This window comes from Corvus hawaiiensis, chromosome 6 (assembly GCF_020740725.1).
Source record: "Corvus hawaiiensis isolate bCorHaw1 chromosome 6, bCorHaw1.pri.cur, whole genome shotgun sequence".
NCBI classification, from domain to species: domain Eukaryota; kingdom Metazoa; phylum Chordata; class Aves; order Passeriformes; family Corvidae; genus Corvus; species Corvus hawaiiensis.
This window is the reverse complement of record NC_063218.1, coordinates 59,238,974-59,527,331: the sequence shown is the minus strand read 5'-3', so window position 1 is coordinate 59,527,331 and position 288,358 is coordinate 59,238,974. Positions and strand designations below refer to the sequence as shown.

General features: G+C 41.5%; 4 protein-coding genes and 2 long non-coding RNA genes across 9 annotated transcripts in view; 2 read left to right on the top strand and 4 right to left on the bottom strand.

Moving 5' to 3' along the window:
• The first annotated feature begins 6,364 nt into the window (after positions 1-6,364).
• On the top strand, positions 6,365-29,647 carry BBOX1 (gamma-butyrobetaine hydroxylase 1). Its single transcript, XM_048305536.1, is given in 8 exon segments — positions 6,365-6,586; positions 8,881-8,995; positions 21,005-21,203; positions 24,586-24,648; positions 24,650-24,689; positions 27,046-27,242; positions 27,940-28,106; positions 29,252-29,647. Coding segments are annotated over 8 exon segments (1,164 nt in total). The 3' UTR covers positions 29,413-29,647.
• A 24,424-nt stretch (positions 29,648-54,071) lies between these two features.
• On the bottom strand, positions 54,072-56,349 carry LOC125328145. The gene is made up of 2 exons (XR_007204555.1): positions 56,317-56,349; positions 54,072-55,918 (listed from the first exon to the last, which is right to left on the bottom strand). It is a non-coding gene; the product is annotated as an uncharacterized LOC125328145 (long non-coding RNA).
• Positions 56,350-121,236: 64,887 nt separating this feature from the next.
• Positions 121,237-143,730, bottom strand: CCDC34 (coiled-coil domain containing 34). The gene is made up of 6 exons (XM_048305846.1): positions 143,426-143,730; positions 139,552-139,684; positions 137,099-137,206; positions 123,598-123,756; positions 123,030-123,171; positions 121,237-121,719 (listed from the first exon to the last, which is right to left on the bottom strand). The coding sequence occupies exons 1-6, from the start codon at positions 143,617-143,619 to the stop codon at positions 121,505-121,507; spliced, it is 951 nt and encodes a 316-aa protein (XP_048161803.1). The 5' UTR covers positions 143,620-143,730; the 3' UTR covers positions 121,237-121,504.
• A 6,743-nt stretch (positions 143,731-150,473) lies between these two features.
• On the bottom strand, positions 150,474-225,888 carry LGR4 (leucine rich repeat containing G protein-coupled receptor 4). 3 transcript variants are annotated; one of them, XM_048305844.1, is made up of 19 exons: positions 225,272-225,291; positions 203,782-203,857; positions 190,874-190,945; positions 176,826-176,897; positions 175,270-175,341; positions 165,821-166,036; positions 165,099-165,170; positions 163,616-163,684; positions 162,955-163,026; positions 162,797-162,868; positions 162,059-162,127; positions 161,590-161,661; positions 160,411-160,476; positions 159,708-159,779; positions 158,772-158,843; positions 158,349-158,474; positions 157,094-157,215; positions 156,473-156,547; positions 150,474-153,447 (listed from the first exon to the last, which is right to left on the bottom strand). In XM_048305844.1, exons 3-19 carry the CDS (start codon positions 190,933-190,935, stop codon positions 152,171-152,173), a joined length of 2,658 nt encoding a protein of 885 aa, XP_048161801.1. In that variant the 5' UTR covers positions 190,936-190,945; positions 203,782-203,857; positions 225,272-225,291; the 3' UTR covers positions 150,474-152,170. The 3 variants fall into 3 exon arrangements, with proteins under 3 accessions (XP_048161801.1, XP_048161799.1, XP_048161800.1); XM_048305842.1 differs by lacking the exon at positions 203,782-203,857 and having other exon boundaries at positions 225,272-225,888; XM_048305843.1 differs by lacking the exons at positions 156,473-156,547; positions 203,782-203,857 and having other exon boundaries at positions 225,272-225,888.
• Positions 225,889-244,587: 18,699 nt separating this feature from the next.
• On the bottom strand, positions 244,588-258,099 carry LIN7C (lin-7 homolog C, crumbs cell polarity complex component). 2 transcript variants are annotated; one of them, XR_007204310.1, is made up of 6 exons: positions 258,008-258,099; positions 252,371-252,489; positions 251,197-251,268; positions 250,641-250,850; positions 248,481-248,597; positions 247,976-248,127 (listed from the first exon to the last, which is right to left on the bottom strand). XR_007204310.1 is itself a non-coding variant. In XM_048307187.1 (5 exons), the coding sequence occupies exons 1-5, from the start codon at positions 258,042-258,044 to the stop codon at positions 247,972-247,974; spliced, it is 594 nt and encodes a 197-aa protein (XP_048163144.1). In that variant the 5' UTR covers positions 258,045-258,098; the 3' UTR covers positions 244,588-247,971. The 2 variants fall into 2 exon arrangements, 1 of the variants encoding a protein (XP_048163144.1); XM_048307187.1 differs by lacking the exon at positions 248,481-248,597 and having other exon boundaries at positions 244,588-248,127; positions 258,008-258,098.
• Positions 258,100-283,257: 25,158 nt separating this feature from the next.
• LOC125326868 overlaps positions 283,258-288,358 on the top strand; it is an 11,079-nt gene continuing 5,978 nt past the window's right edge. Inside the window, exon 1 of the long non-coding RNA XR_007204047.1 lies at positions 283,258-283,345. This is a non-coding gene — a long non-coding RNA (uncharacterized LOC125326868). The remainder of the gene's footprint in view (positions 283,346-288,358) is intronic.

The window sequence follows — 288,358 nt, the reverse complement described above, 5'->3', positions numbered from 1 at the left end:
TGATAACTCCAATAGGCCTTTGTGAGTCAAAATACTGAAGTCCAGGACATCTTTTATGCACAAAGACAACTGGTGAGAATTTGGTCCTGGTAGCATCAATATTTTGCCCTGTGAGTTTAAGAATAAAAAGAAAAGATACTTTAAAAATATGCAATATTTGAAGTTGTTAAAGTCTATTAAAATACATTTGTAATGACTTATATATTCAGGGAGCCTCCCCTGAATTTTTCTGAATAAGAAAAACATTAGACCAGAACTTTCCTAATTTTAGGATCTGGATACATCTTCTTTCTGTGCAGTACAGTGTGCAGCTGGCTTTAAATAAGAGTGTATCTATAGAAAGCAGTCTGGCTGTGAAAGGAGAAAGGAACTCTAACAGAACTCTGTTGCCATTGCTAAAGTCATGTTTACAAAGCTTTTCCTTGCAGGGAGGTGGATCCTGTGTTTTCTATTCCATAGTATCCACAGCAGGGGTTAAGCTTTAGGTTTGGAACATGGCTGGTAGTAGCTCCTACTTTTGGTTTGTGGAATTCATTTCAAGGTGTCTTTTTGTGAGAGACTGAAATGTTATGGCTAAGGGCTTAAATATTCTCATGCAGGACTTCTTGCTCTTTATGGCAAAACTGTATAAAGAAACTGCAACCACCAAAGTCCACCCCTTCCTGAATATGCCTCCTGACCAGAACTTTGGACTGTGAGTTAAGCTGCCTAAGTATTACCGCAGGCCTGGGCCCTAGGGTATATCACCATGTCCTGCAGCCATAGGGAGGAGGAGGAGAGAAGATCCAGCAGGCAGGAATTGTGCAGTAAGATTGCTTCATTTAATTATTTTACAAACCTTTTATAGACTTTTTTCTTCATAGTCTAATTGGACAAAGGATCAGCCACCCCTTGGGGTGATTGGCTAAACTCCTAAAACATCCATTGTCAAAATAGATAAACAAGACTTTTCAAAGTTGCAGGTGGCTTGGTTGTTTACATACTCTGCTACCTCTTCTGTGAGAGAGAAAAGTCTCTCACAGGCTTAGAAAATAGTAAGAAAATCCTTGCTAGCAGCATTTTTGTATCTACAATTCCCCCTTTTTGTTTGATAAGAGAACAACTCTACTATTAATCCTAAATAGAAATTTATATCAGTTATTAATTCGAAATATGTCCTTGAGGCTTTAACTATCTGACTCCATAACAAGAAATTTAAAGTTCAGTCTCTGCTTGTGGAAGGACCATCCCAGTCTCTGCTTGTAGAAGGACCATCTGCCTGATGGTTGATATCCTGGTCATCATCAGAAGAGTCATTAGGCTGATGATCTACATTCTGATTGCCATTTGGATGGTTGGCGTTCTGGTCATCAGTTGGAGGTTACCTGTTCTGCCTCTGGTGCCATAGGTCAGGGCGAACGCATTTTGAAGGTAGCCACCGTACCCCAGTATCTGTGGAAACGCAAGCATACCCACAACCCCAAACTATAAGCTCATGAGGGCCTTCCCACTGGTTAGTGAGTAAATTCCATACCCAGACTTTTGCCCGGGGCAGTTGTATGTCGCCTGCAGACTGCAATGAGAGAAAATGATTCAGAATAACAGGATTATTTGAATTTTGTGGTACTGTAAGGTGATTAATTGTATACAAAGCTTTTGCTAGTTGGCTTCAGTAACCAAATTCAAAGGTTCCTGTGAGAATCATTGAAAAGCCATGATAACAGCCCTTAATTCAACTAACTAAGCAGAGCCTGACTCGGATTGGTGTGTTAATGAACCACCACAAAGGTAGTGTAGGATACTGTGCACCCTTACACACAGTGACCCCTGCTAAAAATTTGTCCCAATCCATACGCCCCAAGCTGCCAACACGTCCCGTCCCCAAAGGTTAAGGGAAGAGGTATTAACATAAGGCCTAATTGTAGCTGTGTGCCCCTCTGAGTCCTTCACCACCACAGGCCGTTCGCTTAAATAGCTCTGTGTGGTTCCTCCTACTCCTGCGATGGCCGATCCCACCGGGGCTAAAGGCCATGAGGGAGGCCATGCAGAGAAGGAGATGATAGTTACATCAGCACCCATATCAATCAAACCTCGAAGCTGAGTCCGGGGTGGACGGGCGTTCGGCAGGACCAGGGTACATGTCATCTGTGGCCTTTGGTCAGAGATGTCTGCAGTCCAGAAGGCCTGCGGAAGTCCCGTAGATCCACTGCCATTATCTTCATGAGTTTGTTGTTCTATCCTGGGGACACAAGACTTAAAAGGCACTAATTTAGCAAGGCAGGTCTTTTCAGGAATAGTTACAGGGGGTTTTTGCGTGGAGACCATAGCACAAATCTGACCTTTAAAGTCAGCGTCAATAACTCCTGAGTGCACTAAGATTCCTTGATGGCTAATGTCAGGTTTTCCCACCAGCATCGCACTGGATCCCTGGGCTAAGGGTCCATATGCATCCAAGGGAACTTTATAAATACCGCTAGAGTCTAAGACGACTGCGGCTGAGGTATGGAAGTCAAAACCATCTGATCCCTGGGTGCTGTCTCTAGGGTGGCTGAGTAGGCCTGTGCCTGTACCTGTGCCACTCTCTGGGGGAGCGACTGCATCGGAGAGCAATTCCCCCTCCTTGCACCCCGGCAGAAGTTTCCCAACAAAGGCCGACCATCGGCATGAGTCTGGGATCTACAATAGTCCGAGCAATGCCCTGGCCTGCCACACCTCTTGCACTGGGGGATCGCTGTGTTCTCTTTTTGGCTCGGCTTAGGCCGCTTCTGGTTTTTTGCCTGTTTTGGTTGCTTTGGTTCACGACCAGAAGATGTGTGAACAGGCTGCAGGAACACAGCCAAAGCAGACCTTCTCTGGTTCCCAGATCCCACCTTAGCGCAGGCTTCGACCATGTCTGTTACCTCAGGGTCCCCTGGTAAGGCATCTATGATTTTTCTGCATTCCTTGTTTGTGTTATCTCTCACTAACTGTCTTAAGCTGTTCTTAAGCTCAACCTGCTTCTTGAGAGAAGCAGCAACTTTCTCTACAAAAGAGAGGAATGACTCTGATTTCCCTTGAACTATTTCAGTATATCACTTTCTAGGTGCAGACAACTCTATGGTTTTCAACAGGGCAGCCATGCCAACCTGCTGAGCTTGATGCAGGACGCTAGAGGACAAAGTACCCTGTAGACTGGGATCAGAGAAGGGACCAGTCCCCATCAAAGCATCCATTCCCGCTGTCCATCTAGGATCAGCAGCAGGGAGCTGCATATTCCCTAATGCAGTCTTGCCGGCCAGCTTTCTCCAGGTTTTCTCAAAAACTGTAAATTGTACAGGTTGAAATAGAATTTGACCTAAGTGTCTGATATCAAATGGAGCAAGTAAATCTGTATTTATCACTCTTATTATCTGCATAACCTCAGCAGAACCTAGCCCATATTGTGCCACCTTGGATTGGAGGTCCTGGGCAACCTTCCAAGCAATTACCTCATGCTTATCGTGCTCGCCTGAATTTGGGAGAGCCTTATACACTGGGAAAGCTTGGATCTCCCCTTTTGGGGAGTCACTACCATCCTGAACTTCTGGCACAGCCTGTGGATGGAGTGTAACAGCTTCTCGATTACCCCCAGAATCCTCAAATCTACTTGACATTCCAAGTGTTTCTAATAACCTCCAGTCACCCTCCTCCAATGCTCACATTTTAACTGACTCTAAGAAGCGATTGTAGTGGGTCGGACGCACTGTTACCGTGCAGTCCTGAAAGGTCCAGGGGTGAGACAAGCGCAGCCTTTTCCTTCGCCGCCTGGCTACAGCTGCCTTACGACCTGGGGCCAGAACCTCATCTGCCTCACTTCCCAATGATGAGTCATTAGGCAAAGGCAACTCTGAGACACTGGGAGTGAACAGAGGTGGACGGAGAGGGGCACTTTGGCTGGGTGGGCTAGAGGCAGAACAGACAGCACAGACTGCAGTTGCCTGCGCTGCAGTTTCAACAGCAGCTTCTTTACGGGATGCCGTCTCGGCCAGTCCCAACTGAACCAGTACTGGAGCTGCTGCCGCCATCTCTGGGGCTACAGCCGCGCCCGGCACGGCGCTCATCTCTTGCTCCGCAGCAGCGTTCGGCACCGTCGCTGGCCCTTGCTCCGCGGCTGCGCTCGGTGCCGCTGCCGAAACCACTGCTGCTTCTCGCTCCCCAGCCGCGTTCGGTGCCGCTGCCCCCTGCTGCCGCTCCGTGGCTGCCACCACTTCCGGGTTTTCCCGTGGCAGCGCCACTTCCGGGTTCGCCACCGGCCATGCCGCTCCTTGGTTTGGAGCCGCGGCTACTGTGGGTGGCGCGGGCGGTGCTGGCGGCGCGGGCCTGGCGCACCCTGCACGGCAGGGTGCCTCTGTTATCTGCAGCAGCTGTTTTTGCAGGCTGACCAATTCTCCCAGCTGCCGGGATATGTTCGGTAACTCTGTCAGCAAAGGCAGATATTGTATTAAAAGGCCGATGGCTCGGTTCTGCAGCGGTGCAGAACAGTCCAGCGCCAAGGAGGGCGGCGGACCACGCCCAGGCAGTCTTGGAGCAGGCACGCCTGGCGCTACGCCGGCTAAGAAGGGACATCCGAGCCATTTTGGCTCTGTTGGTGCATAGGCAACCGGGCTAGGAGCCGCTCTGGGGGTCCAATTCGCTAAGCCGCTAATTTGCAGCCCTGGATAAGCCATGGCCGCCGCCGAGCTGAGTGGCAAGGCATACTGCACGCCCTCCTGCTGCCCTGACACCCCCACCTCTGCCGGTGCAGGTCCCCGGGGGCCGCAGAGTCCTGCGATTGTGCAGGGTGAGCCGGCGCAGGCTCTGCCTGTGGAGCCGGGGGGTTTTTTCCATATCCACCATCATTTGCCCCGGAAGCCCGTTCAGCAGGGTCCTCCTCAGACATTCCTCCATCACTCATCACCGAAATAGGTGAGCCAGCTCTGCTGCCACAGTCGAGGTCTGTCAGCAGAATAAATAATGAACGCCAGGTCTGGTATAATTCTAACACTGATGGGCCCCCAAACGGGAGTTCGTGCCAGACAGCACAGCCAAGTTCCTGCCATAAGGCATAGTCCAGGGCAGTATCTCTGTCCATGGAAATCCCTTTTAAGGTAGCCCAATCTAATAATTCCCAAACTGAGTTCTCAGGAATGGAGGTTTGCAATATGCTAAACACACCTTTCCAGACCAGTACCACAGGGTCGGTTTGTGAGCCGCTGTTCGCCATTTCTCAGTCCCGTTGGACCTCTCGGTCCCGGGGGGGGAAGGGGAACAGCGTACCTCTAGAAAAATTTGGCTTGGCTCGCAGCAGTAGGACACGTCAGAGAGTGCAAATCACGTCGGGCAGCACCAAATATTACCACAGGCCTGGGCCCTAGGGTATATCACCGTGGGGAGGAGGAGGAGAGAAGATCCAGCAGGCAGGAATTGTGCAGTAAGGTTGCTTCATTTAATTATTTTACAAACTCTTTTATAGACTTTTTTCTTCATAGTCTAATTGGACAAAGGATCAGCCACCCCTTGGGGTGATTGGCTAAACTCCTAAAACATCCATTGTCAAAATATTTTTCTACTATACCATAAACAGGACTTTCCAAGGTTGCAGGTGGCTTGGTTGTTTACATTCCCTGCTACCTCTTCTGTGAGAGAGAAAAGTCTCTCACGGACTTAGAACATAGTAAGAAAATCCTCGCTAGCAGCATTTTTGTATCTACACCTAAGGGAACATGAGATAAGATAATGGTGACACTATTGTCCAGTTACCTCAGGTCTAGGGAGAAGTAAACAAGGCTGAGGGAGAAGAACGTATCCACAAGAAAGTCAGACCCAGCAGCTATCCTGAAAATCAGCTCTGGCTGGGTTCAGGGTGGGGGAGGTCATAGCTCACTCATTTCCTGAAGCCAGGTTTGCACATGCTTCCCCCTCAACTAAGGGGAGAGGAGGAGAAGTTTAGGGATGTGGCATAATCTCTGGTCAGAGGGAGCAGAAATAAAAGACGGCCAAGATGATGGATCAAATTGAAGGGGTTTTTGAATAGATGTGTCTGAGTACACCATCTGTAAGCAACATGCAATGACTTCCTGAAGTCTAGGTAGTAGGAAGGGAGAGGGGAATCAATCTAACACTGTCCTTTTGCTGTACCGATTTCTTCAGTAATAAGCTGCTCTTCGTGGTGTTTTAGGAATTCCATGACAGTGTTCTCCCTCTGATGTTTTCAATATAGAACCCAAAAGGCAGGGGGCAGTGGCTAACGCCTTGCTGGGGACCAGAGTCTCTGGAGACCGGGTGTGTTGCCTGGTGCCGGTGCAGAAGGGCTGGAATCCACTCACTGAGAGTACTCAGCCTTGTAGTTGGCATGCTGTCCAGGGCTCCACACCGCCCAGCAGCTAGCATGAGCCCGGGGATACAGAAGGTGGAAGCTTTGAACGAGGGCCATTTCGTCTGCGTGGAGTGGGAGGACGGAAGTGAGAGCAGCTACCCCTGCGTCTGGCTGAGGGACAACTGCCAGTGTCCCCTCTGCTTCCGGCCCTCTGCCGGAGCGCGCAGGCTGCTCTTTGAAGATCTGGATGTGAACATTGTGGTGAAGCAGGTTGCTCTGGCAGGTAGAAAAAAGGTATTTGAAGCAAACCATCATTCACCTTGTTATAAACATATATTGTAATATTGGCTTCTCGCAAGTATTAAAGTAGATATTATATAATGTTAGAAATGCTTTTTGCTGTGTGGATGTAGTTTTCTTTCTTTTTAGCAAGAATATTAGCAAGTGTGAGCAAGTAAGATAACCTCCAAGCGAACAGAGGATGAGGCCCAAGAAGCTGCTGATCAACACTTTGTCCAGAGAACAAAAGGGCCCAAAGGCTACTCTGCCCAGAGAACGGGGAGGCCGGGGGGGGGCAGAGCCGCTATCACCGCTCTGCCCGGGAGGCCAAAGAGGCCAAAGCTGCAATCAGCCCTGACTGTCTAGAGAATTAAGAGATCCACCCTACTATCAACTCTCACCTAGCGAGTCCAACCCCAAGAATCAAAAGAAATAAAACCGCAAAGCAGAAGAATACACATGCTCTAAAAAGGTGGAACCAAGGAGTGGCCATGCAGAACAGCCCCTGGAAAAGTTTGAATATGCATAGAGAACAAACAGTAAAAATGATATAAAAAGGACTCACCTCGAGCATCAGGTGTGCTCTTGGCAGAGCACCAAGGCACCCGGCCATTACCTCTTTGCTTTATTTTATGTGTCTTTTATTGTCTTTATATTAAACCCTTTAAATTCTCACAGGAGAGTGAACCTTGTTTTTCACAACCTTCTTGTGAAACTTGTCTAACAATGCTTATTAATCTAAATCCGAGACACTTCCAAGTTATACTCCAATCACAGTTTGCTTATTTGCAAACCTTACCAGGTATAAGCTTTTAGGAAAAATCCCAGTTTGGGGAACTCAGATCTTTCTACCTTCATGTGAAACTTCACTTTGTAGATGTTATGCAGAGGCTGCATAAACCCAGGCTTCAGATGGTATAATATAATAATGCTTTTAAAAATTCTACCATATGCTTCTTCATCACTAGTTGTTGAAAATGCAGACATTTCTTGGACATTTAATTACACTTTTCCCTCTCTTTATTCTTTAAGTAAATGGCTTGAAAATATGAAAAACAAATGGCAAAAGGATGATGACCGTAATCCATAAAAAAACCCAGCTCATTAGCAAATTTTCAATGTAAAATAAACTTCCTCTTAGAGTGAACAGTCAAACCAAAGTTGAATCCAGTAATCAGAATTGGCCTAATGTCTGTACCCATGTCTACCTATCTACATTAACATTTCTTCCTGAAAAAGTGAAGGTTATCAAGCAAGAGAGTATAGTAGCTGCCCTCTTTATGAATTTCAATCTTTCCTGATATATAAAAACTGAACATATTATTTAGATTTTTAATGTTTTATTAAAAGCAATATATGGCTCCTTTGGCAAACTAATTTCCTTAATTTTACACTTAAAGATGTTTTAAACATATTGAATATGCAGCAGTCAACCCTGGGGCAGCCTTGCTGCAAGGGCAGTTTGCAAAGGCTGACCCATGTAGGAGTGTCTCAGCCACAGGGTCTCTGGTGAGGAATTCTGGGATCCAAAGTTGATTGTAGACAAAATTAATGCAGTGTAAATTCATTATTTGATTAGGCAAATTAGGTATTGTCTGCGTCCACTTATATTCAGAAACTGATGAAAGCACAGCACAAATACTAAAATGATACTAGTGTTTTACCATCATGTGAATGAGTAGAATCACGTGAATTGGGAATTGATACCTACTCATCCACCTTATAAATTCAGCTAAGGGTCTGTGCTGGACTGAGCGCTTTCAGTTCATGACAAGCAAAGCTATATGCTTTCTTTCCATGTTTTTTTCAGGAATTGGAAAACCAAACACTTTTTAAAAATTTATTTGGTAGAGGGAAGACTTTTCAAAAGTAGTAGACAGATTTCTCTCCTAGCACAAGGTCCTTGTCTGTCTTTTTCTTTTTCTTTTCTCACAAGCCATTGGTGTTTTGCAAGATATTTTCACTCTTCTGAGGTGGGGTGAAGTGCTCTCCCCAGTGATATGTGTCAGTTTTTACAATTCCCTTCTTTCTATTAAGTGCTGCTCCCACAATGGAAACAGTCCACACAAACCAGCAAATTAGGTCATGGATTGAAATAAAAATGAGCATTTATAAAAAGTATCAGAATTTGAATGGTGTTCAGGTTGGGTTTTCATTACTTGTTTGCTATCATGCTTCAGGGAAAGCTTAACTCTGATATTATTGATCTAAGTATTGCAATTTCTGCAGTGTCTAAGTTTTGTTATTGTTCTAGGTGATGTTTTTTAAATTTTTTTTTTCTAAACTCACCTTTTCCTTTGTGTTGAAAGATCTCTATTACATGGCCTGATGAACACACAAGTGTATATGAAGCTGAGTGGTTGAAAAAACGATGCTTCTCTGAAGAAGCCAGAGCTGTAATGCAAGCAGATTTATTTTTACCAGGTAGGAATTAAATCCATGTCTGCCATGCTTATGTCAAATGCAAAGGTTTTGACACTGATAGTACTGGCTAGATGTGCTTGTATGAGGACCAGGTCTACCCAGCTGAAGCAGTGGCAACGACCCTTGGTGCACAGTGCTAGGCTGTGTATGCATGACAGGGACCCGTGATTATCTTTTTCCTCTTCTATCTTCTATACCTGAGTATAGTACAACTATAGTATAAAAAGAGAAGTACAACTGATTGGGCTGCATTTACTTTCCTAAAAGCCTTTTTCTTTCCAGAAAGTGTTAGAAGGTCTCACAAATGAACCGTGGACCAGCAGTGGTCTGTGACTATGCAACTGTATGAGTGCTGTTTAAACTATTTAAATTCTTCTAAATTTTTCTAAAAAGAAAGGTAATTTGGAATTGCAAGGGAGTTACAACTGAAATAATTTTTTTCCATTTTCATGGCCTTCTTGTTAAAAAGTAACTGTGTAGCATAGCAGTGTGTAGTGCTGAAGTTGAGGTTGTGTTTGCTTTGCTTCCCACGTGTATTTTAGTGGTAGGCTGTCTTTTGATTACGAAGTATTTTGTACAGCTGTCTTTGCAACATTTACCCTGTACAAATCACTAACCCTTTTAAGTGAATAATTATAAACCCACTAGGTTTGGCATGATGCACATCATCATTCCTTTGACAGACTTTAGACTGAGCATGAAAGTGTGAAAGCTTGCAAGATATCTGCGATTGCTCGACAGTGTTCCTGTGAGATCTGCTGTTGCAGAAAGCTGTGCATCTGTATTCAGTGCTAAGACAGTATCTGTTAAAATAGGACATTACTGGTTTAAAATTTAAATGATGAGTAATATTTCCATTCATTTCAGTGGATGCTATAACAGACTCCTTATAGTTCAGAATGGAACTTTTTTCCCCTGGTAATATAAAAATTTATATTTACTTTAATTTTGGCAAAAATAAACTGTTGTGTTTACTATTTTGAAGAGTTTGGCATGCTTCCAGAGTGAATATGGTGAAGATACAAACCTCATTCAGGGAAACTAGACTTGATTTTTCAGGTACTAAGAACTTTTATTTGTAAAAAATAATATGCTGTGAAAGCTAGCAGGATGTTTTGTAGGCTTCAAAGGGATCAAAGTAAATTGAACATTGCTTTAATTAATACCCAGACAAAATAATCTAGATCTCTGGTTGTGTTCATTGGCAAAGGTATTAATTACTGAGATTTCAATATTTCGGATGTAATGCTACTTTTTTCACCTATTATGAAGTCTTAACTGGCTGTGATTTGCCTTCACATGCATGCATTTGCACAGTGCTTACTCTTGGCATCTAAATACAGTGCATGTTTTAGAAGCCAGTTATCTCCTTTGTCACCGCTCTTCTCCATTGGAGCCATTCAGGGAGAAACATACACCAAAGATCTGTTTCATTCTTTGGGCAATGGTTCTTCAAATTCTGTTTCACATGGTAGGTCTGAAGAAATCATGTATATAAACATTACACCAGTTAACTGGCTTTTTTTAGTGGTGTCATTCAGCTCTTCCTCATATTCTCAGACAAGCCCTGGCTCATTATAATTGACACCTTCTTGCAAAAAAAAGGGTGCAGCCTGTGCATTTGCTTGCTGGCTGTTAAAGATCTGTTTCTCATTGTGCATTGTGTTAAGTTTAGAACACACTTCCTTGTGGTCAGTGGAGCTGCACACTACAAATTACATGGCCCTAAGTAGCTAATCATATTCCAGCAGTATAGTGTTACAGACAATGATACGGAATGCCAGCCCTGTATGCTGGTTCAACAAAGAGGAACGCAAGCTCACCAGACTGCTGTTGTTAAAGGTTAACTTTCACGGCTGACATTATCACAGCTGTGGCTATTTTTTTTTCTTTTGCAAGTGGTTATTTGTTTTTAGTGTTGCTTTTTTAAAAAATGTTTTTCCGTCATAGTTTCTGATTCAAAAAATGTAGATGTCAGGCACTGTGTTAAACCCAAAAAGAAGGGTAGGTCAGATTTTCAGTGCACGATGAAGTGACTTTAAATAGCTCTATGGCAGTATGTTAAGATTTCCCTTTTAAAACATTGCCAGATCCTATCCATGCAATATGCAAAATCAAAGTCTGCTATTTGTGTATATCAAGGCTCATTTCAGCCCAGCTTACAAAATGCTCCCAAAAGAACAGCAAAAGAGCCATATTCTACTTCTACAGCTGTGGTGTCTCAAAGATACTCTCCTTTTTCTTTCTGTTTACTTGAGTTCTGCCCAGCAGATGTCACAGGAATGATTTACCATGTCTGTAATTCAGATGCTGGGTGTAGTACAGGATGCTTGTGAGAGACACTAAGTAAGCCAGTATCCAGTACGTAACTTCACTGCATTTGCTGAGGTTAATTTTCCAACATGCTGGCATACCAACAGGAGAGTGGGGTTGGGGTGGAAAATAAGATAACATCAAAATGATATTTTCCTGTTGGGTAAAAGAGAAGATTCTGCAGAGCTAGTATGTAGTGGTACTTTATATTTTTGACCTTAGGTTAGGTTAAGGTTTTAACAGCAGTTTAAAGTTTCAGATGATGATAGTTCTTTAAAATGTGGTAATATGACAGTGGATATATATCCAGCTCCACAAAAGTTTGAATCAGGATGTTAACAGCATCAATGGTGTTTTCAGTTTCTCTGCTAGGCCCTGAGAGATGATAATTTTAGAAGGGTGAAGTTAAAAGTAGTTTTTTACTTAAAAAGTTTGGTCATCTGAATTTATCCTGCAGTAATAACTAATAAGAGCTTAACAACATGCGTTAGGCTGCCATATACATAACTCACAATACAACGAAAATACACTTGGCTTTCAACAAACATTGAAATATGTGCTGTAGACAAAACAATTTTAGATGAAGTAATTTAATCTAAGGTGTCTAGACTTTCTTATATGACTCCCGAAGTTTTTGATCTGCACTGTCCCAACCTGTGTAGTAAATGCTGGATAATTCCAAGTGTTTGTTGATGGATGCACACCATCTGCAGGTACTGGGCAAAGGGCATCTTCTCATTTTATGCAAACTCTAATGTAGTTATGACTAACCTGGTGTGATCAAGAAATGGCATTTTTGGTTTCTCTTTCTTTTTTCCCCCAAATTACTGTTCTGAAATTATTGAAAGAGGCATTAATTCTTTCAAAAGTGTTTCATTCTTCCCATTTTGAAAAGCACATAGATCTGGGGGCTTAGTAGTCATAATATAAAGTATCAATAAAGACACAAAATAGTTCTACAAGACTTCTTTTTATCCTGTATATTTTTCAGTTACATTTGCAGAGGAACCTGGACAGGTAGAGGGCCCTGGACAGGCTGGATAGATGGGCTGAATCCAACAATATGAGGTTTAACAAAACCAATTGCCAGGTCCTGCACTTTGGCCACAATAATCCCCTGCAGTGCTACAGGTTGAGGAAAGAGTGACTGGACAACAGCCAGGCAGAAAGGAACCTGGGGTACTGATTGATGGCAGACTGAACATGAGCCAGCAGTGTGCCCATGTGGCCAAGAAGGCCAACGGCATCCTAGCCTATATCAGGAATAGTGTGGCCAGCAGGACCAGGGAAGTGAGTCTTTCCTTGTACTCGGGACTGGTTAGATCACACCTTGAGTGCTGTGTCCAGTTGCGGGCCCCTCAACTTAGGAAGGATGTTTAGGAGCATGTCCAGAGAAGAACAACAAGTCTGCTGAAGGATTGGGAATACAAGCCCTATGAAGAGTGACTCAGGGAGCTGCAGTAGTTTAGCCTGGAGAAGAGGAGGCTCAGGGGTGACCTTAATGCTCTCTGTAACTCCCTGAAAGGAGGTTGTAGCCAGCTGAGTGTCAGTCGCTTCTCCCAGGCAACCAGTGACAGAACAAGAGGGCACAGTCTTAAGATGTGCATGGGGAGGTTCAGATTGGACATCAGGAAGAACTTCTTCACAGAAGGGGTGATTGGGCATTGGAATGGCCTGCCCAGGGAGGTGGAAGAGTCACCGTGCCTGGAGGTGTTTAAGAAAAGGCTGGATGTGGCACTCAGTGCCATGATCTAGTTGACAAGGTACTGTTTGGTCATAGATTGGACTTGATGATCTTAAGGGTCTTTTCCAACCTAGTTGATTCTGTGGTTCTGTGACACAAAGATTTTTAATTTGGCAACTGCAGCTGTGCTGTGCAAGTGAGATCTAAGGCTGTCTAGACACTAATGACTCACTCCTATCTTTCTTACCCCTTCAGCTTTCACAGCATATGTTGTAATATTTCTACTGTAATACAAATGGAAGTTGTATTTACTGCCTTATGCAGTGGGAAAAAGTTCTGCTGTGATGACATGATAAAACAATGAAGAGCTTGAGTGGGACCAGTTACCACCAGGAAATACTGGCAAAGAATACAGTCCCTGTGCAGTTCAGTACAGCTCCTTGATAGATTTTCAGGCTGAAGAGATTTTGTGAATAAAAATGGGTAGAAAGTTCCTGTTGTTTGGTATGTGGCAGAATAACATGCCATGGGGGGCACACCGTTTTCTAAGACTTTTCAGACAGACTTTTAAAAAAATACTTTAAAATGGAAGAACGTAAATATCTTTATATCACAGGATCTTTTTTGTTTCTCTGAGGTATGCTTTCCTGTCCCTTTTCCAAATAATTATGGACCTGGTAATCTGTCAGATTGTAAATATTGGACAACATATAGCATTTTCATCTGGAGCCAAGTGCTGCTTCTTTTAGTGCAGACCTATGACTTATCTCTCACCTATTGCTGTTGTGCTCACCTGGCTGTGATGGTCTCTGGGACCAGTCAGGAGAATTCCTTCACTGTTTTTTGTACAAATATGAATTGTTTAAAAGCAGTTCATGTGTATGTCAGACATAAGTGTTAGAAACTAGACCTCAGAACTATTGCAGCTACTAGAAGGATCAAAACTGGCACTAGTATAGTTAAATTAAGCTCTAAGAGCTCTCTGGAAAAAAACACCATTACTAATATGTAAAGCATAAATATTAAAAAGTCTGCAGGAAATTCTGTGCTAAAGTTAATAATTTTCTTTGGGATATTTAGTATTAAGTGGAGTGGTCACATTCATATTACCACTTGGAGCTGTATGCAAGGTTTCAACTTCCGGTGTATTTACCATGGTGTCGTTACAGAGTAGATTGGCAAATGTCAAGGGGGAAAGGTTATTCCTGCAGTAGCTCAAAGGCTAAGCTCTTGACTGCATCAGCATCCCGCTGAAGGGCTGGAAACTTGGAGCCTTTCTTCTCTGAAACATGAGGTAGGATTTATAAGCATACATGTACCAGCCTGCACCTTTAAAAAGATAGACGAACCTAAACCATTAAGGATGTTGGCTACACTTGTCACAGGGGAATTTATATGAGAAAAGAGAAACTTTGAGGAAGAGTTTATGGCCTTGCAAGGCAGGATTGAACTGTATTTACTCTCTAGCTTTCTTCGTTTTGTTGGTGTTTGGGATTATTTTTGTTTGTTTGTTGGTGCTTTTAAAATGCAAAGTGGCTAAACAAACAAACAAAAAGCTTTTCAGTTTTAGTAGCTGTTTTGGGAGTACCAGTGTAGAGTTCAGTTTCCTTGATACTTGTGGGAAACAGAGAAGCAGAAACTTCCACAGGCATTAGTGAGTTTGATTTACAGCCCTGGAAAGAGCTTGGATTGATGTAATGGCAAAGCTATACAGACTTTAAGCAGAAGAATTATAAACCAAGGTTTCTATAGTTATAAGTAAGAAAATGTATTGGGTGATATGGTGAAGGGTTTTTAAGTATAATAATGTGATTTTATAGTTTTAAGTTAAGAATGTAGATGTTATAATAGAAGTGTATGTGTGGACGTGAGCTAGCAAGCCATTGGTTGTGAAACAAACGCATGCAGTAAAAAGTATCAAAGGTGATAGGTTACAGAGTCAAAACAAAGTTTCGTGCTAATTGCTTATCGGACCAAAAAGTTATAAATTGCCATGTAACTCTGAAACCCATTACTTTCTCAGTTATGGCGAATTGTTACTGAAGCATGGCCTTTGGGTCTGATGCCTTGTTGATTTTTAAGTAATAAATTGTGATAATCGTGATCGTCCCATCTCTTGGATAAGGCACCGACAGACACTTTGCAATTTCCACATTATAGCAGTACTGTAAAGGTTAAATATCTCTTCAGTCAGCAGGCAATGTTATAGTATTATTCCCAAATACATTTCAGAGTCTGGCAAAGGCTAAATTTCCAGAAAAAATATTTCTCTTCAAGTTAAGTGATATGAGAAACATTTTGAATTTAGCTTTTGTCTCCCTTTGGCTCCATAGCTTTTTGGATGTGAGGCCAGATGACAGTTGCCAGTGCTGAGGGTCTGGTTGGATGGAGGGTGAAATGGGTGGTTGCTCCACAGGACAGCTGTAAGGGTTGATAGTTTCGTTATGCCAAAATCCAAGACACATCAGACTGCTACGCTGAGCATGTGCTGTTTTGCAGTGCTGCGACAAAGCAGGTGTTTGTAACAGAAGCCAAAACCACCTGAAAACCCAACAGCACAGCCCATGTCTGCTGCAGAAGGGTCATCCCATATTAGGCGAAACTTCTAGCAAGAACAATAGGCATTGGGAATTTGAACAAGAGGACACTACAGTCCATGTACCCTTGGAAGCCTAGGACTCCTGGAGCTGCAGTTCAATTCCAGGTGCATGTATTTATTTTCCAAAGGGACGAAAAATCTGTTGGTGTATTCCTTGAAATTCTACTTCTTGTTTCAGGAAGATTAGGAAAATATTTATTAGCAAGTCAGTAAGAAAACTAGGATGGAAAAGATGAAACTTAAAATGTTCCATTAGTTTTCACATGGTTATTTACCTGCACTGTCTTTCAGGGGTATTCTTGGCAGTTCACACAACATACTTAAAGCTATTTTAATTTCTTAACTTCTAATAGAGAAAAGGGAAAACATTCATATTTTATTTTTTCACCATCTTTGAAGTGTGTGAAAATATGTATATTAAGTTAAACAAAGTTGAGCAGTGAGTAGCTGACCATGGAGTGGTCTCAAAAAGGAATTTAATGAGGTTAGATTATCTTTCCTCAAGGTTTGTACTTTTTTTATTTTGTGAACATGTTACAAAATTCAACAGCTTGCCTATCATACGGCAGCTTCTTTGAAACACAGGCAGAGTATAAAAGATGGTCTTTGTGGATAGCTTATATCTGGGCATGTGTGTTGTGATTCTTGGACCATCTCTAACTAGCCTTAGCCAAATGAAAGAGGAACACTAGTGGTTGAAAATTTTGTAACTATGTAGTGTCTGAGTTCAGTTTTTTTTTTAATGAGCACATTGTATTTTGTGCTTCCTGCCTGTATCTATAAAGTGGTAAAAAAGAAGCCCCAAACCTGGGCTTCACATTTGTCTGAAGTATAGTATGTCCCTGAGTCACCAGGTAAAATTACCCAGAGTTCTCAATTCTGAAGGCTCCTTGGAATTTGTAATAGTTTTTATTGGTCCTCTCCATTGAAGAGATGTTGGAATAAATAGAGATATAGGTGTTTTATAAGTGATGTCACCTGCATAATTTCTCAAATATTTATATGGTCTCATTTGTAGTGTGTAAGCTCTGTGATTGATGACTGGGCAAGTTATCTGAATATTAGCTAAAATATCAAGTAAGGTAGTTGTGATTTAACACAACATATTTTTAACACAACAAATAATTTTAAAACAATTATTCTATATAAAATCTTTTCATGCTTTATAGTGCACTCTTTTAAGAATAGCAGCTTCAGACTAAATATATAAAAGCAAGGGAAAAAAGTATGTCTTTACTGTAAGAATAAAAGCTTTTATTCAATATTTAAGAGAATGCTTGACTTAAACCAGTAGTGTTTCAAGTTTTGCAAAAAACTAGAATCAATGCTAACTTTATGCAAAACAAAAAAAGTAAGAAATAGCATCTTTGTCCTTTTTACCCATTACTGTGCACCATCTTTGGTTTGAACGTATGTGTATGTTTGTGCATACAAGCCAGTAAACTTAAAAACTTAGGAGATGTTACAAGTGGAAATAAGGGAGAAGAGAACAAGAAGGCAGGCAGTGTTTCTTTTGGGGAGTATCTGAAATATGTCTTTGTTATACAGAAGAAAACGTAATTACCCCACATCTATTTCTGTGTGTTACAGTATGGAGGGAGACAAAAGGCCGATTTATCTGTCCAAATGGTCTTTGGACAAATCTGGTACCAGCACTGCTTTTCAGATCAGGTGAGCAGATCACACCTCATTTCCTCATTCTGCAAGTTGACAGGTTCCATTATTCGTAGCCCACAAAAAGTCTGAAACATGTAAGACCCAAAGTAGCTATGAAAGAGCCTGTAGAGTCGTAATCACCAGGATATTTTGCTTCTGTGCTTAGCTGAGCTGCAGCAGTCGACAGCTCTCTGGCATCACAGCTAGGCCAGCTGAACCCAGCTGGAATCAGAGGACAGGACAGAGTGCTGTTGGGGTGGGAAGGTTCTAAAGGCTTATGTGCTCTCTGTTCAATGATTTTTTACTGTGAATTACTGTTGAATACACTGAGTGAATGTTTTGGGTAGTGGCAAGTAGTGTGTGTGGTGAAAGCAGGGCAGAAGTTCGTGAGGCAACTGGCACGGGCACAGGGACACAGCTCTGTAGATCCTGGGATGCTTGGTGGCTTGTGTCTCTCTGGTCTGGGCCATTCCTCCCCTCATCAACTCTTGCTCCAGACAACCTTCATGAAATAGAAAAGACCCACTGCTTCCCTGGAGTAAGTTGCCCAGAGAAGGTGTGGATGCCCACAAGTGTTCAAGGGCAGGTTAGATACGGCTTGGAGCAACCTTGCCTACTGGAAGGTGTCCCTGCCCATGGCTGGGGCATTGGAATTAGCTGATCTTCAAGGCTTCTTCCAACCCGAACCATTCTGTGATTCTATATTCTATGATAAACACTAGTATAAGTACAAGGGAGAAAACAATTACCAGTGATGCTTTCTAGCAAGGCAGCTTAATAAAAATTGTATCTTGACCTAAGATGCATTTGCACTGGAAACCTGTAGTAGTTTAAGGTTACATGTACTAAGGGGGCTTACAAGTGCAATTTGTAGCAATAAAATCACTACTGACTTCGCATAGCAGTTTTCTTTCAGCTGCATGGGCAGCCATTTTACTTGCCTTTAAAACCTGTACTATTTTAAAATCCCTATGTACGAACAAATAAAGAAAAGACCAAGATGGACTCAGTGGTCCAGGTACACCATACAGTATTTTTGGATATTCTCTGGAATTCTATCAACTGCAGAAGAAAATCACTATTATTTGTAACAGATGTGACCCAGAACTATAGCTTCCAGTGTCCTCTGCCAGTAGCACAGAAAAATTAAATGAAAGGTAACTGCATTAACCACTGTCAGGCTCCAGAAAGTGTCCTGGTGAGAAGCTGTGCTTTGGGCTCCATGATTAATATCCTGCCTTTTTCCTTTCTACTTTACTGTTCCCTTGAGTTCTTGGCTGAATACACTAGAGCCATTAAAAGATGATATCGGTTTCAGTGTTGTTTATCAAAATTGGTCCTTGCAACATTAATTTGAGGGAAAGAAATGGGGGTTGAATGGGGAGGGGTGGAATGACCTTTTATTATTTTAACTTGATCTTGGCCTATGACATTGAGCTCAAAAGAATGAATCATGGGGTTTAGTTGTTATTATGTGGTTTGGCCTGCACTAATGAATGGCTACAGCACTGCCTTTTATTGGAGGATATTCATTTGATTTTGGCATATGTTTCTGAAAATCTTAAAATAGACGTCATGAGAAATTTTAAACAGATGGTTAGCAAAGTGGTGCTTCCTACTAGCTTCTCCACAGAGACAAATTATCAGAGTTCTTTTCCTAAATCTCCTGTATGCTACTGGTAAGATATGAACATTATACTTTTCACTGGTTTAGGGGTTTGATTCCTTTTAGTCTTTGTTGAAGCTTTTGGCAGATACTGCCATAGAAAACCTCAGACCAAAGAGTTAAGGTTTACCAAAGTTACAAGTAAGTGAAACACACCTAGTAAGAGTTGCGAGGGAGCCCCAGTGGTAGAGTTCCTCCAGCTGTGCTCTGGGATCATAGAATCACGGAATGGTTTGGGTTGGAAGGGGACCTTGAAGATCATCTTATTCCAACCCCCCTGCCATGGGCAGGGACACCTTTAACTAGACCAGATTGCTCAAAGCCCCATCCAACCTGCCCTTGAACACTTCCACACCTTCCCTGGGCAACCTGTTCCAGTGCCTCACTACCCACCGTTAAGGCACCCTGAAGCTTTTTTTTTCAGACTGAACAATCCTAATTTTCTCAGCTTTTCCTCATATGAGAGGTGCTTTGTCCTTCTGATCAATTTGGTGGCCTCCTCTGGACTCACTGCACGACTGAGAGCTTTAGACAACCCCTGCCTTAGGCTTAGATTTTTGTCAGCAGCTTAACTTAGGTGACCCGCACCTAAATTGCTCTGGCTCACAAGTTCTTAAGAATGGCTGATTAGATCTATTATGAAATGAGTTATTTATTAAATAGATGGGAGATTAACAGACAAAAGGCCTTAAACAGAATTACTTACTATGCAGTATAAAACAAAAGAACTACTAGTAGATTACATAAAACAGTGCACGACATAAAGGTACCTATATTATAGCTAGCAAAGTAATAGTCTAGATTAGGAGTCCGTGTAATTTACCACTGAACTGTTGATAGTGTACACAGAGTCCTTTCACTCAACCCTCGAGAGAGTAACCACAAAGCAGGCATCCCAAACTTTGAGGAGAAGACCCCACACATTTCCAGGGAATGTGCAGAAAACTTCTGCTTTGTGAAAGTATGGTGTCGCTTTTATAGTTTTTTTATAAAGTGGGGTGTCTGTCAGTCAGAAATTCTAGCTTATATTTCCACATCTGCATCCACAGCAAGATGTTTATTGTCAACTGGGAATGGTAATCCCATGGTGCTGAAATAACTCATTAACTCAAAACAAGCTGTCCTGATGGAGTTATTTCACCAATTAGCAAACTTATGTGAGAGGCAAGATGCCCTGAATTATTGCACCAGCTAACAAGCAACAGATAAGTTCTTAAGGGCAGGGGGCATGCCCTGCTACACTCCAAAAGGTCAATGTCCTTCATGTCTTGGAGACCCCAGAGCTGGATGCAGTACTCCAGGTGGGGTCTTAGCAGAGCAGAGGGGCAGAAAATGAGTGGGCATGAAAAGTGTTTCATGGACATAGGCAAGGGAAACTGAAACCACTGGCCTCGGGTTTTAAGGAGCTTCTTCACAGAGCTCTGCGTGGACCGGCATGGTCCCAAGCTGCGAGTTTGATCTCAAGTAATCCCCACAGACTTATTGGTTGACCTCAAGTAACCCTAGCACAGTCCCAACTGATCTGTTTGTCCTCAAGTGATCCCATAGGCTAAATGGTTGACATCACACGACCCCAGCATTGTCCAAACACATGAATTTGACCTCAAGTAACCCTGCAGGCTAATTGGTTGAACTCAGGTAACACCATCATGGTTCCAAGTGATGAGTCTGAACTTGAATAACCCCATGAGTTGACCTGTGAGGGAGGTCTCAGGGTGCTCCATGGTTTTGCACCCATCATAAGAAGCTTTCAAAGCAGTCATATTTTCAGGTTTTCACTCTTGTGGCTCACCAGTACAGGCCGAAAATGGAATACACACATTTCTGATGCACTGTTAACAAAAAATACTCCTTTCAAACTGTCCTTTCATTCAACTTCTGACCTAAAATTTTGATACTGCAGTGTCTTGCTGAATTTCATCATGTTTGCTTGTCATCCGTGCAAACTCAGGGACCCCATCTGAGGTGGTTTGCAGGATTGAGGGATATTCACAAACACATAGAAATCCCACTAGATTCCTGCTTTGATTGTGTCCTGAGTTTTGATGCTAAAACAGCTAAGGTCTTGTTTCTCTATTTCTTCCCTTTCAGAAGGCCAGTACTGGGGCTCGGACCTTCAACTTCACAAAATACCTTTTGAAGAAATCATGTACAATGATGAAAGTGTGTACAAGTGGTTGTGCACCCTAAAGAAAGTAGGAATTGTTCTACTGACAGGAGCTGCTACAAGGCAGGGAGAATTGATTAGACTTGGCCACAGGATTGGGTTCCTGCGTCTCACATTTTATGGGTGAATTTGTTTTATAATATCTTTGTTTTGCCAGTGTTGTAATCACCTCTAATGTTCTTCATCTAAGCTTGCTGTATCTGTGGATTAATTTATTAAAGCAAGGTGTATGTTTTTTTCTCTCTATATTAGAAAATTTGGCATCAAGTTTTTATACTGTCACAGGTAGGGTATGTAAAGAAGAGCAGCAATAACATTAACTGCTGAGAGAAGGAAAAGTGCCTGAAAACAGATGTAGTGGAATATAGAATAACAGTGAGATAGACTTACTTATCTATACTACGGAACAAAACAAAAAATCCCTAATCTAGTCCCCTTCTGAACAGAGAAAGTTATCTGTTCTGAAACTTTTGCTTAGTCTGATTTTGAGTCATGGATATAGGTAAGACTTAGATGATGGTATTGTGTCCTACATCACCAAGAAGATGGACTGAGTATCCATTTCCCTGCTTGCAGCAGTCTGCTCTGGAAAGCCATAACCAATCCCAATAAGCAGAGTTCAGCTTGAAAGAGGGCGAGTAGGCACTTGTAAATTATCCTTTTGATGCCAAGAACTGGAAAACTGAAACTCTACCTCTGTAAGTGCCTACTAAATGAGTAGACAATGATGATGGCAACTTACATCTTGCTGAGCTGAGTCAGTGACCTCCATCTAACTAAGAAGAAATGTTTGTAGCTAATATTTATAATAATTTTCACCTCTGAAACAGAAGTTCATTTCTTACTTGCATCCAATTCTGGAGTGGCTTTTACAACTGTAATAAAATAATAACTTTGGGTAATTTCCCTGCCGTTTCACTGGGAGCCAAATACAACGCCTACAAAATACTATAAATAAAAGGATAAACTTGGAATTGGCAAACTTGCCAAATAAAACATTACCTCAACAGGGCCCTGTATTTTAAACTGAAATGTAACAGCAAAGAATATAATTCTGACACATGAAAGAAAAAAGCCCTTTTTCTTGTCTAGATGTCTGCTTGGTGCAGACTGTCATTGCTGTAAAAAGTGGAAACATTCTCTGTATCAGCCATATAACAACATCAAGAGTGTTCACGTTTTTAAATTAATCTTTTTCTTTCCATTATGGAGACCCAACTCCATTAACAAAGTCTCCAGTCATACCACAATTCGTTTCTCCGACTTCTCATGCCCTAGACCTTGTGTTCCTCCACTGTTCTGAAGCCTTGTCCAGTGCTTGGTGTGGTGGGAAGTCCTTTCTTTGGGGCTCCAGCACTCCCATGAAAACAGCCAATCCATCAGTATCTCCGAGAGGGCTTCAGCATCAAGATAAGGACGTGTTCCAAATCTCATATGAATGAGACATAGACTTTTAATGAAGTGTAAGACCAAATAATTCAAATGTGGCTTCAGTTCCTAGTGCTGCACTTTCTCAGGACTAAGGATGTAACAGACAGCTTGGTTTTCTAGTGATGAACACTGAGCTCATGTTTCTCTCTAATGCAAAAAATTGCTACACCTGCTTGGTGTCAATCTTCCTCCTCTATCAAACAGCCTGAACAATTGGCTTTGAAATCTGACCCTAATTACTAAACCATAAATCATTCCAACCCACTTTGCTCTCCCTAAGGTCCAAGAGTCTCTTGACACTACCCTTATTACCTGTTCACCCAGCATGGCGAAGTTGATACTTCAGCTCAACTGAGACTTCGACAAAGTGAGTCTGATTTTTCCATATTCCATGCTGAGCTCCCTGTTAGCATCTTTGACATCAAGTCAGTAACTTGGGCTTTGACCGAAGCTCCCTGTGTGGAAGGAAAGCTCCTGGGGAGCAGCATCCCTTGCAAATACTGACGGCAGAAAAGCAATGACTGCTTTTGCAAAAGCTTATAATGATTCTATAAAGTATTATCACTCCAGTAATTTTATGCATTTCACATAAATGAGACAATTAAAATGTGTTAAATTGTTTTAAAACCATCAAGTGACACCACAGCCTATTAAATTAAAGATGGAGCAAACCTAGCTGCCTTGAGCACTAATTACAAGAATGATATAAAGGGGCTATTTTTTGGCTGTCAAACTGGGAACTGTGGAAGTGTGGTTGAAATTATCATACTTGAGAACTGAGGTCATGTGCTGATGAATATGTGCTGTTTTTCAAGTAATGTACTGATGAATATGTGCCATACCAAATAATAAAAACTATTTCTCCCGGGAAGTTAAATACATTTGCAAATATTCAAGGGGGTTTTCCCTCTGGCAATTGCAGAAATTTAATTTTAGTATTTTGCATAGTTTCTATACTAAATACCACTCCTAGAACAAAAGCGTTTATATACTGCATGTAAATAATTTCATCTGCCTGTTCTTTAGCCTATTTTCTTTTTAAACTGTTTTAAGAAGTAAAACTAGGCACACATCATCTGAAATATATTTGGTCTATAGTATTCCACAAGGGAAAATGAGTTTCATAATTTTTTTTCAGTCACTTATGTGCCTGCAATTATATGGACTCTGCATGGTAAATTACACTTTTCCAGACAAATGTCTGGATCTATAACATGCATCTGCTGAGGACTGTTTTCGATCATGTGAACTTTGTGTAAATAAAACCTGTGGTTCTTGGTCTGAAATTTTCCTGTGTGGTGTGTCACTCAAAACACATTTTGTCTGTGCAGCAACATGAGGTATTCATGTCTTTGTCATATAGCTGTGACTTACTCTTTTCACTGCAGTTGTCACAAAACTTTTTTACTGAATTTTGCCAAATTCCAAGACAGAAACTATATCATAAAATAAACAGAGCTAGTTCTCAAAAAGAGTCATAGAAATGGAAGAAGTTTCAAAGTCTTTCATCAAGATATTTTTCCTCCAGTAGCAAGTCTTCATCTTACAGGAAAGATACACCTGTAAAGGATATTTTATAAGATTATAAAGCCTTAAAAATGACTTGTGAGGAAAGTTACATGGCCTTTAACAATTTTGTATTTCATTGATAAAGTGCTCCATGCGGCAGAGGGAAAGTGGAAGGTTGATAAAAGAAATGGGCCAGCTTCTACTTGCTTATTTCTGAAGCATCAGTACTAAGATGATGATTTCTACTGGCAGAAGCCTCTTGGTTAGCGTCTTCAACTGGCCTTTGCATTCAGCAAAGTGCGGCCACCGGAAAGCCATCGTTCTTCTAGGTGCTACCCTGGTGCCAGATGTCCCTTGGCACACTGAAGTTTATCTAGGACTGCTGAAATAAGGCTCTGTTGGGGTGGAGGGACTGCTAAATCCTTATTTCCTTATAATGTTACAATATTTTCATGTTCAAAGATGAAATTACTCTTTTACTGGGATTTCACAGTTTCAGTGTATACTGTCTGGCATGCTGGCTGGCTGTTCTAACATGTTTTCTCTTTTCTCTTTCATTATAAAGACCAACTTGGCAAGTGCAGGACAAAGCAGATGCTAACAATGTAGCTTATACAACTGGGAGACTGTTTTCACACTGATTACCCTGTTCTGCAGCATTCACCTGGGGTAAGTTGAATCTACTGAGTTTTTCACCCCACAGAAGGGGAAAGGGAAATGTTTCTATAGTGTGAAATACAGTTAGTGATCAGTGGCTCTGAATTTTGTCTTAAAAGAGCAATGTAAAAATAACAAGATATTAATCTGCATATGGCAATCTATATACACATGGATATGCAATTTATACAGTATGATGTAAATTCAGTGTAAGTCTCCTATATATCCCGTAATTTTAAAATTAAATTCACAAAGTATTGAAAATATTACCATATGAGAAAACTTTAGGGTCCTTTATATGCTTTGAATACTGTTCTCATTATTTCACAAAAGTTAGGTGTCTAAATGCTATAGTCAGGTTGTTACATTTAAGGACTCATCTGTTCAGCGCAGGAGGGGAACAGAGAAAGAAATATGATTAAGATAGTATATTCTGTTTTCTGTGAATTGATCCAAGATAAACACTTGTTTGTCCTTTCATAACAGACAAAATCCAGGGCCATTCTGTAAAACTGGACAACCACAGAAAATATGTTTTCACCCAGTCCCTGTCACATCAAAGTGTAATCCACATAATTCACATAATTCCAGAGAACTGGAAAGTAGTAGGAAAAGGTACAAAGGAACACAGAGAACCCTGGAAGAGTTGCACCTATAAAACTTTCTCTTCTCCGGTTGTGGAGTATTCTGTTGTTTCTGTATTTAAACAAAAAGCCAATGTGATTTACCCATAGGGAAGTACCAAATACTTCACAATAAGATTATCTTTTCATCATTTAGATACTGTTCATTGATGTGGAGTAAGAATGGAATAGGGCTTCATTAATAGAGAGCAGATGTGAATTAGCTCGCTGTCCTGTCTGCGCCAAAGCTCATGCTCTGCTATGAAACATTAGAAAAAGAGCGTAACCTTTTTCATTCAAACGTGCTTGTAAGAAATAAAAGTATTAAAGTACATTGAAATGTTTTTGAACATTGTCCTGAATGTGCAGTTATTACACAATATTTGAACTCTTATGTCATATTTATTAAAAATATTTGGATATGTTCTTAAAGGATGATGATTAATTTCAGAACTATCCCATAAAAATTGGTTTAGGAATTCCTAGGACCATAATACAACTTACATTACTGCAGCCCTCCTTGTCAGGGCCAAGCTGTGCTTACCTTGCACAAGGCCAGCTGTGGCCACAAAAGAAAAGAACTTGTTGCCTTGTGCTCCATTCAGTGGGCCCTTTGCCCTGCCCACAGCTTCAGTTTCCACCTTCATCACCATCAGTAAGGTCTGCAGGTCCAGCTGCTAAGGAGAACAACCCCTGTTCCGGTCCTCTTTCCCATCCTGAGGGCTTTTTTTTGTTTGGTTGGGGTTTTTGGTTGGCTAGTTGTCTGTTTATTTGGTTTTGTTGTTTATTTGTTTGAGCTTCTGTGTTTGCGGGGTGGTTTTTGTTTGTGTTTTTGTTGTTTTGGGGTCTTTTGGGTTTGGGGAATTTTTTTTTGTTTTGGTTGGTTGGTTGGGTTTTTTTGTGGTTTGTTTGTTTGTTTGTTTAGGGAGGGTTTGTGTGGGGTTTTTTGGTTGGTTGGTTTTTTTGTGTTTTTATTCGTTTGTTTGTTTGCTTGCTTTTGGTTGTTGTTGTTGGGAGTTTTTTTGTTTGGTTTGGTTATTTTGTCTCCTAGTGGTCTCAGAAATAACTCACCATCATGGAAGGGCCAAGTGACAAACGTAAAAACTTTTGATATGACAAGTGTATTTTGTGTCATTTGCAGAATGAGCAAATACACTTTGTGTGATATCTAGAGCCACAGGGAGTTTTACTGCTTGTGTCAGCAGCTCAGATTTAGAACCATTGCAACCTAGAGCCCAGTTTAGGCTTTCTGCTCCATCTTACACCTTGGCAAATTAATTCTAAAGTGAAATAAAACTGTCTTAATCCTACTTTATCACAGAGACAAGCCTTCTCTGACAGCTACCTTTTCCCCTCTGAATAATTCACATCAGGTTTTGTTTCTGCAGAACAAAGCTAATACGTGTTATTGAGATAAGACTGAAACACATTTAAAACTATGTGACTCCCACAAAGAGGGACTCAAAGGAAAGAAGCAAGACCACTTTGCCACTGACTCACAGATTGCAAGCATTAGAAGGTACCCCAAATGGGATGGATTTATAAACATGCTGTTTTAATTTTCTGCCTTTGTGATACTTGTGGCAGGGCATTGTGAAGCTGCAGTAAATGAGAACTCAGTCTGTCACTGGGGAAAAGAAACCTAACCAGAATAAAAGAACCACAGATGTGCGAGAACTGATACTAATAAACTGTTAAATATGCAAGCTAATTATTTTTTAAAATGAGCTGTTAATTCATTCCAGGTTCAATTTCTTCATTGTATAAAGCAAACAGCTGCAGGAGGTGAAAGTGAAGTTGTAGATGGATTTCATGTATCCAATGAGCTGAAGAAACAAAATCCTGAGGCATATCAGATCCTGTCCTCTACTGCTGTAGACTACACTGATGTTGGGGTGGATTACTGTGATTTTGCTGTGCACTGTAAACAAAGGATTATAGAGTGAGTAGTTTCAACAACATCCAAAAAGAAAATCCTTCTCGTGTTGTGGATTACATGTTGGTAGGAGAAGGTCTGCTCCTGCCACCTTGTGGGAAAACACTGGTTTAGCTTGGTCTGTAGTTCTAGGTTTAAGTTGGGTTTTTTGGTTTTTTGTTTGGGGTCTTTTGTTTAGTTTTTTGGGGAATGTGTGACTTGTTCTGTGCATTTTTGCCACACACAAACAAGAAGTGGTGGTAATTAGAGTAACTCCTAGGCACAGGCATGGGTTAGCAGCAGCCAAATCTGTTACTAAATGCCAGCCAATGTACATACATATCATGCCAAAGAGAGGTCATAATTTGAAACGTTCAGATTAAGAATTATATACTATCAAAAGTTGAAATGCAAATGTTCATATTCTTTTCTGGTTTTAAAAATTTTATGATTTATAAAAAAAAAGTTTTCCATTAAAGAGTGTATAATATGGATTTTTGAGCAAATTAAGTGTCTATACTTTCTCCTGATTATCCTTTTTCCTAGTTAGGCTTAATTAGCAAAATCCAATCCAATAACAATCTGAATTTTACTGTAGAAACATACTGATATTCCAGCAGGGGAGTTCAGTTGTTGTTTAATCATCTTGAACTGTTTCAGTAACAACAGAACACATTCCTTTTTCTTTTTCCTTTCCTTTTTTCCCCTTTCCTTTGTTTCATAGGATGGATTCCAGAGGCCAAGCAATTCGCATCAATTATAATAATGCAACAAGAGACACTGTGTTTGACATACCAGCTGAAAAAGTGAGGCCATTTTATGCAGCTCTAAAGGAATTTAATGATTTATTAAACAGTGCAGAACACAAGTTTACTTACAAGCTGAAACCAGGTCAGTGAGTTGCTTCTCCTCGCAACAATTTTTCACATGTTTTTCCTGACAGTCAAAACACTTGAACATTGTTAGCACTAGTACTGAGAGGAACTTCAAATCTTTCTATCATTTATTTCATTTCATACTTCATTCTTACATTCATCTCATAGATTTCTTTTGCATAGTTACACTATAAAGAAGAAAAAATGGCAGGGGGGAGTAGTCTACCTATAGATTAGTCGAATGTATCTTTATACTAAATCCAAACCAGCATTTTATGCTACATACCATATTGGAAATTGATGTATCAATAGCACCACAGATGGGAAATAACCATGTGTGATATCATGTGTGGCCTTAATCTCTGTTATTTCATTCCTCAGCATTAAAATAAAGATACGAATCTCTCAAGAGATGTTACAAAAGTAAATTCATTGGTGTATCTGACTGCCTCATGTACTATGGTACTTGTGTCTTTAAAATATCTGTGAGGAAATTAATCTCTCTCCATTGGAAACATGCAATAAAATAATGTGGAAGATCACATAAATGGAAAAACAAAATGCCTTACATTACATTAGTGACATTCATTTTGTTGATGAACACATCAAAATTGTGGTAGAGGGAATGGGGAGAAGATAAGAAAGACTGTGCGGTTATTTAATTCAAGATTTATCATAATGGTGGCACACAAGGGAGAAAAATTAAATTGGTATTCTAGCATTAATTATGTGATTTCCTAATTTTCAATGTCTTGACTTTGTTCTCATAAAATTCTCTTAACAGGGATAGTATGTATGTGTATAGTACAAATAGTACTAGGCTGATCAAACAAAAAGTATCCTAGTGGCTTTCACCCATTTTATTTATTTCACCTGTGTGGATTTGCTGTAGTTGCCTTTCTCCTCAAGGCTTTATTTTCTCAGTGTGGACTCCTCTACCACTCCGCTTTTTAACTCCTCATTATATAAGAAATGAAAGAGATGTCAAAAGGGAACTGGCCTGTATGGTTGGGAAATTTAAAATTACTGTGTTGTTGCTGTGTACCTGAGCTACTTAGAATTATTGCTCCCTAACTGTTGATATGAATCTACCTCCATTTCTTTTTGGAAGGAATCAACCATAACATTCCAACTACTGACCTTTGTGCAATCTCTTTATAGGAGACACAGTGACATTTGATAACTGGCGTGTGCTTCATGGTCGCCAAAGCTACCCATCATGTTCAGAAGTGACACGTCACCTGGAAGGTGCCTATGCAGACTGGGATGTGGTCATGTCAAGGCTCCGGCTCCTTAGGAAAAGGGTCCTGAATAGGGATTGAGCTTTCTTCTAAATAGAATGAGCAAAACATAGATTATCTAACCTCAGTGACAACAGCAATTTTATAAAAATGAGTCTTCTTTTCAGAAACTAACATCACTTTTGACAAGGGCTTGTTGTAGAACCAGGGTAATGGCTCTAAACTGACAGAGGGTAGCTTTTGGTTAGGTATTAGGAAGAAATTCTTTACTGTGAGGGTGCTAAGGTACTGCAACAGGTTGCTCAGAGAAACTGTGGCTCCCCAATCCCTGGAAGTGTTCAAGACCAGGTTGGGTGGGGCTTGGAGCAACCTGGGATAGTGAAAGGTATCCTTGCTTATGGCAGAAGGGGTAGAATGAGATCGTCTTTAAGGTCCCTTTCAACCTAAACAATTCTATAATTCTATCATAAATGTATTTTTTATTTCTATTAGCTAAGAATTTCTATGTTGTTCATAACAATTTAAGATTTATCTATGCCCTGGTCTTTGAATCTAGGAAATAAATTGCTACATCTGTAAGTTTATGTGCTTTTTTAAAATCAGTGTGCAAAGTGGCTTGAAAGATTATCAATTTACTTCACTGACTGGGGATCACAATGCCTTCCTTTGCCTCTACATATCTACTTGCCCTCCCTAGAAAGCTTGAAAGATAAAATGAAAAATGTACTATTAACTAAATTTTGTTATGAACAGCACCTTCCTCTATTTTCAGAGAAGCATTCTTTATTGCATAAATCATAACTAAAATTCACTAGCAAAATAAAAAAAAACATTTCCATGGTGTTATTTTTAAATACACACCTTTCTAGGTAGGACTCCACTGTCATACATGATGTCATTGAACAGAAGCTGTATTCTCTAAATCCCACTGTACATGTTTTGACTATCACAGCCACAAATAATTTTTCTTACATTTTGTAAGAGATGGTCCGAAGATCCCTCATCTGCCTCACGATCATTGCCAAGGACAGAGACTGAACACAGGAGTTCCGACCTGCCTAAGGTGGGTTGTCTGTCAAGTGTTGCCTGCGGGTGTGCCCGCTGGGAACTGGTACGCATTCCTGAGGAAAATTAGTGCAGGTCACAGTGGACTGCGCCGTTCTTGCTGCCCAGGCAGGAAGGACTGCGCTGATGCGGAAAGGAGTGACATGTCCTGTACACCTGTCCTGTACCTGTTTCCCAAAGCAACGGGCCTCATAACAACGGCTGTAGATTTCCCCACCTCTTGGGGAAAAAAGGGGGAGATGTGGAGATATAGCTAGAAAGCAGAAGCGAGAGCACTGCTAAACTCATGCCAGAAGTAGACACGCTAACGCTGCTAGGCCGCAAACCACGGCAGGCAGTACAGCCTATAAAAGGCATGCTTGGTATGTACCTGTGATAGTTAGTGCTAGCTTCTAGTTTTGCAGTGTTACTACAAAACATATATATGGTCTTGGCCAGTTGCCCCTCGCTTCAGAAAAGGACTATAAAGGGACTTTCTGAGATAACTGAGACGAGATCTCCCCACAGAAAGAAGGCGAATCTATTGGCAGAAGACCACGAGGACTTCGTCTCATCCGTTGGTAGCTATCCCCGCCCCCTTCTTCCTCTCTACTCTTTACTTTGTTTTCTTTATCTCTCTCTTTCTCTCCTCTATTGCATTACCGTGTTGTGGGCACTTAATAAAGGTGCACTGTTTTGATTAGAACTGAAATCCCTTGTGTCCTTTTTCATTCTGAAATCTGTAAACGTACCATCACGACCCTCGCTTGTATTAGCAGATCATGGCATATTTCCAAGTCCATAAGCTCAGAAACCATAGACTTAACTAAAGAATGCATCATATTGATGTTCCTCTGCATTAGGAAGATAAATCACTCCCAGAGTAGAGGTCACACACAGGGTCAGAAACCCTATCAGATGCCGTGTACAGACCTAAGATCTGTACAGCAGACTTTTGAGTAAAGTCAAGAGGAGGAATGCTGATGATGCTTGGTGTCTAGAAACTACAAAGCAGAAGTGGCTATTGACTTTGCATGTGACAGAAATGCGGCAACTGAACCCAAATCCATTTTTGTTACACCAAATAAAAGACAACACCTCCAATAGGTTTTTAGGATGTTTTCCTCTACTCTGGATTCTGAGTAAAAATGATGCTGTGAAGAAAGTACTGCAGCCAAAGTAGTCGAGTTCTTTCCCTATATTCAGATACCAAATGGAGAAAGAAAGAATTTCACAATTCTTGTTTTTATACTCAACAACATGTCCGCTGAATATATTTTTCACTGTTCATGTAGCTGCAGAGTTAACAGGATGCATCTCACCATGCTGTGAGCTGAACAAAATAACCACACTTCCTCCCTCAAATCCCTCTGCTTAACTGTGTATTTTCAAACTGTTCCTTCCAAGTCAAATAAATCCTAGTCTCTTCTTAGTAGGGTAACACAATAGGACTATAACTACAGAATTAAATAACCATAGAATTTAAATAAGGCCAGGTCAGATAGAGCTTTGAGCAACCTGATTTAGTGGATGGTGTCCCTGCCTATGGCAGGGGGATTGGAACCAGATCATCTTTAAGGTCCCTTCCAACCCAAGCCACTCTATGATTATATGACCTAAAATCAGTTTGCAAACATTTCCATAGCTTCTACTCATCATTTACAGTCAACAGATATCAGTTGAATAACCAGATGAAACTCAATTAGGCTTTCTTGTCATAGGGCAGTTTGAATCTTGTTGTCTTTATTAAATAGTGAAATGTTACTGTCAAAGTTTTGACCTCATGACATGGTCTAACAAAATTGGGGTTTAGGAGTAATTAAATCTCTCAGTGCCTCCTTGAATAATTAATTCTGGAAACATGATGAAAATATTTTTTTGCCTTTGCTATAAAAGAGGGAAAAGCTGAGGAAAGATCAATACCTATATTTGTGTATTCCAGCAGTGCTCGGCATTAGCTGTGATATTTTCCATATAAAAATGTTGTGAATGTTGCAATTTGTACATCTTGTGATTTACACCATCATTAATAGGGAAGATATATTTTCTGCTTTTACTCTATACTTTTCTGAACACTTTCATTCAAATTTCTTTTTATGAAAGCTGTTATGGAATTGATTGCTGTTTTGGGCTTGTATCTAGTCTCACACATAACATCTTGCACACATATGAAGTCATTATTGTTAGTTACAAATATTTGTAAATATTTTTAGACCTGGATCCATTCACGTTTGTCCTATATACTTAACATACAGTTAAAATATAACTAAACTGATAACTTTGAACAGAATGGAGTACTAATAATGGTAAAAACTGTTCATCAGTTGAAACATGAAGTCCTTCACAAGTAAAAAAAATCTAATCCCTGTAATGTCTCCATGAGCACAATATCCAGTTAAACTGGAAAAGGGTCAGACTACCCACACAAACCTGATGCAAATCAGGTTTCAGGCTTGTGCCTGAAAACCGTCTACTCAACTTCTAGAATCCAGCTACTATCTATATCACAGATTTTAATTTTAAATTCCTTTGCCTAATACTTTAGTCATACTGGAAAAAGAGAGTATTTCTGTAACTATCTGCAAAGTAGATCTCCTGATGACTATTGATACCTGGTCAGGCTAAATAATAGAGGAAGCCCCAAATTTTTTTCCCCCCTTCTTTTCCAAAACCACACAAAACAATGACATTACAGAGCTTTAAGATTGGTCTGGCTTCTGATGTACCTGCAGTACAGATACATGCCAGTCACCCAGCATGGGTATGTCAACCTTCACAGACTAAAAGGCCCAACTGTCTTTGCCATCTCATAGCAGCAAGAAAAGAATCAGCTGGCAATAAGTATTTGCAAGACAACACTGAAGAAGCTTTTGGGCTGTATCCAGAGTGTGGTAAAGGACAAGATTTCACTCAGCTGTTGTAATCCAGAAGTTCTAATCCTGTGTTAGCTTTGTGATGTGTTGGAGTCCCTCCCCTGCCATGGAGCCCTGGGAGAGGGGCCCTGGGGAGGAGACACGGGGTCTCCCTGCCCCTGGTCAGCCTTGTTCCCCATTGGTTTGTTTGGGTTCCCTGATAACGCCAAGGACCCTTGGGTCCTGTGACTGCGGAGTTCCTGAGCTGAGCCCCGGCCATGCGGCTGGAGAAATAAACATCTCTGAAACATCTACCACGAATCTGTCCATATATACTTCGGTTTCCACGGGACTCCTGGTTTGAAATATACTTGTTGCAGTAATCCCTGCTGCGACAAACTGGTGGAGGAATGCGAGCAAGATACCTATCCCTGAGGACAATTCGTGAGTAAAATAACCACTCTAGACCTCTCCTCATCTTGGTTCGGATATTCTCGCTGGCCTATGGAAGAATCGTGGGAAATGGGGCTCTCTGAGCCACAGAAAGAAATGTACCTAGAAGTTAAAGGAATCCTTGAACAACAAAATAAAAAAGTAATGGAACCGGGAGATCTAGAACTTTTTTTTAAATGGCTTTTCAAAAATTTCTCCTATATTTCTCGAGAATTACTTTTTGATATTGAACCTCCTGGATCTCATCTGGGGTGTTTTTGGGGCGAGATCTTGTGGGAGATGAAAGATCAAACAGAACATGTATTAGTGATCGAACCCTTGCGTGGATCCATGGTGGTCAGTGAAGCTATTCAGGAGCATTTATATGGTCCTATTAAAGCAAAGGACAGCCAGAGTCCCGCGGCCGAGGCCGCGCGGCCGCCATCCCTGTGGCACACGCCGGCGGAGGTGCCTGCACTGGATGCGCCCTGCCCCCTCGGGAGCCCGTGCCTTATCGCGGACCCCATCCCTGTCTCGGGGTCCCCGGCTACGCGGCCGCGAGTGAGGGAGAGATGCCGCAGGCGCCGCGGGTGCCGTGGGCCACAAGCGGCCAGGAACCGGGCAACGGCGTGGCAGGCCGCTCTGAGCACACGGCTCGGAGAGCCCTGCGGAGGGAGAAGCGGCGGTTTCCACAGCAACACGAGAAGCCGTGCAGCACAGCACTGAGCCGGAACGAGGCCACACCCAAAGCAGCATGGAGTTGGCCGAGTGGAACAGCTCACAGGGCGCGGAGCCAGCAGCGATGGCAACGCGGGGCCGCGCAGAGCCCAGACACGCGCCGGCGCAGCGCCCCTCACAGAGCGCGGAGCAGCCGCAACGCGGGGGCCCGGCCGAGACGTCGGAGTCGGCGAGGTGGCGGCCACGCGGGACCGGCACCCACGACGAACACGCAAGCATGTGATAGGAGGAGTTGTAGCCACAAAAGTCACAGGAACTGTGAAATGGTACAATGTAAAAAACAACTATGGATTTATAACGCGAGATGATACAGGGGAAGATCTATTCATCCATAGAACTGCCATTAAAAGGAATAACCCTAAAAATTACCTGCAAAGTGTAGGAGATGGAGAAGTTGTACAGTTTGATATAGTGCAAGGAAAGAAGGGTTTACAAGCAGCAAATGTTACTGGGCCTGGAGGTATTCCAGTCAAAGGCAGCCGTTATGCACAAAATTATAAACAATATCCATCCCTGCAATTTCCCTACCCACAGCCTACTTCCCCCTTTTACCCTATACCCAGTATGAAGCCTTTCCTAAGTTTACCCCATCCCCAGTTTATTCCTAATCCGTTTTTCACCCCATGGCTTCCCTATACAATTCCCTTTCCCTACAATTCCTCTCCGATGCCGAGGGGGGGATGAAAAGGGGGAGGGAAGAAATTAAACCCTCTCCTGCCTCAGTTTCCCCACAAAGCGTGTCCGGAGAGTTCTGTCTCCCTCCTGTCAGCCCTAAGATGTTCCACAGAATCTGTTTGGACATTTAAAGACTCAGGAGGGTGGCTTGTTTTGTCTTGAAACTGTTCTTGTTATGTTTATCCAGTTGTTTTCATTCTCCTTTTATTAAAATAAAACGGGTGAGATGTTGGGGTCCCTCCCCTGCCATGGAGCCCTGGGAGAGGGGCCCTGGGGAGGAGACACGGGGTCTCCCTGCCCCTGGTCAGCCTTGTTCCCCATTGGTTTGTTTGGGTTCCCTGATAACGCCAAGGACCCTTGGGTCCTGTGACTGCGGAGTTCCTGAGCTGAGCCCCGGCCATGCGGCTGGAGAAATAAACATCTCTGAAACATCTACCATGAATCTGTCCATATATACTTCGGTTTCCACGGGACTCCTGGTTTGAAATATACTTGTTGCAGTAATCCCTGCTGCGACAGTGATGTTCATGATACATCAACTAACCAGGCTGTGGTAAGCAACTGGCTGCATCCAGCACAGATGGAGAAACAGAAAAAAATACATACCTATTTTACTATGTGCAAATGCCTTTTCTCTTTTGTCCTAGCTTTCTTCTCCTCCCACTGTATTTTGTAGCAATGGATGTTGGATCTAATCCCAAAGCACTGTTTTCATATATACTTTTAAAAATCTTCTTTTATATAGCAGATTTCCATCTAGTTTTTAAAGCTTGCTGAAAGTAAGTAGCATCTTGGGCATATCAGCACACTCACATCTCTGTGGATCACTTCAGCACACTCCAGCTCCATTCCAGCTGCTGTTGACCCACCTGCTGCATGTGCCAACTTCTTTTGGCTGGTGGACAGTAAACCACAGTCCAGAGGGATCTCTGAATGCTTATTGTGGGAAGAAAACTGGACTAGTTGTCCAGCTTTGCAAGTTGAAATATATTGAGATACATATATATATGTCCAGATAGATCTAAAATGGTTTTAGTGTATCTATGTACACACAAGAGTCATGTTACCTAGAGGCATAAAGGCAGATGCAGTCCCGTTTCACATTTGGGCTGTATTGGCTGTGATAAGGTTACACTTGTAAATTCAAAGCAAATCAAATGCAGCCTTCCATTGCAACTCCTAGTTTTGGCTGAAAAATACATATTTATTCTCTGCCATGTTTTTCTCTGTCACAAATCAGAGAAAATACTTAATGATCTTGTATCAAATTCTCCTTAAGGCAAATGAGGTTTTACTTTAATCTGCACCTTCATAAAGCCATCTGTCAGGGCAAGTCCATAATTGAAAGTTTAATGGTGGAAATCTGAAATCACTTTTGGTAAAATCTAACATAATATATTTTAGACACACATTTTAAACTTAGAGCAAAACATTCCCCACACTGTTATGCCAGTCCAGTAGGACGAAAAAAGATGGTAAAGACTAAGATGCAGAAAGAACACAAAAATCCCCTTTAAATAAACAAACAAAAAATTCACCCCACACCAAAAAAACCCTAAAGGAAATAAATCACAACTCCTCATAAGAAACCTATTTTTCTATACAACATCTGATTAAAGTTGAAAAGGAAATTGTCAAAGACAGGGAATTAGCTACATCACCTCTTGAAAATAGCCATAGTATCAAAATTTATCTAAAACAGAGACAGGACAGCTATTTGGGCAGTTCCTACTGAAACCAATCTCATTATTGGACATAGAATGAGAGAGAGATCAGAGATGGGAGTCAGGGCATTTTCCAGCCACCCTTTCCACCCTGGTGCTGGAGATGTGAGGTCCGAATTGTCGGCTTCTCCTGGGATCCCAAGGGAGGGAGAGCTACATCTCCCAGTCTTCTGTAACGTATGCTGCAGAGAAACAAGAAAAGCAGCTGCAGTAGCTATTGTTTTCCATGGCTACTTAAAAGGATCTTCAGCAGAGTCATGGCAATTCAGAGTGGCCTCGAGGCTCCTATTCATTGGTGTCAAGGGCATCTGGTCAACCAAAGAATTAGGGTTTTTGCTTTTGGGGTGTTTTGTAGGATACGAGTTGGCTTAGTTAGCAAAATATATTTAAAGTCAAAGGTTTTAAGTATTTTAAATTATTTTTAATGACAAAGGGGGCAATAGCTTTAAAGCAGGCAGAAGATCTTCTTTGTTGCCATGCCATGATACAAGTCTTTGGCCATTAGCTCAAGCAAAGTAAGGCAGGAGGTCTAAACACTGGATGTGGATTGCAGAAGATGATTTCTCTATTACCCCTCCTTTCCAAGCAGCCATTTGAATCAATATCTGCTCATGTTGGCAATAATCAAGCTATGCATCTCTTTCAAGTTATTTTTGGATGGATTCAAAACAGTGTAAATCACAGAACAACAGACATGGAGAAGATACAGAAATTTTCAGATTATGTAATACTCAGTTTCTAAAATCTTTCCCTGTTTTTATTCAGACAGGACTGTGGTTATGAAAATGTGCTAGAGGCCATACAATGCCCTTGAAAGGCAGTGGGTGAGAAGCAGCTGCTGCAGTGAGCACTGTGGTAGGATACCTTGAAACACTGCTCATGACAGAGGAGCTGGTTAACTTCCCACAGCGTGGCTGGAAATGAGCAGGACAAAATTCTCCCACTTCTGGTCACACCAGTCCACACCACACCATGTCTCCTGTCTGTTGTTATTTCCAATGCTGCACTCACGATTGGGGTTTTCCATACTGCTTCCTTGCAACTTGTCTTTCACTTTGACAAGCAATCACACAACAGGGCAGGTAGGAGGAAGATCCTATCCGTTCACTTTCTTGGCTTCTCTAGAAGATTGCCAAGGAAACCAAATGTTGTACAGCCAGAGCATGTGATTATTTTTTGGCAACTGCAAGGACTTAGAAAGAACCTTTCCTCTTCTTTTGCATTTCCCCCATGCCATGTGGCAATCATTCCAGTGCAGGCATACCCCAAAAAGAAAGGGAGGCAGTTCCGTGCATTGTATTTGCAGTTTCTCCTTGGCTGCATCACTCCTCTGCCCCCACAACAGCATCTCTTTCCCCAGAAGCATCAAATCCACTAGATTTTGTAACTATGGTTTCATGGTTTGGGAATGGTATTCAATTTAGTACTCCTGCTAAAACCAGGCATTGCTTTCCCTCGCCCCTCCAACTGGAGGCACAAAAGGCAAGGATCTCAGGTTGAGATAAGAACAATTTACTGGAAACAATGAGATAAGAAAATGAACATTAACAGCAACAATATTGACAAAAGGTATAAGAAAAGAAATTATTTACACAGAAAGCCCCTGGTAATAAACAAATACCAGCCCATTCTGTCCACCACGTTTTTTTCAACCTGAAGGAATCCCTTGTCCCAGAAGAGTCTCTTTTCCCCACCCCAGCAATTATGTGAGGTGGTATAGAATAACCTTCCTCCCAGCTACTGCAAAAATAAATGTCCTGGGTGGAACCAGGAAATTATCCTGTACATCAATATCATGCTCAGATTTTACACCTTCCAACTACATACACACACATATATAAATATACACAAGAACAGGTGTAATTTTCATAGTCAATGGCCATCCCTCCAAGATATTTTTTAGTTTATTTAGTCCTTGACCGTGTGGGTTTTGTACATCTCAGGTGTCTTCCAGGTTAGCAGAGCTGGTGGGCTGTTTGTTGGTTGCTGCATCAGGACCTCACAATTGTTAAGCAGGCCATACTCACTGTCCATGGCAGTTATGACATACAGTGGTAGCGTCATTCAGCAACCAATATTATGCATGTAATTCAACATTACAGACTGTTCTCATCCAAAAATCAGATCCTCTTGAGGTACACATCATGTTTTCCTGTCCATTACCCATGAAGTGCACCCAGGTCCTTGAGCAAAAACTATCCCACAGATGGGTTTGCCTTTGCTTGAGGCAGGATATGGCGGTTTTAGCAGTTTAGAAACGGCAAAGAGCCCATAGTTGATAGACAGGATGCTCGACCAATTAAACAAGCTGGTAACGCCTCTGCGATGACATATTTAAAGAAGGAGGAAGCGTGGGAAGTTCTTTCTTCCTGCTTCCCTGCCGAGAGGTGGTGAGGGGGGGGCCCCGGGCCTCTGCCCAGAGCAGGCCGCCAGGAGTCCCCCAGCACGGCAGCCAAGGCCGGGCCACTCGGAGAAAGCCACTCCAGAGCCGCGAGCAGCCAGGCAGCTGGAAACCGCCCCCCAACTGAGGCTGGGACCATGCGGCTGAGATTCAGCTGAGGCTGCTGCCACCCTTGAGGTGCTGGTGGGACCCTGAGGCCGGCGTGGCTCAGCCCAAACCGAGGAAAAAACACCATGCAGCCGGCAACAAAAGACAGGGAGAGTCTTTCCCCAATGCAGAGCCCAAACAAGATCAACTCCTCAGCTGAAAATTTACAGATACCAACTTTCTTGCAAGTCAGAGAAAAGGGAAAGTGATGTCATGTGAGGAGGCTAACATGGAGGGTGCACTACCGTGGGTGGAGGAGGGGAGAAACAGGAGGCACTCCAAGCGCTGGAGCTGAAATTCTCCTGTAAACTGTCGTGAGGACTATAATATAGCAAATTGTTTTCCCTATAATTCATGAGATGAGGTACATGAGGGGGTGCAGAAATCCACACGCAGCCCGTGAAAAAAGTACTCATGCCAGAGCCCATAGATGCTGTGAAAGGCTTTTAGAGATTGAAGAAGAGAGCTGTCATAGGTTAGCAAGCATAGTCCCGGAAGGGACGTCCTTGCTAAGGGGTGCTTACAGTTTCCTCTGGGAACTGATAGAACCTATCAGCTGGCCAGTTTGAATATGGACAATTCTCTAAGCCACTTAAAGTTGTGATCACCTCTGTGATCCACATTTAAGAATAGGCAAACTCCCCCTCCAAGCTCTCTCTCGTTTCCGGTGCTGGCACAGGTGGCTGCGGGCCCCGTGTGGGGGCCAGCGGGCCCGGACAGGCCCTGCCTGGGCCAGGCCGGGCCGGGCCACGGCCATCCTGGGTCGATGGACCTGTTCCAGCCATGGAACCCCCCCCACTGCCTTGCCGTGGGCAGCCGGAGCGGCTCGGCTCTCCCCCCTCTCCACTGCGATAAGAAAAATTCAACATTCCAGCTGCAAAGCTGCAAGGCCGAGGTGAGATTAACCCTTTTAGTGCTGTGAAGAGCTGAAAACCTGAGGGAAGAGAGAGAGGAGATGCTTAAAGCAGAAATTCTGTTGTGAAGCTATGATATATCAGAGTATCCTGTTGTAATTTCATGAAGATATGGGGGGTGGAGTGTTCAACTTGTAAGCAAAAGCACCTGCGTTGAGATAGGCAGATGCTGACGCAGCTGTAATTTCATGAGAAGTTTGGACAGGGAGAGATGAACCAGATGAGGACTTTTGCTCCAAACGGGAAAGGAGAAAACCTCAGTCCCTAGAGATGAACCAGATGAGGACTTTTGCTCCAAATGGGAAAGGAGAAAACCTCAGTTCCTAGAGATGCTCCCAGAGATAGTCCTAACGATGAAGATGATGAAGACCCTTTGCTCCCAGGGAAGGAGAAGGGCCTCTGTTTTTGTTTCTGAACGGCTCAACCTTAAAATTGTACCCCAAAAAACTTCAAGAGTGGGCCCTCGAAAGCAGTTGCGGGAAAAGCTGCAAGTCGGGGGAAAGGACTCACACGCAGGCAGAGAGACTCCTCTTCCTAAATGGACTGAACAATATTTGGAAGTGGGCGGCTGTCTCGTTGTGATAATGTTTTCATAGCATGAGCAAGAAGAGACTTCTCTTTCTAAATGGACTGAACAAGGTTATTATGGAAGTGGTAAACAGACTGAACATCTTAAGGGTTGTCTTTTCACATTGTCAGTGGGAGAAGGGAGGAAGGTGGGGGGAGGAGGAGAGTTCTGAAGGTGGTATAATTTTTTTTCTTCTTTTAGGTCTGTTAATAAACTTCTTTATATTCTTTCAAGTTTGGTGCCTGTTTTGCATTTCTCCTAATTCTTATCTCACAGCAGATAAACAGTAATGAGTATTTTGGACCAAACCACTACACTAAATTGGTGTTTCCGCCCGGTTACAAACCGAACCCGCGACAAGAGCCTTTGCTTTCAGGCTGGAATAGCTCATCCTTATAAGACTAAAACCCCATGACTATTACGATCCATGATGGCAGTTGTGGTAAGACTGCAAAACTTCATAGGAGGGATTTTTTCACTGCAGCAGATTTGGGAAGACTTTTTTATGAAGTTTGAAACCACGCTAGAGAAGTTTGCAGAGAACTATCTCCCATGGGACAGATCCCACGGCACAGCAGAAGAAACTCTTTTCTTTAAACATAAAGAAAGACTTATGAAACACTGACCAAAACCCCATGTTTTGTTTCCCTTGCACAAGTTGGTGGAAAGAAGCAGGTACTGGAAGAGAAAGGTGTTCTGAAAGTTTGCTTTGGCTTCTCATTATTCTTTTTACTTTTAATTCTGCTAGTAATAAATTTTCTTCATACTGTTTAAGTGGGGACTTCTTTTGCCTTGAAGTTTTTCTGTTTTCCTCAATAATCCTTATTTCACCTTATGAAAATGAAGTTTCAATTTTCCCCTTCTCTGCTTAGGTATAGCAGAGGCAAATAAGTGAATAGTTTTTGTAGTGCTGGTGCCTAACTAATGTCAAACCGCCCCACAGGACTAATCCAAACTGTCTTCCCTAACACATTTCTCATATGCACCACGGAATCTTTGTCCCTTTCTACAGTACATGGAGATTTTGATTGGGCAGGGCCATCTCGACTGGTAGAGCTCCAGTGTAAACTAACCAAGAGGCCTTCACTAAATGTAGATCCCAATGTTCAAAGGTTCCACTGCCCAGTGCTTTCAATGTGGTTTTTGACCATTGAACAGTCAGTCCATTGTACTGTTCAATTTTCCCAGAGGCTGGTGCATGATAGGGAATATGATACATTCACTCAATACTGTGTTCTCTAACCCAGGTGTCTAAGAGGCTATTTTTGAAAGGAGTCCTTTTGTCCGACTCAATTCTTTCAGAGGTGCCATGGACAGTCTTTCCATAGCCAAGGTGCAGGTAGATAGGGAGGACAAAAATGATCTTCATATTGCCAGAGTCAGCACTGTTTGTTCTCCTTCTTTCATTGACATCAATGCCAATGAGTTGGTGTACAGCAATGGCACGCTCCATACAAACTTCTGCCATATGGATTGTGTACACTGGACCTCATCTGGATCTACAGGGGACTGCTCATCATTTGAGTTCCTCCAGCACAGCTAATTCTCTCAGAGACTGGATACCTTTCTCCATGGCATTCCACCTGCTTGGGCACACTACTAGATCATCTTTGAGAGGATGCCTTTCCCTCACACTTGAAAGGAGTCACCTCCAGAGGCTGAGAGTTTGTGTCCTCTTCCCGATCCTCTTGTCAATGCCTGCATCCCAGGACAGGGACCCCAGCTGCTCAGCTACCATCTAGTTTCATATTTTGGGTTGCGATATCCCAGCATTGGAGCAGCCAGGTCACCAGGGGCTCATGTGACTGGCAGCTGAATTCTTTTTGCGTATCTCACAGTTTAGCCAGGGATAGGGATTGCATAACTACCTCTGGCTCTATCTCTTCCTCCTATTCTGAGGGTCTTGCTTTGTTGGAGATTAGGATTCTTTTTTCTTTTCTTTTTTCCTTTTTTTTCCCCCTTTCTCTCAGGGAATTTTCTCCCATCTGTTGCCTAAGAGATAGTAACGACCGGTACTTAAGAGAGAAAAAAAGTGGCCAAGGTGGGGGGAAGGGGTGCAGCTGGCTGCAGCCTCTTAGCCAGGGGCTTTTCTCTTGGGAAGGGCAGAGATACCATGAGATTTTTGGCTTGGGGGGTCAGGGGCCTGGGCTCAGCTCCTGGCTTTCTCTCTCGCTCTTGGGATTGGATGGGAATGGTTGAGTTGCTGCTACAATGGGAAGGATTTGCTGCCACCACAAAGTCCAGCATGGCACTGCTTCTTCCTTACTGTGGGTGAGCCTCTACTCATAAGAGCAGCCGGTGAACTGGGACCTTAGTAACACCCGATCTGACTAGAAAGGACCCTCACCATCTACTCAGGTGCCTCAGGGGAAAAACCCAGGACCCCAATCCCCTCCTCCTTCCCGGAGGGGTGTCTCTCCCTGAGTGTGGCAGCTGCTATGGAGAAGCCCAGCTGCTGCTGCCGAGCCCTGCTTTGTAGAGGAATTCCCTGTGGAACAGGGGCATATGATACCCCAGGAGAGCTTGGGCACCCCAGCGTTGTTGCAGAAGTACCCCTGACGGGGCCTCAGGCTGAAGATAGGCTTGCAAGGCACCTGCTAGCCAGCAGCCTTGAACAGCCTTGGGAAAAGGTATACATTAGTCAGCTCCCCCGCTGCATAGAGGCTCTCTCATGGGAAAGGGGCGTGAACTTTGCAAAGTGTAACTTGGTGTAAGTAAACAATAAAACTGGAGCACGATGCTCAAATTGTATCAGCGTTCGTGTCGTGTCTCCGACTGGTTCCCCTGCACCCAGGACCCCCCTCCCCCCACCCCCGCTAAATCGCTGTTTTCTGCTACTGCCTTGGGCTTTTTTGCTACACTTTAACCTAAGACCCCATGTCTGCCCAAACCCCCTGGCTCCTACTAAGGCTGCAGAATTTTCTGTTACATCTTTTTCACCACCCTAGGGTGTGCCCGCCTCTGCCATTCCAGCTGCTGCTCTGAGGTTCCTGCTAGAGCCCATTTTGCCATCTGGAGGGGCACCGGGACCAGCTTCCCCTGTGGGTTTGTAGATGAAGCCCCTTTCCTATCTCTCTCGCCCGCCTGCCCACCATCACCCACTTACAGAGAGGCGGCCGAGCTTGCGCCACAGCGCCCCCTGCAGGCGCGGGGGAATCATCGCTCCCGCCCTGCCCGGCCGGGAGCCACCAGCGCCCCTGCCGGCTGTGAGCAGAACTGCACCCAAGGGGAAAGGGCCTGACAGCCGACAGAAGGTTGTTACTGGGCTTCTGGTTTTGTTTGTTGTTGCTGCCGGTGGTGTTGTTTGTTTGTCTTGTTATACATATATATATATATACACTAGTAAAGAACTGTTATTCCTTTTCTCATATCTTTGCCTGAAAGCCCTTTAATTTCAAGGTTATAATAATTTGGAGGGAAGGGGGTCACATTTTCCATTCCAAGGGAGGTTCCCTTGGCAGACACCCGTCTTTCAAACTAGGACATGCTTCCTCTTCATCCATTTCTAGGTGAACTGATTTGGTCTTGGATTTCTTCTTTTGTATAGGTGCATAGGCTGGTTTGAAAGTAAATCAGCCTGAGAAATGAACCCCACACAATTACCTTAAGAGAGATTTCAGGTTGGAGGTACAATTTCATAGAAAAAATAAAATAAATGCAATGATACAGAAGAACTGGCTTAAACCCACAAAGTCAGAATGCAACCTGGCACCCTGCAGGTCAGAGTGGTGGTTGCAGTCCTATCAAGATGTGGTTGCAGTCCTGTTGAAGTGATGGTTGTGATACGCAGAAAAGACTCCACAACTTGAAAGTTGCAAAGTAGGTATGTTTTAATCAGCTGAGGCACATGGGGGATTTTTCCTCCAAAGATATGCATGCCTTCAGCAGTGCTCGGGTTAATATTTATCTAGTTACAAGCTACATATGCGTCAGATTACACAATACGCCTGTACATATTCATTGCCTATCCCTGCTTTGTATTATTAGCTCTAAAGCTATTAACATATCAGTGCACTTATGCAGTGGTCCCTGGTGGTTGCGGGCCAGGGTCTCTGGGATAAAGTAAAGGTTTTCCTCAGATGAAGTAAGTAGTCTTCCTCGGGTTGAACTTTTTACCTCGCCTTCTTGCGCAGACTCCTTGTGTTCCTGGCCCAAGTCCAAACTTCAGAGCTGGTTCGGGCTGGTTTCAAGGTCCGAGAGCAGGATCTTTGGTCACGGTTTCTTCCCCTTATCAATGGTCTGCACCTCCCTTTTGCTTGCCAAGTGCAATAAATGTCAAGCAAGCAACATGCATTGTTTAGCAAGCTGCTACAAAATTCAGCAATACTAGCAATATCATGATCAGTAGTTAATTCTTAAAATTCTAAGCCCCCTGTATCAGTTGCAATTGAAAGCGGTGGTCCTGTGGAAGTTCTGGTCCTCCTCTGGATCCATCAAGTGATGGTGCTGGTGTCCCAAGTCCTTCATTATATACTCTCAGGTTCAGGTGGGAGTGCTCAGTACCTCCCCCATGGTGGGAGTTTCCCAATGGAATGACTGTGAGTCATTGCAGCTGCTTATTCTGCTGATACCATTGAGTCCATTATGGCCCATTAGCAGACATGATCCCCTCAGGATTGGTGTGATTGTGCTGGTGCTTCACTGGAGGGAGTTATCATGGCTGAGTCATTGGTGAAGAAAAAGAAACACTGCCCTGCCTTGCCAGGGTTTGCCTCTTCTCCCTTATCTCATTTATACACCCAGCTGGAGCCTGAGGTGTCAGGTGTGGACTGGGAAGGTACTGCAAATGACCCATCATTAACAGTTTGTCAGAAATGATGTGAGCAGAGTAGAAAACACAGTTTGGTTACACCCACAGAGTGCTAAACTTCTCCTGTAACTAGGATAGTGTGACTGCTACTGGCACAGGCTCTTCCTCTGGTTCAGCTGCAGTTTGAGTGGCCACAGTGCCAGTCACGCTGCTTTCCTCCTCCTCCCCCTGAGAGTGCTGTCTAGTATCAGGCAGTGTCTGATAAATAGTAGCCAGGGCTCAGCGTGTTGCAAAAGTTCCCATCTCTCTGGAACTGCCACAGAATTTTTCCTTCATATATTTTATCACTTTAACAGGATCCTGTAGTTGTTCCAGGGTGAACTTCCAAACCATTGGAGAAGTTCTCCAAGATCTGGCCCATTTTCTCCCATATTCCATGCTACTCATGTCTATCCACTCTTGGGGCAGATCTCTGAATACCAGCCCTAGAAATTTAAACACGGTGTGGATCCCAGTGAGGAGATCTGGCAGACTTAGAAACAAGAACATGCTTTTATTGACATCCAAAGGGAATTCAAGTCTCAAAAGCTGTTGTAACAGGCGTGATGGAGGAAAAGGGGGTAAAAAGCTGGGGAAAATCATCCTCCCCTGTTCCCTCCACAGACTGGATACGATTATTAATGGACTCCCAAAGGTAGTGCCCAAGGTAAGGGCAGGAGAGCAGCACTGCATACCCATCTCAAAATACCCTAATTGCCCTTGATGTTGTGTCATAGACTGATATTCCACAGCACAGCAAAGCAATCCTGATCCCTCTTCCTGCTTTGAAAATGAGCTCCATGATGGGCACGTAGTGCTTATATGGAAAGATATACAGGGTTAGGTGCCACACCCACATGAACAGACCAAGAAACATTGTGACCAGTGGTTCCAGACTTAATACAGCAAATACTTAGATCAAACTTGTTTCCAACTTGCTCTAGGCAGATCTGTTGCTATATCAACCCTTCATGACCCACATTGGACACCAGTTAAGGCTGTCACGGTTTGGGAATGGTATTCTCTAATTAGTACTCCTGCTAAAACCACGCATTGCTTCCCCTCCCCCTTCCAACTAGAGACACAAAAGGCAACGATCATGGGTTGAGGTAAGAACAATTTACTGAAAAGAGCAAAGATAAGAAAATGAACATTAACAGCGGCAATATTAATGACAAATGGTATAGGAAAAAAAATTACTTACACAGAAAGCCCCCAACAATAAACAAATACCAAACTGCTCTGTCCACCACCTTTTCTTGACCAGAAGGAACCCATTCCCGCCAGAAGAAAGTCCCTTTTCCCCACACCTGGCAATGACAGGCATGTCAAATAACCTCCCTCCCAGCTACTGCAAAAATAAATACTCTGTCCTGGGCGAAACCAATATATTTTTATTTATAATTATGTGCTTTATGTATTTTTATTCATTGTCATTATTTGCATTATTATTAATTTTAAAAACATAATTTGTTTTTTAAATAATGAGTATCTACCATGGAATCATAGAATGGTTTGCACTGGAAGGGACCTTGAAGATTATCAAGTTCCAACCTCCCTTCCACTAAATCAGGTTGCTTCAAACCCCGTCCAACCTGGCCTTGAACACTTCCAGGGATGGCAATTGCACAGCTTCTCAAAGCAAGAAAGACCATCAGTGAAAGAGAGCAAAACATTGTCTCCTCTAGTGCACCTCACTCATCTCCAGATTTGCTTCAGACCTTTCTTTTCAGTCAGATTAATTCTTTTTGAGTAAGATGATAAAACAGAGGGGTAACCCTATGTATCTCACAGTCTGCTTCTGGCTACACCCACTGTGCAAAGAATTCCTTTCCTGTTATTTGGGATTTCACCCATGTAGATTTCCACTTGGTTGTTTGAATTTCTTTCCCTGGACTCAGCCTTTGCAACCTCATAGCTGAAGTGATACAAACATCAGCTGAAGCACAAAGCCATCTCTTTTGTACAGGAACTAAGCCAAGAACTAATGTGCAGAACTGTGCCTGCAATCAGGGCAAAATGGGCTCTCAGATGCTTTTACGGGAATTCAGAAGAAATTTCTGGAAATATAATGAGATCAACCTCTTGTGAGAGATCCACTAAGGTCTGTTGAGAAAAAGTATGAGTGGTAGGATTACAGCCTATAGTAGTAAAGTGATCTTCCTGATCTTGTAGAAGTTTGGAGTGTACACCTGACATAAATACTCAAAATACTGTTTGCAGTATCTCAGTTGTGACAAGAGAAACTGAGACCCATTGTTTAAAGTTTCACAAAATGGAAAGAAGTTTCCTTACCAAGGAGACAAGCCAGTAGGACATGAGGCAGCTCTTGAGTTGTTCTCAGGCAATTTGTGACCATGAAAGGATAAAGTGAGGTGGGGGCTATACCCCAAACGACCACCAGAGACCCTCTTGAGACCATTCCCCAAATTGTATGTACATGCCCAACTACAAGGTGTATAGCTTTGTATATGCAAATGGTTTCTGAGAAGTAGGAAGAGAATCCCAGATGAATAGGAAGATGAATATGTATGGTTTGTATAGATAAATGACAGGTTTGGAACTTTGCAAGTGTGTGTGCTAGGAGAAGTGATCCCACATGCATCCCATGCCAAAATAATGTCTGCTTTCTAATACTGAAATTACAGTGTTAGGGAGCTTTATTCTTCCTGACATTTTGATGACACACCAAGCTTGCTCAATGCCTCCCTCAGCCTAAATATGGGTAAGAATATGGATTTTCCCTTAAGATAATTCTTGAGCACAAATTATAGGGAGGTTGGCTTCATGAGTGGTGGCACCATGCTCCTAAATTAATACTTCATTTGCAGCCCTGGAGCTCCTACACTTGGAGCTCCCTCAGCAATTTACTCTCTCCTCTGAAGGAGAAGGTAATGGCTGGGCACGTTGCTGCTTACTCCCCAGGGGAATCAGATACAGTGCTAGCAACAGTAGAAAGCCTGTATTTCCTTTATATTTGAACACAAGAGAATATTCAGAAACAGCATGTTCCATGAGGATGAGACTTGTTTCCAGCATGAGCATGTGTCCAGGAATCCTGTGTTCTCATTTGGCTGTTTATCCTGGCTATGCCCTTGTTTCAACATCACTGTGAATGCCCACTTAGAGTATTTCTCTTCCTATACATGGCACAGGTTATAGCAGAGGAGCTGTTAAGTTTATTCCACTTGCCCTGTGTTGTCCTCCTGTCCAAATAGCTGCACAAGACACCCAAGCAGATGTTCAAAGCACCATCCACACCTGTTGCTGCCTCCCCAATGTGGAGAAGAAACCCATGTTTGACAAATTTCCCGTGTGTTCACGTGATGGAGGAAAATAACTTTCAGGGATGGGACTATGCAATTACACAAATTTATTGTTTAAAACAACAAACACATCAGTCAAGGCTTGAGATTTTACAATACCTCCGAATAATGGCGAATAGTCACAAGATTTAGGGTGACAATGTAATTTATAACTTTCTAATCCAGTAGGCACTTAAAACGACACTTTGTTTTAGATTTATGACCTATCTCTTCTCACTGTGGCACTTCTCACTGCAATGCAGCTGTGTCTTGACCAATAACTTCTCATGTCACATACACACAGTTCTCTCTCTTATACCATCTACATTCTTAACTTAAACTATATAAAATCACACTATTATATTTTAAAACCCTCCACCAGAACACCCAGTGTACAATTTTGCTTATAATTATAGGGACACAAGCTTGTAATCCTTTTGCTTCAGATCTATAAATCTCTGTCAATTAAGCCAGACCTAGTCTCTTCCAGGGTTGTAAATCAAAGCCTCCTTTAATTGCAGGAGTTTCTACTCCTCTGTCTCCCACATCTCCCCCTCCTTTCTGCACCAAAAAAACTCCTTTGATGGATTTATCAATCGTTCGCTGTACACATTGAAATAGACAAGGTACCATCACGAGAACTATAACTATGACTGCCAAAATGTATAGGCCTGTTGTAAGACATTTCTTTACCCACGATGCTAAACCCCATCCACTAAACAAATTATCTAGCCAAGTTCCATCACCAATTCTTATTTTCAACACACCCTCTTTAAGTTGTTGTATGCTCTTATGAATAGATTCTGAGTGGTCAGACAGATTCATACAGCACATCCCCTCAAAGTCTTTGCATCCATGTCCATGGGCCAGCAAAAGAAAATCAATGGCTGCTCTATTTTGCAAAGTTGCATGCGTCACATCTTTGACATCTGCTAAGAGGCCATTTAATGCAAGGGACATGGCATTAGATTGTTTACTCAGCCAACATCCCAACCGATCCAACTGCTTTAACGTAACTACTGAGGCAACTGGTGGCATAAGAAGAGATGTTACAAGCCTTTTTCCATAGCCCCATGGGGTAAAATCATCTTTGCACTCTGGTCCATATTGATGCGGAGCAGATCTTTTTTGTCTGTGTCTCATGTTGGCAATTGTCTTCATATTAGGAGTAAATAGTGTAAGCTCTCCCAAAGTACACGGACCACCCTTAATGTTTGAAGGGATAGCTGGCCATGCTCTGTCTCCACATACAAAAAACATTCCTCTTGGTAATTGCAGAGGAATAGAGCTAGGTGCAGATGAGACTACAAAAGTACTATCACACCAAAAGGAGTGGTTCTTATACACAGGGTGATGTGGAGAAACATCTCTCATCAGTGCTTGATTAGTGTTCATAGAATGGAATTCAACACAGAATTTTACTTCTACAGAAGAACCAAGGATTTCCAATTCTTCAGGTTCATCAGAGGTTTTAGGAAGATAGGGAGTCCGCCATTCCCATGTATTTACTGGGGTATAGTGTTCCCAAACTTTTGATCCTGCAAAGGTACCTCGTAAGGCCCTGTCAATCTTCTCTGGGATTGGCCAATTCTCTATTGGAACATTGACTAGACAAGCTGAAAATGGATTTTCTGGAGTTGTGGTAGACAGACATAGAGTATCCAACCCTGAAGCATTAGCTAAAGTCACCCAAACATTGGTCTTAGGTTGATCAACCGGCAAAGCTGTCCCACTTAAAACAAACAAGACAAACAAAGCAAAAAACAAACTTAACATTGGGTTAAATTTCATGTTTCTTGAAAGTTCTCTTGGCAAAAGACTCCTTCTCAAATCTCAATCTCTGAACAAATTTGTAAGAATATTTTTTGTATTTCCCAATTTTATTTTCACTTCATCTAATGATGAGGCACAAAAATATTTTATACCTTCTTTAAATAGAAAAATGAGGATTATTTGCCAAAAGATCTTTAAAATGCATTTGCTTATGCACTCTTGCATTGACCTAAAGCCTAAAATTTACAGCTTTAACAATAAAACGAAAGATTGCAGGTATGGGCTGTAGTCTCTGCGAAGTACACGTCTGCGTACTCTCTTCTCTACTTGTAGAGTTGTCAACTTCTTTCTGTGCGTGATATGGTTTCACACTCTTCACAGGAAGCCACCTAGGTCCCGTACCTGTAGAAACACAAGCAAACCCTTTGCCCCAGGTTATTAATGGCAATGGACCTTCTATTTGTCCTGTTTCTGGATTTCTAATCAGAACCAAAGGATTTTCTCTCAATTTTGCGTGTGTGCTATTAGAGAAATGCCTAAATATTGGAGGATCGGGCTCTGCAGAAGAACTATTCAAAAAATTATAAACATACAAGGCTTTGCTTAATTGCATCTGTGGTGTTGCTTGTGCTAGATCTCCCTTTTGCTGATCTAAAATACGCTTCAAGGAATGATGTGTCCTTTCTACAATTGCCTGACTCGTGGGCAAATAAGGAATTCCAAAAGTATGGCGAACACCCCAATTCATCAAAAATGTGGCTACCTTCTGGGCTGTATAAGCAGGACCATTATCTGTTTTTATTTCTTGAGGTACCCCCAAGGAAGCGAAAGCTTGCAAAAAATGCTGACACACATGATTTGCTGTCTCTCCTGTGTGTACAGAAGCAAAAACTGCATTGGAAAATGTATCCACTGAAAGATGGATATTTTTATATTTTCCAAAAGGCAGATATTTAGTAATATCCATTTGCCACAATTGCAAACTCTGTAGCCCTCAAGGGTCTACTGCTCCCATGGAGACAGGGGGCTGCACCAGTTGACAATCTGGGCAGGTATTTACAATTGCTCTAGCCTGATCTCTGGAAAGACGAAACATTCTCGTAAGAGCTTGTGCATTCTGATGAAAAAAGGCATGACTCAACTTTGCTTGTTCAAAAATATTTGGCAAGGTGTTCACTATGGCAACTGTTAACTTATCAGCCCTGGAGTTGCCCTCCGCCAGGAATCCTGGGAGTGAAGAATGAGCCCTAATATGGGAGACAAAATATTGATTAGTTCTATTTTGCACAAGTGCATAGAGACATTTAAGATGACGATACAGAGCATTATTGCTAACATCCTTCAAAACTGATCCTTCTATTCTCTTAACTATATTAGCAACATAAGCAGAATCTGTAATCCAATTAAAAGGCTCCGGGAAAAGCTGAAATGCTCTAACTACCGCTGCAAGTTCTAGTACCTGGGTCGAACCCTCTACTATTTGAATATTCTGTTTCCATGTTTTAGTTTCTGGGTCTTGCCACGTTACCACCGAACGATGTGTCTCTCCTGATCCATCACTAAAAATTGTCACAGCATCCAAAGGCACTTCACTTAACAGAGGTCTTTCTCCGAAGCTTGATTTTGCCTGAAATAATTTATGACTAGGGAAATGAATAGAACAGGTGCCTGGATAATTCAATAATGCAATTTGAAGTTCTTCTGAGTTTCATAGTGCCCAATCAAAATATTGCTTCTTCAGAGGCAAATAAATTATTGCAAAATCTTTGCCTGCCATAGTTAACAACCTTGACCTGCCTCTGATTATAATCTGAGCTAACATTTCCATTGTTGTGAAGATTGTCTTTGGAGATCTGTAAGGCAAAAAGACCCATTCTGTTATCAATACGGGATCCTTGGCAGAAGCATCCCATTGAAATGTAAGACCATACAATTGCATTTTTTCCCCCAGTACTGCAAGGAAGAATGGTTGTGAATCTACACAACAATGTGCTTGTCTTTTCTGAAAAGCCTCTGTTACTCTGTCAAGTGCCTTTAGAGCTTCAGGTGTGAGGGTTCTTGGGGATGTAATGTCACAATCTCCCTTTAGCAAATCAAAAACTGGAGCAAGTTCATCATTGGTAATCCCTAAAGTAACTCTAATCCAATTTGTCTCTCCCAAAAGCTGCTGCAAATCTTGTAAAGTATGAACTTTAATTCGAAGCTGTATTTTCTGTGGCCTTATTGACTGTTCCGTCATTTTCCATCCTAAATATTTCCATGGTGGAGTTTCCTGTATTTTTGACGTAGAAATCTCAAGTCCAGCCCTTTTAATCTCTCTTACAACGCTGTCATGAACTTCCTCCGTCTCCTTCTGTGTTGATGCTGAGATTAACAGTAATGTAGATTAACTGTAATGTAGAACCTTTGCTTTAGGATGTTTTCACCTAGCTGGAGACAAGGCTTTTCGCTAAGTTTTATTTCTCTCTGCTTATCGGCAGAGGAAAGCCTATTCATATCTTGAAGGCTTAAATCAAATTCATTCACTGATGGTAAACTCTCATCCTGAGTTTGCACATCTGCTGTGCTACCGGCAACCCTCCGAGCTGTCATGGGGGCATCCATCTTTGCTTTCATCACTTCCGAATATGTCATTTCCTGAGATGTAATTTCCGGGGCCTCCCGCCCTCCGGCACCATACGTCACTTCCGAGGGCTCCCCCCTCTTCTCTTCACCACCCCCCCTTTCGGGTGCAATATCACAAGCGGACGGAGGGGGCGACTGCGAGGGAGCCTGTGGCGCAGTTAAAATTTCAGAGCCGCTACTAATCACTGAGCTGTTCAACAATTCTATCACCACTCGGCAAGCAGGGATTAACATAGCCGCCGCCTTACCGTGTTTCAAAGCGAGATCGTAAAGTCTAGTTGCAATATCATCCCAAACTGATTTAGTAAAAAGAAGGTCAAAGTCAACGTCAGGGCAGTTACGAAAAACCCAAAGCAATAAATCTTTCACTTCTTTGCTGGGAAGAGGCTCAGAATGTAACTTGAGTAAGGCATCTAACTTATTATAAACATCCCTTTGTTCTTTTGAAATATTTTCACCCATATCTAACCTACCCGGTCCCTGCCTCCACCCAACCTTGAAGGCAGTTCTCCTTCCGGTGTGCTATGGGAGAAATCGGCCCGCAACCCTTCGTTAAGCTTCCTTTCAGCTTTAGCTTCCACCTGATCACCCTTCGTTTCAGGGTTCAGTTAAATCAACTCACGTCGACCAGGGGAATCCTCTTCATCCTGACTCCGACCTCTGCGCCGTAAATCCACCGCACACCCGGCACCACTTGTCCAATTTCCCGCGCGTTCACGTGTCGGAGGAAAATAACTTTCAGGGAGGGGACTATGCAATTACACAAATTTATTGTTTAAAACAACAAACACATCAGTCAAGGCTTGAGATTTTACAATACCTCCGAATAATGGCGAATAGTCACAAGATTTAGGGTGACAATGTAATTTATAACTTTCTAATCCAGTAGGCACTTAAAACGACACTTTGTTTTAGATTTATGACCTATCTCTTCTCACTGTGGCACTTCTCACTGCAATGCAGCTATGTCTTGACCAGTAACTTCTCATGTCACGTACACACAGTTCTCTCTCTTATACCATCTACATTCTTAACTTAAACAGTATAAAATCACACTATTATATTTTAAAACCCTCCACCAGAACACCCAGTGTACAATTTTGCTTATAATTATAGGGACACAAGCTTGTAATCCTTTTGCTTCAGATCTATAAATCTCTGCCAATTAGGCCAGACCTAGTCTCTTCCAGGGTTGTAAATCAAAGCCTCCTTTAATTGCAGGAGTTTCTACTCCTCTGTCTCCCACACATGTTGGGCACTTACTGCCTCTCATTAGAAGAGGATGTTGCTCTGCTCTCAATGCCCTTAAGATGTGCAGAGCTCCAGTCCCCACACATCAGCTCTGGACACACCAAAGACCCAGCTGATGATGGTGCTGGTTACCTGGTGTGTACAAGCTTTGGCTTACATAAGTGAGAAATGGAGTTTTCAAGTAACGGATTCAAGTTGAAAAAATCACCATAGCTCAGGCTAAAGGTTAATAAGGGTTGCAGAGTATTCTCTGACCTTTTTTACCTTTGTTAGGGCTATGGGCTGACTAAAGGGTCTGATCTGTAGCCAAGATCTCCTGGAGATTAGACAGCGAATACGAGTATCGCTCTGCAACTACCTCTCCCTGTCAGGTTAAATGTTTCATCAGAGTAAACACATTTCTATTCTATTTACCCATAGGTTTATTTTTCCAGAATAACGTGAAGAATTAATAATCCTTGAAAGCCTCCTTTTTCCCTCCAAGTATTTTCATTTAGTCCACATGGCATATAAATCTGAAAGTGTTTTGGACAGAGGCATAGATCCAGTCAGCTTATATGTGGCCAAGGAGCTGTATTCTATGTTTTCCAGTGAGGGATTTTGGCAGTATTTTTAGGTTCTTGTTTAAGAAAGAAAGGATGTGATGAGCTCACATTTTCTGCTGCCATGGACAGACATCCTTGCTCATAAACACATACCTTGCTGCTCCTCCTGTAAGGGGAAAAGTGCTCTCTCAAATAAGGTTGTTGAGTATAGAAGGGCCATGAGCTCATGGATTCCTTTTCTTTCCAGGGAATATTTATGACTATTAAAAATAAAGAAATTTTTTAAATTAAGGATTAGGAAGGTCTGAAACAGCAAGTACCCTCCTCTGCGAGATCTCACTCAAGATCCCTGACATGCCCTTGCCTACAGACGATGACCCAAGGACTTGTGCAAGGATCACAACACTGCTCAATAAAGAGCAGGAGAAGCATCATGAAACATCATAGTATTAAGCATAGACATTAATCCAGGAATGAAATATCCTGTCTTCAAGACTCAACATCGCTGCAGCTGCTCTATTAATTTGGATACATCAGAGAGCGGAATGCAGAGGAGTTTGGATCTATTCCAGTTCCTTTCTGGGTCAACATAACCTTTGGCACCAGGGTCCCAACCCTGAAGCTGGCTAGATATACAAATAAATACTCACTAAAACTTGCTTAGACCTACGGATCCCAGTTATCACCTGCAGTACTTTCTGTTGCTGTCTCAGCAATGGGTGTATCTGTGAGAGGACATCCTTCTCCCTGGGAGGTTGTCTTGGTTTGAAAGACAGGTGTCTGCTGAAGAAGGCAGGAGTCTCCCTTGGAATGGAAGAAAAAAAAATTGCAACCCCTTTCCCTCCGAATTATTATAATTTTGAAATTAAGGGGCTTTCGGGCAAAGATATGAGGAACAGGAATAACAGTTCTTTACTATTATATATATATGTGTGTGTATAACAAGGTAAACAAACAATAATTACGGCAGTAACAACAAACAGAATCACAAACCCAGTGCCAGCCTTCTCAGCTGTCAGGCCCTTTCCCCTTGGGTGCAGTTATGGTCACAGCCGGCAGGGGTGCTGGCAGCTCCCGGTGAGCAGGGCAGGTGCGATGGTTCCCCCGTGGCTGCAGGGGGTGCTCCGGAGCGAGCTCCGGGAGCACGCGGCACTGGTGCCCTGGGATCCCAGGAAGAGATGGAACAAAAAAGCTTCACAAACCCCTTGGCAGCTGATCCCGGTGTCCAGCCAGACCCTCGGGAACAGCAGGCTGGAACAGCAGGCTGGAACAGCAGGGACAAGCACAAATCCCAGGTGGCAGACGAGATGTATCAAAACTCTGGAGCTGTGGTGGGAACCCCACAGAGGTCTCGGCAGGCAGGGCGAGCAGGGCTGCAGAGTAGCAAAGGCTCAAAGCAACGGTGGGGGCAGGGCACCCAGAGCCCAGCTCCCAGTAGGGCAGGGAAGGCGGGCTTGGGATCCCGGGGTCTCTCGGGTAGAAGGAAGGCAGCGAAGAAGCAGCCTCTCTGTCCAAAATTCCAGGAACTGGCTGCCCACAAACCCAGGTGAAAGAGAGTAGCCAGATGCACCACTCCCCCTGTGGCCAGGTCTTTTGGTTTTTTAAGCACCCAGTAATTTGTCCGCCTGGCAACATGTATGGGGAAAATTCCTTTAAGAGAAAAAGAAAACAGGAGGAGAACTAAAACCCCAACAGAGGTGGATGCTAGAGGACAAGCCCTTAGCTTTGTTGGGAACAAACAAGGCAAAGATTCCTGGTTTTTTTCTGATTTTACTTCTTCACCCAGTCTGGCCAGACCAGGGCTGATGGCACAGCATGATTTCACACAAGGCCACCAATCTTCTGTTTGAACAAATTAACTGCAGTGCTTGATTTCAAATGAGTAATAATGTCGAACACCACTTCTCTGGTTAAACATGACTATCCCAGCAGATATGTACCTTCTTCTCTGAGCAATACTGTGTCAACAGGAGCTCATGTCTTCCAGCCTCCCACCCTGTCAATACACACAAGTGCACATAAGCATACAAGGCAATATTGTCTGATGAAGTTTGAGAACCTGAGTTTTCAACAGGAAAGTCAACAGGAATTACTTCTTGGACACTTCTATTATTTGAGCTGAGAAGAATGAACAGCTACAACTTGTGTTTGAAAGCTGAAAACTTAACTTTCAGCTGCAGCCCATAAACATGAAATCAGCTTTCTTAGAGCATCCCATGAAGAACATCCTTGGTTACAACTTTTAATGTAACACCCTTCAACAGCAAACAAATATCATTTGGATCACAGTGGAAATTGTCTTTGGAAACCAATCTGAAGAAAGCAGAAAAATATGTTTTTCTTTAACTAAGGGGTTTCTTCCTCCCTTGAATTGCTAATACTATTATTTGTCTTCATACACATTTATGTGTGTTAGAAGTGTTCATAATACTAGCCCCCAAGAAAATGAAAGAAAAAAGTAATAGTAAGTTACTTTTTTTAAAAAAATCTCTTTTTTTCTGTGGTTATGCCTATACAACTCTTAGTATCTTTATCAACTTTGCTAAGTCATTTAAATCAAAAGGAGGGTGACTGGTGCTTTTATTTAATATCTTTGGTAATTCTTTTATTAATTAAACAGGTTCCTAGAATAAAATAAAAAAATGTATTTTTATATTTGCTTGCCTAACTGAGCAAAGTATTTAAAGTAGTATAAAATCAGTGACCTGACAAAATCAGGAGGGAATCACGCCTCTTAGGGTACTTGAGAACTAATACAGATGAAAGGAACACTCTTAACATGTATTATCCTACAGATATTTTAAGTACAGTCCTCATGAGCAATGCATGCTTAAATAGAAAACCTCTGTATACTTGGTTATACAGAGGTGCCAAAGGAGATGTAGGAAATGCTAAATAACTTCTGTAAGTAATAAGAAGTAATAAGCTTCTACATCAAACCAGCTACAGTTACTAGGAGTCTCATACCTCTTGCACAAACTCTTGCACCAGTTCCTGACCTCTCTTTTTCCTGAGCTGTCACCAAATAGTGATGAACCCACAGAACTCTTTTTGGAAAAGCAGCATTTCCAGAGAAAACATCCAGAGTGATTTAAAGTACAAATTATTTTTACTTGTGCCAATATTCACATTGCATGTGCAGCACGGTTTGAACTCGTTTCCAAAAGGGCAACTGCTGTATCACCCAAAGTTTACTTTAGTGTTTACTTTAGAGCTCAGGGTATTATCTTTTTGTTTGGAAGGCTTACTTTAAATGTGTCCTGCGTTGCAGTGTATTCTATTAGCATCCTTATGAGCTGTTGAAACCAGGTGGGGCAGTGTCTCCTTGCCTCCTCCCCCCGGAGTATCTTTCTGTTAATGGCCCATCAATGCCCTGCCACATGACTCATAGATAACTCCCTCCGGACTATCTTCTGTTAATGAGCCCATCAACGCCTGGTCTCATGACTCATCATCCCATTGTGAGATGCTCCACCCAGAGGGAGGAACCAAGCATTCCATCCTGGATATAATCTGAGATTCCGAACACCACAGATACCCTTTCCACAGGATTCCCAGAGGACAGGAGCTACATAGCCACCACTGGACCTTCTGAGGAAGAGCAACCCCTTTCTACAGGATCACTGCTTCAACAGAACCACATCCACCACTTCAGGAGGACTGCAGCCACCATTTTACCCGACTGCCACCACCACCCTGAATAACAGGGTGTCAGGTTGTATCCTGACTCTGTCAATTTAATCCAGTGTTTTCTGCCTTTATCTTCTTGATTTCCCTATTAAATTGTTATTCTGACTTGGTGCCTCCCACTGGTTTGTTTTCAAACTAGTACAAAATGTTACATGTAACAAGGTGTGCTGATTTTCGCTGGGGTAGAGTTAATTTTTGTTGCAGTGGCTGGTATGCGGCTGTGCTTTGGATTTGTGCTGAATACAGGATTGATAATACAGAGATGTTTTTGTTACTGCTGAGCACAGCTTACACAGACCCAAGACCTTCTCTGCTCCCTCTTCCTTCGGCAAGGCAGTTGGGGGTACATGGGAGGGTGGGAGGAGACACAGCCAGGACAGGTGACCCCAACTGACCCAAGGGATATTCCAGACCATGTGACAACATGCTCCGTGTATGAAGTAGAGGAAAGAGGGAGGAAGAGGGAGGGGGATATTTGGAGTGATTGTGATTGTCTTCCCAAACCTTACCTGTGATGGGGCCCTGCTCTCCTGGACATGGCTGAATTCCTGCCTGCCCATGGGTAGCAGTGAATTAATGCCTTGTTTAGCTTTGCTTGTGTGTGTGGCTTTCGCTTTCCCTATTAAACTTTCTTTATCTCAACCCACAAGTTTTCTAGCTTTTTATCCTTCTCATTTTCTCCCTGATTCTGCTGTTGGAGGAATAAGAAAGTAGCTGCCTGGGGCTTGGCTGCTGGCTGGGGTTAAACCACAACAGAAAGTAATGTTATCAAAGACAACTGGAAAATCCGTGGTCAAGGTCACTATCTTCCCATCACAGAATAGCCAAACTTGGGGCCAGATGGGGCATGGCCAAGAGTAATAAGATAGAAAAGACCCATCAAAATCAGTTGTAGTGGTTTGGTCCAAAATACTCATTACTGTTTATCTGCTGTGAGATAAGAATTAGGAGAAATGCAAAACAGGCACCAAACTTGAAAGAATATAAAGAAGTTTATTAACAGACCTAAAAGAAGAAAAAAAAAAAAAAAAAAAAAAATTATACCACCTTCAGAACTCTCCTCCTCCCCCCACCTTCCTCCCTTCTCCCACTGACAATGTAAAAAGACAACCCTTAAGATGTTCAGTCTGTTTACCACTTCCATAATAACCTTGTTCAGTCCATTTAGAAAGAGAAGTCTCTTCTTGCTCATGCTATGAAAACATTATCACACTGAGACAGCCGCCCACTTCCAAATATTGTTCAGTCCATTTAGGAAGAGGAGTCTCTCTGCCTGCGTCTGAGTCCTTTCCCCCGACTTGCAGCTTTTCCCGCAACTGCTTTCGAGGGTCCACTTTTGAAGTTTTTTGGGGTACAATTTTAAGGTTGAGCCGTTCAGAAACAAAAACAGAGGCCCTTCTCCTTCCCTGGGAGCAAAGGGTCTTCATCATCTTCATCGTTAGGACTATCTCTGGGAGCATCTCTAGGGACTGAGGTTTTCTCCTTTCCCGTTTGGAGCAAAAGTCCTCATCTGGTTCATCTCTCCCTGTCCAAACTTCTCATGAAATTACAGCTGCGTCAGCATCTGCCTATCTCAGTGCAGGTGCTTTTGCTTACAAGTTGAACACTCCACCCCCCATATCTTCATGAAATTACAACAGGATACTCTGATATATCATAGCTTCACAACAGAATTTCAGCTTTAAGCATCTCCTCTCTCTCTTCCCTCAGGTTTTCAGCTCTTCACAGCACTAAAAGGGTTAATCTCACCTCGGCCTTGCAGCTTTGCAGCTGGAATGCTGAATCTTTCTTATCGCAGTGGAGAGGGGGGAGAGCCGAGCCACTCCGGCTACCCACGGCAAGGCAGTGGGGGGGGGGGGGTTCCATGGCTGGAACAGGTCCATGGCTTCAGGATGGCCGTGGCCCAGCCCGGCCTGGCCCAAGCAGGGCCTGGCCGGGCCCGCTGGCCCCCACACGGGGCCCGCAGCCACCTGTCCCAGCGCCGGAAACGAGAGAGAGCTTGGAGGGGGAGTTTGCCTATTCTTAAGTGTGGATCACAGAGGTGATCACAACTTTAAGTGGCTTAGAGAATTGTCCATATTCAAACTGGCCAGCTGATAGGTTCTATCAGTTCCCAGAGGAAACTGTAAGCACCCCTTAGCAAGGACGCCCCTTCCGGGACTATGCTTGCTAACCTATGACATCAGTCATTTCTGAGCGGAATATGTGAGGACTGAGCTTTACATGGCAAAAAAAGTATGCACTTCTTAATTTTGCTTTAAAGATGCTCATGGTAATGTGATTTCCAGATGTTTAAAATCTGTGTCAGCTCAGAGTGAAAATATGCTGGGCAGTGCTCTTTTCTTGAATCTAGTTTTCAATGTCCAGGCTACTGATCCATATTGAGAGTAGGCTGGGCGCTAGGTGTATCAAAACAAGCTAAAAGATGAAACAAGAAAAAAACCAGTGACTAACAGCATGATTGCATGGGTGCATGTGGATCTGGGATATAGGAACAATGGAGTTTACAACAGTTTACAAGTCCGTCTTCTGCAATGAACCCATGGATGGTTTTCTAAGTCAACATAAAAGTATTACGGACTTTTTGACGTAAACATGGCTGTTTGGCCCTGCTGCATGTATCTTGTAGTACCCCAGTTCTGGGACACCAGGAGGGATGTGCAGACTGGGAAAGCCACTTCAATGAACAGGCACATGGAGTCAGCTCTGTGGTGGTGTTCAAGCCTTATGGTTTTAAAAGCTTCTTATTTGTTTATAAACTTATTCTGAGTTTGGAAAGTAGGGTGGGTTGAGCATATTTCCATCGCATGTCACCTCTTTAGTACAAACAGGGAAATACGCTGCAAGATATTTGATGTACTATAAAGGATGCTTTCATATTATAAACTAGCAAAGAAACACCCTATTTGCTGTGACCCACAAGTATGCCTGGGCTTATTATGGTAGCATGGTTTAAAAAACAAAACCCCCAACAAAAACAACACAGAACCACCCTCTCCACCACCACTTGCATAAAATCTCTCTGCAAGAGATTCACTTATTCAGACCCCACATTTCCCATTCTCTGCATCTGCCTGGTGGCAGCATGGATACCCCTCTTTCTGCCACAGCCTCCAGCAAATACAGCTGTATCAACAGAAAGCTCATGAAGGTGGACAGCCCAACTATTGTGACCTTCAGCAACACAAGTTTGTTAGTAAGTGTATCCTCAGGTTCATCACCCTATATAAAGTAACTATTGCCAGAGATTTCAGCTGAGGTTCAGCTCTTTGTTGTGGGCTGTTGTGCACTTAAGAGACAGGAATGCTTACTAATAGTGCACACTCTAAGTGGTCACATCTCTAGACTGAACTTGAACCATGTACACCAGTTCCAGAACAATTATGGAAAATAAATTGATCCAACTCTCTTTTATGCCACTGGAGGGCATTCATTGCCCTTAGAAATTCCCCTATTGCAGAGTTGCTGTAACATGGGACACGGTGAGTCTGTGTTGTTCTATTTTAAACTACGCAAGGTCAACAGAATACGTATGTGTGCTTTCCAGCATTTTCCCCATGGAAGCTCCTGTTGCGGTGAGCCATGGCTCCCGCCATGGTGTCCTGAACCCTGTTGGACAAAAGGTCCAATGGTTTAACACCCCTGAGGCCCAGGAATCATAAGATGGCCGCCCTCCTCAACATGGTTGCCCTCTGGCAGCTTGGCGGGAAAAGTCGTTGATCAAGTCAGGAAAGACGTGCCACCCTGTACGTCTGCAATGGCCGCCATACTCTCCTCCCCTAGTTACCTCACTGTTTAGTTCTTGGTCCTCGCTCACCCTCCCCGCCCCCCCTCACTCCCCATTGGTTATGATGCATTTGTCTCTGCCTGTGTTACACCCCCAAACTGTGTTGTTATTGGTTGTTCTTTGTATGCTCTGCCCTGAGCAGTGGGGTATAAAACCCCCTGTCAGAGGCTTTCAGGCACTCTCTTGGCCCCTCTCCCCTCAGCTCCAATAAACCCATTCCTGCTTCCTCCAAGAAGAGTCTCCTCATTGCTTCACTTCTCCTGGCGCTTTACCCATCAGTGGCTGAGGCGAGCCTCACTCAGGATCCCGCCTAGCCTCCCGCTCCCTGCCTGCGCTCATCCTCTGCCGCTACAGCAGGCAAAGCAGCTGCCCAATGCTTGGCCCCTGAGCTAGCCACTCAGCTAGGACTGCGGCAAGCTCCCAAGGAAATCATGACTCTTCTGCATTAAGATATATGAGAATGCATTTCACCTGGGTGTCCAGCACAACCTCAATGAAGTCAGGAGATTTATTTAACAGCTTATCACTAGACACTGGCTCAAGCCTCTGTATAGGGAGCAGCATTTAGCCTCTGTCCTGGGAGGCAGTGAGGCCAGTTCTTTGGCACTTGCATTTCTGACACCATAGATTTTGTTAAGCAGGTGCAAAGAACTACGTTCTTTCCACTGGGAAAAGTGGAGATAAGCCTCTTTACAGACCACATCACCGAGGCAACCAAGTGCTCCCACAGTTGTGAGAGCAGCAGAAATTGGATTTCTCAGTTACTCAGGCCAGTGTCACCTCTCTGGGGAGTTATTTATTAAGAAAATGTTTTCAGGCTCAAAGCAGAAAAGCTGATCCTTTAACCTACCATTTATCACAACAGAAGCACTAGGTTCTGGCATTGCCAAAAATTGAGACTGTTCCTGCTCCGAGGATCTTGCTAGCAATACCAGGAGTTTCAGAAGAAAGCTTTTGCTTTCCAAAGTCTATGAAAGGCTTCCAGTCTCCAGGATGAATATATTTTCAAGTAATTTCCTTAAGCGTGTGTGAATAGTGCAGCCTTGTCTGGGCAAAGGAATCTTTCATGAGTGTTTGTTAAGACAGTCTACTGCTCAATGTTCCCTCATGCTTTGTATTGAAAACCACTGGAAAATCATGCTGGTATCAAATAACAGCCCTCTATAACAGTCTTCATCATCCTGTGAGTGTTTTCTATTATTGTGCTTCCTTTAATAGGACTTTTCTGCTTAATATATTGCATGTGTTAAAAAAAAAATAGTCGAGGCTTAACTAAGTTCAGACTTGCAGCTAAATTGTCCATTCAGAGCTTAAACCTGAAGTGCCATTTGCATCTCTGCAACCACTTCTATCTTTAAGTAACTTTATAATCAGAAAAAGACATAATAATCAGCAGTATGGGCACATATATATATTACTTATATGGTACATAGCTATCATCGGAGCACAAAACTGTGTCTGTGAGGTTACTACAGCATAGAATGACCGGTTCAGCACCATTCAATAAAGTTTATTATATTTTAACCTGGGCATGTGTCAATTATTTATTAGAACTCTTTCATAAATTTAAACTATGTCTGCTTATACATCTGCATGTCTATATATAGATAGAGCATAAATATTTTTATATTTATCTATATATATTATCTGCTGGAAAAATTATTGCACCAAGAAGCAACAAACATATTGGAGTTTAATTAAACTCTGTTAAAATTTACAATGTTAAATGGCTAAACATAGTTCAATAGAGCAGAATTCCAATGAAATTAAATGTAATTACCTTGTTCTTCACAGTGCATCAAAACTTACTTGGCAATTAGTATGCAATATATAGACAACCGAACCACACATTTTCAGCAACAAACTAATAAAAATTGCCTCAGTGTTTTTACTTAAAGTTCCCTGAAGAAGTAACAATTACCTGATTCTCCCATGAAGTATTTCTGGGATGAATATTTGGGGGAAAGAACTTCTTTAGCCTAAAATTTTTTTAATGAATTTATATATATATATATATATATATATATAAAACAGTCTCTACATTCAAGGATGTCAGTTTTTGTCTTCTCAGTTTTCAAGAAGATTAAGTGTTTCAAGATTCTAATTTTCTACACTGAAATTGGTTTATTTAAAGACGCAGTTTAAGTTACATTTTCTGACGTATTTTTTCGCTCTAAATGACTCATTCTAACAGGTGAGAAAAATGGAATAATAAAAAGTTTAAAAAAATGGAAAAGGAAAAAAAACAAACCACAAAAAACCCCAAACCAAAGCAAAACCCCCCTCCTCCCACCTTTAAGTGGGTCTTTGCTTTGAAAAGGAGATCTTCATATTGATATTGAAGTTCTTTACTAGCAGAAGCGTTACTTTTCACATTTGGAAAAATGGTATTGTGAACTTCAGTATTCGGAGAGATGAGAAACTGTCAAGGGATGTCCTCAGAAATTTTCAGCTGCAGCTAACATGATGTTTTCTGTGTGAAAATGACTTGCAGTACTTTCACTTGATATTAGAACATTTTGTGGGGTTTTTTTAAGTGAAATGCAATTGAACTGTTAAGGAAAGTTTCCTATCTGACTATCCAAGAGCCACTGCTGCAGTCAGACCTGCACCACCTGAGCTGGGATTGAGGCCCATTCCCAGCAGGCTCCAGTGAGCTGATGGGTGCTCCTCTCGACTGCCTGCATATCCCACACTCACAGGGTCAGAACAAGGTTTCCCTACCAGCTCAACACCAAACACCAAAGTGTTTCTGCTGATTTTCTTGTTTTCAAACAAGAGAAACAGCAGAAATACTTTGGAACATTCAATTACACCATGACCAGGCAGAAGATATCTCCTACAGAATCACAGAATAATGAGGCTGGAAGAGACCTCCAAGATCATCGAGTCCAACCCGTGCCCTAACACCTCAACTAGACTATGGCACTGAGTGCTATGTCCAGTCTTTTTTTAAACACATCCAGAGATTTTGATTCTACCACCTCCCTGGGCAGACCATTCCAGTACTTTATTATTCTTTCCGTGAAAAACTTTTTTCCTAATATCCAACCTATACCCTCCTTGACGCAGCTTGAGACAGTGTCCTCTTGTTCTGTCAGTTGCTGCCTGAAGGAAGAGACCAACCCCCACCTGTCTACAACCTCCTTTCAGGTAGTTGTAGAGAGCAATAAGGTCACCTCTAAGTCTCCTTTTCTCTAGGCTAAACAACCCTAGTTCCCTCAATCATTCCTCATAGGGCTTGTGTTCCAAGCCCCTCACCAACCTTGTTGCCCTCCTCTGGACACGCTCAAGCATCTCAACGTCCTTCCTAAACTGAGGGGTCCAGAACTGGACACAGTACTCAAGATGTGGCCTCACCAGTGCCAAGTACAGGGGAAGAATGACCTCCCTGTTCCTGCTGGCCACACAGTTCCTAATGCAGGCCAGGATGCCATTGGCCTTCTTGCCCATCAAGGCACACTGCTGGCTCATATTCAGTCGGCTGTCGACCAGCACCCCCAGGTCCCTTTCCGCCCAGACACTGTCCAGCCACACTGTCCCCAGTTTGTAACGTTGTAGGGGATTTTTATGGCCAAAACGCAGAACTCGGCACTTAAGACTTACTAAACTTCATCCTGTTGGACTCTGCCCATCCATCCAACCAATCCAAGTCTCTCTGCAGAGCCCTCCTTCCTTCCAATAGATCGACACAAGCTCCCAGCTTAGTGTCATCTGCAAATTTACTAATGAGGGACTCAATACCCTCATCCATGTCATCAATAAAAGTACTGAACAAAACTGGTCTCAGTACAGACCCCTGAGGGACACCACTGGTGACTGGCTGCCAGCTGGATGCCGCACCACTCACTATCACTCTCTGGGCCGGACTATCCAGCCAGTTCCTGACCCAGCAAAGAGTGCCCCTGTCCAAGCCGTGGGCTGCCAGCTTTTCCAGGAGTATGCTGTGGGAGACAGTGTCAAAGGCCTTGCTGAGGTCCAAATAGACAACATCCACAGCCCTTCCCGCATCTACCAGGCAGGTCACCTGGTCATAGGTATCACTGAGAAATTGTTTTTTAAATCATGCCCTAAAATCAAATGTCTCTTGCTGTGTCATTCCAAAACATGACTATTTCCCATGTCTCCATTCCTGTCTTTCAGAGAGTTAGATGTGACAATGGGGAGACCTGGATATGTGCAAATATAAGAAGTTCTTTCTGATCTTGATTAAAAGGGAAAGGTCTAAGAGACCGACTGCCTATTAGAAATATTCTGCTTTTTACTTGGGCTCATATATACATATTATAGTGTGGGGTATGCCCAGCCCCTGCCCTGGAGGGATGTCTGCTGAAATTGCGTAATCACCCAGCAGGACTCCCTGGGAAGGCAACCACTTCTTTAGTCATGGAGAGAAAAGACAGACCCACAATCCTTTAGGAGACCCTATGCAGATCCTTTGTAACCCATTGGCCTTTACCCATCCCCTGTATCCCTATAAAAGCTAGCCCTCTGCCCCTTTGAGGGGGAGAGCTCTCATCCCTGGATTTCCCCTTTGCCGGAATACAGACCGACAATAAAGCTACCTTCTGTGCGGAACCAGCCACACGAGCCTCTGGTCTCTCTCTCTGGTCTGGCTTGGCCTGGAGGCTGCCCTGCAGAGCTAAGCTGAAATCACTAGCTGACAATCACTAAAGAGCTGACAGTCTCTGCAGGGGCCCTCCTAGCTAGCACCTGAGGGAAGACACTGGGCCTCGGGAAGGCGATCCCTTTTGGGAGCATCTCTCCGCACCGGTCACCTCTTCCTGGGTCAGAGCCACTGACCTCATCACCAGCTGTAATATCATAGTAATGGACAATTATAAAGCCCCAGTCCTCGCTTGGCTTTACAACTATTTATTTAAAAGAGGCTTAAGGTACCCCTGAGGTGGCACAAATGAGAACTAGACAAAAGTTCTCAGGAGGTTAGAAAACAAACTTTACTGGCAAACTTTGCAAGATCAGAAACTTGCCAAAATTTAAAGCAAACATTCAATCAAAATAAAGCATTTCATACAGCACTGACTTAGCAAACTCTCACCCATCCTACCTTAAATTATCCAGACTTCAAGAAGACAAAATTAGGAGACCAAAAGGAGAGAAAGAGAGAAAACGAGAGAGAAAAAAGATACAACTTCCGCCCTTGGATCCAGAATGGTCACAGCTGCCACAAAATTCAAGGACAATAGCGATGCAACCACCTGCATTTTTGTGCAATGGTTTTATCCGCTCTGGCTTCCTGTAGCCACCCGCACCCACCTCCCTCTTCCACCAGGTGGGGCTTCTGGTCTGATCCCCACTCTGGGGCTAAATTGGGGCTCCAATGAGGCATTGCTTCCTGCGTGCCAGTGCCTGACTGCTGCACTTGTGGCTCCAAAGGGTTCCACCTTCATGGAACTTGATCTGCCCCCTCCCTTACACACCCCTTTGTAGGTGCTGGGTGTGGGTTCGGCAATCACGGTGGGCGCCAGACTGTAGGTTACGGGGGTTCTGGTGGTCCAGTCGGGACGGCCGGACGTAGACGGTGACGGATGGAGACGAGAGATCTCTATAGGCAGGTCTTGGGACACAGCCGGTTTATTGTAAAGGGCGTGGGTATTGGGGCACTGCTCAGAGCTGGTAGACTCAGCTCTGAGCAGGCCCAAGAGAGCAAGAGAGTGAACGGGTGAGAGAGAGAGAGAGAGAGAGTAGGAGCAAGAGTAGAAGTGGAAGAGAGGAAGAATGAATAGAAGAGAGAATGAATAGAAGTGAGAATGAGAATGAGAAGGAGAATGAGAATGAGAATGAGAATGTGAATGTCTGAAGTCCTGGTTACAATACAATAAATCATCTTCTGCACTGAATATTCTAATTGTCACTAACCAATCTAATACAAGATACAAATCCTATAGCATTTACATACAGCCTATAAGAGTTCTTATATTACCATAGAGTGTTACATCTTAACTTCTAAAAACTACTCTTTGGACCCCTTCTGCTGAGCTAGTAGGGTCTGCTCTGACCCTTGGACCTGTTTGCAAGCAGAAGGTATTGTTCCATCAAGAGGGGATTACTTCAGTCGGCCATACCATTGTTTTCTAGTTGTTCAGTAACTAAGACCTGGTATTTCAAAAGTGGCTTTCATTTCGATGTTGCCTGTAGTTTTCATATTCCCAAAATCTTTTGTCAGGCAATCATATTTCCAAGGCTTTCCTGTTTCATCTTCCCCAACATCTCCCCCTTTTCGACGGACAATTAAGATATTAGACATAGTCTTACTCGTCATTTTTTGCACACACTGAAGTATACAAGGTACTGCTACTAAAACTATAATTATTACTACTAGAATAATCAAGCCTATTTTACAGAGTTCCCTTAGCCAGGGTGCAAAGCTCTAACCATCAAACAAACTGTCTAGCCAAGACGAGTTATCTGTTGTAATTTGGTTAGCTAGGTCCCTTAGGTTTTGTAACTGTTTGTGAATGGAAACAGAATGATCGGATAAGTTCATACAGCATAATCCTTCAAAATCTTCACAGCCATGCCCATGTGCTAATAAAAGATAATCAATGGCAGCTCTATTTTGTAAAGTGGCATGTCTGACTGCCTCTTCATCGGTTAACAAATCACTGATCATAGTAGAGGTGGCATTTACCTCTTTGCTGAGCCAACATCCCAACTTGTTTAACTGTTTTAGTGCAATTGAGGAACTTAACTGAGGAAGAAAAATGCTCGCAACAATTGATTTTTCAGAGTTCCAAGGATGAAAGTCACTATCACAGTCGCTCTCATACTGATGTCCCCAGGAAGATCTAATTTTTCTGTTTTTCTTTTTGATTACTTCTTTGACACTGGGAGCAATAATTGTAAGTTGTCCCAGAGCACAAGGGCCACCATCTATTTTTGAAGGTATACCTTGCCAGGCTCTGTCTCCACAGATGAGCCAAATTCCTCTAGGGAATCGAATAGGAAGTTTGTTAAAACGATCTGCATGAGGTTCATCATATATAAGAAGCTTAGCTTGGTTGCACCAAGAAGTTACATTGCTATAAGCTGGGTGATATGGGGTAACATTTAAATGAGGACCGTTTTCTCCTAGAAAGTGAAAGAAATAGCAGGTATCCGTAGTTAACGAGCCTAGGATTTCTAGCTCTTGAAGGTCAGATTTATCAATTTTAGAGTTATCAATATAAGTTTGGTGTTTATGGCTGGTAGTGGGAGAAATGTGATGATTATCACATGGCTAATACTTATCAAGAATAACATTACCAAAACCTTCTGGAAAAGGCATTCCAACTAAACAGGTTGAAAAAGGTTTGTCAGGGCTTGTGTCAGATAGACAGATGGTATCGGAGCCTGCAGATTTGGCTAAAGCAACCCAGACATTTGTCTTTGGTTGATTTACAGGTAAAGCTTCACTATAAAAACTAAAACATAAGAATAAAAGCAACATGCATGCGCACAGATGAGAAAGCTCCATTATTTTCTTGAGCTGTTTTTGGCAGATCGCTTTCTTCTGGTGATTCTGCGCACTTTAGGTTTGGGTGCTTGCTTCCTGGCTTCCACTTGCAGGGTCACTGGCTGGTGTGGAGGCGTCGGCAGGTTTTGATGTGTGGTATGGCTTCACGTTTTTTGCTGGAACCCACTTGAGCTCTCCACCTGTGGAAACACATGCAAACCCCTTCCCCCACATTATAAGATCATAAGGTCTTTCTATTTTTCCTGATGCTAAATTCTTAATTAAAACTGGAGGGTGCTCTTTCAGTTTTGCTTTTTTGTTGTTTAGGAAATGTCTATAGATGGGGGGTTCAGGCTCTTCTGCAGAGCTGTTCAAGAAATTAAAAACATACAAGGCTTTATTCAACCTTCTTTGAGGTGTAGCCTGGGCTTTTCCCCTTTTCTGTTGATTTAAAATGCGTTTTAAAGTTTGATGTGTTCTTTTTAGGGTACTTTTTGGCAGTTGTTTTAAGATACGGTGAGCAAATGCCACTGTATCTTACAGCACTTTTTAGTTCTTTAATTTGGAGAGTGGAGATGGGAGCCCACATTTTAGGACTGTCAGGCTGTTGGCTAGCTATCACAGGCTTAGTTAATAGACTAAGACTTTCATCTTTATAGATTTGGGGTCTTATTTCATGGCAATCTGTTAATTTAGAATAATCTGAGCACTTTGGAGGATTTTTTGATTCAGAAGGTAGCGCTGACAAACTTTCAGAACTCGTTTTCTCTTTCTGGGTTGCAAGATCCCCGCCGCTTGCCGGCGGGACTCTAGGGCTTATTGCAAACAAATCTGGCTGCTTTTCAGAGTTTACTTGTGTTAGATTTAAAGCATCAGCTCCGGCAGAGGGGCTCTCCGTCTCCCCTGCCACTGGAGCTGCATTATTGCTCTCGGTTCCCCCCCTGCTCGCAGCTTCTGAGGCAAGGCTGCGCTGCGCGGAGGGATACGGCTGTACGGTGTCGGGGGACCCCGGCAGGGGCGGCTGCGGCGCGGGGATGGGACCCGGCAGGGGCAGCGATGGAACGGCAGAGTTCGGGAGTGGTGCAGCCGATCTCGGTGGCGGCGGGCGAGGAGGCGGGGTGGAGCTGCGCGGCGGAGTCGCGGGAGGATGCGCGGCTGGTCCCGGGAGCGGTGCTGAGGTTGGAGAAGTCTGAGCGGACTGATACCACTGGTCCGGGAGTTGCAGCAATGGCGCATGCGCGTGTTGCGTCATCAGGTCCGCGCGGTAGGCTGTAAGGGCAGCAGTCCGTGTGGCGGGCGGTTCGGGCGGAGCGGGAGATGGCAGGACTGCAGAACCAGGGGCTGGGGCTGCGGTCGCGGGAGGCAGGAGGGCTGGTGGCTGGATCGCGGCGTGCTGCTGCTGGAAGCTTGTAGGCTGGGCTGGGGTGGGTGGTGGTGCCGCGGGAGACGGGGCTGCAGTGCCGGGAGACGTAGCTGGAGCAGGGGCAGGAACGGAGGAGACTGCAGACCTCCGTGCAGGCAGCGCGGCACCGGCATCAAGTGGCTCGCGGAGCTGGGGCGCTCCCAGCGCAAGCGATGGTGTGCGGGGATTGGGGAACCGCACAGAAACGGCAGGAGGAGCGGGAGTAGACACAGGCGGCTGCTGTGCCGCCACGGGGCCGGGGGGACCGCTCGGGGCGTGCTGTGCGCGCTTGAACGGCAAGGTGGGGGGGTAGGGTTCCTGCGGTAACGTGCACAGGGGGTGCCGGAGACAGCAGGACAGCCGTGGCCGGCGCTCTGGGCACCAGTGTTTCGGGAGCGGCAGGGGACTGTGAAGACGCAGCAGCGGCGGACGCGGATGGAACAATGGCTATCATCGGCGCCGTGTGGGGGGGGGGGACCTGGGGGGCTGGAAGAAGGGTCGCCGCTTGGCTTTGGGGGGGGCCGGCTATAATGGCAGCCATGGCCATAACCGGCGCGGCTGGGGGAGGGGTAACACCCGTAGGTAGCAGGGGGGTAGGCGCTGGCCCCGCTGGGGTACCGCCGGGGGGCGGGGCCATCATGATGTCAGCAGCGGGGGGTGGGGTAGCAATGACGGCAGCAGGGGGGGTGGAGCCGCGGTGACGGAACCGGGGGGGGGGGGCACGGAGGGGCAGGGGCGAGGGGCGGGGGCCGCGGAGACGCTGGCACTGAAGGCGGGGGTCGCGGGGGATGGGGCAGCAGGGGCCGCGGGGGATGGGGCAGCGGGGAGGAACGGGATGGCGGGAGGGGCGGGAGGGGCCGTAGGGTCCGGTGGGGTGGCTGGGGCCGGGGGTAACGGGCGCGGGGGCCGCGAGCGCGGGGGGCGGGGCGGCGCGCGTCAGCCGGACCGCGGGTATCGGAGCCGCGGGGTCCGGCGGAGGGGCGGGGGCCGTGCTCCGCTGCGGGCTCGCGACGGCAAGGGGCGGACTAGCAGCCGGAACCGGGCTCGGCGGGGTGACTGCTGCGGGCGGCGCCACCGCAGCAAACAGCTCTACCAGCGCTCTGCAAGCTGGGAGCAGCTGTGCGGCTGCCATATCCCGGTAGGAGATATTAAAGAGCTTAACTCCAACTGTGTCCCAAAAGTCTCTTGTAAAGACGGCTGAACGGTCAGCATTTGGGAAATTAAGTCGGGTCCATTCTAAAAGATTTTTTAGCTCGTGTTTAGGCAACTGACTTGGACCAGAGCTTATAAGTAAATGCTTAAGTTGCTTATAGAGATCTCTGTCATGGGCAGAGTGGGTTTGTCCCATTTTTTAGACCAGTATGATACTCACTTAGGTGATGTCGCAGGAGCAGCGTCCTTACTCAGATGTCTGTCGTGGGGGGCTGGCCAGGCACTCCACTCAGCACTCAGGACGCCGCTTTTCGGTCCTTTCCCAGAGCTCCGATTTCAGTCGTCGCTTGGCAACGGCTTTCCGTGCTCAGGACCTCACGGGTGGGTCCGCACTGAGCTCCAGTGCGGGCGGTGCTCAGCACTACTCGCCTGTGCTCGGGGCGTGCGGCAGATTTCCCTCCACAGAGCTCCGGTCAGTACTGCTTAGCAGCGTGTCCGTGCTCGAGGGGTGATACGGCAGACCTCCTCAAAGAGCTCCAGGGGGCCGCTGCGCAGCAGTGGCGGCCCGTGCTCGAGGGCTGCCAGGCAATTGCCTCCAAGAGCTCCAGGTAAACCCCGTGCTCGAAGGCTGCCTCAGCAGAATTACAGAGCTCCAGCTATTACGATGCGCAGCATCGGTATGCCGTGCTCACGACACGTTCTAGGTGGCTATAACTGGTCTTTTAGTTACCGTCCATGGAGAAAAGTCCTACAGATGGAGAAAGCTGAACCGGGCGTTCAATCACGTTGTACGCCAGGCTGCAGGTGCTGGGTGTGGGTTCGGCAATCACGGTGGGCGCCAGACTGTAGGTGCTGGGTGTGGGTTCGGCAATCACGGTGGGCGCCAGACTGTAGGTTACGGGGGTTCTGGTGGTCCAGTCGGGACGGCCGGACGTAGACGGTGACGGATGGAGATGAGAGATCTCTATAGGCAGGTCTTGGGACACAGCCGGTTTATTGTAAAGGGCGTGGGTATTGGGGCACTGCTCAGAGCTGGTAGACTCAGCTCTGAGCAGGCCCAAGAGAGCAAGAGAGTGAACGGGTGAGAGAGAGAGAGAGAGAGAGTAGGAGCAAGAGTAGAAGTGGAAGAGAGGAAGAATGAATAGAAGAGAGAATGAATAGAAGTGAGAATGAGAATGAGAAGGAGAATGAGAATGAGAATGAGAATGTGAATGTCTGAAGTCCTGGTTACAATACAATAAATCATCTTCTGCACTGAATATTCTAATTGTCACTAACCAATCTAATACAAGATACAAATCCTATAGCATTTACATACAGCCTATAAGAGTTCTTATATTACCATAGAGTGTTACATCTTAACTTCTAAAAACTACTCTTTGGACCCCTTCTGCTGAGCTAGTAGGGTCTGCTCTGACCCTTGGACCTGTTTGCAAGCAGAGGGTATTGTTCCATCAAGAGGGGATTACTTCAGTCGGCCATACCATTGTTTTCTAGTTGTTCAGTAACTAAGACCTGGTATTTCAAAAGTGGCTTTCATTTCGATGTTGCTTGTAGTTTTCATATTCCCAAAATCTTTTGTCAGGCAATCATATTTCCAAGGCTTTCCTGTTTCATCTTCCTCAACACCCCTTACTTGTTTTGAGCCAGTAATCATTTTTTCCAGTCTCTCACAACAGTGAAGAAAGTTTCTATAGCAGTTGCCTAGAACATATTAACCCTCAATCATAGAATCATAGAATGGTTTGCATTGGAACAGACCTCAAAGATCATCTCCATTCAACCCTTCTGCCATGGGCAGGGACATCTTTCACTATCCCAGGTTGCTCAAAGCCCTCTCCAACCCAGCCTTGAACACATCCAGGAATGAGGCAGCCACAGCTTCTCGGGGGCAACCTGTGCCAGGGCCACATCACCCTCATAGTGAAGAATTTCTTCCTAACATCTAATCTGAATCTACTGTCTTTCCGTTTAGAGCCATTCCCCCTGGTCCTAAACACTCCAGTGCATCCAAGGAAGAGCAAAGGGTTTTGTAATTTGTCTGTCCCTGACAAGAACATACCATACAAGAACATACATATTGCCTCCTCCTGCCTTGTATATGCACATTAGTTACTGTACATAATACCATATAAAAACACTTTAAGTATTTTATAACTCTGAAACACAACTGTCAGTGATAAAATACCCTCAAGAGACCTGAATGCTATATGCCTCAAAACATTTAGAAATACCTTTAAAGTAACTCTTTTCAAACACTGTCATAGAAACTGACATGCTGAATGGAATGTAGTTCACTCTAGTACAGCTGTTACCAAAAATTGCTAAAAATAAAAACTCCGCAACACTTATGTAGCACTGAGAAGCAGGTATTCTTTATTTGGCCAGATGCATAAGGAAATATCTCCTCCAAAATCTCATGCATGCTTAGGACAGAAAAAACTCCTGTTTGCATACTGTATTTTATACGCAGATTTATAGCTTTTCCCACAAGAAACATACATATGATAATAATTTCCCCAAAGCCATTAACTCACGTTCCCTCCCCTCTCCACACACATTCTTCTGCCCTGGGGGTCTCCTTGGTGGTCCCTGGAGGTTGGTGACACCAAAGTCATACCTGACCACCTGCTGAACTGATAAAAGTTGGCACAACTGGGCTGGTAGCTTTCCAGTTCTTCCTACAAGAATAAGCATTGTGCAGTTCCACAGGCTAGTGGTTTTTGAAGAAGCATTGTATTAATACACCAGGTGCAAAAAATTTTTCATCTGGTAACACAGCAACTTGACCAAGTACAAGAACTTGTCTAAGCAATCTGGAACAAAACAGTTAAACTCTTCATCTAAGTAAGGCAAGAAGTAGCAGTTGTTAAAACAATTAAGTCCTTTTGACTTGGAGAAGAACATGCTACCTCAGAGATTTGGTTATATGTGAAAGGTAACATTACACCCTCACCTTCAAATCAAGGACAAATAAAAATCCAGAAATTAGTTCAGTGCTAAAAAAACCATCAAGAGAACACAAGCTTATCAACTTAGTCTCATGAAATCCTTACTGCAGATTTCCTGGGTATATTTGTCCAGAGCTAAAGCTTAAATACATACTTTCACTCATTTTCATATAGTATAAAAGGAATTTTTCATTAAGTAAAAAAATTAAACTAATTTGAATACCTTGTATTCAGTCTCTATGTTTTTCTTCTTTTTCCGATCCCAAGTATGCAAAACTCTACCAAAAGCAACACATTTGTCCATATATCAACTAAAAAGTCAGAGGCCAAGAGGAGATCTAAACCATGAGCCAGACTAGCAGTGCTGACAGTTGACACAGTGACAAGGGGTAAACACGTAATATAAGGGACAAGCTGCTTGGGCTGTCATTCCTTCATGCTATTCATTCCTGCGATAGAGCGCATACAATTTGGCAAACTCCAAAATCCTAAGTGTGCCCCAGTGTAATGGGGCAGATGCAGAGAGTAATGGGCCACCAGAAACCCTTCCCTTAACTTCAGTGAGTTTTATCTGCAGCTTTTGGGGTTTAATTTGGTCTCTTGTGATGGCTATAAAATTTTTTATAGAGCCTGACATAACTATAAGAATATTGTTATCCAAAAATGAGAGCTGCTCTGTCAAACACAACAGAAATTAAGAGAGTTTTAGTGGTACTGTATACTAATTCCAGGATGAAATGCAACAGCATTTAAAAAGACAGAAGAAAATTAGGTTGATGGTATGTTATTCTGAATTGTTGGATAATGAGATGCTTTCATTAAAGAACAATAGCATGAAAGGAGTTCTCAAGATTGGCACATCCTCTCCAAAAAAGCCACTACAGAGTATTGATACTTTCTGTCTGGAGAATATTACTTCTGTTCTGAATACTTCAGAAAAATCATGGAAAATGGATTACTCAGATCTATGTTCTTACCTCACTCAAGCTGGAGGGATGGGAATCATGCAACAAAGCTTATAAAAAATTTGAAGACAGTACCTCCCAAAGACCCAAACATTGGATTTCATCCGTGATTCTCAGTCTTGTTTGCTTTCAAACACTGATCCTGCAGCTGGCATTAAAAAAGGCAGTTCACAGACCAATCTGCTCCACACCATGTGTCGTAGAACATAAGGGGACTCTAAAGTTATCCAAAATAAATTAAGTACTAGGTACATCCCCCTTGTCCAAAACAAGTCATATAGCATGGTGTCTGAGACTGAAATGGTTCATACCTTAAACATTGTTATAAAGGAGTTTTGCCCATTATAGCGAAAACTGTAAAAAGAAGCTACGACCACAGAAGACCACCCCTTCTTGAAGATGCCTGACTAGAACTTTGGATTGTGAGTTAAGCCGCTTAGATAAGATTAAGGGGACACTACTGTTCAGTCATCAGGTCTAGAGAGAAGCAAACAAGGCTGAGGGAAAAGAGTGCATCCACAAGAAAGCCAAATGCAGCAGGAGATCAACCTGTCTGTTTGGGTTGGGGGAGACTGTTGCAGTGGCAGTTGGTGGTGAGGTGCTGCGACCTTCCCAAAAGCGTCCCTCATGGAGTCACTTGGCAAGACTGCCATGCACACACACACACACAATCACTCAACGCCAGATAGCTTGATAAATCCACTGGCAGTAAGGAGGCGGGAAAGGTTCTTGTATAAAGTTCCACAGGGGGTTTATTGAAGCTACGCAGGTGAAGGGGTCTAGGGACAAGAACCAAGAATATGGGAGGGTCCAGGTTTAAATATGAGGTCAATAGGGGCAGAGAGAGCATCAGGGCCAATGATTTGAGGGCACCAGGGAGGTACACAGGCAGGGTCAAGGCATGGGAGCCAGTAGGGAAACAGGGAGGGAGTGGTAAGGGAACAAGGGCCAGTGAGAGAGTAGGGAAGGGAGAACTTTCTGGACATATCTGGTAGAAAGGGGCAAGGAGGCCAACGGGCCAGTCGGGGGAACAGAACTGGAGTACATTTCCATAACAGAACAGGGTATGCTGGGAGAGGCCTTTTTGGTCACCCTGACCCGGGGAGTATCTCTCCTCCTAAGGCACCTTCCTCCAAGGGGTTCCTGTGTTCCCCGGTGCCATGGGCCCACTGGCTGCCACAAGACACCATGGACCTCAGAGGCCAGGTTTACACAGACTCCCCCACAGCCAAGGGGGGAGGAGGAAGAGGTTGCATAACCTCTGGTCAGAGGCAGCGAACACCCATCCTCCCTTACACAAACTGGCCCAGCTGTGAAACCCCAACCCCACAGGCCACATCCACAGGACATTCACGTGAAGGGCAGCTGAAGGGGTGTAAGAATCCATCAAAGACCTGCCAAAGTGCTCTCCAGAGGCCTTGCACCACAGAACTGCACAGGATGCAAAGTGATGCAACAGATCCAGAGTCTGCTGCAAGAGACTGGCCCCCACCCTGGGGGAGGTGCCAGGGCATTCCCACCTGGCCTGAATATATATTAACCCATCAGATTCTAAGCTTTTCAGGGGACCTTCACCACCAAGAAGACCAGCTGGAGAGGATCATTGGGACACCAGTGGGATCCACGGAATGGTGATATTCTCTTTAATTTGTCTCTGTCACTCTCTTTCTGCCCCCCCCATCTCTTTTCTGTTTCTTTCTCTTGCTTTTTATCTCTTTTCCTCTCTCTCTCATGTTTACTGTTAAATAAAACCCATACTATTGACTTTGGCATATGGTCTTGTTTGCACCTTAATTTGGGCAGAGGAATTTCTAATAACTTTAAAACTGGACTGCAACACTTATTTTGGCGTAGCAAGCAGGGTGGTATTCTCTGACCCTAACTGTTCCGGTTTGGCCAAATTTAGAAACATATCCTCGGAGAGAAGGTACAACCACCCCTCCCCCATCAGGTTCAGGAAAAATAAATTTTCCTCGAAGGAAAGTGAAGGAGATAAAACTATTTATTTAACAAACACACGGGAAAAGGAAAATAATGCTAAATAATAAAATCTTTCGCTGTGGAGGAAAAACCTGGGAAAATGTTAGAGTCCTCCCTTTGGTCTCCTCGGAGCTGGGGCTTGGCCCAGGGCCAGGCCCTCTGTGCCCAGTGGAAAGTCCTCCCGATGTGCTCTGATGTTGAAGCAGTCCAGTAGAAAAGGGAGAAAATCCGAAATTCCAGGGAAGGAAAAACAAAGTTCAACTCTCCATCTCTCTCCGGGGAAAAAGAAACTGAACAACTGGCCAAAAGCTGACTGGAAAGCAGCAAGCCGGGTGCTTCCCTGCCACAGCTGAAAAAAAGTCGCTATCTCTATGTGACCTTGAACAAGCTGCAAACTGCTTTGAGAAAGTTTTGCTCAGTTTTTCCTTCCCCCTCTCAGGCTCAGTTTAAAGGCATAGAAAGGCACAAGAATTAATTTCTGGGCATAGAGCAGCGATATGGGATACACATCATAAAGTCACCCCAAGACACCCTGACAGCTACTTATGTGAACTAATTGGTCAGTTGCCATTTTCCACTCTCACAGACTGGTGGCTTGAAAGTGTCACCTGTAACACCCTGGTTTTAAAGCTCTTTTCCAAATAAATTCGGGATCATATTTTTAAGGCTCTTTTTCTGTAGCAAGTTAAAACATTACAGACTGTGACACCTACCTCATGGGAAATGTACTCATGGCTGAAGCCTAACACAGCATTCAGGGCAGCATCACAAGAGATGATCCGATTCTGAGTCCACACCTTGCAGATGATCCCCAGCACATAGCCAATTCTGTGCATCTTCCACCAGATATGCAGGTCAGGATGAACCTCCTGTCATGTTTGTTAGCACACACTGAAGAAAGAGACACTGTTTGGCTGCTGGTCCTCTTTCCATTCCTCAGGGACCACTCTCACTATGAAGACTTAGGCATCAACAAGATACCGGAACATGAGCAGCTGCTACTTCTCCATGTCTCTTTCAAGTAGTGAAGGGAAGAATCTACAGCTTTGCTTGTTGGCTTTTGGCACTGAGTGTTACTTTTCACAAGAATAGTTGGAAGGCTAGGTGAACCAGGAAATTGTTACTAAGACATAAAATAGTTTTCACACAGTGCATATGCTTCTGATCAGGGTTGCCAGGACTGTTGCTGCTGCAGAACAAAGCTGCCTTGGTTTTTATTTTTTATTGGTAGCGTAGGGGCAGCTAATGGCCCCAGCCAAAAGTCAGGACCTCACTACATCAAGTATTGTTCTGTAAAATCCTAAGTAAAAATGTTTGTCCTCAAAAGTTTGTATGGGAGACAGACAGTGGAAGAGAGGCAGCAATATCTCTGTTTGTTATGGCAACTGATGCACCAGGATGTTTGTGCAAGGTCACATAGGAAGTCTGTAGCAAAGCCAGAAACTGAACTTCCATCTTCTGCATGCAATTACAGCACTAGCACAACAGGCTTTTCCTTGCTTTTAAATATTTTTTGTCTGAATTCTTGCTGGGGGTTTGAAGCCAGTGACATCAACATGGAAAATAATCCTTAAATGGAGAAAGCAACTCCATCAGCAATCGGCAGTCCAAAGTTCCAACTACACTTGCAGATCAGGAAAGAGCAGTTGTTCCACCAGTGACTGCAGAGAGGCACAACTTAACCTCTATATAAGGCTCCACTTCACATGTTTTAGGAGGCATGTTCCTGAGCCAAGCTTGAAATCAATCCACAAGGCAGAACAGCAAAGCTTGTTTTGCTGCTGTAGGTATGAACACAGGGCAAGGGGATGCAAATTCAGATCTACTGCTGATGGCAAGAGGAGCTGGACATATCTGAGGATGCAGTTCAACATCTCTACTGGTTCCACATTCATTGCTAATATCTTTGTATTGAGGAGCCCTAAATAACGTCTTCAGAAAACATTTGTTTTTTCTCAAAGTGCCATGACAGTCTCATTCATCAGGGGGGTTTGCAGATACAGCATTGTCAGAGCTAATGTCTCTTGACTGATATTGAACTTGTACAGACAAGGTTGCACATTCACAGAACAAGCACAGCAGCAGAAAAGACAGAGAACAGAAAAGAAAAAGCAACAAAACTGATAGAAGAAGGTACTGTGAAGTTGACAGCCTTAATTTGCTGCACGCTATCCTCAGAAGCTATGGAACATTTAACTTCATTTATCCACAGGTTGGAATGAGAAGGATTATGGGGGCTGACTAATAGGATGAACCCTACTATGAGCCACAGAAAATGTATAGCAAATTCTACTTCAGAAACTTAAGATGAAGTGTACCTTGCACCATTTTCCCCCACATAGTTATTGCTGCACAGCTCTGAAATTCAAAACTTTCAATTGACACACTGACACCTTTTTTTTTAATTTTCCAGAAGTCTGAAAAATTATGGGGAAATTATTTCACATATGGTGAAATACTATTTGTTTTCTGAAACAAAATTGTTAATGCACATGCAGCTTTGTTGCTACTGGCCTGGCAACCCAGATTCTTTAACAAAATGGCCTTTCAGAGCTGCTCACTGGCCATTACATGTTTCTGGACCCCACTGCTCCCTCACTGCTTCAGTTGGGACCCTTGGCAAAGGCCAGGTCATGTCAGCCCAGCTCTTTTCTTCTGGAAATGCACATTCTACGGTCTGAGGAAGGTGATGGAGAAGCCAGGCAGGTAATGAGAACAAGGCCAGGGCCCATTAGTAATCTGTCTGATGGGCAGTGTTTCACTGGAGTTGTGCTGCCCTTAATTCCTTCCAAAATCCATCTTATTCCAGCAAGTTACCAAGCAGGCAGCAGTCCACACTATTGTTTTCTCAATAGTGATTGGGAATAAGTCAAGTGACAAAAGATGTTGATCTTATTTGTTGGGCTGCTGTGTTGGCTTTGCATGGCCTGCTTTTTGGTAGCAGGGGGGGCACAGAGGTGGCTTCTGTAAGAAGCTGTTGGAAGCCTCCACCTGTCCAGAAGAGCCAATCCCTGATGGCTCTGAAGATGGACATGCCACCGGCCAAGGCTGGGCCAATTAGAGATGATGGTAATATTACTGTATCCTGCAGCCGTAGGAGGAGAGAAGATCCAACAGGCAGCAATTGTGCAGCAAGATTGATTTATTTAATTATTTTACAAACTCTTTTATAGACTTTTTTCTTCATAGTCTAATTGGACAAAGGATCAGCCACCCCCTGGGTGGATTGGCTAGAAATTCTAAACATCCATTGTCAAAATATTTTTCTACTGTACCATAAACATAGTTCTACAAGGTCACAGGTGTTCATAGTTTATAGAACTTCTGCTAATTTCTTCGTGAGACAGAAAAGTATCCAACAGACTTAGAAAGAAGCAACATTGTATCCACATGGCAATACCTCTGTGATAACAGATTTAAGAAGAAATCAAAACAAAGTGGGGCATGCGCAGTTTTTTTCCAGCCAGAGAAGAGGAGGAGGTGAGAACCTGTGAGAGAAACTCCATGGAGACACCAAGGTCAGTGGAGAAGGAGGGGGAAGAGGTGCTCCAGGGGCCAGAGCTGAGATTCCTCTGCAGGCTGTGGTGGTGACCATGGTGAAGCAGCCGTGCCCCTGCAGCCCATGGGCATCCAAGCAGGATGCAGAGATCCACCCGCAGCCCGTGGGGGAGGTGCCCACGCCTGAGCAGGTGGATGCCTGGAGGAGGCTGTGATCCAGTGGGAGACCCAGTGGAGAGAGGGGGCCCCTGCTTCCAGGCTGGAGCAGCCTGTTCTTGGAGGACTGCACTGCATAGAAGAGTGACCCATGCCATAGCAGTTTTGGGAGGACTGTTTGCCTGCGGGAGGGACTCACATGGCAGCAGTTTTGGCAGGACTGCTGCTCCTGAGATCGGAACCACATCAGAGAGGTTTGTGGAGAACTGTCTCCCCTGGCAGAGACCCCACGGTGCAGCAGGGGAAGGACTCCTCTCCCTGAGCAGCACAAGAAAATCTTGGGTGATGAACTGACCAAAACCCCCATGCCCTGTCCCCTGTGCTGTCAGTGGGAAGGAGGGAGGGGTTGGGGGGGAAAGGTGCTTTAAGGGTTTATTTCACTTCTCATTATCCTGCTCTGACTCCGTTAGTAATAAATTCACTTTGTACCTCTAAGCTGAGCCTGTTTTGCCCTTGGAGAGTTTTCTTCTGGTCCTTTACCTAAACTCATGAACCCTTCATTAATTTTTTTCTCTCCTCTGCCCAGCTGTGGCAGGGGAGTGCAACTGAGTGGCCTTTGTAGGTGCCTGGCAGTTGGCCAGTGTCAAACCACAACACCTGCACAGTAGTACACCTTCCAAAAAACCTCAAAAAGATGGAGGAGCGAATGTGGATTCACTTATTCTCATGGAGGCACTTTTTGAATTTTTATGATGAATTAAGAAATAAAAAATTTGATGATTAAAATGTGGCAGAAAGATACACAGGAGCAAAAAAACTGCACTGTATGAAACATCATGCAGAGTTTCCAGCTAGAAATTCAGATGGAACAGGGGATAACATAGTCAATAATAATCAAATCTAGTAAATGTTAAAATAGTGCAGTACTCTGTGGACCTGCAAGATGTTACCTGCAAGGGAAAGGCCATTTGAGAACAAAAAGATATATTTCTATCTTAGTCTCAAGTCTTCCTAACACACCATGTAATTTAGGAAGTTTTACATAAGCCTTTTAAACTGTTTCTCTACAGCTAATTTTGACATACCTTTTCCATTAACCTAAGTGGGAAATGCAGGCAAATTAAATAGTCCCCTTGGGCTACATAGGGAATGTTCCTGCCACTATCACCACTGGCTCAACTCCACCTACCACAAAAGCTGTAGTAGGAGAACTGGATAAAGAAAGTGTCAGTGAATTTGTGTACGTTACAAGCACCTAAATCAGAATGTGCAAGGGTCTGCTGCTCAAGGCTAGAGAACCCAGGGGTAAGATGTTGTTATTCAGAACCTGATGTACCACTTGTACTTCCAGCATGGATACCTGGAGGTTAGCAAGCCTTGGAAATACAAAAGATGTTGTGGAGCAAAGCAATGGGCAGCAGGAGAGGTACCCAGGCAGTGTTCCCTGCATCCCCTTAGTTCACAACATTAGGGCCAATATCGGACTGTACAGTATGTACTCACACAGTTCTGCGCCACTCATGACTTGGAAATAAAAAGTGAGACTTTTTTGACTTGCCAGGCCAGTTTTCCACCATTATTTAACCAATTTGCACTCAGTAACTGTTGAGTCAGTTATTATTATGAGTCACAGGTTGATATGTTCACTAGTACAAACAGTGACACTGAAGGAAACAGCCTCACTCATGCTGTAAGGCCCTGTCATCCAACATGAGAATGCAAAGGAAAACTGTTCCTAAACCTCAAGGGTTAAAATAGAAGAAAACAAACCCATGATTTTTCACTTAAGTATGAGACACTTCTTGACTATAACTGTTTCTCGTAATAGTAATCAGTTAAGTGACTGGTTTAAAATCAAGAATTTGCTATAGTAAGATTTTTTTATACTGAGCTGTATTACTAATGAGTGTTAAAAAAATTACACTTTACCTTTTCACAGTTGCAGAACTACCATAAGAACTGAGAAAAGCCTTTTTAAAGCATGAACTTTTGAAACTATTTGTTTCCAAGTTAGAAAAACCAGCTGAACAGCTGTAGATATAGGACATGATCTACTTTGGAGTAAGCATAAAATCATAGAGTCATAGAATAGCCTGGGTTGGAAGGGAACCATAAAGATCATCTAGTTCCAACCCCCCTGGCATGTATAGGGATACCTTTCACTAGACTAGGTTGCTCAGAGCGCTGTCCAACCTGACCTTGAACACTTCTGCAGACAGGACAACCTCAACTTCTCTGGGCAACCTGGTCCAGTGTCTCACCACCCTCTGAGTAAAGAATTTCTTCCATATATCTAATCTAAACCTACCCTCTTTCAGTTTGAATCCATTCACCCTTGTTCTGTCACTACATGCTCTCGTAAAACATCCCATCTTCCTTGCAGGCTCCCTTTAAGTACTGGGAGGCTGCAATTAGGTCACCCCAAAGCCTTCTCTTATACAGCCTTAAAAAAAAAATTCTCTCAGCCTTTCAATTAGGCCCTAAAACCAGGGATTTCACCTGAATAATAAGGGAGATTAGGTTCTGATCCCATGCCCCTTATGTTAATTTGTCACCCCATATTCTCTGCCAGCAAACAATTACTGGCCTGTTCCTAGAAGGCTGACAGAAGGAAACTTCATGCCTAGGAAAGATAAACAAAGTATATTGCTTCCTGTTTACACTGAACATGAGCTTTTTATAATTATCGCACCAATTAGGTTTAACTGGGCAATTATCCTGGCAAACAATGGCACATTGATGACAGCCAAACAAAGGCATCTCAGATCAGCTCCTTCACCAGGCCACTGCAGCAGAGCCCCTCTGAATTGCCTCAGTTCTGGCTGCCATCCCAGCAACATTGACCCTCCAACAAGGGCTGCACAGTCATAGGAGAGCAGCAAGGGAAACAGTTTTCCTAACCTGTCAGCGTTTAAGAACTCAAACATTTTTCCTTACTACAAAAGGAGTTTAAAATTTGGAGGGAAGAGTGTACACAGACTGAGTGTATACAGCAGAACAGCTTGGCTGGGAAGAACAGTTTTGCTTTCCATCCTTTTGAAATGTTTCCATTAGATTTTCACTTCCTTCATTCAAGTGAAAGCAGCATTTCAGTAGTGGAATGGAAAAAAAGAGAAAGTATAAGATTTGGAATGTCAAAGGACTTTTTTTTTCTTAACCCCAAACCCCTGTAGCCGGAGCCTCAGCTAGCTGAATCCTTCTTGGCAACAATTCCATTTCAGTGAATTTACTCATTTTGTCAGAAAAATTCTGAACAGACAAAATACCAAAGAGGCGAGACGTCTTAGAAAACTTATGTCATTAGCATTGTAAACATCAATTGTCACACATCCAAAATCCTGCAAGTATGATAAATCCACCTTACCAAATTCTTTAATCAAATTTTAATTTGAATTAGAGTAAAAGTGACAAAAGAGGTGAATTTTGTGAAAAAGATGGACAAATCTCAGCTCTTTATATTTTCATGTGTATTTAAACAAAATTATTTGTACCAAAAGAGTAAGTAAGTTCAGAACACACCTTTCCTATAGCATGAGCAACAAGTAGCCAAGGAGGTGAAGGAGAAAGTGGAAAGGGATTCTCCCTATAGTCTTATTCTGTAGCTTCTCACTAAATATTTCAGTCTTCCATCGACCTTCAAGTGCATCCCTGTGAGATACAAACCAAAACTAACCACAAGTGTTGGGACTTCAGCATCAAACTTGTGTTGAGTGTTTTATTTGTGGAGTCTGAAAAGTTTAATTAAATCCTATCACATTCACCAGTGTTTCAGGCCTCCACATCCACAGTGCCTTGCACAACTGCATGTTCTCTGCATTGATGTGTATATAACACTATTCTTTATGACTTGCAAGAGTTCAGCACACAGTGCCTCAGGTCTCCCTTGCCTTCTAATATTTCTACATCAGCAGCCAGAGTTTCTACCAATCCACAGCTACACAAAATGTACTTCTTTCATTCCAGCATTTCATTCTATTTTCAAAAACATTTTTAAGAATGAGTCCAAGGTAAATAAATTTTCTCAAGTATTGAGCAGTTTCTGATTTTGAAAATCTTACCACATCATTTAGATGGCCATCTATGAGCTCCTGGGCAAATTTTCAGTACTGTGACAACAAATGAGACACACACTCCTTTCAGCACCACCAGTATTTGATCGTTTTAACAGCCACATACATTTTGAAATTAAGTCCTTGAAATTTTTACTCTATCCTCAGGCACTCTTTAAACAAAGGATGCCTACATTTACTGTGTGAAAAGATGTTAGGAAAAACTTCTTACAGTGAAAACCATAGAAACAAGAAAAACACCCGCTTAAATTTTGAGCCACAGCTGGGGCTCAAAGGCTCAGCATCTTCACCAGAAGGGAATCCCTTTTCCATGCCTTGTATTATTTATCAAACTAATTACTGGATTTCACTTAAACAAGAACACCATTTATCCACTTTTGGTTTTGTTTGCCTCTACATTTCGAGTAGTTTAGCAACAGCTGGTCTAAGTAAGAAAGTTACTAAGGGCTACTATGACCCTAAGTGCCTCTATTTTCTTTGTGGCTCTTTTACCCAACGACCACACCAAGCTCTGCTCTTTTCATTACTTGGACACACTATATTTAGATTAAACAATCCCAGTCCTTGGAACAAGATGCTTTGCTCCTTTCAATTACTCCAGTCTAAAAGCAATCGCTGTCCTCAGCCTTTGTAAACTTTACAACTTGTTGGACTTTTCTTGAAACGTGTCTGTTCTTAAAAGCCAAACCCATGGAAAAATAACTGAAACCAAATGCCATGTGATCAGGCAACCATAACATGCAAGAGCCTGAAAATAACAGGAGAGATACTGTGGCAGTCTGACCTTCTGAACTGTGCCTATGGATTGAAGCAAAACAGCTCATAATCACATCTTAAATGGTGCACACAACTAGTTTATTTGCAGGTCAGAAGAATCCAGTTTACAGAGCCGTGATTTTAAAACTTCATGGACTTGCTTCAGATGCCAGAAATTACTTCATATTTGGAACAAGCTTAAACAGGGTCACAGATGAACTTTATTAGCTTATATGGTCAAAAACAGTTAAGCAGCCAGTTTCAATGGCTGCAAACATTCCCTCTGTCTCTTACCATGTTTCCACCTCAAAAAGGAAGGTGCATGAGTGGATTTTCTGTTCTAAACCCCTATGAAATATGGAGTTACTCAGAGTTACTGACCTGAAACTAGCAGTTCAAAAATTTTTATTTAAAGTATACTGGCAACACAACTTCAACAGGAGGTTTCTTATAGAGGTGTTATCAGCCTGTTCAGATCTGCACCCAGCCCTTACCTCAAGTAATAATGTCTATCAGTTACACTCCGATCATCCCTGTAGAAACTGAGCACTTGTAATCCTACTAACCAAATACACAGATTACGTTGCTGCTGACAGAGATATCAGAGCCCTTCATTTAGATTCATATATGCAGAGAATTATGCCACCAGTATACTTACTAACAAGAAATAGTAATTTTTGTGAAGATAAAGACCCCATGATAGGTCAATAAATTGTAACTTCAGGCAACAAAGCTTTGGCAGCCCCTTGGATAACTATCCAAGTTACATGTACAGTCAGTCAGTCAGGATGTTCAGTAGCTGTTACGGCTATGAGCTGAGCTAAAACTCTACAGACTATTAGTATAAATGCTATCCTCAATCCAACCTAAATACTTGAGATGGCCAGACACAAAATCAAACTGCAGACATGCCACCTACGCTCCAAAAAATGTATATTCAGGTTTGCTCAGGAATTAATAGAGCAGTTTCCTGGGAAAGATTTTTAACAGGATGTGCAACTGTGACACCAGGAAAGGAAAAAATGGGGGAGGAAAATCCTGATCTCCTTCTAGCTGAAAGTTCTTCTACAGCTGGCAGCAACTCAGACAAGATTTTCTTTATGAACAGACATTTACTTCATTAAAAAGTTTCATTGGAATAAAGAGAGAAGCATTACAATAACTATGCAAGAGAGTTTTCTCTCTCACTCCTTCTAGGAGTACAGACATACTTGCATGCCCTTCCTTACAGGACTCCTGCAGCAGAAGCTACCAAAGATCTTGGCAGAGGTGGCCAAATCAATAGGTAAAAAATACCAGAACTGTGCAATTTGCCATTCTCTACTGGATAAGTAGTTATCTGAAATAGGCAGTTTCCTGAAGAAAAAACAGTTTTTAAAATGTAGTGAGATGTGGCAGCCAGAGAGAAAAGAACAGTAAAATGTCAAACACAAAAATAAAGGAAATTCTTGTACTCAGATAGGATAGAATGGCCAGAGGATGAACCATTAAAATAGTTGATTTTGGCACAGATCACACTTCACTGTACTACTTCCTTCAGGTGAACTTCTGCCAGAAATACTGCTGGCCAGAATCCAAACTTTCATCTGACCAGACTCACTGAGCACCAGCAGAAACCATTCAAACCAAGATGGAAAGAAGTAGATTAAAAATATGAACCACCACTTCTTCCAGGCCTCACAAAACAGAATCACACAAAGATATACTTTCTTTGTAGGATCTTATTTAAAATCCATGGAAGTCAGTAAAGTGGATGTTTCTAACTGTAAACAGGGACACGTCTGTATATTTTGTTTGGGGTTTTATTATCATCCATCTCTGTTGGTTACAACCGTAAGAAAGAAGGTGAACGCACAGAACTAAGAGTGGTTCACACAACAAGGCATAGGGCTGACCCCAGATGCATTCAGCTTGTACCAATACACTGTTCCACCATCCTGTACTGTGTCTTCTGTTGGCAGCATTCATAACGTTCTCATTACAACACTGCAAAATGTTATTTCGCAGAAGTGTCACTCTGTAGGCAGAAGAAAAGAACAGCTGCTGCAGTCTTTCTTCTAAAGTCTTCTAAATATTAAATTATAATGAAAAGTCCAATAATTTAATATGATCAGGACAGAAATCCTTCAGGTCTGACATCTACCCACTCCTATGACATGAAGGATGATCCTGATCTTTCAAAAAAATCTCTCTTCATCTGCTTCCTCTCTCACCCTATCAAACCACCAGGTTATTCACAAACACCTGTATAAACTGGAAGAGGAAACTGAACCAATACCAGCATCCTCAGCTTCAAAAATTATATTATTCCCTTGTGTTGTATCCCTTACTCCCTTTTGAATCCTGATGAAGTACAAAACATAACAACATGCACAAGCTTTGCTTAGCCTCAGTTTTTAACATTCAGGTTTGATTCAGAGCTTGAGCTAAGGAGCCTTACTTCAGAACACTGAATTTTAGAATTGTCAAGGTTGGAAAAGTCCTTTAAGATCAAGTCCAACTGTCAACCTACCACCATCACTATAACCTCTAACCCTCTCAGCCACATCATCCAGGAATTTTTACCTACACAAGATTTTAAATGCCGTCATTTCTGATTTCAACAAAATATTTTAACTCCTCTGTATACTGTGCCCTCTTTTTAAAAATAGTCTGAGTTTCCTGTCTTAAAAATTGGTCTGGCTTCAGACACTGAAAAAGGATGATTCAGAAAATTTTTCCTCCATTCATCTGATACTTTGACAAGTGCTAGAGAGCAACAAATAGTAGTGCTACTCTTCATAATAATTCTGATTATAGCTATATCCTATGAAGTAAAAATTAACAAAAATGCACATCAGTCACACAATGACTCTATTAACAAACAAAATATGATACCTTTGTACCTGTTTAGTGACATCCTATCCTGGACAAAATGATTCAGGGAAAGAAAAACCACTCAGGTTTAGCCTTGTCAAGAAACACGTACTGAAAAATGTCACAGTTATGCTTTTTCCTAAAAGATACAGCACTCCTCAGATCAGAACTGCATGATACTGTGTCAACATTTAGCTTTGTCAACTGCATTTGAAGACAACTTTGTGCTTGCAGAAACTATCTTGGAATAATTCTGGCTTATACACTCAACAGTATCTCAGTCCTCCCCTTTTACAACTGGCTTTCTCTTGCCTTGTTAGCATGCTTGGTTTCTGTGCATTAGTAGAATGTCTGGTTGTTCAGACCCAAATCACCTGAATGAGGCTTTTTCTCCCTGTAGCATCCTAATTACAATCCTAAAAGAGTCTTGTTCCAATTTCTCTGCCAGGGGCAGGAACACCTTCCACTAGACCAGGTTGCTCAAAGCCCCATCCAACCTGGCCTGGGACACTTCCAGGGACAGGGCATCCACAGCTTCTCTGGGCAACCTGGTCCAGTGCCTCATCACCCTCTGAGTAAAGAATTTCTTCCTAATATCAAATCTATATCTATCACCTTTCATTTTAAAGCCATTCTTGCTTGCTCTCTCCCTATATGTCCTTGTAAAAAGTTTGTAGGAAAAATTATCTTGTCAAGAATGGCGCCAAGTGGGAACCTGCAGCTCAGAAGTCCATTGCAGAGGTATGGTTCCCCTAAAATGCTAAATGTCAGAGCAGACTCCTGAAATCTTTTATATGAATCTCTCTTTTGCTGAGGTACTTCAATCTCAGCAATCCTGCACGTTGTCTTCCTACAGATATCAGATATAAAATGTGCTGACAGCATAGATGTCAAAGACACCATATCTTCCTTTCACTCTCATCATTTATCTTTTTAGTAATAACAAGTTATTTTTATGGATTTTTGTACCTAGTTCATGCTAGAAAACAGACTGAAATAAGCACAAAGGCAAGCCACAAGAAATGCTGTGGGCTGGCAGCATCCCAACAATTTGGGGAGCACAATAAAGGCCTGTAGATTCCTCCTGCTTGTTCTATCAAGTAAACAAGAACCCAAAGAATATTTTTAAAATGTTTGTCCATTAACTTGGGTTTCCGGAGCTTTGCCACCATTGAACTCTTCCAGGAAGTGACAAGATATATATTCACATACACAGCATACATATGCATACAAGGTGTAGCTGTGTTAGCATGGGATGTCGCAGAGCATCAGTTAACCTTAAAATGCTGAATGGTGTAAGAGTCTCCTGCCCTCTGGTCCCTGAATGTGCATGCCAAAGGTTAGGTAATCAACTCTACAGCATTGTTTTAATTCTTAGAGCTAGGGGGCATCCCTCCAAGTGATGCCAAGACAAGATGAGGATTAACATCTTAAAACCAGGATGAACAATGGTCTCGGTTTAGAGACAAGTTTAGGAGAAAATTCCAGAAAAACTCTGAAATGAATGAATAAATGGTGAATAAATGCTAGATATTGAATTGTCAGACCTTTGATGCCATGAAGATTTTTTGCCTTTTCTTTTATACCCCTGTTATACTTTTTTTACAACTTCTGCATTCTTAGTGCTTTTTGCCTACATTCTTGGACTTGTTTGTCAAGCTGAGAGATTAAACATTTTAGAAGCTTTGTAGCTAGGGATCAGTGTGCCCCAGACCCCAAGGAACTCTCCAGAACACATTCTGTAAACTAAGATAGAACCATCCAGGGGAAGGTTCCTTGGGGAGGGGGGCTCACTTGAGCCTCTCATTGGGGAATCTTTGATAGATATGCTAATTAGTAAAACCTATAATGTTGTACCAGATCTTTTGGGGAGGGGGCAATTTTGCGGGGTGCATTTCGGTGCATATGACCTGGACATAGTACACCTAAGGATCCTTAAAATAAATACCAAGGTAAAATCCCTTTTCTCCTTCTAACCGTGTATGACTCTTGATTTTAAGACCAGGAAAAGGCATCAGTTGCTGGTGACCACGAAGGGACCACCGCTGCTGCCTCTGCCACCTCCGCCGCTGCCACTCTCCGAGCAGGGGCGGGGGAGGGAGCGAGCAGCCAGCACCAAGCCAGAGGAGCAGTGCGGGGCCTTCCCGCCCCCAGCCTTGTCAGGGGTGGAGGGCGGGCACGGAGGCGGGAGAGATGCGGGTATGCCACCACCCCCTGACCGCTCCAGAGGCGGAGAAAGTGCAGAATGGCCACCGCCCCCTGACTGCCCCAGAGGCGGAGAAGGGGCAGGTATGCCACCGCCCCCTGACTTTTCCAGAGGTAGAAAAGGGGCTGATTGGCCACCACCCCCTGACCGCCTCAGAGGTGGAAAAAGTGCAGACTGGCCACCGCCCCCTGACTGCCCCAGAGGCGGAGACAGGGAATGGGGAGGGGAAGGGGAAGGGGCGTGCTGGCCAGCATTCCCCGAGTACCCCGAACACGGAAGTGAAGGCAGAAAGGGACACGGGCAATGGCGGCGGCGTTCCCCGGTACGGAGAACCGCAAGCTTCAGAGCTGGGGACAGGCGGAGCCGCTCGCTCTCCCCACCCTGTGGCTCGGCCAATGTCAAAACTGAGGGCAGACAGGATGGCCCCAACCCAGGTGGCTCTTGCAGAGCTAGGGATGGGAGAACCTGCTTGCAGCCCCTGCCTCCCTACCCCTCCACTGCCGCAAAGAGCGAGGCAGTTCCTGATCAACATTCGCTTGGAACAATCTTTAAAACCAATGAACCAATTTCAATTAAAAGTGAATGGTATGATTCCAATACAGATGGTTCTCACAGGGAGGGTGGTAGAAGAAGGAGCAGGATAGCCCGAGAAGCTATGGAAGCAGTCAGTCTCGTTGCTAAACACACAAGGTCCAAAGCAGATAAAGAGGGGGAGGAAGAACTTGCATTAGAAGCACCTCTGAGACAGGCTGTGGGAAATCAAGGAGTCATTTATATAAAGACACCGTTTTCCCTCGGAGAATTACAGCAGTGGAAAAACTCAATTGGGAAGTACGGGAACAACCCGGAGAGTGTAGAAATGGCCATAAAATCCCAAAACCCAGATTGGGATGATCGAAATGTTATGCTAGATAAATTATTGGATAAAACAGAGACAAATGGTCAACAAGGCTGCTATATATGCTATAGAAACTCAAATTGCAACCAGGAGTCTCCAAGGGTCAGTTAATGACATCCAGCCCCTAGCAAACCCTGGCTGGGATCCCAATGTCCCAGAACAAATGGAAAAGCTGAAGCGATACCAGAAATGGGTGGTTATTGGGTTAAAATGCGCCGTTCCTAAAGCAGTGAATTGGGCTAGGTTATATGAGATCAAACAAAATCCAAATGAGACTCCCACAGAGTTTCTAAATAGGCTTAAAGAGGCTGCACAAAAATACACTACCTTATACCCTGACTCAACTGAGCAGCACATCCACCTGGCCTACCTGCTTATAGGTCAATCTGCTAATGACATAAAGAAAAAGCTGCAAAAGATAGATGGGCCACCAGACATAAGTAAATTGTTGAATGTAGCCTGGAAGGTATACCAGAACAGAGACTCAGCAGACAAAGATAAACATAATAAATCCCACGACAAGAAGTATGATAAGGAAAGTCATCTGACACATCAAAAAGGGGTCCTCCTTTTCCCCTAGCTGAGGACCAATGTGCAATTTGCAAGAAGCGGGGGCACTGGAAAAATGAGTGTCCATCATGAGCAGAAAAGAAGCCCCCAGTTCCAGAACTAACTGTAAATACGGACTGACGGGGACTGAAGGTAACTACCCCAGCAGAGCCTTCGGTTGTACCTAAGCTGGGGAATGATGATGTTGATTTCTGGTTGATAAAGGGGCAACATATTCTGTGTTAAATACTTTAAAAGGTAAACTGAGTCAAGACACTGTGGATGTGATCGGAGCTACAGGGTTAAGTGAAATAAGGCCTTTTCTCCAACCTTTAAAATTTAAATTGGGAAAACACTGGGTCACTCACCTGTTGGGGTCCCTCCCCTGCCGTGTAGCCCTGGGAGAGGGGCCCTGAGGGCACAGACACGGGGTTTCCCTGTCCCTGCTCAGCCTCGTTCCCATTGGTTGGTTTGTGTTCCCTGCGCGGGCAGAAGGACCCTTGGTCCCATGACTGGAACAGTTCCTGGGCAGAGCCCGGCCATGCGGCTGGAGAAATAAACATCTCTCTGAAACAGCTATCAAGAATCTGTCTGTCCATATATATTTCCTTTCCACGGGACTCCTGGTTTGATATATGCGTGTTGCAGTATCCCCACTGCAACACTCACCAGTTCCTGTATATGCCAAATTCCCCAATGCCATTATTGGGCAGAGATTTATTGGAAAAATTGGAAGCAGAAATTAAGTTTTCCAAGGAGGGGGGAGTGAAAGTTATAATCCCAGAATCTAAAATTATCAAAGCAGCTGCTATACTTGTACAGGAATGCCATGGAAAAATTCCCAAAGAAGTTGAAGAGGCTGTCATTCAAATAGTGTGGGCCAATGATTCTCCTGGGAGATCCAAAAAAGCTGAACCTGGGAGTATCACACTCAAAGCAGGGGCTACACCAGTAAGGCAAAGACAATATCCTCTGAAATTAGAAGCTCGCAAGGGATTAGTACCTGTGATTGAAAAGTTTCTCAAATTTGGGTTGTTAGTGGAATGTGAATCCAGGTACAACACACCAATCTTGCCAGTAAAGAAAGCTGATGGTAAAAGCTACAAGTTGGTACAGGATTTGAGGGAAATTAACAAGATAACAGAGGACATATACCCAGTGGTAGCAAATCCTTACACACTTCTGACAACACTAACAAATTAATTAGGATGGTTCACTGTTTTAGATCTCAAGGATGCCTTTTTCTGCATTCCTGTGCATAAGAATAGCCAAGAACTCTTTGCTTTTGAGTGGGACAATCCAGAAACAGGGAGAAAGACCCGGCTCACCATGACAGTTTTATCACAAGGATTCAAAAACAGCCCAACCATATTCGGAAACCAGCTGCCAAAGGAGCTTGAGGACTGGAGGAAACAAGAACCAGGAGGAGTGGTTCTCCAGTATGTTGATGACATCTTGATAGCGGCCAAGAAACGAGATGACTGCATAAAGCTCACTGTAAGTCTGTTGAACTTTTTGGGCCAAAGTGGGTATCGGGTCTTGAAAGAGAAGGCACAGGTTGCCAGGGAAACAGTAGTATACCTGGGCCTGGAAATTTTCCGTGGACATTGACAACTCAACAGAGAATGGAAGGAAGCCATCCATTGACTTGCAGAGCCCCATACCATAAGGGAGATGCAGGCCGTCATGGGAATGGTAGGCTGGTGTCGCCTGTGGATATCAAACACTGGTATACTGGCGAGACCTTTATATGAGGTCCTTAAAGCAGCTGAAAAAAGGACAATCATGTGGACAGAGAATGCCAGGGCTGCATTTAAACAGCTGAAACATTCCTTGGTGTCAGCCCTAGCTCTGGGGCTGCTGGACTCGACTAAACCTTTTGAACTCTTTACACATGAGCGACTGAATGTTGCTCTGGGGGTATTGGCACAGCACCTTGGAGACCAGCGAAGAGCTATGGCCTATTTTTCAAAACAACTAGACAATGTAGCCCAGGGTTGGCCAAGATGCTTGAAAGCTGTGGCAGCAACAGTCCTTCTGATACAGGAGGCCCGTAATTCACCCTTGGGCAGCACATTGTCGTGTATGTACCCCATGCAGTGATAAATGTGCTGGAGCAAAAGGGGGGACACTGGTTGTCCCCTAGCAGGATGCTCAAATACCAATCTGTGTTATTAGGACAGGATGATGTTACTCTAAAGACAACTTCTGTGGTAAACCCTGTGATGTTTTTATCATCCACGTTACTTGACAGTGTGCCTGAGCATGATTGTTTGCAGACAATAGAGGAAACTTATTCCAGCAGACCAGACCTGAAAGGTGTTCCTTTGAAGGATCCAGACTGGGAATTGTACACTGATAGGAGCAGTTTCATGAGAAATGGTAGGAGGATGACCGGTTATGCCGTAACCACCTCAGATAAAATCATTGAGGCAAAAGCCTTGCCTCCAGATGTATCATCACAGAAAGCTGAACTCATTGCACTAGTGAGAGCTCTAGAACTGAGCGAGGGGAAGAAGGTGAACATACGGACTGATTCCAAATATGCCTTCAGCGTTGTTCATGCCCACGGAGCTATTTGGAAGGAACGTGGCCTGCTGACTGCTCAAGGTAATGAGGTTAAGCATGCTAAACAGATTCTTGCACTTTTACAGAGCATTTGGAAGCCTACAGAAGTGGCTATCATGCATTGCATGAGGGTCATGAAAAAGAGAAAACAGCCCCTGAACTGGAAATTGTTTTGCTGACGAAACAGCAAGGGGGATTGCAGAAAAAGGCGTTTTTGCAGTGGTACCATAGGAGACAGATTTGTCTTCTTTTACCCCAAAATACGATCAGAGGGTTCACAAATTAGTTAAGTTCCTTAAGGCTGAAGTCAAAGAAGGTGGGTGGGCTGTTACCCCAGTAGGACAAGTCGTAGTTCCACCCCTGATCCTTCAGGAAATAGCCCAACGAGAGCATGAAAGTACCCACTGGGGAACAGAAAATCTTTTAAAACATCTGAGGAAAGTAGTAATAGGGAGAGGAATGACTGATATTGTACAATCTGTAACAAGCAAGTGTGAAACCTGCTGCAAAAACAACCCTGACACAAGCAAGAGAGTTGTGTTAGGAGTGACAAAAACAGGCGATCTCCCGGGAGATTATTGGCAAATAGATTTTGCTGAGATGCCACGCAAAGAGGGATGCAGGTATGTGGTACTGGTTGACACCTTCAGTGGATGGCCTGAGGCGTTCCCCTGTCACACCAACACAGCAAAAGAAGTAGTGAGAGCTTTGCTCAATCATATAATACCAAGATTGGGGGTTCCTTTGGGAATGTCATCAAATAGGGGACCACATTTTGTTGCAACAGTGGTTGGGGAAGTTAGCAGGATTCTGGGACTTACCTGGGACCTGCACACACCATACAGGCCCCAGGCAAGTGGCAAAGTTGAACGCATGAACGGGACCCTCAAAACCCAGATTTGGAAGATTTGTCAAGAGACATCCATGACATGGGTTCAGGCCCTGCCTATAGCCTTGCTGAGAGTCTGCATACAGCCAACGCAAAGGGACGACATAAGTCCCTATGAAATATTATGTGGCAGGCCATACAAGGTTCCACATATCCTGGGGGAAATTCATATGAGAGGTAAAAACGATTTGCAGAAGTATTTAATGGCTCTGAGTTCCACTTTGCAGAAGCTCCAGAGATTCATCGTGTTATCCAAACCAATAGGATTGGACACACCTGCTCATCCATTCCAGCCTGGAGACTGGGTCTACATCAAGTGGTGGGACAGCGACCCCTTGCAAGCCAAGTGGAAGGGACCATTCCAGGTTTTGCTGACCACTTTTACTGCGGTCAAGGCTGCTGGCAAGGGACCGTGGATTCATTACTCCAGGGCGAAGAAAGCTTCTGCTCCCGAAACCACCAAGAAGACAAAGACTGATACAAATCAGAAAGATGCAGTTTAAACTGTTTTTTACATGTTTGCTGTTTGCCCAACTGGTAACCATGGTTCAGGGTTCACCCCATGATTTGCATAAGACTGTGGTCCAAAATGTGTCCAAAATTCTCAATAAGAGTGATTGCTGGATCTGTACTCAGTTACCACCCCTAGATGGGAGGGGTCACTGGCCATTGATTGGCATTTTAATAGAAGAGAACCGCACTGAAACATGGGAACCAATGAATAGCACCCTTCTGCCCCTCATACCCCCGAGTGGCCTGGTAGAGCGTGCAAACTATAAGGTTCCTTATGCAATTGTAAACGCCACAGGAAAAGCCGTTCTTCCTTCATATTGTCATAAGACCCATTTCAGGGAAATAATAGACCCAATAATTGCAGCAAAGATGAAATTGACAGGGTGGAGACTGGCTCAGACATTTGGGATGGGGTTGTATTGGATATGTGGTGATAAGGCTTGGAAAGTTATGCCCGTGAACAAAGACCAGGCTTGTGCCATTGGGGCTGTGGTCCCAAACATAACAATATTTGACCATCTTGAAAAACCAAATGAAAGGAGAAAAAGATCTCTTAATCCCCTCATTGAACGTCCCACACTTTTCCATAGCATAATCAGAGTCCTCATACCCACTTACAGAGTGGTTGAACTGGAGACAGCAATTGTAAACATCTCGGCTGTCATTGAACGTATTGAGCAGCACACTGCAGATGCAATTTCAGCCTTACAGGAGGAAGCTGACAGTCTGTCCCGTGCAGTTACGCAAAACAGGATAGCTCTCAATGTCATACTTGCTGCACAAGGAGGTGTATGTGCTATTGTCAATACCACCTGTTGTTCTTATGTGGACCAAAATGGAAGAATTAAGAAAGATATGGAAGAAATTTGGAAGGGAACTCAAATTCTACATGAAGTAGCTTCTAGAAATAACACCTTAAATTTTGATCACCTCATGGTTACCAAACTGGGCCTGGATAAAACAAATATTCATAATAGCTGTAATTGTAGTTATTATCTGTGTAATTGCCTGTGGAGCAGCCGGTTGTATAAACCAGTTCTGCAGGTAAAGAATAGAGTAGAGTAGAGACTAGACAAGGTAGAGTTTTGTTAGTCTCTAAAAGGAGGGAAATGATGCCATGAAGATTTTTTGCCTTTTCTTTTATACCCCTGTGTCTTGGTTTTGAAAGACAGGTGTCTGCTAAGGAAGGCAGAAGCTTCCCTTGAAGTGGCAGATAAAACCCCTTTTCCCTCTGAGTTATTATATTTTGAAATCAAGGGCCTTTAGGCAAAGATGTGGGAAATAGGAATAACAGTTCTTTACTATATATATATATATATATATATGTATATAACCAGTCAAACAAAACAACAACAACTATGGCAGTAACAGCAATCACAAACCCAGTCCCAGCCTTCTCGGCTGTCAGGCTATTTCCCCTTGGGTGCAGTTCCGCTCGCAGCCGGCAGGGGCGCTGGCGGCTCCCGGTGAGCAGGGCAGGTGCGATGGTTCCCCCGCGGCTGCAGGGGGCGCTCCGGAGCGAGCTCGGGGAGCACGCGGCACCGGTGCCCTGGGATCCTGGGAAGGGATGGAACAAAGGCTTCACAAACCCCTGGGCAGCCGATCCCGGACTCTCAGGAACAGCAGGCTGGAGTGGCAGGCTGGAACGGCAGGCACAAACACAAATCCCGGGTGGCAGACGAGATGTATCCAAAAGGGTAACCCCCCGGAGGTCCAGGCAGGCAGGATGAGCATGGCTACAACGCAGTGAAAACTCGAAGCAGCAGCGGGGCAGGGCGGCCACAGCCTGGCCTCCCGCAGGGCAGGGAAAGCGGCTTTTGGGATCCCGGCGTTGTTTCCAGCAGAAAGAAAAACGGCCGAAAAAAAAAAGGACCAGCAGCTCCTTTCTTTGCAGCTTCTCTCTCCAGACGCTGAGAGCGAACTGACCCCACACCCAGGTGTAAACAAAGGAGTAGCCAGGCCCGCCCCACTCCCCTTTTTGTCTTTCTTAAGTACAGCTATTTGTCCCCTAGCAACATGCATATGGGAGAAAATTCCTTTAACAGAAAAAAACTAAGACTAAACTAAAACCCCAACACCCTGTTATGCTTTTTTTACAACTTCTGCATTCTTAGTGCTTTTTGCCTACATTCTTGGACTTGTTTGTCAAGCTGAGAGATTAAACATTTTAGAAGCTTTGTAGCTAGGGATCAGTGTGCCCCAGACCCCAAGGAACTCTCCAGAACACATTCTGTAAACTAAGATAGAACCATCCAGGGGAAGGTTCCTTGGGGAGGGGGGCTCACTTGAGCCTCTCACTGGGGAATCTTTGATAGATATGCTAATTAGTAAAACCTATAATGTTGTACCAGATCTTTTGGGGTGGGCATTTTTGTGGGGTGCATTTTGGTGCATATAACCTGGACGTGTGCACCTAAGGATCCTTAAAATAAATACCAAGGTAAAATCCCTTTTCCCCTTCTAACCATGTGTGACTCTTGATTTTAAGACCAGGAAAAGGCATCGCCTTACCCCCCACATACACATGCACCCACACTGGAAAAAAAACCCAAAATGCCCGGGAAAGTGGCAAGATGGTGGGGAGAAAGAAAATGGCACCAGCTCTGGTCTCAATGAGAAAAAAACCAAAACAAAAGGTTCATGCCACAGCTCAGGCAAAACAGATAGGAAGCTGTTGAATCGCTAGTGTTGGTCCCCTCTTCACAGCTGTCTCCATTTTGAGACAAATTTCAGGAGAAAACACCCTAGAATGAGCATTTCTTCTAAAGAGAAAGGGCTTCAATAACTCCCTCTTCTTCTGCCAATGAGAGAAATGGATACCAGCAGGCGAAAGTGAAAAAAAAGTGAACTGTTTATTAAAAAAAGAAAAAAAGACGGGGGTGCTCGCAAGGCATAGAAAAGGATTGAAATTTCAAAACCTTAACCCCTATTGCCCCCTCCCCCCCCCCGACCATGTGGCTGTGAGGCAAAGATAGCGGCTGCCCCTCTTTGTCTCAGGGAAGGGGAGGAAAGAGTTCACGCAGCAGCGTGGGTCCCCTCCTCACAGCAGGTGAAATTGGTGGGGTTTAATGTCCTTTTTTGTGTTGGTTCAGCTTCTCCGAGGTTTTGGGTTAAGGGCGGCCCCCCCCCACCACCGGCTCCCTGGACGGACCAGAAAAAAGGCCGAGCCGAAACAGTTCCAAGAAAAAAAAAACAACCAACCAACAAAACAAAAAGCTGCCAAAAGGATTTGCCAGTGAAAAGCCTCCAGGCCAGGGGAAAGAAAATAACAGAAGCTCCTTGCCTATACTAGCAAAAAACTAATCCAGAGAAGGCAACGGATCTGTGCAGTAGCTGACCACTCCGCGGGGGCGAGGAGAGTTTGAATGGAGCCCGCCCCGGGTTCTCAAACTCTGGTCCGCCCCTGGTTCATCTTAAAGCTAAAGCAGCCATTTCTGGGCATAAAGCAGATGATTAGGGAACTGACTATCATCATAAAATCACCCCAAGACAACAGCAGATGAAGCAGGTGGATTTGGTATTCTTTTCTCTTGCTGGCTTGGCTTTTCCGAGGTCTGGGGCTGAAACGGAGCGGCCTCTCGCCATCACATCGGTCCCCACCGATTCTTCACCTGTCAATTGTTCTCTCTGATCTCGGACGAAAACCAAACCGTCCAATTCAAGAAAAAAGCCACTGAAGGATTGCTGTCGCAGTCTCCAAGGCCAAGGAAAGGAAAAAAACCTTCTTGCCTAAGCTAACAAAAACCCCTAGCTAGCTAAGCAAAATAATAAACAAAACCAAAACCAAACCAGTCCGTACAGCATGACAGACAGCCTGGGAGTGAGGCTTTGAAAGAGCCCGTGGAAGAGCCCCAAGGCTTCCCTCTCTCCTGGACCCACCTTAAAGCTACAGCAACCATTTCTAGGCATAGAGCAGATGATCAGGGAACAGAAAACCACCCCAAAACAACAATTAATGCCTGCATTACCATGTTCCATTTTTTACCAAAAAAAAAAAAAAACCAACCTGAATATTTGTAGTCTAATTACACATGCAAAAATTTAGACAGGGAATCTGACATTTAATCTTCACCACATAGACTTAACACATAGAATATAATTTCTTGTATTTCACATGTATACTGATATAGAAAATACAGCCAGATCCTTTGCCAGACATTGAACTGCCCTCCTCAGCTGCTTTTAATTTTTGGAACCTGTTCAAAATGTGCAGATTAGCTCTTTTGTACATATTTTAGCCAGTCATAAATATTCAGCAATAAAAAGAACAGTAAGGTCAGATTTTTGCTTTCCACAGCAGTTTAGTCTTTCCACAACACTTTATGAAATATTTTGTGAAAATCAAGCCTCTAAAAATCTAATTAAATTGTTGCAGTGGGGATACTGTAACACTCATATCAAACAAGGAGTCCTGTGGAAAAGAAATATATATGGACAGATTCTTGGTAGATGTTTCAGAGATGTTTATTTCCCCAGCCACATGGCCGGGGCTCTGCCGAGGAACTGTTACAATCCCAGGACCGAGGGTCCTTGCCCGTGCAGGGAAACACAAAACAACCAGTGGGGAACGAGGCTGACCAGGGGCAGGGAAACCCCGTCTCTGTCCCCTCAGGGCCCCTCTCCCAAGGCTACATGGCGGGGGGAAAGGACCCCGACATTTCACCCATTTATTTTTAACAAAAAGAGATTTAAAACTTAACATTGAAAACAACTGGATAAACATAACAAGAACAGTTTTAAAACAATACAAGCCACCCTCCTGAATCTTTAAATGTCCAAACAGATTCTCTGGAACATCTTAAGGCTGACAGAAGGGGACAGGACTCTCCGGGCATGCTTTGTGGGGAAACTGAGGCAGGAGAGGGTTTAATTTCTTCCCTCCCCCTTTTCATCTCCCCCCTCGGCATCGGAGAGGAGTTGTAGGGAAAGGGAATTGTATAGGGAAGCCATGGAGTGAAAAACAGATTAGGAATAAACTGGGGATGGGGTAAACTTAGGAAAGGGTTCATACTGGGTATAGGGTAAAAGGGGAAAGTAGGCTGTGGGTAGGGAAGTTGCTGGAATGGATATTGTTTATAATTTTGTGCATAACGGCTGCCTTTGACTGGAATAGCTCCAGGCCCAGTAACATTTGCTGCTTGTAAACCCTTCTTTCCTTGCACTATATCAAACTGTACAACTTCCCCATCTCCTACACTTTGCAGGCAATTTTTAGGGTTATTCCTTTTAATGGCTGTTCTATGGATGAATAAATTTTCCCCTGTATCATCTCGCGTTATAAATCCATAGTTGTTTTTTACATTGTACCATTTCACAGTTCCTGTGATTTTCGTTGCTGTAACTTCTCCTATCACATGCTTGCGTGTTCGTCGTGGGTGCCGGTCCCGCGTGGCCGCCGCCTCGCCGACTCCGACGTCTCGGCCAGGCCCCCGCGTTGCGGCTGCTCCACGCCCTGCGAGCGGCGCTGCTCCGGCGCGTGTCTGGGCTCTGCACGGCCCTGCATTGCCATCGCCGCCGGCCCCGCGCCCTCCGAGCGGTTCCGCTCCACCAACTCCATGCTGCTTTGAGTGCAGCTTCATTTCGGCTTGGTGCTGCCCTGTGCGGCTTCTTGTGTCGCTATGGAAACTGCCGGTTCTCGCTCTATGGGGCTCTCCGAGCCGTGTGCTCGGAGGGGGCTTCCATGCTGAACCCCAGTTCCTGGCTGCTCGTGGCCCACGGCACCTGTGGCACCTGCCGCGTCACTCCCTCACTCGCGGTTGAGTGGTTGGGGACCCCGAGACAGGGATGGGGTCTGCAATAAGACGCGCGCTCCCGAGGGGGCTGGGCGCATCCAGCACAGGCACCTCCGCCGGCACGGCTGCAGTCACGCGCTCCTGGGATGGCTGCCGCGCGGTCTCGGCCACGGGATTACAGTCATCCTCTGCTTTAGGGGTAGTGGGACCATATAAATGCTCCTGAAGAGCTTCAGTGATTACAAGGCATCCACAGAGGGGTTCAATCACTAATGCATGTTTTGTTTGATCCCCCATCTCACACAAGACCTCGTACCAAAAACACTCGAGATGAGTTCCAGGAGGATTAATATCAAAAAGTAAGTCTCGAGAAATATAGAAGAAATTTTTGAAAAGCCAGTTAAAAAGATGTTCTAGATCTCCTGGAACAAATACTTTCTTGTTTTGCTGTTCAAGGATTCCTTTAACTTCTAGATACATTTCTTTCTGTGGCTCAGAGAGCCACATTTCCCATGATTCTTCCATAGTCCAGAGACAATATCCAAACCAAGGTGAGAAGAGAGAGATCTAAAGTGGTTTTTACTCACAAATTTTCTGTCCTTAGGGATCGGTATCTTGCCCGCATTCTCTACCATTATGTTGCAGTGGGGATACTGTAACACTCATATCAAACAAGGAGTCCCGTGGAAAAGAAATATATATGGACAGATTCTTGGTAGATGTTTCAGAAATGTTTAGTTCTCCAGCCGCATGGCCAGGGCTCTGCCGAGGAACTGTTACAATCCCGGGACTGAGGGTCCTTGCCCGTGCAGGGAAACACAAAACAACCAATGGGGAACGAGGCTGACCAGGGGCAGGGAAACCCTGTCTCTGTCCCCTCAGGGCCCCTCTCCCAGGGCCACATGGCGGGGGGAAAGGACCCCGACATTAAATATCAGCTCTCTTTCTGCTTTTATTAGATTAAAACACACAAATTGAGATTTATGGAAGTGGTGGAAGGAACCCTCTGCAGTATTTAAAAGTTGCCTCCTTAATCTGAAGAAACTTGGAAAAGTTTTTTAAAGCACCAATACCAACACAAAACTTCATATGTAATATCTACAAGAAGCATACTACTTCCCTGAAATAGGAATCAAAAGGAAGCCCACAGCTGTAGAGGTTATATATGTAGTTAAAACCATGCCAAACTAGCTGATATCTCAGAATTGACTGCACATTAATTGTTGCACTCCTCCCCTATACTAGTCTAAGTGACACAAGGGGGAAAGTCCTTTTATTCCCTTCCCTTCCTGTAACCTGCCTGTTCTATCAAGACTTACCTGGAGTAGGAGAAATAGGAGATAAAATATGATTAGGGGGTTAAGAAGTCAACTCCAGGAGAGAAGACCTGGAAGGTATGAGGTGTGCTGTGTCCCAAAGATGAAACATTTGTGTTCCAAACCACTTGAGGAGAATGAGTTTCCAGCAATAACAAGAGAACCTAGAGGTGCATTAGGTCCCAGAATTCAACTAAATGAAAGAAAAATCCCATTCATTGCTGTCATAATTTTCACCTAAACAGAATAGATTGAAAATGTCTTTAGAGCCAAACTCCTTGCCATTTGCCTAATGCACTGATTAAGCGATATTTTCTTTTAATTATTTGTTTCACAATATTTTTATTATTTAAATCAAGCTGAACAGCTCCATATTGTAAGAAACTAAGGCTAATGGGAACAGTAACATTAATTTTCCACTGAGTCAATAACTGGACAAGCATCACAGACCTTTAATTGATGCTAGGATTGTTTTGTTTGACAGAATTGTTTTCAGATTCAAAAGTGCCCATCCCTTCTTATAAAGCAAAATTAGTGCTACAACATCATCACAGAAGGCAACAAGGAATGTACATTCTAGATACCCAAATCCAGAGAAGGTTCTCAAACGCAGGGGTGGGGGAAATGGGGGATTTGCTAACAATTACGATTTAAAAAATACTGAAGAATCCAATTATGTCATGTCTCCAGTTCTTTTTCAAAACTTAGTTTACCAAGAATGATACCATGTCCAGAATATTACAGAGCACTAAGACATCTAGTGAGTGAAAAATATATTGCAAGTAGAATTACTGTACGTTATGTAAATTAAGCAGTGCTGGATTTAGTTATTAGATTTAAGAAGTCTATGGGATCATTGCTGCAGGTTAATTATTACCACATGATTTTTCACTATATATTTAAATTCTTCCAGTTCCCAGGTAAATAAATGATTCTGCATTAAAACCCACTTGATGTGGGATCTCATTGCAATGCTCTGGTCTTTTATCAGGTCCTTGCTTTAGTAAAGACCTAGTATCATACAACCTCAGAGAAATCACGTTTACTGGTTTAGCCACTAGTGCAGATCTGGCATTAAGTCCTACCCATTAAACACATACTTGGCATACTTATCACTACAGACCATGTGTATTTAAATTACAATTCAGAAACTGTGATGAATCACATGGCACAGGATGTCTAAACCATCCTTTCTAAAGGAAACACAAGCTTTCCACAACTTTGTTGACATAAAGAAGTGTAACAAAACCTGGAATGACTTAATTCCCGATTCAATAATGAGATCAAGCTACTTATTTTCCCTATGGCCCTGGCAAACACAGTTCAAAAAAATCTGCCATCATCAGCTTCAAATACATCAGAACTGATTCTTGGGGCTCATAAAATAAAGAACATTAGTTCAGAGCAGATCCCTTCATGTTCTGTCAGGAAAACGTATGGAAAAATACATAGGAAAGATGTAACACCAACACATAGACAATGTTCGAGAAACAGAAATGTGCTCCTTCAAACTGAAGTTGAAATTATCAAATAATCACAACAAAAAATTGGAGTAAAAAGAAATTGATCAATCTACTGTAACAAGTTCACTGTAACTTGCAAGGTTTGGAAATTATAAGAAAGGTTCAGATTCCTTGAAATTGAAAATTTAGGTCAGATTCCCTGATTTATGTAATTTTCTTTATCAATTTCTCTTTTTTTCAACCTAGAAAAAAATTAGTATTCACTTTTGTACATAATAAATAGCACATACTCTATATATACCACATCTATATTTCTTTCCTTTTCACTAGACAAATATATTCTTTAAAATAAGACCAATAATACAAGGATTTTTTTTTCTTCAAGAACTTCAGGGGGAAAATATGCATTTTCCCTGTCTGCTGATATGTAGATAGACCTTGCATTACCCATTGGCTGGTCATTTTGCTGGCCAGACATTCTTGGCTTAGGACCCTGCTTAGGTTTTAATTGCTTATGTTTGACATGGTATTTCTTGGTATGTAAACTTTTGTGATGTTGTGAGAAAACTTTGGATTGAAAAGCAAGGGAATCCCATAAATGTTGCGGTGAACCATGGCCAAAGCCAGGGTCAGCTGGATCAAGTGGACCCAAAGGTCCATTGGTTTGATGCTGCCCCAGCCCAAAAGCCCTGAGCATTCATAAGGCTGTGAAAAATACATAAATCTGTGCCTGACCATTGGCTGCTGCCCTCCCCTCCCCTTATTTCTCATATTTGGTTGTATTTCCAGAGAGTTCTATGTTCTTTGGTTGTTAATTGGTCCTCGTTATTCCTCCCCGCCTACCCCTTCTCCCATTTGCTGTAATTCCTTCTCCCCGCCTTGGTAACACCCCCTGGCTGATGTTCCATTGGTTACTATGTGTTTTCCATGCCCCAATCATGGGAGTACAAGACCCCCTGAAAGCCGTGCGGCTTTGGCTTTTCTCTGTGGATTTCCCGTTTCTTCAATAAACCCCTTTCCCCACGAGGAAGTCCCTCCTCCTCTTTCCTACCTCCTTCTTGCACCTTTGCCATCGGTGGGCAAGGTGAACCCGAGCAGGTGCTTCGCCGGCCCTCCCACGCAGCAGTTGGCTCTGTCCACCCCTGTTCGGAGCAGGCAGAAGATTGCCCGGTGCCTGGGACAGCATGCTAGCCGGTGCAGCACCGCGGCACATAAATCTTGAGTTCAGACTGACTTCAGTTCTCTAAGAGTTTCTTCCTCACATTGATTAGGATTCCATCATTAGTTACTTTTACATGTCAAATTACTTTTTTACAAATCTCTTGTATCACAATCCAGCCAGAGGCTTTTCAACCAGAATTTCTCAGAAATTTCTAAACATTTCACTAGCTGCAACATGTCTGTATTTTAAAAGGTGTTTGCACAACTTCTGCAAAGCAGGAGAAAATGGAGAGTTAGGTAAGCTAGAAGGATTAGTGAATCACAGGCCTAGTGATAGTGAACACAAAATCAAGACTTATATACCGGATAATTCACTGTAATGAAAGAATATATTTTTAAATTACGTTAATTAGATTTAATTTAGAAAATTCTGGTTTTTCACATACCACAATTTCTAATACTGCAATATCATTACTACACTGTACACTGAAAATTTATGCATATCATCAACTACCTACCTCATAATTGTCTCAACTGCAGAAGCGTCAGAAGCTTCATACAGGTTTCTTCACAAAAATCATCTTCCAGACCATTTACAGGGAGTTTTAGTTTTACAGAGTAAAATTTTAGAAGTATTATTTTTTGCTTTTCTTTGTTACGCTTACTTTTGTTGCAACAGGCAATGATGCTAGGGACCAGATGCACAACCCATACTATCTACTGATTTGTGATACCTTTTGGTCCTACTTAAGTGATACTGGAAACTCCTCAAGGACTGAGGATATTCATGCTCCTAGTGACTCTTCTCTCCTACCCAAAACCTACCATACAGACAAAATCTGCCTTTTTAACTTCTAAGACCTGCTTCTCAGTTTTCTCCATCCGACTGTGAATTAAGTTAGCTATGAGATACTAACAACTGAAATCTGACAGACAGGGGCTATTTATGTCTGGGAGGAACTGGAACCCAAACAAATAGAAATTTAGTTTTGATTGGCCAGTAGTGTTGCTCACTAAAAAGCAGAACATGCCTGAGTTGATTCTCAGTAAATTGTTGGAACATTACTTTACAAATCACAACAATAAACTTTCTTGATTTTCACAGTGTCTTGAGATTTTGTTTGTTTTTAATGAAAGTGGGATTCGATCTGGGATTGTAATGAAAAAATACCAAACACAAGACTCGGAATAAAGCTGTAACAGTGACTAATAATAGACATAATTTATTTCAAGACACAGCTCATGCTACAAAAGCTGTGGGCTGAAAAGGCGCAGGTAGGACAGGTAGGTCTGATGAAGTAGCAAACCCCTATACAGTAGATGCCCTCTAAAAGAGTAGTTGCACACCATGGAAAAAACCACACACTTATATAGTTTAATCTGCCTTTCTCACAGACCATTGCTGCACCCTGAGCATGCCAGTATGTACTCATAGATATAAAAGAACATAGTGGGAGTAGTTTACAAGGTAGAGGTCTGAAGTTAGATGAGATGAAAGCGAACCCAAGTAACTTTTATTTTTCCTTCACCTCCAATTACTTGAGAGAAATTTTAGGAAAGGCTTATCAGATTTAAACTGCTGATCAATTTCTCAAAACTCCACAAACTTTGACACATAACTGATCACCTGAGAAAAAAACAGCCTTTAAAACCACTCTTGAAAGCACACAACACTGCAACCAGTGCTTGATGTTACAAATCAAGCTACATTTGAAATGCATGACACAGACTTTCATTCCTACCCTCCCTTCTCCAGCAACAGGGAGAACTCGTTTATCGAGAAAGCTGGATTACAAACTATGCCTCAAGCAGCAGTGAGTCAAGATTTCATATTGGGTTGGTTGAGCTGCTTTTGCTTTTTTGTCTTGTGGTTGTTGTTTTTGATTATCCTAAAAAACTACTGAGGGAATCTGGGGGGGACTTAAAGTGCAGAAAAGTAACCTAAAAGTTATCTTTTATAACTGGGAGTAGAGAGGAAAACTTTAACTAAGTAATAACTTCTCTGTACGTAGCATTTATTTGTGTGGTATTGCACACACATATTATTTTAGCGGGGGGGGGGGAAGTCCCGGGTGCAGGAGAGCCAGTCGGAGTCACAACACGAACACCGATACGATTTGAGCATCGTGCTCCAATTTTATCGTTTACCTTCACCAAGTTATACTTTTTCAAAGTTCACACCCCTTTCCCATGAGAAAGCCTCTATGCAGCGGGGGAGCTGACCAGTGTATACCTTTTCCCAAGGCTGTTCAAGGCTGCTGGCTAGCAGATGCCTTGCAAGCCTATCTTCAGCCTGAGGCCCCATCAAGGGTACTTCTGCAACAGCCCTGGGAGGCCCAAGCTCTCCTGGGGTATCCTATGCCCCCGTTCCACAAGGAATTCCTCTACATATCCCCCATTTTCTTTTTGGGCAACCCAGGTCTGGTCGATGATTTTTTGCAGCCCCACTTTAAGGCAAGAAAAAATACACCCAAGTATTATTACGCTTAATATAACTACAAATAGCAATCAACGGCCTTCTACTACCAAGGTACACAGCCATCTGGTGATACCCAGACCCTTAAGCCAATCTCCAATAGGGTTGTCTGTCTCCCAAAGGTTGTGCAGGCCCCTCTGGAGGTCAGAGAGGTGCTTGTGAATGGAGACAGAGTGGTCAGAAAGATTCATACAGCACATACCCTGGAACTCTTCACAGCCATGGCCGTGAGCTAGTAGTAGAAAATCAATGGCTGCTCAATTTTGTAATATTGCATGTCTAACACTAATAACATCTGCGCTTAGCTCGTCAAGCATCTGCGAAGTTATGTTTAACTTATCCCTCGCCCAGCAAGCAAGTTTATGCAAAATAGTGTGAGTGAGCCCTGGCTGCTGAAACACCAGGTAAAAACATAGATGCTAGCCAAAATAACTGCCTTCACTCAATCTAAATGGGCTGATTGAAAATGTCTGCTAATGCTCCTGTCTCAAGACAGTCAAAAAACAATTTCTTACTCTACCTCTGTGTCTGGTGCTATACCCAAAAATTTATGCAACTCTCCTTCTTAGTTTTGCCTTTGGAGAGGGTTCCCTGACACCCACCACAAGTCACTAGCAACCACCCAGGGCAGCTGTTACATTCACCCCAGGGTCTCGCTATTTCTCCTGCTACAGATCTGGTTGGATCTGGCAAGTCCTCAGCTCCCTCACTCAGCCACGTCTGCAGCCTCTCCCAAGGCTTCTCAGGACAGAGGTCCCAGAGTTCCAGCTGTTGAAGTAGTGGTGTCACTTTCCTCAGGAGCCGATGCTGACTGCGCCTTCTCGCTTCGGGGTCCTGTATGCGTAGCACGGCACCACTTGCTGGGAACCCCTCTGGTCAGTGCTGCAGCGATGACTTGTCCCTGTTGTTGCAGGACATTCTGCAGTGTTGCAGTAAAAGCAGCTGTTTGAGATGACTTTTCCGCACGGGTAGCATGCACGAGCATCCCGTCTACCCCTGCTCCTTGGGGCAGCGTGGCAAGAATTGTCTTAGTTTGCCTATTAGCATTTTCAAAGGCAAGTGTTCGGAACATTTGCTCTTGGAGCTCTTCAGAGAGCTCAGTTGCATCCTTTAAGGCTGCTGACAAACGGTCGATGAACTGACCATATGGCTCTGACAGCCCCTGTCAGACTGCTGCATACGGGGGAGACTTCTTCTTTTCAGGTACTGACAACAGGGCTTTGTGGGCAAGAGTCTGTGACAACTGATGAATGACTATGGGCATGGTCAGCTGTGTCACCGTCGCTCCATAAGCCCCGCTCCCAGTTAGCATGTCAGCTTGGAGCGCATACAGTGGGTCTTGTGTGTCACCTTGGTGTTTGCTAGCTTCTTCTTGTGCTAGCCGCTTCCACGTTCACTCCCAAAGCAGGAACTGTGAAGGGGTTAATAACAATTGTGCAATGCTGATGCAATCATTTGGACACAGGACATCTGCTGTAAAGATAAACTGCAGAATGCTTCGTGTAGCTTCAGACCGCAAGCCATGCGTGGTGACTGTTTGCTTGGCTTGCTGCAAGATCTTCCAGTCATGGGGTTCCCACTTCGCAGTGTCCCCTTGTATCTGTACTTGGCAAGCGAGGGCATTCACTGCTTGCCAACCACCCTCAATGATTGCATCACGGATAACTCCATTCCATCTCCTTCGCAATGGGTCAGTCCTCTCCGTCGGGGCTGATGGAAATGATGGCTGCACCTCCCCTCGCGGGAAGGGAGGAGCTGTAGGCACTGTGCCTGATTCTCCCAACAGGAACGTAGGAGCTCTGAGTGCTAACTTGACCTGTGGGGCCACGGGACGCCACGGTGCTGATGGTGTAATATCACAAGCTTTGGACTCCAGTGCGTCTTGCCGTGTAGATAAGTCAGCAAGCTTTTTGATTACTTCATGCATCATTTCTCAGTGGTTCTCCTCCTCTTGGGGCTGACCCCTGGCAGCCCTGGCTGGCTCTGGCTCTGCAGGCGACGAAACCGCAGAAGCCGCTTCGCTGCTGGATGTTGCTCCGCTGTCCGGCAGCGGGGGGTTATGCTCTGCCGCTTTCCGCCAGGCTTTAGGACTGCTTGTTTGCACTGCCACTTTTGGCCAGAAGCTAGGACTGCCTGTTTCTCCTTGGCGTGCCTGTGCCCCGCCCCCTGAGTTGGGCGGCTCTGCTTCCGCATTCGCAGCCATTTCTCCCTCAGACGTCAGAGGGGTAACTTCCTTTCCTGCCGAGTCCAGCAACTCCTGCAGCGAGTGGACGGGTGCTGCTGTGCCTTTAATCGGTTTTCTTGCGGCCAGCCCAAAGAACCGTGCTACCCTGGACTCCGCCCTGGTCTCTGGCCGCCGCTCCATAAGACCCCGTCTGTTCCCTTCCCGGAGTCGCTACACCCGGAGCTGCCACTCTCTAAAGCCTCTATGGCGGCTGCGGCCACTGTCCTCTCTGCTTTCATAGCTGCGAGAGTGCCAGTTACTGCTCTCCAGGTTAAGCCGAGAGCTTTTGCTTCTTTAGCTTCCTTTCCTCCCTCAATTGTGGACAGCCACAATTTGTTTCCACTTCCCTCCACGCTTCGACTGAGAACGAAAGCGAAGTGTATTTCACACACCCGTGTTCCCGGGCCCATGTAACGAGGGCATTGAGATCTCAGTCTTTCACAATCTCGCCTCTCTTAGAGAGGATGCTAGCTAGGAGTCGAGTTCCTGCCTCGTAATCCATAGCTTCTTTGCTTCAGGTACTCGCTTAGCCAAGCAAAAAAATGGTCTCCGGCCACTCGGCTTTGAGGTTTAGCCCCCAGCTTTACTCGGCTTTGGGGCCACCCGCTCTGGTTCCCCTGGCTCTGCTGCACTGATACAATGAAATTCGGAGTCTTACCGCATTTAAGTGAACCTGCATGTAGCAAAACTCACTCGGGTCCCTGTTCGGGCGCCAGGTTTAGCGGGGGGGGAAGACACGGGTGCAGGAGAGCCAGCCGGAGTCACGACACGAACACTGATACGATTTGAGCATTGTGCTCCCATTTTATCATTTACCTTCACCAAGTTATACTTTTTCAAAGTTCACGCCCCTTTCCCATGAGAAAGCCTCTATGCAGCGGGGGAGCTGACCAGCCTTTTCCCAAGGCTGTTCAAGGCTGCTGGCTAGCAGGTGCCTTGCAAGCCTATCTTCAGCCTGAGGCCCCGTCAGGGGTACTTCTGCAACAGCCCTGGGATGCCCAAGCTCTTCTGGGGTATCCTATGCCCCCGTTCCACAAGGAATTCCTCTACATATTATAATTAGTTATAATTTACTTTAGTGCCAAGGTTTTTTTGGGGTTTTGTTTTTGAAAGGACAGTCACTTCTGGCTTTTAAAGTTAGTTCCAGACATCGTTTGAACTTGGTTTATGCTCTGCCAGTAAGTTATTACTATATTATTTTTAAAAGTTCACATTTCCAAAGTGGATTTAGTTGCCTAGCATAGCATGCCTTTAATCATAATCAACACCAACAACACGGCAGCAAAGTAAGAAACAAAATTAAAACAAAGTCATGGAAAACATGTCCTGATCTGGTTTCTAGATAATATTTAATTGCATGTGCTTGAGACACTTCCTTTTATAGATAACTGGTGTAGTTAAAATACTCCTTTACATGCCAGCCATTACCAAAAAGCCAGACAATTGAAAGTCTCCCTTATCACTCAGCTCTGCAGTGTAACCCAGCCTCCTACACCCACTTTCCTATATGTGCTTTTCACCTGGCAATCAAAAGTGCTAATTTATGAAAGCTAGTACCTTTCAGACATGTTATAACTTCGGCAGAGAGAAGTTACTTAACATGTCCTTGATCAAGCAAAGATTCAGATATATACTTGTGAATTTTAAATCAAGTTCTTTGATTTCATTACAAGGCAGCATTTTTACCCATTATATATTGTCTCAATGTTAATTAAAGAGCATACTGTGTAGTTCTACAAACTATACACAGCTAGACAAGAATTCTTTTTTGTGAACATGATTCAAAAGCTCATGATTATTCAATTTACTTCCCTTTTGTGTTAAGAAACTTAAGCAATACTAAAACTTAGCCAAATGTTTTTCATATATTTAAAAACACACATATATATTAAGACTATGAGAGAAGTATGTATGAAATCTTTATGCAAATAAAAATATAGTTTCAGATATGTTTCTGCTCATAAAAAAGTCCCAAGATAAAACAGAATGAAAATGCTTCATAGTATTAGCAGAAAGGATATAACAAGCCAATCTCCCAGATACACTTTGTAGATCGTATCATTATCTCATGAGGTGTGTCTTTTGCTTACCAGTGATTTGGTCTAGAAAGTCTAGATTGCAAATCCTTCTTGTATGGGACTCACACAAAATTTAGAATTGAATACATGCAAAATTAAAAGGAAACAGCACAGTACTGCAATACTTGTATTACAGATATAGTCAAAATGCCAATTAAATGTTTCTCTTCCTAGCTAGACTCTCTGTTGAGCACACAGGGAAACACAAGTTGCATTGCACAAATATGAGTTACCATCCACACATTCATATCCTGCCAACCAGCTGTGTGCAGCAAAATCTTAACTCAGATACTAAGGGACACAGTTGTAAAAATAATTAGGGTTTTAGCTTCAGTAGAGGAAGTACATTTTCCCACCTCAGTCCTTTCCCTTGAAATATCATTCAAACTGTGTCCAAACCCAGCCTAAAACTGCCTATAGAGAGAAAAGACTAAAATACTGTTCACTCAGCATTTAATATAAAACAGTTTTTTAAATAATAAATATGATTAAAAGATTTTTCACAGATCTTCTGGAAAAAAAAAATCAGAACGCTATTTCTCAATAGTCAATTTGTTATTTTCATTAATTTCTCCCATGGGTACTCAGGTGAGAGAATTTATTACCTTGAGCTGTTTAATCCTTCTGCTGAAAAGTATTTTATTTTGCATATATAAGTAAAAGTTCGTGGATCAGATACTGAAACTCACATATCTTATTTTCTAGGCTACTGCCTCTGGAATTATTATTACCTGTAAGCTATTTTAGAAAAACCACAATCATTTCAAGAGGAATGTCTGAGAGAGGTCAAATTCTGTAAATTTATTGACAAGGACAGTAAATGAACAACAAATCAGTGATCTAATTTAACTAGGCATGAAGTAGATTAACATTTTAAGTGACTGTACCAAGCATTTGAACTGCTTTACAAGAAGATTATGCTTTAAAAGTCTCGAAGGCTTAAAGGTAAGTGGCAATGACACTTTTCAATAATTTTAAAAGGCATAAAGTTGAAGCTTATTGTCCTTACTCCTGTTTAAGCATTTTAATCCTGAAATCTTACACCTCTGAAGCAGCCTTAGAAGAACCCTAACAATTTTATGCATGAGCAATGCACCCAGACCACCTGAAATAACAAAAAAAATGTGAAGATTTTTTTTAAAGATTTGTTTGTATTGGAATCTCATGAAACATGATCAGCACATCCACTATGTTCAGGAGATTACACAAAATATTTTCAATTTTTAAAGCTGTTCAGCTTAACGTGGAAGCAAAAGTAGTTCCCTGGTCAGCATTTAAGCATGGACTATACAAATAATTCAATAATAACATCAGCCTAGAAACCAAGTTAACAAAAAAAAAGAAAAAAAGAAAATGAGAAAAAAAACATCAGCAGCACCTAAATCCTAGAGTTTTTTCAAATTACATTTTCTGTAACATTTTGTATTACTACCTGATTAAACCAGTATGAAAATACATTCCTTGCTAAATTTATTGGGGTTATATTATCCACTTTTCCTACACCAAGAATGCTGATAGTTTTACCCTCCCATTTTCCTTCCTGAGAAGTAAAAGAATGTGGATATGAAACAAAACTAAAGTCTGAAAGCCATTTGATTTTGAAGTACATACAAGGAAGTTTCATAAAGCTTATGTCAGCTGCAATGGGCTGGAACATTACAAACAAGTGCCAGTGAAAACCTTTAATGTTCAACCCTGTGTCAGTGCAGCAGCTTTGGCATTTAACTTAATAAATATCACTGTCAAGGTTCTACTGATAAGGGAACTTCAAGCTGTTGTCATTCACACTTGGCTTGGGACACCTCTAACAAACTGTGCATAGGGTGGCATAGGAGAAAGTGCTGGATGGGCACAATAACTCACCTGTCCCAGTTCAAGACTGCATAAATTTTGATATCATGTGACATAAATAATGCAGCAGAGGTACCATATTCTGCCCAGTCACAGCTGCAGACTTACCTGCCATCTATCCACCTTTCAACTTTGTTTCCTGCATACTGGCAGTTACATCAGGTATGGAAATTGTTTTTGCAATTTTGTTATCAACACCTTGCTAGCTAACAATGCGAAGCACAGCACTGTGAGGACTGCTATGTGGAAATGAACTCAAGCTCAGCCAGACCCAATACACATGTCCTATATATCTGCCATTGCCTAGCTCAGTGCACTGTGAGCTATGCTTAACCTGGAACAGATATCCTAACAAAGAGAGAAATCACTTCTGATCAGTGGAAATCAAACCATTGGTATTAGCCCTTTAAACTTAAACTAGTGCTTTAGCAAGAACAACACAGGAATTCCTCAGACCCATCCTCTACAACTTAATCACAATTTTGTTAGGGAAGGCTGATGTATATTTATACCAGTATCTTTGAAGGGATTTTCAGACTCAGGCATACCAGAGTCACCTTGCTTTCCTAATGGGTACTGATATTCTACATAGCTTTCAGGAACCAATACGTAAAGAAGGATGTGCTAATATAAAGACGAAATTGAAGAGTGTTCCCTGATCAAAATTTTATCAAGAAGGATCTACATATTATAGATTTCATACCTGTACAACCACATATGGTGGCATTGTATAATAAAATCTGTAGGGGTTTTTGTTGTTTTAGTCAGACTGAAGTTACAGAGAAAACATTCTAGCATCTGTTAACATCCTGGCATTGCTGGATGACTTCTTAACAACTTGTTTGTTGCCTTAATCCCAAAACACACAACCTTGAACTGTTTAAATAAATTACCTGTAAAAGTCAAATACCCATCTTCCACAGGACCTATACACAAAAGCACTTATTTTCATATTTATCAAGCTGGGTTAAGGTACTTTCCATTGTTTAGTGCTAGTAATACTGAAATAATTTCAGTAGCAACTCCAGTAAAAGAAACCAAAGTCTGAGTCCTTTATAACAATATGATTATCATAAACATAACTGAAACATAATTGAATGCACCCTTGCATCTGGCCACAACATAGTTCAAAAGGTTTTCAGAGCTTCAAGTACATCACTTTCCAAATGATCCTGAAATTTTCTGTGAATTCATATTTGTCTCTGAATTAAATACTTGCAATTCCTGTTTCAGTCAGTAAGCTGGACCAACCAAATATTTAAGTCCATATAATTAGGGAAAAACCTTCACATTTTCAAAAAATTTGCCTCACTTAAATACAATTTTAGAGAATTGTCTAATATGCCATTATAAAATGAGTTACACATATAAAAACAAGGACATCACCTTACATATGAAATGGAGACTTTGGTAACTGAACAAGCTTTAGGTCAGAGGCCTCAAATCCCAGATAGCATGACTGCTTTGGCCCTTCTTTATCAATGATCTCCCTAACACATTTCAAGTTAACCAAGTATTCATATGCTTTATTAGATCAGGGTGATCAGATTTCCTTTTTGGTATTGAATTTAAACATAGCTTCTGATGTTGCCCAGGGAACAGCACTATGGAGCACTCACTTTTGACCTCAGCAATAAAGGATGAAGTCTTTCATATGTACTCACAAAAATATCCCAGTGAAAGTCATATCAGAACTTCTGACTGCTCTTTCATCTGACTTTCTAAAGCATAAATTAAGGAATTAATTTTATAACTAAACATTACACTGGCAAGGGCATGATTAGGATCTGCTGTTATTGGTTACTGAGTTCAGGTGAAGCCTTGGCTCCACACCAGAACCAGTAACAAAACTTCCAGCAGTGGAGTTGCATTGTGCTACATTAACCAGACTACTTCCTACAAATGCAAGGCTCTCTACAATCATAGTGACCTCTTACTAATGATATGCTCTTCAGGACTTTTGATCCACTTTACTGCTTGTAGACTTTCAACCCTGAAACAACTGCATGAAGATCTCCTATCAGTTACTGCAAAGTCATGCTTTTTTATGGAGTACCTACACAGAAACTTTCTAACCCAGAAGCTCACAGGAGATGGAATCCTTCACAGTGAGGTTGAGCATGGTATTCTATTTATGATCAACTCATAGAGAAGTGGAAAAGTTGTAAACCCTAGAAGGAAACAACAGTCATTATTTTGAAGTGGTCTATGAATTCTTACCAGAAGTTCTGCAAAAGCATGGGGATGAAAAGAATCTAAGTTTAAGTCTCATGTTATTTTAGCACAGGCATCAAGATGCAAGATCTTGTAGTGGTTCCAGTGAGTAACTTGAGACTCTGTGACTTGATCTACTGTGAAATTTTGTAAGCAGAGAAATCCAGAAGAGACCTTAATAACAGAATACAGAATGCTCTTTACGCTAAAACAAAGTGTCAAGATTTTATCTTCTAACATCTGAGAAAAAATGGTGTAAATTATTTGCCACAACAGCATAAAATTATAGTCTTCTGCAGCACACAGTCCAAAATAATGCTGTAAGGCCAGACCATTTTATTGTGTAGTTGATATCTTGCTGGAAAAAATCCAAACATTATTTCTCTTCTTTAGCCAAATCATTATGTGGATTGAATTTGGGCCAATATGTGCATTCAGCGGCTATCATGCCAAATTTTTTTGTAATTTAGTTAAGACAGAACTGTCTTTACAATTGTAGGAACCCAGAGTGCCAAGAATATTTCTCTGCCTGTTTTTAAGGGGTTTTACCCCCTGGACAACACTGGTATAGCTTTAAACCTTGAAAAAAAATTACCAACAGTCAGACAACAACTAGAAAATACAGTGGTGTGAATTAGGTTATAGACTACTATGTAAGATTGTCACAGGGTGAAAATTTTAGAGGTTTTGGGCTTCTCTTTATAGTAAATAGATAAGAGAAAAAAATATCAAAATGGAGGATTGTTGTTGTTCTCTAGACCTTCTTCTCCTTCTTCTACTACTCCATATTCTGCAGTAAAAGTAGTTTGGATTGATTGGATAGAAAATTCCGCAGTTCCTAGTCGTGTTACTGAATAATTGGTAAGAAAGTGAAAATAATGTACGTTTTTAGTAACTATTGGTTAAAATATCTTTAAAAGGCGTGTAAATCTTGATAATTGCTCTCACTCCTACTTTTCCTCCTTCTATGCTGTACCTGGGTCACGCTAGTGGTTCAGTTCCTCTGATAAGACTTAATAAACAACTATCTAAAAGCATTGAAACTACAGAAGACATCTCGCTTTATCTTTTAAACTCCTTGCAAGGATTTTCAGCAAATTCTCTCCCATCAGGAGAGATTTGATTTATGGCATGGTAAAGTGTCAACAATGCTATGGATAAGCTACAATATGGGCCTCATCTTAAAGCTCCTATTTTAGGGGTTGTAAGTTCATTTTATTTCACAACAAGCAAATAAATGCTCAAAGAAATACAAAGCCGTAAGTATACACTTAGGTAATTATGCCAACACACCTTACTGCTGGCCACATGCTACTTCAGAGAAACTGTTAGAGAAAACACTAAAATAGTATATGACTCTTCAATTAAATCAGTCCCGAGAAATCTCTGTAAGCTAAAATTAATCATTTGCATTACAGTAAAATACTGTCCCTTCATCTAAACACTCACAAGCTTCTCATAGCTTACACAATTCTGAAACTTCTGAGTCTGATTAGACACTTCCACATGGCAAGATGGGATGGAGAGATTAACAACTAATCTATTAATCCACTAGTTTCATACCCATCTATTGCAGAGGTCCTTATAGAAAAAGATGGACACAGAGTTCTACATCCTGAAGATAATGTGCAGACTTCTGTATGCTTCTACTTAACAGAAGCACAGTTTGACGCTCCATGTATTTTACAGACTCCAGACTTCTCCTACATGCATACAGTAAAATTAAGATTTTGTGAAAGTCTAAAAGCAAACACAAACTAAGTAATCTACCTGTAAGGTGTTGCAGTCTTGTTAGCATTTGCCACCATCTAAAAAGAACAGACACAGGTATATTGCGTAAACTGATTCACTCAAAGTAATGGTATGAGTAATGTATTAAGTATAAACTTGACATGAGATAGTTTTAGTATTTTTCACAACTTGCTCTGAAGAAATTAAAATATACTATTAAGACAAGAAGTAGAATCAAAAGAACACTTACATACCAGAATGTGACTTAGTGTGTTATTTTACCATGTAGATTTTATAACATGCTTTTTTTTTTATATATATATTTTGTAACATACTTTATTATTATTATTTTTAATACTGTTAACTTTTAAGACATAGCAAGGTATTTCTCAAAGTGATAAAACTATAACAGGAAAAATAAGTCTTCTTTCTTTCTACTTTTTCCTTTTCACCATTAATAACAGAATGTTGAGACTGGAATGGACTTCTGGAAATCATCTAGTCCGACCCCCTTGCTCAAAAGAGAGCCAACTGGAGAAGGTTTCTCAGGACTATGTCCAGTCAAGTTTTGAGTATCTCCAAGAATGGAAACTCCACAACATCTCTGGGCAATTTGTTCCAGCATTTGATGACTGTATTTTAATTTGCATTCACTGCCTCTTCTCTCACTGGGCACTACTGAGAAGGGTCTGCTCTCTCTCTCTCCATTCATCAGGTATTTACAGACATTGTTCAGACATTACTGAACTTTCTCTCCTTCATGCTGAACAGTCACAGCTCTCTCAGCTTCTGTCTGTCAGATGCTCCAAACCTTTAATCATCTTTGTGGCCCTTCACTGAGCTTGCTCCAGAACACCAATGTCAGTCTTTTACTAGCATGCCCAGGAATGGGCATAGCACTCCAAATGTGGTCTCAAAACAGTTATGGTACAAGGGATGGACTGCTTCCCTTTGTTGGGTAACGCTCTTCCTCATGCAGCCCAGGAGGCTGCTGGCTGCACTTGCCACATTCATCATCTTTCTAGGTGACTGAGGTGAGGCTGACTACTGGCCTGTAGTTCTACATATACACCCTTCTTGAAGACTGGGTTGACATTCACTTTCTTCTAGTTCTCAGGAACCTCCCCTTATCACCAGACCTCTCAACAATAATTGAGAGTATCCTTACAATGACATTTGCCACTTCCTCAGCATTCTCAGGTGCACCCTACCAAATCCCACAGACTCATGTATGTCATTACTGGCTCCAAACTTCACATCCCTGACCAGTTCTCCCTGGTTTGTGTGTATCAGGTCTGGCAAAGAGCCTGTGTCCATTCATTGCAGTACTCCAGCAATAGAAGCTAGCCCACTATATGTCTGCAATCCCAATGACATGATAACCCTGGAACTGGTGCAGGCCTTGAATTCCTGCCGCATTAAGCCAAGAATTGTTTTAAAATCTGTTACAAATAGCGTCTTTAAAATATCCTAGTAATACTGGTGCCCAAAATAATAATTACATATAGAAATGAACTCCTTCAACAACAAGAGAGAAAAGGAAGAAACAATCCTGTGCATTTTATTGGTATTGAGTTACAGTCCCATTACAATTTATCTTTTCCTTTTTTTTTAAAACTAAAATGCAATATAGAAAAAACATAAAAAGCCTGATTGGTCGATTAGTGGTAAACACAAAGCCTGCTCACAAAAATGGAAAAAAAAGAAGTAGGCACAAAGCAATCTGCTTTGGACATGTAACTACATAGAACTTCACAGTTATGGCCCAGTTTGCTCAAGATTGTAAGAACACTTTTTCTGAACTATAACTTCTTTCTGCACAGAGATCCAATACAAGGGTTGCTCTTGGGCTTCGAAATCACCATTGGTAAAGATGCACAAGGCTGACAAGATACAGGTCCCATACTCTTCTTCAAGGTAAGAAAACTGTCTTCCTTTGGGGGAGGCACATGTACTGGTTTCCAAGGAATGGGGTTACAATATGCTGGAGCCGGATACAAATTTCTATCAGCACTCCCTAAAACATTTAGAAAATACACATAACTAAAAAGGAATATTTACGCTACAATCCTTCCAATGCAAGCAGTTATAATAATCATCTAGACTAATTACTACACAACAGTGTCTTCAGAGAAAGACAGCACAGGCACATCACATAATTTAAGTGATTCAAAATAATAAATATTCCACCTTTTTTTTTTAAACCAGTAACTGGCATATTCTTCACCTCTACTTAAATAATAACCAGGTTGAATGCTCAGTCCTTTGTGTTCTTAATAACTGTAAATGTCTACAAATTGGCTACCTTGTTTTACCTAACCACATGATGGATACACTTCAAAGTTTGTAATACATTCTACTGAATGACATAAGTGAGTAGAGAAGTATTTTTCAAAAATCATTTAAATAAATGATTGCAGCTGGCAGTATGTAACGAAGGTCCAACCAAAACATGAAGGCAAGGTATATCACTATTTACAAATAAATGTAAGCAAAAGAGTAAAGGTTGTTCACCTGCTTTGTACATGCTTCTTAAACACTCAGAGACCAGAATTTTGGTCCCAAAACTATTTCTGTTGCAAAGTGAAATGGAAGCAATTATTTTAGTTGCATAGAAAAATAATGTGTAATGCAATACCATTTCTTGCTGATTTTCTGCTTTTGTACTATGTGAGATGACAAAAAATACAAAAATAAAGTAAGACTTGTGAAACACCACACTATGAACAGCATTCTCTTCCACACTTCCCTTTCAAACAAAAAAAGGAATAGGATTACAGAAGCCAAGGAGGTACCATGCAGATGAAAAGCAAAACAGAAAGGAAATTTTAGCTCAGTATACAGATTGATGCCCCTGTCTCCTTTTTCAGACAGGACTTCTGTCAGCTTCTAATTGTTCTTGTGTCTCAAAACCCCACCTCTTTTCTAAGGGGGATTCAGGTGTGCTAAGGTGGTGCACACCTTCTGTAACATGAAAACTATCTTTACAAGGATGATGACATAACTAATTTGCTTCACAGGAAACAGTGATTTGCTCTAGTGATTCCTATGCCTGGTGAGAAAAATTAGATAAAATCATAATTTGGGACACCACATAATTATCTCAAATAATACAAATTTCCTCCCAAATAACAAAAAAGGCTAAGAAAAATACAGAAAAGGTCTCAGAATCTGTTTCTCTGACTTATACCATAGTATAGTCATTACTATGTGCCAAAATTAGATATGAGATGAATATCCTAAACAGCCTTCGTTTTACATTAAAATATTAGAAGGAAGGAACCACAAAGCAAAGTCACTGCATATTCGTGTATTAGACATACAAACCTGTAGACTTCCCATGTGGGAAACCATAACTATATAAAGCAGGCTGTGGTTTATTTCTAGCATTTTGCAGCCATTCCTTAAAGATTTTCTCCGATCTTGTTCTCTTCTCCTTTAGCTCAGCCTCCCGTTCTTTTTCTTTTTCCTAGAAGTAATAATAAAAAAATTAAGGTACTCCTGGACAAAGCCCTGTACAATATACACAAAATAATAAATAATTTTTTGCAGATTTCCAGACTGCTGAATATATTTCAAATATGTCTTCAAATACGACCACCTTTTCCCAACAATGGAAAAGATGCATTTTTTGGTTTAAGTCTGAAAAAAAAATTAAAAAACCCCAAACTCCATGTTACTCCAGTGTTTCCCTGAGAAAAACTCAAAGGCTATTAACGAAAATGCATTAACGTGCATCTTACTTTGCTGACCATACCACAGTGTCTCTAATGCGCTAACATTGCAACTCTTGAAAGGTTTTTTCCTACACAACATTGCCATTTGATATCAATATATTCAACGTAAGTTACAGATTAAGTAACTCCATCCAAATAAATGATGAGTTTGTTAATACCTTCTCCTTTTCCTTCTTTTCTGCCTCCTCAGCTCTCTTCTTCTTTAACCATTCTTTATACTTTATGTCAGCCTTTTCTTGTAACTGCATTTTTTCTAGTTCCCTTGTCGCTTTTTCCGCCATTTCTTTGCTCAGCTTTCGTTTCCTTTCTCTTCTTTCCTATGCGAAACATATCAAAAAAACAGAATAGAAATTTTTCAGTATATTTCAAGGAGTGATTCTTTTGAGGAATACAGTTAATTTTATTACACAATCACAAAGAAAATTATCATAAACCTGAAAATATATGTGATATTGTAAGCTCTTTGAAGTGAGAACCTATCCATCGCTAGATTCTAGGTAAGATAGTTTTAGACATACAAACTTGTCAAAAAAGATGATAAATTTTACTTTCAGGTCTCCTCATACTACTACATTTACTACTCTGTTTTATTTATTCTGACATTTTTTTTAAACACTTCAGACACTTCTCAATATTTCTGGGAATGAAATACATGGTTGCAGTTCTCAACAATGGTGTGTTAGCTTTACTTGTTGGTGAATCTAGAGCAAACTACAGTTCCAAATGGAAGTCAGGTAAACTGCCCCATTCTAAGAGTCACTGAGATATGCAGATTGTTCAACACACTTAAGCAGAAATTAACAGGAAAATAAAAAGTTCACATAAAAATCCAGTTCATGTTTTGTGGTACTCTCTTTTTATACTCTTTAGCTTATTCACAGAGGGAATACTTCAATAAATCAATCCACACATCTCTCCTGTTCAAATCATGAAAGGGAAAATGAGAAAACACATTCTAGGGCAGGCAAAATGGTAACTTGAGTGTGAAGTGAAATTGCTGCCCATATGATTTGGAAGACAGAATACACCAGAGGTGTCATTCACTTCTGCATCTTTTCAGAGTGTGTGTATCCAACAACAATGTTCTGAAGATCTTTCTCTAAGCAAACAAACATGTATCTACTGGCCCTTTCTTCATCTAGAGAGGGAGGTATTTTTATTTGAAGAGTAACAATAGCTCTCACTTCTGTTCCTTGTAACCATTATGAAGTGTCTGGAAGCTACTGATTCGATACTATTTCTGCTTAACTTGCTTAGCTCTGAAGCAACTGCATACACACGCGGAAGCAAAAATCTACCAGACAAGCTGTGCACATGACTTGGAGGAGAGGCACAACACTTAAGACCAGTTTCCTCTTAATAGAAAAGAGCTGTTGAAAAAATACATTGTTTTTTTTTTAAGAAATATTCTACTTATACACTTCCCTGCACACTCCTCTTGAACAAAGGAGATATGTAGTTTAGCAGAAACTTATACTGACTCAGAATTTTTACAGTTGGCAGTATGGATGTCAAATGCCTAGAACTACAGCTGCAAAGTATAATAAATAAATGAAATACAGGAAAAACACATTCTCAAGAAAACCAGAAATACACTCCCATTCCATTTTACCACTATATATTACCATTTTTCCCATTAAAAGAACAAAAAGGCAGAAAACTAGAGCTCTCCCCATGTGTCCCTCCCCCACCTTTTCCCAGGTTTACTGTACTTCTGGAAAATCCAATTATGCATAATGAAGCAGAAGCTCCATAATACTGGAGCTGGGGACCAGCACAACTCCTTCAGTCTGGTCTAAACAGGATACCTGTTGGTTCAGTGCTTGTCCCCCATACCAAAACTACCACCAATCCAATAAAGTAGCACATAGAGAGTAAAAACTTCAGCTTATACTGCTCTGCAACACACCACATTTCTGCCAGGAAAGAAGCCAGTTTACAGAACCGCTTGAGTTAGTGTGTCCTGTTCTGTTTGCCAATACCAGAAGCACTACTACAATTTTAACATCAGCAGCTATACTATGCACTGTGGGATTTCCACCCACCACACCCCACCTGCCTCCTTTTACAAGCTATGCTTTATTAGGTCTGTCTACCATAATCTCCAAGGTGGATGTTTCTTCACCTAAAATCATAAAGATACTTTCAGTAGTACTGCTCTGGTATACTCTTGTCAAATATTCTTACTTGACAACAAACACTTCTTTGTGTACAAAATGCACACAATTTCACAAAACAATTGCAACTAGCTATTAGCTCTATTTTCTCCTTGGTTTTTTGTTGCTTGGTGGGTTTTTTTCCATTTCACTTTTAATACATTCTAGCAAACATCAGCTTAATCTGTTTTGTAGTATAGGGAAAATGGTCAAATACTAATACACTCCAATTTCAATGCATATCTGGAATGTAAAACTACACAGAATTATAAAACAATTGGTCTTATTAATATGACTTCACAACACTGAGGCCTGTACATGTGATAAAACTATTTACAACCAAGACCAATGAAAAATTCATTTCATTCTGAGAACTAAAAAAAAGTTGAGATTCTGAAATGTTTTTATGCTAATGAAGAATGGAAACAAGATCTTTCTTAACATGAAACAAATGCTTCCATATTTAAAAATGTTGAAAAGAAAAAATAATGTATTTTTGGCAAAGTATTTAAATATCACCTTCCTGAAAAAGGCAAATAACCAATTGTCTAAGCTTTTCCTCCTTCTTCATCTAAAATTCATCTCAATCTCTTTTATTCAGAGCTGTTTCTCTGTCTCTTCATTACCAAATACTCGCAAATGCACCAACAACTCTGGAACACATAAAAATCATTAATGTAGATGAGAGATATATGTTAAATCAGTGAGTTAAACTATGGGAGAAGGTGGCTTACAAAGATTTCACACATTTTGTTGTTTGCTGACTTACCTCTGACGTACATGAAAGTAAGTTACAAAACTAAGGATCTTCCAAAACTACAGTCTTTAGCTAAGGGTCTTATTGTATAAAAGACATTAAAATAAATATAGGAGAAAACTGAAAAACTGGGCTACTTCCATACCTATGGAGTTGTTCCATAATGGAAAACAATTATAAGCAGAAAATAGACTAAAAATCTTTCTAAATACTATAAAAGAAAGGCAGGGAAGCTTCTTAAATTATGTATCTTAAATGACAATACTTAGATGAGTTTAGCTACTATCTAGGCTGACTCAAAGTTAAATTAGGTCCTATGTAAACAATAACATGCCATACACACTATCATGAAAGCCATGACTATTGCTAAGTTTTACTTCCAGTGAGACATCCGTAAGACAGGGAGACTCCCTGCAGAATTACAGACTTTACAGCAGCCTAGAAATTTTTCTGCAGACAAATCAGAAATGCTTCCTCCTTCTCTCACAATCAGAACAGCTTTTCCTTCATAAAGTTAGTGTACACCACATTCCCAGCTACTTTAGTAACTTGTTTCATGTCAAGCTTCTATCACCCTGACATTCCCAGCTTTTTCCCCATCCTCATTATAAAAGTCTATCAAAAATGCTATGAACATATATATTAAGGTACATGTTCTTCACTCCGTCTTTTACTTTCCCTTCCATGTACATATGAGGGAAGAAATTATTTGTTTATGTTTGGTGTTGTTTAGATTGGGTTTTAAAAATCCTCTTTGATCTTGTCTTCGAAACAGTCACAATTTATTCACTAAACCACTAGTAAATTTACATACACTAAAATATGGTTGCGGGTATTACATAAATTAAGGTATTGATTGTAAAACATCCAATTACTCATTGCAAGAAAGGCTTGTTCTCCTGCCACCCTGCCCAAGCATGTAACTAAGGCAAAAGGTTACAAATCTACCCTGAAGGTTCACCACTCTGTGCTGTGATTCTATCAAGTCTCAGAACCTAATGAAGTCTGGGCTAGGTCAATACTTGGAAATCCCCCACCCAACACAAATCCATCTGTCCCACAAAGCAGTGAATGGTGACTCAGTTCACAGCATGTGTCTTACTGAGTCAGTATTAATTACTAACTTTTCAAGAAAAATCAGAACTACATGTATGTGGTGAATGGTCAAAGGATTTTAAAATTTGAAGCATCCCACTTTCTTCCTGACAGAAGGTAGAAATATTAAATAATTTTTCATGCAGGAAAAAAACCCCCTAATTGCTTTTGAAACATAGGCACTATATCCAACTCAAAGAAAACTACTAAAATATATGTTTCTGTATTTTCACATCAATGACTAAATGAGAGGCTGGAATGCACAAAGTGCAGGGGCGTTTTCTGTTTTGCATTTTCTATGCAGACTGTCACTGAGTAGAAGTATTTCCAGAAACTAATGATGTGATTGATATTTTTAAGATATTTTTACTTCTCACAGCAATCCTTTCCATCTTATGGTCCGCAGAACGTGACAACATTTCTCTATTCACAGATAAGGGTTCTACTTCACAGCGGTTTGCTAACAGCTAGCATATTCTAGCATCATTTAATGCTGACTGATGGCAAAATACAGGAAAAGCCCACATTGCCAACATCAGAACACACATCCAAATTTACTCGTTTATCCTCATAATAATCCTGAACATCAACCACTTTTAGCAGTCTTGGAAATCTGGGTCATTCAGACAATTGTAATTATCTTTTCAATTTTGCCCTGTAACCCAAATCAGTGACCAAGCCTAGGCCACAGGAGTACTTCTTTAATCTCTCTAGAATTTCCATGTGAAAACAAGAGGCTAGAAAGGAGGTCAACAGAGGTCTGAGCAGCAGATGTCTCCTGACAGGCAAGTTTATATCAATTTACTGCTGAAGTTCACACAAAGTCAGTGCAGACCCCACTGCAGTCCGGGAACCGGAGAATTACTGGATCTTTCTCCCAAACTGTGTTCATTTCATATGGGGACTCAATGTATGTGACAAACAAAGTTTTAGTGTACTTGGTCCCTGGAACACTATTGGGATTTTCAGAAGAATGTGGACTCCACAAATGCTGCTGAAATACATGAGCACTCATATTCACCTGTCACCCTGAATTCCTCTTCCAAAACTCTGTCTAAAACTCATTCTAACACTCACTATGAAAAAATAGTTCATTCTACTTACAGAAATCTAAAGGTAATTAAGATTCAGGTACAACCTAAAATTATAACCATGGCATTGATCATGCATGACATCACAGAAAAAAATTGTGTAAAGACTTTCCAGGTTCAGAGAGTAAAAGACCCACAATATGAAAAAAAAATCCATAAGAAATTAAGCCCAGACCCACAAAAACAATTTAGATATGTAAAGACAGGTATGCACACAGAAAATTTTCATTCTTAAATGCAGTTGGTTCTCATGACTGGAAATCATGTCTACTAGAAGCTTCCCTCACAAACACATTTCTTGAAAGGGTTCAGTCTTGAAAAAAGTAGACATCTTAGCATCTCTTTCAAGTCTAAACTGTCAGCAAAAACCATAGTACATCAGGCTCTACATTAGCAACCAATGCTTTGACTCAACAACAGTTCAGCTGTAAGAACATTAACCTAGGACAGGGTAGATCTGGATTTCATTACATTTCTGCCTGAGGAGATTCCAACTAACATGTCCCCAGGCTGCAGGCTGGGATGACAGGATTCTCCACCCCTTCTGTGGAAGTGGTATCACTCCTCACAAAATAATTAACAACTCATTGGATGAGAGAAAGACAGTATGAGCAAGCACAGCTTTTGAACTTGAAAGTCATGCTTGAGCTGTTGAACAATCTGTGCTCTGTATTAACCATGCTGAGATAAAGTACACATTAAACAAAAAGCCTTTGGTGTAAGAGCTGGCATCTAGGTGTCTCTTCTGGGAGGAATTACACAGCACAGCAAAAAGGGAAGTGTCGTAGGTTAGCAAGCATAGTCCCAGAAGGGATGTCCTTGCTAAGGGGTGCTTACAGCTTCCTCTATGACCTGATAGAACCTATCAGCTGGCCAGTCTGAATATGGACAATTCTTTAAGCCACTTAAAATTGTGATCGCCTTTGTGATCCACACTTAAGAATAGACAAACTCCCCCCCTCAAGCTCTCTCTCATTTCCGGTGCTGGGACAGGTGGCTGCGAGCCCCGTGTGGGGCCAGTGGGTCCGGCCAGGCCCTGCTCGGGCCAGGCCGGGCCAGGCCACGGCCATCCTGGAGCCGATGGACCTGTTCCATCTGTAGAAACACCCCCCACCCCCCGCCTTGCTGTGGGCAGCCGGAGCAGCTCGGCTCTCCCCCCTCTCCATTTCGATAAGCCACATTCCAGCTGCAAGGCCGAGGTGAGATTAACCCTTTCAGGGCTGTGAAGAGCTGAAAACCTGACGGAAGAGAAAGAGGAGATGCTTAAAGCTGAAATTCTGTTGTGAAGCTATGATATATCAGAGTATCCCGTTGTAATTTCATGAAGATATGGGGGGTGGAGTGTTCAACTCGCAAGCAAAAGCACCTGCGCTGAGATAGGCAGATGCTGACGCAGCTGTAATTTCATGAGAAGTTTGAACAGGGAGAGATGGACCAGATGAGGACTTTTGCTCCAAATGGGAACCTCAGTTCCTAGAGATGCTCCCAGAGATAGTCCTAACGATGAAGATGAGGAAGACCCTTTGCTCCCAGGGAAGGAGAAGGGCCTCTGTTCTTGTTTCTGAACGGCTCAACCTTAAAATTGTACCCCAAAAAACTTCAAGAGTGGACCCTCGAAAGCAGTTGTGGGAAAAGCTGCAAGTCAGGGGAAGGGACTCACACGCAGGCAGAGAGACTCCTCTTCCTAAATGGACTGAACAATATTTGGAAGTGGGCGGCTGTCTCGTTGTGATAACGTTTTCATAGCACGAGCAATAAGAGACTTCTCTTTTAAATGGACTGAACAAGGTTATTATGGAAGTGGTAAACAGACTGAACATCTTAAGGGTTGTCTTTTTACATTATCAGTGGGAGAAGGGAGGAAGGTGGGGGGGAGGAGGAGAGTTCTGAAGGTATGGTATAATTTTTTTTTCCTTCTTTTAGGTCTGTTAATAAACTTCTTTATATTCTTTCAAGTTTGGTGCCTGCTTTGCGTTTCTCCTAATTCTTATCTCACAGCAGATAAACAGTAATGAGTATTTTGGACCAAACCACTACAGGAAGTCTGCTCCAAGAACAGTCATTCATTACTATACAGTGTGATGGTTCTAGGCTTTCATATACTTCTTACTGCTTTTTGCTTCTCATAAAGACTATCAGCCAACAGCACAGTAAATGGTAAGAACAAAATTTTCAGTGAAAAAGCATTCAAACAGAACTTTTCCATCCTGAACCTAGTTTCCATTAAAATTATATTTTTCAGTAAGTAAAGGGGTCTTATTGAAAAGAAAAGAACAATAAAAATGTTGAACATCCAAATTCTATTCTTAATGCCTGCTTGGTCATATTTACTTTTAAGAAAAAAAAAGAGTGTTGCCTTATTCTCTATTCAACAATGCAGAAAGTATTAGAAATGTTACAGTCGAATTTAGATTGGTATTAGAATAATTGGTTTTTTCAATGGAAAATTGTAACTTCACCACTTGTGCTTTTACAACTTTGCTAGGTATCACATTATTACAGCATAAAGAATTACATGCAAAGACTAAATACAAGGATGTTAATAAAATGAGTTTCAGAATTAGTTATTTTGGGATGCAAGCATTCCTCTTTGGGGATTTCTCTTACTGTTGCAAAGATACGCATAACACATGTAGTGGGTTTTGTTTTGGATGGACTTAATTTTCTTCATAGCAGCTCCCGTTGTGCTTTGTTTGGATTTGTGAACAAAACAGTGTTTGTTGATAACATAAGTTATCACTAATCAATGCTTACGAAGCTTCAAGGTCTTTTCTGCTTCTCATCCCATCCCACCAGTGCATAGTCAGGGGGTTGCGCAAGGAGTTGGGAGGGGGCAAAGCCAGAACAGCTGACACCAACCAACCCAAGGGTTATCCCAGACCATACTGCTCAGCAATAAAAGCTGGTGGGAGCAAATGAGGGGCTACGTGGGGTCTCAACTGCCTACTGGGGCTAACCCAAAAATGTAATGTGTATATATAATATATATAAATATATATATATACATATATAATGTAAATATTTATATTTACACACATGTATATATATGAATTGAATACTCTAGATATTGCTAAGTTCATATTCTATTGGCATTGTAAAAATGAAGCAGCTTTGCAGAGTCAGTAAAGGTGGATTAAATATGATTTGAAGATACCATATTAGATTGTAGCAGGTAGAGTACACTGCATCAGAGTTGATTTTTTTAATATGTAATCAAAAAGCTGTTGTCATCAAGCCTGACCTTTAATCCTAATATTTTATTCAGCAATAATTCATAAGAGGTTCTGACTGTTATGACAATGTTAAAGAATTAAACAGTCATGGCAGTTTACAGGCTCTTCACAGTTTATGCATTCACAATGCATTTCTCAAAAGCTTTTCATCCTTTGATTTGAAACCAGTACTTTGATTTAATCAGTAATTCCACAATTACAAGTACCTTACCAAAGTGTCCACAGCTGATGATAGGAATGAAAGAGACTTCACATTATAGGATCAGAAGTTCACATAAAACAGGAAAAGAAAAAACCTTGGCTACTGCCAAAAGCGAGATTCCTATGCTATGGCAAAATATTAGGAGGTAAGTCTTATATACCTCAGGTTCTGCAGATACGGTCTTGTAAACACTGCACTCTCTACTACTACTCTAATAGATACGCAAGTCTTAAACCCAAATTATGCCTACAACGGTAAAGGCAGGGGCTGGGCTCCCGTTTACATGAACATAAGAATACTTCATGTGAGACTACATAAAGAGCAGTAGTCAAAACCATCCTCAGTTCTTTAAATAATTAACAGTAAAAGAACACTAGCAAAGAGTTCTCCGTACTGCACCTCATTCTTGGGAAATGAGGTGGTAAGGGTAGGGTTTTCTTCCTGGAAGAAGGCTACATGTATCTTGAATCAATTAGTTCAAGGGAAAATAAGGGAAAAAATAAATCCAACTGGCTTCAGAGAGCAGCTTACATATATTCCAAATCAGAAGAGAAGCTCCAGGAACTTCCACTGATTAGAACACAGTAAGTTATCACTCAGTAGGACCAGTGCCTGGTCACACTGTGAAGGAACTTGGAATTGAACCATACTGAACAAGTTCTCAAGAGTGGTGGCCTTCAAAGGAAACACTACAAAAGAAAGTATGAATGAGTGATCAACTCTGAACGTCTATGACCTTAACTATCATGTTATTTTACTGCATGTTTTTTATCCAGCCAGAGTTTTGTCATCACATATTAATTGAACAGAATTTAGATGAGAGAGAAAAATCTTTGGAAGGAACCAGAAATGTGATTCCCAAATATTTTGAGGATAAATAGCAGTATTTTTTATCTTCCTCCTTAAACTGTAATATACCCAAGTCTGTAAACAGTCTACTTATCATCTACAACCAGCTAAGCCAAAGAGTAACAAAACTTTTAAACAAGACCATATTTGACAAGCCACAAGTCATACAGATGCCGCTATGGAGAGAAGCTTTTCAAAATGTATCACACAAGTAGGTACCCCAATTCAAATAATTCCAAGACACAGTTTAGAGGACTGTATTGAAGGTGTTGGATGCACATTTTGTGTTAAACTTACTCAGTGGTGGAGAACAATGACTGAAGTTAACTCATTTGTTCAGAATCTACGTGGAGTCACAGGAGATTACAGACTTCAAAGGCCTCTTCTTTTTAATGATAAAATTCTAGCCATTCTCTACTTCTTGGTTTTATTTTCAATAAAAAACTTCATTCTAAGAATGGGTCCTTTCTTGGCTGCTCCCCCTCCAGAAAAGAAAAAAACCCACAGTGCAATAATGAACAGACAGAGAGAAAATAGGATTTCACAAGCATTAATTCTAATCTGAAGAAATTAAATACAAATTAGTTTTCAATCTTGAATACCTATTCAAGATGTAGTTCAATGATAATATGGCAGTCAAGGATGTCAATTCCTTTTGTTTCAAACTCTGCAGTTCACTATAAGCACCTTACCAAGCTGGAGCCTAAAACCAGCAATAAATAATCAAGCAAATACCAGAGAGATGAAGACAGATTCTAATGACTTTGCTGATCTATCTTCAGTTCCGCATAACACTTAAACCAAGGCTACTTTAATAATGAAAACAGGACACTGAACACCAAATCTACTTGCTCAGCATTTATAACCATAACAACCTCATTTTTATCAATAACTCTAACAGTAACTCAGAAATAACAGTTCTAGTTACATAAAAAATCATGTTATGTTCATTTTTCTTCTGGAATCAAAAGCATGCTTAGAGTTATTTTAGAGTTAAAATATTTCAATTGATACTCTTATGACTTGCTAAAAAGTCAACAGACAATTTACTGTTTGCCCACAAATTACTCAACTTTAAGAGGGAGAGAAAGTAAGACTATTTTTGTCCAGGAGAGATCCAGTACCTTACTGAAAATTGTACAAGCATTGTTAGGTCCAGGAAAGTGCCTAACAATTGATTTTATTAAGCTTTTAATTCCTAGTGAGCTGCAAAATTTTGCCATAAACAAATACTTGTATAACCATTATTTCATGGCTTAGCATCTTCTTTGATGGCTCATTATTTCAAAATACTACTTCTAGTTCACTTACAACCTTTAAGAACCACAAAAGCTATTTACATAAAGAATACTAAATAGCTAGGATTCCTTTATTTTCAAAAATAGTTTATGTAAAATGAAAGAAAGAAAACTGTAACAACACATAATTTTTAATCTATATTAAATAATAAAAAAACCAATAGTGAACACACAAACAGTGTTCAAGCTTTGCTTCCTAACCCCACCCTAAAGGACCATATTTAACAGTTAGAGCATCACAACTAAAATTGCTATACAAGAACACTGGCTTGACACACAGAAAACCAGAATTCTTTTATGCAAACACAAACATTTTACTTCTGACATAAATGTCTCTCACAGTCACAGTATGAAGACTCTTCCAGCAGTGTCTCCTGGTGCTGGATGCTCAAGATGAAGGAAAAAGTTTCACGTATGCTCAAGTGTGCCTTACTTTCTTCATCACTACAGTACTGAGCAATGGAAAAGGATACAGACTTGTGGAGATTACAGAGATAAGATCCCTGAAAGTACTGCCTCTTGGCAAATAAAGCATTTTCTGCACTCTACACACAGGGCTCAGAATCGATAACTGAACTTGAAAAAGGTGAGTGCTTAATGGAAATTTCAGTAAAGTATACTGCAAGTTTTGCCTCAAGAAGCACCTTTTGATATTTCTATGAGAAAGTGTTTTCCAAATAGGAGATATATACACAATCCCCTAGAAAATTATATCAACTGTGAGTGCTCATGACTCTAACCTTAACTACAGCTGTAATCTTGATGCAATTTTAAACATCTTAGTCACTGAATTGACATATTTATCCTTCAGTCTGTATCCAGTTCCACAAATAATCTTGTGGAAACTTGAAATGGGACAGTCTATGCAGCACAAATATCCTATGGACAGATAAGCTTTTAAGTTCAGTTTGTCCTTGATTTGAGTGTGGCTTATAGGAAAGACTAGCCAATGAATCATCTGATTTCAATTAAAATCAGCTTACTTTTCTAAACACTTGGGACATGTTCTAAGGATGACATTATGCTTCCAAAACATAATATGATAAAGTCCAGACACGAGTATGTTTTTTTGCCTGTCCTCTGGGCTGGTTTGATTACGATAAAAAAGACCTCCTATTCCCACTGACAACAGAATAGAAGCTGTTAACCAGTAAATCCACAAAGTTCCAAGGAAAATCTGAATAAGTAGAAATTTATAGAAGTTGAAGGAGGGGATAGGGGTAGTGAGGAGGAGACAGAAGGAAAACTTCTGGTTTTGAACTGGAAGTGTTTTAAGAGGCAGATCAACTCTTTCAAGCCAATGAATAGGTACAGACACCTAGAATTTAATTTTCATTTAAATTTCATTTTGGAAGAGGAAAATGGCATTGTATATGCTGAATAATAAATCTACTTTTTGCTGTGTAATTTAATTAGTAATATAAATCATAATAACTTAATCGAGCAGGATAGGTTCTGCTGTTTATACCAATTATCCAACCAGCATTAAGACTAAGATTAATTAGGTTAGATCCAAACATATGTTATTCTAGTGGTTCTAGGCTGAATCTGAAGAAGGAGTTCTGAAATAATGAAAACAAATGTATTAGGTCTGCCCATCCAACACAGCTAGTGCTATTGGGATATTTTTAGTGAATTTTCATCTGATTTTATTCAGAAACAGAAGTATAGAACAGTAAACAACTGGTATTGCTACAGACCATAAGACAATGAACACATACACCCATGCACTACCAGAGGCTGAACATGCCCTGGTCTCCCAAGCGTTCCCAATTCTACCATCAAGTGCATATGCTCACTTGGTGTGACACAGCTGTATAGAGATCCATTGATGTGGGAGACAGAGGAGTAGAAACTCCTGCAATTAAAGGAGGCTTTGATTTACAACCCTGGAAGAGACTAGGTCTGGCTTAATTGACAGAGATTTGTGGACTTTAAGCAAAAGGATTACAAACTTGTGTTCCTACAATTATAAGTAAAATTGTACACTGGGTGTTTTGGTGAAGGGTTTTAAAATATAATGGTGTGATTTTATATAGTTTAAGTTAAGAATGTAGATGGTATAAGAGAGACAACTGTGTGTACGTGACATGAGAAGTTATTGGTCAAGACATAGCTGCATTGCAGTGAGAAGTGCCACAGGTGATAGGTCATTAATCTAAAACAAAGTGTCATTTTAAGTATCTATTGGATTAGAAAGTTATAAATTACAATGTAACCCTAAATCTTGTGACTAGTCGCCATTACCCGGAGGTGTTGTAAAATCTCACGCGTCGACTGATGCGTTTGTTATTTTAAACAATAAATTTGTGTAATTGCATAGTCCCATCCCTTAAAGTTATTTTCCTCCGACACGTGAAAGCGCGGGAAACGGTCATATTGAGATCAGGATTCTGTCTGTTTCTGACCTTGGACTCAGGCATCCCCCTCAAGAGAACTTAAAAATCTTTTGATCCCACCCAGAAATTAATTATTGAGTGAAGGAGTTCCCAATTACTAATTGTGGTCTACTGGGAATTTCTTCAATCTGGCCCCATACCTCAATTATCTCTCTAAACCTTACCACACTCTTTGCCTGTTCATGGTGATATTTAACTAAATCCTTCTTCTGGCTCTACAAGACATTGCACACAGACAGGATGTACATTTAACCCAAAACGTTTGGGCACTGAACCTGGGAAGTCTGGGTACATTAAAGATCAAAACCCCAGCTATAATCAGCAGAAAGCTACTGCACAAGATGTACACCAATTGTCAGTTATCTGACTACTCAGAAAACAAATCCCTTTGTATCTCACAGAAAAAAGCCCATCAGTCTTAAAAAAAAGTTTAGCTGTTTTGGCATGTTTTTATAATTTTCAATTAAAGCAGCCATTTACTCAGCAAACTAAAACCATGGAAGTCCAAACAGACTGAGTAAATTTTACATAGGCTTACTCAAGCACGGCATGAATATTTCCAGCCAAAGCAGTATTTACCTCTTCTCTTTTTTTCTGGACCCATTCCTTGTGTTTCTCTTCAGCTATCCTTTTTCTTCTTTCACATTCTTGATATTGCTTCATTTTCTCAAGCTGTATATTCATTTCCTAATTAAAGAAAAAGTATACATCTCAAATCTGCGGTGACCGTTTACAGGCAGTACTGTAAATAGTATTATGGCAATAGTGCTGCAGTTAAAACAAGGTAAGCATTAGATTTTGGTATTTTTCCTTCACTAAGATTTTGGAGAAGATTAATGACAGTCAACACAAATACTATGAAATACAACCAATGAAAATGTATAATTTTTAGGATAGTAACTGGAAATACATATTTTAATTAGATTTTGGAAGCAATTAAATGTAGCAAATCACTCCACAGTTTATTGAAATGCCTTTTTAGTCAGCAGAATCTTAATTTGCAGCAGTACTTTCCTACAATATTTAAAATTTACATTGTGTACTTCTCTGCACTGTGGAAGGTATCAAAAGCTAAGTGAAGTATTATTCACCTGTGATTTTTAGTACCAGAACTACTAGAACTTTAGGGCTTAACCCAAAACTTACTAAAGCCAAAATTATCGCGGATTCTAGCAAACTTTGAAACAGAAGGTTTATTTTGAAGATGAGAGAAGAAATTCCAAAGTATCTTTATATGATATACAGTATATATGCAGTCACTTGCATTTCTCCAGTGAAGTTAATAAAGAAAAAACATAACTAAGGAGACAATTTGAGATGTCTAGCTTCTCCAACTGTAACATTAACAAAAAGTCCTAATTTTTAATGAAAATTCATACCTTCAAACACAGGACAGATGGAATTATTTCCATGAAACTGATTTTCTGCAGTCAGTTTCAGAAAGAACACCCTTTTCTTATGACATTGAATTTCAGTTTAATAGGACATCAAGAGAAGCTTACAGAGAGCTCAAACACCCACAATACAGACATGGTTTGAAAATACAGTTGTTGCTGTATTGAGGCAAAGTTACAGCAAATAATGTCTCCTTTGAGTTCCAAGACACCTGTATTGCAGGTATCCTGGCTTCTGTAAAAGCTGATGGCACTGTAAGTACCTTAGAAGACCCAACTTAATTCCACTCCAAATGTTTATCCACATTTTTGACATTCAGGGCCGACTTGGTGCTAATGTCATCAAAAGATCTATCTGGGACTTCCCAGTTGTTTCTCAGGATATCAGTTTAGAATACTTTTAATATGCAAACATAGCAATAATTTTTTATATAAATATCACATATTTCATTCTTTTCTGGCCTCTTACAGAAGTGTTGATTATATTTTTCCCCCAAATATAAGCTTTTCACTTTGCCTTGCTGCAGTTTGACATCTAATGTTTTCAAAATCTTACAAACTAGAAATACTTACCTATATGACTATTTTCTACTGGCATTAAGTAATGCTTGTCCTATGACTGTTCTTAATACTTAGTTGAGAGACATCTGCTAGCTTACATTTACATTACCAATCCAGAATATAAATGGGAAGTCATGAATTGCTTCATTTGTTTGGTTTGTTGATTTTGTTTGATAAGTTTGGTTGATATTAATGGATCAAAGCATATTCCTTAAGTTTAACAAACTACTTTGGTATACTGCTGATCTTTAAAATACTGTTCCTGAACCTTCCAGTGGTACATGTTTTATAAACAACATGAGGTAGCCCACATAAAACAGCTGTATGCTATATTCACTTTACAGATAATCACAGAAAGCCTAGGAAAACATTCAAGGTCAAATAGTTAATCAATAACTAAAGTGAGAAATTACCTAATTTTGATGTGATTGTTCTAATCACTACCCAATACTTCCCATTTGATTTTCAACAACAGTATCATTTAATCAACTGCCAACTACAAACAGAATAATCAAGAAAAGATAGAGTGCTCTCACTTAATTGTGTCCCAGCCCTGGTTCTCAAGAACTGTTCATCTGCAAGGGGGCAAAAGACAGACTGAGGGGGAAAAAATGCTGTAACAGGGATCCCTATCCTGGGAAAGGACACCAAACAGTTGCAAAATTACATGCTAAGTGAGTAACACCACTGTGCCTCAAAACTAACCAAGTAGCTTGGCATACTTACAATCAGTACACACCCCATTTTCTTCTACATGCAGGCATACGTACCCATGATGAAAATCAAGGCAGTAATTATATAAATGTTTTAATTTTCTAAAATTAAACCATTACCTGACAGTTGGATAAACAAAATATTATACAGCACCAGTTCAATGAAGCATAACATTTAGCAAAAGAGAATGCACACAGTATGAATCACGCCAGCGATGACAAACACAAACACTTTGGAGGCCTAAGACACTAAAAAAAAAAAAGGGAAAAAAACCTACTTGTGTTTCTACAACCAAAGGAAAAGAAAATGCTGTGTTTGCTATCTTCTATTAGACTTAGAATTAAGCCAATTGGATGTAATCACCTCTGCAGCTCTAGCTTGTAAGCGGGCACGCAGTTCCTTCTCTTTGCCAATGAACCACTCTTCCCATGGCGAAAGGTTATCTTTCAAAGGTGACACTTTTCTCCCCCCTGCTATTTCAGAGCATTCAGCCTTCCTGAATTAAAAACAAGAAACATAAGAGAATATTATCTATAATGTATTTGATTGAAAAGTTAAGCAGTGTTACTGTCTTGAAAAAGTACTTTTCTTTTATGGCATAATGTGACAACAATGACAGAATTTTTCTATTTGCTTAGTAATCTCCCTAATGGATAAAATGGCATTTATAATGCACCTCTGACCATCCCCCTTACATTCTACCTTTTACTTACTAAATTCTAGCTTGTTAGTGATTCTAAACTGTGGAACAGATCCAAACATTACCTTTTAGGAATTAAACAAAAATAACACCTTTTAGGAACTAAACAAAAAGATTACCAGTAACATCAAAGTGTCACTTTCCTTCTCACATATGGAAGCCAAGGAAAAACCAAGATTTAATATTAACATCCTATCCTTGGTCACAAGAAGCTCCATGTATCAAGTGGTCTTTAGCAAAAGCAAAGCAAAAGCTAGAATGTATTTTCTTCATTCAAGTCGTATACAAGTGGATTCATGGTATCAAGCAACCTCAGCATTACGAATCCATTCATTACTAATGCATCCATTCAATCCAATAAAGTTTTCCACCTTAAAACGCTTTCACAGGAAATGTGCTTAAGAAATACAGCTAGTATACAATACTTGATGGTATTATACAAGATTGTGTTAGACATTTAATAGGATATCTCGCATAAGTCACTCATAACTTCTTCACTCGTTACTAATGCAGCAATCCTACCCCCGGTCAGAAATATCTTTTATAATATTCTATACATGTATTATTTCATAAGTAACACAATATATTAGGATCCAAGTCAGCAAAGTTTGAAAACATGCCAAGAGATTTCTTTAAAAGATTTCTTCTATCTGCCACAGAATTTTTTCTTGAGAACAAAGCAGTGAAACTAGACTTCACGTTAGTATTTCATATGGATGTACAGACTCTGGAAATACCTACCTACATACATACTTCACTACAGTGAGGAATTCTGTTTGCTGAATCTAAGCTACAGAAGAAGCATCCAACAAGCATATTATGCTAATGCTCAGGAAATCAATCTTTTAAATAGAAGATATCTGGGCTTTATCAATATAAAAGTACAACATATTCACAGGACACAGCAATACTCTGATACTCTATTGCAAAACATTTTCTGTCCCACTCATCTTTAGAATACATGTCTGTGGTAGAAAGCATTTGGGGACAACACCAGTGCTAGGGAGTTTTGTCCTACTCTTCTCTGTTATTTTACCCATATGTGTTTGTGCTAGCAGGACCAAGACAGGGGAACTGATTTACACTGAAACCTACCTGGAACAGGTTTATTTCTCTGAACAAACCCACTTTTACAGTGTGCTGCCACAGAGATCCAGAATAACAGAACTGACAGGGACACCCTTGCATGTCACAAGACCATGCAAGGACAGAAGCAGCACAGACCAAACACTCACAAGCCCAGCATAGTCCAACACATTCTGCTGCACCCTAGGGCTTTTATGCTACAGGATTAATAAAGACCAAAAATTTAACAGAGACAGCTTTTAAACACATACATATAATAACAGATACCACTTAAGAATGTTTAATAAAACATTTTGTAAGGAAATAAGTCTCTGAAAGTTTATTAAAGGATAAAAGTACTATACATTCACATTCAGGGAAAAACCCTGTAACTTTGCACAGACTTGACATTTTGGGCAGGGATACTTCCTCAATACATTCCTTTGCTTTGCATGATTTGCATTATGGCACCTAGTACTGGAACATGGCTGACAAATTAAACCGACCTTAGAAAAAGTACTAGGAGAATGAATAAATTAAGAAAAATAATATTTACTATGTCTTTTCTGGTATCAGTACTCATGAAATTTAAGCTGTCAACTTCTCAAAAAAGTTATTCACAGTAATAGATTAAAAACTTACTGTAGATGAGTAAGAAATAACAGAAAATGAAGCTTAAACAGAGGAAAACACAAACTCAGTATTAAGGCCTGTTAGGAGAAATACTTCTCCAATAATGTGTCGAAAGCTCTCCAATCGCACCAGAACCCAGCCTTTCTTGGTGTGCATTGCAGCCACCAGTCACACTGTCCCTGGCACACCAACCATGTATTTTGAACCACACAGACCTTGAATTTCACAGGGCCATTTTCTGAAATTCTAGCTTGTTCACAGTTAAGAACTTCTTCAAAATAATTACGGTAAGACTTCTTAAGATACCCCATTCTCAAGTGCGTATTTATTTCTACCTAAGTATCTTAAATCAAACTGGACACATCTGGCATTAGACCTGAAGTCTGATTAATAAAAAACAGTGATTATCATTTGCATATATGCACTGACGTCACACCATCAAACATAGCACTGATCCACAATGAAAGTATGAAAATGCCTAACCCCATTTCAGAAGGCCTTGTTTTCACCCTTTCTCTTTTGCAAATATTGCATTTCCCGATGTATCTGCCTCCAGTTAATTTTTGTGTAGTTTTAAGACGACAAGAACAACAAAAAGATTCAGAGTCTATGCATATGTGGGGGTCTATATAAGAAGTGGTTTTTATTATTATACTTCCAAGATCTTGGCAGCTATACACAGAAGCTGCTATATGAACACTTGGTAGGCACTTAGTACAACATGGCAGCAGCATTACTCAGAAGCAGTGTCTGCATTAACGAAGCATGTATTTTCCCCACAGTTTAATAAGACTCTGCCAACTCAGGCCCTAAAAGAGGTTGTCTTCAGCTGCATCTTACTGCTGCCAGAGAATACTGCAGCAACAGGCCCAAGAGTTGGGAGCTGTTTCAAATAGCCTCTCAAGCTGCAAAGACAAGTTGTAGCTTGAACAAATTGCAACAGAACTTTAAGGTGCATGAACAAAATTGCTTATTGGGAAGAAGTATATGGAGAGGTAACAGAAAAACTGAAAGGGATCACGAACTGGCTGATCTCTTCACTCTGAAGCTTCTGACTACACTTGAACACTCTTTCCCTGGATTTTTAGCACCTTTTTCAAGAAATGCTTTTAAGCAAAATTCACTGTGATCCATATTCCTTCACTGCTCTCCATGGAAATTTGAAAACCATGCTGGAAACCTGCACCCCTGTAAAGCTCTGCTGTCCTTTCTTTACTCCACTGTCACTTTTAGCTCAGTTCAACCTTGCTAGTTACATTCACCACCAGTTAATGCATAAGTCCGGGAAGTTTCCATCATAAAGTGGTATTCCAGAATAGGATAGGCACTCCCTGCTATTCCCCCTTCTGTTTTAAAGGGAAGAATAAGAATTATTTATTCTCCTATCAAGCCAGCGAGATCCCAAGTAAAAAGAAGGCGTATTATGTTTGCATATAATTAAAATGGAACAAGATGTAAGCCACAGGAGCAGGAGCTGTGCAATGCATGCATACAAAGCTGAATCTGGACCCAGCCATATACCCTACGAAAAACAGCCCTTTAGTCCGCAACCACTTTTAAATTAAGGCAGGAAACATTGCAGGCCAACTGCCTATAAACAATTCATGAGCCCATAAAAATACTCAGCTGTTCACTGAGAAGACTCTCCAAAAAAAAAAAAAAAAAAAAAAGGAACAAAGTGCTTAATGCACTTATCTATGCAAACAAGCCTATATTTATTAAAATAATCTTCTGTCCCCAGAGTCTCCAGCGGAGGGAAACGAGTGCAGGGGCCCGGCTGGTCACCAAAGGGCAGCCCCGAGCTCCCTGCTCGAGCCCGGTCCCTGCCGCAGGGGTTACCTATCGCCTGCCAGGCTCCGGGAGGCCGCCACCCGCTCCTCCTCCTCACAGCCCGGGGAGCTGGAGCGAGACGCGAGGGAGAGCGGGGAGCCTGTGGAGGGGCTGAGGGGGTCCTCGCCCCCAGAGGGCGGCGAGCTGAGGACGGTGGCCCCGCTGTTCCTGGTGCTGCAGCAGCGCCGGGCGCCACCGCTCATGGCGGGAGCCACCGGCGGTTACCGGCAGGGGCGGTCCAGCCCGAGCTCCCAACGGCCCCCGCGGCCCCAGCAACCGGGTCTCCCACGGCCGCCCACCCTCGCGTCCCTGCCGCCTGGCCCGTCCCTGCCGCCTGGCCCGTCCCTGCCGCCTGGCCCGTCCCTGCCGCACTTCCGCCCTACCCGTGGAAGTGCCCGCCCAGCCCTGCTCTGTCCGGTGCGGCCAGGGCCGAGGCAGTGCCTGGGAAGAGACACCGGGACAAGACGGGGTCAGAACCGGCGGCCACTGATACGCTTTTGACCAGTGAGTCGAATCCTCCCAGCACATGGGATCTGACGGAGCTACCCCGGCCCGGGAGAGGAAGCAGGTCCGGGACTGCCTGCCTGGCCCTCAGCTTCTCCAGGGTGATCACTGACACGCGTATGCTAATCTATAGGAACTCCTCACAGTTGTTCTTTCTTACTTAACATTTTTGCACAAGTACCAGTTCAATAAGCAGGAACCAATAACCTCATCTGCAGGTGACAATCCCAATACATCAGAAGAAGGCAACTTAACATTTTTGAACAACCAAGTCAAAATTTGTAACCCATACTTGCCGTAAATTGCAAAATCCCATTTCAGTCCTCACAATTACTATCTTGTTTCTGATTCAAAGTTCTAAAGACCTGGTTTGCATATACCTCTGCTAGGCAAACGGTGTCCTTTGCCTTCTCTATCAGTTAATTCTCCACGGAGTCTACAACTATCTGTAATAAACAGGTCAGATTATATATATATATGTGTGTGTGTGTGTATATATATATATATATTCCTATACTTGTTCACCACTACATTCTTTGTCAGTCTTCTATTTGGGTTCCAAATCCCAGGAACACAGTCACTCCTCACTGGTTATGCTGGGCCACCCTGACTCCCCCTTTTTAGCCAAATCTTAAGCAGGATAAGCAACACACATTTGTATTACCAAAGCTTTTTGTTACCTTCAAATTTCATCAACCAAGGTAACTGCTGATCAACAGTTGGTAAATTTTTATAAAACTTTGAGTCATTTTGCTGGGGCTGACTAAGCAGAAGTATTATATTAAGATATAAACATTAAGATGAGATACAGAAGTTTTAAAACTATTGTAAATTTGGCTGCTATTTAATTGTTCTTGCCAAGATTCTTCAGTGAGTTTAACAAGAAATATATTTTTCATTGGACAGGCAAGTTGAAAAATAAGAAAAAGTATTAAAAATGCTTTGTCTAAATCAAGAAAGTCAATTGTGACATCTGAGGCAATTGACTTGCCATAAAAATTGAATTTCAGTAGCTCAGTGATACAAAAAGGTCATAAAATCTATACAACCATTATGTTCACCTAGACACCACCAAAAATGAGTGCCATGAGGTGGGAGACATCTCAATGCCATCATTAACAGTCCTAAAAGATGCTTAAAATGATCATATTTGAAAATTTTAAGATGGGATGTTTGGTGCTTGGGCTGCAGACTGACAGGCACCCAAATCCGTAATTTCTCTGCCAGACAGGCTGTATCTCTCCTATCTCTCAGGAGCACATACTTCTCCCTCCTTCTTGCTCACTGAACCCTTCACTGACCCACAAAACCTTACTAAAGTGGTAGAAAAATATTTGGCCAAACAACCTGTGGTCTGAGCAAGCTAAAGCTCAGGGATGTGTCAGACAGCTGCTGAGGCCAAAACCAGGCAAGCAACAAGAATACACAGACACAAACTGAGAGGGAGAGGCAGAGGTGAGGTGTAAGGGATTTGGGATTTCCCCCTTTCAGTGGTGGAGCTTCTGCATTTAGCTTACCATTTCACAAGGAACTGCAGTTTTGACAGGTTGGAGAAATAACATTATGGTTCCTGTAAGAAAAAAACAAATGTTATTGCATCACTGATCACCAGATGACCATACAGAACTGTTTTCCAGCAAGCTGAAAAAGACAAAAAAAGGCATGAATACATCTCTGATCTAAGCATACCCAGAAGACTGACTGCATCACTATGCACCAAATTGATGCTCGTTATGCTAAAATAACTCCAGCTCCTTGTGGTAGGTTGTTGAGCTGATTATCATAAAATAAAGAATCAAGTATGACTAGGCACATTATCTAGCAAGCAAATTACACCTGTTGAAATAATTTAAGTTGATGATTCAAGTATTGGAGACAACAGAATATCACTAGAATCTAAATTTCATGCCAAGTAAAGTTAAAACAAGAGAAAATTTCAAATTGGTCTGAATTCTTAGGATACAAGTTACACAAGCCAGTGCCTCAGCTTTGCTCAACACAAACAACCTATGGTTTTACAGGAGCTTTTGTATATGTGCTGCATGCAGCTAAGACATAAAAGCAGCATAGAAGTTTTTCACTCCATGGCTACACAAGCACTGTGAGCAAAGCCGCATGTCATGGCAAGCAGGAAAACTTCAAGTATTTCAACAGGCTGCAGACCAAAGTAATTTCAAAACATCTTAGGAAGGCTTGAAAACCTTCCCTGACCTTAAAGGCCATCTCATAGTGAACACTGGCAATAGTCAAAAATGAACAGAAAACATGAAAAGCCCCATGTTGTCTCAGTAAATTGACGAATTCTGGAGCTCACTCCACTGGGCATCTCTCACTTCTAATGGAGGCCTACATCATCTTGGATGGCCAGAAACTATGAAATGGATGTCTCAAGGCGAGGTAGCAGCAATCTTGCCAAACACACAAACATTTGAGCTTGTCTATTCCCTCCCTATCCTATTATAAAGAATATGAGAATTTCTCAGGATTCAAGAGCAGATATCGGGCAAATAGCTTATACTAACAAACCTTAGCATTGGGACAAGCAAGGAGAGTTTATGCATCAAGACTGCCCGTAGAGAGGGTGGCAAAAGCCAGTTCACCCTTTGGGAAATTAAAGCATTGTTGCTGGAATGGCAGAAGCATTCCAACTTTGAAGAGATGTGAAAACATAAAATAATACTGTTATTATTCCTCTTACCATTCTGCCCAACTTGTCAAGCTGGCTCCACAGCCACTCTGCCCTACTTAACACAGGAAAGGTATGAGCCCAAATAATGTAATTTTGTAAAAAAGCATTGAAACAACAATCCTGCAGGTTCAGGTACACAACGACCACAATGGCCACAGAAGGACTAACAAACAGATAAATGGCATGTTGCAAGGATGGCAAAACCTTAATTCTGTGAACTGAATGCCAGAAGCCGCTGCCCTGGCAAGAATTACATGGCAACACTGCTAAAACCCATAGGCAAAATCAAACTGCCACAATGAAGCACAGAAATTGCTGCAAACAAATGCTGCAAACTGAATGTAGTGAATAAATATATATACACACCCATATGGTTGATACCAGTGTGAAAAATCATCCCAATTTATCACTAAAGAAACTACAGAAACTACAGTCTTTCAGTGCTAGCTCACTGTCATAGACTATAGAATAAGCACTTAAGAGCTATCTAGCAACAGCAGTAAAATTCAGTAAAAATAGCATGATGACCTATACTTTTTGTCTGTTTGGTCATGCCAATCAGTGTGTCTGAACAACCAAATGCTCATGACAAATTTCTCACAAGTATTCGCTAAATTCCACCCACACTATTTGAAAAAATGTTTTATACATAAAATATCACGAAAGCGATTTCATAAGTAGCAGACATAAAAAAGATCTAAATTCTAGACACAAACTACTCTAAATCACTAAGCACCTTGATTTGCTAACTCTTGTTTATGAAATAGTTCAGTTTTAGAAATTCAACTGCAATCTGATGAACTCAGTCTCTGAAAACACAAGAGCCAGCCAACTTGATGAATACAAGCCAGATTTAATGAAAAGAATCAGAGTAGATTGCTTGCAGATGTCATGTCTAATTCCCCAACAGACATTAAGGAACACAGAAACATAGAAATAATCCTATGGGAAAAAAAATTACTAAATATAGGGAGAAACAGAGGCTTAGACATGCTTCAAGGTTGAAGAAAAGACTATTTTACTTGCAACCTTGAAAAAAGTAGATAATTTGAACCAAATATAGTTGAATTCAAGTTTTTTTAAGTCTTCTTAAGTCTTCAGATTTTCCAGCATAAGGAAAAATAGTGTGTCAGGCACAGGAGTAAGGGAGAAAGCTACTTGGCTCATACTCCATGTCAGAGCTCAACAAACACTGCCTATACTTGTCTTCTGGCTATTTTTGTGCCTGAATGTGTAGTTCTGCTTGATTAGAGGCTGTGAAACCTGAGAGGATTGCTTCACTTTCCTTCATGGTATGATGTATTCTCATCGTTGCAGTATACTGTATACACTACTAGTCCCAGCCCAGATTCTGCTGACTGCAGATGTGGAACCATCTGCTTTAAAGGGACAGGGCCTTGAGATGAGAATTTCTCTTGTCTGGGGAAATGTGGAAGAACTCTATGTAACGTATATATTTTAAAATCACATCTTTGTGAATTGCTAGCAGAATTCCCACTCAGCCCAGCTGTTTTATGTTAGTTGGAGATCCCAGCCCTCCTGCTTTTGAACAGCAAAACTTCTCACTTCATTAGCTAGTGTATAGTTCTGCATAAAGTCTTTCTCTCCTTTAAGACATCAGTTCGTAACAGATTTACTTGCTCATTTTTGGGCTGGAATTTTCAGGACACAGGTTATGCTTTTGTTACTGGAAACCAGTGAGACAACATTTTGTTACCCTCAAATCAAAATTAGCTCCCTATAGCAAACACTACAGTGACCACTAACTAGTATTTCTTATGTAAAACCTAAACAATATTATTTTATATTGGTGTAGTGCCATACGTGCAACATATGAAATATGTCCATTCACCCTCCAAGTTCTTACAGTATACAATAGTACAGAAAACAAAAAAATGTGATATATTATCCCATTTCAGATTTCATTTCCTTATTTATTGAATCATCTTCAACTGAAATCTAGTGCTAAATCAGACTCCACAGTACAATATGTGAAAGGTAATACTGAAAAAACCTCCTGCTAAAAAAATAAATTTACACCAACAGTAAAAGATCAAAAGCATTTACGTAATTAGAAATTATTGAGAGTATGTATGAAACAAACTCTGTATTGTGCTTTTAATTAAAAATATTACCCTGTAAATTGAAACTGAAGGCTTAAAAACAGTAATCAAAACTAAAAGAATTACTGAAGTATCTTTGTGTAAGTTGGAATTTCTGAGTGAATTTATAAATAAATGGGAAATTCTACTGCAAAGAAATGAAAAAAGGCAAAAGGCATCTAGATTAAAAAGTTGCTAAGCAGATGCATTATTTTTATAAGAGAATGAAAAGGCTCAATTTCAAATGAAGAGCTCTCCCCAGCATATTGCCACAGAGCAGACTAATAGCCATCTGTAAGAAATTACTCTTAATGGGGGAAAGATAGGGAATACCTTTGGCAATTTTGTGACCATCTCCCTGCAAAAAGGTGCTTCCTCACAACAGCAGAAGGGAGAAAAACAACAACAAAATGCTCTCCTTGCCCTATGTTTTTCTTTTAAAGTCAACAGTAAAGCCTTTTTGACTGCTAAATCCAGCACTGCAGCTCAGTATGACAGTTGTGGAGAGGTCTAGAGGCAAGATATGGGACATTGCAACTGTAAGACCAGTTTCAGCTAGTTTTAGACTCTAGAAAATTGAAGGATTTATTTTCTGTGGGCACCCCAAGATATAACTTGTGGTTTCACTTGTTTCAGACTCGAAACTGAAAATAGGAAGCTTTACCTGGCTGAAGAGACTGCTGAGGTGACAGCTCAGAAAGCCACTGGTACATAGGTAACAAAAATCCCACATGCTGCTAACACAAAACAGCTTTAAAGCAAGTTGTCCCCATGTATTTGACATTCCTTTCGGAGTGGGAGCAAATGCTCACTGGATGTGAACATCTGAACATTCCACTGTGCCCTGGCCCGAGATCACCTTGACCAGCAAAGACACAATGAAAGTTGGCATTAAGTACCTGGCAACTGGATTTGTCTGGATTCTCCTTATGTGATCGCCCATGGGTCACGCACATGGTCATGTTGAGAGAGGCAGGTTTTGCAGCACTGCTTCTTAATAGGCTGGTTTCAGTAGCTGCTGCTCATATTCTTTCCCCTCTACCAGCAGCAGACATAACCAGTGTGTGCTGGAAGACACTGGGCTGACTGCACTAAAGAGTTAATTGCTAGTACAACTGAACTCCAAAAACATACTGAGATACAGTGAAATACTAGAACTTCAAATGGATCACATCCGACAACACTGAAGACTCGCTTGTAAAACAGAAGAAATAAATCCGTACTCAAGAACATTGAAAATACAACAGGCTTTCTGGAAGCTTCATGGTTGGATTTCCTTCCCTACTGATTATAAATGGCAGCTGACATTTACAGTTATTTTTGAGAAGCATTCTTATTACCTTTGACAGGTCAGCCAACAGAGGGAATGTGGGACAAGTTGTGACTTAGACAATGATGGCTTAAAAAAACCCCACAACTCCCAACATAAAGTATCAATATGAAAATTATAATCTGCATGGTTATTCAAAATGTACTAAAATTTCAACTCAAACACAATATATATAACACCTTTAATCAAGAGATTGCTTTAAAAGAGGGCAAACACTTTGCTTAAGGTTTTTAACCTTTTGCATGCCAAGAGTCAGCATTATTCTGACATCATATAATCCACTTGTAAACTGGCAACTTTCTTGCTTTTCTGGCAGTTCTTTCCTGAATGAACATGTAGCCAACAGCAGATGAGACATAATTTATGCTCAATAATTCTACATGTGCACCATTTTCCGCTTTAACTTTTGAAAAACAGAGATAAATGACCATAGGTATTCACGTACCCTTTATTTGCTTTCAGTGTAACATTCCATGCTAATTGCAGATGTAATATTCATGAGTGTAAATATAAGAATTAACAACTCTGGGATGGTTTTCTTCCCTTTTTACATTTGAATATTTTGGCTTACAAAATTAACAGCATACAGTAAATATTCTTCCCATACTTTGTACAAAGTACATGATTTTGATATACAAGGATCCTGTTTTTATTATAGTGACAATATACAACCACATCTATTTACAATGAAAAAAGTACATAAACCACATTTTAAACATTCTGCTACTGGCAGCCACTATTGTTTAGGAGGTAGCTTTAATTAACAAAATGAACTGAAGCCACATTTCCCATCATGGGTTCTATCAAATAACTTAAAATACAAAGATAAAAATTCATTGTATGAACAGTATATACAGTTTAATTCTCAAACCAGCAATCTAGCTTTAGATCTCAACAAGAATTTCTCCAGAGTAACTGGGATAGCAGTGGATTTACTCTTGATCTAGTATTGCCCAAAAACTTTACATAATTACTTAATCATGCATTAATAACTTTGAAATATGATCAATACAAACTAAATGCAAAAACTGGATCACTGGTTGTACTTGAATCATTTGGGTCTCGGAACTTTAATGGTTTAAAAAGATTGCACTGATTTATGTGAAAAATCAGTGACTTTGCACAGTGTACTTCACTGTCAGTAAAGTAATTGGGAAAACGCTTTCTTTTTTACTGCCAAATTGCCTTGCATTTTGCCTCTATTTCCTAAAACCTCAGTCTATGCATAGGTATTACTGGAGTGCTGTAACATTCAACAGGCTGCAGAGTATTAGCCAGTCTTATTGCAAAGAAATGAGCTGTGTACAGTGACAGCACTGCTAACACCCCGCTACATTGACATTCCTTCCAATGGTATGACTTGACTGCATAATACTGAAGAAATTTGCTGTGGTTCACCTGAAGTAATGCGTCATCACTGGAAAAATGTGTTAAACCCTATTAATCTTGACAGCTGTTAATATTCTTACTTCGATAAATATGCAGAATATTGTGGATTACAAGTACTTTACTGCAACCAACTTTTTTTTTTAATTGAACATTGGCTAAAATACAAAACAAACACAGTATTCCGATATTGCTGTCACAGTTACATATGGGAGAATTAATCCCTTTTTTGGCCCTGCAATAAAATGCATCCTGAGATTCAATGCTGAATATACTATACAAAGCTAGCAATAGATCTTTTTTCTTAATTATAGAAAAGTCACATTTAAAAATAATTTCTGTAATATTAAGCAGCTGTCCTTTATATTGTGCTTTCATGGGGGGGGGGGGGGGGGAGGCGGAATCAACAGAACTTACCACCAGCAGAAGCAAAGTACAACTGCAGTATTATGTGGAAACACACCATTAGCATGTAAAACTGTATATGAGAAACCACTATTGCGTGAAAAGAGTAAAAATATTGGGTAACAATTTTGGTTTACCAATTATTTACAGTCAGGGCAATTAATTGATTTAATTTTTAAAAAAATGTATGGCTCAAGAAATTACTGCCCACTTCCCTTCTTTACAAATGACACTAAATAATGATTAGAAAAGTGCTTCCTGCTTGAAAGGTCAAAACAGGCAACAGTCTGTGAAGCATTATACCACTTTATTGGAACAGCTGATGGCAGAAAGCCTTTTCAGTCTTTAATTCTTGGTATGTTGTAGGCATAACGAACCAAGGGGAACCCTCTGCTTTGGTAGAAACATGCACGGCCACAGGCCTGCACTTGGTCCGAGCTGTCTGACACAAAGGAGTCGTCCTCGTCCGCATAGTCAGAGTGGGCTGACTGGGTGCCACAGTCCGACCAGTAGCCATCTGGCCTTTGGCAAGGCACCACGGCCAGTGCAGGGCAGCTGTGGGATTTTATTAAATGTTTACAGGGCATGGGCTTGGATAAAAGGAGAGATTCACAACATTCACACAGAGCAATGTTACCCTGCAAGTGGGTGTAAACGCCACAGTCATAGTAAAAATCCTGCGTCACGCAGCCCCCTTGAGCATTGACAGCAACTGCTATTGCTCCATTCTTCCTGGTCAGATGGCGCCTGAGCAACTTCCAGTCTTCCTTGAACTTTGGGTTGAAGAATACATACAGGACTGGATTCAGGCAAGCAGGCAATGGGAAAAATATCAAAGTAACAGACTTCATGATTTCAGGGCTGATAGAAATTGCAGTGATCAACGGTGCAAATGAGAAAAATGCAACAGGGCAGAAAAAGATGCAGTTCGTGAAGATTAGCCAAGCAACATGCTTAATTGTGCTGGACTGGGAGTTTTCGGAGAGATCCTCTTTTTCCAAGTTGCAATAGAGTTTAGTGTAGATAACAGCCATTAGCAAAAATGCTAATGAATTCAGGAGCACTAAAGTTACTGTGAAACTTAACAAAGGTGTTTCTCCAGTGGGGAAGGGCAAGCAAAGGGGTGACGCCGAGTACTCTGCTTTATAAAAAAGTGGTAAGCATCCCGCTACCAGAGCACACAGGAAAGCAAGAAATGCTGCAATTTGAAATTGTTTTTGGTGATTGCTTTTCCCCTTTTTAATAAACTCCTTTGCAGAGAAGCTCCGTTCAACAGCTGCCAACATCAGGAAAAAAATGGCACTTTCTGACGAAAAAACTGCAAGAAACCCAGCAATTCTGCAACCACTGCCAGTCTCCCACCATATGCCAAATTCAGCAAATCTCCCCCAAGATACAGCATCCAAGAAAGTTAAAATACCAGTATAGACTCCCATAAATAAGTTAGATATAGAAATCAGGCTTATAAACAGTTTGGAAGATGACAATGTAGTACAGGAGGCAAATATTGTTAACATGACAAGCAGGTTGAAGAACAAAGCAACCAAAAAAATAAACCAGACAGTAAGCCGAATCATCCAGCTGCCCAATAAATATTCACAAGGCTTAAAAGCACCTAGAAGAAAACAAAAAACAAACAGAAGGACAACCAATTTAGGAAAAAATTCTGCCTTAATAAGCAAGATTTTGAAAAGGTCTTAAAAGCGTACTCCTCATTAATTCATGAATAGAATACACAGCTAAACTGCTAAATAGGGAAGCTGAAAGTAAACTATTCTGTTGAAGCTATTTACTAATTAATTATGCCTGAAATAATAATTACTGCAGTGAATGGTCACTTGGGAACATTTTGTATAAACAAGCTAGCTAAACAAACTTAATTACCCTTTAGCTATTCAAAATAGCTTTTATTAGTGCCACCTAAATACTTTTTTATTTTATGTAGATTTCATACTTCATAAAAAAGGTTGACAAAAAATATAAAAGTAAATGTTCACAATCCCCTTGTAAGGGAAAAGAATTTATTAGAAGGAACATATTCTCTCAAAAAATTATTCACAAACATGCCTTCTGGAGTAACTTTTGGTCACAAGGAAATGTGTAGAACAGCAGACAAATTCAATTTAATTAGCTTTAATAGGGACAGTAATTTACCACAAGCCTTGTCCCCCACTCTTGCCACTGAAAGACACTGTGAGCTTGAAAAGTCATATGAGAAAATGGTATTTTTCTTCTTCTTCTGCCACTTAAAACAGCTTACATAATAAAAACATCCAACAAGCAAAATAATAGGAGGCAAGACAATGAAAAAAGGTCACTACTATTGCTTACCCTTCTAATCTTCCTAATTGCTATTTATTCCATAGGGAAATCCTACTGATTTTAAGCAACAATTAGAAGAATTTAACCTCTCCTATATCCTCATTAGGCACTGCTAATTGTCCGAAGCACAATAGCTTGGGATCCCTCCCTGCAGTTGGGGACCACTCAGGGAGCTGAATAAAAGTGCCAAACTGCAAAGGCTGGAGCTTCTCAGCTGGATTCAGCTTGGGACCCTGGCTCTGTGCAGCACATGCCTTTCCTTTAGGCAAGGGAAAGGTAAGGACAATCCATCCCTACCATGGCAGGAACAGAACTGCCAAGAATGATTAAATGTCAGTGGAAAAATCTCCCAAGGCCTAAAGCAACTTCCAGAAATTAATGAACTGACGAGCAAAAAAAAAAAAAAAAAAAATTTTTTTTGGTTGTTTAAGTGATCAAGCTTCATGTATGGGCACAAAATAATGGAGCCCACTGGATTATCAGAAAATCAGGAGTAAAACCCCTTTTTAGCAGGTATTCCCAAGTAAAACATCAATGACAGAATAATTAATTTTACAATACATCCATATAACACAACAATACCTCCTAAGCTGATCTACTTAAAAATAAAAACAACTTCCTACTTACAAAATTTTAAAATGTCAATTCTCTGCTTCCAAAAATCAATTTGAAGCCATTTTTCCAGTAGCTGTACTTTAGACAAATAAAAGCCACCACCCTTTCCTGTCTGTCTTTCTCCCAAAGTCTAGCTATCCTTTGAGTTACAAGTTACCCTCCTCTCTCACGGATATTCCCAGCCCATGCTAGGAGGGGACAAAAATTCATGCTCAGAAGGATGTTTCAGTGAACTTGAGCTACTTGAGCACCACTGTTCAGCAATCCATTCTTTAGGAAAAGTGCAAGTGGATCTACAGGCTGAGCAATGATTCGGAACTTGCATGACAGGTGGAGTATCTTATGACTAAATGGCAGCATGGCATAGAGACTTGTTAGTATGAGAGAGACTAGTGAAAAACAAGGCAAATTGTGAACTTGTAGAGCAAGCTCTTTATTTTCTCTTTTCTCTTCTACTACAGCATTTCTGGCATGGACAAAAAGAAAGAGCTAAAGACTTTACAAGTTTAACCCATGTAACACACCATCTCAATTCTCATTCTGTAAACAGGAGATCAAAAGCAAATAAGCACCATTAACAAATTAACTTTCAGATGATGTACAATTACACTAATAATATATTTGATGTTCTGACTACAGGGTTTTTTTGGCTGTGATCAAGAAATCCTTGTGATATTCTGGATATTAAAGCCAGAGCTAGCTCAAAAGATAAACAGATTTTCGTAACATAAAATAGTAGTTAGGAAAAGAGAAAGAAATGAGACTTGGAAAACTCCTGCTCATCCAGAAGTAACTTTATTGGAAGCATACTGTTCCCCCCATCTATATGTTCCTGTTTATGCAGACAAAAGGGTGCAAGATGTATGGAAGGAATCCTCTGTCTGTGGCAAAGGCAAGAAAGTAAGAGGCACCACAGCAAGTCCTTCAGGAGCTGAATGGAATGGTGTACGGAAATTTGCAGTTTGAGTAAGAGAAGCAGAAGGGCAGAAACAAAGCTGCCTAGAATGAAAATATCCATTGCAAGATCAAAGACTTTTACCACTCCTGGACTGTTCAAGCCTGAATTGGACTAAATCTGGTATGCCAATAAGACTAACCACTCCACAAGTGTCTTTAGCAGTTTAAGATGCTACTGCCGACTGCAGGTACTTGTAATAGCCCTCTGCTCACAGTTAACGTGGCTATAGTAGGGCTGGGGAACAGATCATGTGAGTGTTCTTTATCCTCTCTCCTGGAAAGACATCAAGCTTCATTAAAACCACCAGTGATAGATAGCAGTTTGAGTTAAGCTATTACAGCACAAGCTGAACTCTCACTGAAACAGATAAGCATTCATACAGTCTGCTCCACAGACATCTCCTTGGCAAAAATAAAGCAGAATTTGGGGGCAGTGCATTAAACACAGCAGACTCCAAATATTAGCATTACAGTCATGATTATTCTGCTTTTGGAAAGAAATTTCTGTATTTTTCCTAGCACAGTTCTCCAGTAAAGTGCTATGTGTCTAAAGCTAAGTCAAATCTTTGTGATTGCTCATCCAAAACAACACTGACATCAAATCAAGTTGTGCCCAAAGCATTGTAGAATTTAATCTTCTGTGTACAGAATGACTACCAGGAATGAAAGATGTAATTCTGCACTCAACTCTTTGCCTAACACCACACATGAAGTTCAGTGTGGCTAAAGCACATTATAAGATTTACCTGTTGCTGGTGTACAGTGAGTAATAGTCTGTCCCAATTCATCATTTTTCATGTTTCTTGGAGTATCTGCATCAGCTGTAGAAGTGAAAAACATGTCAATTGTAGGAAGAAAAATACGTGAAATGGCAGTGAAGCTGCCTAGGATGAAGTAGCTCACCAACACCTGAGCCTTTTGACAAGTGAAGTTGTTCTGGTTTACCACATAAGGTCAGATGGTCAGTGCAGAAATTGCTGCTCACAAGGCTTTGTAACAAAGCAACATCTTTGATCACTGGGGAAAGATCTATGGAGCCTGAAGCAGACAGTGGTCCTGTCTGAATAGACAGGTTGAAACACTGAGAACAGTAAAACCACGACAGAAGCAATACTTGCAGTTTGATTTTTTTTTTTAATTACCTTTTTTTCAGACAGGCAAGTCTTACAGTGTGCAACATATCTTTCACATGTTTAGAAGGAACACTGCACTGCTGATTTGTAAGGAATCGCTACGCACTTTCAGAGACTGCTTTTGTATCCCTATAAAGACTTACATTTTTCATTCCCTTATTCAAAGGCAACATACACTGTTATTCTAGTCTGGTACAAAACAATACTACTGGTTGAGTATGATGAAACATTTACCCTTCTCATGATCCATCAAGGCACCTTGATCTTGGTGACTGGAATCTTCAGCATTAGAATTTAGATAAGAATCACAACCCCAAAATGCACAGCACTGATAAGCATATGGCACAGAGAGTGACCTGAAATACAGGCAGAACAAGGAAGACCATTAAACTTTGTAACCAAAGTTAAGACTACCACCTATTAAAAATACTTAAGTAGCACACTTCAGTGCTAAGCTCAAGTCTTTTTCTCACTGTCACTGATAAAAACTATTTAAAATTGGATCAGGTATAACCATTTCTAATGAACTCTTGCCCTGAGATAAAGGACAGGTGATGTATACAAGTGAGAAGCACAAAGATGCTATGATATTTAGCTCTCTACTATACTTTCTACTCCGTATACAAACCAAATTCTGATCAGGGTTTGTGGCATTGCTGTAGAAATTTAACTGAAAACTAATTAAGTAAGCTAATTAAAGAGTAACAGTTTTGTAAGAAAGCTAATTCCCAGATGACCAAAACCTTGTGCTACATCTTTCCTTCTCACTCTTCATTCTGTGATACCAAAATAAGATTTTTAGTTTTTGCATGTTTGGCAGAAATGGTACATACTATTATTCTGGCAGAGAAGAAGTACATGTTCACACAGAGTTCTAAAAATCCACATAAACAATGAGGTAATAGCAGACCAGAATCTAATTTTTTTCACTCAAGACTACAATATCAACTATCCTGAATTCTCTATATTTAGGAGGAATATCAGACTGCTTCTTCTTAAAGTGCAGAAAAATCTTTGTAAAATGGAAAACAGTTCATCACTGTCTGACCCATCTCCCACAAACATCAATTACAGGTTTCCATTTGAATGATTATTTTTATTCTTATCATTTGCCTCCAAGAATATATACATAAAGCATGGTGATTATGTAATCAGACACCTGCCTGTCTGCTTCTGTTTTCCACATTGTGAAAGACAGACGTGCTCAGTTCAGTAACAAATGGAAATCCACCCAAAGCAGTACTCTCAAGTTGGATGATATCTTGCCTGAGAAGTGGTGGAGGAAAAATATAAAAGATCCCAAAAAAATTATCTGCAAATGGCTTCTATACCATAACAGTCAGATGCCCTTTATATAGACCAACACTGAGATTATACAGGACTCAGCAAAGGGCCTGATTATTTGTCATGAGTACTACCTACACTGGCTTCATTTATTATCACATTGCTTGGTACTGCAAGCACTCTGTGGTGTTATTTACCAACATACCGGAGCTTTGCAAAGTTCTTTGCTGCCAGGGCTTCTTTCAACTCAGAATTGCCTGTGAGTTTAAGCTGGTTCAGTCCATTCAATCCTTCAACTGGAACTGAAGTGAGCTCATTGAAACTTAGGTCTCTGGAATGTGAATAATTAAGACCATGTTAAAAAGTAAGTCAGAAGATCCTCTGGCACACATTTCATTAAAGTAGGGAAAGACTTTAACTCTCATATGAGGCTGTGGTCTGGAAATGCCTGTCAGTGCAGCAGGCACTCTAAAGAAGTGTGCCTTGCATATATTCAGCTAGCAAGAGCCTTCCTGATTCACAGATATTAAACAAATTATGAACACATCAGTTTTAAGCTAAAAATATTTATTATCTCAACAGTTTAATGACAGAGAGAGGAGGTGACTACACAGAACAGCCTACTTACAGGTTAAGAAGCGCTTCAACAGTGATGAAAGCTCCCTTATGGATCTGATGGATCTGATTTCTACTGAGGTCCCTGCAATGAATGCCACAGGAGATTAATTTGGCAGTTTCACCAAATGTAACAGCCACTGTACTGATAAAAAAAGCTAAGGTGACAAATATATCATGCCTTTACCAGAAAAGAAGAACATATCCCCTCTCTTCCCATTCAGCCAGGTGCAATAGCAGCCAAATTCCTTGGTAAGGCAGCTGTATCCTGCTTCACCTCATTGCCAAAGTAGAATCCATCTCCCATTCCTGCTCCCTTTCCCTTTCTGATGCTACCAGCATAACCTGTGCTCGCAAGGCAGAGCCTGGCTCTAGCATCACCTATTCCCAGCATGAAGGTGCCAGGATGACCACTTTGGTGACAATTGCATCGGTAGCAGGACATGTTGGCAGAGATAGGGGAAGACAACAAAAGAACAAGTAGAAGAGCATCTGCTTTGTTGGATTTCAAATCCAGCTCCAGCTTCTGCTGGACCGCCATGACTTATTATAACATTCTTCTTAAAATACCTGTCAATTTCTGGATTGGTTTTCTGGGTAATTTAATATAGCTTGAGTTGTAAGGGGAGAGGATAATTTTGTTTACTTATCTGCTCCTCCTGAGGAAAACATATAGGATTTCTCCAACAAATACTATATCATGAAATAATATAGTTACAATGTAAAATACTGGACCACTGAAAAAAACCTCAGTTTTTAGATCTCCTATTTATCAAAGTATCTTTATAGGCTAGAAAAATAAAATGGAAACTAGAAGGAACAGGGCTGAAACTGGCTGCTGGCCTTTTGCAATCAATCAAATTTGTAACACCAAATCCTGACATCAGTTTACATGGGAATCAAAAACATGATCTTGTTTTACTCAGCATGCAGCTATATATGCACTTACAGGACACGAAGGGAGGATAGTCCTTGAAAGGTGTCCTCTGCAATTTCATGAATTTGATTATGCTGTAAGGAACTGCAAAGGGAAGAAGCAGAAACAGAACCTTTATTAGCTGGTTTCAAATGAAGGGATAGCTTGGTGTCTGCTAATATATGGCTTAAGCCTTATCAATGACAAGATTTTACTCATTTCCCCTTGTAGGCAGACTGCCAAGTATTTTGCATCAGCTATGTTAACACAACCATGAAGCACATTCATGGCACGTCTGCCCAATCCCAATTCACAACTCATTTAATTTAGAAGAGACTATTAAATGTAGACTGAATTACCTGCAAGCTAAAACTAACACTTTGGAAATGTTGAAGAGTCATACTGAAATTTAAAACAACTCTACTCCATTCTTCAGGGAGTCTTGAGGCATGTTCTAACCATTCCATTTATGTGCATAGCAATACTACTATGACATGCAGGATTAAGCTATGTCTTTCATTTCTTTTGTGCCACAGGAATAATTAAGCATTAGCTAATTAAGGAAAGCACAAGTGGTTGAATTCTCTGTCCAGCACACTTATCATATGAGATCATATTATCTCTCTTTGTCCTTAATTTTTGAAACTTAGGATCAAACATGAAGAAAAAAAGTCTCTAGAGGTGTAGACTCAGAATACTACAGAGTTTATAAAAATAAACACTTATTTCTACTTACATTTCTTCCAAGGTATGGCAGCCCTTAAAACTTGGGAGGTCCTTTATATTGTTATAAGACAAGTCCCTTCAAAACAGAAAATGGAAGAAGGGTGCTTAGATCAACTCCTTTCTACTTGAAACATCTCATCACTTATAACTATTAAACAGATTGACAGAAAAATCATCCTCTTAGTACCATTCTGCTGAAAAACTAAGGGTAGTTTAGAGAAAATCACAGACGAGATCACAAGTATGAACTCTACATCTCAGTATACACATACCCTAAAAACATACAGTAAAAGGTCCCTGAATTCTGAGAGTTATAATCTAAAAAATTTATTCATAACCTGCTTTTTTACAACAAACTGGATAAGTTGTATGTAATGCACAAATTTGGTGCCAATTTTCATTTAGTGTGCTGGTAACTGCTTAAGCAAAGCTAGGAAAGCTCAAAATGTTCTGCAAACAATACAGCAAAGAAAGACTAGAAACAAGCAAACAATCTTAAAAAATCTCTATTTGAAAGGTAAATGGCTGTTTGAAAATAAATCCCACCTCATCATTCTTTCTCCCCTGTTTTTCTTCTATCAAACAGAATGTATTTTTTCTCCTCCCTTTTTCAGGATTTGCTTTTATTCCACATTTTCCTGCATGTATCCTTTGCAAACATGGTTTGTCCCTATCCTCCTAACGGTTTCAGTTACCAGGTTGGGGTTTTTTGCATTAATTTTAACACATGCTCACTTGCTTTTTCTGTCTAGCCTTTGTATTGCTATCTTCTTCCTAATTCTCATCTCCATTTCTTTTGGTTCCTGATGCTCCCTCCTCTGTTCCTGAACACAAAAAGTCAAAGCACTATATCTAAACTCTTCTTTAACCTCTGAATGTACATGACTACGGTTGTATTAAGAAAGAATGGTGGCAGAACGAATTTGAAGATTGGTCTCTGCAGCATCACCTTACATATCTCTCATAACAGATGAAAAAAATATAGCATATCCTATAAAGGGGACTTTGTTTAGGAATGTAATGCATTACATCAAATCTGCCGAAAATCTTGATTTGAACAATCTAGATTTCCAACTTTGGTAGAACTACTAGGATTAAAAATTCAAAGCAATACTTTTGCTTTAAATTAGATTTAAGTTTCTTTCCAAACATTCTGATGTATGAAGAGAGACACATAATGTATACTTACAAAGTTCGAAGCGCCTTTTGCTCTTGGCATAAATTAACAGGAATACTGTTTATCTTGGTCCCTGTAAGAGTTCTGTGGGAAAAAAAACCCAACAAACCCACACATATAAATGCTTGTGTTGTTTATGACAGATGGCATAACAAGGATAGATAAGAGCAGAATGCTATTGGGGTGCTAGATTCACCCACCAAATCTTTTGTTTGTTTTTTTTGGAAGACAATTTTTCTGTTTTTCAGTTCCGGGAGAGGGGGTTAGTATCAATGGCCTTTTCATAGGCTTTTCTCAGGTTCCCCCACTAAAAAAAAAAAACCATTCAGTGGCTCCCAGGTATCCAGTGAGGAAAACTGTATCATTATATTTATTGACAGGAAGAGAACATATATGCAGTTGCTCTCCAGATCCACTAATCATATTTCAATTACTTCACAAGAGGCAAACCCAAGAATTTATTTCTGCAGAAGACACTTACAAGCTCTCCAGATTTATGGTTCCTGTCAAATTAGGAAACCACTGCACCATGCTGGCACCCCGAATGACGCTAAAAAAAATCACCATGAAAATGAGCTGTCAATTATTATGAAATTGAATTGTGACATTCAGTCTTATTATCAGGTAGATAGATATTTACACCAAAGAGACATTCTAACATTCTTACTGCTCTTAAATTTTACACTTGAATAATGTGTGAAAGATAATCTTTTCACTGCTTCTTATGCTACTCATTTGCTTAATAAATTACTCCTCCATGAGCAAACAATTGGAATTCATCAAACTGAAAAGAGTGCTATCAATACATATACAAAAAGTGTAGTTTCTAGTTCAAAGTCTCACTTCATTCTGCTTATTCATCAGCCCCAGAAGTGGTATCTTTTAAGAGCATACATGCACTAACATGCAAAGCATTCTCACCATGTACATCCCTGCTAAAAAAACACCAACAACATATTGCAGATTGTTTAACTAAGAATCTGAGCATCTGGCCTGGGGTTATGAATCTTATGAAAGGTAATTAAAAAAAAAGTTGTAGAGCATATTTAATAGAGCTTCTTAAGAAACTAGATATTCCCGACAATAATAAAAATTATTAAAACTTACTACAAAAAAACCACTCTAACATAAGAGGGAGTCAGAGAATTTATTTATTTTGAGTTTTAGCCACAATGTTACATACCCATTTATTGTACAGTATTGTCAAGAAGGTACTTACAGGGAATGCAGATCTGACAGATTCTGAAATGCTGAGTTCCCCACGAAAGACAAAGGATTATCATACAAATGTCTGGGAAATGAAAAACACATTTCAGTGGTTGTTCTTAGAGTCACTGTCTGCTAAAGGCTGAAAATAGATGGATGAAAATTACTTACATCGTTCTTAGAAGGGGGTTTCCTGCAAATGCACCATCAGGAATCATGGAAATGTAGTTACTGTGAAATCCCCTAAAGATATTAGCAAAGAAAAACCCAACATTTAAAACTATACTGCCAGCAAATTCAATCAGTAGTCATTTTCTTCACATCTACGCAGTTCCCAATCCTACCATAACCAGGATTGCAATAGGACTAAGTCAAACTGTAGGAATAACTTCAAATATATGATTTCTGTCTACTGCACATCAACTAAACTGAAAATATTTCATTTGAAAGAAATTATTTTGACCAAGCATGATGCTGTACTTTCACTTTTCTTACTCATCTCTTAAGGAGGGGACAAGGAAAGTATGTATGATCAATGAGTCCTTAATCTGCTACTGGAGGCCAAAACCATCTCATGATTAAGATCTATGCTAATGATTCTCCTGAATAAATTGCCTGCTTATGTAACTCCAAAATAATTTGCAACACATGCCCTCTCTAGATGATGATTATATTTTCTTTTAAATTATAGCTTCACTTAACATAACTTAGCCTGATTTAGGCTCCTGCATAATGAGACAAGCATTCTTAAATCCAGGATATTTTTTCCCCCTTTTTATTTATGGAAAGGAAGAAAGAAAGCTGGTAAAAAGGGAGAATAAGTAATACTCACAACTCCTTTAGACTTGGAAGTGCTTTTATGGCTTCAGGGAACTCTACCATGTTATTATAATTTAAATCCCTAGAAGAACCAAAGCAAGAATATTATAAAATTTTTAACAGTAGCCATGAATTGTCAAAATAATTTTTGTTTAAGACAGTCCAATGAAAGAGAAACATTCTCAGAACACCTTTAACTATGCCATAGAATAACTCCAACTTAGATTTAGTCTTCTGATGTTTTACATGCTTTATAACCAGCTAGTAACTTAGGTAAGATATGTAATATCACCCAGAGGATTATTCATATTAAGTCAAATAGTATTTCCTTACAGCAAAGCTCAGTATTTTTCAATACCTCACAGTTTTTCTTCAACAGAATTTACACAGAAATGAACTATGATTTCAAAGATTTTTTTAAAAAGTAGATACAAATGACTACTCTTCATTATCATCTTACTAAGAATACATTTTGTCCAGGTTTTATAAAACAAACAGTAAATAAGCCATTATGTAAAAGCAGGCCTTGCAGCAAAACCAATTATAAATAGTGATTAGAAGCACAGAGAAACCTCATGACACATCGGTGATGGGGATGTGTTGAATTCTCAGTTAACTTGTCACTATTCGAGCAGTTATGCCAGGACCTCTGCAAAAGAGTTTCTTTATAAAGGGCAAAAAATATTTTCAGAGTCTTACATCAGCTGTATCTATTTACACAGCACCTCATTACTTAATTGAAGTTGTAAGAGGATGACAAGATGAAGTAAGCAGCATTTCTGAATTCATCCAAGCTCCTCATGTTAAGAGGTTGTCACTGGCTTGCTCTTGCCCTCCTTCATTAGTTTCACTTATTTAGCATTCTCCAAAGCATTAAAAAAAAATGCATTCCTGAGGGAGATACTGCTTATTAGACATTCACTGATTGAGCTGAAGGGAAATGGGAAGTGTAACCCAAGCAGCTGAAAGCCATTCCTTGCCAGTGAGGCACTCTGGAGTTTAAGGACAAGGAGCACTGGAGCAACAGCCCTCTGAGGCCCTCTCGGAAACCTCCTGTTGTCGCACAACAGCTTTGGCAATGTATCCTATCTATGTTTAGCCCTACAGGAAATCTGAGCAACAAGTATTTGTCCCTTATCACTCATGGGGCCACTCAAACACTTGTGATCTATCCACCTGACTCAGCAGAGTGCTACGCAAAGATACACCAGCTAGACCAGGGACAGGAACATTAGAGCCACATCATCCAGCATGACATTTCACCCAGGCTAATATTTACCTGCTTCTCAATGTGGTTAATTAGTTTTTGGTGGAGCAGTGCACTGATACCAGCCTTCAGTTCTGAAACCTGAGCTGGATCAAAGTGTCAGTGGCATGTATTGCACAGTGCACATACGCCTGATTTGCAAAACTTTCTTCATACCAGTATGGCAACCTTGATTAAGCTGAGAATGAGACAAACACTGACTACTAATTATTTTAAGAAACATACTTACAAGGTTTCAAGGTTGTCTAATCCATCAAAACAGTGCTTTCCTATAGATTTTATTTTATTATTATGAAGATGTCTGAAAAGCAAAACCAAAACAAGTGAATGATTTAATATAAGTTAACAAATTAACAGGTATTTCTATGAAATCAAGAGAGTTAAGTAGTGTAGGAAAAAAACCATTGTATGGGGTGGATTACACAGAAGAATATCTTTCATATCCAGACAGAGTATTTCACCCTCATATGGAAACATAATAGATTGCCTGCAGTCAAGACAACTTATTTTAAATCTTTAATCACTGTTCAGAAATGGGATAAAAATATTATGTAAACACAGAAATCAAACTAATTTTTGACACTATTCCTTGGAGATTTTTAAGACTACAAAGAAACAGGTTTCAGATAAAACAAAGAAATTTTTCTTCATTTAGTATCTCTGAAAGCTTTCTCTGACAACCATTGTTCTGAAATATTCATTATATAAGGAGATGTCAGAAATCAAATCTCACTACCCATAGCCCATGTGATTTTTTTTTAGGAGAAAGTCTTCAGCAAACCTTCAGTGGGTTCTCTAATATACATGGTATCACGTCATGTTGGCAGTAGAGGCTGTTACTAGTCAACTGAGCTAAAACATAGCAAAAAAACCATTTTCCATGCCACCCTAGATTAATCAAAACTGTTACTGAGGAGAAAAGCAAAGTGACCTATGAAATACAATACTCACAGAACAACAAGACTTGAAAGGTTTGTAAATGCATAGTCAGGAATGTGTGTTATTTTGTTGAGAGCCAGCGTTAAGGCTTGCAGAGAGGGAAGATTGCTGAGCGGATAGATGGGAACCTCCGTCAAACTGTTGTCATCCAACCAAAGGTGACGCAGCTGCACAAGACCCTCAAAACTGTCTTCTGGTATGGCAGTAATATGGTTAGCATCTAAACGCCTATATTAAAACAGAAAGAATTAATGTAACAAACTCACAAACTACAGATCAGCAAAAATACCAGTTGAAGTCCTACTACTTGTGAACACTTTTTTTTAAGCTTATATATCTTTCACCGAAATAATTCAATACTGCAAAGTTTGAAGTTTTATTGAAAGATGCATGAAAACTCTTTCAAGGCAAATGAAGAGCTCTTAAAATAAAGTTCCATAATAAACTTTTCAAATATTTTTAATAAAATATTTTAACAAATTGATATACTTATAATCACCTAACCAAAATGAATTGATAACTCTGTAAGGCATCTCCCAACAAAACCCCTAGCTTCTAACACTGCAACAAGTCTTTAAAACAGCAGCTTGACAGCATATCTAAGATTGCAGAGGCATTTACTCATTTGAACAGATTATCCCTACATCTACCTTGTTGATAGCATCGTATACTGTTGTATGCTTTGTTTTGTGGTACTGCTATACAGTAACTAAGCAACTACTTTGGAGAATAAGATTATTAAAAACTGTTTGTGAACAAAGTAACAAAGTCAGAGTTATGAATTATCCCAACAAATAAAACATCTCAACTAAAACTGATTGCTCTCTTGCACCTGATCTTTTCTAACATTCTCCACAACGAAATGCAAAATAGCATGTCAGCACTGGATTTGCCATCATACTTCTTCCCTAAATGAATACCAATTGCAAAATTAGATATAGTAACTGTCCTGGTTCCAGCCATGACAGGGTTAATTTTTGCAGTAACCAAGATGGGACAAGGGGACATATCTAGGTTATTCAATATCCTGGGAAGAAGCAAAACATCCATAAAGCAGTGATAGTCCATGAAATTAAAAAAATGGACTTTAATGGGTCTGAGAAGACATAGGGCAGAGAGCAATGGGCAATATTTGACTGTTCTCTGACCTAAAGGCTGTCTTCTCTAGGCCAACATACAGCTGAACCATGGTGACTTCACTGCAAACACAAAAGAAAGCACCTTGCACAACTGATTTGAAATTACTCCTGTACCAGCCATGGTGCATGGTGCTGCTGCCATGCAGGGAGAGACAGGATACATATACCCTCCTCCATTAACATGGATGCTCATTAAGATACAAATCAGCACAGCTCTGGAATTATGTTAGCACTCCCTGTTTTCTAAAGCCATGATCAGATATGCTCTTGAAAGTCCAGCTGGGTTAGTTTCAGAAGTAATATCCTCCAGCCATTCATCTTGTTCTTCTCTGGGCAGGCAGTGTGGACCAAGTGACTTTGCTGCATTTGTCCCCAGTCACAACAGATCTGGATCCCAACACTTAAAGGACATGCAGAATTCCAAGGGAGAAGACAACCCTGACCAAAAATTAATGGAGAAGACAAGCCTGATCACAAATTTAACAGGCTTAATCTTTTTCCTTAAAACAGAGGTTTGCTGTTGTGATGCATGTGGTTTGCATACTTCAAATTATTATCAAAAAAGTCATCGGTTGAGTTTCCATGTAATAAAAAGTCCAAAAATACATCAAATTAAGCAACAAATATACTATTACAAGTGGGAACTTACAAAATTGTCTGCAGCCAAAGTTCTCTCCTAAGATGATTGAGGTGTCATTACATCAAAGAGGTAATTCCTATGGTTCATATACTGGCATCCCCTTATCATTTGCCCATGGTCTGACAGGTGTGTATGATACTCTATTTGAATGCTCTTAGGCTGCACTGAGACTAGAACATTTCAGAGAAACTAAAGTCTGATGATAATAAAGGAGGAAAACAAAGAGGCAGGGGGGAGAGAGGAAGAAAGCCTGAGGCTCTGCTTCAGAAAAAAAAGCCACTAGAAATTACCTTTCTTCTCTCCTAAATTTACACAGCTCCCTGAAGATCAAAGAATTATTTCCCAATGCAATAAACATATCTGAGTCTTCTAATTTCTCCCTTCCCCTCCCACCCTCTTTTTTTCTGAGGATTTTTTTGGGGGGAAGGGGTTGGTTTGGGTTTTTTAAACAGAAGCAGCATACTCAAGAGACAGGCCTCAATCATTATGCCTACTCATCTAGTCCATTTGTACTTCCACTGGCGCCTTGCTAAATTCCATTTATTCTAGGAGACTTTTGGAAAACACAAGCACACAAAAATGATGCATGTCCCGCTCCTCCTCTCCCATACTTAAAGAAGGAGGTGAACATAGGAAGGATGGATGCACACAATGAGGGAGTTGAACTCAGCCAGGGAGAACAAAGATGGTCATGGAGATGATGTCAGACCCTGAATTTTTAGTTTGCTTTGTCAAGACCTCTGTCTCCCAGAACGGGTGGATCGAGTACCCAAGTAACCGTACTTTAAACTGATGACTGTCCACAGCCATCCAATCTGCTGTGTTCATTTTCTCCAGTCCACAGCAGGAAAGATGAGGGGGGAAAGAACAACACCACCCACCACTGACATTGAGCAAGAGGTTTGGAAAGTGAAAGAGATATTTTGAAGTTATTTGGCCATTTTTGCCTCATGCACAGTTTTTTGTGTTCTTTCATTTCTCCCAAGAGCTTAATATACCATGGTTATTTTTTTTTCCTCTTTCAAACAGTTCAAGCTTATACACATGATACTGAATGCACAAAACACAACTGAAACACTCCTATTTAGTGTGAAATGCACATAAAAAAGCACTTAGTGAAACAACTGAAAAGCAAACCTAAAATACTTGACAACCTTCACAAAATATTAACGATTAAGGACAACAACTTTTCTTTAAGGTAGATAAGGGAATATTCCCTAGCTCCAATAACTAACAAAGAACAAGCAATATTCTTTGCTTGGACTGGACTTTGTACAAAGACTGTGTTTTTCCATTATATTGTTAAAGATAAGAGTATATTCTTCATATTAGAGCTTGCAGCATGTACCTTAATCTTTCAGAAGCTACTCCAATTCCAGCTTTCTTATAGGCACTGGCTTGTGAGAGACCTTTACATTTTAGTCTATAAATTAAGAGCTCACTTGTTGAGCTGTCATCTTCACTTCTATTACTTCTCAGGTTCCTTCCTCACACAAGCACCAACTCCAGAAGAAGAAAAGAGCAGGAGGATGATAGAAACCTAAACATTCAGCAGCTCTTACATCAGTATTAGATATATTTTTAAAACAGGAACATAGCAAGGTCTGCAGACAATTGACTTTGCTTTAAGGAAACCAGAACTAAAAAGAACGCCTACCTCAGTTCAAATGAATAGAAGTTCCAAGTCTAACACACACATATAAATGAAATTTTACGTACAAATGTACACACACACTACTCAGGGTAACTGCCCTACAGCCTGCATCCCCAACAGGTAACATCTGAGAGACCTCCAGGACCAGCCTCCCAGCCTCACTAGCTCTCATCTGTGACCACAGGCAGTCTTCCAGGCTTCAGTGACTGGGAAATTTTAACAGCCTTGTACTAATAGCCTAATTAACAGCCTTGTACAGCAGGAGTTTACTGCCGATGTTAATAAAAGGCAAATCACTCCCAGCCCTTGTGTTAAACCACTTCTGCTCAATGGCAGTCATTAAAGAACTTTGCTCTTTAAAGTGCTCCTTCAAAAACCACAAAGAAATCACTCCAATAACAGTGGAGTAGATTTTTACGTCTTGAAGTTGAGTACCGATAAGCCTGCTACCATGGAAATCCTGCTACAATGGGAGGCAATAACCCATGTTAACAGAGGTACTTTAAAACACTCTGAGAGTTTGCTCACTGTACCAAGCAGTGGCTCTCTGTGCATTATATGTTGAGAACATCAATATAAGGATTTGCTTTATTCAAAGACAAATTTACAGCAGCCCTCAGAAACTAATGATACATGCCAAAGCTATTTCAATCACCAGTACTGATGTGCCAGCACATCTGTTTCTTCCATCTAAATGTTCAAGATGGTACCAGTCAGAGGTCACAGTTTGCTGCAAATTACCCACAGAGGATTCAGCTAATTTTGCCTACAAGCTGTTTAACTTTCATCATTGCATTTAAATTTTTGATCATTCAATTTCTAAATAATTCCCTGATTTTATTTAAACTTAGCAATTCCTTAAGCAAGCCCAGACAGTTTAAAAAAATTTAAAAAAAGCTACAATAGTCCCAGAAATTCCTGAAGTTCACAAGAAACCATACCTCACTTTCAAGAAAACCAGAACAGTTTCTAAAGGTAAAGATGGCATAGAAAAATACAACTCTTGTCATTCAGCAAGTGTGTGAAGTATACAAAGCAGTATAAATTTTTCAGCACAATCAGATATGCCCAGAAGAGCTCTTATACATTCTTAACTCTAAATATTCATGGAAGAAAAACATATCCAGTGTATTTAAGTCTGTATTGGTTTTGCAGGTTAAAGAGAAAATACATCAATTTCTTCCATTCCCATTCTGATTAATCCCGTATTTTAACACAGACTAAATTTGAGGGCTAATCCCCTTTAACCCCTTAACAACAGCAAAGCAGGAAACTAGAAAATCTCTGAAGACAAGCCATTAAAAGTTGCTTAGCTAAAAAGACACCTGCCATGGTTAGGGGTGCATACTACATATAAAACCATTTAAAGCTTCTTAACTTCATCTAGTCATTGCTGTTGATGAACACCTTCCACAGCCTCCCAGACGCTATTGTCCCTACAGTATTGTCCAAACTCTATAATGCAGAATAACAAAATTATCAACGGGAGCCCTAAGGCACTCTTCAAGAAGAAAATAGCAGAAATAGAACAGAACTGTATTTTTTTATAGGAGATTATGTTTGCGTTGTTCTCTCCAAATTCAGGGATCTTCCCTTCTGACACATTTTGCATTTATGGTTTACGTTACTGAAACTGTCACCAACATGAACTATGGCTTAAAACTGGGCAGTTTCATTACCAGCAGAATGTTTCTAGATTTGATTTTTTTAAAAAAATACAGATATTAACTTGATCTGTATAAGGAATCCTTCCTAAAATACAAAAAAGCTAGAAATGCAAGACTGTAGCTGATACGTGCTACAGCACTTATTTTAAATGTGTTCTGACTGAAATATGCCTCTATTCTCTGTCCTCATGCTTTTACCATACATTTTTACCCTGCAAAGCATGAGTCTGCTCTCATTATTTTCAGTTCTACATTAGGACCGTAGTCTTTCCTGCCTGGGCCAAGATGATTCCCACTCCCAGAAAATATTATCCCATCCCAGTTCAGCACATTCATGCCTCCTGCCTTATCCTGCCTCAAGCCTGCTCCAGCCTCCTAAGATAGGAAAGCAGATTGAAAAACCGGTTATGATCCTGCTGTGAGCAGACTGGGCTGTTCAGGGAGCCAGAACTGCCACCAGCTACTGCAGAAAATGACTGCTGAAGACACCCCTGCAGCTCAGGTGAACACCCACACAAGAAAGCCAGGAGCTATCACAGCTGAGTATCACACTGTCATGATCCCAAATCCCACAATTTGGTAATCTGGCAGAACAGCTAAAATGCAGTGCTTTGAACTGTTGCTGCAGAATGCCCTAATATTCCCTGCATGTGGACATGTGTGCACATATGCTGGGACAGTAGAACTACAATTGTAATAAATCACACGCAATACATTAGCAGATATTGACAGGCTTTCAAAAGACTCCTGGATTTGATGGCAAGTGCACAGTGGCAATTAGGTTTTTGGGTTTTTAATTCAAGTGGAATAAAGTTTTCCTTTGTAAAGCAGCTGGAAGTCTTTGTTTAAATAGTGTAATTCCAATATTTGTCATACACTGGGGATTGTACTAGACTATTCTGTGCTATGACTTAAAATTCCTACATAGCTGGATTTCTGTGGTAAATCAGAGCAACCTTAAAAATTGCTGTAGTTTACAGACCCATTTTACAAATCCCCAGATTCTGAGTCAAAGCTCAGAATAAACAGTGTTACCAAAATAAGTCATCACAGTCAAATACACCAAAGCATTTAAAGGAGTGACTTTCTTTAATGGCTTCCCAGTTGCTCCCAGGGAGCAGCTTCGCACACGTTGCTCAGCAGCACACTGCTGTGCTACTCTGCCTCTGCTTCTCTGTATGACCCTTGGATTGCCCATAAACCTCACCATTTCCAGATCTAAAATACAAAGTACACCACTTCATGGCCTTGTAATAATGAAAACATGTTATCGATGCTTTGCATTAGTTGAAATGCATCAGGACTATTGTTTACATTTGTGAAGCTCTTTGTCAGGTTTTTCTGCTACCAAATGAGGCGGGCACAAGCTGGACAAACAGTGGCTTCTCCCTTGGTAGAGCCATCCCACAGCCCCACCTATCACAGCATCTTGCAATGTGAGCATACATCCTGCCAGATAAACTTTTCTGGGGTGCTACATAGCAAGCTTCCACTCAGCAAAACTCCTTAATTTTACTAAATTTCACCTCCATATAAAGAACCCTATTATAACTCTCTTTTGGAGGCCAGAGCTGGGAAAAACATTCTATGCAAACAGAAAATAAAGAGTTGTCATTTAGTATTCTGAACCAGGCTGGCTACTCACCAGCTGTAATATAAACACTACAGATCATGAAGCTCCTATAACCATCTTCTTTATTTCCACTGAGGTATGTTTACTGAGCTTGTTAATACATACCACATTGTGGCAACTGTCTTCCTATGGAGCACATTAAGAAAAAAAAAGCAGTTGTAAAGGAGTTTCAAATGAAATTATTATCAATATACTATAAAGTCTTATGAGGAAGTAATTTGTGCCTTCACCAAGAAAAAATCCCTCTAAACCATACTTCAGAGCAAACTGGGAAACTGCCAAAAGAGGGTCAGTTCAGTAATGTTTAAACTTGCAGGTTTGGGTTGGAGATTATATAAAAGAGTAGAAGCAGGTTTTCTAACATATATTCTGCAATGAGTAATTTGTTTTAAAAGAAGCTCACAGCAACTTGGGAGTTTTGAATCCACACAAATTTCTTAGGGAGGGGAATAAATCACTCCTTATGGTTTTTTAATACAATAAAGCAGGATGCTGATACTTATGTTTCCATGTTGAGACACAAAATTCAGAGGACCCCTCTTATATTCCTTTGCCAAAAGGTGCTATCTGCATTACTAGGGGACATGCATAATCAGTGTAATTATGCATGAGTAATGCTAACAAAGTTTTCCTTAAATTCATTGAAGTCACAGAAATGCATTCTGGTGTAGTAAAGAAACTGCACAGAAAAAATGCTTTACATTTCTCACTACACTTGTCTCAAAACCCAATTTATTCTCAAATTCCTGCCCATTCTAACAAATTACAGTGGTCTTGCAATGCAGACAGATATCATTCTCAGGAACAGAGAGGGAAAACCAAAGGCTGATTCACATCAGTGGATGGAAAAAAAAAAGCCCATGATAAAATCTTCCTGAGCTTCAGATTAGCTCAGGTGGTTAAATAACACCAAGGTCATTAGTTCAATCAAGTGTGGACCATTCACTCAAGACCTGGATTCAATGATCCTTTCAACTCAGAATTGTCTGTGATTCTGATACCAGTGACTTCCAGACTGGATTTGCCCACCATATTTCCAACAATTATCTGGAAATCACGGCTGGGTTTTCCACAGAAAAAGAAGTAACAAGCAGGTTGCTACTACTTACTAACCTAATTTCCTCCTTTTTCACCATCCTAAACTTGATACAGTTTATCATTTGCTCTTGAACAACGAAGCTCCTAGAAAGGGAAATCTCACCATGTTTTAAATTGTTAGTATTATATTTTAATTGTAAGGATGTTTTAGTCAAGCGATTTTAATTATTACATTATACAATCTAACATAATCATCCTACTATTTTTTTCAAAACTAAAATGTTTGCTTTTTTAAAAATGGCTCTAACATAGTCGTCTTTCCAAAAATATAAAAAAAAAAATATGAATTAAAAAAAAAAAAAAGACGGATGATGGCTTAATTTATACATTCATTATTTTTCCCTTAAATTTTGTTCCTTCCCTTTTGCACGTAAAACTACCATCAAATTATCATCTCCAGCAACTGAAGAGTTACTATTTTAAACTTTAATTAGAGAACAAACATTACTGTCAATATGTAGAGAAAAAAGAATGTTCACTGAAAATGAAATAGATGATTTGTAGACAAACATTTTTATTAAAGCAGTTTCTCTTTTTGGCATCAAAGAAATGCTGGAAGCCAGGAAGAAGTTTTTGGTTTGTTTCAAATAATTACTAAAGGTTTATTCATACCATGCAATTTGAAGGGCTTTTATTACAATGCATAGTATTTGCACCAAGACCAAGGTATTTTCTTTTCTACACTCACGCTAAAAAAAGAGTGAAACATGGACTAAATTAAATTCACTGCTTACTGGAAAATCCAAGCAGCTATGAGAAGTAGGGCCAAGATCCAAGCTTAGGAAATGCAGAAAAGCACCTTTGCAAAAGCTGTGCAGTAGTTTGCAAATCTATTCTGCAAAACTAGTTTTTCTCCAAAGATCCATAATCTGATACAACACCGAAAGAAACAGGATCTTGGGCCAGAAACCTGAATTTTGGCACAGAGAGAATAGATAATTTATCCTCTCTCTCTCTCTGGAGTTAAGTGGGAAGGCAGAAAAATTGTGCAGCCCTTCCCACCTCCTCCTCCTCCTCACAGTGATAGGCATCTACCACCTTGAGAGCTGTATTTATTACGGTCTGATTAAGATGCTTTATAAAACATAATAAGCCATGAGATAGTATAAACACATATGAAATACCTGGTGTGCAACTAGCAATAATGGCTGAGGTATTCATAACTGTGTGTGAGATTTCAACATCTTCCTGTAAAACCAGTACCATGCAGGTCTCAAGTAATACTTCTTCACAGAAACCCCTTTTCCTCCTCTGGATACAAAAGACTTGGGCATCGTTCATTTTTGCACAACATTTCAGAATTGCTTAAATACCTCAGGATGTGCAAAGAGGAATTACAGTTTAACTACACCACCACTGCATTCATACAGCAATCTAGTACCTGGTGTTTGAGTTTTGAAAGAGCTTGCATTTGGGTCACTCCAGCAAAGACAACAAATAAAATTCCTTATGAATTTTAATTGTGAAACTTTGTTTCAGTTGCAATTGCACTTTCAGAAACTCCAGGTACATTATTACACATATGTTATTGTACTTCATAACTCTATAGAATGAAGCAAAGGGGTACAGAGTGACTGAAAGTGGACCTTGGAGAACAATCCAAAATCAAAAGCAAAGTAAGGAAACTTACAAGGACTGCAAGCCACTTAATCCTCTGATGGCCTCATTAGGTACAGTCTTCAGCTGATTGTTCTGTAGGGTTCTGTAAAAATCCACTGTGTTAATAAAGTAGAATTTGACAATCATCTTTATCAGTGGTAGAGGTAACAGAAAAGCCCATAGTCCTGTTATGGTTTCCCAGATTTCTAGTGTATGTAAAAGCATGTAGAATTATAAAGACCAGATACCCAAAGGCAACAATGAAACAAGAAAATGGTCTATTTCAGTTTCATTTACAACTCATTCCTTAACAGCATTAATTCACAGAGAACAAGCTCTGACACAATATGCTGAGATTCTCTTGGGAACTTGATGAAGAGGTTAAACAATGTAACACTAGGACAAATTTGATACAAGAGATGATTTTTTCTGTTTTCTTGTGGAATTATCTTATACATGCTAGAAAACACACAAACCTCTAATTTTGCCTAAAATCACATCAATACACAGTGCATTAACAATCTAATTTACAAGGTGTGCTCACATCAAAAGCACCTTTGGGCCAAGCTGAATTAAGCTATACTGTTGTCAGTTTCTTCAAAATTCTCTTATAGGTCAATGTAGGTCATTGACATCTTTCATAAAGAGAATGTAAGTGACCTTATATGGTTTTGGTGCATACTAGGGTAAAAATTCAAGTAGACAAGAAAGTTAACTGTTAATTAAGACCCAAGTTTCAAATTTTTCCAAGAACTGCTGGAATTTCAGGCACCTCTGGTGCTGAGTATTGCAATGCATATGCCTTCAAGAGCTTTGACACTTTGCATTCAATTTACAAAATATCATATAAATAGTCCTGCAGATAGGCAGTTCCCTAATCTGCACCCTGTTTATAATGCCTGTGTTTTTCTCTTTAAAACCTCAAGGTCTGCTATTTTTTTAAAGTATGTCTTTAATTAACTACCTATTACCCTGCTAGCATTTGGAAATATTTACAACATCAGAAATGCTACAGTTTTTGAAGAGAGGTTTTTATAACCCCAAACAACAAGGAAGCTTTTTTTATCCTTAGCTATGGAAAAATAATTGCCATAAAAATTCTTATCTCAGAAAGAAAAATAAAATATTTTTTTAATAGTAAGCCATTTTCACTTAGAGAAGCATCAAACTATAGCAACTTTTTCTATCACCAGAAGGGAATAATTCAGTGTATTAAATCTCTAAGCACTAGTACTACCTGATAACGTCAGGGCACCTGACAGAGTATGCTGGAAGGGGTGGAAAACAACAAAAGCTTACATGTCCTTTTTAGGATTTTTCCTCTGATTCTTCTGCTACAAGATACACTTCAGAAACAAGTAAGTGTTCTAATAAAATGCAATAATTATAGTTTAGTCAAGTTCATCACTGTCATCTTAACCATATCCAGCAGGTTTTGTAAGGAAAAAAAAAAGAAAATAAGTAAGAGAGCTATACTTTAGGAGGACAGAGGGCAAAAAAATTCCCTCCAGCCTACCAGTAAACAGTCTGGCTGTGCACTAAGAAAGCATACAACCAGCTATGAAGCTCTAAAACCCAATTACTTACAGAACTTTGAGTTCTTTCAAACCGGACAAGGCCTTTGGATGGATAAAACTAAGGTCATTGCCAGCCAGTCGCCTGGAAAAAAATTGCAATAATAATTTCAGTCACAAAATACAGTACTTCTACAACCACCTAACTAGGAAAATCACTCCTATATCGAATTTTGCAAGTAATTATGCATTTTGCATTCAATTATGCTACATTCACAATCTTCCAAGTTTGCAGTTATTTTACTTACTGTACATTTATAACAATGAGAATGCATTACTCAGCCTCTTCTGCAAATGTGCTAGAAAAAACATACCCTAGAATCATGAAGAACCTTCTCATGGTACTAGGTTTGAAAGTGCATTTACCAACACAATCCTCTGGCTTTCAGCATTGCTCCACTGAAACACATGCTCTGGTACCCACATATTTTTAACCTATACAGCAGTTTCTAAAGCAAGTATGAAGTTAAAATAAAAATAGCTAGATGCTACAGCAAAGCAGCAGAAGTCTCTATGGGAATCCCACATATGAAAACAATATTCACAAGCAAGTGGTATGTTCACTCAGTGCTGACAGTTGACAGGACACCTGCTGATATGACCAAGACATAATATTGATAATATTTCATTTTTTTTGGTCAGCTATTTGGAGGAACTTTTCAGGAAAGGAAATTCTTTTGGGGCAGAGAGAAATGGAACAGCCATACACACTCTCAAAATGTGGTTGGTTAAATTTGGACTGCTAGACATTAACAGAAAGTAAATTATGAAAATCACCATGATATTAAAAGTAATAAAGACAGGAGATGCTGCAGAATACAAAGCAGGAAAGCAGAAACAGCAGTCAAAACAGCTGCTTCCAAACAGCACATTCCCCTTTCCCCCACTCTTCTTTTTTTCTTTAACGTTTTACCTCTCCCCTGACCAGCAGATACTGTGCGGTCCAGCCTTGGTTGAGCTGCTAATAGCTGTATTTTATCAAGGGTAAAGACAATAATGCAAAACACCTGGTAATCCATAACTGACAAAAGATGCCGAAATTTTAGCCACAGTATTTGCTTTCAGACTTGGTTTCATATCCAAGCTAAGGAAAAGCAATGTTGGACAAGGTTGTGCAATGAAATCATCCATGGAAATACTATGTATAATCCAGTAAGTGGTAATAATTAAAAAACAATCAATGTGCTTTAACAAAGGTTACATAATATCGAAACCCACCTCTGCTGTTACAGGGCACTGTGAAGCAAGCCAGACACAGTAAAGGGAAAATATTATTTCAAAGAGGCAAACAAAGGAAATAACAAGAGCAACATCTAAAGTATCAGCTTGCCAGAACATAGCAATGTTATTACATTTTTATCTTCGTCTCTAACTACATTTAATGCTTACATAAATCTGCTTGCAACAGAATTAGTGACTTAATAAAACACTGCCTGATAGAGAGGATGCTAGTTACCTTTATTAAACCCATTTCTCAAATGCAGATGGCTATATTTATAAACCAAGGGAGGACAAGAACACTTTCATGAACAAGAAGATGACAGCAAAAGATGCTACTTGTTCTTAGAAAACTGTGTTACTCTTGCTTGTTAAGGCAGACATTGGTTTTTAGTCCTGGTATGTTCACACACCCCCCAATTGCTATGGCTCTGACATCACTACAAGCACGCTTAAAAAAACTCCCATATCTGCTGACTGCTGAGAAAAGTTTGTCTGCATCATTTGTGTATAATCAAACAGCTCTGAAACTAGAAGAAAAATAAAAATAATCTGTGTAAGCTTATTCTTGAAATCTCCTGTCTACAAGCAACCTCAGAATTTCAGGGACATGATTTTTCAAATACTTTGAATTTTTAACATTAATGGAAGTTTCCAGATGGCAACTAAACATTCTCCTAAAATTCATTTTGTTGTCTGCAGCTGTCTAAATCAACTTTATTAACTTTATCTGGGGGGATGTGGAGGGATGTTTGCAATACTTCATGTCTTGCTTTGTAACAATTTCCTAAGAAGTTCACTGTAAACAGAAAGAAGTACTGATGAAACATGCTGAGTCTCTACAGCAGAGAGCCAGTAATCTGCAAAACCCGTTTATGTTAAAATGTGTTTGAAACAGCATAATACAAATCCTTAAATCAAACAAAATTTAACCAAGGTTGTAGCACCGAATCATTTTGCATACAAACACTACTATGATTACATATTACACAATTCAAGGAGTGGCAACCCTGGTAAATGTGTCAGGCAGCTCTGGCTGCAGCTCAGCCAAGGTTCCCAATTAATCTGGTGTGCGTGTGCCTTGTCAGGCATCTGCTCCCTCTCCCAAAGAGGCTGGAGATTACTTTAGCTTTAAAAAAGCTAAACTAAATACAGTTGCATAGTCTCCCCCAACCTGAATGTCACTAACAACAACCTAAAGAACACTGGAAACAAATCACAGCTGAGCCAGAGCAAGACTTGTGTGACTTCAAATAGTAGGACTTTGCCTTCCTCTAGGCAACTCCTGCTTCTTCAGCCTTTTTGCAACCAACCAACAGAAAAAACCCAACCCTTGCAATCAATTACATTTCCATTTCTCCACCATCTGGCAGTGTTCCAGGAAGTGCACAAAGGCTTTACTAATCAGTTTGCCAAATACATATTTATCATTCACATCCTAGCCTTGGGGAGCCGCTTGTGAGGAGGTTCCAACTGCAGCTCTCAAGCAGGCAAAGATCAGTATATCACACACTGCTCTCAACATGCTTCCCTCTGCAGCAGCATGCAGCAGCTGGAAGGATGGAAACGTTTCTCTTTACATAACCAGGTTCATTTTAAAGAGAGAATTGAAAAATTAATAGCATACAGTATAGCACACATACAGCATTATAAATTAAGATGTCATTGAAATCATCCAGTCAGGTTTTCCACACTACTTTCTTACAGCAAGTCTTAAAAATATTTATTACTAAATATTTTAAAAGCATCTGTTTCTCTCTCTCTCATGCACATGGTAAATGGGCTAAGGGAAATCACAGCTTTACCAAGGCCAAAATGATAGCACAACAGAAAGGACACAACTTTCATCTCCTTACAGCAAGAGCCACTATCCTGCTTGAGGGCAGCCCTGGAAATTTCGGCTCTATGGTGGGACAACTTCAAATTGCCACAAAGCAGCACCTGAGGCAGCCCTGTATTTACACTGTCAAGGGAGTACCCATCCCTCCCTTCATTCTGAGTGGAAATGATTACAGAGACCTGGTCAGAAAGTCCATCTGTTGCCAATGAGCCAAGGTACATCACCATTAATTAGAGCTCTTTCCAAAAGGCAGCAGGCTGCAAAAGAGATTCACCCACAAAGACAGTAAAAACTTAATTAAACAGACAATTTTAAAGTGTCCTGCCATGCTATAAGGCCACAGAAAAACTTTATTTGCTATCTCTTACTTCTCAAGGCACAGACACAGCAGCAGGCATCATCTGAAGTGGGATGAAAATGTGTATCACACTGATACACCATGAGTTTTTCTGCTAACTCAATCCTGACTCCCCTTGTTTGGAGACTCTGCCAAGGACTGCAGGTATCTGGAATAAGTGCATCTGAGTTAAACCTTGAAGGTTTCTGCAGTGGAGTCATGGCTGTAATGTATGGCTACAGTATGTCCCTTTCTTCTAAGTGGGCAATCTTGTAATTGCTTAGCATTGAATGTTGTAGTCTTCTGTATTTACTTTAAAAATAAAAATTGAGTGTTTTAATGGTAAATTTGGACAAATTCAAATTACAGAATCAATTTCAGCACAGCAGGAAACAGAGTAGGACACACAGAGAACAAAATACTTCTGCTAGCCTGTCATACAGACATGAGCAATACCCTTTAATCATTATTTTAAGTGACACAGTAAATAATCTCCAGATGTGGAGGACACCTTAAGACTAGCCTTTCATGGTGTCTCATTCCCAGAGTACACAGCAAGCCTAGTTTCTTGCACTGAAACTGCAGCTAATACTGTTTTCTCTCTTTTGGGAAATTAAAACTTTTGCAATTATGCATCTGGCAACCCAGCTGCATGTTAACCAAGCCAAGTTAATCACTGGTGTCACTCCAAAAATCAGGGAGTGTGTCCCAAGGATACATTTTTGCCTGTAACAATTAAAACCATCACTCTCATTATGACAGGACGCAATAAAACTTCTTGGAAACCTCTCTCTTTGTCTTGCATCCCAGATGGTAGTTAACCTCAGGATACTTGAGCAAAGAGTTTCATCTCCTTCTCTCCATCTGAAGGTCTTGTGCTCATACAGAAAATGCTTTTGCTGTGGATTTTGGGTTGGTTTCTCTTTTCCTCTTGGTGGTATTCTGGGATGCTTCTAACCTTTTGTCTATCTTGTCTCTGATAAAAATATAATGGCTGCTTTCTTCACAGATAAAATTCAAATAGTGACACAGGCTGAAATCCTGATGTCATAATAAAACACCTGATTTATTATTTTTATTTCTACATTAGCTGCTTTGTCTTAAGACGCAAGACTCAAGTATTTCAAGGTTTAGTCAAGCCTGAACCTTCCATATCCATCACTGTCCCTCTGCCCAGCCAACAATTTCTTATAGCTATCCAACTTTTACATACCTATTTTCATCCCACTGGAAAACATTCCACTACTTCTCCACCTGTAGTTTTGCAAACTCTACTTTTTGTGCTGTCTTACATTGAAGTATTCTACTATCTTTATATGCCTATCCCTAACTTCCACTTTTTCTGGGTTCTCTGTTTCCCAAATACAAACTTGAATTTTACTTTAAGTTCTCCCACAACAGAAGTAATCTTTGAAAATGCCTCAGAGATGACTTAATCCATGATGCCCAGCAAGTGTTTCCTCAAACCTAAAAAAGAGCTTCAGTTTCCATCTGTGCCAAGTGTTTCCTCAAACCTAAAAAAGAGCTTCAGTTTCCATCTGTGCCAAAATAGCAGTCACTTTGGAACAGAATTCTGTTTTTCTTAACAGATGATGCATATTTATGTGCTACAATTTATTAATCAAGGTTTGGAACTCTACAGGAGAGGTACAGTCATTTGCAGGAAAATACAGGGTTTCGCTACATCCCTTGTGCCAGGGTGGATGCCCTGCCTGGTCAGGGCACACGCCTCTGCAGACAGCTCCTACCCAAGATGGGCAACTGCAGAAAAGGAGGAGCTGGTAAATGAAAGCTGTGTATCCAGACTAAACTTGGCTTTGCTTTTCTATGAGTAGCAAACAGACCTTTTGGGACTTTTTTCAGCTGCAGCCTGCCGAACTGCTGGGAAGCCAATCTATTGCCTACAGGTTACTCCAAATTCCTCCACACCAATTTAACAAAACTAAATGGATACTTTATTCTGCTGCTGCTAATGGAAAATGCATTTGTCTCCTCCTTTTCTTGCAGTAGTTTCAGTATTATACATATAACCTCAACGATTATTTATAAAATTGTGAGTACGTACACCAAGACACATCATAACTGAAAATAGAGGACTGTAACTACAACGAACACTGAAACTGCACCAACTCCATTTCTTGTCATGAACTTTCCCTTTCCAGCATTTACAGCTTTCTCAAGGTTATACTGAACTTTAAGATAATTGCTTGTTTTCAAAATGCACTTTGGGTCTAAAAAGCTAAAATATCTAAGTAAACTAAACTGACTGATTAAAAAGTCTAAAGCTCATTCATAAGTTCTATAGTTAGATTATCAGTAAGAGAAACCAGCATCCACCACAGACAAAATACACTCTATGATAATGCTTTTTATGGACTGTCAAAGAACATTTTTTTTAACAGGAAAATAAATTACTACGGATTTTCAGGAAAGCAAGCATTCACAACCATGCAAAATATGCTCTATCCTTTCATTTTCAAGCAATATCTGTATTAGAGCAAGACCTCCTTTAAGTAGAACCCACAGGCTGCAAGACATGCACCGAAAGACATAATATAACATAAAACAATTCTTATACACTATGAGATGTTGAAACAAGCAGCCTTTGTAATCTCAACTAGTATTCTGCAGCAAAAAAGCTCAGAAGTTTGGATAAATTTTTTAGCATGGACATATATGTCATAAACATAAGCAACAATATCATGGTGTCTTGGAATCTGGTTAAAACCTAGTCTACAGCAGAAATGCTGAGTTGTTGCAGAAAACAATTTTGATTCCTCTCACCTCCAAAGCAAAATGCAGAATATATTTTATAAAATACATTCTCTTCTCTCTACTTGCCTTTGCACATCTTGTATTATGTTTGTGGTAACCTTCCTTTGCTTTACCACAGGCCAGATAGACCTTTCCCTTGATAGCTATCTCAACACTCAGGTAATAATGCATTTTACTTACCTAGTTTGTACAGCAGAGACACAGAGATGAAAGCTACTGAGTTTGGTTTCGATCAACTGGGATGCAACAAATCAATTAACTACAGACTTGTGCTTTTAGCAGATAGTGCTATTAGGATGCTCAGAAGGTTTCCAAGATCATGAAATATGTTAATGGTCAGATACGAGAGGTGAAAAAACTGCTGCTGATATAGTAAATCCTGTAGGTTGCTTTGGTCTGTTCATACAGCCTTGTCTCTTGTCCTGGCATTTACTGGCTATCCAGGCATGAGATCTTTGAATGACTGTGCATCTAGGAAGTGACACTGCAAAACGGGGAAGTGGATTAAGTCTACATATATTTGGCAATTAAACTTCTGTTACTGTTTTTCTAACCACTTCAGATACATACTGGGTAAATGCAAGACCCAGGTTCTGCAGACATCTTCACAATGAATGACCTTAGAGAAATGGAGGTAATTTTCAGTATGATTCTTTGATTCAGTTTAGGTTGACCGTTAACTTTCTTCCAGCTGAAATAAAAGCAAATATTTTAACAGAATAATCTAGAATTTTACTTTTATATAAGATGGGCAGGAAAAAGAACTTTACCAGAGTCTGGTTACTATTTCTATACCAGGACATCTGCCAAGGCTAATTAGGCAAGAGTACCTCTGTACTAACACAAAACTACAAAGTACAAATATCCAAGCAGAGGGGAGGAAAAGAAGTAAAAGAATGACATCACCATGTCTTCTTATGGTAACATACAGCATCATACTATGAAACTATGATGACAGAATATACTCAATTACTTCATCAGAGGATAAGGCATTTATCTTCAGCATACAGGATTAATTTTTTCTCCTTTTTTGTCGAAGGTTTTTGTAGAGCTCATGTGATGACTCTTGAGACTCCAGCCTCGAACTGGCTACCTGATCACTCACACACATACACCTTTTGTTCCATACTCCAATTTCTGAAACCGAAAGGAGGAGGAGGACTGCATGGTACAAGCACCATTTGGAGAACTGTACTTGGAGCTTCTCAAGCTACTGCTCAGCATCCAGAAGCTTCTTATCTGGTTTATACCTTCAGATAGCCCCAACCTGGCAACTGAATCAGCATAATAAATAAGGCTTGTAAGACTGGTCTTGAAGTGTAACACTGCAAAGTTCAGCCTTCAGGCCATTTAGCTAAGCCAGCTTCTGTGTGTGTGCATATGAACAGAACACTGAAGCTCAAAAAAAATGACAGGTAAGGAAAAAGTTTTGTTGTTCTCTAGAGTACTCGCAGCAGAATAACCAGTTTTGGGGTCCTTATACACAACCATGCCAACTTTGGAAATTAACATGTAGAAACAGAAACTGGAAAGAAAGTAAGTTCCTCATCATCTAAAAAACAATGGAATTTACTCAACCTACTAGCATCTATCCCCACAAATAGGAAAAAACATGCAACTGTCAAGCACAGCAAGAACCTTCTAAGCTACAGAAATATTATTCTTGTATCAGCATGATTGAAACTCATCCAGAATCAAATTGATTTAGGACTCACAGAGATAAGAAAACACTAATTAAACACAGGTTGGCCAACATGTTTTTAAACATGATTTAGCATTTAATGCAGACCAAGTAAGTGATGTTTAAAAATATCTTAGCTGACTGTGGTTAATTCTGCTTGGGAGTCTTTGCCTAAAGGTTTGTCTTGACTAGAATTTGAAGGTGCAAGTTATGACATGCTGACACTTTCTAAAGCTCCGGTGCACACAAGGCAGCAAGCATTCCTAGTGTGAGCTGGCTGGTCAAGTTGTTAGGCTTTTAACTTGCTACCACACAAGAAACCTACACCTTGCATTTTTTCATTAAATCTTTACCTCTTGGAATTCAGGCTGGAGCAACTGAGGAAATCACCTCCTCCAGCTGTTCAAATACTTGGAGCTGGTAGATCGATGAAGGCCACTCGTTGGCTTCCAACCCAACGTCCATATGGCTATTTTTGAAAGACCAACAGCCAGTATCTACACTGGCTGCCTTTGTAAAAAAAGCAGCTGAAGAAAGATCTCTGCCTGTTCCTCAGACTCTGCCAGTGGGGCTGAATGGACAGAGACAGGGCAGTAATGTCTCCAATTGTGCCAGCCTGTTTTACAAGAGGATGTTTAACCACAGTTTTAGTTATCACATGTGAGCTAACACAAGGCACCAGGACAACATGAAGATTCATCCTTACCTTCTCTACTCAAAACAAGTCCTTCAGCTCCAGCTTCTAACTATAAACCTTGGGACTTCTCACATATATGAAAGAGAAAAGAATTGCACCATCTCATCAACATTCGCACACCACCTTGAAAATACTGCTTTTAAAAGGCTTAGCACTGAAGGACAAGGCAAGTCTTTCCATCAAGTGCTCTACAGCCAGGTGAGGAAAGACACAGTATCCTAAACTAACAGCCCAACCTTGGCATAACTCCAAGATGTCTTATTCATAAAACTCAAGTAATAAAAAAGACATGATATTCTCCCTCCCTGCCCAAGGATAATACAACTTGGTGCTGATGGAGAAATTAGAAGGAAGGGTACCATCTAAATTACACACTGAAACAGATACTATAAAAACAAGCAGCTGTGGCATTTCAGCCAGGTGGTCATCTTCAGCTGCAGTCAAGAGGAAAAATAACTAGACATTTCCCTTGCAGATACTTCCTGATTACAACCTTATGGCAAAAACCCACCTCATTTTCACTGCTAGTATACATTTTAATTATTCCTTATGTTCCTAAAATATACTTTATCAATTAAAAGCCATGATCAGAGACTGTGGCTGGGGAGGGAAGATGAGGAGACATTTAAGCAAGACCTCTTAAGACTTGTAATCAACATGGATATAATTAAATAGTCAAGCAAATACTCAGTTGCACTATTTCTTTTCTTGCAAAAATTAGTTGCATGTGTGTGGTCTCTTGTTCACTGTTTATTCATCTCTCAAAGAACAGATTAGCACTGTGTTTCAGAAAAGAGAAAACTCTTATTGATCTAAGTCTTCCTTTTATTACTTTATTTCCCCAACCATTTTCAACCAGCCATTAAATAAAATCCGTAAGAAAGTTTTGCCCTTGCCTGATAAAAAAAAATCTGAAGGTAGTGTCACAGGGGAGAAACTATTTCATATCATGTATGAGCAAAAAACAAAAACACAACAGATCTTGGTATCAGTACACATCTAGAAATTAATCAAGCACTCGTGTCTGTTGGTGCTTTCAGGAAGGATTTTTTTCCTTGCAGTATTACTGGGTGTTATATAGTTTTTATACCCACCAGTTGAACAGTAGAGAGCACCCTCCCTAGCCATTGTTGGAGAAGCTCAGGGCCCCACCCCAAGGCTGACTGGTTGGGAAATTACCTGTGCTCCCCTTTGGACAATCACATCCTTCTGTCACAAGTAACCTACAGACAGACATGGAAGAGATTGCAGTCCTCTGCTTCTCACATGGACCAGCAGCCAGACAGCTAAAAGCTTATAATCTAAATCTTGCCCATGAGTGCAGGGCAAAGAAGCTGACAACATTCTAAAGGGTTGAATGGAAATCAAAACAAGCTTAAAAGGTCATTAAGTCAAAAATACTTCTGCTTTATTGGAATAGTTCAAGTTTCTGAAGACAGACTGAAAAACTGGCCAAGAATAAAAATAATTTTGATTTTGCCTTCCTCAATAAGAGGCTGCCTTTTTAATTAATCTAGCAGATCATTCACAAATAGAGTATAAAATTCTTCAAACTACTGTAGATAACTCTGAATATTAGAAGGGACTGCCACCTTTTAAAAGGCCATCAAAACATAACACAACCTGGATATTCTAGTTAAAAATTCACACTGGAAAATTATTTCTACTTTCTAAAAACACTGCATTATCTAGTTATATTTTCCTCTTCTAGCTTTCTATAAATACTTTGAGGTGTGGTTAGAAAACCATGGCCAAGTTCTTCAAGAATTTTTAGTTTCCATATCATGTTCAGGGCTGCAGCATATTTATGTTAGCATTTTCTGAAGAATACACATCATTAACTGCTAAGGCAAAACCCTTGGTGGTCTGCTTCTCCCTGACTCTGACCATTGCCATTTCAGTAGTTTGCAAATTACTTCCAGATGGGTATCGGTTACACAGACATGGAGAATTTTTACAACATTTATAAATAGTGCTAGAATCCTGCAGACATATGTTAAGTGTGCTATGTAGTGATATGCACGACAAGGCTGTGAATGAGGGTACATGGAGCACTCAACCCAATGGGCAGATTCTGCCCACGGACAAGTTAAAATCCCTTTGCTAGTACCTGTAAATAATAGTCCAATAGGACACTATCTCAAAGTTACAAAATCCCAGATTATTCCTGCAAATTTGATACTTTGCTGGGGAGTCAGCTGCCTAAACGTGGCCATTTAGTGCCATTTCAGATGTTCTCCTTCACCTGCCATCAAGTGCCATTCACAGCAGCCATTGGTTTCCCATCTGTGTCAGACCTGTCAGTCTGGTGTGGGTGTCTTGGATAACGCAGAACATCTAAAAACAGCCTGGGATGCATATTTGAAGCACCCGATTTGCTTCCTCTTGGTGACGCAGAACTCACTTTTGAATCAAACAGACAGCTGTTCCAAGCCTGGCACTCTGCTTCTTTCACTAGTGTTCATTTTAGGATTCGGAAAATGATCCTCTGAAGTCTCTCCAGACTACCAAATAACTAATTTCATTGAAGAAATGACAACCCACATTTTAAGTGGCTCCTACTGCAGTGTTTAATCTCAGCCTCTACATACAACTCAGTTGCCAAAATAATACATTCTAATTGCCTCCCATTTCCATTCAATTAAATTCTATGACACTATTTTGCAACATTAATTAGCAAACTCTGCCAAGGGATAATCGAACACAGCATTTGACAATGGCAGGGCTAAGGCATGGTATGAAGGTAAAGGTGTCTGGGGCTGTCTCCTTGATGGAGACCTCCTAGAGTCCACACTGGTGTGGGTACTGCATTCCCATTAGTTTGTGGGATTTTCATTTGCTTTAAACACAATTCTTGGGAGAACTTCTCAATGAAAAGTCACTTCTAGCACAGATTCCAACACCACTTTAAGTCTTTTCTTTAATTTATTTTTCTTTGGCATGGAGACTAACTCCCAGGTTTGCGTGCTGAAAAAGCAACTTTGCTAGTGCCCGGCAGTCAGAATTTGGATCTGTTCAACTATAAATAAAAGCCAGGAAGAAACTCTGACAATCATAGAAAGGAAAAATTGTGGTTGTACAGTAGGAAGTACGAGAGTTCAGTTGTACCTGTTCATAACCAGGAAAAATAAAGAATGAAATATTTTTGTACCCTATCCCATAGAGAAAAAGGAACAGGGAGAACAAAGCAGAAATGTGTCATATCTGGTGCTGGTCATTTCTCTTAAGGAGGAAAGCTGCTTTTGTTTGAAACTGCTTTATTATATTCCCATTTAAGAACCACTTGAACTGAAACAAGAGAATCTGTAGTTGACTGGTGGTTTGGGGTTTTTTTCCCCCAGAAGCTGCTTTAACCCATCAGGTAAGCATGCTAAGAATGATTTAAAGTTTCTTAGTGTTCACACATAATTCTGAGCTTAATGCTAGCCCATTTTGTTTTTCAAACTGAAAACCTGGAATTTAGGGGGACAATGTAGCAAATGGCTCTTATGCAATAGGCACAACAGATGATAGCTGAAGGCTCTGCCTTTCCTCTTTACCTCCTGACACACCTCAAGGTTTATGAAGTTACACAATATGCACACCCATCAGTTAGGTTTTATTGCTTAATTACTTATTGGGGAAAAAAAAAATGAAGTCTCCCACAGTCATCTACATTGGAAAACCAGAATTGTTTTAGTTTTTCAACTTCTGGTGTGAAATATGCCTATGAAGAATTAAAATTTAAAAATGGGGTTACAAATCTAGTATAACAAATCATACAGACATACAGAAGCACATATGATAAAGCATATATGGAATATTGGCTAGTATATATTCTGGAGCCAACCAAGCCTTCCTAAGCCTCTTTTTTTCCCAAGTGACTACTCATGCCATAGAGCCTTTCTTAAATTCTGTCAATTACACAAATGCACCATCTGAAAACCTATTTTTCTTCATACAGCATTCTTGACTATATCGCAGATTTAAGCAATACCTAAAATCAGAGGGAATAAACTAGAACCTGTTAAACATTAAATAAGATATCACACACAATTTATCTGACATAAACAAACTCAACTGCACTTCACAATTGTACTGACCTGAGTCAAAACTATTTAAGAACCAGGTAAAATGGAGTTATTTAAGTGCATTAGTAATGGTAGCTGCTACATTACCAGGATATAAGAGAGATCAAAATTCTAAGGGGAGGTGGAACACATTAAAGCAACCAGTGTGGCTGAGATGCAAAGAAGCAGCTTTCAGGAACCCAAGTCTTTCTTCAGAAGCAAGTAATCCATCTCTTATCAATCTCTCAGTATCTCTGTTTCAGTGAGGTGCGGCGGCTCTACTGGTTATAGTAGATAACCAGAGTCAAAGGGTTCGAGGCTTTATCTGCAGTTTTGCTATAGGGTTCATTTATCCTTTTGCCCTCTACAAATGGTTTCCATTCTTTGCTTGTTTCCTCATTGGTAAAGTCAGAAGAACACTTCCCTACCTTGTAAGGGTGGTCTCTTCAGGGAAACAAGCTGTTCTTTCCCTAAGGTGATTTATTGAAAAACCTCTCACCGCAGCATTCATAGTCCTAGTCTTGCCAAAGTCACAAATAGAGACAGCCTTAATTTGTACTTTAAATGCTCTTTAATATAAGAAATCCTACTTTGTCACTGAAAATATAAGAGAAGCAAAGCAAATTGCAGGAGTTTTGTCTTATCTATTGCTTAGTACTGGAAGTTCTCAAAGCTCTCTTGCAAAGGTTGAACCATTACCCTCACCCTCTCTTCACAGATAAGGAAACTGTAAGGCACACAGAAAGCACTTGTCACAAAACCGTACTTAATAAAGTAGTAAGTGAAAGTCAAACCTGCCTCCCTGTTTACTGACTCCAAAACTCAACTTAATGAAGGACTATGCTGTGAAAGCATGCTTCGGCTTTGCAAAGGCGTCTTAGTTAAGACTTCAACAAAATACTGAGCACGTGAGCTTGAGGATTCAGAAATCCAAGTATCAGTTAAGTAAAACACAAAAAAAGAAAGCTAAAATGAGAGTAGGACAAAAGGGAGGTGGGAAGTAGGAAAAAAAAAATTCTGCCAGAGAAATTAAGAAAAAGAAGCCCTGTACCACAGAATTTTGATATAGGTCAGGATGGGCTTGTGAGCATTGCATCTGTAGCCTACAAGGACAATGGGAGCCAGCTGCTCAGTAAATGAAGCAACATCTATTTTATGGAACTTATGCAACAGCTATACTGTAGTTCCTTCAGAAACGATGGTAATTACACAACTCTTGTGTTATCTTTGGATAACACTGTAATTAGTATGTGTCATCACCCTAGCCATGATTAAAATAATTACCACAAAAAGTCCCTTGTAAGTAGCATTTACTGTCCTGGTTTCCAAACATGTACAAGATAATATTTTTAAAGTATAATTGCTTTTTCTGTTCGCAGCTCAACACTGTTTCTCCAACCACCTTCCACTTCATACAGCCATATGATGTTGTAGCAAAACTTTTAACATGTGTAAAATACTTACAGCTCTTCCAAGTAGGGAAAGTTCTTGAAGGCATCTTCTGGTAGTCTTGTGATGTTATTCATGCTGATATCTCTGGAAAAGAACAAATACAGATTTATCAATAACCAGAAAAGGATTTTTACACTCTACGAAAAGCATAAGAAAAAGAAAGGTTCATCATATAGTATGGTAACAGAAAAAAACCTATTCTAGTATCACACAGTAATATCTCTTGCTAGAAATTTGCATGCCAAACTTTCAAATGAGTGTAATTTGAGAATCCAGTTGCAGCAAAGACCTATAAAATGGGAAGTTGACAAAATAAAGTTTTCCAACACCTTTAAACAAAAAATAATTACTGTGAAACTACAAGGAAGGCATACATGGAAGATGCTCTACAGTACTGTTATCCCCAGTACTAATTTTTACCAACTTACATACAGTTTTAACTCAGATGATTAAGACTCTAAAACCACAACATACGAAAAAAAAGTTAAAAAAAAAAACCCATTGTGACCACCCACCAAGCAAATTTTCATCCCACAGTGTCTTTAAAAAAAAGGAATACATGCATTAGGACTTAATAAATAGCTTCTGGCAAATAAGGCTTCTGGAACAACTGGCAAGAATAACAGAAACATGTCCTAGCTCTACCACAGTCTTGTTTTGTTTTTCTTATACAAAACCTATGAAAGTCCTCAAGGTAATAGTTTTAAGCAGATTTCATTCTCAGTCCATGAGCAGAGAGAAGCTGGCAGCAAGTGCTTACATGATTGGTATGCGGACCTGCTCAGCTTTTTTCTTTACAAAGCAGCAGTAAGTGGCAAACTTGGTGCCATCACCTCAGTTCACACCTACACAAAGATCACAGATAATCCAGTCCTAAAGCAAGTTATTACTCAATGTGAGTAAAAGCAGCATGAAAACAATTTGGTTTGATAATTAATCTAACTGCGTAACAATTCATGGCATAATCCAAGTTCTTACTTTCCACTTGGTTACTGGTTTGGGTTTTTTCAGTATGTAGTTAATGAGCAAGTCAGTAACACTTGTTAGTAGAGCCTTCCCTGCTTGCTGTCTTCCACATGTTGTTCTCTAGAGTCTATCTGCCACCTCCCTACATAATTCAGATAGAAAGCAAACCAGGCAAAACTACTTTTATCTCACTAATAGCCAACAAGTACCACTGAAGCTCCTCCATGACATTAACAAGTAACTGGCAACTGATCTGCTGCAACACCTGTGCAGCAGAGACCCTCAGGCATTGCCAATGTGAAAACTGTGCTCTTACACTAAATCTAGAGGCAACCATTCCTCTAAACTAAATGTTTATTAAATAGTAGTCCAAAAACTTCATTTCTCATTTCCCAGTGTAAACTAAGAAAGTTACTCCTCAGCAGCTGCTAACAGTATACTAACCTAACTGAAGAGCAGTGAGATCAAAATAAGGTTCAGCTCATACAAAACAAACCCAACTGTGATAAGAGCCCAAAATAAACCACTATGGTACAAAAGACTTCTTCACTAAGCTCCAGAAGGAGCTGAACTCAAGATGCTTTATCCCTGGACTCTACAGCCTGCATGCTTTAAGCAGTGCTTTGTGCCTTGGCAGCAGCCTGTAACAGTGCAATGCTGTGGCTGCTGTGGAGGATGTTTTTCTTCTTGTGCAGGAAAGTAAATAAATGTATCTGGTACATGAACTGCCATTTGTCTGCTCCATGGGAGACTGCAACTTCTGTTCTCGCACATTTTTCAAATTGTCATAAATACACACATTTCACACATCCAGGCTTGTCCTCTCCTTTCCAGAGGACTGCAAATCCACTTCTAGTATCAACTAGGAAGCATTTATGAAAAGGGCAGAAGAGTAAGAAGGGAGTGGAGATCCTAATCTTAAACAGTAACCCACTCAAGAAAATCACAACTCTCAAAAAACCGTCCAGGTGATATAAAACCTTACTGTCATATGCACCATAATAAATGGTGGTACTAAAAATAAGTCAACAGTACATATCATCAGAAAGCTTATGCATCACTTTGGCAAAGATTTTGGCTGCACCCACATTTGTTGTACTACATGGTAGCTCTTTTTGACAGCTGAGGTAAGGAAACCACATCCACCTGAAAGCAATGGTCTTGAAATTTCCAGAGTGATAAACGCTCAATTTCAGAAGTGTCCTATGCAATCCTAAACAAAGTCAATGGAAACCATGCAGACACACAGAATGGCTGACATCCAAATTCAAAGCAATTCTGGCTTTCTCTGGGATCTGAAATTAGCTAAAAATGTTTTTTCCGTGTAGCTCCAAGTGTTAGGCTCTACAATTTTAATTTAGAAAGTAGATTATTTGGATTTAAGCATAAAACAGATCACCCTATAATGAGGACTGAGAACCATCATCAATATTCTCAAGTTCTACTGAAATTTATTTTCAGTGAAGCTGAATTTATAACAAAACCAGACACAAATATAAACTGCAATTGTCTTTATCATGTCAATCTTCAGGGACTGCTTACCATGATGCCTTGCTAAAAAGCTGAAATATTTATGAAGTTTCTGTATTTGCCTTCATTACATGTGATAGTAACTCTTACTAAATAAATAAGCCAATCTTTATGGCACTGATTTGCAACCTTTGGGGAACATCAAAACACCAACTTTGAAAGTTTCTTAATGATCATCATACAAGTCTTAAAACAATTCTTGTTTAATGAAGAACATTATGTAAAAGCAGTTTTGCCTATATGTAGATATAAAAAAAATATTTTCTCTTTTCATTTTACTCTACAGAATCTCCTCAAAGAATGAGTTCATAGGCACTACACGCTGGTAATAAAATATTAAGTAGTTCATGAGTAAGAATCTACAAACAATATTAGGAACATCCATGACACTAAAATTAGATGACTTAATAACTAGTCTCTATTAAGTTTACCTAGTTAATTTGGTAAGATACTCTTAATAACACATAATTAATAGAAGAATTGCAATAGAAATGGCAGAGCACAATATACTATGACAAAATAATGACAAATAATCCCCCAAACCACAGTCCAAAACAAAAATAGCCCTTGCTAAGTTTCTACTGTTTGTATTTTATAAATAGTCATTTTACTACTCCTAAACTTAAAAAAAAAGAGATCAGTCTATGCAGTATCAAGAAGGCTGTCTATTTAATAAAGATAAATACTAGTATGACCCTTGACACGTCAAAAAATCTCCATGAGAAACTGTCATACACCACCTGTTTCTCTACTAAAAAGCCCTCAGGTCTATAAGCCCAGAACTCATTTAGGGTGCTAATATATTAAAAAGGTTCTAAGAATGAACAAAAGAATATTAATAGTACTTTCCCAGCCTCTAGTAGTGTTCATGGGAAGCATGCTATCACACAACAGACGGATCATGTCAGCAGTTGCCTAAAGCCCCTTTTCAGCAGGACTAAGCTAGAAGACCTACTATGGATTGGGTTATTACATTGAGATATAAGTCCCCTAGAAACAGCACAACACCTGCAAACCTTGGAATTGCTGCCAAACACGTGCACACAGAACTCCCAACAAACAAAACACCAAAATCTCCATATGTTTGCCCTAAATTTTATTGGTAAACTGAAGTCCAGACTGAGTATCTAAAAGGCTTATTATAGGTATCTTGTTCTTCCAACAAGTCCCCAGTATGGTCTGTCAGCCCAGCAAACTACACCTCTGACTTGAAATTAAATTCAGGCCCACATTTATATTGGGGATGTTTTCCCCAGAAAGTGTAGAACAGACACAACAGCTCTAAGAGATATAAGATTATGGTAATGCCATGGGTTTACACTGTGGATTCGCCAGGAAAAAGAAGGAGAAGCCAGAGTAGACCTGCACCTTTCAGCAGGTAGCCATTAACTAGGTTTATCTATACTAAGCAGTCAGGCTAACTCTTCACTCACTAACCAACATTAACCAAGGCAGAGGTGGTAGATGCCCCATTCCTGGAAACATTGAAGGGCATGATGGGGCAAGAAGCCGGCACTGAAACTAAAATGATGGCCAAGAAGCTGGCATTGAAACTAAAACATGAACTGCCAAAGGTTCTTTAGTAAGAAACCTCTTTAGCAAGAGGCTGCATCTCGGGGGATAACATGAATCATAGCCTTATAGTTATAATTAGTTTCACCATTTCAGGTAGGAGAAATGTAACACCAGAAAATAAGCACAACTGCACTCCCTCCTACAGTGCCATGGCTGCAGTTTTGAATGATAAGTAAGGCTTCTTACACTCTGTCAGAAGCTTTGTCCTTCTTCCAAGAAGGTAATACAGAAAAGAATACAACTAACTAAAATTAGTTAGTTTGTAACTGTAAATCTTATTTTGCCATCCCAGGTAATATAGAGATTAATTTTAACAGGCAAAAGGTGAAAACCCAAGCCACGGTACTCCAGCACTCATTTGCTGTCTCCAGCCTGCTCAAGTAGATCCTTTCAGGTTATTCTGACAACTACTTGAATATTCATTTCCAACTGAGTTTAGCAAAGTTTTCTGCTTTCACCTAACACAGAAACACTTTAAAGTAATTAAAAATACTAACTGGCAACAATAGTAAAAACAATGAAAACCTCCCTCTGTTGAAAACATGCATCAAAGAGATTTCTGTGTTCTTGTGAATATGAAACAGTTGGGTTTTCCCCATTTGAAGCTGTTGTGTCTGTTTTCCTTGGAAGAGGAAAGCAGCTTTGCCGGACACAGTAAAAAACACACAGCACCACATCTCATCTTGCATAATGCTGGATATTTAATCACTTTTAAATCAACCAGCAGTGGAGATTTCAGAAAACTGAACTAGAAAACATAATGCACTTAAACTTTTTATTATACTCCTTCTGCAAGAATTCCAGTTCCTGATGTGAGGTTTTAGTTCTTTGGATTTTATTTTTCTTCAAGGATTGTTGATTTTACCACTAACCAAAGTCAAAGATCTCCAGGCTTCAGGATGAGCAGAAATACTTTGTCTCTTGGATGGCAACTTACTAATTCTCTCATATTTTAAAAATAGAAACTCTCTTATGTTTAAATAGTGGCTTCAATCACAGCTTTCATCAGTGGCATCACACAAAACAGAGTTAGATGCAATGCAGAGCATGTCATAAGGTACTATGTACCTGCAGGCACAGGTAGCCTTCTCTATCACTTTATAGTACTGCCTCTACCATAAAGGAGCCTGACCGTTGTTAGATTTATCCTGAACATTTCTCTTACCAATTGCCAGAGCATGATTCTGGCTAGGAAGAACAGATGACTAGAGATGATGGAAAGGGAGGAGTGGGATGATAATTCTTGGATGAGAAGAAAAGCTGCAACAACAAAAAAGTGACCACAAAATGGGCAGTACAGACTTCCTGTAGGACAGAAAGGACAATAAAATGATAGATAAATTAGCCCAAGATATAAGCAGAGAATAAAAGCAAATGACCCACCATAACTGATGGGCATTGAAAAGGAAATAATGCCAGTCTCTGTGACCTGAGGGACATTTAGCCGCAACAGTCTTTTTTTTTTTTAATGACAATACCTACCATTCCTAACTGCATCTCCCCCAACTGTGTGCACATTTTACGCAGAGAAACTTTCCTCACAGCTCTGGTGTGCTGGCATGTCTTCTAAAACCCACAGGAGATGCCAGTGTTACACTTCCTGTCCTAGCTCACATTCTCCTCTCTCAACACTTGGATCTGCACTGAACTGGGGGCACACACACCTTCCCACCACATTCATGAACTGCATCCAGATACATGCTAAAGACCTAAAACACACTACTTTGTAAAAAAGGTCTTAAGCCAAATAAAACATGAAATAACTAGCTATAGAAAAGCAAAATTAGATCTCAACAAACCCAAATTGAGATTGGCTGTTTGAAACAAGTAACATCAAAATACACCTCTGTGCTTCCCAGCACTTTATTAATAGCTATCTACTTTTTGGCTTTTTGACTCTCTCAAGTTTAGAAAAGAAGGGAGAAAGGGAAGGAGTGAGAAAGGAAAAGAGAGGGGAGTGTTGGTTGAAGGAAAGAAGATCATGTTTCAACAAGGCACCTTTAAAATCCCATAAAATACTGCCTCTGAGCAAGCTTAACCTGTTTGTTGATAGATAATAGCATGTAATACTGTAGGCTCCATTTAGTCTTTTCCAATGTCTGGGCCCTCTGCCATTGAGTTATTTAATTATAACAGTTAGAAAATTACTTAGGTAGAGCTATCTATATTTGAATAAAGCCCTCCTACCTACCTGTACAAAACCCTTAGGTAATAGGTGTTAATCTTACATAAAATTCCCCAAGTAGTAACCATGATCCAGCTTCAGCAGTACTAGGAAAAGCTGAGGCTGTTAATATTTTTACATTAAATAAGCCAGGATATTGCAAATGCACCTCAACATGATTCTAGAAAGTACCCATCAACAATCTGTTACCTTTGGATCATTGATAACATGGATAATGACCTGATTACATTAACACTGGTGAAGATAAAGACAAAGCAACATATATTCTTCTTCGCATATGAGACCAACAGTTCTTTGCACAGAAGAACAAGAGGAACAAAAAAAACCCCACAAACAAACAAACAAAAGGACTGATTATACAGCTGCATGGCAATGGTCAGTGATTCAAGTTTTGTCCAGGTCATATCTGTGTTAACCAAGAGAACTTCCTGGTGTTGTGGCAGCAGGGACAGGCAGGGACACTGGAGCCAAAACAAGTGGGCAGGGGGAGACAAGAAATCAGAGAAACTCAAGGTTAGACTAACGTTAAGTTGTACTGCAATGCTACATTCTTGAAGAAATACATTCAGTGCCCAACTCCTTGTAGGAACATGTTCACATGATGAAAACCAGTGTAATCCAAATCACACCCCTCAGCAGCCAGTCTCAGGGGAGAGCAGGAACTGAATTACATCCCTGGTTTAAATCTTCTTTCCCATTTAGCCAGTTCCTCCAGGATGGTGATAAAACCACTGAAGGGACAGAATAAATGAGTCTGCATTAATACTGTCTCATATCTTAATTGTATTCAATATGTAATATATTCATTATGGAAATACAATTCAGTATGGAAAGCCTAGAGGATCGGCAAGAAAATTTCAATTAAATTAGAAAGAAACAAATTTGGTAGTAGAGTTTTGTTTTATTGTATCTTCCTGATGACAAGAAGCAAACGATTCTCTTCCAGAAGCACCACCTCACAACTACTGATTTGAATGTATGCACTATGAATCCAGTGAGTGCAGCTAAAATCCAATGACATGCATTACATGTAGACATGCCAACCCCAACAGCGAGAAATCATGAACAGGAAGAAAATACCAGGCAAAGATGATGTTTACAGAGGAACCTACACCTGGAAAGTGTTCAAGCTTGCGATGATGTTTGAGTTCAAAATAAAGTTTAAATAACACACTGAGAAATTAATTTCTTACCTTTTACATGTTATCTATATCTATTACTGCAAGGTAGTAGCATAATACCTATACTATTAGCTAACATTTCTATGGTAATAGGACCTCAATGTCAGACTGGCATTGTATTTAAAATTTACATTCTCTCAATTTCTGACGAAGTCACAACTACCAGTGCCCATCTTCCAGTAGGAAGGGTCCACTGGGAATGACAACAGCCAGAACTCTGCAGTATTAACTATCCCTTATCTCCAATCCTTATTGCCATGTCCCAACACATTTTTTTTCCTCCTGATACTTATCTACTGTTCCTTTTAACATGGGCAAAGCTGCTAATAACAAAAGGGAAGATTTTAAACCAATTTTTGCATTAATATAGATTTTTCTTCTTGTTATTCCATCTCTCCCCAGCAACCTTAAGCATGCTCTACTGCCTCTGACATGATCACAGAGACCTCCAAAACTCAAAAGCACAGAAATCTGTTCTGTACTCACACGCCATTCTGCAGTAACAGAAAGCCTATCAGATATGACATTTTTTCATTTACTAGCATGCTTCATTTTCCAATTCTTCCAGGAAAACACTCTTACAAGAAAGGAAATATCCAAATATTTAAAGCCTTAGTCAATATCTGCTGTGACTAGCTAAGTAAGACACAGATTGCATTCCCACCCAGCAAATACACTTGCCATTTCCTAAGTACCCATGCTATCTCACTAATGAGCACAAGGTCTTATCATCTGTTGTTTGTATTGCAAGAGAAGCTAAGGGCCCTGTTCAACACGTCAATGGACTGAGGCTGTACAAATACATAGCTGGAGACACTCCTCACCTGGAAGAGTTTGCTGCCTAAATGCACGAAACAAACAGCATGGCAAGGAAAACAGGTATGCAGATATAGGTGAAGCAAGCTGTGCAAAATCATCAACAGAACCTGAAGCCCCTCCAGTTGACCAATGCTGCTCCCATGTTCTATGTCCAGCTACTACCTACCATGTCCTTTACAAAACAAATTAATTACTTTCTTTCCCTGCCTCTTTTGTTTGTTTAGCAGGAAAACAGGACAGGAGATTGTTCTGACAATTTCTTGTTTGCTAGATATGTAGCTTCTGTCCATTTCGTGGCAGCAGAAAGAAATTAGGCTCTAACTTACATGCAATGTTTTCATTCACTTTTCTGCGGCTCTAACTGGAAACTATGTGACAGCTCACTTGGGGATGAAGCACTTAACCTGATTTTTCATGGGAACAATCAAACTTCAGATTACCCACCAATGCTGGCTATTAAAGAGGATTTTGATTATAAGAAGTTTTAAAAATAGTGGCACACAGAGCCCTTTTTCAGTATAAATAATTAAAAAAAAAAAAAAACCAGCATATAGATCCTGTAGATTTCAGTAAGCTTTTAGCATTTTGCTGAAGCTGTACCTACAACATTTTCACTGGCAGCAACAGAAAACCTGCAAAACTTCAGGCAGGTCTGTTCCTGCAAGAGAAGTAACATCTCCCTCTTTCTCCCACCATATCTCTAAGTTATTTCTCCTGCCTTCTCCTTCCCGTGTCACATCAATATGTTGTTGGGGTTTTTTTTCTTCCAACATGGTGTTTTAGCTTTCTTTCAGACACTGTAACTAGCTCTAATGTACCCTATTCATGTGCCAATCAAGCCATCATCAAGATTTTAGAGAGAACAATACTTGCATGCAAAGCCCTATTTTGAACTGGTATTTGAGCCACTGCTGGCCAGCCATTAAGCAATCACACATACGGTTAATGGCTTATGTTGACACATGGTAGGGAATTAACCTAGAAAAAAATGCCACTGCATTATTATGAAAGCGATCCTATCCCGGAACTGGAATATAGAGCAAATTAACATGCTCTTCAGTTAATTTTTAGGAGCCACATTTTGAGTGCAGATTACAGTCTAAAGGAAGGGCTTATTGTAAACTGGAGGAGGAAACAAAATATCTTTCAGTGCAGGAGTATTTCTTTTACACAGAGATTTACAGTTAGAGTTATTTATAGCAGAGAGTAAAATTATGTATTATTCACAGTTTCATAATTATTAGCTCTATGGAATATAGTAATGCCAGGGAATTGAGTACAAAAAAATCAGACCATGTGACAGGCATGCCGATCAAGCTGTCTGTACCAAGATACTCCTCCTGTAACTGTGAGTATTCATCACAAAATATGAATAACCAATAAGACCACGAAGAGGTCTACGGACAAAACCAAGTGGGAAGTCAGATCATCCACATCCCTGATCTGTAACCAATTGGCATGTCTTGCTACCACCCAAACTCCTGGAAGGAAAGCTTTCAGCATGGTTACATCACAGCTACCCTCTGACTTAAGATGTTTTTAAAATAATTTATACAAAGTAAGATCATCTTAGCTCAAAACATATGCATCTAAAACCATGCATTACAACCATCACTTTTGGCAAGACTTGAGATTATTTGAAAAAGCCAGTAAAGGAAAGCAGAAATATTTCTATTTCTTTTAACCCATAGTTCACATGTAGGGAAAAGGGGAATGCAGCAACAGGTTACACACTTAAAGAATTCAACCAACTATACCCTGGAGGTGTATTTCTGTGCTTTGGGCTCTTTTTTTTTTTTTTTTTTATTGCAATCAGGTGGTGGTAGCTGTATTTTATGTAGTATGGCCTCAGAAAGAGCCATATCAGCACAACTATGGAGCAGCAGACTCCTATGGTAGTAGGAAAGACAAGTACTGAAGAAGACAGTGGGAACTTCACACTAAGAAAAAATACCACATGTAGCTCATGCCTGTAATAACATCAACAGAAAACCTAAAGGAGTTTTATGGAAGGGTATTTGTTATGTTTTAAGTAAATAAAGTTTAACACTATACCTGCAACTAAGTTAAAAAAGGGTAGCATTGCCAGTTGTATCAATTGTCCTTACCATCAGGGAGTCATATTGAACCATCAGTCACTGAGGTTAACTATGTCATTTTTTAAACAACTCTGACTGATTTTTCTTTATTGAGTTGTCAGTCCCAGGTATAATACATACCTGTGCTTTAAGTTAAAACAGGTATAATTTACTTAAAGCACAGGTATAATACATAGTTGTGCTTTAAGTAAAAACCTGACACCAACACTTCACGTATGGCCAAGCCACAGTTTTGTTCATTACTACAGAGGAAGTTCTCAAGCACTTTTCCCTTATCGAAAACCTCCATGAACAACCATTGCTGTAACACTAGGAACATTACTTAAGTATGTAATCTAACCAGTTTAATGAGATCTGGGTCCTGTCCGTCCCACCCTCGTCTTGCTTCCCCCCCATCCCCGCCACTCCAGTCTCGGGTTTCTGCTGCATAACCACCAACACCTACAAGGCACGTTTCATTCCACTTAACAGCTTCAAGGGCAATTCCATAAAACTTAAACCGCCTTAATAGGAGTGTCGGGAGTCACACTCACCCTTTGGACTTCAAGGACATTACATCCCTCTCCACCTAGCAACACTATTTAAAACAACAAATGTTTCACACCATAAGCTCCCAGTTACAACTCCGGATGCAGCCGAAGTGAGGTTCAGTGCCTTGCCTTGCTCCAGCAGAGACATATTTTGTGGGTTTGGACAGGTTGCTTTCGTTTCCAAGTCTCGGGTTCAAAGGAGAATAATATTTCTGCATCTCTGTGAGGAAAGAGGAGGCTAAAGCTACCCATGTTTCTGAGCTGTCCAGACAGAGCCTTAAATCTGTTTACTGTTAAAAAAGCAGTGATATCATTGCACACACATATTAATATAAAAATCTTCTGTTGCAATTTCACTGTGTGTTTTTGCTCTGCTGCAAAAAGAGAACATTAACAGCTAGAAATCCAATTTCATAAAAACACCAGCTTTAGTAACTCTAAATGAATTTTATTCATTTTTTTTCTGGTTTATTTTGGTCTTCTAGTCTGCCCCACCCAATGTTTAGAAAGCAACCAGAGCCTCAAAAGTCTGGGCAAGATCTACATTTTTAGAAGACCAAAAACAAAAAATAGCAAAACAAAATTGGTATATGAATACAGTCACTGATACAATGAAGCCATATGACAAAATCTAAATGTTGCAATTAGTCCAAACCTATATACAACAGCTTTAGCATTTAAGAATTTTTTTCAATTACATATAACATGTAACTTGGATGTAACTAGAAACTATTTTTGGCAAAAAGCACTCAAAATACCTATATTGTGGGAAAACTAAAAGCACATAGTACAACTTTCTAGTGCCAAAACAGACGTCATGGCAGCACCTGGAAGGACCTTTTTAGAACCAAACGCTTTTATGGAGCAATTTTCAAGGTATCTTAAATAAGCTGACGAAGAACAACCACTTTTGATAAGATGTAAAACTTCAGTTTTGAAAACTTTTGGTCATCAATTATTGCATAGCATTTTAACATAAGAGTAATTCCTACTTTATGACACTTAAAGGATTAAAGTTTGCCTGAAGTTTCCCATGTGGCAGAGTTCATGTGTGCTAACACACAACCCTTGTATTTCTCTCAGGAAACTGTACCTTCAACAACTGGCAAATCTGCTGCCTATTGACAAGGAGTGTGGCTGAATACAAGAATCCAAACAGCCTCATCAGCCTTCCTGATCTGTAGAGTTATGAGGGTTTCAGCTACGTCTCCCTTTTTTTGATTTGAAATCAATGTCCAAATCCCTCATAGATAGAAATGAAGACATGGGTTAAGCATCTACCTTAGCTTCCAGTGAACCTTAGACATGAATTAAAATGAAAGCTGCCCAAAACATCTGCCAGGACACTTTAGAGAAGAGCTACAGGTTCAGCTTCTATTTCAATAGTACAGGACTGAACAAGGGATATCAAGGAACTATTCGAAGTCAATTTTATTTCTTCTCATATAGAGTGCCAGGAATTATCTTATAATCTGACTTATCACAGAGCTAATTATTTCATTTCAAGAAGCCAAATTCATGTATGCTTTTTGCCTTGTGAAAAAACACACAACTCTTCTTGCTTACTTCCCTGAGAGCCAGGCTGCTTGCCCATTCCCTCCAACAGGCGAGCCCAGCTTCAGGCCCAGGAGAGTCACCCTCATCACTACCAATTGCTGCTGGCATTGTGCAGGCAACTGCACAGCCCCACATATGCCCGCATCTCTTGTTCTCAGGAATTTGGCAGAGGCACAGCCCTACAACTGACACTGCCCCACAGATGACAAGTGCCTCAAAGTCACATCCTCTAAGGATTCAAGAGCCTCAGACAACGCTGCCTGCACCATGCTAAGCTCATGGGGGCCACAACTAACTTCAAGCAATATGGTTTAGCAATACAGTAGAATCTGGCAGGAACAGTCCCGTCTGCAGGTAATAGGCCATTCCACAAAAACAAAAACAACAACAACAACAACAACAAAAAAAAAAAATTATGAAGGAAAATAATCAGTCTGGATGAAGAGAAACCAAACGAAAGCATAGAAACTTCATTCACCAACAGATGAAGGAGGAAGGTACTCAGCACTTCCACTTCAAAAGGTCTGAGGACAAAAGACAGACTCTCCTCTCACCTGCAGCAGAAAGCCACATTAGATGAGGAAATACTATTATAGCGAACTATGCAAAGAGGCTACCACAAGCAGCCCACCTCAACCACTCACAGGCTTCATGAGCAGCTAACACGACAAGAAATCTTCTAGTGTAACAAAGATGGATCAACTCTGACTGAGACATTGGTCCTTGCTCAAAAATGGCCCCTAACTGGAAGAGACTTCTCCAGGATCCCAGTAGCCCATGAACCTGGTTCTTAGTCAACTGAGTCTCTTTACACATTTAAACTACAACTACTGAAACAAAGAAAATTTGCAGGGAATAGAATACATTTTGAATTATGAAAGGAAGAGTTTGGGGAAAAGATTTTTATACTGTACTGGACCAAGCAATAGAGATGTGGGAGAAGGAGTGACAAGTTTCAGGCACAGAGACACTTTCTGAGGTCCTTAACGGCATGCTGATGTGTTTTGCTGTTGTAGGGCTTCCCACTCATCTGCAGAGGTTGTCCCTCTATCATTACAAAGGAGCCAGCACAGTCTGAGCTAGCAAGCCATAAGAGTTAAATGAACACTGCACACCAATTAGAAAAACTCTACAGTTAAAATCAATTGCAATTTCAAGGTAAAAAAGAAAGTAAGAGGAGAAAAATAAATCAAAAAACCCTCACTCATTCACACTCTCACAGAAAAAGCTGAGTACAGTTAGCATGGGGAATCCAATCCCTCACACATTCCCATTCCCTGACAGCACATTCACAGTAGTTTTCAATAAACATCTACACAAGTCACTGGAAGGGAAAAAAAAGATCTGTTTTCTTTCATACAATTACACAAAAATAACTGTCATCACAACCATCCTTGTGGTAGAAGAGTCCATATTTGCCTGCACTGAAATCCATCTGCAGCTGCCCTGTGGAAAAGACAGCCAATAATTGGCTTCTTTCACCTCTGTTAACCATGAACAAAAGTGTCATTCAGCTCCCAAAAGGATAGAAGGCACCAATGGATGGTCAGCTCTCTGAGCCAGTGGGCTGGAATAACAATAACCCTGTAGCATTTTCTTTTTCCTTTTGTTTAGTCTTTCAAAGCCCTTAATTAAGCCCTCACAAAGCACCCCTACAGGCTTCTTTCAGTGAGGCATTACACGCCTGTTTTCTTGTATTTAAAGAAGAAAAGTAACAGGGAATTCTGAAACACATTAAGCAGTACACACAATTTCCACGTATTCACAACTGAAGTACTGTTACATTTTAGCTTTTAAATATTATCATCATTAATAAGAAGTTCAAGCTTACTATGCTCACTCTTTGCTGTACATCCCTCGCTAAATACAGGCAGTCATAAAACTAGCCTATCTGCAACAGTTCACTCAAATCTATCACAAGACAGCAGCCCCCAAAATGAAAGCAAGTGGAACAACGCATGTTGATCAAACATCCCTGGTCGCCCTGAAGCAGACAGCAGAGAAAGGACCGAGTAACACTGAGGCTGCACATGATGCATCAGCATTGTCTGAAAATAGAGCTGGTGAAGGCTAAGTATAAACCCTGCTATGTAAGTGGCCTCTCATACAATTAGATACCTACTTGCATTTAATATAATGAAGGTAATCTGTACTCCACTATTTGGGACCAAACTGATGTAATACTGATGTGTGTGTATTAAACAGGACATTTGAGGATTACATCAGCTTTTCGGCAGTGTAGGCAGATTCTGTTTGACAGAAACGCTACGGAAATTTGTAATACTTGAGCCACAACCGGGAAACAAAACAGTTTTAAGAAAACACCATTGAAATACCACCCTCATAAATGCAGGCTGATTGGAGGAAACCTAGTCATCTAATCCCTTCACACTCCAAACCAGCCAAAGCAGCAGACTAATGTGGTCACTGTTTTTTGGGTGGCATCCAATGCACATGGTGAAGGGCTTGGGGGTAGGTAGGGAGTACCAGGTACAACCACCACTTAACAAAGCCATCACCTGCTCAACAGTGGTCCAAGCCCTCCAGGGTGCTGCTGCCTTACTCCATGTCATAGGTTAGCAAGCATAGTCCCGGAAGGGATGTCCTTAATAAGGGGTGCTTACAGCTTCTTCTATGACCTGATAGAACCTATCAGCTGTCCAGTTTGAATATGGACAATTCTTTAAGCCACTTAAAATTGTGACCGCCTCTGTGATACACACTTAAGAATAGACAAACCCCCCCCAGCTCTCTCTCTCTCGTTTCTGGTGCTGGGACAGGTGGCTGCGGGCCCTGTGCGGGCTGCTCGGGCCAGGCCGGGCCGGGCCACGGCTCCAGGATGACCTCCTCCCCAGCAGGACTGTGGGCAGCCAGAGCGGCTCGGAAGCCCCCTACCCCCCTCCACTGCAGCCAAGATTTCAGCAAAAGCAGCACCACTGTCCGGCAGAGGTCAGGTGACCAACTTCGATAAGCCACATTCCAGCTGCAAGGCCTAGGTGAGATTAACCCTTTTAGTGCTGTGAAGAGCTGAAAACCTGAGGGAAGAGAAAGAGGAGATGCTTAAAGCTGAAATTCTGTTGTGAAGCTATGATATATCAGAGTATCCCGTTGTAATTTCATGAAGATATGGGGGGTGGAGTGTTCAACTCGCAAGCAAAAGCACCTGCGCTGAGATAGGCAGATGCTGACGCAGCTGTAATTTCATGAGAAGTTTGGACAGGGAGAGATGGACCAGATGAGGACTTTTGCTCCAAATGGGAAAGGAGAAAACCTCAGTTCCTAGAGATGCTCCCAGAGATAGTCCTAACGATGAAGATGAGGAAGACCCTTTGCTCCCAGGGAAGGAGAAGGGCCTCTGTTCTTGTTTCTGAACGGCTCAACCTTAAAATTGTACCCCAAAAAACTTCAAGAGTGGACCCTCGAAAGCAGTTGTGGGAAAAGCTGCAAGTCGGGGGAAGGGACTCACACGCAGGCAGAGAGACTCCTCTTCCTAAATGGACTGAACAATATTTGGAAGTGGGCGGCTGTCTCAGTGTGATAATGTTTTCACAGCACGAGCAAGAAGAGACTTCTCTTTTAAATGGACTGAACAAGGTTATTATGGAAGTGGTAAACAGACTGAACATCTTAAGGGTTGTCTTTTTACATTATCAGTGGGAGAAGGGAGGAAGGGAGGGGGAGGAGGAGAGTTCTGAAGGTATGGTATAATTTTTTTTTTCCTTCTTTTAGGTCTGTTAATAAACTTCTTTATATTCTTTCAAGTTTGGTGCCTGCTTTGCGTTTCTCCTAATTCTTATCTCACAGAAGATAAACAGTAATGATTATTTTGGACCAAACCACTACACGAAATTGGTGTTTCTGCCCAGTTACAGAACCAAACCCTCGACACTCCATTATCTTGTAAATGCCATTGTCCTGTGAATACAAGCAGCTTCCCCACGGGAGATTGGCCCAGCCAGTTCAGCCAAAAACTACCAAAGTCATTACCAGAGGATAGTTTTCACATCAAAGAATCACAGGCTGAGGCTCTGGTAATCTCTAAAACTCTTTCTCCCCTGAAAGAAAACTGGAATGGCCTTTTTGCAATTGACAGAAACCCCCAGAACATTTTGAAGAACAGACCAAAACATTTTTATTACAAACACCAATCTGAGCAAATGCAAAAAGTCACAGTTTAAAATCCTCTCTACACCACCTATGTATCCAGCAGGCACTGTTTAAAAGCACCACATGCTATAAAGAAAACTGTGCGTCTAGGCAAAACCTGGGATTGTTCAGCTGGGAAAAGAGAAGGCTTTGGGGTGACCTAATTGCAGCCTCCCAGTAGCTAAAAAAGAAATGGAGAAAGACTATTTACAAGAGCATGTAGTGACAGAACAACACGGAATGGCATCAAACTGAAAAACAGTAGGCTTACGTTAGATATTAGGAAGACATTCATTACTGTAAGGGTGGTGACACACTGGAACAAGTTGACCAGAGAAGTTGTGGTTGCCCCATCCCTGGAACATCCCTTGTTCAAGGCCAGGTTGGATGGGAGTCTGAGTGGAAGGTGACCCTGCCCATGGCAGGGGGGTTGGAACTAGGTGATATTTAGTCCTTTCTAACCTAAAGCATTCTACGATTTTATGAAAACGCAACTGGGTACAAATCAACGTAGCCCTTTTTATAATTTTTTTTAAATACACCAAAGAGTCAGCTGCTTGTAATTCTGTTCACATAATCAAAGAAGCAACTTCCCTGCCAAGAATGGTAATTTAATGGTAGTCAGTGATTTTGCTTTTCAAAGATCAGATGGCCTACTTAGGCATTATACACCAAAATCTCTTTCTAGTCGTACCTTAGACCACTGAATTAAGGCCGTGACAAATAACACATGATGACCACCTGTCCTACATGGTGTTCCTGTTTCCTCCTCCTACAAGAAAATGTGATGTAACTATACAAAAAAATAAGGAGGAAAAAACCACTGCAAGACTTGGTTTGAAGGCCTAACTCCACATATTTTCAGAAAGCCTACTCACAAGCCTTTATCAGAATGTCTCGTATCATTGACCTTAACAGAGTGCAACATTGATAAAGGAAGAAGTTGCACTCAAGTTCTGTTACATTATTGACAATTTCTCTGATTATTTACCACAGCAGTTCAGGAGGAACTCTTCTCTAGCAGCAAAGAGCAAGAAAAGTAATTTACATTCTAAAACCAAGCATGAAAGCTCATCCTAAGTGCATCCAATGCATCAGCTACAATCCAAATTTGTATCAAGCTGATAAAAATACTGCTAAAATATCTGATAAAACTGCAATATAACATGAGAATATGCCATTGTAATATAATATAAAAAAGCAAAACAAGACTCAGCCCATCCTGTCCAAGCCAAGGCCCACACGAGGGTGAGGCTTTGCCTCTCACTAATTGCATGGCTCAGTGTCTAAACTGCTGTTGTCAAAAAACAAACAAAAAACCCCCCCCAAACAACATCAACAACAAAACCCCAACAAAAACTCTCAAACAAACAAACGCCCAGACAAAAACACCCAACCAAACCAAGCAAATACGGCGATGAACTAAAACACACAAAGTCCCATTGAGCAACATGTACTTTTTTACATTGAGGATGGCAGAGCACAGGAACAGGCTGCTCAGGAAGTAATGGAGTCTCCCTCTGGAGGCATTCAAACCCCACCTGGACACATTCCTGTATCACCTGCTCCAGGTGACCCTGCTTTGGCAGGGGGGTTAGACTGGATGATATCCAGAGGTCCCTCCAACCCTAACAATTCTGTGAAAAAAAATGAAACCAAACAACCCCCCCAAAACTATTCAGACATCAGAGGCACTCACAAATCACTGTTGGTTAGGAATTGCATCTCAAACTGGGTACTTGTGCTAACCAAATTTAGTAGGACAGCTCTGGACTTCTGGATTTTGCCCTAACATGAATAAAATTAGTAATACTTACTATTGCTGACCCAACAATATAACCCAATAAAAACTTAGCGTATTTTCTAATTTTTAAGGAAAACGTATACAAGCATATGAAATGTTTCACAGAAACCCTCTACAAAAAAGAACTGATAGCCATCACTTGCAATTATAAAAAAAGAGGTAAAAAAAGTACTTAATACCAATGATTTTCTTGAAAAGATTAAGTTATCTCTTCAGTTTAACTTTGTTCTTAGTATTTAAATACACCTATTTAAAATCGAGCAGTTTTTAATCACTAAACTGTCAAGAAAAAACCAGCTTACTTAATGCAAACAGAACATTTCAAGTATTCACATGAAAAACAAAGACATATCACATAACTGTTGGTCCACACTCTGCAACAGAGATTAAGGATTGTCAAGCTTAATCTTGTACATAGAATCAATTTTTATACAAACACATCTAACTCATGTGTGATCAAAAAGCAAGCGACCCACAGAAGGCAATCAAGTGATCTGCCTGTATTTCTAGCTTGCTTATAGACAGATATAGTACATGCATCTTCTCAGCAACATGCATTTTACAGATGAACTCCAAGAAAAAAAATTGGCTTATGAACACTGGTCTACTTGGTTATCTCTACATGACAAACACAGGCATATTTTTACATCATCATAGCTATTCTATCGGCAAGGAAATACACTGGCTCATACCTAAAGGCCACTGACCAATGTAAATTCACATTACGACAACTATAATGGATACAACGTGGATAAAACGTATCCTTCCCAAGCTCCATTAAAAAAATGATCTGGTTTGTCTTGTTCTTGCTTGTTTGGAAGAAGTCTGGTTCCTTCTACCTTGAAAGACTATGAATTTTACTGGATCAGTAAACCAAGGCCGGTAGAACTTGCTTGAAACCTGCTCCTAATAGCTCCTTTAAGCTATTGACACCCTGTTTCCTCATTACCAATTTAATAATTTACTTCCATTAACACACTCATTTTTCCAATTTACCACCAGCAAAATTATGAAGATAACATTAAAAAAAAAAATTAATACCCTGAAAGTTAACAGGGTGTAAAGGTTTCTATTGAAACTGGCAAACCATTTTTAATACAATAAATGAAATCATGCTCTACAATTACAGTATCAGATTCCACAATAAATAACAATGTATCTTATATTCACTACCAAATCTGAAAAGTGTAAAGCAGATGCAGTGATTTATTTTAAATTTTAGTTGAGGGACAGGTGATCAGAGTAGAGGTTTAAGAGACTTCCTTAGAGGAAAAGGTGAGGAAACACGGAAAACATAATCACTTTTTGTCTGTTTTTGAACAAACACCAGGGTATAATGAAGAAGGCAATTTTTAAAAACATACATAGCTTTGTCAAGTTCAAAGTTTATTTTTTCCACATATACAAAGACAGTCAACTTTACAAATATTTACTGTGTCATTAACAGTAGAATTAAATAATTATTCCATCTTAATAAGAACACTAAATATTCAAAGGTTCAAGACAAATGGAACCTTCTGCTACTTTTCACTGTATTTGCCACAAAATAGTTAGATATAAGGACTATTTATAGTAAACATGGTAGAGTGAAGAAAACCATCCCTCTGACATATCAAACTGTATTCTGTACAGCATATAGATTAATAAATGTTGCAAAAGAAACAGCTTTTGGAAGTAATTCTGTACCACCCAGTTCAAGAAATTCGCTCTCCTAACTACCACTTAATTAAAATAAAAATTGTTTTAACAAAGAATGTATGCACTTTATCTCTGCTGGTCTTTACTATTTGTATTTTCTTTTCTTTCATCCATACTATGTATTAGGAAGGACAACATGGAAGGCAAATAGAAGGATATAAACCTGAGAAATTTCCACAAGATTAAATACGTATTTCTTTGCTACCATAGGAGCAATCAGTTTGGCAGCATTGCATCACATCCATCTTATAAATACATTTAAATACTGTATGATTAAACAGCTGCGAGTAGAAAGAAATGGTTGAATTAATGGATGTTATTAGGCAATTTGAATGTCTTTTCCTTTGTACCTGTATTCCCCCAATACAGTATTGAAGGGCAGTGTAAACTGGTGCTTTCCTGCTGAACTCATAGGACCTCTAGTTAAGGGAGAAATGTTTAGAGCTTGCTTATTCAGTACATATACTAGTTTAGTTTCTGCAAACTGAAGCTTAACATGCTATTTAAAAGGTATAATTTATGTTTCCAAGACAGCTCCAGGCACTGCCTTGTTTGGAGTTGCTTACCAAGCAACTACGTTTCTCCAAACAAACTAATGTGCAGAGGGTAAAGGGCAGTGAAGGTAATTATTGGAAGGAAATCTCTCCCTAGGCCAGAAAAGAATAATTAAGCTTGTGCATGTTAAATCACATGGGGAAGTGAACACTGAAATAATTGAGTGTGATAGCAAGACCCATCTATAATCTTCTTGAAAGGAAATTAAGGCAGGGATAATATCAAGTGGGATTGTTTAGGCAACATGAAGGCAATATCCCCAAACTTCATTCACAGTTCTTTGTATAAATGTTCACATTTTCCCTATACACACACACACACTTCCCCACAGCAGAGAAAACCTACAGTAACCCAGTAATTAAATGAGTGTGCTGAAATCTAGAGCAGTTAAACTGCATTCTGCAATCCTGGATTCAACACAATTTACTTACTGCTCATTAATCTCTCCACAGATGTTATCTTTTTAACAGCTAAAAAAGCTTAAAATATGACCAAGATTTTCAATGCTTAAAATGCTTCTTGTGCTTCATTCACCACTCCACCTTGTATAAACGCATGCAATATATGGCAGTAAGTGTGACGAGTTTCCAGTCTAGTCCTTGCCCAAAAGCCTTGGGCCATTGTGTGAAAACTTAATGAAAGCCATTTGCACTGAAAAGCTGGTGAAGAAAAGCTGTAACAGTATCTCCTCCTTCTGAGTTGTACACCTGGAGGAAAGGGCCTTTCCAAGACATCCACAGCGCACTGCTGCTGCTGACAAGACAGCAGCACAATAGGGCCTGTTTGTGTTTTTAACTGCACATGCAGTGATTATTTGCTGAAGCTTCTTGGGTGATCTACATATATTCTCTGAAATTACACTATGTGTTAGGTGCTTTTAAAATACAAAGCAAATATGGAGCAATATTCTGTATTTATAACATCCTAGGCACTTCAGGGAGACCTAAACCAAAGACCGACTATTTCATAGTGACAGGTTAAGAAGTAATCCCATTTCAGGCTATGCTTATATGTTTGCGCTCCCAAAGGACATAAGCAACATCTATAACACTGACAGATCTTAAGTCATTCCCAATAGTTTTGCAGATATGAATTGTTAAGATATCTGCTGTCAGCCTCAAAAGAAGCATCTGCTAGCACTGTTCTGCTGCAAGAACCTTGCTGTCTCCTTTACCAAACTTTAGAATTTTATAAGTCGCTCTTAACTCTTTTAGCAAAGCCCTCAGATTAAGTTGCTAAGACAGATATCCATAAGTTCCTGCAGATTTACATTGATGTACAGTAGAGCTAAGCAGAACTCACCGCTATCATACATAATGAGCAGCTTCCACTTTAATATAAACATGAGCAGGGCTCAAATCCCAAGGCAGGGTGCTACTACTTAATGGTTTTTCTTCCTTTAAATTAGAGATGCAAAAGACTTGAAATACTGAAAATGTAATACTGAAAATATGTAAAACTACCTCTACACTTTGCCTGTTGATTCACACTGAGATTCATCTGTTCTCTTAAAAAGCTAGTTTTCAATTTGATAGTTCAAGAAAGGCACCAACAATTAAAACTTACTTAGCACATGGAACAGTAGGCACTACGTAATTCTTGTTACTTTCTCAGTAACAGCAAAATGCAACTAATGTATCATCTCTTGAAAGAAGTGGGTTTTTTTAAATATGTACATACATCATACACACTGTAGAATCCTCAGTTTCCCCAGTACCTCTAAAGTGTGCAGACCAGAGATGAAACAGAAGCTGCCTATTCCCATTGAAAATGCCAAAGGACAAACTGGTGTGAAAGTCAATTTGCACAGCAAAGTGGCCAATAATATCAATCTTGACCCTTTTATAGTAAAATCAATCAGACTGGGCACCAAATTCACTGAGGCAAGTTCAATGAAAAATGGCATGAGGGACAAATATTTTTTAATGTTTACATTATTATTCCACTATTCTCTATTCTTGATGGCACTCAATTAACCCAGATCAGGTGAAGCACTTTGCCTGAAGGACACAGGGAATATATCTGGTGAGGCAAATACCAAGGGTATTTGCATATTTATCTGATGTTTGTCAGAATTTCTCCCATTCATGCTATTAGGGGAAAAACAATTATTTTGTGTAAGTGAAGATACAATCACAGTGCAATCAGTCCTACTCTTAAGTGGGATTTCAGATATATTATTGTTTTCATGCTAGTCTTTTTTGAATACATAGACTTATTTTACTGGCGTAATTACTCAGGAAAGTTGAAGAGTTTTAAGGAGGAAAAACCTGTGTTGCTGCAAAATTGCAAAGGATTCTGCTGAAGAAGTAAACAAGTGCCACCTAATTATCCCAAAACCAAATTAAATCCCCGTGTAATGCTCTTGAACATTGAGATGTTGCATGGTTTTGGTCTGAAAACTAGAGATCTGCCTTTGCAGTATGCAGGTTAAAGAAAAACAACATATAAACAAACTAGTTGAAATTTTTGAAAAAAATGACAAGCAGGAGCAAGTAAATTCTAAATAAATGGTTGACCTGATATTGAAGAGATATAGTGCTTCTAGTAAACATTTAGCCATAGTAACATAGAGCCAGCAGATTTGCCCTTGCAAAAGACATCGATTTTCTACACCTAGCAAGACATACCAGTTCTGTAAAATATTAACAGTTTGGTCAATATTAGCCCATCCACTTTCATTGGTTTTTTTAACCCAAATGTTAAAACCAACACCAATAAAAAATTACCTAAAGGCAGAAGCCTGTGCAGGCCCAAATCATCAGTAACTATATTCTCAGAGCAGGACTCTTTACAATGGATCATTTCCTTTCCTCTCCCTAGCTAATTCCATGAAGGCCACCAAGACCCTAAGACAACACCCAGCACAGTGAGCATTTAATGCCTCAAGAGAGCAACTACTTGAGTGAAACTGTAAATAAAGGAGATGAACAAGAAATATGTAGGTTGCTGCTGACAATGGCTTTGCAAAATTCCCTTAAAGAATGTGTAAGTCTGGCAACTATCTTCCGAACAGTGCAAGGCTCCTTTCCATAGGTTAAAGAGCTCCTAATTTGCAGGAGCAGCTCACAGAACTGCTGAGAGCACTACTACAGGCATGTACCCCAGTCTGGGACAGGTTTCCCCTAGTTTAAAAAAATAACATATTTCTAGGGCTTCCAATCATAGCACCTGAAAAAGACGACAACCTGTTCACAGCTTTTACATGCATGAGTGAAGTGAAAGTCAGATCCACAGTTCTGCCACATGAAGACCAGGCATGTTTCCAGACAGAACAACCCACTGCACCAGAGAGAGAGGCCTGCACTCTGAAGTCACAGGTTTCACAGTGTCTTCATTTTTCCAGATCAACCAACTACATCTGCTACTACTCTGGATCAGCATTTAGAAAACAGCAAGGAAATTCTCAAGTAAGAGTTATTTTTAAAATAACATGTGACAAAGATTTAAAAAGGACAGTTAGGATACTCCATACATCAAATTCTAGTAACAAAGGACTGAAGCTATACACCACCAACTCCTTCTGACAGTCAAGGAGCAGCAAGCTTCCCCAAACATCCTTTCCTGGCTTGCACCATCCTCTACTCCTGCAATAGGAGCAAACTGTCCTGCTTTCTTGACAAAGCCCTAAAGCCTTGATTGCAGGAAAAACAAATTCTCACTTTACAAGCTAACACACTGCCATGTTCTGTTTGAATAGCAGGGAACAGTGGGTGCCCTTTTTTGCTCTGAAAGGGGAAGCAATGGGCACAGGAGAAACTGACCCCCAGGTACATCCCAGCGGGACCCCTGTATCTGCGCTCATGTTTTGCATCTACTGAACACCACATACCAACCACCAGAGTGCCCAAATGGTTGAGAAAAAACACTGCATAGTATCACATATAGATGAATGAAACGCAACCACAGTGAACTGTACTGCATGGTCTTTGCAGTACTTTTGCAATACATTGCATTACTGCAACGTCAAAACAATATTGTTCTACATCTGGGGTTCTTGTACCACAAAAAAAACAGTGCCAGGCAAAGTACAACAGCTTCAGCAAGAGCGTTTTGATTGCTCACAGCAAACCTTATGGTTAGCTTACCAATCAACTGTGAAGTCTGAAGCCCCCAGCTCTCTGCCCTTACAGCCCTATACATCGCTTTCAAAGATAGGAATGAAATATTCCATATGTTTCCATCATCAGTGACACGCATATTGAAAGCACTGCTCTCCCCACTGGGGCACTGGGTCAGGCTATTAATCTGTAACTATGCAGATGTCAAGAAGGTAATGGCAAAACTCCCAAATTAAAACACATTTTTGGAGAGCAACCTTATAAAATATACAGCTGTATCTGCAGCACTATTAAGCTAAATTAAACAGGTTTAGGCCTCCCCTGCATACCTCTGAAATTGCACATTCATTTATGATTCACTACTAATCGTGTAACCATTTAAAAGTCCAGGCACATCTGCTTAGAAGTTTTAAGATGAAAAAAGCCCTTGCAAGATCTAGCATTTCACCACAATTGGCTGGAGAGAGAAATGGAGGAGGCACATCACTTTAAAAGAAAAAAAAAAAAAGCCTTTTTATTATAGTACAAAAATGCTCAAATGAGAGCTGCAAAGATGGCTGTTTACTACTCTCCAAGGGCCTGACTTCTGAGGGTGCTCTCCAGAGTTCTCTCAACAACTTCACCTGACTTTGTATTTTTCTTCATTTTGGGTTTGGTTTTTTTTCAAGGTAAATAATTAGCACTTGCTCTTTTGGAAAGAAGATCTTTTTTTCTGCTCCAGAGACAGAACCTTCTGTGCAACTTTAATTCTGTCTTCCAGACCATAATGATTTAAGGCTCCTCCTTCATTTTTAATGCAAAGCCTACAAGATTTATTACATTTGAAAAAAAGTGACTGTGTTCTTAGTTTTTGTAATAGTTTTCCTAGTCCTAAGGAAAAAGTTAACCTTCATAATTTTAAACTTTAATTCTGATTAAAAACAAAACAAAAAAAAATTCTGACTCAGAAATTACTTCAAGTATATCTTTACTGTGCAAAATCTTGAGGCTGAGTTGTCAAAAGTCACTAACTACTGAGTCAATGACCTACAGGTGACCAAGTTAAAAATGAAGATTTTTAATTACATGTGTATTTATCAATATTAGATTTGAACGTCAACAAAAAAAACCAATACTGATACACACTGAACATCAAATTTAAGTAACAAATCTTAGATGTTTTAGAGTTATCTGACATTATACCAACAAACATCTGAAGACATTTAAAAATGCTGACTTGAGAAACACAAGAAACTTTTTTCAATTGTGAAGAAGATATTCTTATCTTTCACACACTCATTACTTCACATGTATCCTTAATGAATTGCACTCATCAGATATAAATGCAAAAAAACACACGAAGGAAACCTAAGGAATTAATTTTTATTTCTGCCATGCTATGGAGACTGTTCTTCCTTTGAGAAGACATCAAATTAAACAAAATGTATTTAATAATATACTTTCTAGTAGGTTAAAAAAAAAAAAATTAATGTTCAAAGCTTAACCAAAGTTTTACTAACTCCAAAACATACTGTATGACTGAAACAGGCCACCAAAGAAAAATATGACTTCCTTCTAACTCAGTAATAGCAAATATGAAAAACACATGAGGAAAAAGAGACTGATAAAAATTCCTGAAGTGATATTCTTATTTCCCAAAATCAAACATATCCCTCACAGATGTCAGACCGCAGTCCACCAGGGAATATATATCGATATCACCTGTTCAAATCTATTTTTTTTAAAACATGTTATCATATTGGCTGACATTATGCACAATACCATCGGCTGGCTATTACCCATTCAAATTCAACAGCAGTTTTCAGATATCAACTTTAAACCGTTATTTTTGAGATCACTACAGTCCTCTCTGTGATTTTGTAAAAGATGTAAAATATCATTGTGCCTTCAAATTCGTGGTGAAGCTGAAATAGATTTCCCTTACTCTTTCAGCAACAGGAGTATGTTTCTGGGAAGTGGAAAGTTCAGACCTTGTCACCATCCTGTACCAGTTAAATAATTCAACAGTAAAATAAAATGGATTCTGCTATGTCAGGTATGTATTTTTAAAAAATGACATTAGATTTGAAAATATTGGATACTTCTAACTTCAGTGAAAGTCACAGAGAGGAACAGTAACTTAGCGCTTAAAAAAAAGGCAAAAGGTCAACTGTTTTGCAGGTACATCACAGGCCATTTTTTCGTTATTTAATTACACATTCCAGGTACCCTTACATCTACTGCTGCATGTTTCCAATTTGGACATATGTCATGGGTTAGCAAGCAGAGTCCCAGAAGTGATGTTCTTGCAAAGGGGTGCTTACAGCTTCCTCTGTGAGCTGACAGAGCCTATCAGCTGACCAGTTTGAATATGGACAATTCTTTAAGCCACTTAAAATTGTGACCGCCTCTGTGATCCACACTTAAGAACAGACAAAGCCCAAGCAGCTCTCTCTCGTTTCCGGTGCTGGGACAGGTGGCTACGGGCCCTCGTTTCCGTGCTCGGGCCAGGCCGGGCTGGGCCACAGCCATCCTGGGGCCAATGGGCCCTGTTCCACCCACGGAACCCCCCACAGCCCTGCTATGTGCAGCCAGAGTGGCCCAGCTCCCCCCTCTCCAGTGTGGCCAAGATTCAGCTGAAGCTGCACCGCTGTCTGGCAAAAGATCATGTGACCAACAGTGATAAGCAACATTCCAGCTGCAAGGCCGAGGTGAGATTAACCCTTTTATTGCTGTGAAGAGCTGAAAACCTGAGGGAGAAGAAAGAGGAGATGCTTAAAGCTGAAATTCTGTTGTGAAGCTATGATATATCAGAGTATCCCGTTGTAATTTCATGAAGATATGGGGGGTGGAGTGTTCAACTCGTAAGCAAAAGCACCTGCGCTGAGATAGGCAGATGCTGACGCAGCTGTAATTTCATGAGAAGTTTGAACAGGGAGAGATGGAAGCGATGAGGACTTTTGCTCCAAATGGAAAACAAGACCTCAGTTCCTGGAGATGCTCCCAGAGACAGTCCTAGAGATGAAGATGAGGAGGACCCTTTGCTCCCAGGGAAGGAGAAGGGCCTCTGTTCTTAGAGACGAAATGCTCCCAGAGGTGGGTAAAGAGAACTTTTGTTTCTGAACGGCTCAACCTTAAAATTGTACCCCAGTAATTCAAGAGTAGACTGCTCGAAAGCAGTTGTGGGAAAAGCTGCAAGTTGGGGGAAGGGACGCACATGCGAGCAGAGAACCAACCCGGGCGGCTGTCTCATTGTGATAATGTTTTCATAGCATGGACAAGAGAGACTCCTATTCCTAAATGGACTGAACAAGGTTATTATGGAAGTGGTAAACAGACTGAACATCTTAAGGGTTGTCTTTTTACATTATCAGTGGGAGAAGGGAGGAAGGGGGGGGGGGGGGGGGGAAGACAAGTGTTCTGAAGGTGTGGTATGATTTTTTTTCTTCTTTTAGGTCTGTTAATAAACTTTTTTATATTCTTTCAAGTTTGGTGCCTGCTTTGCGTTTCTCCTAATTCTTATCTCACAGAAGATAAACAGTAATGATTATTTTGGACCAAACCACTACACTATATTGGTGTTTCTGCCCGGTTACAAACCGAACCCGCTACAACATACCAGCTTTATCTGGAACAAGAGTGAATTAATCTGGGCCTGATTCTGAAAGAAAAGCTCTTAGACATATTTATAGAGAGGATGGTATTTATACAGTAACACCAAGGTCTTCATCTCCTCTGTGTGAACTCCTGTGACAACCATCACTGCATGCAATTCTGCATCAACGAAACCAGTTGCTCACCTATCAGCAAAGGAAACACCAACGGCTACCTCCACTTTTTCAGCAGCATTTTGCAGGGCAAGCTAGTGGTGGGACTGCATTGAGAACCAAGACCACATGACCAGAAATCTCTTTTCAGACCAAAGTTTGACAACGTCTTATCAGAAACTGCAAGAGTACCTGAAAGGTAGATATGAAAAACTACAGAAGAGTATTTCTCTGTAGCAAAATCCTAGGTCACTGTTGAAGCAGATGGTGAATCTACCAGGTGGAGAGGATGGCCAGGGACCTCTAATCTGTGACATACGGTTGATACCTCTGTAAGCAAAGGTCTTGTAACATTTAAAACTCTGTTGCTTCAATTTACTGGTTTCTTCAAATAGGAATGGCTGCTTCTACTCTTATGTACCTTCTCCTACCTTTGTCTCCTATTTCCAGGATCATACAAATCTAATTCTTCCTCAAGCTATTTTTGATCTTCTGCTTCTTCCATAAAAAGACTCAAAACCACAGCTTGGCAGCACAGAGCTGCTGCCTGAAACACATTCACCCCTTAATAGAGTAACTGCTGGCAATGAAGTTCCATGTAGCCATGCCGAAGTGAACCAGTCTCATCCATTTCACTCCCTTGTTTGTTTGTAAAACAAGGAGCAGGCAAACCCGGGCTGTTGGCAAATCCCCCAGAACACAAACAGAACATCAGCTCCTACCCATTCCCAACAAGAGGCTCATCTTTAGGAACAAGCTTTTAGGAAAAGCGCAAGGGCAGCTGAGAGGAAGATCTCTGACATTCAGAGATACTCACAGAGCCACGCAGCTCTCTAAAATGTGATATGGGTGCTCAGCCCTTTGGAAATCTAGGCCAGTAATTTTCTCTGGGTAAATAAGAGTTTGTGTTCTGCAAAAATTGCTGGCTTAGATGTAGAATACAAAACAAACAAAGATCCTTGCAGAGGAGGTTTTTTTGGTTTTGTTTTGTTTTTCAGTCCTTATATTACAGCTTCCATATTTTCCCTCTAGAGTAGACAGTTACTACCAAATTCCTCTCAAGAACTGAAAAGGTAACTATTTACTAGCATAAACTTGCTTACACTAAAGTCCAACTTTTTTCCATGCTGCAGACTTATCTTAGTATTTAATACCCAAAATCACACTTACAAGCCTCTGCCAGTAAGCATCAAATGAGAAATTACACATTGCTGATACAAATGAGCTCAGTGTACAAAATAAATGCCAAATACCTGAGAATTACATGCTATGGCAGAGTGTTGGGGTTTTTGGGGGGAGGGATAAAAGGTAAAGAGAAAATCACCAAATTCGATACCAACAAAAACATAAAAAGGCAAAAATATTTAATAAAACTTTGGAACACCAACAGCTTCACTTCGTGTATACTACCTAAAAGCATCTACTTTTTTACAAGACTGACAGATAAATTGGCCAGCTTGAAATGAAGATAAAGACTCCAATCCTTGGGTAATATATGCTGGAAAGACTGTTGCTGGAATCACTGAATGTTGCCTCCTGTCCATGGGATTTCATGGGCCTGTACAAATGTAACAATATTACTGATGACTTATTCAAATTCAAGTGACATGATCGTGTCTTTCTAAAAGAAGCATGGAATTATTACTTGCCATCACATCACCAGTATGTAGCACAGGCAAGTGAAAAACTAAATTATTTACCTGTAAAACCTTCAAAAACCTCTAATTAGATAAGGCTTTTCTATCTCAGGAGAATTGCAGTTACGCTACATTTTCCAGACTCAAGGTCACATCTGGACATCTTCACTTTTCACCCTAACAACTCTACTAGACAGCATTAACAAAACTCAGCCAGGTCCTTACTGTACTTAAGAGATATTTAGCATTCTGCTATGGTCAGATTTCTATCTTTGTACCAGATGTATGAGAAAAAGACACCTCACACCTCCCTACTACATTTTATCACCATTCTACAAAAAAATAACAGTGATAGATGAAAAGACAAAAAAAAAAAGGGCAAGGTCTGCTCAATCCAAACAGAACCATATCATTTTGCCTTTATACGTAAATGGAGAAAGGTATCTCACTCAATTGTGAGAGCATGTAGGTACTTCCAGATAGCATGTATACCCGAATACAGATTGCCAGTTCTCTGTGATTGCTGAAGCAACCTGTAGTATGAAACAAGTGAAAAAAGGATCTCATCTTGACCTTATAAAGCTAGTGCATAACAGCACACAGAAAGACAGCACTATTAGGTTAAATGAGCAATAAAACCCAAAAGATCAAGATGACAATTTCATCCTGAAGGTCTATCACCTAGTCTAGGGCAGCCAGAGCTCCCAAGCCCCTGTGCCTTTCACAACTCAAAGAAAATAAAATTAAAGCAAGGGACCCTACCGTTCCCTGAAAATACATACAAGAAGTACTAGAATGAAAACAATCTGTACTGTTTTCTTATTTCAAGTGCCTAAAATATAATAGTAGGCACTGAGAAGGGGCTATATGCCTCATGGTTGTCAGGCAAGACCTAAACGAGCAAGGCCCGTGGAAGATCTCTCCAAAAGTAATTATCTAGAATTACTTGCTTTTAATCTCCTTTACAAGAGTCATACAAGTATTAAACCCTCCAAACTGGAATTTGAGTTCTCAAACTGACATCCATGAGAAGCACAAGCACATGTATGCCCTATTACAATTACCTCTCACTAGCATGAAATTTTCTAGAACATGGCAAGTGAAACATCATAGCAAAAATCAGGAGCATATAGCATTGGAAAAAAACCCAAACAAAAACCATTTTCGTATTCTAGCACAGGCACCACTTGTACAGATGACAGTTATTTTGCAACCAAGCAAACTGAACCTTCGTAAACAGAAAAACAGGCAGACGGTAATTAAGAGTTACATAAACACCTACCTAAATTATGCAGAACAAACGGTTGCCTACAGTGAAAGTATCAAGCAATTATCCGTGTCATCCCAACTCCCTCTGAGTTCCTCTCCATCCATCCCCCCAAAAAGTTTGGATCTAGTGCTGTCACCTCTCTTTTGTGAGTGCTTATACATCTCCCAATAATCTCTTCACTGAGATGACTGCAGTTGGGACAAAATACTCACCTTTATTCAAATTCCACCTCTCAAAGTTCACCAATGACTCAAAAGTAGTGACCAGATACTACATCTTTTCAAGCTGCTCGGTCTAATACAATTACCCTCAGGAGATCTCAACATACTTTGGTAATCATATAACTCCCCACTACCACTCCAGCCCCTCTCTCCCTGCTTTCAAACCACCACAGTAAGCAAGAAATGAGCAGAGGATCAGTCAAGAACTGAATAAACAGAAATAAGGAATGTGAAGTGTATTCTGTAAGGATATGCCTTTAAGGCTCTAGAGAAACTCCTGCCTGATCATTCATGGCAGCACCTTGGAAGTTAGGCTAAATTATTAGACTTAATACAAAGAAATTAAGATTCCAGGAAAACAGAACTAGTAAAAATTAAATACCAACTTCCTTCCATAATTCTCAACTGCCTTGGAACTCATTCACTAGCAACTTTAATTGTGAGCAACTTTTCTTCAGTTGCTCTCTCCTGGCCAAAGCAAAAATCTAGGTATAGCTTTGCTCTAGTATTACAGAACATCACCTCTAACACTTTCAGCCACCTCTATGCTACAGGCTCTCTGCTGCCATGGCTATAATTAAAAAAAAAACCCTGTAGTAATGCTAAGGGGCTTTCCTGACATTATTAAGGTGCCTGACATAGAGCACAGTAAAGCTTTCTTCTCTTCACATGGCTAAGGTGCTTTGCCATGAGACAAACATGTCAGGTAGGGGTGTGATTTTATTTTCATGTCTTCTTCCTCCACACAAACCAACTCAGCATCTCTGGCAAAACTATACATTGCCCGGTTCAAACAGGTCAGAAGTGAGTTCTTTACTGCCTCCCAAACTGTCTTCTACATATCCTAGACTTCTAGTGGCCTCACTACAAGAGAGGCTAGTTAAGCTCAGAAGTACCAAGAAGTCATCAAGTTTTTTTCCTTCTGTAAATAAGAAAGCAGGAACTATACACAAATGGGGATCAAGAGTGTCCTCCACTGCCACAGAATCAGAGTCTTCTCAAATTCAACAAAGTTTCTAATCAAGCTTAAAGAGCATAAAATCAAAAGCTACAAAAACTCATTCCAAAGCACACTGAAGTGTGTGCAGGTCTCCTCTCACTTTTGCCGTGTCACATTGGCTGTGTGAAATTTACCTGCACAGTAAGGAGAAACTTATAAACTGAAACTCTTTGGCAGCCTTATCTCTCATGGGTGTTGGCTATGGCAACTTGTGCCCATTAGACAACGAATGTTGTGTTGCAGACACTCAGGGATGTACCAGCCCGTTTTATAAGACAGCCAGACAATGTAGTAGCCATAAAAACTTATGCTTAAATGCAGCTTTTACCAGAGAGGCTTCAAGCATTTTATTAATTTGGGTAACTTCCCTGTTTTATCTGTGGAGGAAAGAGAAGCCTGTTTACCAGTAAGTCCAAGGGTTCATGACGGCACTCAGAAACCACCATTTCTGCCACAGGAAAAACACCACAAAGTGAGGTCCCACTAACACCTTATAAGCACAAAAAAAAAAAAAAAAAAGGAAAAACACAGGTAACAACTGAGACCTGCAACTTCTACCATTCATCAAATACTACACAAGAAAAAAGGCCCAGTAATCTTTCTCCACCCAGTCTGAACAACTAAAAGAAACAATCCAAATATGTAGGAGAAATTGGAAACCTCCTCACTAAACAAAATATCCAGTAACTAAGAATCAGACTCCCTTTGTATATTAAGTGTAGGCAAACAAACAGAAAGAAAATAAGTGCAATTTTCGAAGGCACTGTTGTATTCTGACAAAACAGCAATTTAGTACCGATCTGAAACCATGCACCATCATTTGCCGTAGTGTGCTGTATTATATGTTGTAAACACGGCAAAGCTTTAGTAATACCAGACTTGACCAATGGCCCATACTAGACCTTGCTCCACCCTGTGAAATCTGCGCTGAGAAGTGGGGCAAGACTGACAAGTTTTATTGTGAAACTTAACAGGTTTGTGGATTAGCAAAGCTACCGTATTGAAAGCTGCAAATCCCTCCTCGGTCATGTCTCTGCAGAACAGGGCTCATTCCTCAATTAAAATCTTAATAATAAAGTTACCAAAACGCCACACAAGATCTACCAGCTTCTGCCTACTTTACAACATTATCATAGAATATGGGATAAAATGTTTAAGAGTTTATATTTTTCTTCATTCACAAGCAAAACTCGATAAACTTTTGATGTTTACTTATGCTGGTTTTTTTCAAGGTTCCCCTGAGCTTTACCATAGTGAGAGATTTTGTAGAAGTGAAGGCACCTTATTTAAACAGACTTATTTCGGACTGAAAATGCCTCGACTTTTGGGAGAAAACTGGCTAGCCTGACAACTGGTTGCTGGAGAAAAACTACGAGAAAGGCAATTCAGGGCGAGGACATCACGCTGAGGCACACATATATGAGGGCAGCAGCTCCCCCCCGGCTCAGGACGGCACCGGGATTGACTCGGGCCCCACCAAACCCCCCACAAGACCTCCCCTTTCGCTGCCACAGGACCCGAGCAGCTTCCTCCCGGCCTTTTAAACCTGCGACGCCGATTCCTTCGGGGTCGGCCGGCTCACGTCCATCCGCCGGAACCCCGGGGTGCCGCCTCAGGCCCTGCCAACCTCACCTGCCCTAGCGGGGCCGGGCCCTGCGTGCGGCCCAGAAGCCCCACCGCGGGAGCGCGGCGGCCCCGGAGTCGGCCGCGTTAGACCCGCAGCAACAACAACCACATACACACTCAATTGTCGGGGGTACCCGCCGCACGTACCTCCCCGCCGCGGCTACCTGCCCGCCCGTCCCCAGCCCGGCCCACGCCCCGACTCACAGGGCGTGCGTGAAGGCGCTGAGTCCCGGAGGCACGGCCACAAGCCCCCGCCCGGAGCAGTCCACGCCGCGGTCGCCGTCGCAGCTGCAAGGGGCCGGGCAGGGCGGGGGGGACGCTCCGCCGCTGTGTCCGGCCCAGCTCCCCAGGCCCCAGGCGACGAGGCCAAACAGCGCAAGGCACCGCATCGCCGACCCTGCCGGCCGCTGGCCGCCCAACCCCCCCCCCCCCCCCCCCCCCCCCGGCCCGGCTCGGCTCGGCCCGGCCTGCGGCTCTCCGCTGGCGCACTCCGCGCACCAAGCCTGGCCGGCTGCCGGGAAAACGTATAAGAACCCACCAAAAACAACAACGACAAAAAAAATCAAAATAAAGAGGCTCCTCCGTCCGGCGTGGCTCTGGGGCTGCCTTAGCGGGAAGTCAGCCCTCCGCCGCCCGCCTGCCCCGTGCACAGACCGCAGCGCTGCTCGCCACCGCTCATCTCAGCCCCGCAGGCAGCGCGAGGGGCAGGCCGTGGCGGTCCCGGGCCGTGCGCCCCGGTCCCTCGGCGGCCCGGCTCCGGGGCTGCGCTCGACGCACCCGCCCCTCCCAGACCTCGGTCCTGCAGCCGCGGCTGTTCCGCGCCCAGGGCAGAGGTGCGTATGCTAATGAGGCAGCCGCACCCGCGCTCCCATTGGTGCAGAGCTGGCGCGGGGTGGTGAATATGCAAAACAGAGCTCGACCGCAACCAACGGACGCGAGGGGCGGGGCCGATGGTGGGGCAGCCTCTCCTTCCCCGCGCTGCCGCCGCACCGCCGGGGCGCTCCCCAGACGCCGCCTGGACCTCCGGGACCCCCAGGCCCCTCGTCCCGGTACCCACGGAAACGTGACGGAATGAGCCGAGCAGCCGCGGGGCCGGGGCCAGGCTGGCCTGTGAATGAGGGCAGCGCCGTGCCCCGTGACCTCAGGACACCATTTCCAGCTACAGCATTGCCGCGGCAGGAGCGTGCGAGTGCCTGGGCCCGCATCCCCTAGCAGCCGGCAGGCACCGGTACCAACAAGGCCCCAACAATGCAGCGGGGGGAGATAAAGGCAGCCCCGTTCGGGGTCCGGTACTAGAGGATTACAGCTGGCATGGCACATCCATCCTCTGGTAACAAGGACAGGGAGCCATGCCGTCCTTCTGCCTCAGGGACACAAAAGCGTTTCACACTACTGTTCCCAAAGCAGCAGAGACTGCAGCACAAGCTCTTCTCAAAACCGGTTTGCTTTTAAAGAACTGTTTCCTTCCCACACAAAACACTGCCGTGGTACCTGGCTTTTATACAACTCATACATCTCAACCAAACCTGTGCCCATCTGGGTCCTCTTCTCCTAACCACCTTAAAAAAGAGTACTAAACAAAACTGAAACCCTATCTGTCCTTGTCATTAGTTCCCTGCATCACCCAAGTGTTTTTTTAGTGCTTTCTTTTGGATGCTTCTAATCTGCAGCCACCACGAGGAATAAGCCTGCTGCATTAGCTTAGCTCACTCATGCACCATGCTCCACGCAATCACCAAATCTCACTGGGGATGTCACGGCAGCACTTGGATAACCAGCTGGGACCTGTCACTGTTGGCCCACTCTGGTCCAGACCCCATAACATGTTCTGAGCCAGCAGACCTGGCTGAAGAAAGCACTGCAAAGGCACCGAATCTTGTCCTGGTGCACACTCACACCACCTATTTTACATGTCTCATTTGGATGCTCTGAACTTGCCTGGGGAGTTGCCTGCCCAGCTGCACTGCCAGCACAGCCTGAGTCACACCCAGGCAGGTGTCTCTGCAGCCCAACCTAAACTGCACAAACACCCGCAGAGCCCACTACAGACCTTTGTAAAGGCAGGCAGGTACCCTTCTGTCCATTCTGTGTATAAATGACAGAGAAGCACAAAAAGTGGTCAGGGGCTGACAACCTGCCTCTGCCACAGCAGGGAAATGGGATGAACAACACCAACATGTATACACAGAGCTCCGCCGACTTCCCTAAAGCCAGGAGTAGATTTGCAGTGGAAACTGAGCCCTTAATCCAAAGTAAAAGCAACTGTGCAAGGGTGTCACATGGCCTGGTAGCAATTACTTCAAGTTCCTGCAATTGCATATGAAAAATTCTAAATACCTGCAAATATATGGTAAGGCAAACAGGTCAGGGATGAGGCAGGCCTGCTTCCAGCGGACACACAGTGAAGAGACAGTGTTCATAGCAACCCTGGCCTGGCACTGGTGCTCTGATCATGTGCAGGTCAGTCAGAAGTTGAGGAGCTCATACCTTGCACTTCGCCTTCCAAGGACTCCCTGTAACAACACTGACATCCCAGAGGGCACCCCATGCCAGGCTGAGGTCCATGCTAATCACACCTTCCTTGAGCTGACAGAAGTGGGGGGGGAAAAAGCAAAAGTCTTTGCTTAAAAATAGTAATTCGGTGAAAATTAAAAATCAGGCATGCAAATAGTGGAGACCCGAAGATTTAAAATCATCTCTGCCCAAGAAAGTACAGTGCACAGTGAGGACCCTAGAAATACAGATCCTCTAGCCACCACCATCTCCATTGCCTACATTTCTCCTCATAATTTTTCAACTTTTAACTCCCTTCTAAATGTGTTAACATTATTTTATGTAGTTGCAAAAAATGTTATTTTCTTGCATTTAGGAATCCGGTTCCTGATGCACTGATTTTATATTAACATCATCACTTACCAGTGCAAAAGTAAGGTCATTTTAATAACAGGCTATGTGCTTGTCCTGTTGTGAGACATATGAAGTTCTCAAAGTTGAATCTACCAACATATGCTAAAACTTTGCCATATAAATACAGACACATATGGTTATCTTTTGTCCTCCCCAGCTGATCTTGGCAGGGATATGCTGCTGTCAAAGCCATATTGTTCTTAGAAATGTCAGGGTCAAAGACACCGTGCATTCATGTCATTCTCTGTGCCTGTGCTTAAGGATAGCAGTGGAGGACCAGCAACCAGAATAGAAGGGGAAAATATTTAAAGGAGTTCTCTCAACTTACTTCAACAAAACAGATCCAAACCGATCCCCATAAGAAAAAGTGACCTTTTTCTTCTACTACTGGCAAAGAAAAATTACAAAGTAATTATACTCACTCTGCAAATAGTCTCACTTCACTAACCAAAGATAATGGGAGCAGAAATGGCCCTCAGTGCCTGCTTGGATTTTGGAAGACAAATAGTAGCATGGAGGTTACTTTGTACAGCAGCAGTGGCACCCTATAATGCCCACAGAAGTTCTCTGGACAAAAGGACAAAAGATCCCTAGTAAAAGCAGAATAGCAGAGCTTTTATTTTCTTCATGCTTTGAAACACTGGAATAGTCCAGCTTTTCCTCTCAATCCTTGCCTGATTTCAATCTTTCTGTTTCTTTTACCAGCTTTACTTCAGATGTTTTATCCTTAGTGCAGCTCTCTGAAGTCTCCATATTTGAAACTCCTGTCCTAGGAGCAATCCACTTCCCCTTTTTATTCAGTCAATACTGCTTTGCTGCTTCCAGTTGGTCCGTAACTCAACCTGGCAAATTAATACTTTCCTTAGTTTTTCAACCTCTGCCTCTCCCTTGCTCGTACTGATGGATCACTGCTCTCTCCTCTCCATCAGCAACTCGCATTTCTCTCACTTTCTTCTTAGGCAGACACCTATTAGCAGGTATTTATTGGGTTTATTTTCCTTGATAAATAAAACCCTTAAATTTTCTGTGAATCTGGCTTATTTATGTAACAAAGATCTACATGCTAAGATGTTTTAAGCTGAAAAAATATGGCCATATTTTACTAAATTATCTATTTAGCTAAAAATTATACCATGGACTTTGAAATTATCATAGTTTAAAAATCTAGTCTGAAGCAATCCTTAATAGCACAAATTCCAAGAAGCACCCTGTTGCAGTGGGGATCCTGCAACACGCATATATCAAACCAGGAGTCCCGTGGAAAGGAAATATATATATGGACAGACAGATTCTTGATAGCTGTTTCAGAGAGATGTTTATTTCTCCAGCCGCATGGCCGGAGCTCTGCCCAGGAACTGTTCCAGTCACGGGACCAAGGGTCCTTCTGCCCGCGCAGGGGACACAAACCAACCAATGGGAACGAGGCTGAGCAGGGACAGGGAAGCCCCGTGTCTGTGCCCTCAGGGCCCCTCTCCCAGGGCTACACGGCAGGGGAGGGACCCCAACACCTCACCCGTTTTATTTTAATAAAAGGAGAATGAAAACAACTGGATAAACATAACAAGAACAGTTTCAAAACAAAACAAGCCACCCTCCTGAGTCTTTAAATGTCCAAACAGATTCTGCGGAACATCTTAGGGCTGACAGAAGGGAGACAGAACTCTGAGCATGCTTTGTGGGGAAACTGAGGCAGGAGAGGGTTTAACTTCTTCCCTCCCCCTTTTCATCCCCCACTCGGCATTGGAAAGGGATTTTTGGGGAAACAATTGGCAAAAGCATGGCTTTGTGAGGGAAACCATGGGTGAAAAAACGGATTGGGAATACACTGGGGGTAATAGGACATAGGGTAAAAGGGAAAGGTGGGATTAGGAAAGGGAAACTGTAGGGGGGGCTTACAATGGAGATACTGTCTAACATGACTACGATTTTTTGCATATATACTGCCTTTTACAGGAACACCATCAGGCCCAGTGACCTGCGATGCTTGTAACCCTTTTCTCCCTAGTACAATATTAAATTCCACCACCTCTCCATCTCCCAAGCTTGGGATGCATTTTTCAGGGTTATTCTTTTTAATAGCAGTTCTATGTACGAATATGTCTTGCTGGTTGTCACACCTTGTTATAAAACCATAATTTTGCTTAACATTATACCATTTTACTATCCCTAAGGTCTTAGTTGCTATGATCTTTTCCTTTTTCCGAGTGGCTGCTGTTTTCTGTCTCGCTGCGTCTTTGCTCTCTCCTTCGGTCGCTCCCGTGTTGGAATTGTCGGGGCTGCTCGTGCCTGCGCGCTCTTTCCGGGGTCGCGTTCGGGGCCGTGCGGGCCGGGCCGGGCCACGCCGCTCAGTTCTCCGTGCGTCGCCTCCTCTGGTCGCAGCTTCGCTGCCGCTGCCGGGCGCTGCACCCACGTCTCGGCCGGGCCCCCGAGCGATGACTCCCCCGCGCCCCGCTCCAGCGCGCGTCTCGGCTGGGCGCGGCTCCATTCCACCGCCATCGCCGCCAGCCGCCGCCCGCGCGCCGCCCCTCTCGGTCGGGCGTTCCCGGGGCTCGCTCCACCACGCGCTGTGCTGCGCCGTGCGGGTCCCGCCGGGTCCCGCCGCTCCCCGCTCCGCCACCAACACTGCGGCTCGCGTGGCTCCGCCCGCGCGCGGGAACTGCCTCGCTGCTGCTCTCAGAGCGCTCGGTGCACGTGGCCTGGGCCGCACGGTCCCTGCGCCACGCTTCCCTTCACCAGGACACAGCTGACATTGCTCAACAGTCTCGGTAACTAAATAATATTCACGAAAATATTCTTCCATCGGCATATATTTTGACTCCAATATTAACTGTGTCCAAACGGTTTTCCAAAAGCCCTTGGTAAGAATTAAATCCCAAGAAACATAGAAAAAGTTCTTAAACAACCATGACAGGAAGTGTTTCAGTTCTTTTTGAGCTTGAATCAAGCTAAAATTCACAAATCGTTGTTCAAGAATCATTTTAAGTTTAAGATAAATGTCCATATGCGGCTCTGAGAGCCAAGAGTCTTCCCACGGTTCCTCCATAGTTTAGATATGGAATAGCAAAGCAAAACCAAGAAGAGGAATCCAAAGTTTCCAGGGTTTACTCACACAAATCAGTCGCTTAGGGATCGGGGATCGTTCTGCCCGCATTCTCCACCATTTGTTGCAGTGGGGATCCTGCAACACGCATATATCAAACCAGGAGTCCCGTGGAAAGGAAATATATATATGGACAGACAGATTCTTGATAGCTGTTTCAGAGAGATGTTTATTTCTCCAGCCGCATGGCCGGAGCTCTGCCCAGGAACTGTTCCAGTCACGGGCCCAAGGGTCCTTCTGCCCGCGCAGGGGACACAAACCAACCAATGGGAACGAGGCTGAGCAGGGACAGGGAAGCCCCGTGTCTGTGCCCTCAGGGCCCCTCTCCCAGGGCTACACGGCAGGGGAGGGACCCCAACACCACCCTCCAAAATACAGCATAAGGCAGCAATTAGCTTATTTAATAAAAAAAATAACTGCAAAAGAGAGAAAAATCCTGAGGTGTGCTGTAAACCAGGTGAAGAAGATGAGGGTCAAACAATCAAGTGAATTAAAAAAATAGATAAAAATAGCTCATTTTGGTTGAGCTGAGGAGAAACTATTGTTGTGGTTTGACTCTGGCTAAGTGCCAGGCACCCACAAAAAAACCCATGTACTTATTTTCCTCTGCTATAGCTGAGCAGAGGAGGGGGAATTGAAAACTTTATTTTCATCAGTTAAGGATTATTGAAAAAAAAACTTCAAGGCAAAACAAGTTCAAAACTTAAACAGTATAAAGAAGATTTATTATTGACAGAATTAAAAGTAAAAAGGGTAATGAGAACCAAAGCAAACCTTCAGAACACTTTTCTTTCCCGCCCTCTTTCCACTGACCACGCAAGGAAACAAAACATGGGATATTGGTTCGTATTTCGCTTCTGAAAAAAATCTTTCTTCAGTATGCTTAAGGAAAAGAGTTTCTTCTGCTGTGCCATGGGATCCTTCCCACAGGAGATAGTTCTCTGTGAACTTTTCTAGTGTGGTTTTAACTTCCACAAGCAGCAGTTCTGCCCGAACCTGCTGCAGTGTGAGTCCCTCCTATGGGTCAAGCAGTCTTCCCACAACTGCCTACCGTGGGTCATTTTAGTTCATGGGGTTTAGTCTTTTATGGATGAGCTGTTCTAGTCTAGAAGCGAAGGCTCTCTGCTTTTATCTCTAAAAGCAAGGGTCATCTCTCTGTTCGAGTTCCTCAGCATCCACACACTCCAGAGTGAGTACTCGTCTTCACAGGCTGCACATGGATCTCTGCATCCCCCCATGCACTTATGAGTTACAGGGAAACAGTTTGCTGTATCATAGTCCTCACCACAGCTTGCAGGAGAATCTCAGCTCTGGTGCTTGGAGCACCTCCTCCCTCTCCTTCTTCTCACTGACCTCAGTGCCGGCATGTTGGTTCTCCTCACGTGTCCTCACTTTCCCTTTTTCTTTGACTTGGAAGAAAGTCAGTGTCTGTAAGTTGCAATTGAGAGGTTGATCTCGTTTGGGCTCCACATCGGGGAATTGCTTGCCGTATCTCTCGCTGCTGGCCACATGGTCCCTGCCAGCACCACAGGGCCAGCCCCGGCTGCATGGTCCTCACCAGCACCGCGTGGGCGGCTCCAGCCTTGGGAGGGGCCTGGCTGTGTGGTCCCGCCCTCGGGAAGGGCCCCGGCCGCACGGCCCCTGGCAGGATGGGCGTCAGCAGCCACCTCAGCACCCCTCGGGAGAAGAAAGAGAATTTCCCACCGTTTTCCTGTCTTAAATACTGTCATCACAAAGGTGTTACCAACTTCTCTAACTGGGCTACTAACCTGCCCATAGTCAGAGCCTTCAACAATTGGCTCTTTGCTGGACATAGAAGGTTCAAGCAGCTTTTCTCCCACCCCCACAAAAAAACAGGCTGTGTTTCACTAACACAACTATTCTCTTTTCTTCTTCAGGGAAAATGGAAAGCGCCATAAACTGATCTATCACTGCATAAGACCTTCAGGATTTAGTGCCTAATGTATAGGCACATGGTTTTGAAACTTTTGTCAGACATTTGGTGAAAAGGCATTAGGAAAGCTTGAGAGATATAGGGGAAAAATACAAAAGTATGGACATCGGATTTTTTCTTCTATTGCCACAGCATGTCCAGCAACATAACCGCTTCTGACAAAAATCCCACTTCAGAGACATGAATTCACTTGGATTTAACGGGAGTTTGATGTGGAAGAGTATGCAGATTAAGATGTGAAGCACAGACACAAAAATAAATACAATGTGAAGGTTGACTGGAGCAGCAGAACTCCTTGATGAATTCTGAGCTGTGCCATGAGACGATGGTAGGTGAATGGGAATGTAAAGATCATAGTAATGATAAAAACTTTGTTTTGCTTTAAGAATTTATTAGACTTCACAGAAAAAATGGGATTTGCATGGAGATTTTAATTTATAAATTGGGGTAAAAATGCAGTCAGTGTGTTAGTCCTGCAAGGTGAGCTGTTTCATCCCCGGTTTCCATCACCACTGGTTTTGCACATCCAAATTATCCTCCATCAGAAATGCTAATGTGGCAGGATGTGCCCCAAGGGCTGTTCCCCTCCCTGAGGATTGCCCAAACCCAGTTTAGTATGCATATGTAAATGCAGAAATGTATGCAGTTTAGAGCAGCTTTAAATTTTATCTCTGTCTAGTGATAAAAATAAGGTTTGCACTCCAGTAGGCTAGAAATGGACCTGAAGAATTCATCCAAAGCTTACTGTGAAGAAGCATCATGTGCAAGAGCTGCTGCTGCTATTATTTAGCCCCATACTGCTGGGAAATTCAATTAACACTTGAATTCCAGTTACACAGTGTGCTGCGTTTGGCTGGTTGCTGGCTGGGGTTAAACCACGACACAAGGAAATTACAGTTATGCTGGAGAATGTGACATAGAGCTGCTGTGTGTGGAAAAAGAACAGTCTGGAATATCTGCACTGCCAAAGCAAGTTCTCTTTGTCCTGGGTTGCAGTGTATTCTATTGCCATCCTCATGTTGAAACCAGGTGGGGCAGTGTTTCCTTGCCTCCTTCCTCCGGACTATCTTCTGTTAATGAGCCCATCAACGCCTGGTCTCATGACTCATCATCCCATTGTGAGATGCTCCACCCAGAAGGAGAAACCAAGCATTCTATCCTGGATATAATCTGAGATTCCGAACACCACAGACACCCTTTTCACTAGTTTCCCAGAGGAAAGGAGCTACATAGCCACCACTGGACCTTCCAAGGAAGAGCAACCCCTTTCTACAGGATCACTGCTTCGACAGAACCGCATCCATCACTTCCGGAGGACTCCAGCCACCATTTTACCCGACTGCCACCACCACCCTGACTAACAGGGTGTCAGGTTGTATCCTGACTCTGTCAATTTAATCCAGTGTTTTCTGCCTTTATCTTCTTGATTTCCCTATTAAATTGTTATTCTGACTTGGCGCCTCCTACTGGTTTGTTTTCAAACTAGTACATCTTTAAAATGGAAGTATACTTCTTCCCACAAAAAAAGTCTGAAACTTTTACTCAGTTGAAGTAGAACTGGAAGTCACTTCAGGAAATAAGTGACAAATGAAAGGCTCAGCCAAGCTCAAAACTTTGTTAAAAAAATGAAGGTAAAGATCCAAACCTTGGTATAGCAGAAATACAGAAACAATTTAAAACTTCAGAAAAATGACTGGAAAAAAACCCTGGTTTGGTAGGGTCAAAAGTTTGCCCAGAATTTTTTTTTCTCAGTATCTACTTTATACCTCTGTAAAACAAGAAAAACTAATGAGGACAAGCAAGACCACTAAGATCCATAGTTTAGAAACAACACATGGAGAGTCAAGGAAAAAATATGCAAGTTAACTATTAAATGGAAACCTGAGAGAAAATTAATTTTTAAATAGCTTATAGTTAAATATTACTTTTCTATGTAAACCATACTTAACTTCCAATGGTACAGTGTCTTTACCACCATTCCTGTATATGCATTACCTAGATGGTCCAGAGCATAACTTATTTTGCAGTCTGGTCCGGTGATTATATCCTTGTTTGATTATTCCAAAAGATGCCTCTGAAATGCAGTGAGCTGGGCTGCAAGTAGAAATGAGATGTACCCTAGCTAAAAGAGAATGACTGCAGGCAGTTTATTCCAACACCTTCTGTAAATTGGATAGAGCAAAGACAAAAGAGAGTGTTATAAATGAAGTCTGTAATTCATGCTGTTATGTATAAAAATGAACTGTAATAAAACTATACAGAGCCAGAGTTTCAAACCCCCCCACCAGCCTGGCTGAGAGGAAAATTTTACAACACTGGAGCAGTTGAAAAGGAAGTTCTTTCGGCACAGAAGTAATCAATAGGTGAGGATTCCACCCCAGGTGGGGTTGGATCTTATCACCAGGACATTAACACTGTGATGACTTGATCACTATATTCTGATATCTACATCTCAGCCGATAAGGAATTGGACATTCTGGGAACTCCATTGAGGGTTCCAAGAATCGAAGACAGACAAATTCATCACCGAAGATGGGCAATTCATCACATCTAGAAGACCCTTTGTTCAGCCTTGCACTGTGAAAGAAGAACTTCATGAATATGTTAAAGAACGAGAAGAATGGACTGGACTTGAACACTCCCCAAAAATCATATAAAAATAACCCGGACAAGGCAGCTGGTGTGAACCTGGGAGGTCTGATGCAATAGAGGTCAGATCTATGCATGTTCACCCAGCTCCGATCCCAGGCTCGGTGCTGCTTTTCTCGATCTTGGCTTTTGAGACCGATATTTCGGCCGCATAATAAATTTTATTTCTTTATTAATTTTGATTGGGCTATCTCGTTTATCACAAGAGGACAGCTCACAAAAGTGTGTGTGGAGAGTTGTTATTTTTATTATTTTGTTCTTTTGTTTGTTTGGGTTTTTTCAGCCTAGATTCTGCTGTCCAGAATTCATTCTGGAGTTTCTCCAGTACTATGTGTTCTCCTTGAAAAAAGAGGGACACCATAATAGCATCATAACAAATTAATTTTATGTTATCACTCTAACCCAGTCATCAGCTGAAAATAGGTAACTCTACAGGAATGAAAAAGCAATTTAGGATAAAATTACTGGAAATTAAATTCAGGGTTTAGTCCAATATTCATGTCAGTTTGTATTCTAGCTAGAAAGCTGTTGTAATAAAAGAACAGGCTTTCGTTAATATTTTGCAACTTTTAGAGGCATTCCACTGTAAGTAGACAGTACAAAACATCTCTGTCTTACTATGTGAAAGTAGGCATAAGGCAGAAATCATCAAGTACCTGTTTCTTGGGCATCTTCCCCTGCTTCCCACACCCACCCAACCCAGAGCAGCAATGGGCAGCCTCATCATAGAATGGTTTGGGTGGGAAGGGTCCTCATCTCATTCCAACCCCCTGCCATGGGCAGGGATACCTTCCACTAGACCCAGTTGCTCCAAGCTCCATCCAACCTGGCCTTGAACCCTTCCAGGGTTGAGGCAGCCACAGCTTCTCTGGGCAACCTGTGACAGTGACTCATCCCTCCCCTGGTCAGAATCTGAGCTTCCCTCACTTAGAGAGGAAACCCCTACCCACCGCAAACTGCAGGCCTTTGGCAGAATACCCCAATGGGGCAGACACTGTGCACCTCTCCCCTCTGTCTGACCACTTGCCTCTGGGTTTAGCACATCACTTTTTGACCATCACTTCACTTTGTAGGCACTTTGCAGTAATTCAACATATTTTTAAGTTAGACAGAGCTAATGAACCCCCCCTCATTTGAAAAAAATTGGAATGATTGGTGCTAAAATGCAGATAATTTTTCTTCTATAGAATATTCATTAGAAGCACAGAACAATCAAGATTTTCTACAGACATTCTAGAGGGAAATACTTTAAACATTAAGACAAATCAAAGGGTAACCAAAATGAAATCGGCTCATGACCGGGGCAGTTTATATATGCTGAGCATGTACTTCACAAGAAAGGAGTTACAAAGAAGTGTGTGGAATTTAGTGAAGTCAGAGCCACTAAGACCACTAAGGAAACAATTATAATGTAAGAATTTGGTGATGAACAATTTTCAGTGTAGTGATAACAAATTGTTTCTTTTTAATATTGTTATAAATGAAATTGGTAATTCATGCTTGTGTACATAAATGTATATATTAAATGTACAAATAAAAATGCCTAAGCCCAAACCCCAGGCTGGGGACGGAGAAAATTTCTCAAGCCTTGGCAGCAGCAGAGAAGACAACACAGCCAGGAACTAATCAGCATAAGAAAAGTCTATCTCTGGGTAGAGGTAGACCTTATCTGGAGCCATTAACACCACAGCTGGGTGATGATCTGGACGATGATGAAACTGATTAACATCGAGTCATTGGAGTATCCCATTCCGTGAACTAAGAATAACTGTTCCAGGAATTGGAGATGGACCATTCATCATCTGTAGGTACAAAAATGCTGTTAGCAAGGATTTTCTTGCTAGCTTCTAAGTCCGTGAGAGACTTTTCTCTCTCACAGAAGAGGTAGCAGGGAATGTAAACAACCAAGCCACCTGCAACCTTGGAAAGTCTTGTTTATGGTATAGTAGAAAATATTTTGATAATGGATGTTTTAGGATTTTGGCCAATCACCCCCAAGGGGTGGCTGGTCTTTTGTCCAATTAGACTATGAAGAAAAAAGTCTATAAAAGAGTTTGTAAAATAATTAAATAAATCAATCTTGCTGCACAATTCCTGCCTGCTGGATCTTCTCCTCCTCCTCCTCCCTATGGCTGCGGGACACGGTGATATACCGTAGGAACCAGGCCTGCGGTAATAATCATCCAAGATGGACAATTCATCAGATCCAGGAAATGCTTTGTGCAGTCCAACTTCGGGACAAGAAAACATCATGAATATGCTAAATTGCGAGAAGAACAGAATTAATTCGGACTCTGCCCAAGAACTGTATAAGAAGGAACCAGCTGAAGCGACATTCGACATTCGTGAACTTGGGGATCTGACGTGATAGAGGTCAGATCTTTGTCCACCCAGCACTGATCCCGGGCTCGGGGCTGACCTTTTTCCAATTGTGGCTTTCTGTGTGACCGATCTTTCGGCCGCGGAATAAAATCTGTTTCTTTATTAAATTTAATTTGGCTGAATTTCTTTACCTCAATATCATGATGAAGACCATGGGGATGCACACCTCCTAAGTTTTGAGTACAGTTTTCTATTAGTATAAATTAGCACACTAACATCCTGGATGAAATGCGCTGATTTAAATCATGTTCCACATATGCCAGATAGCTTTTTTTGGTACATTTTTTGAAATCACTAGGTCACTGCATGAAATTGATTTCTTCCTGTACATGGAGCCTTAAAGATGAACACAAGCGTTGTGTTTGCTTTGTTTTAGTACATGATTCCTCAGCACTAACACTTTATGTTGTTCTTTGTCTCTCAAATGCTGCAGTGGAGCAAATTTTTTTATTTTTATTCATAATTTGAAGGAGTATAAACACTACTAATCTATGGGTGTCACAGTTTCAGTAGGACTGACTTTAAATTGTACTTTTGAAAAGCTCTTATAATTAAAAGGCAACTGACTCAATGGGCTTTGGCAGAGTCCTTATTACTGGAGAGAGGAATCCCAGCTTTATTTTAACCAGTTTGTATCTAAGGAGGAAGAAGGGAAGCACATTAACTGATTAGGATTTATCATCAAGTTGATCTATCAGATACCAAGTGTTAAGGTTTAGGATTTTTCCTTTTGTTTCTTTCTCTCATGGAATTTTGTCCCATCTGTCGCTAAGAAACAATAATGACCAAAGCTTAAGAGAAACAAAAGAAGTTGCCACGCTCAGTGGAGGAGGGCAGCTGGCTGCACTTCTCTTATCTGAGGGGTTTGCCTTGGAGGGGCAGAGATACCATGAGATTTGGGCTGGGGGTAGGGGTTGGGCTCAGCTCCTAGCTCTCTCGTTGTCGGCTTCGGAGAACAGTCGAGCTGCTGCTTGGAGGGGGAATTCACTGCTGTCACCAGAGCCCAGCCCAGTCCAGTTCCCCTGCCATGGGTGAGCCTTTGCTCGTGAGAGCAGCCACTGAACTGGGACCTTATTAACACCCTATCTCACTAAAAAAGGGACTTTCACCATCTGCTGGGGTGCCTCAGGGGAAACCCTAAGACCCCGAGCCCCTTCCCCCTCCCAGGGAGCCTCTCTCTGCTGTGTCCTGGAGCCAGGCTGCTGCTGCCCCACCCCACAGTGTCTCTGCTACTGCTCCGGGTGTTTTGCTACACTATAGCTCTGCACCTGGTGCCTGCCCAGACACCCTGAGGCTCCAGCTACAGCTGCTGAGTTTCTGATACATCTCATTTACCACTCCGGGATTTTGCTCATCCCTGCCATTCCAGCTGCTGCTCTGAGGTTCCTGCTAGAGCCCATTTTGCCATCTGGAGGGGCACCGGGACCAGCTTCCCCTGTGGGTTTGTAGATGAAGCCCCTTTCCTATCTCTCTCGCCCGCCTGCCCACCATCACCCACTTACAGAGAGGCGGCCGAGCTTGCGCCACAGCGCCCCCTGCAGGCGCGGGGGAATCATCGCTCCCGCCCTGCCCGGCCGGGAGCCACCAGCGCCCCTGCCGGCTGTGAGCAGAACTGCACCCAAGGGGAAAGGGCCTGACAGCCGACAGAAGGTTGTTACTGGGCTTCTGGTTTTGTTTGTTGTTGCTGCCGGTGGTGTTGTTTGTTTGTCTTGTTATACATATATATATGCACTAGTAAAGAACTGTTACTCCTTTTCCCATATCTTTGCCTGAAAGCCCTGTAATTTCAAAGTTATAGTAATTTGGGAGGAAGGGGGTCACATTTTCCATTCCAAGGGAGGTTCCCGCCTTCCTCGGCAGACACCTGTCTTTCAAACTGAGACACCCAGCTAACTTCAAAATTTGGAGCATAAGCATAAGCTAATAATTTGGGGACAATTTATCCTATTTCAGCACTGACTGTTTTTTATCCTTGTCTTTTTTTCTTACTGATAGGTCATTTCCCATAATTTCTCTCTGGCTTGCAATGCAGAAAGGTTCAAGTTTTGTTCTGTAAAACACAGTACATATTTACAGTGCTGATTCAAGAACTGACACATGCGTGCACTGATGCCCTCCGAGGGGACCAGGCACTTTGGAAGATACTGGGGAGGGGAGAAAACATACCAGAACCTGATAAATTACTACAGGGCATAAAAGTGCAAGTAAAAACTTTGGGGGACACCTAGGACAAGGCAACAAACCTATTTAGCAATGCTTAATAGAAGATAGAACCATCTCAATTCTTACGTGACTGCAATCTTTTATCATGATGATCCTTTTCTTTTTCCTTATCTAGTTGCATTCTTCTTGTCCAATTAGAATTACTCTTGCTATATCATTTGAGAACATCCCACATTTATCTAAAGCTTTTGCTGTACATGATTAAAATGCAGTGTGATCCAAGACTAACATCACCAGCAGCTCAGACATGTTGTACACATTGATGTTGTCTACATCATGGATGTCAGGAAAGCCTTTGACACCTTCTCCCACGGGATTCTCCTGGAAAAGATGGCAGCCCACAGCTTGGGCAGGTGCACTCTTTGCTGGGTTCAGAACTGGCTGGATGGCCAGGCCCAGAGTGGTGGTGAATGGTGCCACATCCAGCTGGCAGCCAGACACCAGTGGTGTCCCCCAGGGATCAGTGTTGGAGACAGTTCTATTTAATATCTTTATTGATGATCTGGGTGATGGAATTGAGTCTGCCATTAGCAAATTCACAGATGACACCACGTTGGGTCAGTGTGGATCTGCTGGAGGGCAGGAAGGCCCTGAAGAGGGACCTGGACAGGCTGGATCAATGGGCCAAGGTCAATGGCATGAGGTTCAACAAGACCGAAGTGCTGGGTCCTGTACTTTGGCCACAATAACCCCCTGTAGTGCTACAGGCTGGGGGCAGAGTGACTGGGAAGTGGCCCAGCAGAAAAGGATCTGAGGGTGCTGGTCAACAGCGACTGAACATGAGCCAGCATGGGCCCAGGTGGCCAAGAAGGCCAATGGCATCTTGGTGTCTATCAGAAATAGTGTGGCCAGCAGGACCGGGACAGTGGTTCTTCCCCTGTACCTTGAGTCCTGTGTCCAGTTCTGGGCCCCTTAATTCAGGAACATGGAGGTGCTGGAGCAGGTCTAGAGAGGGACAACAAAGCTCCTGAAGGGTCTGGAGTGCATGACTTACAAGGAGGGGCTGAGGGAGCTGCAGTTGTTTAGCCTGGAGGAGGCTCAGGGGTGACCTTAATGCTCTTGGCAACTCCCTGAAAGGAGGTTGTAACCAGCTGAGTGTCAGTCTCTTCTCCCAGGCAACAAGAGGGCACAGTCTTAAGATGTGCATGGGGAGGTTCAGGTTGGACATCAGGAAGAATTTCTTCACAGAAGGGGTGATTGAGCATTGGAATTGGCTGCCCAGGGAGATGGTAGAGTCACCGTGCCTGGAGGTGTTTAAGACTGGATGTGGCACTCAGTGCCATGGTCTGGTTGAGAAGGTGGTGTTTGGTCATAGATTGGACTCAACCTCAGAGGTCTTTTCAAGCCTAACTGTTTCTGTGATTCTGTAATACTTTCATGAAGCAGCAAGACAAATACGACTTCTTAGGTACTCCATATTTATCATGGAGATGACTGAAAAAAATCATGGCTACTGCAGGCTCTCAGCTTCAGTAAGGTTACAGTCAGGCACCTGCCAAAAAAAGAACAAATTTTAATATACCAAGAGTTTTGCATCTCAAGCTGTTTGCTCATGCTGAGGGACAGCTCAATTTTGTACTTCTTGAAGGAAAAAAAGAAAATTAATTTCCTCAAATAAAATCACACAGAAAACTGCAAAAACACATATTTAATTTTCTTCTACTGTATTTTTTTTCCACTTCACAGAAACATTTATCTTTCTGATGCCAGCCACAAAAACTACAATTTAGCAATAGATTGAGGCCTTCTACAGACAAACTATTTGTTCTGTTTTTGCAAAATACAATAGAATCCCAATTCTTAGAGTATTAGGGGAGGTTGTGGACTGCTCTAAAAACCCTCTATGAGGATTTTGCAGAAAAATCCTCAAATACTCATCAAAATTAATACTTGCTTTAGTTTCATTGTATATCTATTATGTGTGATGATCAATGCCTAAGGTACACAGTGCAGGTCCACAACAATCCAATTTAGCATTCTGCAAAAAGGAAAAAAGTCTAAAAATGCCTGAGCCTCGGATGGCTCTCAATGTCCTTTACGTGTGTATTTTAATTACTCTTTCTGACACTGCTTGGCTGCTCTGACCCTTATTTTCCATATTTTTTTAATGTCAGGGGAAGGCAAAGTAGGCCACTGTATTTCACTGTCATTTACAAGAATGGAAGGTACAACATGCTCAGTAAACAGTGGCCATTTTCAAACCCTAATTCAAACCCAGGACTTCTATAGGCTACTGTAATGCCAGGAATGCAATAAATTACTGACTTTTGCCTTTTACTTACAGCCACTTGAAGTAGGTGGAAGGCCTGATTGACTTATTCCCCTGCTGTTAGCCATCTAGTCTCCCGCGTTGATTAGATTTTATTCAGACAATGCTACTGTACTGCTCAGGAAGAGAAGCAGAGCTACGATTAGATAAGAACCAGGTACAGGTGATTTTACTTACTTTTGGAATTACATGACTCAGTCGTGCATTGTTCAGGAAGATGACTTTTTAAAGGGGTTGAAAGAGAGGTGTTAGGTTGTTTTAATTTTCTCCCCTCTACAGATCTATCTTCTAGAAACCCAGGGAGAAATCAGAAAGAAACATGAAAGAATGTATGTCTGAGTGTCTAAAACAAGTTATGATGGAAAAAAGAATCAGTAACTTCACACAAAACCCTAAGTAACACTTAGAGCCATGTTTGCATTCTATACTACCAAATGAGATCAACCAGACAGGAAAAAAAAAATACTCTATTTAAAAAAGTGTGGGAAGGGAGGGGGACATGGCATGGAAGTTTACTCTAGATGGAGAAAACAACTGTTTCAATATCACTGTTTCTCCACAGGGCACAATTTCCACGTAAGGCTTTAAAAGATTGAACACAGACATCCAGCAATATTGGAACATATACATCTTACTCCAGCTTTTGTATTAACACAAGCCATTCTTTAGACAAGATTTATCAATACATCAAATGATACAATTAAACAGATATCAAAGTCATACAGAGATTTGAGGATTGCTCAGTTTGGAATTAATAGATGCACTTTCTTAAGCCTTTCAATGTGTGACAAGGCTTTTTTTTTTTTTTTTTGAGGAGTGGGAAAGAAACTATTAGCACGTGTCTGTGCAGACTTATTTTAAACCTTTTGTTACCAATAAAATGCCCAATTTACTCACCCCTACCCCCAAAAATCCCAAAGAACCACACAACAAAAGCCAACAAAGGTGAGGGATACAGAGCTTGTTTTACTTTTCATCATTTTGTCACTCGAAACCTGATGTGCCTCTAAAGCAACAGGAAACAGTAACAAATCAAAACATCAAATTAATTCTAACAATTTTAAAGGGCAGTTTTATTGTTTGTTTGTTTTTATTATTAGAACTAGCAATCAATTTTATCCTGAGGCTCACTTCTGAATCTCAGATGTCTTTTGTTGAGTGTGCCATCTTAAACTCTCCAGACTAGGGACAATTTCTCTGTAAAAGTGAACACTGCAACCTAGACTTTGCCCTGAAATCAGGATTTTAGAAGACAAAGAATCACAGAAACTCAAACTGCTTTGTACTCCCGATTTCCCTGTAATTCCAATGTTTACCTACCAACCATGTCTCACCCCTTCCTTGTATCAATTCAATTCCAACTTTGCTTTTTGACTTACTTCAATGTCATAAGACAGGTCATGGAAGCTATTTGTTTTTTAAATAAAACTGAAAATGTGTTTTTATTTCCAGTTCAAGTGTTATCAATCATCTACATCAAATATTCACATAATATTTCTGCATGTATTTTCGATTCACAATTCAGCCTACTTAAATTAAAAAAAAAAATCAACAAAACCCCAACTGATTTTACATTTAAAACTGAAGCATTTTCTCCTATGTTAATCTCAATTCATAACTCCAGAAACATTTTATTAACAACCTTACAAGTTATCATTTGAAGGACTTACAGAAATTCAGTATCTCATTACTTAAGATACTTGATTCAAACAACTAAAAGATAATATTTGACTCAGAATAATATGCATTGAGTTTATGTAGCTTTCTTCCAAAAAATGCAGGAAGTTCAAACTATTATAGATACCTTATAGCACTCTGTTTTTCTCCGGCAAATCACAAAACACTGGGTAGAAAATGGAAGATTCAAAAGCAACCAGGAGACAAACTAATCACAGATTTAAAGTTTCTCTCTTCGGATGCCCACACACATGCGGGTGTTTACGTTACGCCCTCGAGACTATAAACAGCCAATTAAAGCAGTCTGAAACCTGTACTCAAAATGGAAAGTCAGAAGAAAAACACACAAACACAGTGCATGTGAGACTGAACTTTTATTTTTCTGTTGATAAAACCCAAAGATCCCTCACAGCAGCAGCAGGTGCAGAAGTTACTTGCAGAAATCATACCTCTTCTTAATCTGTTTGTATACCCAAGTATGACAAGTGTGTATGGACTGCATATTAACACAGTACAGGCACTGCTCAGTAGTAACAGAGATCAAGTTTCTTGGAGTATTTTAATCAACCCTGTCCTTATTATGAAAGGGTTCTCATAGTATCAAAGATGATTATCAATTAGTTTTATTATTGATTTTTTTTTACTGCAATTTAAAAACATTTTATCAAATTCTACGTGTACTATTTATATGCCCAGATACACCTCTCCACATTTTGTAGTAGTTGACAAACCATAACCAAATGCTACAATTCACAATGAAAATGCTACGGCATTTAGCAGCTCTTGCTGCACTAAAGTAAATATTTCATCAGAGTAACAAAACACACCTCTTGTTCAGTAATACAAGGGATACGGTTTGTAAAATGATCATTCCTATCTTGTATCCATACCTTTCTGTAATATATATATATATATATATATATGGCTCTAAAACATATCTCTACTAATTAACAATTAAATTAAAACACATCCACAATTGGTCTAACTTGTGATTTTGGTCTCAATACTTTAAACATTAGCTGTTCCACAAAAATATACAGTTCAACAACATGGTTGTATCAGTAACATGAGGCCTTTTGAAAGAGGCCTATGACATAAAACCAACCATGCAATTCAGTGCTCAGTGTCATCTAACTGATAAATACTTATACTGCATTTTCAAATTACCAGTATCTTCCAAATTTCTCTTTGCAGGCTTACCATGCTTACAAACATGCAGAAAGCAATCACATTTCTCACTTGCCCATAGCAATCACATTTTTTTCTTTTTAAATAGGTCAACTGACAAAGCACAAGCTTCAAGGTGTCATTTTTAGATTACTAACCCTTTCCTTTCTTTCACATATCGCTTCATGTGAAATAAGACTAGGGATTAGCCACATAGCAATAACAGCACTTTTCAGTTTAAGCCTCTAAAAATCAAATTCCTAACAGTCAATTAGCATGTACTCATAGCTGCCATACAAGTGAACTGACACCCAGTAGACAATGAAGCTAATTCTTCAAAAGGTGAAGTTTAAAAAAACCCGACCCAAACCCAAACTACACAAGTACAGCATCAAACCTGGTAGATTCCAAAAAGTGGACCTCTGTCCAGAAATTTTCAAAACGGTACACAAAACCCATGCCACCATCAAGCATACATGAGATAAGACATTAATTGTTTATAGATGGAGATGTCCTTATTTAGCAATGGTGATGTAGTACTTCCATAGTACAAATAAGAATCCCCCAAGTCAGAAGCAGTCTGTAATAAAACCCCAGACAAGTTCACATGTCACAGTAACCTGGCATATAAGACTCAGAACATTTTACTCTTATAACAATAACAATCAGTAATTTCGGTACTAACAATTCCAGAACCAATACATTCAATATGTAAATAAGACTACAATAAAAGATACTAAAAAGACAAGAATAGTATGACAATTAAGATTAATTTCTTTTTAACAACAGAAAGTCAGGGTAACATCTGGAATTCTTTTGCACTGCATTTATATATCTTCTGTTTCTCAATAGAAAAATACATCTAGAGAGTCAATCCACAACTGCATACAGCAATCATGTTTTGCCCTTTAACTGCTTTAAAATTAGTTTAAAATAATGTAAATTACAGGAATGATTGTTGCAAATTTGTAAATGTTGGCTATTACAACATCATTACATGAGAACACCAACTGTAAATTATTTACAGGAGAGGTAATACAATTTCCAGAGTACTGAATTATAATTTAGCAGAAGTGTAAAAACAACATACTCACCAAAAACATTACAAAATCTGGTATCATTATCAGCTACATAGTAGATTGTGATTAGGTTTTGTAGTTGACATAGAATATATTCTTAAGAAAAGTGCCAAAATACTGCTACATAAGAATCTTTTTTTTTTTCAAAAATCAGTCAGCAAAACCCCCCACAGATTCTATGCTAAGTAATGTCAAAAGAAAACAGGAAAAAAAAGGATGCTGATTGTACAATTATGTCTTATTAAATGCCTTTGAAAAATCTGTAAATTCACTTTCTTGCTTAAAAGTCTGACACAAAACTTACTAAAAAAATCAATAGAAATACCACCATATATGCTTTTCCAGGGCATTTTAGGCCATTCTAAACCGACACATTCCTCCTAAACTGTGAAACACAAGGAGACTGAAAACATTCCGAAACTGGCTGAACTGCTGAGGATTGTTGTGATCAGTGGCAAAACATCCTGCTGGATGCCACTCGCTACCAGTGCAGCCCAGGACCTGTACTGTGGTCCATACGCTCGCACGTTTTCATTAACAACCCAAGGGATGGGACAGATCACACTCAGTGAACCATTCAAAGGGACCTCAGCAGGCTGGAGAAATGGGCAAACAAGAGTCCCATAAAGTTCAGCAAAGAAAAGTGCAAAGTCCTACACTGGGGGGAATAACTGCCTCCACCAGTACAGACTGGGGGACTGACCAGCTGCAAAGCAGCCTTGCAGAGAACAATAGCAAGCCATGAACCACCACATGCCCTCGCAGCAAAGAAGCCCAACAGTCTCCTGGTCTACACTGGAAAGAGCACTGCAAAGAGCACTGCAAAAAGCACTGCCAGCAAGGGAGGGATTCTTTCACTCTGCTCACTCCTCGTGAGCTGCAACTCAAGTACTGGGTGCAGTTTTGGGCTCCCCAGTCCAATACAGAAATGGGCATATGAGAATGAATCCAGTTAAGGGCCACAAAGGTGATTAAGTGATTGGAGCATCTTACAGACAAGGAGAAGTTGAGAGAACTGGGATTGTCTCTCTCGCCTGGAGAAGAGAAGGCTCAGGTGATCTTACCAATCTGTGTAAATGCTTGAAAGGGAGGAGTAAAGGAAGAGCCTAACTCTTTCCAGTAGATCTTGTGACTGGACAAGAGGCAATGGGCGCAAGTGGAAATACCAGAAGCTCTACTTAAACATAGGAATGGATCTCCATAGTGTAAGGGAGAGCAAAACACTAGAACAGACTATCCAGAGATCTTCTGGAGTCTCCATCTTTAAAGATGTTTAAAAACCCAGCTTGTCACACTCCTGAGCAACCTGCTCTAGCAGGCCCTCCTCTGAGCTGGGCAATGGGGGATGGACTAGATATAGTCACTCCAACCTCAATTGTTCCATGATTCTATGAAAAGGACAGGGTCTTATGACAGGCATTGGATCAACTGAGTCACAAAGAAACTATAAAATGTAAAAGGAATATATATTTTCTCTTTAAGTTATTGCATACAGTGTTAATTTTGCTGCCTTCGTTTTGCCGATCTCATTTTTTCAAATCTCGACTCCATTTCTTCAAGGACTTTTGGTGTGTATCGCACAACTAATTTAACCTTTCCTTGAGCTGCCTTCAGCAGTTCTACTGCTTTTTCATGGTGTTCACCTTCAACACTCTGTAAAGTATAAACCATTTAGTATTAGTAAAGACACACTGAAAAGAGTTTTTTTCTTTTTTTTATACAATTCTATATAAACAAATATATTTATGCATTTATTTATATGTACTCTATTTTCAAGACTGCATAAGGACAATGGCACACAATTTCACGACTTACGTTTCAGCAAACCAAGTGATGTGATGATAAAAATGCTAATTAGCATTAGCAAAAGAAGCGCAAAAATCACTTTATAAAAATAGTGCAAAAATCTTGTTTAGGTTTATGCTGAACAATTAAATTGTGCAATAATAACCTTAGTCAATTATGAAATTACACTTAAAAATAAAAAACCTCAAGAGAATACTTACTTAAAATTTAATATTGGTTTTCTTCTTTTGCATGCATTTTAAATTTAGCAATCACCCTCAATTTGGTTAGTAAGTTGCCACAGACAACTGCAAGATAGCTGCCTTCTTGATGTTACCCTGCATCACAAGGCAAAACAGTGCATACTGGGTACTTGCAATGGAGCAACTAATGTAGTGTGTTGCTTATCTTAGTGCTCCACATGTCTCTCAGTAAACACAAGACATTCAAGTTCATTTCCACTAAATTGATTAAGAATAGCCAACTCAGGAAGACCAGAATAAAAATGCTTTCCCAAAACAACTCTCGGAATTTCTTAGAATTATATTAGATCCATCTAATTACAATTTTTAAGCAATGGTTCTCAAAAACTGTATCCAAATATATATTCTGGGACAGCATATATTTTATCAGCAAAACTTATTTCTCTCAAACTTATTAAACACAATGACGGGACTACTCCAAGCCTACCTCCCACTGGTGCTATTAGAAGCTAGAAGGCAGGTGATGTACCTGTTGATTGGAGGGTTTCCCCGTTACTATAGTTACTCACAGAAAGAAAAACAACAGTTAAAAAAACCCCAAGTTATTTCTCTTCTATCAGACTTAGACGACACATACATTTGAATGTTTCAATTTTTGTTATTCAAGTGGATGTGTAGGCTGTTCTGTTTAAAACTGGTAATAAAAGGTTTGTAGAGTTCTGTTTAATTGTATCAAAACACCTAAAATTCTGGAGTACACTCAAGATCTCCCACCTGAAAAAAATAAACTTGTTTTTCAGTCATATTCCCTGCAGTCTTGGCAGTGGCATTTTTTATTATTACTAAAGTATAAACTACAATCACAAGAAAGTGCCTGTCATGTATTATGATGATAGCATTCCATCTGTAAATATCAGATATCAATGATTTTTCTGAGACTATATTAGTGCTCTTAACAGCAATTTATGCACTCACTGTATTCTTACAACAATTATATATATTTATACATGTGCATGCACACAGAGTCATTGTTAGCTGTACCAACTGCCTGATGATCAGGTTCAGTTTTGGGTGGAGTGGTGGTATTGCTGTCTTTAAGAGAGTCTGCAGGTGAGGAAGGACTCATCTGAAGACAGTTTTGCACCAGTCCTTCAATGCTTCCTAATAACAGAAGGCTAAGGCAAGGACAGTTGCATCACTACAGCTATGATTTCTCTTATGCCTCTTGAAAAGGACAGCTGGACTCCCAGGTAATAGTCAGGAGCCAAGTATGTCAGAGATTTGTGCTAGCCAGGAATTCCTAGAGTACAGATACCCAGTATCTGCACCCAGTCACTATTCCTTTCACATGTCAAAAGCCCCCAGAATCTAGTTTGACCCTCAGTCTTAAAATAAAATTTTGTTTACAGGTGTAATGATGAGAATATTATTTTTAAGCCTGCATAGAGCCTCTCTGGAAATAAAAGCAAGTGTTTGGGAGATATTTACATGCATTTGACTGAAAGCTGTCTCAAGTCAGTGCCTGCCCATAACCTCCTCTTTCCAGCCTCCCTTTATTTTACTTTTTGTATTGTTAATTCTTCAGAAGAGGATACTAAAAAAAAAATCCACATCAGCACTTTAGACATATACTTCCTAAAATACAGTAAAAAGCCCGCTTCGGAAGCTCAGTATAGTTAACTGGAAGGTAAAAAATACCATACAAGGTAACACCGCCTTGTAGTTCCATCTCATTACAGCTTTCATCATGCAGTAGCATTTGTACTGGGAAAAATGAGAATCTGGTCAGCCAAAAGCAACATTTACTACTTACCTTAGATGGTGCAGAAAACTCATTTAGTAAAAATCTGCATCATGAAACTTTGAATGATGAAAAAGGAAGGCAGTTTGTATTTCACAAAATTCTTTGACTACATTTATACAACCCATCAGAATCTGGAATACTGACATAGATAGTACAGTTCCTTTTTGAGACAGATAATCAAAGCATAGTCCTAAAACTCACAATGCACACAACTCTACAGAAACCTGGGCAAATTGGTTTTGTGAGGACAAAAAGGAAGTATTTTGCCAAGATTAGAAGACAACAAGAAGCTTGTGCCATGCGTATTCTCTGTGCCCCCTCAAGTGGAAACAAGTAGTTACTGCTACATAAAGAGTAAAAAAACCAGTTCCTACCACTCCATTTACAGAAAGCAGCTGGTCTCCACGTTTCAGGCCTCCATGTCTGTCAGCTATACCTCCAGGGATAATTCGAGAGATATAAATTGGAGAATTTTGTTCTTTGCCTCCCATAATGTTGAATCCAAGACCTTCTTCAGTTTTGGGTAGTTCAACCACTCTGGGATGAGAATGACCTTCACTAGCAGCAAACGCAGCTACCGTGGCCTGTGAGAAACAAGATTTTCTCATTTTTAAGAAATTAAATACAGTCCCTTTAGCTAGACACAGTGAGCAGGCTGAAAACGTATTTTATCTCAAAGTACTTAAATGTTAAGACAAATGAGGTTAATTCCCTACATACCAACACTGGCATGAAAAATTCAGAACTCCAAGAATAAAATTAAAAGGGAAGAAATTTAAAAACAACAAGTCTTGTTATATCTTTTAATAACCTGTTAATCTTATCCATTTTATCAGACATATAGATAATATCTTTCTGAATTTGATGTAATCTTCTGCTCCTGAAGTAATGAACTACTGTACTTTATGGAAGTTATAGTTTGGCTTTTACCTTTGCTGTTGCATTAGCTCTAACTTCTGGACTACTGCTGATATCCACAGTTTCATATACGTGTTCATACACCTTTAGAGGCAAAACAGTTTCAGTATGAGTAAAACAGATATTTTTCTGCTTAGGTAATATAACAAAATATCAGGTGCAACTCAAAAATGTGTAAATTAAAGTACACACCTCTAATGTTACTCCCTGATTCACTACAAGAACAGGCAATCTAACATTCTATGAAGAAAAAAATCTCTCAGCATTTTTATTGCTCAGTCTCAACCTAAATCTTCCCTCCTTCCACAGTATTCAGACCTCACCATGACTTTGGAAATGCTTATGGCTAGGCTCGCACAGCTGTCTCGAGGCATGATGACTATTTTCTCTTGCTTGATTCAAGCTGGAACTCTTCAATACAGATGCATGCAAAAACACTTAAGCGCAGCTCTTCAAGGCTCCGCTGACAACCCATCCCTTCCCGCAAACTCCCAAATTTTCCTTCAACTTTAGCAACTAATTGAATATCTTAAGAAGAAAATAGGATCGAAAACACAGAGACAATAAGAATACTAATGCTAAGGAGGTACTTGCACTGAAGGCAAACACACATCTTCTCATCTCCCTGCCAACCATTTGTACTTGCTAAGCAGTAAGTACACTGTCCTCAATAGGATGAAAACATTAAGATTACACCTGTGTCTACAAACAGATTTTTTTTTAATCATTCCAGCTGTTATCATCAGTATTAACATCAGCAACAGCAATAGAAAGGCATATCCAATCACCTGAAAGTCTCCAAAAAATACCTGGAATGAAGATGAGGTGGTGCAAGGCTCTATATAAAGATGGCATGGATTTGGCTTAAAAATAACACAGGCAATTGGTACTTGGTCTATTCTTACATACCAACTGGGTAACATCCTGTTAGCTGCCAGTAAGGACAGGCTCTCCAAATAACCTTTAAGAAGTGATCAGCTACTAAGCCATTATTTTATACACCTATGCTGTCTCAAATTATTTTCTTTTGAAATTACTTAAAAATAAGGTTTGTTCTATTAAGCTCTGTCAATTTAATACGGCTTTACGAAGTTCAAAATCAGCTTACTGCACTGAGCACAAAAAGAAAAAAGTAAATCATACTGGTCTTTAACTGAAGGTAACTGCTTACATCAAGTTAACTTACCTCTCTTACAGCATTACAGAATTCACTTTGAAGGACCCTTTGCAATGCCTGTAGCTTTTGTGGTGGCACTTCTCCACTTCTCTGTAATTTTTCCAGCAATTCAATTGCTCTGCAGATGTCTACAAAAAAAAAAAAAAAAAAAAAAAAAAAAAAAAAAAAAAAAGCACCAGTAATGAGGAATGCCTGAGGAATCTCAAGGTATGTTTGGGAGTTGTTTTTTTTTTTAAATTAAGGATGGAGCAGTCTGTGTGCGTGCACTTGCACACACTTTAAAACTACACTTTAAGTTTTGTTACGCATAAACTATGTATTTACAAAATGCTACAATAAAACACTGTACTTCCAGCCTGTTATAAATCAACCGTAGCAACCCAACCCTGTAACATATCTGGAGCTATCACTGCCATATGCATATTGCAAAGACAATCTGATTTTTCTGCAAAGGACCAAAATATTGGTATGTGTATTAAAATATTGGTAGTGTATACTTCATAATTCATCTACTCTTTGGATGGCATTTTGTTAACACCTGCTATAATATTATCAAATATGCTGTCTAACATTCCTTCTATGTTCAAAAATTAGTTCAATCAGGTATACTCAATACTTCCCATAGAAGACAGCTGAGAACTATCTGGCCTATTTTTTTCCCTCCTCAAGTGCTTATAAAACCAACAGAACTCCTTTTGATATTCTCAGCTGAGAGACAATATCTCCATAGTCTAGAATCCTGAACTTCAAACCTTGAAATTTGTTCCTAAGAGTTCACATTGTCCATTTTCTCATAAATGCTGCTTTGTGAAACTGAACTCCATGAAGGATTTGATTCCAGACCAGTATGACTCAAGACCGGCATCAAATGCAATGTGACATTCTTTTGGCAGCGCCAGACGAGTAGAATATATTCACATCCCTCACTTGTATTTCCAAACTGTTACATTAGTGATTATTTTGAAACACATGAGTTCTTGAACAGAACTAGAACAGTCTCTCAGAAAAGCAGATAGGAAGGATTACTTTCATTATCACAAAGATAAAAAAGCAGTGATTAATCTACTATATAAAATAACGAACAGATTATTTTAGAACAGGATGAGGTCTGGGACACTGCTATGTCCCAAATGCATTACTTCCTTTTTTCTCTAATTAACCTCTAGGTACTCGTTTTTCATGTGAACGCACATCTACTCAATGGTATCACATCAGCACAGAGGACGTGCATTAGCCACAAACTTCTTCTAAAATATAAGTGTAAAAAGAGAGCACTTATAAAACAGGATGAAAAGGCAGTGGGGTGTGCATGTTCTGAAATTACAGTGAAGTGCACCAGCAAGACAGCCCACGGCGATGTTCTGTCCACTCACGTGAATTATCAGACACATCTTACAAACTACTAGATCAAGACCAGGTTGTGCAGTTGATTAAACAAGGTATACCTTAACCACACAGACCCTTCATCCATGGACTGGAAACAAATCCTTAATGGAAAAACACTCAAGCACTACAGCCATAAGGCTCAAATGATTTCTGAAGATAGTTAACGATTCTGTGTGCCATAAGAACTTGGTGTTTTCTGGCAAGCATTTCCAAGATTTACAAGCATCAGTTATCTAAAGCAAAGCAATATCAAAATCTAAATTATCTACTAATAATCTCATGTTCTACAGAGAACACATTTTACACATGCATACATATTTGCTATCTGTATAATTACAAAATAAAAAACCATGCTTTTAAAGCTTTTTATTTCCAAATACATATTCTGTATTTCATTTAAAATCCAAAACAGTAGGTGAAATTAAAGACATTCTAGATGATGAAAAATCACCAACATTCCTAGTAACCCTTGCGTTCAGCAACAGCAGTACAAATTATCTTAATTCATGAAGTAGCCCACTGATCAGCTTGAAGTAGTATGATCAAATGGCAATCACAGCACTTCCAATCCTACAACACTCCACATAATACTGAGAAATGTCTAGCAAGTATATGAATTACAACACCGCTATCATTTAAATACTTGCAATGTTTGCAGACAAATGATTATTACATGCACATAAAGACTACAGCTCCTCGCAGCCATTCTTGAGCCTATGATCCATGAACTATGTTAAGATGTAAGGTGTACAAACTTGTTATCAGTTTGACTAGGATACTGCAAGCAATTTTAAATGGTGACAGCAACCTACTGATACAAGGAGTAGCTGTAGAAATGAAGACTCCAGAACTCTATGTGATAATTTATCTTTTTTTGACCTTCATGTTTTGTCATTAAATTAGATATGCTTCCTACCTGTATCTCTTAACAGACAAATCATTTAATGACATAGCACTTTTCACCCTAAGGTAAAATTGGTTTGTTTGGAAACCAGCTGTGTCTTTTATTAACTACAGACTAAGAACACAGAATTAGCTTTTCAAAAAGTTATGAGGATACACTGAACTGGATTCATTTTAGACTAAACTAAAGCAAAGGACACACTTGAATAAAAAAAGGGCTTTTAGATCAAAGGACCAAACTATTGCTAGAAAGTACAAACCCAGAGCAGTCAGACACAGCATGGAAGTTAGATCCTCAGAACTCAATAAATCTTTTATCACACCACACTTCCTACTCAGGTAGATACAGACAACAGATCCCACCAGCAGGGCACTTTGTTCCCGGCAGTTATTTCATTGTATGTTATTGAGAGGATCACATTATACCAGTGTGGAAGTGCAATTAAGCAGAACTTTCTTCTACTGAACTGCATTAGGCACCATAAGTCAAAAGCTGGATATTCAATCTATCCCAGCAATATTGCTTTAGGAAAAAGAGTTTTGCTGGGAATAACTGGCAAAACACACCTTCTTTCATTTTTCAAGAAAAGCTTGTTGACTGCTGTGTTGATCTAATTTGCTTCCTCCTGAATTATTAGTTGGAATATGATCAGCTGAAAGATGTCTTCCTCACAATATAAACACTATATCTTAGCCAATTGTTCAGCACCAGAGACCAAAATGAATACTATAGAAGTATTCCAATGATGGATTTCTATTACCGCAGGCCTGGTTCCTACGGTATATCACCGTGTCCCGCAGCCATAGGGAGGAGGAGAAGATCCAGCAGGCAGGAATTGTGCAGCAGGATTGATTTATTTAATTATTTTACAAACTCTTTTATAGACTTTTTTCTTCATAGTCTAATTGGACAAAGGACCAGCCACCTCTTGGGGGTGATTGGCCAAAATCCTAAAACATCCATTATCAAAATATTTTCTACTATACCATAAACAAGACTTTTCAAGGTTGCAGGTGGCTTGGTTGTTTACATTCCCTGCTACCTCTTCTGTGAGAGAGAAAAGTCTCTCACGGACTTAGAAAAATAACAAGAAGATCCTCACTAACAGCATTTTTGTACCTACAGATTTCAACAAGGATCGATGTAGACGTAACTCCAGAGGTGGACAATTAAAAAAACTGAAACCATAAAACTAACTGTAAAAAGGAATCCATATGTAATGGAAAAATTGCTTTTCTTTTCACCTTTTCTTCCTTTTTATACCAATTGCCTGTTCTTCACTAATAATTTTTTGTGATCATGGATACTAGATTGAAATCCTGAAAAAGAGAAACATTTAAACTAAAAGAATGTGGGGAGAAAAAGCCAGCAAGATGCTACCAGTCCAAGCATGCGTGAGCAAAACACAGAAAGAGAAAAAACACAGCATCCTCATAGATACTCCCAATTAACCACCTCCACTGCTTATGTTCAAGTATTCTAGATTCCTAAGCTGTATGGAGAGTTATCACATGTCACCACTAAACTGTAAGAATAAGCGAAATGTTAACAGTTGTTTCATTCCTGCCCTCTAGTGAATTTGGGTGGTGGTGTTTGCAATGCAGCTTGGAAGAGAAAACAAGAATTTTCAATTGCCCTGGTGGTAAGCATAAGGTAACGATTTTAAATCAGCTCATTTTCTACACTATTCTCTCTTTTCTTATGCTATATGCCAACAACATTAGTAACATTCAGTTTCAAGCTGATTATGACTCATCATCAGGTTATGTGCAGTCAACCCCACACAATTAATAGTTTCTTATTTCTGTAAATAAGGCTCTTGCTTTTGTAGGCCCATTATAAGGTGCTCTCTTTTTCTTCTTTTCTTAAAAAGACCAATATGCCTGAAGACCAAATAACTCCTTTGTTTCATTGATCCCTAAGTAACTCTGCAGATTTGTTTGTTTTCATGGACAGAGCATAGTGGTAGGGTAATGAGGTGAAGAAGGATAGGACCTGAGTTTTAAGTCAGCAGACCTTCCAAGCGCAACTAATCCACTGCTGCAGCAGCTGCCCTAATTAACAAGCTTTGGAGTAGAGGGAGTAGATGACCTGCGGAGTGTAAAGCAAAGACCTTACATAACTCACTATTTACAGGCCAACTCACACATTACAAGTGGTTCACTTGTAGAATGGGAAGCAAGGCTAGCAAAAAAAGAAAAACTGAGTTCTTCAGGAGGTAACACGATAGTACCAGAAAAATAAAGTCGGTATGTACAGTGTTATACACCTATAGAAATACATCTAGCACCATGGTGGTCCTAGTGGGAATGGTAGTGGGAAAAGTCAGACCATTCAATCACCTATGCTTCACCTAGTTGTTTTCCTTTTCAAAAACATGATTTCTAATTATCAATAATCATTTCCTATGTAAATTTCATTTTCCCTACTGTTCTAAATACATACCAATAAACCAATCATCTATATTGTTTATAAAAGCACACGTGGACCTTACACAGTGTCAAATAATCACATTGAAGGAAATTTTTAATTGTTTCTTAAAAACTGGGGATAAATGTCACAAATATACTACAGAAAAATACCCGACTATGTTGTATATTTTATCTATTTTGCTCTTGATTTCAGTCATACACTGCATGTATTAACAATACAAATTAAGCCTGCATACTGGAAAAATGGTGTGAAAACCAACATGAGAGGGTAATAGAGGACAATCATGAACAAGTGTAGAGGGACTCCTGCATGTGTCAGCTATCATCTATAAAAACAAGTAAATTATTATTCTTAATACACAGCTGAGCAGACTGAATTTAGAATTCGAAGAATTCTACTATGTTCAAGATGAAGTTTTCCCATGAGAGAAACAGAAACCAAGAGTTGGCAGGTTAAGTAAGAGCTGGCAGAAGCGCTGACAGCAGTGAAGGCAGAGCAGACACAGCTACAGAAGGCCTTAAGCGAGTGCACCCATGTAAACTCAGCGGCAAACTGAAACGCGAAAATAGCCTCCGGGGGCTGTATAAAGCAAAGCCGAAGAGTTCGGTCCCACCGACATGCTTGAAGAGCCAGAAGCGACGGAAACTTGTTCAAATCAGGTCAGCTGTTCAAATCAGCTGCGGCTGCGCACGACGGAGAGGAGCGGCTCAGCTCCTGCGCCAAGCCGGGAGAGCGGCACGGCTACCGCTGCCGCCCCGCGGCCTCAGACCGGGCCGGGGAACGGGGGTGGACGGCCAGGGAGTCGGGACAGCATGCGGCTGCGCGACGGGGGCGGGCCGGGCCAGGGGCTCCACCGCCGCCACCCGCCCGCCCGCCCGCAGCAGAGCGGAAGGAGCGCCCGTCCGGGCCGCGAGCGCGCTCACCTCGCTCCAACCGCACCGGCTCGCCCAGCGCCGCCATCTCGTCCTGCCTGGGCCGGCGGAAGTGACGCGGCGCTGGCGGAAAGGCGCGGCGCGAGGTGGTGCGGCGGCCTAGTCATGACAGTGGGGGCAGTCGAGGTGTCGCAGCCCGTGAGTGGCGTGCGAGCCGCTGCCCTGCTCAGCCTGCGTGTGCACAGCAGTACGGACAGTGCAGGCCAGCAGCGAGTCCCTGCGGAGGCCGGCAGCTGCCTGACTACCCGCCAGTGTACCGGGACATTAGTCCTCTGGACTGTGTGGTGGCCGTATCCTGCTGTGAATTTCAGTAGAAAATGTTCTCTCCGGTTTTTGTCCCATCCTTTAGCGTGAATGAGGACTATTTACACGCTAAAAACACCACACTGCAAGGGCAGATCTTTCTGTGCACCCAGAGTGCTCCTGGAGATGGAATATACACTTGTTAAATATGTAAATAATGTTAAATATACATATATACACACACATCTAGAGAGAAATATATACATAATATACGTTGTGTTATGGGTTGATAAGGGGGGAACAGTAGATGTTGTCTACCTAGACTTCAGCAAGGTTTTTGACACTGCAGAAAACCCAGTGTCCACAAAGGAGACAGAGGAGTCCTGCAACTTTACTCGAATAAAGGGAGAGAGACCTAGTGACCTATAGAGGTCTCTCTCTCTGTTTGAACGAAGTTGCAGGACTCCTCTGTCTCCTTTGTGGACGCTGGCTTTTCACAGCGTGATTTTCTGCACAACACTGCATAACATCCTCATAGATAAGCTCAGGAAATACAGGTTAGAGGAATGTACAGTGAGGCAGATGAAGAATTGGCTGAAGGGCAGAGCTCAGAGGGTCGTGATCAGTGGAGCAGAATCCAGTTGGAGACCTGTACCCAGGGGCGTTCCCCAGGGATCAATACTGGGTCCGGTCAGCCTGTTTATCCACGGCCTGGATGAAGGGATAGAACACACGCTAAGCAAGTTTGCTGACGATACAAAACTGGGGGGCGTGGCTGCTATACCCAAAGGCTGTGCTCCCATTCAGGGGCACCTTGATAGGCTGGAGAGTTGGACAGAGAGAAGCCTAATGAGGTTCAACAAGGACAAGTGTAGGGTCCTGCACCTGGGGAGGAATTAATCCAAGCACCAGGACAGGTTGGGGGCTGACCTGCTGGAGAGCAGCTCTGCTGAGAAGGTGAGTTTTGGTGGATGACAGGTTGACCACGAGCTAGCAGTGCATCCTTGCAGTCAGGAGGGCCAATGTTATCCTGGGGTGCATTGGGAAGAGTGTGTCCAGCAGGTCGAGGGAGGTGATCCACCCCCCTCTACTGAGCCCTAGTGAGGCCACATCTGGAGTGTTGTGTTCAATTCTGGTCTCCCCAGTTCAAGGAAGACAAGGAGCTGCTGGGTCCATCCATCCGGCTACAAAGATGGTGAGGGGTTCTGGAGCATCTCTTATGAGGAAAGACTGTGGGAGCTGGGCCTGTTAAGTCTAGGGAAGACTGAGAGGTGATCTCATCAATGCATATAAATATGCAGATGTGAAGAGGGTGGTGCCAGATTTTTCAGTGGTGCCCAGTGACCAGACAAGGAGCAGTGGCCATAAATTAAAACACAAAGTTCCACGTCAACATGAGGAAGAGCTTCTTCACGTTAAGGCTGGCAGAGCACTGCAACAGGCTGCCCAAGGAAGTCATGGAGTCTCCCTCTGGAGACATTCAAAAGCCGCTGGGACAAGTTCCTATGTAACCTGTTCTAGGTGCCCTGTCGCAATACAGGGCTTGGACTGGATGATCCCTAGTTGTCCCTTCCAACCTCAACTATTCTGTTATCCTGTGATTATTATACTTTATGCTTTGTATTATATATTACAATACTGTATTATTTAATAACTACAATAATACATTAATATAAAATTAATAATATACAGTGAACAGTATATCTATTATGTATAATAGATACATTTTTATATGTACATATATACACATATAAATATTGTTCTGCCTGTGTGAAATGCCAGATGTGTTTTATATTTCCTGTTTAGCACCGGTTTAATCTCTTTGTGGGGCTAATGTATTGAATTTACCATCTGTATTAAATCACTGCAAGTACAAGCATGACATACTGTGTGAGTTTCTTCCAGAAAAGGGTAGGAGACTACTTCAGAACATGCATTTATATGCTCTTAATTGATTCTGAGGGTATGACTCTTCCCATTTGCCTTTGATTTTATCTGCATTTTGTATTTTTCGCTTTGAAAGAGAATAGTTTTCAACAGGTCTCAAAGTGTCCGCCAATGTGACAGTGATGTACTCGCTTCATTCTGTGATTTATTTTAATGTCAGTTCCTCTCAGTTTGAGGGATGCTGCATGTGCATTTCAATGAAAAGGTCATACAAATGGAATTTTGCAGGTGAACAGAATTAAATCCTCATAGACTAGTTTCTGTTGAGAAAAAGTGTTTTAGCAGCTAGAATCGTAGAATGCTTCTGGAATAAAATCCAGATGTTTCTATCAGTGGTGCAGGAACTACTGTTCTGTTAGAAGTGATTGAAATTTTAAACAACCTGCTCAGACTTTGGACAGATTAGCCCATGGAGAAAAATGAGTGTTCAGCAATATTTCATAAATCCTAAGACTTTTCCAGAGGATGTGTACAAGAATACATTCTTAAACACATCTTTAAAGTGCTATTATTCTGACTTCAGTAATGACTAAAAATTCAGAAGTTAAAGCAGCTGCTTTAAATTTCCTGTAGACCCAGTGAACTGGACAATGACATTACAAGAATAAGAAAATCTGAAAAGCAAATTTTAAGTAGTGCTTCCACTGTCTACTTGATAGCACTCTCCAGCTTAAACCATATCACTCCAGGAGTTTGCACTGATTTATACCTGCAGAAAAAAACCCAGCAAAACAAACCAAAAAACCCAAACCAGAACAAAGCTTGGGTTTATAGGTTGTGATCTTTGAAGAATATTGATAATGTTATTGTTAGCAGTAGACAGGCTTCAAATTCCAGTTGAAGAAGTGGAATGCCAGTGCAGGACCACAATGGAAAGAAGAAAAATAGGGCTACAGGCTATACAGAAAAAGAAAAATCCATGCATACCCACTTGCTTTTTCTTTTCTGAGGTAATATTTAAGCATGCTGCTGCATTTTTACAGGATTGCCTGATTTTTGCAGTGGTGCCTTAAGTTACAAAGCTAGGCATTGCTATGGTAGAAGTATTTTAGTGTGGTTTTTATCTTCAAAAAAAAAAAAATACTTAAAGAAATAGCCACTGTGTAAGTTACAAGTCTATCTTGACCCATTAGAAGAGAATGAACTTCTCAGTCTATAGCATGCTATATTTTTCTCAAGAAAAATTCTATCTGTAACTGGATACCAACTGATTAAATATTAACATGACAAGCTCTTTGTGCCATTTTAGTCAGGAAATCCTGGTAAGTGTTTGGAGGAAAAAAAGGTCTCAGAAGTAATTCCCAAAGAGTGGGGGATGCTTCTCTGGAATTAATAGGTAAATAGCTTTGTATTTGCATACCAGAAGCTGAGAAGCATGAAAGAGCTAAGCATTAAACTTTAATTGATGTATTTTGCTAACTATAATGAAATTATTAATTTAGACCCTTTTGTCTGTGTCACTCAAGCTCATGACATTTTTACCAGTGTTACTTTACTTGTATCTTTATTGATGAATTAGCTTAGGTGTTACCAGCTGCACTTTAATGCCACACAAAATACTGGTGGCATCGGATACATCACTAGGATGTCTGGCTGACACTCTAGAGTCATTGCTGAAGGACTACCATGAATCAAGTGATACAGCCTAGGTTGTTGTCCCAGTTTGAAAGCAAACCAGTGAGAGACTTGAAATCAGAACTACAATTTAATAGGAAAATTAAAAATAAATGCAATAGTACAAAAACACTGACAGAGTCAGGATACAACCTGATACCCTGTTGGTCAGAGTGGTGGTAGCAGTCCAGTTAAATGGTGGCTACAGTCCTCTTGAGGTGATAGATGTGGTTCTGTTGAAGTGGTGATCCTGTAGAAGGGTCTGGTCTTCCTCTGACAATCCAGTGGTGGCTACAGAGCTCTTGTCCTGTAGGAATCCAGTAGGAAAACCTAGCTCTGATGTTCCAAACCTCAGATTATATCCAGGTAGGAATGCTTGGTTCCTCCCCCTGGGCGGAGCATCTCACAATGGGATGATGTAATTTTGTGAGTCATGCAGTGAGGCTTGATAGCCCATTAAGAGAAAAATATCTCTCCGGAGAGAGTTAGAAGATAAAGAACACTGCCCCACCTGGTTTTAACAGCTGGCTCATTAACAGAAGATACTTCCCAGAGGGAGTTACCAGGGGTGTGTCACAGAAGAGATAAAGAATACTGCCTCACCTGGTTTTAACAGATGGTGATAGAATACATACTTTCGGTTATTTCTTACGTTGTAACCTAGGATAGTTGTCATTGGAAAATAGTTGCATTCCCAGTCAAAGAGAAAGTAGAAATCAGTCTCAAGTGTAAGATAATTTAAAATGAGAGTACAGTTTGCTTTAGGTGAGAAGTCTTGGTGTGTAAGAAGTTAATTCATAACTAAGAAGATGAGCTTTCTTTATAGATGAATTTGTAAGGTTTTGATCTTTTTATGATAGTGTCCTACCAGGCAGCCAAAAATGTGGCCCTTTTTTTCCTAGATGTTAGGCACAGGTGAATGCAAACATGACAGGATATAGTCTATTATTACCTAGGCAAAATGCAGGTAGAACAATGGTTCAAGAAACTTTGTTCACTTTCTTTCACGCTTCTCCTCAAGTACAAGATCTGGAGTCAAGCTTCTCATGAGAAAGAGACACTCTTTAAAGCTGTGCAAGCAGTCATTCTCATGAACACCATCATCATCATCCTCATCCTATGAGAAGAATAAGAATATTGGAAGAGTAAGAAAATCACATGAATTGTGACTAGCTTTGTCTCCATATAATTCTATCAGTGTATATATAAACTTTCATCTTAGTTCTGTTGGAAACTAGAACTTCCCCTCTCTTTGGACCTATATATGTGTATTGCTGTTTATTCTTGTATTAACAGGACTAATCCATAGTGGTCTTGTAGCTAGGTAGTATTTTCCTTCACATCAAGCTGACATGAATTTAGTTAGAAGGAGAGTCTGTAAGATTCTTCAGATGCTGAAGAAGACATTGGAACACAGTTTTCTAAAATTTCATCATTCCAATAACAACTTTAGAAGTGTAACAGTGCTAATCAGTGTATTATTTTAATGCACAGATAGTACAAATCACACCCCTGCAGCATTTATTTACATATGTGTTTTCACATTTCAAAGTGCTTTCAACATTTTTAGTCAAGTATTAAGTCCAAAGGGAATTTTATTTATGTTATTACTTTAAAAATTACCTAGCTAATTGCTGTAGAAGGTATGTATGTGCCCAGTTACCTCTCAGGAGGAAATGACAATTTTGTAACACAGTACACCAATATGAAAAAGAAATTGACTAGTAATGGGTATCAGAATATGTGCTTATAAAAATTGCAGAGGACTCTTTGCTGTCCACAAAAAACAATGTCTCCTCGGGAAACCTGAAAGGCTTAATTAACCATGATAGGACTTTTATTTATGATTCATGGCAGAGAAGAGAGTGCAAATTCAATTTTTAGGTTATCAAGACATCTCTTGCCATAGGACTATAATGTTGGTAGAATTTTATTGCCTTAATACCACTGAATTTAATCTCTTTAAATCATTAACAGTTGAATTACTATTTTCAATTTCAGCAACACTTTGATTCACTGACCTAGTCCAGGGTGAGTTTCATGGTCTGCCACACACTGTGATTGATTGCTATTGTCCCTGTCAAAGTTCAGGTGTTTGTATCTATAGAAGGACTTAGTACCTTCTTGGTCATGCAGATAACTAGCAATTTTTTCTGTCTTCATATGACAGAAGATATTTTTGCTCTGCTACATGTTACAGAATATGCATTTTGATAAACCTCTCTCACACTGGTTGATTAACATTTGGTAAGAGTTCACTGTTTTATAAGTGTCACCTAATCTCCATTTGAATTATTTTTTCCACATAAAATTTGATTATGTGAGTTGTCTCTGAATTTTTCTAGTCACTCCTGGTGAATGTGGGAGCACATAGCAGATATATAGAGAGCTCTGCCTGTTGCACTTTTTTAAAATCTTGTCAGTGTCAAACCCTGCCCGCCCCCAGCCTTTTCTATAGATGAAAATGCTGTTTACTGATGACAGGACTGACAGAAGCAGCAAAGTCAAACTGTAAAGTCAGTGATGCATCTAAGTGCTAATTACGATTAGTACTCAGAAATAATTAAATGCATCTGCTTTGTTTCAGAGGAAAACAGTTCATCTTGCAAATGTTCTTTTTTAATAAAATACACAGTAACTCTGAAAGACCTCATACAGATGAGACTTGATGCGTCATCTTCAACGTCTTTTCCAACCTAGTTGATTTTGTATTTCTGTCAATTCTGTGAGACATACCTTACTGTATGATGTAGTAAACAGACACCGTAGTACAGCTCTGCAGGAACCACTTCACCATTAAGTTTTGAAGAAGAGCAAACTTCTATTGACAAAACAGGATACTATTATGTATTAATAATATTAATATATTATTATACATTAATAGTATTATCAAATAGTTTCGTATTCCATAAAGAACCAAAATCTCCTTTCCAACATTAATTTTACCGAACTTACCATTTTCCATATGCAAGTGGTCATAATACAATAATTTAGCTGGCACAATTCTCACCTATAAGCAGATTTTCCTTGGTAAAAAATTGAAATTATTTAGGGAATGAAATTGTATTAATTGGTGAATTTCAGAAGAAACAGAGAATGTTTCATTTCACCTTGAATGGGATAGGAATGTTTTTGAAAGGACTGTTTGTAAGTTGTGTCTTTCTGCAGAGTCACAGAGATAAGTTAATATTGAATTAGTAACATTTGCCTGCCTTTCAAGTGTTTTTCTTGTTTAAGTAACCTACGACACAAAGCAGTGGGGAAATGTGGCGACTTTAAAAGATATTGTATTTTACTTTATGAAAAGTTATTTGAACCCTTAAAGTTTTGATTTTACTTTAAAAAAGAACTAGTGTTGAATTGAAGCTACCCAAAATAGATTTGGCAGAATAGCCTTTTGTTAGGAGTCTATAAACATACTGAATCTCTTTCTGCTTTCATCACTGGAAGCAATGTGTGGCCTTAGCCTCTGGGAAGGCTGATTGAAAGAAGAAACTGCCTCTGCACTATGCTCTACTTCCTTACTTGAACTTGGCAGAGCTTTTTGAGTGGGAAAGGGGTGGAAGCTGCAAATTCAGTGTGTGTCCTGCACAAATACAGGCATGAGTTAGCAGTGAGTTCCAAAGTTCAGTTTTTATTGAACTATACTCTGCAAGGAAATAGTTCATAAGGGGAGGATGTTTCCTGCTAAAATATAATATAAATATCCATAAAGCCTTTCATAAAGACACTTAAGGAAAACTTTCCAGATCTTGATTATCACAGATGTTACTCAATACCCATCCTGCCAGGGGCAGGAAAAAGAGATTCCCTCTCTTGCTTCTGAGAAGAGCGACATTCCTTCCCATGGGGCAAGCATGTTGGATGGAGTGGCTGGGTGACACTGGTCCTGACAGGAGGCAGTAATTTGGGTGATGTAGCTTTGGTCAGGTTGAGCTGTGCACTCTCTCTTTCATGTACTTTTATTATTAATATTGTTGCTATTACTGTTCATTTTCTTATCTCATTGCTGTTTTCAGTAAATTGTTCTTATCTCAGCCTGTGATCTTTGCCTTTTGTTCCTCCAATTCTCCAATCCGCTGCAGTGGAGAGGGGTAGGGGAAGAGGGTGGAGGGAAAGAAGTGAGTAAACGATGTGAAGTTTTGGAGAGTCTCAGTGGGGGCACTAAATTCGGGAGTACTGTTCCTAAACCACAATGGCATTAATTGGCACCCAACTTGAGTCACAAAGGGTTGAGATAATAACAGATCTGCCCAGAGCAGGTTGGAAACAAGTTTGATTTAAGCATTTGCTGTATTAATTCTGGAGCCACTGGTCACAATGTTGCTTGGTCTGTTTATGTGGGTGTGGTACCTAACCCTGTATATCTTTCCATATAAGTGCTACGTGCCCATCATGGAGCTCTTTTTCAAAGCAGGAAGAGGGATCAGGATTGCTTTGTTGCTGTACAGTGGAATATCAGCTTATGATGTGATTACATCAAGGGCAATGGGGGTGTTTTGCTATTCACTCTCAGTCAGGATCACTTCAACTTCCAGTACAGGCAGCTGTTGGGATCCCCTGTCCCTCCAGAAATAGAGATGGATTCTGCCCCTACGGATCTTGATGGCATCAGGGTACATTGTTCCCACAGGTGTCAACTAAAGCCTTATACTGCTCTGGGTCTGATTTGCCAGACCATCTGATCCACACCATCCAATAGATCTGATTTCCCTTTCCCCCACCTCGCTGCAGGCGAGGCCTTTCTAGTTCTGGTCACAGTGCTCATTGCTCACTTCTTGTAGATATGAACTGGACATCCTTTCATGAGGATCAGAAGTAACATCAGCCCTTTTACTCTGTCTGAGGACCTGAGGACTTGCCCCCTGGAAACTGGAGCAGCATTTATCCTTGAAGAATTTCTTCCTCTCAACTCACATACCTGTGCTGCTAGGGCAGAGGAGGGTTTTCCACTCCACTTCCTCTCCGTGGTCAGGCAGGTAAATCCACAGGTTACCTCTTGGTGTGTACCCTCTCTCTTGGTGCTTCTTCCCAACAGCAGAGACTCTGGTCTGTATTGGTGGGGCGTGCTTGAGTCTTTCAAATCTGTCCCTGGGCTTGGACAGTCTTTTCACAGCCAAGGTGCAGGTAGATAGGGAGGACAAAAATGATCTTCATATTGCCAGAGTCAGCACTGTTTGTTCTCCTTCTTTCATTGACATCAATGCCAATGAGTTGGTGTACAGCAATGGCACGCTCCATACAAACTTCTGCCATATGGATTGTGTACACTGGACCTCATCTGGATCTACAGGGGACTGCTCATCATTTGAGTTCCTCCAGCACAGCTAATTCTCTCAGAGACTGGATACCTTTCTCCATGGCATTCCACCTGCTTGGGCACACTACTAGATCATCTTTGAGAGGATGCCTTTCCCTCACACTTGAAAGGAGTCACCTCCAGAGGCTGAGAGTTTGTGTCCTCTTCCCGATCCTCTTGTCAATGCCTGCATCCCAGGACAGGGACCCCAGCTGCTCGGCTACCATCTAGTTTCATATTTTGGGTTGCGATATCCCAGCATTGGAGCAGCCAGGTCACCAGGGGCTCATGTGACTGGCAGCTGAATTCTTTTTACATATTTTGCAGTTCACCCAGGGATAGGAACCAGAATTATTCCTGGCCCCGCCTTTTCTGAGGGCCTTGTTTCCTCTTCATCCCTCTCTAGGCAAACTGATTTGGTCTTGGATTTCTTCGTCTGTATAGGTGCAACTGCTACCGGCACAGGTTGTTCCTGTGGTTCAGCTGCAGTTTGAATGGCCATGCTTCCTGTTGCTCTGCTTTCCTCCTCCTCCCTGAGGGTGCTGACTAGTATCAGGCAGTGTCTGATAAGTAGTAGCCAAGGCCTATCAGGCTGCATACCTTCATGCCTCTCTGGAGTTACCACAGCCTTTTTCAGTCAAATATTTCTGCCATTTTATCAGGGTCCTGCTGTTTTTCAGGGGTGAACTTCCAAACCACTGGAGCAGAATAATCCTTCAAAAGATGACCCATTTTCTCCCATATTCCATGCCACTCATGCCTATCCACTCTTGGGGCAGATCTCTGAATCTCCCTAGAAATGTCTTTCATAACTCTAAGCATGGTGTGGACTCCACTGAGGAGACCCGGAAGACTTAGCAACAAGAATATGCCTTCCTTAACATCCAAAGGGAATTCAAGTCTCAAAAGCTGTTGTAACAGGTGTGATGGAGGAAAAGGGAGTAAAAGGCTGGGGAAAATTATCCTCCCCTGTTCCCTCCACAGACTGGATACGATTATTAATGGACTCCCAAAGGTAGTGCCCAAGGTAAGGGGCGGAGAGTAGCACTGCATATACATCCCAAAATACCCATTGTGACTGGCCCAGAGGCCCTGTGTGTAGATACAAAAATGCTGCTAGCAAGGATTTTCTTGCTAGCTTCTAAGTCCGTGAGAGACTTTTCTCTCTCACAGAAGAGGTAGCAGAGTTATGTAAACAACCAAGCCACCTGCAACCTTGAAAAGTCTTGTTTATGGTATAGTAGAAAAATATTTTGACAATGGATGTTTTAGGAGTTTAGCCAATCACCCCAAGGGGTGGCTGATCCTTTGTCCAATTAGACTATGAAGAAAAAAGTCTATAAAAGAGTGTCTTGGTTTGAAAGACAGGTGTCTGCTAAGGAAGGCAGAAGCCTGCCTTGGAATGGCATATGCAACCCCCTTCCCTCTGAGTTATTATAATTTTGAAATCAAGGGCTTTTAGGCAAAGATGTGGGAAATAGGAATAACAGTTCTTTACTATATATATATATGTATATAACCAGTCAAACAAAACAACAACAACTATGGCAGTAACAGCAATCACAAACCCAGCCCCAGCCTTCTCGGCTGTCAGGCTATTTCCCCTCGGGTGCAGTTCTGCTCACAGCCGGCAGGGGCGCTGGCGGCTCCCGGTGAGCAGGGCAGGTGCGATGGTTCCCCCGCGGCTGCAGGGGGCGCTCCGGAGCGAGCTCGGGGAGCACGCGGCAATGGTGGCCTGGGATCCCGGGAAAAGGATGGGACAAAGGCTTCACAAACCCCTGGGCAGCTGGCCCCGGTGTCCGGCCGGACCCTCGGGAACAGCGGACTGGAACAGCAGGCTGGAACGGCAGGGACAAGCACAAATCCTGGATGGCAGATGAGATGTATCCAAATGGAGAACCGCCCCCCCCCCCCCCCCCCACCCCGGAGGTCTGGGCAGGCAGGGCGAGCAGGGCTACAATTGTAGCGAAGGCTCGAAGCAGCAGCAGGGCAGGGTGGCCACAGCCCGGCTCCGAGCGGGGCAGGGAAGGCGGGCTTGGGATCTCGGAGCTTCTCCAGTAGTGAGGAAAAGCAGCCAAAGAAGCAGACTCCTTCTCTCTCTTGAATGCAGAGACCAACTGCCCCCACACTCACGTGAAACAAAAGAGTAGCCAGGCGCACCCCACCCCCAGTGGGTAGCTGTAGTGGTTTTGGTTCAAAATATTCCTTACTTACTTATTTTCCTTCTGTGAGATAAGAATTAGGAGAAAAGCAAAGCAGGCACAAACCTTAAACAGTTGCAGTACAATGAAAGAGTTTTATTACTAATAGAATTAAAAGTAAAGAGAAAATAACAAAACAAAATTAAAGCAAATCCCCCCCCCTCCAGCACTTCTCTCCTTTTACCCAGCTCACACAAGGGATAACAGAACATGGGATGTTAGTCAGTGTTCCAGTTCTTGAAAAGTCTCTCTCTTATGCTTAAGGAAAAAAGGGTTTTCCTTCAGTTGCACGTGGTTCCCAAACTGCCACTAACAGCAGATCCGCCGGGAAACAAACAATCTGCTGTGTGTAGAACATCTCTCCCATGAAAAATCTCGCAGTTCCTTCACACTACAAAACATGGGCCATCACATGGGGTTCTTCATCTTTTTAAGGATAAGTTATTTTGGCCTGCACACAAAGGCTTTTCTTCGCCACAAGTCTCTAACAGCCTCTTACTACTTCTATATAGCCTGGCATAGGCACTCTTCACAAACTTCACAGGCACACGAAGATACTCCATCCCCCCACGTTCTTCAAATGGATTAAAGAGACAAACAGTTTGTGGTATTACAGTTTCTTACCACGGCATGCAAGAAGGTTTCTTTTAAGCTGCGCGCCAGAATCGCGGCGCCGCCCTCTTTTCTCCCGTCGCCATGCTCAGCTCCGTCCCACGTGACTCACTTCTCTGTCTCTCTGACTCTGACGCCACCATGTTGAAGAGTGTTCTTGTTCAGGCTTTACGGTGGGGAAAGCCTCGCTCCCTCTGTGCTGCTGGCTGTGTAGTGTCCTCTTCAGTTCAGCACGAAGTGTGCTGGCTGCAGACAGGAGGCTCTGCCGGCTCCCGTTGACTCCGCTGGCTCCGCATGGAGAGGAGAGGGACCCGCCTGTCCCCAGAAGCCGCGCTGGATGGTTTTAGCTGTGAGCAGTCCATGGCTGGTTTTAGCTGCCTGCGGCTCTGGGACAGGCCCCCGCAGCGACCCAGGGTCCGTGCCGCAGCGATGGGAAAGGGGGAAAGGGGCAGTGGCCCCGGCCCGGCCCAGCGGGGCCGGGAGGCTCAGAGCCCCCCCACCTTCCAGCAGGCGAGCTCCGACAAAAGGGGAAGTCCCGCCTCTCTGTGCGGTTTAAATATGTAAATTGTGAGAAGCGTAATTGGTCTTAAAGACTGTCCATCAACTCAGGGTCAACCCAATACAGTAGCTCTTCATTTTTCTTAAGTATCCAGCGATTTGTCCTCTTAGCAACAGTATGGGGGGAAAATTCCTTTAACAGAAAAAAACTAGAACTCTTAAAACCCCAACAAAGAGTTTGTAAAATAATTAAATAGGTCAATCTTGCTGCACAATTCCTGCCTGCTGGATCTTCCCTCCTCCTCCTCCCTATGGCTGCGGGACACGGTGATATACCCTAGGGCCCAGGCCTGCGGTAATACCTGTGTATCCTTGGCATAGATTATCTGAAGAGAGAGTATTTCAAGGACCTAGAAGGGCACTGCTGGGCTTTTGGGATAGCTGCCATGTAGACACAGGAAATTAGACAGGTGAACACCTTGTGTGGTCTCTCAGAGGTCCCTTCTGCTGTGAGACTGCTGAAGGCCGAAGAACAGCAGGCATCACTTGCTACCACAGCAGTGCACTGTTGTCAACACTGCACCAACTGGGACTGTGTAGCCCCCACCATGAGATTATTCATGAACTGGAAATCCAGGAAGTGTGTGGAAAGATGGCTGGGGGTAAAATTAGAAGAAACTGAAAAATTATATTCACATCCTAACAGGAGTTATAACAGTATGGGAATTATAGAGTAAAATACAGCTGCTACTCCCTGGATGGAATGCAGTTGGCATGCTTGAGACCTATTGCACAATGAATCCCCATACGCACACTCTGCAACTAAGCACCTGCCAAGAGGGGTGGAATGGAGGGTGGAGCAGAGTGGAAGCACCTTGGCAAAGCTCTGTTTAAATCCTTGCAGAGAGGAAGTCAATGCTCTCCTTCCCCTTCCAGCTCCACTTCATGTTTACAGGAGCTCAGAAACAGGAAAAAAAGAGAAACCAGCTCAGCAGTGAATTCCTGGAAGAAAAGTCCATCAGGGCAATAAGGCGCCTGTGGCTCCTCCCCACAAAGCAGGAGCTGTGAGGAGCACAGGACGGGGGTGGGGGGGAATTCCAGGACACAGAGGTGGACATTGAATCCTCCTGGGTCTCCTTGGCACCACTGCCCCAGGCAAGGATGATCCTGAATATCCTCCTGGATCTGTCCCAGGAAGGTCCCTGCTCCCCTGTGCAGGAAGGGGAGGGGTAGAGACAACCCTCCTACACTCAACCCACCCACTACCCCCTGCGCTGGCTTTGCCCCAGGGTGTTGACCCCCCTTTTTAGGGTGTCCAGCCCTGTTCCCATGGGGAACCTTGGCAGCACCCATGGGCATAAGCAACCTTTGTGGGAGGCTGGGAGCACTGGTGAGGGAGGGGGCTGTTCCTGGTGACCCAGAACTTGGCTCCTGCTGTGAGCCAGGGGCTTTCTGCCTGCCGGGCTGTGGGAACACCCTCTCTGAGCTCTGTGACACCCCCAGCCCCACACCCACTCCTTGCCACAGCTCCTCCCAGACAGCATCCGCTACGGACATGTCCCCTGCTACCGTCCCTTGGCCAGGGGCCTTGTGGCTCATGCCAGACCCTTCTTCCTCCCCAGGGAGTGTTACTATCCCAGGTAAGGGGGGATCTCCCTGGAGACCAGGCCTCTCTAGCTCAGCTCCCCTGGAGCCAGGCCGCCATCTGAGTCCCACGTGCCCTGAGCCAAGTGAGGACTAGCGGCTGTCTTGGCCACAGTGACCACAGGTAAATCGAGTTTCAAACCTCTGACAAGAGGAAAAGGGCCAGCAAAACCTCAGCTTGGGGCATGAGGAGAGCAGACTTCAGGCTACTCAGGGAACTGGTAAGCAAGGTTCCTGGGGAAAATGCTTTTGCAGGTGCTGGGGTCCATTAGTGCTGGTCACTTTTGAAACGTCACCTCCTGAGGGCACAGGAGCAGGTGATTCCCAAATGTCGGAAGCCGAGCAGGTGAGACAGAAGGTTGGCTTGCCTGAACAGGCATCTTCTCTTGGAAAGAAGATGGAAAAGGAAGTCGTGTGCCCAGTGGAAGCAAGGTCAGGAGAATACAGAGATGCTCCTTGTCACTTGTGTTGGTTTAACACAGCCTGGTTTTTTGGTGGGCGGAGGGGGAAGCCACAGAGGTGGCTTCTGTGAAAAGCTGCTAGAAACTTCCACTGTCTCCGACAGAGCCAATCTCTGATGGCTCTGAAGATGGACATGCTGCTGGCCTAATTAAAGAAGTTGGTAACGCCTTTGTGATGACATATTCAAGAAGAAAAAAAACTGTGCGCAGTTCTTCCAAGGGGTGATGAAGTGCCGTAGCTGGCACCATCCCGGCGCTGCGAGCATTTGCCTGCCTAGCTGCCTCTAGCCAGCCACGCCGTGGGCAGAAAGGCAGGGGCAGTGGCGGCGGTGGTTTCTCCTTCCTGGCGCCACCATGCGGCCACGTGGCCACAGCCATCTCAGCATGGCTCACAGCGAACTTTTCCTGCTTGGCCACTTTTAGCCAGCCGTGCTCCGGGCAGAAGGGCAGGGGCAGCGGCAACGGCTTCTCCTTTTCGGCACCCCTCATGAAGAGAGGCATTGAATGGCGCCAGCACCACGGCGGCCACAACTGCCCACATGGTGATGACAGGGCCATGTGGCTGGTAACGAGGGGCATGGCGAGCGATTCCCCAACATGAAGCCTGGACGAGATCAACTCCTCGGTGCTGCGAAGTCCTGCAGAAATCTTTGAACTGGTAGAATTTGTTGGCAATGGTACTTACAAGCAGCCATTTTTCCCTTCTTAGTCGGAGAAAGAGGAGGTAGTGAGGACGTGTGGCAGAAGACAACATGGCAACACCAAGATCAGTGGAAAGAAAGAGGGGGAGGAGGTGCTCCAAGCGTCAGAGTCGAGATCTCTCTGCACCTCTGTGGTGAGGACTATAATATAACAAACTGTCTCCCTGTAATTCATGAAGTCCATGGGGGGGATGCAGAGATCCACTTGCAGCCCATGGGAAAAGGTGCTCACGCTGGAGTGGGTGGATGCTAAAAAAAAGTTGTAATCCAGTGGTAGATCTGAACAGAAAGAGAGGGTCTTTGTTTCCAGAGATAGAGGGCCCTTGCTTCCAAACTAGAGCAACTTATCCGTACAAAACTACACCCCATGGACTAAAATGACCCACGCTAGGCAGTTGTGGAAAGACATGGGAGGGTTGGGTGGGACTTCTACTTGTGAAAATTAGAACCATGCTGGAGAAATTCACAGAGAACTGTCTCCTGTGGGAAGGACCCCACGGCATAGCAAAAGAAAGAAACGCCTCTCCGTAAGCAAACTAAAGAAAGATTTTTCAAGTAAAGAACTGACCAAAACCCTCACACTCTGTCTCCCTGCACTGTTGGTGGGAAGGAAGGAGGGGCTGGAGGGAAAAAGGTGTTTTAAGGGCTGATCTTATTCCCCATTATCTTCCTCTGACTCTGCTAATAATAAATTTCCTTTATACCATTTAAGTTTGAGCCTTAGAATATTTTTCTCCCAATCCTTATCTCAACTCATGAGCCCTTCGTTTTTCTCCCCTCTTCTGCTCAGTTATAGCAGAGTGACGATATGCTCACAGCTTGCTGAGTCGTCTGGCTCACTGTTCTGTGGCTTGGAAATGCTCCAAGCTGCTGGGAGAGGCAGCACAGGCGATCCAGCACCTCAGTGGCTCCGAAATGCGGCAAGTGATAGCTGTAAAGCTAATGTCAAAAGCAGAAAAAAGAGGTAGAAATACAGCCCAAACTCCATGCCTTTATTCCTGTTTCTTTATTTCTACAGTCCCCAGAGAGATGGGAGATGTTGTTCACAGAAGAGAAGACAGGAGCAAGAGGGGCGGAGACAGCTGCACTGCTGACTTTTCTTCGAGGGAAGGGAAAGGGGAGAGCTAGGTGTGGACCCGGTGTAACCAGCCAATTGGACTCTGTTTCGGGGGAGTCCATGCTACTTTCAAGTTTTACCCATGCTTGGAACAAAGGGGATTCAGAACGCATGGCAGGGACAAGTCCGGGTATGTCTGGGCAATCCCGGGGCCGGGCTGCACCTCGAGGCCAGGCAGCAACAGCAGAGGAGAGCAAGTGAATAATTTTTCGTGAGTGCCTAATATCTTAACCAGTGTCAAACCACGACATCACTGTAGGTAGAAATTTTGTGTGGCCAAAGCTCATCTGGAGATGAAGGTGGCTATTACCGCAGGCCTGGTTCCTACGGTATATCACCGTGTCCCGCAGCCATAGGGAGGAGGAGGAGGGAAGATCCAGCAGGCAGGAATTATGCAGCAAGATTGATTTATTTAATTATTTTACAAACCTTTTATAGACTTTTTTCTTCATAGTCTAATTGGACAAAGGACCAGCCACCTCTTGGGGGTGATTGGCTAAACTCCTAAAACATCCATTGTCAAAATATTTTCTACTATACCATAAACAAGACTTTTCAAGGTTGCAGGTGGCTTGGTTGTTTACATTCCCTGCTACCTCTTCTGTGAGAGAGAAAAGTCTCTCACGGACTTAGAAGCTAGCAAGAAAATCCTTGCTAGCAGCATTTTTGTATCTACAGGTGGCCAGAACTGTGGGACACAATAAAAAGAGTATTTTCAAATACATTAATGGCAAAAGTCAGTGTAGAAATAACATCTGTCCCTTCCAGGGTGTGGATGGTCACCTCACAAACAGGGACAGAGACACAACACAGGTGTTGAATGCATTCTTTGCCTCCCTCTTCAACACTCCTCCCTCCCTTCCCAGTGGAAAACATGCATTGTACCAAGGGACACTGCAAAGTCCCTGAGGAGTGCAGCCCCGGCTCAGCAGCAACCAAACCACCCATGTGTGATCCGCAGCATTCCTGTCCTGAATCCAAACCCAGAACTACGCCAGTTCCTGGGAAGAAAGGAACCCTATCCCAGTCAAACTCAGAAGAGTGGAGATACTCAGCTCTCTGGGAAAATCCTAATTTATTTAACACTGATGCTCCTTAGAACATCTGATGTGCTTCTGTAAAGGCCTTCCTGGTAGTTGGTGGCCATCTCAGGGCAGCTTCCTGGAGATGGAGGAACCTCCTTTCTTGGGGATCATCTCCGCCGCCAAGCATGGTGTGTTCCCAGCTGGCACAGCCACAGCATCCTGGTAAAAACTGGTCTCTGCAGGACACTTGCTGCTGTGCCACCTGCTCCTGGGAATGCTTCCCTGGATCGGGCTGGGCTCCCATTTTTACTGCTGGGCTTTTCTTGGCCATGTGAATGCTCAGAGATGGGCCGGTGTTTTTGATCTCCATGGCTCCAAGGGAGCAGGGAGACTTGTCCATGGTGTCTGCACCTTCTTCAGGCTGGCAGGTCTCACTGAGCCTCTGGAAGGGATGGAAGCTTTCAGTAGGAGTGAGATTCTCAGAGGGATTGAGGCTCTTGGAGGGAATGAAGGATCTTGGAAAATGGAGGATCTCGAAGGGCTGAAGGCTCTTAGAGGGAATGGAGGCTCCTTGAAGGTGCTGGCTTTTCAAGAGATGAAGGTTCTCAGAAACGGGGAGGCTCTCAGAGGGAGGGAGGGAGGATTGAGGTTCTCAGAGGGCTGGAGGCTCTCAGAGGTAATAAAGGCTCTTGGAAGGTCAAGGCTTTCAGAGGGATACAGGTTCTTGGAGATGGGGAGGCTCTTAGAAGGAGGGAGGCATTTGGAAGGAAGGCAACTGTCCAAAGGAGGGAGGGTCTCTGAGAGCTGGAGGCTTTCAGAGGCAGCGGAGTCTCCTGGCAGGATGGAAGATCTCTGACAGCCAGATGTTCATGGATGGATGGATGTTGGGGTTTTAGTTTAGTCCTAGTTTTTTTTCCTGTTAAAGGAATTTTTTCCCATATGCATGTTGCTAGGGGACAAATGGCTGTACTTAAGGAAGACAAAAGAGCTGTCCACTGGGGGTGGGTTGGGCCTAGCTACTCCTTTCTTTCACCTGGGTGTGGGGTCAGTTCGCTCTTGGAGTTCTCGGAGGGAGAAGCTGCTGGTTCTTTTCGGGGAGAGAAGCTGCGGGTTCTTTTCGGCCATTTTTCATTCTGCAGAGAAAGATCCCAGGACCCTCAGCCCACCTTCCCTGCCCCACTGGAGGCTGGGCTGTGGCCGCCCTGCCCTGCCACTGATTCAAGCCTTCGCTGCGTTGTAGCTGTGCTCGCCCTGCCTGCCTAGACCTCCGGGGGTTCCCTGCTTGGATACATCGCATCTGCCACCCGGGATTTGTGCTCATCCCTGCCGCTCCAGCCTGCTGCCCCAGCCTGCTGTTCCAGCCGGCCATTCCAGCCTGCTGTTCCCGAAGGTCCAGCCGGACACCGGGGCTAGCTGTCCAGGGGTTTGTGAAGCCTTTGTTCCATCCCTCCCGGGATCCCAGGGCACCAGTGCCGCGTGCTCCCCGAGTTCGCTCCGGAGCGCCCCCTGCAGCCGCGGGGGAACCATCGCACCTGCCCTGCTCACCGGGAGCCGCCAGCGCCCCTGCCGGCTGCGAGCGGAACTGCACCCGAGGGGAATGGGGCTGACAGCCAAGAAGGCTGGGACTGGGTTTGTGTTTGCTGTTACTGCCATAGTTATTGCTGTTTGTTTGACTGGTTATATATATAATAGTAAAGAACTGTTATTCCTATTTCCCACATCTTTGCCTAAAAGCCCTTGATTTCAAAATTATAATAACTCGAAGGGAAAGGGGTTACATCTGCCATTCCAAGGCAGGCTTCTGCCTTCCTTAGCAGACACCTGTCTTTCAAACCAAGACAATGGATGGATGATCTCTGATGGAATGACATCCTTGAAAGGGTTGAGGCTCTCCCAGAGATGGAGATTCTTGCTGGGAGCAGCCTCTTGAAGGGATGGAGGCTCCGGGAGGAGCTGGACGAGCCACAGCAGGGCAGGTGGCCTCGCTTCACCAGTTCCTCCAGTTCTTTCCACAATGCCTGCCACATCCCAGAGTAGAGCAGCACCGATGTCCCATTGTGAGCCCAGAGCACCAGCATCAGTTCCTGCAGCTCCTGGGCCACTGCCACGCAGGGGCTGAAGCTGCAGGGACTGCTCAGGGGGCTTGTGGGAGGGGTCACCTGAGGTGTGGAGGACCTGGGAGCCACAGGAGCTCCTCGATTCCTCTGTGATCCCCTGGATTGGACGCCGGGGTGCTTACACATTGTGGGTGTCCTTGTCTGCCGTCTCTGTGGTTGCCAGTGGCCAATGGCCAGCCAGACAGCCACGGTGACCAGCAGCAGCACAAGCACAGACAGCAGGACACTGCTGTTTGTTGCAGCGGTTGTGGCCACCGCCAGAGTGACCAGTGAGCCACAGGACCCAAGAGTGGTTTTGGATTCATGGTGGGCTGGCTCAGAGGTCTAACATTTCCCCCACAGTTAGGGTGAGTTCCCACAGTCCCTTGTTCTGGTATGTAAATTGCTCAGTTGCAGTTAGCCCGTTGTCCCCCTGCCCAGTTTTATGTAACATTCCTTGAATATGTATTTCCCTCATTCATATGTATTAGTTCTGGAAAGTTCTGAGTTATTTGATGCCCCATTTCCCCATGTCCCCATAGCCCCCTTTCCCCAAGTCCCTCCCCCCTCCTTCTCCATTGGCTTGTATGTTGTCTATCTACACCCTCTCCACCCCTCTACCCTCTCCCAATTGGTTGATTGTTCCCCTATAAAACCCCTGGACCCTGCCGAGTTCTCATCTCTTGTCCCTGGACCCTTCCTCGAATAAACCTCGTTGGAACCCATACAAGAGACCCCTCTCCGCCTCTGTACTCAAGACTGACGCTTTGGATTGCCTTGCCAGCTTGTGTGTTTGTGCCCGTGATCGCATCGGCTCTCGTGGGTGTTTGTGTGGCATCTCAACAGCCCCTCCTGGCCCTCTTAAACGAGGAACGGCACCCCTGAGGATTGCCTGTTTCCCCGCAGATGTTTGGGGAGACGCAATGCCGGTCACTTCAGTCAGCGCAGCAGATTGCATCAGCCATTGCTTATGGCTCCTGTATTATATACAGGATTTTAGACCACGAGGAATTCTGAATATGGCTTTCTTGGGTTTGAAAATACAATGTCTGTATATATATAAATGAAACAATGAAGGGCTTGAAAAGTTAAGAAAAGAAGATCTGTTTGAAGGAACTAGAAACAGCTTTGTCTATTGAGAGTTTTTTTCTCTCTCCTCTCACTTTAACATTCCACATCTGGGATCTGGAATGTGATTTAAATCTGGACTCGTGAATGCCAGGTGCCGCCACCACCACCCAGGCAAAAAGCTGCGTGTGCACAATGGCTTTTGGCAGTCAGTGATGCCAGCTGGTGCTGCGTCTCGGCTGCCCCTGCCAGCATTGGGAACGAGGGATGGAGAGTCTTGCCAGATGTACGCAAGGTGCGGAGAGCTTCCTCATCCTGTTCCTGTATAGCCTGCTCCACAGAGTGCCCTGGAGATGGTGATTCAAAGGAATCAACTCCACAGCAAGGTACTGTAAAGTAAAGCACACCTTTATTGGCCAGGCCAGGAGCGCGCAGGGGTTAACACCTCCATACACGTGTCCAACATGGTCATCTTACAGAGGTTTTTTATGCGTTTACAAATTTGTCTTTCTATGTTTACAAGTTTGTCGTTATACATGTACAAATTCATGATCTGCCCTTGCTTTGGTCACTTATCTAGAGTTACAGTCCTAGGGGGACCATATGACTTGTGGTTTCCTTATCCTAGGGTTACAAACACAGCACACTCTTCTTAATACATTTATTACATCTATTTTGCTAATACATACTTAATTCTACTATTACACACTTTATTGCTATATTAGTTATACTTTATTTATAATTGTGTCTTGATTATGTTCTTATTCTCTTATTACATTTTTTACTCTTTTGTGACAGTTCCCCTATTTGTCATTAAAACAGCAGTTAGCATGCATCTTCCTTCTTATCGCTTAGCCCATAGGGGCTAGGCCTGCAGACAAATGGTTAGCCAAACCCTTTAGTTCGCATTCTTATCATCCTAGTCCACTCGGGTTTGTTTTAAAGAGCAGTTAGCGTTAGGCATAGCATCTCTTATTCACTTATCTTCACAGCCCCTTTCCAAGGCTAGGCTTCTTGTCTTGCAAAAGCAGTTGTGGTCGAGCATAGCAGCCAACACCCAACTTTTATTAGAGCGGCAGAGCTCAAAGCCATCACTGGGCTTCAGTTCTGTCCAGAGCACAGAAGGCGAACAATGAAGCAGCTGGGCACCGGGCTCATGCACTCAGTGGAGCCAATTTCAAATGTCCAGCCAAGAGCTGCTTCACAAGCAGATTCAGCTGAGAATGCTCTGGCTGCTTCAGAAAGTAAGGCGCAGCCCTTGCACTCCTGGACACAAGCTGGCCAGAAGCATGTTCTTAAACCTTCAATGCTACAGAGTCCATTCAGCTTGAGCACACCCAGAAGGAGGCGTCCAGAAAGAAGGCGTTCTTCAAGTACCCCCCTCCTCCAGGCAGCCTTGAAACTGAGCACAACAAACTGCGCCTCGGGGAGCTTCCTCCTCAGATAGACGTACTGTCACATTATTCACTCTCGCAGCTCCGTTGCCCACTTGCAGCAGCTGCTACCAAAGAAAAAGGCTCCAGAAGTAAAAGCCACTGCTGGGCTGCACTTTCCCCTTGCCTCATGTAAAGCACCAGAAACTGTCCGCTGCACTCTGTATTTCCATTCTCCGCCGCATCTACCACTGTCATCTCTGCATCTCGAAGCATAAACCTCGGCACAATTCTTCCCAGGGAAAGCTGGAAGAGAAATAGGTAGCAGCACAAGTAGCTGCAAGTTGAACTTTATGTTTTCAAGTGCTAACGTGAATCTGCAAAGAAGCAAGTGACAGCCACGCTTCCTCTTGCAGCCTGTGCGATGCGCACACCAGCTCCGTGCTCTGCGCCTTCATTCTTATGCTCTTCGTACCATGTGGCGCTTTCATTCTGCAGGAGTTGAACTATCGTCTACTTCTCGCACAGAACACTGTGCCGGCAGAGAAATGCTCCAGCCGACTGCTTCTGCCGAAACACGCCTGGGCTATGCACTTTCCCTCGCAGCGACATACACCGGCACACTCGGTCTTTCTTGTCGTCCAAGTGTAAAGGGAAAGATTTTCAGCTACGTCTGGCACAGAGAACAGTTTTAGGTCAACAAGCTCAGCCAGAGCTTACCCTCGACGCGTGGAAACCTGTATTTGCACCACATTCCAGTGGCAGCCCTCTTTCCTTTACAGCCTGCAGAGCGCCGTCAGATGGCGGTGCTCTCTGCACCTGCCCTCTCAGTTCCAAGTACCACTGTGAACCTTACAGCCTTCCAGGCAGCGAAGACGCGGATAGGCGTCTCGCACAGAAGAACGTGCCAGGACAAAAAGATGTTCTTCCTTTCTCTGTTACAGTGGGGATACTGTAACATGCCTATATCAAACCAGGAGTCCCGTGGAAAAGAAATATATATGTGGACAGATTCTTGCTTGATGTTTCAGAGATGTTTGTTTTTCCAGCCGCATGGCCGGAGCTCTGTCGAGGAACTCTCACAGTCTGGACTGAGGGTCCTTGCCCACGCAGGGAAACACAAACCAACCAATCGGGAACGAGGCTGACCAGGTGCAGGGAAACCCCGTTCCTCCCCTCAGGGCCCCTCTCCCAGGGCTACATGGCAGGGGGAGGAGACCCCAACATATTTCTAAATTTGGCCAAACCGGTACAGGTACAGATAGTGGTGTGTGTGTCTGAGACAAGGCTACATTATAGCTTGCTGCCCCGGTCTGCCTGCATGTCACCGTTTCTACCAGCTGTCTGTGGGTGTTGCTGACATCCATTGCTGCTTGATCAGATCTGCCTGCCTTTGCTGTTTGCTGCCCACTGCCAGGGTTGGTGCTGAGGCAGATTGCTGTCCCATGGGTTTACACAAGGAGCAGCCTCCCCTCTTCCACCCCCATTCCCACAACTCCACTACCACCCAGAGGCGTCGCTGTGCTTGTACCACAGTGCCCCCTGCAGGCACGGGGGAATCATTGCAGCCACCCTGCCCAGCCAGGAGCCACTGCAGCTGTCACCTCAACACGAGCCATCAGTGCCCCCTGCCGGGTACAGTCGTAACTACAATTGCTTGACGGGCAGGCAAAAGGCTGTTACTGGGTTTTTCTGGTTTTGTTGTTGCTGTTGTTGTTGTTGTTGTTTGTCTGTCTTGTTATTTATTTATTCTATATACCCTGTTATTTCTTTTCCCATATCTTTGCCTGAAAGCCCCATAATTTCGAAGTTATAATAATTGCAGTTTAGAGGGAGGGGGTCATCTTTTCCATTCCAGGAAGGTGCCCGCCTTCCTTGACAGACACCTGTCTTTCAAACCAGGACATGTGTCACAGAAGAAAAATGATTTCACATGAGGTCCTGAACAACAACAAGCCCTTTAACAAATTAAACAGGAGATTGCTCATACAGTAGCCCTTGGGCCAGTCAGGACAGGACAAGGTGTGAAAAATGTGCTCTGCACTGCTGGGCAGAATGGGTCTTCCTGGAGCCTCTGGGGAAAAGTGCCCAGGGAGACTCCAGGATGACCCCTGAGGTTCTGGAGTTGGGGATACAACAGATCCAAGGCCTGTTACACCCCCAACTGAAAAAGCGACACTGGCAGCTTACCATTCCTAAACCATGACAGGAATGTATGAGAGATTTTACTCTTTACATAAGAAAACATCAGAGTGAGAACCAAAACTTGTCAGAATTATAAAATCTTATATTGTATGTCTTCATCAGACAATAAAGAATTTGTTATTTCACATCTTTTGAGAATAGCTATCCTGAGCAGATGAACTGTTTGGATCAGCAAGGGTCACAAAATAAGCATCTGTGTTTTTCAGGACCTTGTGAGTATTTGGACTGGAATTTAATTTCACCTTTTGGCTTTTTTCTCTGCTTTGTGCCAATTTCTCTACTGTGTCAGTCTGTATTTGAGTCTTACACTGACTCCAGTGTTCCTTGACTAGTCCTCCTGCAATGAACCATTTCTCTGTGTATCTTTAGATGAGCTATCACAGAAGAAAGCTCATGGGGATCAGAAGATTTTCTAGAAAACACTGGTTTGATGCCTAAGATCTGTTCTGTTTAAGTCCTGCTTAAGTCATTAATGTATGCCATTTACCTGAGCAGAAGTTGGCTAAACCCCAGAAGACCATCCAAGTTCACTAAAGGAGTTCTTGCTCTGTGCTGATGAAAGTGAGGAAATTTGAATACAATAAAGTTATATGTTTAGGATTTAGGACTGTAGAGCAGATGGACTTGGCTACACATTTCTGGCTTTGTAAAGAGACTCTTTTCCTCCAGTATTTTTGGACAAAATGATTTTTATATATTGTATCTCAAAGGTCTGGTTGTAACAAAATTGATACAAATTGCTAACATAAAATTAAAGTGAAATTACTGTCATACCATTTATGCTTTCAAAACCACATCCACTATTTAGGGTCCCCAACAGATTCTTCATCTCCACATAATGAGGTCCTCTCATACAGAAAGGAGGAACATAAAGATTCCAAAGACATTGACTGTGTTTTTAGCAATATCACAGAAGTTTAATGAGCTATGGAAGTGTTCTGTTGGACCTTGCTGGAAATTTAAAACTCAGGGAAAACATTTCAAATCTATATGTAAAATTGCCTTTAAAATATTTGAATAATAAAAAAAAAGGACATTATTTTTCTCTAGACTTACGTAGTGCCAGATCACTTGCTGATGCAGTGCATGCAGCCCTGCAGTCTCTTGCTGGTGTCTTATTGCTGCAGTGACAATTTAGGCAAGGTTTGGTTCCTACAGTCCCAGGAGTTTTGCTGTTAATTGCAATAGCAGTAGGGCTGGACCACTCTGTACAGGTAACAGGGAGGTATGTGACTTTCTTTTGTGCATGGTGTATTTTCTCCACATCAACAAGGATGTTCAGAGCTGACTTTCTAGATATTGGAGAATATATAGCAATTGTTTCCCAAAATGGAGTCTTTAGCTAGACTTTCCTCTCCCTGCCAAAGCTGCCAGCTGATAATGCTAGAGATAGATTAATTTTGTTTCATTAAAATAGCTGATCCTGTCATCTTCATGAAGCCAGTGAGTTTGACTGATATTAAATGTACTAAATTAATGGTATCTAACTAGTATCTAACAGTCTCTTTCCATAGCTCTTCATCACATTACTCTGGTTTCTAATCTTGCAAATACCCAGAAAAGAAATTACTCGCATGGATAAAATGACCTTGTATTCTTTAATCCCTGGAGGCTTGGGCCCCAGGTGACAATCTCATTTACATTAAAATTGTTTCTGAGTCTAAAAGGCTGCTAATTATTCCAGATACTGCATTTAAGCTATATTTTGAAGGGTGAAATAGATCTTTGTTTTCTGATTTTTTTTTCTTCTTTTCCTGTCTCCTTACAATCTGTTTTGCAGTTACACATATGGGCAGCACGGTGCAAATGGGAAAATATTTGGTATTTTGGTGAATGAAGTGTTATCTGTGCTCAAAAAATGAAGGATTGCATCTGATCTGACTTTTTTGGTTTTGCTAAAAATGGAGAAAGCAATTCAATTCATAATATGATTTGTCAATCCATACTTTGATGATAAGTACAAAATGACATTTGAAACACATAAATTTGTTTGCATTTGCACATTTGAGAAACATAGGGTTTTAGTTTTCTTCAAGTGTTCATCCTTGTGTTTTACATTTTAGTCGAAGGAGTGAAATTAGGTTTGTTAAGAAATTAAGTTAGAAAGGCAACAAAAGTACATGCAACTGCTACTTTTCAGTCTATGACAAAGTGAATTTCCATGGCAGCTTGTAAATTCATGAAATTTAGAATTTCAGGTAGTACTAAAAGCAAAGCAAATAAATGACTGAAGAATGTAAATCTACATGCAAGACAGCGATATTTGGCAACTTAGGCACTTCTAAAACATTTTAATATAAGTTTATGCATTTCTGAATGTAAATACTATAATCAGAACAACACGCTAGTGTTACAGACTGGGATTGTGTTCCCTAGGTCCTGTTTGTTCTATTTGTGGTTTCAGTAGTGCACACCTCATAGGTTTTAGCCTTGCAATTCAGTGAAAGCATTTCTGCCTGAATTTTGTGGCCTGCTGAGGAGCACCCATTTGAATAGTCCCAGCACAAAAAAGCTTCAAAATAGGACCCCAGTACCAGAAGCTGAGATGCAAGTGCCTGTAGCAGCAAGGAAAATTTATTCTTCCAACCTTTGTTAAAAAAAAAAAGCCTCTAATATGTCTCACTCCTGCCAAAGATACAAAATATGAATTTGTAACAGATGGAAAAAAAGGCTTCTCAGATGATTAGGTGAAGGGAGAGACTAACTAACGTACAAGAAAGAGGGAGGAGAGGATTATTGTCGTTGAGTATACGGGGGAATATATTTTGGGGATTGGGGAGAGGCAACAGATAGATGACTACAAATAGTTACAGGTCAAGCAATAGTAAAGTTAGGAATTAGCAACAAGCTGTCTGCCATTAATGATATTTGGTTCTGAAGAAACTTTGCAGCCAAAACAGGCAAAACCCCCCAAACATGTCTTGAGAAGGGAAGACCAGTTTGTTTATAGAAGGGGTGATGACATGGATCTGAAATACCAAGAGACTGGATTTCCTGGCTCAGGTGCATGATAACCACTGTGCATTTTAAGGCTGCTGAGTTTTGTATCATTTTTTGCCTCTCTTTATTCCTTGCATGTCACACAGTAGAACAGTGTGGCTCTCCAAAGCAACCATCTTAATGTCACTATCACTAGCAAGTGACAATCCTTCCCCTTCCTATCAGCAGAGCAGAAGGCTCAGTAATGACAAATCACATGGGTTTCTTCCTTCATCTTTACCGCAGTTCTGGGAAACAAATTTTGACTTGGTGTATCAGGTAGTTCCTCAGGACTGGCATCTCAGGACTGCATTTTATCTCTACTTTTTATGATTTCAGAGCCTCTTGTCCTGCCATTACAACGTTCAGTCCCAGTGTTTTCAAGATAGTTTCCATTGCTTCGTCAAGAAGTTGCCAACAACCAAGAATTACTTTATCTGCAAGTAGTTTGGCATTTGCTAAAAAGTATGGCAGAATAGGAATGGAAACACCCATCAAGACAGGGACATCTGCAAGGGAATGGACACAAAGTCATTCAGTCTTACCCTTTTCATCAAATAGGAAAGAATTTACACTCTGCTTGTTGCACATTTACTTAATCCTATCTATAACACTACATAGTACAATGTAACAATCTATGCCAAATTGTATTTGACATTCTAAATGGTTTGACAATTTCTATTTCTCCACATAGTGGAGAATCAGTATAAGTATCAGTATAAGCCAGTAGGATATAAATACCCTATCTTTTTGAAGTAGTCTTTCAGCTCTCTTCTTTTTAAGGTGATCCTGAAATATAAGACTGCATTGAAATTAGTATTTTTTTACTGTTCAGAAAGATATATGTGGATTTATTTTTCAAACTTGCCATGTTGTCTGGTTTTGTCTCACATATGTATCTTAAAAAGCTTGTTTCCTATTTATGTTATGCTTGTCAGAAAGTGTTTAAGAGCTTCACAGGGACTGCAGTGAAGTGGATGTGCAAAGTCCCGCTTTTCTGCAAGTTGCTTGCAATGGCCAGAGACCCCTCTCAGAAGCATTTCTCCTACTGAGGAAAACTCCTTAGAAAGAGAAGCTTAATTAGAAATATTTCATTAATGTTCAGTAGAAATGTGCTTTGGATTATGGTTTAGATGTTTTCATGTTACAAAGAGTCTAGATAAAAAAAAAAGGAAAAAGGCCAGTGTCGTGGGTAACCCAAAATGTTATTGTATTCCTATCTATCTGTGTATCCTGTGTATTGTATCCTATATCTATCTGTGCCCAAAATGTCTCCTGTCTCTCTAAGACCCGGTGCTGCGGCCAGTGCCAGGGCAGGGGGTACCACTGCCTTTACAAAGTCTGAGCTCCCAAGCTGAGTTCTCTTTTGCCTTGGTGGCTTTAGCTCAAGGCAGAGGCTCCGTCTCATCGGAGGTTGGTTTGGGCGGGTTTTTCTGGTGTCACAGCAGTAGCAACTTGAAAAAGCTGCATTTTGCAATCAGAAACTGTTTTGGAGTTTATTTTACAAACCCTGTTGGCACCACTAAGCTCGAGCTGGTCCCTGGGGCCAGTCACCCCGTGTCAGTGCTGACAGACCAGTTCCTCCCCTCAGCATGCCCACAGTGCAGGGGACAGCAGCGCCAACATCGGCAGTCTGGAGGGTGGCAGGAGGAAGAGGCGGGTGGCAGCGCTGACCCACACATGCCGGTACTTCTCATCTGCCACTAGAACTGCTCCATAAGCCCTAACTTGCTGGGAGGGTTTGCTGCCATCCTTTCTCTGTGTCTCCCAGACGATGTAATTGCCTGTGAAGGCTGCCATTCTGGGGGAAGCAGGGAGGGAAGGGCTGTCCCCATTTTCCCTTTGTCTTTCAAGCCGCAAGGTTGGCTGTTAGTGGCCACTGTCTTGGGAAAGGAGGAAGTACTCCACTGCTTTTGGTGGGCTCTTTGTCCCCCAGGAGTTGGTGAGATTTAGCAAGTTTGTATCTAGCGATTATTTACTGGGGTTTTTTTGCCCCTTGCTGTTTCGCCTGTTAGTAAACTGTAATTTATTCACTTATATCTGCTTGTATTCCTTTTCTCATTATTGGTGGAAAGGCATCAGTTAAAACAAAGGGAGAGAACTCATTTTAGGGTGTCAAAACAGGGAGTTAGCTGGAAGAGCAGAGAAGTTTTAATATTAAGCGTAACTATAATAATGAGATTAATTGTTTTCACAGTGAAAATCCACACCTTTTTAAGTGAGCACATATATTTATCGTTAAAACTCACCATACATTATAAGTGTCAGAATAGTCTAACACAAGTGAAATATCTCATCTCTGCAGGTGTAATGATCCTCATAATCATTATCCTGAATAGGTGATCATGTGTTATTCCGTGATGTCCTTGAGGTGAAAGAGTATTCATGCGTATTAGCAACACAGGTTTCTTACAGCGTGGATGATGGATAAGTCTGAGAGGAATAAGTGCCCATCAGTGGCTAGATTTTCAACCCCTTGGGATGTGGCAAGGTGGTATGGATCTGTGAGAAACAAGTTAGTAAAAATTGGCTTTTGCTGAATATTATAAGAATTGACATTGAATATTGTAATGTTGGTTTTGGAAAAAGTTAAGATAATGGTACATGTTGAAAACTGTTTAATGATTGTTATATTAGTCTGGTTGTGAGGTTGGTTTTTGCAGGGGTTGTATGATTTGTGTATTGTGATGTTAGCCTTGTAAGTTTGCATGGCACGGGCTGTTGCTAGCCAAACTTTGAAGACACAATCATAAAAGGAGTGGGATTCCATCCAATGAGGACGCCAACGACCCCAGTGACAGAACTGCACCAGCACCCAGAAGAGTGACAGGGGGCGAGACTATGCAAAACTGTAAATAAATATGCATAAGGCTGATGCAATCACAGGGGTATAAAAGGTGAGACCACCATTTTGTGACCGAGCCTCTGGCACCTGGCCATGCTCCCAGCACTGTCCCTTTTGCTTTGCTGATTTTTATAGTTCTCAATAAAATTTTTAATAACTCATTTCCATTCGGGATCTGAGTCATTTATAACAGGATCCTTACTCAGTTTCAAAACATTCAGTGATAGACCTTTTCTTGGTTTGTGTCCTCTTGTTGACAAAACAACTGGGGTGAATCCCTTCTGTTTAGAGAGCTAGTGAAGAATATCCTACCAGGTCCCAAAGTCTGAGACACTCCTCCTCACTTATCAAATGTGCTGGTAGGTGAGAACCACAAGAAGTCCTACTCCAAGCTACCACCCACAAGTCTGGGCA

What these genes read in the sequence shown, in the direction of transcription:
- CCDC34 (XM_048305846.1), bottom strand. Translation starts at nt 143,619, where the DNA reads ATGAGCGGTGGCGCCCGGCGCTGCTGCAGCACCAGGAACAGCGGGGCC. An exon ending in AAAAGAAGGAAAAGGAGAAG is followed by an intron (nt 123,172 to 123,597) that starts GTATTAACAAAC and finishes TATTACTTCTAG; the next exon opens with GAAAAAGAAAAAGAACGGGA. An exon ending in CCCACATGGGAAGTCTACAG is followed by an intron (nt 121,720 to 123,029) that starts GTTTGTATGTCT and finishes TAAATGTTTTAG; the next exon opens with GGAGTGCTGATAGAAATTTG.
- LGR4 (XM_048305842.1), bottom strand. Translation starts at nt 225,456, where the DNA reads ATGCGGTGCCTTGCGCTGTTTGGCCTCGTCGCCTGGGGCCTGGGGAGC. An exon ending in AGCGCCTTCACGCACGCCCT is followed by an intron (nt 190,946 to 225,271) that starts GTGAGTCGGGGC and finishes GTTCTTTTCCAG; the next exon opens with AGATATCAGCATGAATAACA. An exon ending in AACCCCCTTCTAAGAACGAT is followed by an intron (nt 162,869 to 162,954) that starts GTAAGTAATTTT and finishes TTCATTTCCCAG; the next exon opens with ACATTTGTATGATAATCCTT.
- LIN7C (XM_048307187.1), bottom strand. Translation starts at nt 258,044, where the DNA reads ATGGCGGCGCTGGGCGAGCCGGTGCGGTTGGAGCGAG. An exon ending in GCCGGTGCGGTTGGAGCGAG is followed by an intron (nt 252,490 to 258,007) that starts GTGAGCGCGCTC and finishes TTTTTTTTGTAG; the next exon opens with ACATCTGCAGAGCAATTGAA. An exon ending in TCTGTAATGCTGTAAGAGAG is followed by an intron (nt 251,269 to 252,370) that starts GTAAGTTAACTT and finishes TTGCCTCTAAAG; the next exon opens with GTGTATGAACACGTATATGA.